Raw genomic sequence first — 288,358 nt, 5'->3', positions numbered from 1 at the left:
CCTATTCTTCTTCCAGATGTTTCTCAACCAGTGCAAAACCAGTAACACTAAATGTGCAAAATACATAAACAGCTTGCTCTTTCCTGTATTACTTATTATAAAACAGAAAACAACAAAGAATTTTCCTGTTGACAGGAACTCAACCTTTGGCCTCAAGCCTACTAAATACAGGAGGTTCCTTAAGTAACATCTAACCAGAAGCTTATTTTTCATTAGAATCAGTTCAGAAAACCCAGCTTCAAAGTCTGCAATGCACTCTTACAGTAGGCATTTGTCTAAGTAGACAGTAAGCTGTGGATCAGAAACAACATTTTCAAGAGATCTACGTGTTGTATCTTAAATAACACCACTACCAGCAGAGCATGCTCCCAGCAGAGGTAACAGCCCCAGCTAGCACAGCTCTTTTTCCAATGCCAGGTCAGTATCATGTGCCTCAATTGCTCTTTTAACGTTGCAGATGAGGTATCACAATTAGCTTCATGTACACAGCAAACTTAGGAAGGCAGATGAAGCCATGAGACATCTGTACCTTGTAACACATTACTCTGCTGATTTTTGTTACTGCCAAACCCACAGCTAACGTATCTGTCCAGATGAAACAAAAAAGGATGGATCACAAAACTCATACACAAATAGCTGTATGTATATATTACAATCAGCCCTGCAGTGACTGCTATCTTAGTTTGCATCTTATCTTAGAACCAGATATGCAGAGTTAACTCTAGAGGTCTGCTCCCCCTTACCCAGGGGAACAGAAATGCTGCTTTTCACCCTGGCAAGGACAGGATCACTCCCTCATTCCAGCTCCAAGTGGATAAACCACACACAGGATCTGAATATCACAACACTTTTTGCTGCCATAGAAAGAGCAACCTGCAGGACCTCAAGCAGGCACTGAGCATCGATCACTCAGAAGGATGGTACTGCTGTTAAACTTCGGCTCAGCCCACCACTTGCTCTTTTCCTTTTTTTTTTTCTTTACCATTAATTAAACTTTAAAAAGGCAGTTAGGATAAGAAATTGCAGAAAAATTATGGTCATTTTATTGTGTATTCCCCAATTGCACATGTAATGAGGCAAATTTAAAGTAGTGCACCTTCGAACTTCAATTTTAACGATGCTTTTACTGTGGTCTCGGCGCTAATGCTTTCACTTTTATTACTGATTACTGCTTTCTAGTGACTGCTCAAAAAAAATGTTCTCTTAAGAAATGCTTATAAAGGACTGTAATTATAGATAGCACATATTAAGGTTACAGTTAAAGAAGCCAAGATTTTGGTTTATGAAAATATATTAATTGTGTATTGTAATTTCCTTTTTATAGTCTCTTACCAGTGCACAAGCACAAAGTCTTGATAAAACCCCTTTTGAATACAAGTGTGTGTTTTCCATTTAAAGAACAAGAGGTAATTCAACATAAACTGATGCTTTGTTGTTTTCTAATGTGATATGCACGTTTGTCTGCAATGTATGAAATACCAACCACACTTCTACCCTATTCTCCCAGCAGTGAGTACAGAAAGTTATATTTAATATCATTTCCAAAACAGGTGTTCAATTACAGGTATTTCTGTATTTGTACCTTGGCTTCCAATAGCTGCCAATAGGAAACATGTTTCCAAAATCAGTCTCACATTGCCCTCATGGATCTATATCCTCCTAACCCCCTTTCCAGCACCATACAAGAAGAACATCCCCTCCCTTTGCATCAGTGCAGACAGCGACTTCTGTAAAAGTAGTTCAGGATTTGCACACTCATCCTGAAGTCTCATGAGAGCAGAGGCCGTGGAAGATAAATAACTGTATTTTGAATTCTGCTGTCAGAGGAGTGACAAACTCTTACATAAAGGCAGAATTATTAATGTAATGAATGACAGCAGGACAAGTCCTGGTTGCAAGCCTGACGGTGAAATAACCAGAGAATCGAGACTGAACTTTTATGTCTTTCCATCTTAAATTCTGTTTGAGTTATTCTTATCTTCGCTCTCAACCTTTACAAGTGTCAGAGCCCACATGGCAACACACAATGCTGTACCCCTGAGGGCAGTTACCACCTTTTCCATCTTTCCATTTTTTTGAGAACAGGCTATATCACTCTATCTTTTCATAGCCAGTAAACAAAAGTAAACAAAAGCCTTTGTAGGACAGGTGAATCGTGAAACACCACAGCCCTGTTCCTCCTGCTCTCAGAAAGTGATGGCCCTCGCTCATCTTACAGCCCTCCACAAGGCAAGAAAAATAATATGAAGTTTTCAAAGCTGTCAGCATACAGTCTGACAACAAGCACCTCACCAGGTCCTGTGAATAAAAGTCCTCCTTCTTAGGAGAAGACTTTCCAAGAGTCACGAGTCCTTTTTTTAAGCATCCTTTTCTATACAACTGCTTCTGTTGTGGTGGACAAATAAACATTCAACCTAATAAAATCTGTAGAAATTTCTCCTATGAAATATTCCCCAAAGCTCTAAAACATTAATGACTAGATGGGGCTTGTAAAAAACAATAAAGAACTATTAATTGTACTGGGATATAAATCCTCAAAATGGAGCACTCAGCTATTTCCTCGGATCCCATGGACCAGCTCATTTGCTGAGGCAGGCATGCAGCCTTTCAAACACCCTACAATACTCTGCATTTTGTATTGCTCAATAACTGCAATAATAATTGAGCAGTGTTACTCAATAACTGCAATAAAAATACCAATAATAGAGGTATTTCCGCTATGGATGTTCAGCTGCTGCAAGGAAGTAATCACTAAAAAAAAAGCCCTGAGAAGCTTCTCAAGATAAAGCAGCAAAGCCACATCTTGCCTTTGACACCTACAGGCACTGCAACAAGCAGTGGTGGTCAGAGGACTCAACTGATGCACGTGCACAGTCTTCCAATTAACCCGTGCAATGACAAACTGGTTAAGCATTCTAACCAGTTTCTTCTCTCAGTTTAATTCCTTCCCCACCTCTAAGCACCTCAGAAAGATCATGTAACATGCCCTACTAACAACCTGAGAGCTCCAAGCAGGAAACAGTAAAATAATAAACAATAATTTACCTCTTCTTCATGCTAAACTTCAGTGGCTTGTAATTTAGCTTTCTCAATGCAAGGTCCAAGCAGGAGCCAGCTAATGACTTTTTCCACCTTAAAATAAGCTGTTCCACACTGTGCTAAGTAAATCTCACTTAGCTTTGTGTGGGAAGGCTGAAGTCAGGTAAAATATAAGCCTCTTATGGCACAAAGGAGAAAAAAAGAATATTAAAAAACTAAAGTTAGTCATAAGGTTTAATATCAGATTTTAGGGTGTACCAGCAGCTTATTTTTTTCCTGCTCAGGCTGAATTGGAAGAGTGTTACCTGAACTACCGACATGCAAATTTTGCCCTCGGCAAGCAAAAGAAACAAGTTTAACAAGGAACTAGAATGCAATGTGCAGCAGCTTTGCTGCAGTAACTGTACACAACATGCGTCACTCAGGAGAACACTTCCTTTGGTTTTAAACTGCTGAAGGCTTCTTCAACTTGACTCGCAAGTCTCCCCAGTTTCAAATCTAATTGTATGTATGTACACACCTGCACTGCTCCAGAGCAGGTATTCATTAAATCAGAAAATACTATGGGATTAACCATCAACTTTTTTTATTTTTAATAGAAATAAAGCAGGTATGAAAACAAAGATTTCCTATAGTGCATTATCATGAATCATTCTTCAAGGTCAGCTCTTTACCTGCAGGTTGTGAATATCAAAATCAGCAGGTAGTTTCATGTCCGTTATGTGCCAACAGATCTTCAGGAAGGAAACCTCTTGTGTCTGGTTTATTTCCCCCCCCCCCCCCCCCCCTTAGCTTCTCCCTTGCAACAAGAGGGTCTGAGTGAAGCCACAAGCTGATCAAAAGGAAGAGCTACTGAGAGGGGTTTGGCAGCAAACAGGGAGCCACCGAGGAACTGCTCACTCTCCTGAGAGAGTCCTGCAGAATTTAACTGTCATTAAAACTGGACAGATTCCCCAGTACAGTGACATTGCACAGAATTCAACACAGCAGATTCTCCCTTTCCCAGGGTATTTTTTCCAGGGAATCTACTGCAGTGGATAACTTTCAGAGACTGGACATGTGCCTTCACCTAAAAATAAATCCTTCCCATTTTCCTTTTTTTTTTTTTTTTACGTGGAAAAAATGAAAAAGAAAAGAAATGGAAGTATGTTATACCAATGAACTGGATTCTAGGGATTCAGTAGCCAAAGTGGTCAAGAAGGAATTCTAGCAGTTTTTTCTTTTTAAACCCTAAACTAAAGAATGCTTTAGTAGTGAAAATTAGGACAAGAGAGCTAAGTAAGGAGGACGTACGGACCAACACTCACTGATGATAACCAAGACCTTTTACATCCCTATGTTCCAGAGTGTTGAAAACCCAAGACAAACACTGAAAGACAGAAAACATTTCCAATTGTGTTAAAACAAAGTCCTCCTCTCAGAGGAGTTTTAAATGCTGAAGGATAAACCTTAGACACATTTCATTACTTGGGCATGGTTACTTAAAGGAAACCATGGTAGATTTTATACCTTTACATACACTTTGCCCTGCCAGCCCCACGGGGAAGCAGTAATTGCATCCTCCTCTGGTGCAGGGTGCTTACATAGACACTACTTAATTGCTTTCTGCAGAGCCTTGTCACGAGACCAAAGCGCAGCAGCATCCCTGCTCACTCAGCAGCCCCGGCACAGCTGCTCCCCCTCTGAACGGGGGGCCTGGGTTTCACTGCTTCATCCTAATGTAATCCAGAGTGAGTTACAAAAAGCTCTGAGGTCACTTTGGCATTGTGAGAAACGGTGCCCACTTCTTCAGCTCTTACCACTTTGAGGTTAAGGAAGGGGGTGGGCATGGGGGACAAATCATGTTTTCCATACAACAGATGCATCCATACATCAAAGTAACACAGTGCTACTGTTAGCGACCTGGAGGTAAGGACTACATCCGTGAGAGTAGCCTGGCTGCTTTAGGACAGCTATCGCAAGGAGGTGTTTCAACAATTCAGCTTTGTAAAGTCAAAGGAAAAACGCTTCACTTTGTGCTAAAACATAGCAATGTTATTTCACATAGCAATAGTTATTTCACTATTTTGATTCCCTTGCATAATTTTCTGTCTCTATTAGTTTCTTTTCAACATCTAAACCAGCATGTACCACCATATGTGAGAATGGAGGAAGTGCCTATCTCAGCAATCTTCATTCGCATGACTTTCATTAGCTACATTATTAATTCCCACAGCTCAGAACAAAGGTGGCTAAAATTTACTGAAACAGAGATACATATCTATTAATAGCAGTGCGATCCTTCTGTCAACAAGGCTGTTAATTACCATGTCACAGAAGATTTAACCCACTAGGGGCAAACTAGACTGCTGATTCCAAGTAGAAAGCTAAAAATAACTTTTCATGTGTTAACACACAGTTTGTCCCCAGTATTCCCATTTCTAATGCCAGGAGGTTACAGCACACAGCACTACTCCCAGTACTACAATGGTTACACAGTCCGGTCATTAGTGATAGCTCACCAGCCTGAGCTGTAGCAAGACCCTCACTGCTGTTCTGCAGTATTTGCCATATTTTACCACCAAGCTCTGCTACTCTGACATCCCACCAGTATTGTATGTAGAGTAGTTACATAAAAATGTCTCTTTATACATAAAATTTTGGAGAGACCAGAAAACAAGTTTAGTGCTCAGATCTCAGCTGCAGCCAGCTTGCATCTCTTGCTGTCAGCATGCCATCAGGCAGCACATGCAGCACACCAGCTCAGACACCCACAAGTACCCATTCACTGGTCACTGGGGCACTGCTGCCTTTCGCTGCACACTGACTGGAAAAGAAGCCCCTCGGCCAGAGAATCACAAACTGCATGAATTTACACAACTGCACGAATTCTGGCCCTAAGCTGAGGACTGAGCCCATTCACAGTGTGTAATGTATTGCTTCAAGGTGAAGGACAAAGCTGTAAGGACAAGAAGCTGTGACAGGCCTTGCTAATGCAAGTGCACAGTTTCTTTTAACAGAAGCAAACCTCTCATTCTGTGGTTCTTCAAGCACAGGTGAAAATCCCTGGAGTGGTTTGACTGCTTCAAATACTTTCTGCTCAAATAAGAAAACCTTTCTAGAGATATAATCATAGGTCAAGGAAGCACCGACCATGCCTACAGCACAGATAAATACATCTGATGAGTGCAGGACACGAGCATTCACACAAGAAATTCAGAGATGATCATTCCCTGGAACCGGTGGGAAGCAGCTTACCCTCCCCTCTGCCCACAAATACAAAAGTCATTTCAAAATTGCTTTATGTTGCCAGCTCATTCTGACAGAAAATACATCTCAAAATTAACATCATCTCGCCCAAAGACATTTTTCCAAGTATCATTACCAGGTCTTAAAATGAACTCCAAGGAACTGACACAGTGGGTAAGAGAAAAGGCCAAGCAAGCAGAACCCTGCCTGACAACAGCCAGCTGGAGATTTTTATGACAAGGATGGCATAATCCCCAGGCTGGGGAGCTTTTGTTCACATTGTTTAATATTCACCAGTTGACTCTGCCTCCAAAAGAAAATCTGGTGAATCTCTTTCCGCGTACAGTTGTAGCTCAAATCTCTGCAACATCCTGTGCTGTAATGTAATTACGTGCTGTGGGGAGAAAGACTGCTTCCTTTTGGTTGTTTTCAATTTACTGCTAAGAATTTCACTAAGTAGTTACTGTGTTTGTATGAAATGCTGTATGGTCATTCCAGAAGAGCCATCTCCACACACGCTGTTTATACGGCAGTATGTATGATTACACACTAGCACTTCACTAATCATTCCTTTTCCTGACGAGCTACAAATACCATGACCAGCACAAATCCAATAACTAATCTGTTTGACTAATGGAAACTTCCATCAATTCAACTAAAGAGGCCTTTATTCTTACCTCTGTTGCCTACATGCTAGGAAGTTACTAATCCATTTAGTACTATAAATAAAAAGACTTCTCCCCTCCCCCTCCAAGGACCTTGCTCAAAGTGCACTGAAAAAATGAATGTGCACTCTATTGACCAGACCACCCTTATCCAAATACCCATTAACTCCTACAAACCTGAATGATCTATCAGGCATGACTCCCTTGAAAAAGTTCTGTTCTCCTATTATATCTTGCTTATGTATGTGTCTAATAATCTCCATTATCTATCAGTGTGCACACAGAAGACACACCTGCTTAATTACCTGTAGTTTCCCATACCCCCTTCTCCTACTCTTCCACATAAAGTAGTATGCCCTTTTTGTCTCTGTAACACTGATTTAAATGACAGATTACTCTACACTTAATAGACCATATTTAAGTTACTTTTTCACCAAAGATACTACCATCTGTTCCTGTCATTTTGTTACTTTATCGATTGTTTTGACCATCTTCTACTGACACATCAATTTGTGACAGTTCCTTAGACTATTCCCACAAGACAAGATGCCGACAGGGAGCTGATTGGAGTCTCCCTAAGCTTTCCTCTACTGCCTGCCAAGGCAAATAATGCATTTTACTCTTCTGCTATCCCATTACTTTCTTTGAATGTGACTTGTATTATGGCTTATTACTTTACTATTGATTACCTATTAACACAAAAGCAGGATGAGTGCCAGGCTACTGAGGACTTGTTTTCAGAGTGTTTGTGTTTGCCTTTTTTTTTTTGAGTGTCAATTCATCAGAATCTTTTTAGCTTTTCTTATGATTTTACATTTAAATTCAACAGAAAGTATGCTCTTTAAATCCTCCTCCTTTTGCTGTCCCTTTTGAAAACTGACTTCACTTTTTATCCATGCTTTTGGTGTCCATTCCAAGTCATTCACCTGAAAGCATTATACTCTCAACTGTTCCTTTAACATTATTTTTTAAACAGCCTCTTTAAAAGGTGGGTTTTGACATTAAATGTTTTATTGCGCCACATTTATTGTTTCTACCAGGAGATCAAATTTGAATAACATGATCACCAACTTCACAACAGTATCTCAAATCGTGTCCCGTTTGCTATGCAGGAGTAATCAAGCCTTGCTCTGCCATTTCAGACTAGGTTAGGTATTTTACTCAAAAAAAGCAGAAGTCTGTAAGATTTAAAATCTTTAACCTCTTACCTCCAGCCCCAAACCCAGCCAATATACCCGTAACCGCAGCCTAATTTCTGCTTTTGCAGCTCTTCTAATCTCACTTTGCGTTTCATGGACATTATCAGTACCTTGTGACAAGTTCTTCTATCATTGTCTCAAGATTATAATCTTTCTACATAGATAGGATTTTTTAATTCATAAAATTTCATAGCTCCTTTTGATGCAATTTATTAATTTACACTGTTTGATTTGAAGCTGTCTTGAGTACATATAACACAATTCCTCCATATCATGTCCTGCTCTCTCCCAATCCTATGTAATTTTTACCCTGGAAAAGATCATGTCTCTAAATACCTTCCCTTTTTATTTAGAGAATCAATAGAAGTATCTGATGCTTGCCAAAAAAGGCAACTGCAAAATATGCAAGAAATTAATTCAGTATGTAACATTTATCATGCATGTAACACTTCAGACTTGAAAATCCACAGAGATCGGGGCTGACAGACTTTGAATAAAGGTTTTGGTCTCTCTTGTGCCTTTATTGTGCTCAAAATAATACCTGTATACATCTAAGGCTGGATTTAAGGAGAATCAATAAAACTATACAGTTTACAGAGTGGAAAAAAAATAGCAAGCTTTTAAAGAAGCAAGAAACAGGACCTATGTGAGAAAAGGGCCCAGAGAAAGCAGCTCCACAGAGTGGAGGAGCCTGGAGCAGAGCAGGTGCAGCACAGCCTGGTGTGCCCTGGCCAGACATCCAGCAGCACACCGACCTGCATGAAGTAGTGTCTGGATCCAAGCATAAAAGATGAACATCAAAATTCAGAGCTACCCATCAGAGGCAGAAAATAAACAGAAAATTACTCCCTTTGAGTTTTATCTTAAATGAGAATATCTTCCAAGGCTCGGATGTATTCCTTTCACCCTGAGGTGCCAAAACCTACTACTGATGGAGAAAGTTAAACCCATGTAACACTCAATTCTTGCAAACATTTCAGCTGTTTTCTCAAATAGGACTGATGAAGTACACCAAAACCTTCACCATTCTTGCTTAGGCTATGATCTTTTATTTTATTTCTCTTACACACCCCCTGTGCATAGAGATTCCAGACCTGGGGGTCACAAGGGAATACCTGTCATCTCTCTGGTCTGCAAGAACAGAAAGGAAGAAGCAAGCCCCTTTCCTGACAGATTTTTTTCTAAGTAATCACAGCTTTCATCACCCCTCATCAGTCAGCAGTGCTGACACTCCCCAGACACCCAGCACAAGCCCAACTGAAGTGATTGCCCCAGTTCTTGCTAAGCACACCCCAAAGACAAAGGCACTGGCCCAAACCCACCCACATGTCTCCCAGGGCCTGCCTAGCTCATCAGGACAACAGTGCAAGTGAACTTCAGTTAACCAGACAACAGCGTTAAGCAGCTTTTGTAGCAACCATTCACAAGTGTTTATGCCTTCACCCACACTTGAGGCAACAGAGACTTCATTGATTTTCAGCTCACAAATCAAACCCATCATGCTGAATCCCACAGCTCCAGATGTCAGGACGAGGAGTGATGATGGAATTCAGCCCTGCTGATGCAAAGCAAGCTTCTGTTTTACAGCAACACATATGGAGCAGTAAATCAGGCAAGGACCTTTTCCTCCCTTGCAGCTCACAAGTATTCAGTTGCTAAATGAGACCAAGTTCCCTTGATTACATAAGGTGATAGAAGCACTACAGATATTCAGAAACTATCTGTTATCTGTAGATGAGAAAGACCACTTTCAAAACCAACCTGCTGTTCTGAAACCTGTGCTGCAGTTTTGCACGGCTGGTGAGGCAGCTCTATCACCTCCTCTGGGAGCAGGAAAGCTTTCACACTCTGGCCTGGCTCAGGGAACAAGCCGTGCCAGTGCCAGACCCGAAGCAGCACCAGAGACCCACCTGTAGTGTGGAAGTGTTAACCTGGATGTTTGCAGGCAACTTCCAGCCAGTTACAGACACAGAACTTAAAATTCACTCAAGCAACCTCATTAACTCTAGAGCCAGAAATATGCTGCTGTAACTCTTACCAGCATGAGGGTGCAAGTGTCTGTCTGGTGTAAAACTCCTCCAGACACTAAAATAAAATATTTCCTCAGCTGAAGTTTCTTTATATCCCCTGGGTCATTCTCTCAGAGTTAACGGTGCCCCGTAAATCTGACTTAACTACGTTGCATAAATCTAACTTTTCAGTGACAAAAGCTTACATAAACAGATGATAAAATTGTCTCAATTCCCCCACTGGGGGTTGGAGTTAAATGAGAGACAGATTTAGAGTTTTGGATGAACTGAGGATACTTACAGGCTCTTCTAAATAGGGTTTGGGATTAAAAATGGTGTTGCTTTACCTCAGGCTGCCATATTTCTGTCTCAGCACAGAAACACACATATGCATACTACACTCATGCAAACACTCCCCACACCTCTGCCAGGCAGCAGATTTACAGCACATGCACAACAGCCCAGGGGCACCTGCAGCTCTGCTTGCTGGGCTTGCTGCAGACTAATGGTTTCCCAAGGGAATACAAGACACCAAGAGACACACTCAGGTATATCTTGTTCCTTTAAGAATGCAACCTCTGAGTAGATGTCAGCTGCAGACCAGGGTTATTCTGATTTGCCACATTTTACAACCTAATACAAATGAATGATTGTGAATGAAAAAAAGCATTTGCGTTCAACTACACTTCTTGTGACCGATCAAGAACTGTCATCGTGTAAAAAAGCACCCAGTCCAGAGGCACCTTTTAACCATGTCCCTATGAAAGCCAGAATAGTGCCAATCTAGGTCCCTTACTGAAGATGCCACCCTGGGGCACTAACCCCTCCACTCCTGGGACACAGCCCCTGGGGAACCACCACAGCCAGGGCTGCAGCCCTCTCCTGCCAACCTCAGCAGGATTGGAGCACTTGGCTCCCTTCCCCTCATCTCTCTGCAGACCAGCCCCAGCAGCAGCTAAAAGCCTCACAGGCTCAGCTCCTGGTTTTGTGCCATTCCCACTGCTAAGGCATTCTGGCTCTGCCACCCTGCTGTCAGTGGGTCACACAGAGCTCAGCTGGGCAGGGCTAGCCATGCACTCCCCCAGCAGCATCCCACCACCCCACAGGACCCACACACTCCAGCACCGTGCTTGCTGTGGTTTACTGGTTCCTTGTCACTTGCAACTGCTCAGCTGCCATTACTTCAAAGATGAACTCCAGAATAATTGAGAAGAAGACCTTGTTCTGTTTCTCCTACTGAACCTGCTCTTTTTTGCATAAATAAATATTCAGGAGAGACAAAATTAGAATCCAGGCTCTCTCTTTCTCACATTGTCCATCCCAGGAGTCCTCTACCCCACTGGCTATAATCACTCTTTTCTATTATTTCTCTCTCAAAGACTAAGTTTTCCCTAATAAGTAGAATAACTTTGGTAGAAAAGATTGAGAAATTTGCTCTGTAGAATACTCTTTAGCACACTGCTTAGAATATTTATTGGCTATTATAGGAAAATAAAGAATTGAACACAAATCCCATACTAGAAGAAATTAATGATATATATGCAGGGCTCTTAGCACTGAGTACACTATTTGTACAAAGCAGCCCAAAAGATACACAACAAATGTGCCATGAAGAGCTGAGAAAAAAATGGATATGTATCCATAATGGCTACAACACAAAGAGAACAAAATTGTATCCCTGCATGCCCTGTTCCCCGAAACTGATTTTCCAAGAAACCTGACCATCCCCATGAGGCAGATCTGCACATGAGGCTTTAGCTCTCCCCAGATATGAAATCCAGGCAGGGAGGCACAACTGGCAGATGGGGCCCACTACAGCATCTTGCAAATCAGCAGCCCAAGTATTATAATGTGTCCTGAGAAACACTAGCAGAACTACCAAAAGGTTTCTCTGATGTGGCGTATTGATTGTAGGGAAGGAGCTCGGTGAGATTCAACTCCCACTCTCCTTACATGCATCCTTTCTCTTCTGGAAGCTTCTCTTGTTGACTGAAGACAATTAAAACTGCTATTAAAGCTATCAACTACCTCAATGTATTTTAATAATCTAAAAGTGAATTATTAAGAATAACATCTGAAGGAGGTCCCAGACAAACAGCACATTACTGAACAACCCCTACCTCTGAAAATATCAGGCAATTCCCAGCACAGTGCACCTATCACCAGTGATGAAGTGCGCTATCATCCACCAAACTCTCTTGAAGATTTATGTGTTCCCTCCATTTTACTGTTTCAAATACTTCAGTAGACAGACAAATTGATTATTTTTTTCCTACCAGTCTCTCAGAAAAATGAGGTCTATAAACAGATCAACCTGCAACTCTCTTCTGCCACCTCTGGCCTCGTCTGATCCACAGATCCAGCTAAAAAGCTTCCAAGTCCTCCTTGGAATATTGCACTTCTAACCCAGCCAAGAGCATCATGGCTGTGAATGCAGGAGTCACTTTGTCTAATGGCGTTTGCAATCCCAAATGTAACATCTGCCATCTTCCTTTGATACACGTTTAGGATGGTCTATCCTGATACGTAACGGTGCTGCAATTTAACTGCAGCAGAAGAGACATTTTTAAAGGTCTTGGTTTATGAAGTGTTCTCCTAACTACACATTGTTATTAAATCCATTAAGAGCACAAAAGGATCTTTGAATAGTTCCACAATTTCAAACAGTGAAATACAGTTCCTTATCAGTTTTTTAAATGAATTGAACTCAAGTATTAACATAAACCCAGTTAGACACTAATCATCTAGCTGAAGAAAATGACTTTACAAACCTAATGAAAACAGCAGGGAAGCACAGGGGAAATAAGAAGTATTTTTTCCCAGCCACAGCATGTCTCTGGACACACCAAAGTTACCAATGAGCTGACATTTACTAAATAGAGCACAGATGCAACCAAGTCCTACACAGGGCTTTAGACCTCCTGAGAATTTGCCATCAGAAAGATCTCAGCTCGGAAAACCTAATCACATCCAGCTCAGCTATGTAGCTGTTCTCTGCAGTGAAACAGTTGAGTTTCCATCCGGTCTGACTTTGGAGAGAAGTACACAGCAGAAACAGCCACAGATTAGAAGGCAGACAGTGTACAAAATCACAATGCCAGAAGGCAAGCAAAATGCCTTCAATGTAAAAATACATTAGTTTGCTTTTATTAACACATAACTGTGCTAAAAAGTCTTGGGCACAGATGGACGAGGATGGAGGCCAGAGAGCTCACTGCTCCCCAAAAGCAATATGCAATGTAAACCAGCTTCTCTACACTACAGCTCCTGCTCGGGGATCTGCACACACTGCCAGCTCTTCCATGGGCAAATTTCAACTCCATGTATGTAACAGCACTTTAACCCTGGAAGAAGCTACAGCAGCCTTTGAAAATAAGCATCAAACAAATCTGCACCTGCATCTTGCCTCTACTGGGAATTTAAATTGCAACAACTGCTTTAATGTAAAGCGAAATCTTTTCCCAAGGAAGACAAAGAATTAAAGGCAGGTTTCCTGTAAAGACACCAGCACCTGAAGTATGTGCAAAATAGCTTTTCCAGAACACACAGAAAGAGAGGTGGTCATGCTCTTCAGGCCATTCGGGCATTACAATTTCAGTAAGTGGCAAGAAGACAAGCAGCTAATACTCAGCAGTTCCCAAAATGCTACTCATTTTTTTTTGCAATAGGTTAGGCAGCCTCTCATGGTAAGAAAAAAAACCAAACCAAGCATAAAGTCATTTACATGATTTCATGATTTAAAAGCAGAGAGAAATGGGGAAAAAAAAAAAGAAATATGCATTCAGATTTGTAACTGCTTTTCTTGAATTAGCCCTAAACTTTCCCTGCATCTGAGGACAATAACCATCTACAGAACTCTGTATTAGATCTTCACCAAAGTGCCTCTTGAGAAGGCCGATTTATTAGTGGAAATAGACTGAAACAATGCTACAAGAACACATGAACTTAGTTCATCTATATCAAAGAACAAGGCCAACAGTCACTAGTGTTTATTCCAACTATGTGCCCCTTTTCTAAAATTTAATGAAAACAAGATCAAAACAATTACTCTGTGCAAGTACTTTGCTTTTTCTGATTTCCAGCTGGCTGCACCTCAATGCAACATTAATGAATGACATTAGCAACCAGGAGAGATGCTGAAGTGTTGGGACTAACTCAGCAGGTCAGGAAGGGCTGGGCATGTCCACAGCAGAGACTCCTGGCCAGCAGCTTTCCAGGGGCAATGGTCTCTCCTCCCGGCTGTATTTCTGGGCAGATACTTCTGCTTTGACTTTTATACTTACCCACAAACAATACAGTTGGGGATCCCAGGATCTTAAATCCCACTGAGGATTTAGCAGCTTCATACTGTCAAAGGTGGGCAACTCTGCATACAGGGAAATGGTTAGGCCACAACCAAGTGTTAAGTATGGCAGTGCCTGTATCACTTATACATTCCCCACACACACACTAATTGCTAGCATAGCATGTCAAATAAAGTTAGGAGCCCATCTCATGACTTCATTGAGAACTATTTTCTTTTATCTAGCAAGCGTACACTCTCCCATAGCAAACCTGGTTGGAATACAATTAGTTGATTATATGGAGGCCTTTAAAACCGAGGAAGCAATAATGCCCAAAATGGAGCTGAGCCTAGAGCAGAGAACTCTGTATCAGACATAAATGCAACAGGAATAAATCACACTAGCTTCATCCTGGAGAATTACTGTTACATGCTGTCACTCGTGACAGGTACCCTTAACAACTACAGTGAAACTGTCTCTGCCTTTTATTCTTTCCTAAGTGTTCAGGGATAACAAGCCACATCTGATTAATCCTCCTTCCTTTTGGGAGTTACGGGCACCAAAGAACAAAGTTAGGGCTCTGGCCCATTTGATAGAAGCTGCTGCCAAATCACACTGAAGGAGACTGAAGCTAATAAATCTTTAACAAGTCTCTTACGGTCTGGGTTTGGATTTTCCTTTTTTTTTTTCCACTTACCTAGTAGCAATTAGAACAGAAGATACCTTGAGAAAGTGAAGTGCTACACGAGAGATTGCTATTAAGAATTCATGTTTGTATTTGTGTCAAATGATAAAATCCAGCAGCAGAGCTTCAACCCAAGCAGTACAATAGTCCGAAGGCCAACAATCAGCTAACAGAAAGGACACATTTCTCATAAATACACCTCCCCCGGCTCTGCCTTTCTTCTTGTGTGCTCAGCTGTAGCAATTAGGAGAATAATCTATAGGAAGCCTACCCCCAAAAGCCTCTCTCAGCTTTTTCCAGCTGTTTCCTTCTTTTTGTTGCCAGTAAACTCAAGCACTGAAGAGATGATTCACCTCAGCAGGACTCCAAACTCTACATCTGCTCTGGGGGCATAATCTTTGCTGGGTACATGGAAATGGGCTTTAAACTAATGGAGTCACCAGACTAAGCAAAAATCCTCTTCTATGAATCTACATAGTAAGGTTTTATTTTCAATTATATTTCTAGCAGGGTATTTTCAAGATTAGCATCTTTCTTCTTTAATCATCATAATGCTGCTTTGCAACACACACTGCACTTTTAAAAGTACCTTACTGCAAATGTAACTCGGCATCATCTGTTTACAGATAAAGAAGCTGTCTACAGTGACCCATCTAGCAACACAGAGGAAATCCCTGGAGGAAATGGCGCTGGCATTTAGTCACTGTAACTCTCCCAAGCCACAACATAATACTGCTCCGCAAACAACACTGTATTTCTGAGCATTACAAAAAAAGGTTTGGAAAATGGATTTGAGTTTTCCATTCTTCAAGGAAACGGAGTGTTCGTTCTCCCTTAATTACAACAAGCGACCAGAAAAGAGTTGTATGCAGTTCCTGTGAAGGATGGCTGCAGAACACTCCTTAGCCCACGGGGAAATCCACAGCAAAACTGAGATGGAGGAAGAGTGTGGAACAATCCGATGGGTTGAGTTCAAGCAGTGGAGCTAATCTGGACAAGCACATTGAGAATCAGGTAATTTTTCTGAGTAGTAGATACAGGAAATGATGGAAGGAAAGTGATACGGACAAAACCAAGGAACTGCAGATTACACAACCCAACCATCCTTGTGCCTCCATGTAGGACACACACCATTATAGGCTGAGGAAGGGGGAGCATAAAGTGATTTTTCCCTATTTATACACAAGGCCTTCAGATATTTGACTCCCAGGACACGTGCAGTAGAGTTTCTGCAGATCAGTATTACACTGAGAAAAAACCACCCTGTTGCTTATCACTGAAGGCAATGTACAGAGCAGCTCCTGTGTTGTCACTCTAGAAGAAACTTACACTGACCTTTATAATGGGCAACAAAATTCTCCCTTCTCAAGAAAAAACAAAACAAACAAACAACAACAACAAAAAACAAACAAACAAAAAAAAAACAAAACCCACACCATCATTTCTGTGAAGCACAGAGAAGCTGGAAAGAAGAATGCTCACTTCCATCCTAATTTCTGCAACTGACCTGAGAAACACTGCACAGGAGGTCTAATACAGGCCTTTCTTCATGTTACAGGAAACAAGTAGTAAACTAGAGTCTTCTACTAACAGAAAGCAAACAGGATTTGGAAATTAGCTAGTGACCATCTACCTACAGAAAAGTCACAGAAAATTTTATTGATATCTAAATACTGATTTAATGTAGCCTAAACAACTTCTTTGTTCATAAATACAAGACCAATTCTGTTCTTGAGAGAGGGATTTCTTAGCCAGAAGCTACCTTGGGATCCATTTAGATCAGTTCTTTCACTACCACTTGGAATTTGTCAGGAATTGCCTTTTCTGTAGAACAGGGACACAAAAAGGTTTTATAAACAATGCAGCGATCAGGAGAAAATAACAACTTAGCAGTGTATCTGAAGAGGCTGTAGACAAGGCTGCTCTTCCAAATGATTGTACCTTTCCCAATATTAGGGCTACACATGCATGAGAAAGCAACTCAAGCTTGTGAAATTCACTAGAAAAAGCAAGACTTTATCCACTAAAAGATCTTGACTTAGAAGGCAAAAGAAAAACAGTCATACAGAAGCACAAATACACATGAATCAGCACTGATCTCCAGGAAACAGAGCTGCAGATAAACCCATCAGATTTATGTGCTTGTCTGAAAAGTAACACATTTCACTAATGCACATTTCCCTCACTGGTCTTCAGTGCATCCAACACCACAGATCACAAAACTACCCCATATTTACAATTTCTAATGTATAAGTCATAATTTTTGTATACCCAAGAGTCATAATGAACATAGTCATAATTTTCATCACCAAATGGTTTCCTGGCTAAAAGAACTTCCTAAGGTTATCAGAAACTCCTCTCAAGATGCCGAGCAGGCCGATTTGCACTCTCCAGGGACCAAAAATTCTCTCTTGAACTACTGCGGTTGTGAATTGCCACTACCTCCACATTCATTACACGGTCACCATCTGCCAGTAACTAATAAAAACAACAGTTACCTCATGCTCCTAAGATATCTTATCTCATCACCTTTTTAGAATCATTTACAACGAAGAAAAGCAAGCTTAATAATGCCTCCCTTGGTATTTGGAGTGATAGGAATGCATTATCATAATTAAAATTAATTTTTATTGCATACTTTACAGTATCAGCTTCCATAAAAGACACAGAAAAACTGAGGACTAGGAAACAAAGACTGAAAAAGATCATTCAGTCATGTATTATGCTCTGCCTCCCCTGGGTAGAGAGAATGAAACATGGTCCAAAGCTCAGACTGGAGCTTAGTTGTGGACGAGCCTGACCAAAGCAGTTTAACAAACATAGAAAGGGACCCCATAACCTTGAAAGAAAACTACAAGGATTCTTGAGATTATGCATTTTAGCTTCTGAAGCATAACAATAGGACCTACCCACCATCACAGCATAAAAAACTATTCTCTCAATAATGAATTTGCTGACTCCCACTCAAGCAGACACTGTTACCCACAAAGAACTCAACAATTTGTTGTTTGAAACACTTACAATATCTACTTTTGTGTTTGTCATAAAAACATTGAAGTAAACAGCCAGCTACAATCAAATGCATCAGAACATCCTCCGCTGGATCTGCTGACAGGCCAGCTGGGCCCTGGCACGCAGGTTCACCCTCCTCCACGCAACTTCAAGAGCTACCAAAGCTCTACTCAGATTTTGAAGATCAAACTTGTAGCAACCTTCAATTACAAGGGGAAAATATTTTTTTTTCCTTAAAAGAGGAGACCTTTTAACTCAAACACTGATATAGCAGCAACGGATCACAATAGAAAAGCCCTTCAACCCCAGAGGACCATCTTTGCATGAACAGTCACCCAAGCACTGCTGCAACAAAACCACCATAGCTCTAATAACGCAGTGCAGCTTGAGGCAACAAAGGCAAGCAGAGGAAAAATGATTCAACAAATTCCACATTTTGCAGTGCTGATGATATAACCTTTTTCTACAAATCTTACCTCTTTTATGGTCTCTGAACACCAACACTATCTTTTAATAAAGACTAACTGATTCAAAGCAGGAAAAAAAACAAACAAAAAAAACATATAAACTGTGAAGTACCCAAACCTGAAAGAAACTAAAGCTGTACCTGTACACCCAAAAGCTGCTTGGGTTTGCTTGGTTATTCTTATTTCTGCTGACAGAGTTACTTAAAAATAGCTTATATACAGTCCTCATCAAACTTTGCCTTTCACTTAGTTCATTATCAGGATTTGAGGCACTGCTTGCAACACAGAATGAAAGGAAGTCTAGACAAGTGACATACTCAAGCTGACAGTACCCCATTACAGGGCACCACATTAGCTATCAGTTATCCTTCTCTCTCTGCAGTCAGGAAAATATGTGAAGCTCTCTTTGGCAAACGTACTTCTTGGTACCATAATGTCCTCATTTACTTTTGTGTGTTGTACATCTCTGTTAGCATCAGAAAGTTCAATTAGTCTCTTTCAACTAAAATGACTTCTTCTGACTAATTTGTATTAGATGGGAGGGAAGAACGAGAATGCTTTACTGACAGCTTAGAAACATTAGATACGTTTCCTAATGCCATGTCTCAGCTATATTTTAATCTTGCTTCATATCAGCCATTTTAGGAAAGTATCATTCATTGAAAACTCCTTCATACTCAAGCTTTCTTTATGTCACATATAGAAAGAATCCTAATTAGAAACCAACGGATATAAATGTGATACTTATAAAATATTTTGAGTGAACAAAATATTAGCAGAAGTAAAAAACTACAGCAGTTTCCATGCAGACCTGGAAACGAGTTCTTCCTTTATTCCCTGAAGTACCATGGCATTACTGCCCTGCAGACCTGGCATCTGCTGGCTTTCTGCAGTCTTTCCTAGCGTGAACTGACTTTTCAGGTCTCCTGCAAACTCCTACCTGAAGAAACCACAGTTCCAGTTTTCCCAAGGTTTCTGCCTCCTCCTCATCCTTCAGGCTCTAGCACTGCTCAGCCTTTACGTGAGAGCTTCGTTTCAGAAAAGCTGCCTGCAGCAACAACTTTTTCCCACACCACTGTCTCCGGCGTTTCACTTCATACAACTACAGCAGCAGCACCATCCTGGAGTCAAGAGTATGCAGATTTTTCACTGTGCCTTTGATATTTCAGCTCCTCATAACAGGAGCTGCAGCAATAAGACATCTACCTTCTCAGGAAAGCTGCTAGTGTACACCAAGTCGAGATTGCCATCAGCTACTGAGTCATTGACTGAATGAAGACCTTCCTCCACATGTAAGGTTTAATTCAGTACTTTAGCTCACATTCAGCAGGGCCTTGGCATTCCCTGCAAAGGACAACAGTAGCATACACACCTGCACCCTGACAGCAAGTCCTGTGTCGCATCAGAAGGAAACGTCTGTCCTTTATGCCAACAAGCAGAATTTGAGTTCTGGTCTAGAATATCCTTAATTTTTTGCTTCATGAAATGAAGGCAGATGGAAAGCAGCAAAGAGGGATAGAGAAAACTCATTATTACAGAATATGAATTATTACCCACAAGTCTCTTAGGTCACCTCTGCTATGCTGTGAAACACACATAGTCTTAGCACAAGGCTTATTAAAATACAGACTATCTGACAGAATGAGGCTATTTTTACCTAGGCTGAACAATATCCAGGCATCTTTCTCAAGCAGTTATATCAAACCCATACTAAAAAGCACATTAGGAAGAAACTAAAACCAAGCAAAGTATCCAAGAGATCAGTTTTCGGCCATATCCCCACTTTTCTGCCATTTCTACTGCTAAACATGGTAAAAATAAAAATGCTAATAGCCACCAAAATGCTATACAAAGGAAGTGAAATTATGTGAACTTCATGAAACACACAAATCTTTCCACAAGACTGCAGCTGGCATCTCAGCATGTGATCTTCCAGCACAGTTATTTAGACCACAGCTATGCTGTGCTGATTTTAAAGCAGGTGGCTTGGCTGCTCCTGGTTTCAGAGCCTACACTGGCTGTGATGCAGGCAGTCAGCCTGCCCTGAGCTCGTGGTTACCATGGCCGCACTGCAGCAGGACCTGCGCTGCCCAGGCTAAAGCCAGCTCCTGAATGTCCCCATTGGTGGTACCCCTTGAAGACAAGGTGACACTTGCTGCCTTTGTGTGCTATAGTGATTCCTGTCAAAAGAAACTAGGAAAAAGACTTATGTAGAAATTAGGATTACCTCAAATACTCCCAGCATTTGCTCAAGGAACAGTCTCAACCATGCTGCATGCTATATGGCATCTAAGTGTGGATCATCATCGCTGCTTGAAAAAGGTAACAACTCATCACATACAGCTAATAAATCAATTCTTTTGTCAAGAGTGTAAATGGCAAAAGAGGGAATGTTCACTGATAGCCCAAACTCCCTCCTTCGGCAAGATGAAGAAGTGCTGTTCTTAAAAAAAGACATTGCTTGGAATACGTAGAAACCAATATTATATGGTCTTGGCCTTCTGCAATAAACCAGATAAATATAAAAAACAAGAACAAATGTGTTTCCAGTCTGCCCATTATCAGGTATCAGCAGACTGGCAAGTACTGCACATACAAGAACTTCAGTGATGAAACTGTACAGACAGAATGTCTGGTCATGACAGTATTCCTTGCAACAGCAATATATTCACAGCCTGTGTTGACATCACTTGAGTCAAGATTCCTTCTGTGAGTCTCTACTGGCCTTGTAGAATGTGAATGCCCTGATTTCTGGTGGTACAGTAACTCAACTTGTGGCTTGTGCTATTAACTTCCCTCTGACCGTACAGGACTTCCCCGGAGCATGCCCAGCCCAGCTTTCGGAAGCAGCCCCTTCCGATGCTCCAGAAGCGCTGCTCACACTGCACATACCCTGGGCATACCCTGACTGCTGCCATAACAGCAGCACACACAGCAGATGGGGACAGCAGCCATGGGGTACACTGGGGCAGGCAGCAGCAGGCTGCTGAACTCACTGGCACTATATGTGTGTTCATCACGCCAGGAACCTCAGTCTTACCTTGATGTTGTCACAGAAATCCCTAACTGTAGGGAAACCTGACAGGAGAGCAGTGAAAAGATCTCTGTTGTCATACCCAGGTGATACTATTCATGACTCAAATTGTGCAGAAGAGGAGGAACTGCTGGTTTGGGGGGGCTTTGCTTTTACCTCTCAGGATATTCAGTCTCAGGTGGCAACAGACTGTGCTGTGGGATACAGACAGTTGTTAGAGCACAAACAAATCAACTTGTTAATATTCTAGCTGGCTATAAGGGAGATCAGAAAGGCTGTCAGAGACCTCCCGAGACCTTATTTCATGTGGTTCTCTTTCATAGGGCATGTAAGTAAAAAAATCTCATAATTAAATATACCCAAAACATGACCATGCAGGACATGGCTGCCTCTCAGTTTTTGTAAACAACACCCTGGAGAAGAGCAAGCTCTGGAGAGACCTTAAAGCAGCTTCCAGTAACTAAAAGGGCCAACAAGAAAGCTGGAGAGGGACTTTGTACATGTGCATGTAGGGATAATACAAGGGGCTTTAAACTGAAAGAGGGGAGATTTAGATTAGGAATTAGCAAGAACTTGTGCCCTGCGAGGGTGGTGAGGCACTGGCATAGGTTGCCCAGAGAAGCTCTGGCTGCTCCATCCCTGGTAGTGTTCAAGGCCAGGTTGGAAGGGGCTTGGAGCAACCTGCTCTAGTGGAAGGTGTCCCTAGACGAGCTTTAAGGTCCCTTCCATGCCAAACCATTCATTAACTTCTTTTTAAGTAAATAAGGTTTCAGCATATCACATTTAAACACTGAATTACAATCTTGTGCCTTCTCTAGCCTTCCCTTTCACACACAACCCTACTGAAAAGTGTTCTCTTCTTACCTCCTTCATATCTCTTGTGCCTTTTCTTACCCCTGGGCATGCTTTCAACAGCATTACCAACTGGTTGGTAATTAACTTTTACTCAGGTTTAGTTATTGACCATTTCCCAGGATAGATTAGGCAGAAAAACTATTTCACCCATTGCATACCTCCAGCCAGAGGTAAAACACGATACCTAGTAACAGAGAGGTTCTTTTCACCCTTCTGGGAGACTATGTAACCATGGATGCAGAAGAAACAATGCCTGCAGATAAAAAGAATGCTTTCAGATAATAATGTTTGTCAGAAGAGATTTGCACATTTCTTTGAACTGATATATTTATACCCTGCTAATTATCTGAGGAAAATCTCAGAGACCTTATCACAAACAAAGTCAATGCTACAGTTAGATTCTTCCCCCTCAAGTCTAAGTTTCTCTTTAAAGTATCTCTCAAAGTCTGTTTTCAACAGTTTTCAGTCATGTCAGTAACTTACACCTACGCAAGCACCTCTACCCTAGAATATACCTGTATAACAAGAAACATCTTTAGATCTGAAGTCCATCAGAGCTTTCTTACAACCAGCCCAGGTCACATTTTGAAAAGCCTGCCTTCGCTGTTAAATACTCACTCTCTTGTTCTTATGCTGCTTTTCCATGAAAAGCGTGGGATGCTTGTGTTACTGCTACACAAACACCACTCAGTACAATAAACAGTTTCAAGAAGTTGTACGAGCAGGAAGCAAACAACAGTAGGTCACCTTAGGGTCTTTTTACAGACACACACACACCCCCCTCATCGCTGCTGGAATGACAATTTAGACAATGTTCTGCTCCACAAGTTTTTAGCTTCTGATTTTCCCTCTACTCTTTAAGGCACAAAGAAGGCAAAATATTAAGGAAGGACTGTGTTACAGGCTTTGAAGCAACACTACACATGGGCTGGAGGAACAACAAAGAGAGAAGTCATCTTCCCTCCCAAAGAAAAAGGAGAGCAAAATATTCTATCACTCACCTGCAAACCCACCATGTTACTCTGTTTAAATCACCTTCACCAGTCCCAGTTTAACAGCCATGGATATTTGCTTCAGGGTACTGCAGCAAACAGCACAGCCCACACAAAACCCCCTCGCTGGAGGAGAAGCTAAGCACTGATACCACTTCCCAGCCTCTCCCATGGTTGCATGGCCTCCTGTAATTTGGAATTGTAACAGCATTGCACTAAAACTACCTTCACACCATAGATGTGAGGGCCCGTTAGAGATCACATGGGCCACACCATCTGAAATAGGGTTTAACTTTCTTGGCAAGATGTATCTTGTTCTCTTTCAGCAGAGGAACTGACAAGTTGATTGGACTGAAGATTACATCAAACACCCCCAAGTCACTTAAGTAAGCTCAACTTAGCTACAATAGTAGAAAAATCAGCTTTCTTAGTACAGGAAGTCTACAGTATTCAGTACTGGTACATGTACATCCCACCCAATCATCACTAACACCACAGAGAAATGATTCCACATACAAAAATAGCCCTTATTGTAAGGATGAAAAAAAATGCTGAACCACAAGTGCTTCTGCACCATTAGGGAAATGCTTACTCAGGGAATTTCAGTCTGCAGATTGTGCCATAGGAAATGTCATTATGTTCTACAATGCCAATGGAAGTCGACATATTTCAAAAATAATATGCTTAAAATCATTTTACTCTATCAAACATGCAGAGTAAACAGAAATTCAGGGTGCCTTCATGGAGGAGTAGATACTTTGCACACAGAGAAATTCCTTTTTTAAAGCCTAGCATCTCAGCAATTCAATTCCTACTTTGTTTAAATGCTTAAAAGTACTTTGCACATTATACTACTGAGCACTAGCCCACAAAATCTCAAAGGAGTAACTAAGGACTTCCACAACAGGGTGGAGGTAGGGCTAAAGGATGGCCCAGTTTATCAAACCTCCTCAATCTGACAGAATTCAATCCACGGGTACCAGAAGTGTGAAATGACACATTATTTGTGACCTCACAGACTATTTCTGTTACTAATTCAGTTACTTTCCAGAAAAGAAATGTGGAAATGGCCATGGCAAAGCTCATAATGACAAAGATAACTTTAGAACAAAGAGACTCCAACAAAATCCCAACATTTCATTCATTCAGTCCACTAAATGCCATAACACTTCCTATTGTTACCAATAATACATTTAATGCTACTTTATTATTTCACTCAAAATTAGGTGAAACAAAACCAACAACTCACAGTAGGTCATTCATACAGAAACTTACCTAAGTTTATATGAAACTATTTTCATTTCTGCAATCCAACAACCACCAACCTGATGTCCCTTAGTGGTAGATTCTCAGCTGGTGTCAACTGTCCTGATTCTCTTTACCTCGATGAAGGCAGAAATATTTGTATCACTCAAGATCTATTTCTCACTTTTTACAGAGGCAAATCACAAATCATTTAAACTGGTCCAACAACTATTTTGTCACTTCTAAAGAGTCTGAGGACTTCATACAAAAATAGGAACCATATATATTTTATGAAATATGGCTCTTTTCACCCATGTATACAAAATATATGCAGACACTGTAAACACAGCAACAGCTGGTACAACAGCCTGACAGCAAAGGGACAGGTTCTAGCATTTCCCCTGAGGTATCTCAAACTTTTGATCTCAGGAATAAAGGCAAACGCAATCACCTCTCTCTCCTAAAAATTTAGCTAGAGTACATTACGTATCTGGAGATTAAGTGGCCAAAAAGCGCCACTGCTCATATACGCTGGCCTCCTAAAAAAACCTGTGTCCATTATATTTTACCAGCTACTCCCTTAGGAAGAGCTGCATTTTACATTTTTCCCAGAAAAGAGATTTCCTTCACAAAGAAATACCAAGTGTGGAATCTCCCTTGGCAGCGAGCACCCTGAGAAGCAGCTCTGGAAGGCCAAGACAGTTTAAGTTCAGGAAACATGAAGCAATAAGATGTGGCCCTGCTCCACTGCTTGGCTGTTTTCCACAGGAGATCCCTACAGACTCTACACCTCACACTAGAGCCAGTAGCACACTCCAGAGCTAAGCAAAGGAGCTGGCCAGACGTCTCAGGACACCAGGTGACAGGAGGGAATGCAGGGGAGCTCTGTTTAGTTTGGGACTAACAGGTATATTAGAACTGAAACAATCTGGACCTGCTGGGTTTTGCTATATATGACATTAGAAACTCGAGAAGTAAGTCTTCCCTGCAGCCACTGTAAGCAAGGCAGGATTTGTTTCTCCTTTTTGTTATCTCTTTTTTGCATTAAACCATTTGTCTGCTTTGTTTATACTGTCAATAGTACTGTGTGCCAAATGTGATATAAAAATATATTTAGAATTTAATTAAGCTTCCAAAGCCACTGGGAAAACAATGGAAAGTGGGCATGTGAGAAGAGGGAGGGAAACAGTCTTCCAGTACCAAGCTTGAAGCTCTTCTCAACTTTGCTCTTTTAGAGAAAAAAAAAAATAATAATCTGAATCTTGGAAATGAACCACTTGGACAAACTCCTCTAACACAATGTACATCCTTCTAAGGTGACTGGAATTAAAATTCAAGCAACCAGAAAGCAGCTCAACTGCATTTCACGATCACAGGCCTGTGTATTTGTTTATATCCTGGAGTCACTTTGAAAGTATCCTCTCAGAAGAGGCCAAGCCTGGAACACCAGCATCTTCATTCAAAACCCAAAATTATAAAGCACTGCGAGAAGAGAACTGAAGGGCAGCTCCTCTGATCAATACTACCAGTCTTCTACTTTTAAAGTTTGTGATGCATTTAATAAAAGAGCACAGCAGGAAGATTCTGATCTCTGCTACAGCAGGTAATCCAGCATAACCCTGCAGAAACCAGTGTTTATACCAGCATGCTACTCAATCCAGTTGACCCCCACAATAAAGTAGGGGGAAGAAACCTGGCACAGGGGGAATATTTCAAATACATAGCACAAAAGACTGCTCACCTAATTATTCACAGTGATGAAAGAAAAGGTGTTTCAAACATAGCAGAAAACAACCTAAATCACACTAAGATTATGCAACAGAATGACAGGAAGCACAAAGGTTAGAAATGACACAGTGAAGGCAGAATACAAGCGTAAACTTGGATAGAGGCCACAGGAAGAAGTAGATCCTGTGCAAAACAAAACCAAAACAAAACAGAAACAACCACCCCCAGATTCTGGTTTTGTTGTTTTCTATAATAATCTTGTCAGTCTTTTCACTGCAATGAAAGCGTCTATGTCAGGGAAAGAGAGAGGAACAGGGAAAAGTAGATCTGAGTCAGGGCAACAAAAGCCGACCGGGACAGTAGAAAGAAGTCAGCAGCCAGTCCCAGAACAGGCTGGCACACAATAAATGTACCAGTAATTACCAGCTTCTGAGCAGATTTTGGTGAGAGACAGTGGAAGAGCTGCAGATGAGATGAACAGATGGAAAGACAAAGCCAATGAGGAATCAAAACACACGGTTCCACAAGGAGACTCTCCGCCAGTGTACATTTCACAGTCTTTATTTCTGTAACTAGGTCAAGTGATTTTTTTTACCCCTTTACTGCAGACAGCAGTAAGAAATTCTGAAGTGAGAAGGACGGATCCCTAAGAAGCCCCAAAAATGTTCTGAACATGTACGGAAAATAAAGACACGGACAAATATACTCATGCTGGAAATCCTTTGAACAAGGAATCACAGCAAAGACACAAAGTTAATTCCAGCAATGTGAACAATCAGTTTGTAATATAAAATTTAAACAGGGTACTAAACAGTGCACTCCATGAACATATGGAAGGGGATGAAATCCAAAGTGCTTTTGAGAATGACCAGAGAGGTTTGGGGTAAAAAGTCTTGGTAATTCCATTCATTTTTCTTTTCAATAGAAGTTACTTTTTCTCCCTTAAGTTTTTCAATACTCTGCTATCAAAACAAATTTGTGATCTTGGTAATAATAATACACTTTATTCATAAGTATTCCATGACCACAGGCTGGTCATATCAACACAGTAATGTTAAAAACTCAGGAGCAAAATAATGTTGTTCAGGAAAGTGTACAAAATCTACTCAACTACTAAATAATCCAAAACATCTCAGCTAATGCTGTACAGCCAACACTGACAAAAGGCTTTCTCACTCCGTTTTACCCTGCACACTCACATCTTTCAATGCTGCAAGACTGGCATATGTGTAGATAATCCTGAGCAGGGAGGATTCCGAATGCTAAGCAACAGTTTATTTTAACTGAGGGGGAATGCAGATTGGCCGTTGTACACAAGTTTCCATGTGATAACACACAATAGCCTCAGCATGGTTTTTAGCACAAGATGTGGTCCATCATTTCCAAAAAGCAAGAATTTAGTCAATATTTGATCTAAAAACCCCTGAACACCACGAGAACTTCAACAGTGCTTAATGCTGAAGATTATGTATCCTCCCTCTGCAAAAGTAGCCTAACCAAAAGCCTGTGGATGTCAAGGGAAGGACTAAACTGCCTTCACTGGGGTTTGGCTACAACACAGAGGGGAAAAACAGCCCTGTGGAGTCCAGGGGTAAGGAGAACCACGGCAGCAGCTGATGGACTGCTCTGCTCTAGCTGTGGCAGTCTGGCCAGAAGATTGGGATGGACTCAGAAGGCCCCATTCCCATGCCACCTCCCACTAGGCAATCTTGGATGAGTCATTTGCCCTCTGGATCTCACTTCTCCAGTCCCTCACTCATGTCTTTTGGAAAGTCCTCCTGATGTGGTTTTAGGAAAAATACTCCACTGCTCCACTGGCCTCTGCTGATACAAATCAAGGTCAAGTCCCCTCTGGACTTCTGTTCAGAGTTTAGCTTCCTACTTTTATACCTCGTTGGCCAAGAACCAACTTTTGGTCTCCATGCCAGCCATCTGCAATATAGCTAAACTGAGACACATAACCACAGAGATCATGACTGCAATCATGGCTCTGTAACAGTAACACCAACGCCAGCACCATGAAGGACACCTGAGTCTAGCCTTATATTTCAGATGGTTATAAATTTTACTCACCCACTGCAAAGGTTACTCCATCTTCTTCAAGCGAAGAATGTCTTTAGAATTACTATTTATTAAAGCTTTTAGAGCAAATTAAAAAAATAGACTAGATGTGCACTAATTAAGAAACCTCCCAGCCACTGAGAACTACTACTTATGAAAAACTATGAAATCAGATTAAGATTATAAAATATTTATTATAGTAAGGGAGACATTAGGTACAGAAGTGGCTTGTATTAAGAAGCAGAAAATGCAGATTGAATATTAGGAAACTGTCCTGACAAAGTGCTGTTCATTAGAGAAGTAACTTCCTATGGAGGGAGCATCGCCAATTGACAATTAAAACAATTTTGGACCGAAAAAAAGCCCAGGGAACATACAAGGGGGAATAATTCACTGAGAAGTCACTTGTTTCTGCCCACAGACAGCAGCAGTGTTTAGCAATGCCTACCTCAAATGGTACTCAGGTTTTCTTCCCTTCCTGCACTCCAAAATATAAGCTTAACAATGGCTTAAAAATGTTTTAATTAGAAAGAAACTCACCAGACAGAGTGGTTTTGTTTACCTTCCATATTCTAAAGTACAAAACTAGGTATTTTAGAAACATTAGAAAGTTAATCTAAAGTAGAAGCCTAGCTGTAGAAGCAGGCTGATGAAACCAGGAATGCAACATTTAATATCTTCAACAGGCAGCCAAACATCACAAATTCTCGATGTAAACCTACTCCAAATACAGTCTTTCTCCAAGGAAAGGAAGGAATAATACCAACCTGACACCTCACCACACACCCCAAGACATTTTGTTACAGACTTGGGTTCATTATTGTCAGTCTTCAAAGCTTGGAAAACAGCCACTGCATTACAAATTACAGACCCAAGTGGAACAGGTGAGGATCAGCTCCTCACACAGGTGAGCCCATGTCACAGGTTCTGACACCAAATATCTCTGGTTGGTATCTGGGAAGGAAGGAAATTAAACTCAGTACCAGATTTTTCTGTCCAATGAGCATTACTGGTGACTTTTAGGTCATTCATCTGGAACAGCAGAAAGCTCATGAGAAAGACTTTAATCACCTAAGACAAAATGCAGGTTTTGAACTCCATCGCTACTCTGACCCCGCTGCACTCTGGAGCATCTGTAGACCACTCTGGTTTACACCAGTCCCCTCTGTGCCCTTGAGGACCATGAGTCTTTAGACAAGTAAATGAACAGATTTGCACCCTGCAACTGGTAACAGCCAGATCCAGACCTTCTACTTGACAGAGAAAGCATGGAGAAGCTGAACTGTGGAATCAGCCAAAGTCATTCACAAGAAAGGGGGTTTTCTGGTGGGCTTTTCTGTCTGTTCTTGACGCTTTGTCTGCTCAACATACCTGCAGAGACTTCCCTCATCTCTGTTTTATACAATTTTTCTGTCTCTTGCCAGTCACTCCACTTTCCTTTGAGTAAAAAGACAGCTAACGAGACATAAGCTACATACAACAGAGTTGCTACTGAGAGTAGCTGGGGAGAAAGGAGCAGAATTCAAGGAGAAGGCCTTAGCAGAGACACACACAGGTGCCTGGGTGCACCCTGGTGGATGAGAGTTCCTGGAGCTGTGTGGCATCCCCCAGTACAAATTCTACTGCTGCCCTGGCTGAGGCTCTGGGCTAAGCAAGATGACACCTGAAACTTCCTGACCTGGTAATAGAATTCATCATTCACAACCCAAGTAGGACAGGAGGGTTACTTATTCACTTAAACTGTTACAGACACATTAGTAAAGGAGCAAACTGCATGAGAACACTGCAGGTTACAATGGTGTGCTTAAACAGAAAAGCTGAGGAATGCTGCTGCCAACTGGAGTGTTGTTAAAGAAGTGTGCAGAATTGCAGTATGTCTGATGGTAGGTTAGCTCAGGTCAGGTGATGGTGTTTGTTCTGAATATGATCACTCACTCCTCAAAGGCCTCTCTTCTAAATCAGAACTCTATCAACACCAGCATCCAAACAATTATAATCTGCCTCTGACTGACATCAGGAACTAAACTGCACTTAAAAAGTATAGGAAGGTACAAGCACTGACAAACTATAACAGACTTCACATGCATCTGTCAAATGCAGGGACAACCCACCAAAACAGAACAAAGAAACCTCTTTCAGACACAGACTCAAGTTGATTTGGTATGAACAGTGCAATAGAGCACTGGCAACTATCCCTCTGGTCTCCCACTCACCCTTTCCAATACACACTTTGGTATTTGGAAGACAAAGCTTTTCAGCATTAACAGCTCTGTGTTTCTGTGTGCTCTGAATGTCTGAATGTACAGCAGAGATCTGAAGAAGTGCTTTCAAACCAGAATGCCTGTCTGCTCTTGTAACTCTGACAAATGAGATCACCTCTTTCTACAAGCCTCACCTCACTCGAATATATACAGCACTCAGCAGAAATACAGGGCCATTTCATACTTTTGGATTTAGTTTTGTTTTTTTTTTTAATATTCCATGCTAACAGAAATGAGTGTTGTACCACTACTGTCCATAGTTCTACATCAGCTGTACACGAGCTGGAAATGATGCCAGCTTAAGAGCTACATTTGTATTTCTCTTAGAGATTGAGAAACTAAGGCACAGTTTAGAAATCTACTCTGCTTGCAGGATAGAAACGTAATTTTCCCAAGATGAACAGAGCACTGCAAAGTAAGCAATAGTCTGGATTTCTGCTTCTTTTCTCAACCCACAGCATGTAGGAAGTAAGCTGATAAACATGTCAGCCTGTTCAAGGAGAGGCCACCAAAAACCTCAGGAACGAGGGCTCTGTATGGTCATAGCCACTAGTTTCCTACAATCTCACCCAGCACATTGAGCAGCACTGCACTGCCATCTCTTGGCAGACACTGATATCACAAGTTAAAATTTATGCAAGCACAGGAATTAACTCGCATTAAAAAGACATTAGAAGATTAAAAAAATAAAAATAAAAAAAATAAATTGTAAGGACATGTTTCTCCTACTAGCTACATAAAACCAGACTGAAGCTCTAGATGAAGAGTCTAGTCTACATCCAGCCTACTTCCCTGACTCTCAAGATCTGTATTTAACGTTAGACACACCTAAAACCCAACTGTCAGGAGTTTAAATATGGTCCAAAATATTTTTCTTTTTCTTTTTTTTTATTTAAATCCACAGAAGAGAGTAACTAATTTTTGCAGGCAGTTTATATGAGTAGCACTTAACTACTGTCCTGAGTTGAAGATTTTACCCCCTTGGTTAAAAAGGTATCTAAATGTCAGCAGAGCTATGGGCAAATACATGGCTTGAAGTTCTTGGTCCTTTCAAGTATATAAAATCGTAAATAACAATTTAAAATATACAGCAAAGGCAGAGGCAGGAGTACAGCCTAATGCCACCTGTATATACTGGAAATGCAGAGGAAGGTGAAAGTAGTTACTACCAGTTTCTGATGTGCACCGTTTACACTCCCTGTAATATGATGTCTAAGAGATCACCAAAATATTGCAAGTAACAGCTCCAGAAAACATGATCAGGATTTAAGTTTTGACAGCTAAAGAAACAGATCAGTATTAACCATAAAGATAAGTCAACACCCACTGGCAGAAACACCGTCCATACTACTACCTACATGTTCCTAACTCCAGTTTCCACATCTATGTTAGGCTAGTTTGGTACTCAAGATGCCTTGCCCTCTGATGCACATCCCTTCCTCCTCTATTTGTACACAGTCCACAGTGTTCTAATGGCTGAAAATCTCTGGTATACACAAAACAAGGACTGAAATGTAAGCCTCCCTTGACATCAGCAAGTGTTTTAACAGAGCTCTTACAGAGGGAGAACATGCACACATAGCCACCCGCTTACACTGGGAAGAAGAGTGACTTCTGCTCCAGTTTTGCAAGAGCAAGCTCCTTCCCAAAGAGAGCAACATCCTTGTAGAAGGGAAACCTTCTGTGCAGCACTGATTTGGGTTTCTAAATACCTTGATCCAGCCTTGGAAAAAGGGGTTCCTTACATATCTAACTTAAAGCTGTAAAATCTAGTCTAAAAGCAAGTCCCTAAACAAGTTCGAGAATTTGTCCTGTTGAAACTCAGTGGCACTTAGGGGGCTCTTAAAATGTTATTCATAATTTCTGCCACTGTGCAAGTCAAACTAAAATATACAGTGAAGATTTTAGCTACTTTGCATTACATGACATAAAAAGTCTTGGAAGGCCAAATAGCACTCGCAGAGTATAGCCATAAAACACAGTCTTCAAGCATTGTTTTCTAGGGAGATGGCAGCCAAAGAGCAATTGAGTAGCAACTCTTACACAGCACCAAACCCTGCACCAGTGTAATTTACCATCATTCCATATGAGTGAACAGAAACAATTTGCAGCAGTTAAAAGTCTAGCCCATCAAATGGGTCTATTTGCAACATGTTAAAGAATGACAACAGCATGATCTTTAAAAAAAGGCACAGAATTATGAAGCTGCAAACACTGTGCTGAGATAAACAAGGTCACTGTCTACTTACTTGAGATGCAGTTATATGAATTTGACCTTTCTGTAATAAGTGGTAACTTCAATGAAAACAACCTTTCATTTCAGAAGGAAAGGGAAGTAAGTCATGTATCCTGCAGCTGCAGTTCATGATGAGACTCCCAGCCCTAACTTAAAGGTCACCAACAACCCCCTGAAAGCAGGATTGCTTTTTACTTATCCGTATTTCATCTAACGTTGTCAGAGGTGACTAGTCCACAACAACTCCACCACACAGTTGCCTGGCCAAGAAGGAACTTCAGCCTTCCCTTCAGAACTTACAACCTCATTAGACATGGCAAAATTACCAGCAAGAAATGAAGAATAATCAGCACAAATGTTGATACAAATAATTATTGGCTAATCTGTATTACAACAGTCATACCGGTATTTGCACTGTGGTAACAAGTAGAGGAACTGAAGATCTTACTACACCATACTCTGCATTAAGGTTGGGACTCAACAGACTGTCTTTGCTTCCCCTAAAGAGGGAACGCAATAGGATACGTGTGGAAGTTTCTTTGGTTTTGTTTGTTTGAGTTGGGTTTTTTTAAACCATTCCTAAACTGATTCTAGAAACATCTTGATCTCTATCAAAACTGCCTATTCCTCAGGACCATAGCACCACAAATACTGCTGCACCCGATTAATATTCTTCATTTCTAAGATTAAAAGAAAATGTGGTTGTCAAAACTAATCCCAGCTTTTAAATCCACCAAGTTTGAATTAGTTCATGTTTTCCCCTCTGAGACAGCAAGCATCTTACCTACAGCTTTGAAAAGTACAGGTCTTTTACCTCTTCCTTATAATTTGGCTTCTGTGATGAAGGACTGTAATGCTCAGCCACATGAAAAGAGAGAAATAACCATAAATCAAGAAGCATTTACGGAAGCTGGGAGTAAAGGTGAAAAACCAAGCCAAGACAGAAAACATCATGTCAGATTTGGGAAATACTGTTGTATAAACGCAATACCCCAGGCCCATCTGCTGCTAGTTTGCAGATGTTGCCAGTTAGATAATACTTCTGAGAAAGATGTTAACTCCTGTGTCATTCATGACACTGCCTAACTATGTAACATTCTCTTTGTTTCTCCAAACTCTTTAATATGAAAGAGCCAAATGGCATTAAACACAATTAATTCTAACCTAAGTGTCAGAGCAGACTCTTCCCACAGTGGAGCAACTGTTTTTCCAAACAGGAACAGTGTCCACTCCTTCACCTTTGCCTACTCAGCAGCTGGGCTGTATGCAAAGGACATAGTTAATGGAGGTTTGCGCCAAAGAGAATTAATGACCTTCAGTGATAAATTCCTAAAACCTTAACTTGCTACATGCAGTCTCCCCAGTGTAACACTAGGATATTCACATTTGTGGCTTTAGATTTGATTCATTATGTCTGGAAGTATCTGCTGGGAGATTCTTAATAGATCTGGGGAACACCCATGAGGAACTCAACTCATGGTATGCCGCAGCTGGGAACCATGCACAGAGCTGTTTGTGCTCTTAAGCTAACCTAAGGCATTTCTTCAAACACTTCCTAACCCGGTAAAGCGCCATCCTTACAGCTGTGTGTCTTTAGAGGAAGGCCATTTACACCTCACTGAAACACGTGAAAACCTCAATCTCCATCACCATAGCAACAACACCACAACTGCATTCGAGCCTGAGTACTTGGGCACTCACATTCAGGACTGATTTAAACTGAGGTAACTACTGTAGTGCTCTGGGCCAATAAAAGCTGATTGGTTTTTAATATTCCTAAATGATTTCAAAACTTCAGTGATTAAGTGCCCAAATAGAAGCCTGTTTTTCAGAATGCCTTACACCTTCCCCCAGACACTACTATTGCTTCAAGACTATCAGCTGAGCACTGCTCTAATTTTCTTTGCAGTTTGTATGCTGTGAACTGAGCATTTTTCATTGAGTTTTAGTGAACTGAAACTGTTTAAGGCTATAACCCTGCCTCACTGATGACAAACGATCTCAATGCAGCCCAGATTTCCTCTTTGTAGTATTCACTGTGGATCCTGCAACATCACAATGCTCTGTGGCAACTTTGAACTTGAGGGGTTTTTTAATCTTTTCCTCTTTGGGGATTTTTCAGCGTGCATCGGGGTGATTAACGAATGCTGTACTAGAGTTGAAGGCTACTGGAATCCAGCTGCTACTGGGCTTCCACCTCCCTCACACTGCTTTCAGCAAGGTGAAGAGAGAAGAACATGTTCACATATTAACATTCATTGTATTAGACCCTTTCTTATGGCTCCTATTTGGACTGCACTTGACATAAAGCATTTACAAAGAATGAGAGGTACATGAAAATTCTCATTTCACTAAACATGCAGAAATAACATTGCAGAGAACATTATAAAAATTAGGAGATTACATCAAAATTAATGGCTTTGAAAGGTAATTACATTTTAAGCAACTGGAATGCTATGGAACCTTTTTTTTTAGTGGCATAGCTTTTTTTTTCCCTAGGTTATCTTTTAGAAGGAACATTTAGAAAGTTTACAGCATTATGCCTTTGAGATAAATTGTATGTGAAGGTTACAGTGCAAAACTGGGTGTCTTAGTCCTATATAAGATGGCTTATTAATTGCCTCATATACACACATACTCATAAATTTGTTTGTATAATTTGACAAGGGGAACTGATTTACTATCACAGTGAACACACATTAAACACACATAATTCGTTCTTTATACTGCTCTTCCCCTCTTAAAAGCACAGTTTGACTGCATGCCACACTGAAATATTATTGTATAATCATTAAGTGATTTAACTGCTACAGGACATACAATTATCTGTATCTTTATTCTAATTTCACCTTTGTGTTTTCTGCTGTCATACCAACAAGGAAAAGTTATGGATTTCATTTAAACCCAAGTATAGTTCTGGAGCACCAAGATAAGGGACTTTTTTATTGTCTTGCAACACATCTTTCCCAACTATGCAAATACAAAAACGTGCAACACACCACCTTTTTGAAAGCATCAATAGTACAGAACTGTCAGGTGGAAAACTTTGTAATACATTAAGCAAATATTACTTGGGAAGGAAAAAAAAAAAAGAACCCATTCATATCCCAGGAAAACAGGATTTTGGAAAACACATTTGAATTTTGCTCAGGGTCATCCTAATGTATGTTAACCTCCATTCTCTACCCTTGGTCAAACTTCTCCCTTCTCTGGTAAACACTAAGGAAGATGGAGGATGCAGTTACAGCACATAGCAGTTCTTCACAAGTCTTCAGTCTTACCATGAGACTAAAACAGACATTATCTTCCTTCAGTCTTCCAAGTGAAATCCTCTGTGGGAATTTCAGGCAACAGTTTAACAGTCCTTTTCTAATTATCTTAAGCAGGGATGAGAAAACAGTTGTGTCACAAAGAGAAAAAAAGTGGGGTCTGGAGAATACCCTTGATAAAGAGCAGGAGAATATATCTTCATGTAACAAAAGAAACCTTAAGATCCCAGCACTGTGAATCTTTCCTGATAGTGTGCAGGATGAACCTCTGCAGTGATCAGCCATGCCTCACAGCACAGAAGGTCAGTACGGTTTTCTATAAATGAACATGCAAGGTAAAGGCTAAGTAAACAAGTATCCCTGAGATAAACTTCAGATACCCCTCAAAACCCAGCTATGCAAAGCAACCAGTAACTTTCTGAGCAGCAGTAAGCCCTGCCCTGGCACAAGACATGAATCTTTACAACTACAAGCACATCTATCATAACCACCTTTGATGGCTCTATGCATACCACGGCAATGAGCTGCTGACAAGCTGCAGCCCACAGTGGCAAGATGCCCTTGTCACTGTCAGCTGTAACAGGAAACTGAAGCTTGACCTCAGGCTGGCTTCAGCTGTGTATTCTACAATACAGGGGTGTCACAAACGTAAAGGACCATGACATACACACTTGCTGTGTGAAAATGGAAACTCAGACTACTGCAGTCAAATATATCTGGCACTGGTGCAGCCTAATAAAAATGCAAAAGTTGCCATGTCACTAACCATGAAGTAAATCACCCTATCCAGGAATGGGCCAAAGGAACCGCACAACCACCATGCTGGTGAAAGGCAGCCAAGCAAATCTACATGGATACTTCCTCAGCTTCACTGACTCACTTCCTGCAAGTGCAGCTGTCTCTGGCAAACTGCTGAAAAGAAGTTAGTGTGTTAAGTAAAACTACGAACCAAATTTGGCAGCAGGAGTTTGCTAAGCACACTAATACATCAGTCTGAAACACTTGCTTCAATCCCTTGAAACTATCCATACATAGTCCGTAAAAGACCCAAATGATGTGCAAATACATCTTCTTTATCTCTGTAGGGCTTGCCAGAGGTCACTGATGTCAAATGAGGATTTTTCATACAAGACAGATGAGGAGCACTGAGACTGATGTGCACTTCAAAGGAAGAAATTCCTTCAGTCTGCAAAGCAATTCTAGGTCTCACTTAGGCATGAGTTTCTTTTGAAGAAATACTGTTACACAGAAATCTATTTAACTGAAACACTGTTATATAGCATTCTTAGTATCAAAAGTAGAATAATACAGTCAGGACAGATACCCTGTAAAGCATTATTACAATTTTAGCCAGTAGCTGCGTGGTCCATCTAGTATCTGCAAGTGGCTCCCTACTTCTGTCAGGCCAAAATACTTTATAGACATGAATTTCTTTAACCTAAATACATCCTGAGACTGATTTTTACTGAAATACATTGCTATGTAACAGAAATTTGCATGCAAGAGCTGAACTGTTCCCACTGTTCTAAACTTGTTTTGTTACATCTGAGGATAGGACAAAATGTTAGATTAAGTAACTCTGTTACTCATACAGAAGTCAAGACTTTGAGTGTTTGTGTATTGGCAAAGAGATTTATGATTTGTATTACCTAATCGATGCTGCAAGAGCAACACATGATGAGAGATGAAATGCGGAGCCCTGTGATAACCAAGAACAATGGCTCAACCACTGGTAACTCATTTCATCTGTTTCTGAGTCAGTTATCTTATCTGTACCAGAAAGGAAACAAAGTTCATCTGTCTCTGCAAAGCACTCGGAGATATTTTGGAAAACTGTGTTATTCAAACACAGCATTTTCCAAGGTCACTCCTCTCTGCACAGCTAAGGAATACTTAAATAAACTGATCTTCAGTTTCTCCTTCTTTGGATTTATAAACATGATTACCAGACTTTTCATTCCAGCATCCATTTACTCATGGAAGATTTAGCCAGCTCATTAGCACACAGCAGGAGGCAGTTTGACAAGGCAGGAGCCCCAGGCTCAGAAGGCCCCTCAGAAGTCCTGCTCCCAAACTCAGCAAGGGCCAGGTGTGACTGAGGTAATGAGCTCGACCTTGCAAGAGGCAGGCAGTATGCCAGCCAAACTGGTAATGCACAATGACATGGCCGACTCACTGCAAAGACTGCAGCCTCTCAGCATTTCAAATTCTCAACCCAAAAGGTACTTTAATGTACTTTACCAGGTATAAAGCATAAACAAATTGAGCTGTAAATGCACAAAACCTGGTTTTCCAGCTAAGCAATCAGGAGACTGTATTAATGTGTTTATTAATTTTTTGAAAGACAGTAACAGTAATTCATGTGCATGGAAGGGAATCATACCTGTGGTCATTCAGATGTTTATGACTAGCACTGAAGTACAAGTAGCATATCTTGAAATAACTGCAGAATGGTCTGAGAATGGTTCAAAAGTAGAAAATGGAAAAATACGTATGTTTTGACTCCCCACCTTCAAACGGCAGACTACTGTGCAGAGAACAGGGGGGCAGTCAGGTGAGCTGCATTTATTCTCTGTAGGTGGTAGGCATCTCATATTGAATATAAACAACAGAAATTTTTACACCTGGTCTTTCCACACTTCTCTGAATACTGAGAAACAGACGCTTGTATGCAGGATCAGCCTGCTCACATCTATACATCCTGCCTAAATACACTGTAGAACATTTATATTCTGGTTTACTATTAGAAAGCAATAAACCACAAGTGTCACAATACATCAAGACACCCTTTTGCATTACCAACACTTCTTAAGATTTGGTTGGTTGTAGTAAGTCTTGCAGACATTAGCATGCGTGAACAAAACCGTAAGAGGATGTGTTCACTTTATCTTACCCGCCTAGCCAAGACCACATGGGCAAAACCCCACCACCTTGGAGTCTAGACACTAGCCTTTGGACTTGACTAACAGAGTCTACAGTCTTAGGACATTGTCACTCTACTTCATTTAATGGGATATTGATTTTTTATACTTACTCTCTGCAAATCAATATTCTAATAGACACACACTAGACTGGCAGAAGTATAGAGCACATGCCCACTCACCTGATGATTATCCAGAAATGAAGGGCAAATCAAAGGAAAACTTAAACCTGACACAAGAAGAGCAGAAGCACAAAAAGAACAGTCTGTAAGCAAGGGAATTAAAAGAAAAAAGAAGTATCTAAGATTAACTCGAGAAGGAGGAAGACACAACCTGAAGAGACCACAGATAAGGCAGATAAAACTCCCAACCTGGGAATGACAGACTGAAGTCCCCTTGGACTGTCTGCACTCAACATCACAATTTAAGCAGCACTTCAGGTCTCCTGCAGGAAACACCTCCAGTATATCACATGAGATTTATTTCCTTTTGAAGTAAAATAGCAAGTTTAAATATCTGAGAACTATGTGAATGGCCTATTCAGAACAAAATCAGACAGAAACCATGTGCAATGTAAAACAAAATACTTAAAAGGAATATTTTATTCTTCCAGAGATCAGTTCTGTAGTAAACTAGGAAGCTGAAGGGAGCCTTCAAAATAACTTTTTTAGCCTTCTTTCTAGTGCAGGTAGCAAACAACTTCTTGTGCTATGGAATTTAAAGTGGCCATCTTGCATGGCCTAACTTGCCTGTGTTCCTCAAGGCAAGCTCGAGACAGAAAATACTCCAATGGTCCAGCCAAATGGAAGACCAATGTAAGAGTATTCCTGGGGCATAGAATCCTCTTACACCAGTGCACTGGGAACTATCTGAGGGGCAATCCCACTGAAAACTACCTTGGGGATTACAATGGAATCCATGCAGCACAACAGTCCCAAGACTCCTAGTTGAAGAAAAGGTTGCACCAGATCACTAGAGTTCCCTTCCAACCAACAGTACTCATGATGGCACACTGAATGCATGAAATTGCTGTAGTATGTGTTAGTACATTAGTACTATGTACTGATCACCCAAGATTACTTGACTTCCAACACACTGACATGAGAAAGAAATCTCTTAGAAAAAAAGTATTCCTTGATTTCAGGGCCTTCTGCCTACCAGAAAACACAAGGAGCTTTATATCCAACTCCTTCTACACTGGGACTGTGCCCAGCTTTCTGAGCACAGCTCCCTTAGTTGCAGTCTGATGAATCACAGTTCGCACCATCCTGAGCTCCATCACCTTGTTGCAATATACTGCATGAATCCCAAAAATTCCGTGACGTGAGATGAAGACAGCTTTCACATGAACTCACAGTTCCAGCACAGTGACCCTTCCAAATTCCAGTTATGAAAGTGATATCAAGAAATCTGAGAAACTGCAGACAAGTCATAAAAATTAATCAACAGAAAGCATTATACTGGGGAAAAAAACTAACAGCTAAATGCACTCAGAGTACCAAAGAAAAATGATTCATACAAGCCTCTTCCTAGAGACAGCACAGCATGTTGCAGAAGAAATTCACAGCTGCACCAGGTGCCTTAGTTCAGCAGCAAAAGGTTCACGTACAGTTCACTCTTTTCAGCTCCATTTTAAGCTTTCTTCCAACAACAATTTTACATAACAAATGAAAATGAGCTTTCATCGATTTTTCACCCAACCTGGACAATTCAACAGTTCAACCCGTTCATAGTTCAATACAACAGAAGCCCTGGGTGGGAGAAGGAGGAAAACACTGCATTTTCCACTACCTCTTGCATATTTCCAAACCGCATCTTCTGCACATATAAGCAATCTGTTTCTTTCACTACAGAGTAATGACTCATTACTTCTGTCGCTCAAAAATTGAAAAGAATTCCATCTGGCACTAAGGATTAGCAGCCAAATTATGTGTGTCTTGATCTAAAGGTCATTTGGTAATAGCAGAAAGCCCTTAACTACAAAATAAAAACATATTTCAGTATCTGCAATCACTCGACATTTCAGCATCTACCTCATAAAACTGATCTACAGCCTTCCCCACAATGAGAAAACACAAAACCCCAAGAAGCCAAAGCTCAGAGGCATCCACGAGAAACAGCTTTACTGCTGCTTAAGAGGACAAAATGAGAGGGGCAGGCTGTGTGTATTTAAAGCCTTCCACCATTTTCGTTCCATCCAGTTATAAAGCACTGATGCTACAGGTACATTCACTTTACATTCACAGCAGCCTACACTAATCAAAGGGTTAAACTGATCAAAGTCTTCCCAAAATTGATAGAGGCCAGATACTGGGAGGCACTGACCTCCAGAATTTCCTTTATCATACTTTTCCTTCTCTTTACAGACAAAATATAATCCTAAACAACTCCATTCATCATCTTTGTATGAATTCTGCTACCCAGTTAACTGTTCAACCCACAAACATAGATGTCAACATCCAGTCTTACCTGCACCTCTCCTGGGGTTGCTCAGCTCTTCTTCACAGGTAGGAGGAAGGGGACACAATAGGTGCAGGTTTTCCATTTCCTGGATGCTGCAGAGAGTGATCACAAAAGTCACATCAGTAACAGCTGCAGGGCAGGAGACCCAAATAATAATACCATGTTAGAGGGGCACAGAACATGCTCCAGGGATTTCAGTCTCCTAAATCTGCAAAGCTCGTTTCTGGATAACTGGTTTCAAAATGAAAACACAGCTCATGCAAACAGAAGAAGGATATTAAAAGATGGTTCCTCAACCTCAGGCTGGCTCCAAAACAGCTGACCCAAGGGGAAAACACAAAATCTAGTGGAACCACCAGCACCCAAAGAGCACAAGTCTGACTCTTTTCTTAGCCACAGCTCAGACCGCTGTTCACAGAGATGAGGCGAGACCACGTGTGACTGCTCTATTCCATCACACTGCACTGGAGCAGATCTGCCACGACTGCTTTACAACATCAGGCACAGCACCAGGAAGGCCTCCCACACCAAGCCATAGGTCAGTTGCATGGGTCCATTCATCCAGAGAACTACTGGGACTGAATTATCTCCTGACAAAGTAGACAAGGGGAAGACCAGGCCCTTGCTCTGCATGCCTGGAGGTACAAAACCTGCAAAACCCTTTTCCATCCCCAGGAGATGGCTGCTGTCTCAAATGCCCAGGTACAGCCAGCAGAATTTCTAGGCCTTGTAAGATCAACACCCACAAACAATGCCAAACACTGGTTAACTTCAAAAATAATAAAGAATTTACAGTAACACTATAATTAACAGTTAAAACTACTCAGGTTTAAAACTACACACTCCACACAAAGCCGCACCGGTATCTGGAGGGGCTGTCCCATCGCTGGGAGTGACCCGGGATGGTAGCATCACTGCTGGCAGTCACCTGGGGTGAGAGCCCACCCAGCCCCTGGTCAAGTGCAGCCACCTCCCCCGGCGCTCGCCAGCGCAGAGCTCCCCTCGCCGCCCAGAAGCGTTCCGGCTCCACGCCAGCCTCGCTGAGGCACGGACCCCACAACATGGCGGCTCCACGCCAGCCTCGCTGAGGCACGGACCCCACAACATGGCGGCTCCACGCCAGCCTCGCTGAGGCACGGACCCCACAACATGGCGGCTTCACGCCTCACCTAAGGCGAGCACGCGACACCCTACTCCAGCCGGCCGCCCTAAGCTACCACAGCGCCTGCGCTCCCGCTGCGGTGCGTCACCGCCGCTACCCAATCAGAGAGAGGATTCGGTCCCGAGAGCCAATCCCCAGAGGGCCAGGGGACGGAGTCAGGGCGATGGCGGCGGGGACGGACCTGAGCGGAGGGCTGGAGCCGGTGGCCGTGGCGCTATGGCCGCCCTCGGAGGCCCCGCCGGCCTTTCAGGTAGGGGCGGGGACTGCGGCCGCCCGGAGAACCGGGCCGGGGTGGTGGGGAGGAAGAAGGGAAGGAGGAGCGGCCCGGCGCGCCTTAGCGAGCCGGTTTCCTGTTCCGTGCTCTCAGCCAGCCTGCCTCGACCCCCTCAGGGGGCGCCCGGCGGGAAGGGCTGTCGGGCCCCGTTCACCTCCGCCACCAGCCCGCGGTTCTGGTGTTATAAAGTGCTTGTTCTTAGCCGTGCACTTTAGTTACGTATATATGCAGTTTTCTCTCGATTTGTGGCGTTTTGTAGGTTTTAATCGCTCGGTTAAGATGTCACCCTTTAGGAGGAGCAAAGTTCTTATGCTGCAGGGTGTTAGCATCGGCTGTAGGCTGAAACTAGACTGGGAGTCAAAAGCTGACAGGCTTGGCAGACACTTTCTGCTGCACAGCCGTCAGGAGTGGTTCATAAGGAAAGACATAATTTAGAAATATAGAACGATCAAGAATGTTTTGGGTTGGAAGGGACCTTAAAGCTCATCCAGTTCCAACCCCTGCCACGGGCAGGGACACCTTCCACTAGAGCAGGTTGCTTCAAGCCCCTGTGTCCAACCTGGCCTTGAACACTGCCAGGGATGGGGCAGACACAGCTGCTCTGGGCACCCTGTGCCGATGTCTCACCACCCTCACAGGGAAGAACTTCTTCCTTTTATGTAACAAAAAAATCTACCCTCTTTCAGTTCAAAGCCATTCCCCCTTTTCCTATACTTAAAGTTTTTTTCATACTTTCTCAGGCATAGACCAGCTTCTGCTGTGTTCTGTATTGTGGTAGCTCCCAAATGCATTTCCTGGAAGTACACCTTATTGCCATAGAGTTTGCTTCACTGATATTGGAGAGTCTTTACAAAACAGAATGAAGAAGCTTCTAGAAAGGCTGGGGGAAAAGTAAATATGTAATCCAGAGAGACCTTAAACTTCCTAAATTGCACAGTGTAAGGATGTTTTACAGAAAGAGGAAAGCTTGCAGTTAGTGAATGGGAGAAGACACGAACAGATAAGGGATTATTAAACTTGCTTTTGGATACAGCTAAGTGATTGAGAAAGCTGATGCTTATGAAAACAGAAACTTCCGATTAACTGGCATGTTTAACAACACCCAGAAGGTACCAGACATGAGTTACTGTGAAGTGTAATATTTAGTAACAGCACATACTCCAGGATTCTAAATAAAGCTTTGGGAGCTGAATCCAGAGACAGAAGTAAAAATATACATGTAGCTGTCTTTATATTTTGGTTTTCAAATGTAGCAAAGTTTCTGTCAGTTTTCATTTTGCAACAGTCCATGATTCCATAATCATTCACCTGCTGGGGGCATTAGTGTAATTCTTATAGTCTGATTTTCAAATTGGGTTGCTTGAGCTGAACCACGTCTATCCCCACAGCCAGAATTGAAGGTGAAGCAAACAGCATCTCATACCAGTTCTGCCCTGATAACAGAATAGGTAGCTCAGCTGCTTTGTAAAGATGTAGAGGTGTGCTAGGTGAAGAGATAAATTGGAAGTATCTTCAACAAAAATGGACATTTGAAATTCTGTAAGTTAAAATAGCTGTAGACTAACCTTGTAAGTAGCTTATTGAGTGCTTTGAAGGGGGGAAGTTACTTTGCTATTACCATAAATAAAATTCATAGCTACTAAACTAGAGCCAATCAGTTGATGTGTTTTTCCTTCTAAGAAGTACTACTTTTTCTGGCTAGTAGAATAGTTTGAGGAATTGGGTCACTAAGAGACTATTGATTCTTTTTCGGTTTATAGAGACTGATTTACATTCTTTCAAGTAATTTAGAAAAGTTAGACTTGTAGTTAGAAGTTTACAAGCAAAGAAGTGTTCATGAGTTCAGTGATCAGGTACTGCCAGACACAAGCTTCTTAAAAATTGGGTAGCTCTGTGGAAAGAAGCATTGAGCATGGTGAGGATTTGACTCTTGTTCTTTTCACAGTACAGCCCAGACAACGTAGCTGGAGCAGATGGAGACATTGATCCCACTGAAATCACCTTTCCAGGATGTTCCTGTCATACCAGCTCCTGTGTGGTTCACGTGTGCTCGTGCCTTTGCCGTGGTGCAAATTACAACAGTTTGTGCCTGAGGCCTACAGAGGAAGAGGAGGAGTACGCCAGGCCTGTTTTTGAATGCAATGCCATGTGCCACTGTGGTGAATCCTGCCCAAACAGGGTTGTTCAGAGGGGTTTGCAGTTCAGACTTGAGGTGTTCAAGACTGAGAAGAAAGGGTGGGGTCTCCGTACACTAGAATTCATAGCTAAAGGAAGATTTGTCTGTGAATACGCTGGTGAAGTTTTAGGCTTTAGTGAGGCATGTAGAAGAATTCAGGCCCAGACATCAAAGGATTCAAACTATATTATAGCAGTAAGGGAGCACCTCCATAACGGTGAGACAATGGAGACGTTTGTTGACCCTATGTACATAGGTAATGTAGGTAGGTTCCTGAATCATTCCTGTGAACCCAATTTATTTATGGTGCCAGTTCGAGTAGACTCAATGGTGCCTAGGCTGGCACTTTTTGCAGCTACAGACATTTCTGCTGGAGAGGAACTTTCATTTGATTATTCTGGAAGATTCTATAATTTAGCAGTAACTGACAAAGAACAAAAATCCTTAGAGGAAGACAACAGACTGAGGAAACCTTGCTACTGTGGTTCCCGCACATGTGCTTCCTTCTTACCTTGGGACAGCTCCCTCTTTTCCACACCAAATGCTTGTTCAGGAAGCTCTCCATAGGTTTTCAGGCTGTAAGCATACCTGACAAGTATGATTTTCTCTAGCAGTTATATTGCAGTTAACTAAAACTGTGTATTCCACCAAGAAAGCACCTGGTTTTAAGCAATAACTAAAAGTCAAGATACTGAGAATAACTTCATGCAACATCCAGAGACTGCTTCTGAGGTGGGTGCCATGAGGGAGTACTAGAGCTTCAGGATGTTCCACAATAAAGCCAGGCCTGATATTTGTTTGTTTTTTTTTTTCCTGTTTTCTTCTAACAGCTTGCTGTATGTTAGAGCAGCTCTCTTGGTTTATACCTTTCAAAAGGAATGAACTTGAGCACTGGTACACTGAAAGGATATGTTGTAACAAGAAGAAACCTTGCTGAAAACTACACAACAGAGTGCAATGAAACACTGGAATGGGTTGCCCAGGGAAGTTGTGAATGCTCCATCCCTGATGGTGTTCAAGGCCAGGTTGGACAGAGCCTTGGTTTAATGGGAGGTGTTCCTGCCCATGGCAGGGGGGTTGGAACTGGATGATCTTAAGGTCTTCTCCAAACCTGGCTATTCTGTGATTCTGTGATTGAAGAATCATGATATGTAATAGAAAGGTGGGAGGTTTCTTAAATCCTATGCAAATAAATCACTTTCTTTAACTTATTTGCTATAAATTTTTTGTTCCACAAAACATAAATTATTACTGATGTAAAAAAATTTTGTCCAGAAAGATTAGCTTGAATACTTTGCCCCCACCACCCCCCTTTTCCGTCTCCAGTCACATCCAGCTGCATGCCAAAATCAGGTTTTGAGTGACTGGTTCAATTCCATTACCCTTTAGCTTGTGTGTAAATCCTACGGTTCTGCAGGCTCCAAGTACAGTCAGCCCATCTTTTTGGGTGACATCTATCCCAAAGCTCATCTAGTAAGATTCTGCAGTAATAGCAAGCAGCATGTCCATGTTACTTTCCAGCACTGTTATTACACAGTCAGGAAGCAAATTCAGACTCTCCAGTCTTAAGCGGTATGATGGTTATCCTGACTTCTGAGATGGATTAAGCGGGAAATAGATAAATACATGTGAACAAGAAATTTGTCTTTTTACCTTGTTGAATGGGTGGCAGTTACACAAGTGTTCCTTTCAGCTACTAACTGATTTGTTTTCACAGTTCCTAAAGAGGCAGACAGCATTAAGCAAGGCTTGTCCCTCCCCATCAGAGGGAGGTCATTGCATCTTCTTTCAGTAGTGTTTGTGCTGGTCTAACACAGGTATGCTGCTTTACTGAGCATCCCCTTATGCCAGGGATACACAAAGGCACTTGCTGGATGAGGTATGCCCTGCAACTGTATGTTACTTTACTTCCTTTCTAGAAAGGTCAAACTAAGGAAGCTTCAAACAGGGTTGTTTTGAATTCCCCCCAGCTTTGACAGACAACTTGCAGTGCTGCTTTTCACAGTCATGCACAGTGTGCTGTTGGTGACACAAATCCCTGGGGGTTATTTGCTCTGCACAGTTTGGTATTTTAACTGTACCCACAACCTTTGACAGGATTTCAGCTGCCTGTCAAAAGTAGTTTACTGCTAATGGCTATGGGGCCATTATCCTTATTCCTTGCCTGGTTAAGGTGCCTGCTTCCACAGAGCCGTTCTCCAGATCCCGGCGCTTGGAATACGTGCTGCTTGGAGTGCAGGGTTTCTTGTTCTTTGTGGAGGCTTATCTGGTGTTCTTCTCCTAAAGGGCACTATGCCAGCCACTTTCAGCCTGCAGGACTGGAAGGCTGGGAGCAGATGATCCAATCTACTTCCTCTGTCCCTCCTGGAAAAAGTTTCAAGACTAGTTTTACACCATCTGCATTCCTCATTTTCAGGAGGGCGGCATGGTTTGTTAGCTTCCTGTTATGAATATGTACTTGGCATGATTGTGAGTAGTTAAGGAAGTGCAGAGTCACAAAAATCCACCCCCAAAACACAAAACCCCAAACACCGTTAGCAGTATCTCACCCTTGCATCACTAGCCTTAAACCAGAGAATACAGCTAAGCCATCTGTCTCTGCAATCAAACCCTTGCTGTCTAAGCCAACTGATGCTGTTTGCAGCAAGTAAAGCAAATAATCAGTTACCTGGTCAGGACAAGCTTCCACAGTGTGGAACAAGAGAGCCATTGTTGCAAAACAGCCAGCCACCTGAAAGGCTTTGCAAGAACATTAAATAATATGTTGTCATTGAGTTTTAAACCATCACAGCAGTTGTTAATGGCCTTTTTCACAGAGCATGTGCATTGGGCTTTGAACTGCCTTACACTACAGCTGCCCTGGGCTGTAGTGCTAGTGCTTTATCTGCTGAAGGAAAAAAAAAAAATCCCCTTAAAAGGAACTGGAAAAGAAAACAGACCTTTGTTTCTATCTGCTGAATTTCTGTTCACTTTTTCCTTCAGGTTCCTTTTAGTTTCAGAGTCCTAATCTACCTCTCCGTAGTTTAGTGTTCTTTCACACTGAATCCAACCCAGTGGCTCTGAGGACTGTGAGACTGGTGAAATCCTCCTCCTCATTTCTGCTCACAAAGTGCAGTAATGATTATCAATACTTCAATACTCACTAGAGTTTGGAGATTTACTTTCTTACTGAAATCTGGTCAGATTAATTCAAAGATGTTCAATGAAAGACCTTATAGTAAAACACAGAAGCCATTACCCTAACAAAGACAGGATGAATGGGACACATTCCACCATCTCCCCAGGCAAACAGGAAAATTTTCCCCCACATGCCAACAACAGCACAATGATGACATACCTGATAGTGATCGTGAAACTGTTTACTTGAATTCATAATAATTTTTTCATTTGTGTGTATCTTTTTCTAGGAATTTTTTTTTTCCAGAATGAAAAGCAAAATGACTCCAGTCAAAATCTTTCATAAAGTATATTCCTTCTTGTGGCAAAAACATGCCTCTTAGAAATAAAGACAGAAAGACTCTTTTACTATTCCTCACAGTAAAATAGATGGTTGGAATGCATAGATTTTAATGAAACATTTCATTTAAAGCAGTCCTTATCACACAAAATACTTGCCACAGTTTTTATCATGCTTATGTGAGTGCCAGGCCATAGTGGTGCATTCTGAATAGTTCTTCCCCCTCCACTTGCAAGAATTGCTGTTGCCCCCCACCAGAGGCTGGTATTTGCTGAAGAGCTTCCAAGATGTTCTCCAGGGTCTTCTTTTCAGCATGGAGCACTGGCAGAGAAGGAGCTGGCAAGCAGTGGGTTTGTATTAACCCCAGGTTGCATTAAACCCAACCCCCATTTACTGTAGAAAACACAATGTTGGCAGGGATACATCAGTGCCAAAGTTGTTAATGTGCAGTGTTTTTCACACAATAAAATCCAGCAGGACAGCCCAGTTATCCTCAGTTTACACGCGGGCAGCACCGCAGCCTTTAAGAGGGCAGGGACCTGTTTGTAAGCATAGTCCTGCTGCTCCTGCTGCCTCACTGCAGAGGTAGCTTCTGGTTATGTCTGCACTTGGAGCAAGCGATAGCCCAACAGAGAAATACAACCAGATGCTGTGCCCTGGAGCGGGTGGCAGTACAAAGCACTTCATGAAAGGCATGAAATACATTCAGATGCCCTAACAAGGTGGCTCTCACTAGTCCTACTTCCCTCCCTGCTAAAATTTCCTTTTAAGTGCAATTTATTAACAGAACAGTTTCAAAACTTACCTTATTAGGCCTTAGGGCTCACAGTTACATTGCCATCTTTTCACTTTAATGATCTTTATTTAAGTAGAATCATTTGTAAGCTTCAGTTTATAATGATGCCATTTTTGCAATTTGCAAGTCCCCAAAATAAGCCTACAGCGCATCCAAGAAATTCAGGGGAAATTGACAGTGTTTTTCCATCAGTAAAAGTCTTCCGAAAAAATGAATGCATGAAGTTTTATTCAAATATGTACAACGTTTCTAATCGCCATCACCCTGAAGATTAGCATCCCTCAGTTGCAGAAGGCACTTTATAAAGAGGAGCAAGTATCTCACCAGAAAAAGCACATTTCTGGACTGATTTTCACTGCAGCAGGAACATAACAGCACAGCTGCACTAACTGCCTGTGTGGCCAGCTCTCTGCGAGTCCTCCCTCTTCACTCCTTCGGTTGTCCTTTAAAGCTGTATAGAATTATAAAGTTACTGGATTTGAGTGTAGAAATTCAGAACTATGCATAAATAAAACTATTTAATAAAGAACTTTTACTAAAGTAGCTGTTAATTAACCTTTAAAAACACAACTGGCGTATTTCTGCTCAGTTTTGTGCTGGTTGCCTCCAGAATACTTGTGTTAAATCAACGGAAGTCACTGATAAGTTTGGTCAGGATAAAAGTCCAGGCTATGTTCCCCAAAAATAAATACATAAAGGTTCTTCAAGCACTGTTGAGTAGTGCTAGATTTTTTTTCCTCAGCAGGAAGTTTTAGTGTCATCAGCAAGTGCTACTCCACACATCTCTTCTTCCATGGGTGAAATTCTGCCCTTGCTGTCTCGGTGTGACACCGTAGTGTACACTGTAGTCACTGTAGCTCTGGCAAGGTGTCTGCTGCACAGCGGAATCCCAGGTTGGAAGCAGAGCTGTCGGGAGTGTTTTGACTACGGGCTGCACAGCGATACCTGTAGCAGTAAGACTGCAGAGAAAGAGGAGAACAAGTGAACTTCAGAGCATTCACAGCTTGTGCTTCTGTAGGGAAGAGTTTGTTAGATTGATGCAGCAAATCATTTCAAATGACAGGTCAGTGAACTGATAAAGATCAAAGTCATGATGTTAGAAATAAGGGGAATCCCACCGCATACAGAGGCCAGCTGCAGCTGATAGAAAAGGTAGTCTGAATGGCAAAGCAACTGATAACATGTCAACTAATAATAATCTTCCTGTGGGAAATGGACAGAACAACCATTCTGCTGCTTCTCAGAGGAGAGCACATCTCCGTGCCCTGATCTGTGTATCAGCATCCTAAGGAATAACTGGAAATGGACAGGTACTGGCATGTGTCAAAAAACATCCCAGTGAAAGATGCAACAATAATGGGATAACTGGAGGCAAACTCCAATATTTCTGTGGCTAATAATCTAGGGATATTTATAACTGAGATAGAATCTGGACTGCTGACTATAAAAACATTTACATTTAAAATTAAGGCACTGATAAAATGATTCAACTGCATTTCAGATATTCCTAGTAGATACCTTTGAGCACTGTTCTCTTCCTGAATGGGCTGCAATCACACAGCAGCCACCTCGCAGGAAATGAAAGGAGGAACCACCATTGCTCTTTTATTTCTTGAAGTGACAAGAGAGCACAAGATTATGCACAGGACTTGCCCTCACACCCATCACACGCAGCATTTGATCCTACTGGTGCGTGTCACTAGGAAATGCATCTGTGCTTTCATTCCCACGGTTGCTTGTCTTGTGCTTGTAGGATTTGATACTTCTGTGACAGACCAGTTTAGACTAAAAATGTCTCAAGATTCAGAAAAGGACTGCTGCAGGGTGCTTTGTACCAGTTATTTTAAGAAAGGCTGCTAGCCAAATGAATCTAAAAAGGACAAGGTCAGACTTCTTTACAGACCAGTACAGACACTGGTGTGTAACATGTTTTGTATGTCCCCTGGCTGTACAGATTTGGCCACGTCTCAGGGCACGTGAATATAGTTACATTCCTTGAAAAAAGAAAAACGTGCTAGTCACAGTGCTGCAGATCCTCAACTGTCCAGCACTGGGAATGGTGGCTTCCAAACTGCAGAACCAACCCATTTAAGATGTTTGCTGCTTTAAGTCAGACTGAGCTCCCAGAAACAGTTACCTATCATGCCCTGGAAGGACAGGCACACTGGTAATTTCACTATGAAGTGCTGAGGCAGTACAGACTCTGTGTTTATGTAGCAACTCCAGTCTCATCCAAGCTCTGCCCCATTTGACATTACTTCAAAAGACCTGGCTCAGGGGTTTTGTTCCTATACTCCTGCAGGTTCCTGGCCTCTGACAGAAAACCCCACCACCTCCGTAAAGGCCGGTTCAGCTGCAGACTTCTGGCACAGCTTGAGTTAAAAAGCAAACATGGTTTCCCCCTCCCTTTTTGGGGAGGCAGAGGAGAACAGGGAGAAGAAGGTAGTTTTTCTCCTTTATCCCAGATCCCTTCAGGAGTTTGGGCACAGCTACCAAAGAGATCAATTCATACAACCACAAGGATGATGACACTGGAAGCAGCTCTGTCATCAAGGGAATGCCATCACTGATGCTTATCTCCATGAGTTAACAGTATCTCCATCTAAGGAGATTCACCAGCAGTTCCTCACAAGCTCTTCCATATGGGTCCAGAGCCAGAGAGCAGCTTTTTCCTGAACGAGCACAGTGCATGCTGCTATCTCACACTGCAGAGGTCTATCCTAACCCTCAACAGGACACCATAGGATTCACAGGCTGAACTATTTTGACCATAAAAGTAGCTACTAAGCATACATGTAAGTGCGACTTCAGCCTTTGTCAGCTCTGAGAGGTAAAGGAGCAATAGCAAGATAGCTTATTGGGAACAGAATTTTAGACACCTAATAAAGAGCCCTTGTACTAATAGTATTCAGTGGGGGTTCTGTCATGATACACAGCCTAGTTTTATCACCTCGAAAAAAAAAAAAGACTAGGACAGACCAGAATCTTCCCAACCCTTTAAAATGGGTCACATTATTCATCACTGAAGAGTCTATTCCAGTGTTAATTTAATCAAAACTGCTAATTAACATCTGACATTGATTTCACCTAAGGAGGAAATCAGTGTAGAAAATGGGATCTCGGTGTAGAAAATGTAATCTAATTATGAGGAGGATTTGCCAGCTGCAGGCTTTGAAAGGGAAGAAGAGCAGGACAGCTTTAATGAAAAAGGAGATGCACAAAGAGCATTTCTTCCAGCACTGTGTGAACACAGTTTAAAACCTGAGTTATGTCAGGAACAGCCACTGCACTGTGGTGGTATCCAAACCTTTCAGAAACCATTTCAAGGGTGCTATTGACTAAGCTGAAACATTCATCTCCCTTCTGAAAACCTGATATCCTGAGTCATTCCCAAAAAGTCACATCCATACTTTCTATTCTTACAAGTATCACTCAAGCACTATAATGAAACAAGCACTAGAAGCACATATAAATTCCAACTTCTAAATCTAAAAAAGCCTCATGCTCAGTAAAGCAGCTTGTTTAATTCCAAGCTAACAAAAAAAGAAGTCCTTAGGAACATTAGGTATTGCTCTTCCTTAAATTGCATGGAACCTCTCAACAAGCTGTTGGGAAACTGTCAGAAGATCACTTTATTGTCAAGTCCTTCTAGAAGAAAGGTCAACATGAAAATACCACAGGCCTTTCCACATTACCTTATGGCACATATAGGATCCACCCTTCTTCACTCTGTCTGTCCCTGATGAGGGCCCTTTCTGTGGAGGAGAGGACACTGGTTAAGTATTCAGGGAGAAACAACTGATAATTACAAGTTAAGGGGTAAAAAGCTGTAACAATAAGGAGGAGCAGCCATCAATACTCAAGGTAAGTAAATGTCAGCTCTGTCTGTCTGAACCAGAAAGCCTGAAATAATGATGCTGTAGAAGACTTGCAGACAGTGACTGTGCTCCCTCCCACTGCTGCATGGATTTCACATTCGAGTTGATGCCCACTGGCCCGGAGTGCCTTGTTTCTGTAGAGCACCTGGCAATGTGCTGCAAAAAACACAGTGGCAAGCGTGAGAGAGCACTGATCTGAACATAAGTGGCTCTTCTACTATCAGGCTTTTCCTAAAGAGAGATGAGGAAGTTTTCACAGGCTGGCCTGCACATGTAGTGCAATCCATGATTCTCATCAGTTCCACTGCTATGAAACAAAGCCACAGACACCCTTAGGACTCCAAAAGGAACACGGGGAACTTCCACTTTTCCAAATGCAGCTACACTACCTGGTGGCACATTGCAATGAGGGGCTGCAACGCCCAACATGTGGTGCTTATTCTCATGGGGGTCCAAACTCCAGTCTGAAGCACCACTTAGTGACTGTGCAAGACATTCTGTATCATCTCTGTCATTAGCAACTATATTTGTTATTACGTGGGATCATGACAGCTAAAAAGGCCTGCAGAAAGCACTGCAGTTATAAGCAACATTTCCATAATTGCACATACATTTGCAGTGTAATATATGTGATTTGTTTGAAGTGCTTATGAAATTGGCCCTCAAATTGATTTAACAAGGTTATTTCACTCTTCTTTTTCAATTCCAATTCCAAAGGATGGCCTAATAGTTCAAGGAGATAGCTGGGCTTCCTTGATACACACTCTTTTGCTAGCTTTGATGTGTATTTATTACGCAGGTGAACAATTCTCCCACTTCATTCCTTTTAGGTGTGAATGTCACCAGCACGTCTCTCTAATGCTTAGAAACTACTGCTGTACTTGGTGTTTCCATTGTTGATACCAAACATGCTTCCATGCTTGCTGCACTCCACGTACATTGGGAAACTGCTTTTAGGAAGGAGCCACAAGAACGCGTGTCTTCTGGAAGTGACAAACAAGACCAAGGAAATAAATTGTGTTTTATTAGTTAACTGGTAAGCTCAGCCTAGAAGTTAGTGCTGCCATTAAGAATCCTCTCACAGTTGTAAGAAACCCCATTTGCATGCATTTCTATTTCTGTACATGTTACACCAGTGCACAACTAAAACGTTTTCTTATCATGTCCAAGCCTCCAATAATTTCTCACTTAGGGTACAAGCTGTGGTTACTTCAGTGGTTGGCAGGGTGTATAAATCCAGTCTGTACTCCTAGATAAAACCTTATCAGAACAATTTGTGGAATACAGGAAGAAAAAACGAGATGTGATGTTCACCTCTTCCTGTATCCATAAATACAGGTTACAAGAAAGGCATCCAGCCCAGTTTTAGCAGCTAGGAAAAAGAGTTCATTGCTACAAAGTATGTAAATGATATGAAATATCAATACACAAGTCATGAGGACTGTAAGAAAGCCCTGAAAGTTGACACTGGTACTACAGAAGCTACTGACAGCATCCACTAAGTTTGCTTTGTGATTCTACACATAAAAAGCTTACTATAGTGGCACTGCAGCACCTTCATGTTTATTTGACCTACTACTGCACTTAATTGCCTACAGATACTTAGGGAAAACCACACCCAGAGGCAGTGTTTGCTTGTTTCTAAACCAGGATGCTTCTCCATGAGACAGGCTCACTCCTTTCCTAAGGCCTCTGGAAACTGTCATCACAAAACCTGCATGTAGATGCAGAGATCCCCACTCTAAGATAAGGCAGTAGCAAGCACAATCAGCTCTAACCATTTGTTAATCTCATTTTAAAGGAAGCCAGCGTAGAGCCAGCCAGAAGAAAACTGACCTAAAAAAGTTACATGAGAACAAGACAGAACAGAACAATGGAGCTGTTTGAGCAGGATTTCCCATTAGAAGCCATAATGCAAATACTGAGCAGCAATCCTTGCTATCAGCTCCAAAGTAGCTTTTCTAAATGAAGAGGAGCATGCTAATTTGGGATTAGGAGTTTTATTGTCCAGCCATAAGATTATTGTATGTTTCAGCAATTATAAGGGGATATACTGAAGCAGCATGTCAACTAAAGACCATGGTAATTGTATAAGCTCTTTTTATTAGTTACAAATTTATTAATTACAAATCTTCTACCAGGCAAAAATTGAGCATCAAAGGTTATTTGGTAACAAAACCCAAGTTAAAGTGACACACATATACATACCCCCCAGGCTCTGAAGCAAGATTACAGCACTTAAACACTTTACAACCTGCAAGAATCTGATCTAGAATTCTCCAAGAATCTATTCTGTTACAGAACATTATCCTCTTTGATAGATAATTCTTTAAAATCTCTGAAGCAAAGTTTACCATAAAACAACTGGCAAAGTTCTCTGAAAAGCAGTAAATCACTAGACCGTAGCTGGAGAAACCATCCCTGCCTCCCCGACAACTGGCTTGCGGTTGTTGTTTCCCTGTCTTGCCTTGCAGCTTAGCAAAGGAAAAGATACAAAGAATTTGGGATAACCAGATTTCACCACAGATGGATCCAGCTACTTTCATATGCACAAAGTCAGATGCACAAGTAACTATGCAAGAGACCAGCTAGACTGATACCCTTCTCAGCTCATGACTGCACTCAAATTAATTTAAGGGAAGTCAGAAAAGAACCACAGCTCCTCAAAGTCCGGGAACAGTGTATTCAGTTCTCCTTCCTAGTGTTAAAAATGCAGCTGACAAAAACTTTCTCATTTGAAGGCTACTGTAGAGTTAAAATTAGAACCATAATGTTGAACATAGCAGACAGTGATTATTCTTTCATTCAATATGTATCTCAGCTTCGCCATAAAAGGTACCATATCCAGCAGGTCCCCAGCAAAGCCATGAGCTGACCTGAAAGCAACCAGAATTAAGTGAATAAGACATTCTTATTCCACACTTATGAGCATCCCCCAGCACCACTGACAGTGCTTTGTACCTCTGTATCACAGCTCTGCCCACCTGAGGAATGTTGTGTTGGAATTGAGAATTGCATTTCCTCTCTAATGGTTTGCTTTTGCATCCCGTGCACAACCCCTACTTAGTGCTGCGACCAAAGACCTCATAGTCCTCAAGATCACCTGCCAGCACCCCAGCAGCCATAGGCTGTACTTGTACTACTTTACTTCAGAGCCCTGTACTACAGCTCCCAGTGAGTTCACAGCTCAGCCACTGTGGTAAAGCTCAGGACCAGCAGCTGCCTGCCCCTGTACTGCCCAATGTCTCAATTTTCTTCTTTCCTCCACCCCTGCCTTACTACAGAGGCCTCATACATGTCACATGCAGGAATAAGCCACCTGGACTATTCTCTTAGCACATGAAGTTGAGTGATTTTGGCAGGTAGGTAGAAGGGTGCTGTAGCTCTTTCGTCTACCTGTAGCATGAACCATCTCTTATCCAAAATAAGGCTCCGTTCCCAGGTCCAGACTGAGATAAAGGAAGAAGCTAAGTCCCTACAGACAAACCGGAATAAGAGATTTCAGTTTCTTGAAAGGTGTTAAGATCTACCCTTACCAGCAACACGCTGCTTCTGATGCTGCATACAAGAGCTTCATACATCCCTCCTGACCAGAGTCCTCTTCTCTGGATGGTCTGTCTCCTACCTACATCGCTTGCTTAAACTTTCTCTTGGTTTACAGAGAAAATGAGCAGCCCTTACATCTACAGACAAAAATGGAAACTCATTCCTGTCAGAGTTCCTGCTGCTTAAAGAGTACTGAAGAAAATCACAACCAACCCCCCAGAAATTACCCTGCTTTGTCTTCAAAAGGCTTCAGGTATGGTATCCCAAAAAAAACAAACAGTATCTCCCCCACTCAACAGCTTTTCCAGAATAATGCATTCTTCTAACACACTTGGTAAGAGCGTAGAAACGTCATTAGCTTTGGCCAGAAAATGTTACAGCTTAATATCACGTATTTCTAATAACTAAAGAAGAGAAAGCCTGCAATGTTAGTATTTGCTCATGCTTCTATCTTCCTTCTAGATAAGGGAGGCCTGCTTTGATTGTGCTTACCCATAACAAATACTAATCAGAGTGTGGCAATTAAGGTCACATTTGATTAAAACAATGTTATTCCATCCAACAATATTGTTTTATGCCATTATCTGGAGAAGTGCACCATCTGGTACTGAAGCAGAAGGCCATTCGCTGTCTGTATGTAAAGAGCCAGGGCCATCCCAGACTTTGAACCCACGCTTAAAGTACAGCATTTACTGTATATTTGCAACATAATGTTGTAACAGACATATGATAATCTGACTGCATAATTAAGAGCGCTTGTGCATTTAGTTACGAAAGCTTCTTATCCAAATACATCTTAGAAGCTTTATTTTTATTAAGTGAAAAAACAGTTGTATTTCTTTCATTACATCACATAAATGCTTTCTGAAGTTGCATCATCATTTCCTATGCACAGTCAACTACGTAGTGACCCTGTTCTGAGCTAAATCAGTTTTCAAACAGAGAACTGCTGGTCAGAAGAACCTATGCACTGTATACAAAAAAATCTGAGCCAGAAGTCACCACGATTAAAATGGCCCCATAAGGGGATTGTGGCTTGATTGATCTCACACACACTTGGCTACTGTCTGCCAAATGATCATTTACATTCAGAAACAGAACCAAACAACAACCAACCCTCGTGCTTCCCAGCCCTGGTGCACCACAGAGCAGATGCAAGATGCACCAAAGAAACGTTTTGGTGAGTTTGTCTTAAACTGTGGGGTTTTTCCACTCATGACATACATCAGAGCAGAAGCACGTCCTCCTGACAGCAGCAGTGCTCTGGCTGCTCACCCATTGCCACTACTGGAGGAGCTGAAGTATCAGTTTTACGTTTTCTCAAGTGGATTTTATCATTCCCTCCAACCTGAGTCTGAACACGTAAAAACCGCTTCACGTACATGATTAAGACATGCTGCAAGACTGTCTTCGTACTGCTATGTAGCCCCATTCAGTGCAACTCCAAGATGCCTTCAAATGAAAGCAAAATAATTCCCGAGGGCAGCAAGAAGATTGCTAGCTCCTTGATCTCCCAGCAGTCACCCACATGAAGAATCCCTTCAGAAAGGAGCCCCAAAATGCATGGGTGCTGGAGAACAGGCACTGCAGGTATAGTCTGGCACCCTAAATCTCAACGCACAAGGTTCTGCTTAGAAAGCAGTCAGTGAAGAGAGAATATAGACAAGAACTATGCTGTGAGGCGAGAGGAATGGAAGAGCAGGTCCCAAGTGGGAGACGCTATTCCTCTTGAAATGCGGAAAATTCAGAAGTTATATCCAAGTGTAAAAAAGTTTCCCACAGACAGCTATTTTAGGTTGGGCTTATTCTGGTTCCTGTTCTTTCTGTTCTGGATTCCTGGTATGAGATTTCAACTGCAGCATCCTGCTGCACTAAGTCAATGTCACTGGCTTAGATGCTTCCCATTTTTTTCCTGAGAGAGTAAAAAGATCTCACATGAAATCAAGGGGCCATTCACCATGTTGCAGATAATAAGTAAGCTCATACGCAAGTTGTTCCCAAAAACCCCGCAAATACAGTATTGTCTATTTGCTTTCACAAACAGTCCCTCAGTACAGTACAGTAACCTCCACTGATCCCGTGTGCTCCTAAAATGGGGAGACTCGTTGCTCAAGTCAAAAATGAACAGGGACACTTGCATCTCACTGCACAAATCTGACAAGAAGTGGAATTCAGAACACAAACCACTTGCTCCTTATGCTTTGAACAAGCCATTGCTACTATACAAATAAGTGTCTGGATTGCAACAGCTGAAGAGACTTTTATAGAAAGGTCTGTACAAGCAAGTCTCCAGTTCTACTGACGCTATGCTCTTAAAGTTGTAACGCCTCTCAATGCCACTAACTTGGAAGTTCTGGCTGCATTTCTAAACCTCGCTATTGCTGACAGTGTCCCATGTTCCTGACACCTTAGAGCTTGTAACTGCAAGCACACAGTACCAAGCTCTGCACTCCACATACTTCCTGAGCCGCACAGAAATCTTTTGTTTCTTTGGCATCAACCCTTACAAGCAGAGGTCCTGCACCAGGCAAAGAAGAGGAAGAACACTGTTTCATTGTTAGAATGCAATTTAAATCCGACACCTTACAAAGTAGTGAACACCTTACAAAGCACTTTCAGGTGTCACACTTTATTTTTGCTTTTGGTAATTATTTGTGAAAGCAAAATGATCAAATACAAGCTCCCATCCATCCCTTGTACCCAACCCACAGCGTGCCCCAAACCTCGCCAGCACAGGCATTATGCTAAATATGTTAAAAAACTTTCACTAAGCTCTGACCCTCTAGAAGAATTCCTCGTCTTGTAGACAAAAAGAACACATCCTATATATAGCTTACTCTGACTTGTACTCTACAGAGACTGAAGAGATTGGCTCTGATAGATGTGGTGCTAATCATTTTTAATGTCTCAGAAGATCCTGCAGCCTGGCTATTTTGGGACACCTTTTCACATTAGGAGATTCGGTTTCCTTACCCATTTAATCAGAAAAACCCTTTGGAATTCACTTTGAAGTGCTCTGCCTCACTAGATTCTGACAATTAGTTTCCATCTGCAAAAAAAAACCAAAACTTAAAAGCATCATTGTTAACACCTAATTTTTAAATACTTTCTGAAGTGCCTGCAAACTGTGCGGTTTAAAAACCTCAGGAAACTCATAGCCCCTTAAAAGCAAGCAAAATTCACACCATTACCTGAATTCAGCACCCAAGCACTGCTGCATGGAAATCGTGAACACAGAAGCGTCTCATTCAAATAAGTCACTCTAATGAAGGTGTACCACTGCAGTACTCCTTACTGTGAGAGTGGTGAGGCATCAGAACAGGCTGCCTGAGGAAGCTGTGGCTGCTCCATCCCTGGGAGTGTTCAAGGCCAGGCTGGACACAGGAGCTTGGAGCAACCTGGTCTAGTAGAAGGTGTCCCTGCCTGCGGCAGGGGGTTGGAACTGCATGAGCTTTAAGGTCTCTTTCAACACAAACAATTTACCATTTTTATCCCCCTCCGAGCATCATACTACAGTATGTGTGCTTCAGCAAGACACACAGTTCCAGTTAGCTGGATTCTGTGCGACTTGCAAAAGTTGGAAAGGCTGATACAGGCAGAGAAATCTATTTTCTTTTTAAAACAAAATAAGATGGATTTTACTATCACCAATGGCAGGAAATGGATTAGCTGAAAGCTACAGTCTGGATGAAGACTCCTGGAGGTTCTTTCTGTATTGAACACAATAAATTCCATGTAAATTAGTCATCTCATGCCTTTCACGTACAAAATCCAGCCATCTTGCATGAAAAAAACCCACCTTAAAACTTTGCCATTGATGATGTAGAGCCTTTAGGATCTGTCTGTTTAAATAAGTAATGCACATTACATTATGGTACCTCATGGACAAAACCAAACAAAAACTAGAACATTAGCTAGATGCAACAGGACCCAGATCTGTGACCTTCAAGTTCACAGAATCAGAAGTGGTTTTATTCTCCATACTTGGCCTAGTTACATTTAGTTTTGTTTCCCAACATTGTCACTTCTTGCTAGGGAAGAAGACTTGTGCAGAGCTGTGCATTTTCCCTGCCCTGAGAGGTCACAGTACAAACAAGCAGCCAGATCTGACTGAAGTAGCTGTCAGACTGCAAAACAGATGAACAAGAACAGGGACAGCTGCAATATGGTGCCAACAACCAGAAGAGTGTTCCCTCCCAGTCCTCTGATGCTCTTTGTCTCTGCAAGGGTGTGGATGGGCACGGGATCTTTCTCTTCCTCTCCAGCTACACAGCACAGCAGTGCTTTGGCTCCAGGCACTGAAGTGAAGCTTCAGTAGCAAGGGGGGTAAAGCAGGAGCTTCCCTGGTACAAACCACGGTGACCACATTGTCTGGAATGGGGAGCTCAGCATTGCCCACTCTCCTCCTCATACCCAACTTACAAGGCTCCAATCAAGCCAATAGTCTACCCTGATGTACAAAGTTTGCTAGTTTTATTGTTCTTCACTTCCACTTAAATTTATGTTCTGGTAGCTACTCATGACTTTATCTTCAGAAATGTTGCTCTTAAGATGCCCTTGTTTCAACTCAAAAGGTACAGAAAAAAATTATCCTTAACTGCATATAAAAACCCCACCAGAATGGAAACAGAGCTGCAAGTCAGCTGATGCTTCTCTCCTAATCAATCAGTATGCAAACAGGGAAAAAACCCTGAAGAATTAGTTTGAATGCTGAGTGTAAGTTCTGCCTAAATTTCAGCTGTGTATGTACACAAGCAGTGAGTCAATGCTGGGAAAAGATAGGAGGGGTTATACATTCATGAGACAATTCCTGCAATACAGCTTTCCATTATTGCAGAATCACAGAAACTGGCCAAGGATTCTGACTGCTGTGAAATACTCAAATCGCATCATATCTATTGTGCAATGTGTGGAAAAGGTAGCAAACGGAGACAGAACACAGCCAAGGTCCCAAAGGAAAAGAAGGTTCTTCAGCCATTGCTAGACCACTCAGACCGCCTAACAACAGAAGTTGGAGAATATTCCATCCTATTTTAAAATCAAACAACAAAAAAGCTACAGTCCCAAGCACTTCAGTTACTCAGGACAATGCAGGTAGTGCACTGTCTGACACACAGCTGAAGCCATTAGAAAAACCTGTGGCTTCTTACTGGGATACAGCCAACTTAAAATTGGTCAGTGTGGTTGGTATAGGTTAGGAGGTCTCCAGATGCTCCATCAATGGAGGGAACTGCTGGTACAGATCCAGAACAATCTAGACCCCAAGGGGAGTCTGACTTCCCTTGCTAGACACATCCTCTGGGAAGAACAGCAGAATGCCAGACTCTGCAAGGTACAAAACAGCAAAGGTTTAGCAAGTTGCTCAAGCTACTTCCAATAGCTGACATCCCACAAAGGCCTCCAGCTATGTGCAGCACAGCAAAGAAAGGCTACACAGATCATGAGAGACCACAGCACAGGGATACACAAATCCTGCAGCAGAGAGCTGCTGCCCCATGAGGTTTAACTGGCTTTCTCACTGCAGATAACTGTGCCTGAGGAAAACAAGCTCGGTGAAAGCAGAGCAGTGCACTTCTCAGATTTACTTATCCTGTATAAATGAGAGAGAAGGAGATGTAAAGCTAGAACTTGAATTTGCTGAGAGATACTGCATGAAAAGCCCCATACACAAGGCTTACCCTGCAGGATCTCTTTCTTTGCCTGCCACAGAGAAAACTAAAGATTAACCTCTCAAAGCCTGGGAAGCTACTTTTCCCCTGAACTTCAGCTTTATGACATGTTGAGTTTTAAAGGAGCTAGTAGAAACCATAAACATAATACATAATGGTTTGTCAAGTGTTTGGGAGAGAGATGAGGGCGAAGTAATACAGCTTGTAGCAACATAAACAGAGAAACTCCCTTTTTTGGGGGGAAGTAATTCCACTGCATTAGCAAATTCCTGATCTATGTAACATGATGGCAGTCTGGAAGCACACAACTGCTGACCAGTTCTGGATGCCTGTCCTGTCCAACAAAAAGTAAATAAAATTGCACTATAGCACTACAGTTCCAGTGTTGAAGGCTTGTGGTGTGGTACTTCCTAACTCACTAGAACACAGCCCATCCCACCACAGGCGCAGCAGAGAGGAGCAAAGAGTAGTAGGTTTTCAACAGCAATCAGGTCAGAGCAGCAAGAGGGAATTCTGTACTTCATGTGATGCCAGTAAAACACTTACAGGGTTGTGAACCTCATCTGTTGAATGACGAACAGCCCACCAGTCAGACGTCCATTCCCAGGCATTCCCTACAATGTTGTACAAGCCATATCCATTGGGAGGAAATGCAGTGACCTACATGAAACAGGGAACAAGGTGGCAGTTCTGTAACCACTCAATATGAAATACTGTTTTTAACCCTGATCACCAGTCTGCTGAAGGTGCATTTGCCTTTAATAGCAGCTTCTGCCTTCATAGCTCAAAAGCAGACACCAAATCAGTAGTGCAGAACTGTAACATTTTTACAAAATTCATTTAAATAAAACAGAAAGAAAGAATGAATCATTATCACCCTCTATGTTCTCAGCATCACATTTCTACTATGGCACACAACAGCTTCTCATTGCCTCTAAATAAAGAGGCACTGTTTGACCAGCTGACACAGACCTGAACATAGCTTTACTGATCTGACCTCCATGCTCATGTTTACAACTTCCAGATTCCCCTTCCCACAAACAAAAAGCAAGGGTAGCTGTCACCTCATGCGTATGCAGACTTCTCTACTGATGAAGATTTTGGACTTGCTTTAACTACCATTTAATACTTCATTCACATTCTTGATTGCTTTTAAAATCCCATTCCATTGTTTGCCATACCAGACTCAAACTTTCCAAAATAGGAAGTTTAATTTCTTTTAAACTGTTGATGAGTTTTTGTGCCTTGGGAGCAACTACCCAAAAAAAAGAAGGTTCAAAGACTTGCCAAGCCAAAAGTGCAAGCAGAAAAGTGTTTGTTTCTGACTACAAACTGTCTGGAAAAAGGGAAAAGAGGTCAGTTTGAGAGGAGCTAAAAGTTAAAATGAAAGTAATCTTAACTTTCAATTAGTTTTTAAAAAGTGTCCCTTGATAATACTCAAGCCTACAGTGAAATACACTGGTGAAAGAGCACAGCCAGCCATAGCTCGTAGAGCTGAACACAGACCTTAATTTTAGGAAGACTAAGTTCATTTCCATGTGATTAATTCACTGAGACACACTTACAGGAGCAGTTCCTTTGTATCCATCTTCTGCAGTGTTATTAGTCGGGAAAGTTCCCTGCCAGATATTGGTATAATGTTGACCTTTGGGCTGAAGCTTGTTGCCCCATGGGAAAAGCCTATCAAAAGACATACAGCAGAAGAGCTGTCACACACTCTTTTGTCTTTAAAAGATATAAAAAGGGTTCTACAATGACAATTCATACACAAAGAAGGGAAAGGCAGTGCTGCCCTGTGCAGTATGCAGCCCAGGACACAGGATGGAGAAGACATAAGACTGTTATTCACCTCGTCTTCCTGTCCCCCAACCCATAGTCAGGTAAAAGGGGGCTCCTGTGGCCCTAAAGCTGCTGTGCAGTGATGTTGTTATTTACTTCTTTAGCTCTTTGCAACTCATTTGGCCATGGCACCTTTCATGTCCTGCAACAGCAACAGTCCTGTGTCTTTGGCCTTCTGTCACATGCCTGCTCTCTTGGGCTCTCTGCATTCTCCTCCCATTATTGAGTTCAGATTACAATCTATCATTTAGGTATTTAGGGAAACTCACTTGCCAAAAGTAATCTGTTCAGGGCAAGTCTGTTATATGTACCACAGCTGTGCATACCACACAAGAAAAAGACATTGAGGGTAATAAGAACCCACACAACTCTTCCTTATCTAGTAAATACCAGTTTTAAACATTTATCAGGGACACATTGGTGAGAGGTACCTATTTTCCAGGCCCCCTCGACAGCTGTATTCCCATTCAGCCTCAGTTGGTAACCGCTTCCCTGCCCATGTGCAGAATGCCACAGCATCATTCCAGGAAACATGAAGAACTGGATGATCCATTCTAGGGAGCAAAACAAACAGGACAAGATCATCAGCAGAAATAGGCAATCTCACAGCTATACAGCACAAACACCTTCTGAAACTGGTTAAGAGATGGCTACAAAGGACTGTGAGCCTGTCAGTCCAGTGAGGAAGTTCACAGTTCAGTTACAACTGGAAAGGTATTAATTACTTTTACAGAAAAGCTATTTAAAGGAAGACATCAAGACGTTGGAAGGGAAATGCAGCCATCAGAGAAAAACAAGGAAGAGAAAGAAATTAACTTCTGTTTGTCTCATCATGCTCTTACATGCAGCTCTCTACAGTTGACTTTTGCAGCTTGTGTTTTCTCATGGTCTCACCTCAGAAACCTGCTGCACCCAGGAGTCAGCAAAGAGCTATCGATACACTGGCTTTTGTGGAAACATAGGTGCTCAGAGCCTCAAAGGAAGACAGCACAAGCCTGCATCATTGCTACTCCTTGCCAGGCTAATTTAACAATACCTTAACAAGAAGCCAGGATTCTCAATAAGGAAATTTACATTGCAATGTAATGGTGAATGCTCTTCATTTCCCTGTGTGCTCATCTCTTTGCTGTCAGTTGTGGGGCTTTTAAGGGAGAAGTGAGATGAGAGAGAGTCCTTACTCTCAGCTACACCACCTTTTGCAGCACCCAATCCAGGAAAGAGTGAACTGAAGAAATTTACCAAGAAAGTATTAATCTTTGGGTGTTTCAAGTAGTGCACAGCTTACACAAAAGCTCCCATCTTTCCTTTGGTTTGGATCCAGGATTGACCTTACAATCCTGATCTCTTTCTCCAGAAAAAGACAGAAAAAATGCCAAGTCATTCTTGTCACAAGGATCCAAGCCTGTAATAGACCAAGATACTTCAAAAGCTGAAGGTGCAGGTCCAAAGACAGACATAGAGGACTTTGCATTAACTTGTTTAACAAGCCAGCATTGGTCTTTTACGTTACTTTCACATGGCAAGCTCACTAGCAGTTGTACTAGGCTAGGTTTGCACCATATGAGACCAGATTTACATGGCAGGTTTCCAGCTCCTATCTGCTGACTGTGACCTGAATTTCTGTCTCCCCCTAACAGTGCCTCCTGATATTATCTCTATTTTTGCCTCAGATAATTCTTTCATTGCCCTTGGAGAACAGACAACGGACTCATCACTAAGCAGTTTAGCCATCAGAGATGTTACACTAACATAGACCTGTCCTTAGAGGACTCAAAAACATGCCGCCATCTACTAGATCTAGGCTAGAGTCTGACTTCATTTCAAACAGTTTTGGAACTTTATCTAGTTGATTAAGGCAGATAGTGCCAACCTCACTGACACCTGCCTAGTGAGAGCAAGAGCTGCAATGTAAGAGGTCCCAGATGAAGACAGTCACATCCGGATAAGCACAGAGTAACACAGTCAATGGAACAACAGCCTTTGACATGTGCAACCCAGAGCTAGTTCTGCAGTATCCATACAAATCACCTAAGAATAATGAAACCTCTTGATTTTCTAGTCATAGAATCCATTCCACTTTCAAATGGAAAGAGACTGCATAAAGACATGGGTCAGCAAGTCACAGGGTTCATGCTAGCAAAGCATGGCACTAACTATAGGCTATTAAGTACAGTTTTACAAACTATTTATGACTTCTAGATAAAGACACAACTGATTTCCCACAATAATCACCCCACAAAGCATACCATAAAAAGCACAAAGCTTTCCAGTCTTCTGCTGCCAGAGAGAGGCCTCCAAATCCCAGACGGAGGCCACACTACATGGACTCCTAGAATATGCATGCAGCCAGTATTTAGTTTTCCTCTCCAAAACCAGATCTACACTGAACTCTCTAAAGTTCCTGACCCTCTGAAGATGCACTCTGCTTCACATGCTATAGAAACATGAATAGAAAACGCACTGAAGCACATTTCAGTATGGTCTCTTTTCCCTTAGGTGGAAAGCGTGGACTTCTTGAAATACTACTACATCATGGACTATATGACCTCTGAGTATCACATGCAACACACTAGAACATGGGAAAACAGTCACAAAAGCAACAGCAAAGGGGCAACTACTTAAAACCCCTTTCTTGCACCTCCATTCCTGGAGTAAGTTTACAGGTATATTTACAAACACTGTGTATGAGAACTGAATGGACACTTACAAGCTTACCTGTTGGAGATACTAGAGTCAGGACCTTCTGGGTGCTTCCAGTTGGCTCCCTTCACAGGCAACCACCAAGGAGCAGCTGCAACCTAAAAATGGACAAAGACAGGGAAGAAAAGACTTCAATTCCCACCTAAAGGCTATTCTGAAATACCACCATGTGACAGGCTACAAAGTTTGCACCCACAGCTCATGGCTCTGCCTGCCACAAACTGACTTATTATGTTCCAAATCATCTCTGATAAAACAAGATGATCATTTGATCCACATTCCCAGGGAATACCACAGGGTAGGGAACAGTAGGAAAAACACACCACCCATAAAACAAGTGAGAGGAAGACCAAATCCTGAGCGTATTTTACCCAAGTGCTGCCCTCTGGCTGTCTCCTTCCCAATTTTCTCACTTGCAGGTCTGATGAAAGGCACAGTTCATCATCTTTCAATGCCCAGCCTTCAGCTGCTACCTGCGATGGAGCACGCTGTCCTCTCAGAAATTCTCAGTTCTTGACCTCTGAAAACATGTGCCAAGAACACTCAGAGGGTGGTGGCTGGAAGAGGTCAGCTGGAATGTTACAGTTCCATCCTTTCACAACAGTATGCCCACGGTACAGTGAAACCGGCTAACCTCCTGACTGTCTCCAGTCTGACACGCTATGCGGAGATGATGGAAAAAAGAGACAGTTTGGGCTTAAAGAGAATTTTCTTCCCAATTATTTGCTCTGTAGACTCAGTGTTTTGGAATAACTAAAACAAAACCCTGATGATGTCCTTTAACTGCAGTCAAAGCACACATCTTGCAACACATTTGCTTTCCAGTTCATTAACATGGTAAGCCGATTTTAAACTATTTGCTATCAGCTTCCAGAAGGTGGAGACAGAAGAGCCACAGAAGTGAAACTGCCTTTTTTTTCCAGTTGGTTTGCTGAACAACATTAAGTAGACAAAATACTCAGTAACAATGCAGACATCAAGTACTTCTCCCTAACCCAAAGTCTCAAATTCAGCTCTGCAATGCCAAGGAATTATTCCTGGAATATATTAATTCAGGATTGCTTCTATTCAGCTTACTTCAAAGCTGAGAAGGTCAGCGTGCAGCACATTTAGCTATTCTATTCGGATTCACATTCACTTAGAAATACTTATCTTAATGATAACAGGTCCTTTCAGAAAGTTGAGGCTAAAAAGAACACTTATATTAACCATCAATAGCGGTTTTATTCCAGCAGCTTGAGTGCTTGCTGCCAAAATACTCCTGCTACAGAGATGATTTCCATAATGGACAAAAATCAAAGTAAATAAGCCTCCAATGTTTTAAGAGTTCAACAACCTACCAGCTGCTTAGCCCCAGACTTACAAGATCCAGATGCTCCTCTAACAGGGACCTAAAGAATAACCTTCAGCAACTTCTATCCACTCTACTGCCCCTCATCTTTCCCCACTCAAGAAATGGCAAAAGGAATCATAGAATATTTATTTCTCTTCATCACACTGCTAAACCAACTTTGTAAAGTGTTATATATACAGGTAGGAATTGTGCCAAGAGTGTTATACTGTAACTAACCAAATCCTCCACAGGGAAGTCAAAAGTAAAAGTCACTGAAAGCTGGTACTCAGGAGACAGAGCACCAGTCCAGTGAAACAAATTTAACAGCAACTTCTGGGAGGAAGCTGCATCCTCCAGCAGTGAATAGCATTTAATATGTAACTATATGTGCATGAGAGAGAAAATTATCTATGACATAAATTGTTAAGAAAAAATCTGGTCCAAACACATCAGATCCTTCATTTGAATGTTTCAGTACGAGAATAAACTAGCAGAGCCCCTACCCTTCTCAAAAAAGCATGAGAAGTATTTGATCTTTTTACTAGAAACTACAGCTCTGCTCCTAGGATCCAAACCCAAAGATGGACTCTTCATGCAGAGAGACACTCTGCTCAACTCTCATAGCACTAAAGCTTCAGAATGACCAAGCCGCTAAACAGATACTACAGTCATTAGGTCTAAAACTAGTCTCATTTAACCAATTCCTTGTCTGTTTTGAGCTTTAACCTTTAATCTATAGTCAAGATAGGACAGAAATCAAAAGTTAGAATATTACAGCTATTTAAGGAAAAATAAAAGAGCCTTGGTACCATCTGCTAAATGCTCTCCATGCATCTCAAAGATCCCAAGTAAGATTTCATCCCAATAGTTTCCAAGCACAACACGTTTTTGTAAATTAAACCACTGGGGTTTGGATAAAAAGAAATTCTCTGCAGGAGACTGCAAAGACTTACACTTCAGAAGACTTTAATTTTGGAAAACACTTTTGTTATGCAAAAGAAAAAGCAGATGCTTTCAATCAGAACGGTTTATTTTAAACTGAGAAAAATATAGTCTCTCCGCATAAGAGCACTACGTGTGCACGCCTTCTGTTTTTGGCTCTGCTGAACTGAACACCAAACGGCTGCCAGTCCTTGCAGAACACCCAGATCTTCAGAGCAGTTACACATGTAGTACTAGGACAAGGATAACAATGACAGACTACGTGCAGCCTTCAATAATTAATTGAAAACTTATCTAAGTCAGGCACTGACAGCAGCAAGCAGACACCAAGATGCTCCCTCCAAAAGAGAAAGTCATCTACCTGAAATTCAGTCCTTTCAAACAACTTCTCAGAAGTCTTTAAAGCTTTTAATTGCTCTAAATCTAATTAGTAGAACTAATTAGACAGGGATATTACAACATCACAACTAATACAGCAAAGCCCTCCCTTGCTGCTAATGAGCTTAGTTACTTTCAAAATGCTTAGTGTTCTCATGCTTCACTCCAAAACATGTGTTCTGCAGACTGGCAACAGATTCGTATTGCAAAAATAGCAGCACATGCTGCCGAGTAGATCTTGAAGAGATACTGAATTAGAGGACAGTATCTCCTTCATTTAGATTAACTCTTCACAGCATAGGCTCACACTTGAAACAGAACTGGTTAAACGTAACTGCCCTGATAACGTTATACAACTGCCTCGATATACAGGAGCAAAGCACAATTCAGAGGCAGAGAAGCTCAATGCTTGTTTTGGTCTGATCCAGCTGAAAATTTGGATTATCCAGCTCTCTGCTCCAGGATTAAACTTTAAGGACTCCCTGTTCTGCTTACCACAGACTTGTAGCACTTTAAGAAGAAGAGAACGCTGTATGATAACAGTGGGAAGATACACTAACAGTTAATTCCAACCTACAAGTTTTCCGCTCAAATGAAGCAATTTGCAGCGCTAAAACCTATACTCCCACTATCAGATTGCATAAAATTCAAAGTTTTAAGTACTCAATTTTCTTTTCAAAGTAGTTTAGGAAATCCTAACTTTAATTGCTCCATTAACTTGTGATTTCAAGATTTTTAAGCTACTTCAAAATTATCTTGAAGAAAATTCTTTACTAAACATACCTAGAACAAATGAAAGGGGGGAACATCAAGAAAGTCGCTTTCATTGCCAGCATTACACCATTACTGGTACTACAAAAGCAATAGCGAAACACCCTTAAAAACACATCCAAAACCGCAGCCAATAGCCATGAAAACATCTGTATTAGTCTTGCACCTAACATGGCATTGGCTATGTTAGGAAAAAAACAAAACCAAAACACTTTAAGTCCAAATTTCAAATTCAAATCACATTTACGTATTAGAAAAACTACCAAAATAAACTCAACTGAGCAGCTAAACCTGGCTCTAATTCCATTTCTAGCATACAGGAAGTCACTTGAAATAACAAAGCTGTAGATCTTAACCATAAGTTAGGCCTATAAGATGATGAGGAATTCATGCTGTCAGCCAGATATCTAGCACTAAACATGGGGGGTTTTATGTGCTAGATCATTATAATGCTATTTTACTATAATAAGGCTTGTATACACTTGGTGAAGATGAACATCTGGAAGAAGCAAAAGTTACCGCAGAGTAAGAACTTTAGCAATGTAGGAATCAACTGTCTGAAAAGAGATTTTCCAAGTGCAAAGTAGCCTGGAAAAAACTGGTTCTGGTGGGTTCTTAAAGAAACATACGCACACTTCAGTTTCAGAAGCTGATTTAATAGGTTGCCACTTGTTTGAATCCGGTTGTGTTAAGCACCGTACATGCAAAAGCATCCTCTTGGCTGCAAAAGGCATGTGCACATCAGCTGGAAGCAGGGAAGTTACAAAGCATTATCTCTGGGAAATACAGGCAGTGGTCTGGGCACACTCACTGCCAGCACTGGTAGCACGTGAGAAATAATAGTTACTCAGTAAAGAATGTAATTTTTGGATGGGGTTTTATTTTATATTCATGTAAGGCAGATTCACATCAATCTCTGTCAAATTTTCCTCCCCTAAGCCATATCCTAAACCCTCAGCAGATGATTAATGAACTACTGAAGAGGCAGACAGAAAAGAGAACACTTTTAGTAGGGTAGGGAGTTTAAGAAATAGAAACGACGACTGTGCAACAGCTGTCATGTTCCCCTCCGAAACCACAATGAAATCACATTAGCAGCGGTCCTGTTCACAAGTAATTTTACACCTATTTTTTTAAGTAGCTTTGTGCCTTCCCAACAAACCTCAAGAACGTCCTTCCCTCGCTAAGATTCAGGGCAGAGATCTTTCTCCCACCTTCCACATGTGGCTCCCAGGCGTCACGACATCATCTCCTTCCCTCTGCAGCATGGGAGCCCACTCTGCCAGTAATGGGGCAACATCAACCTCCACCTGCCTGTAGACGCAGACTATGGATACAAACAGATCAGTACAGCCCTGGGATTGTGACCCAGCCATCAGAAGCAGCAGCTGCTGCACTAGCACAGCCCAGCTTTGAGCTGACACTTTCCCGTGCAGATTTTGGCTGGCTGCTGTCATCACGTCTGTGAAGTCCTGCTCTAGGTCAGAGAGGGAAACCAGCAGAGGGCAGAGACAAAGCTTAGCCCCAGACTCTGAGTCAGCTTTGCAGATTCAGAACATCACACCACAAGGGGCAGTTTGACACAAGCCAGAGCCATGTAGTGGTCCCACTTGATTTTTTCCAAATGCAAGGAAACTCCCTCCAGGAGATGCATGCTCCCCATTCACCTTCACCTGTCTGCAGCTCTGCTTCTCCTTTAGACCAGTGCACTGAAAAATGCCCGAACATGACCTATTTCTGTGCCAATCATCATCTCCATAGCAATAGGCTTGTGTTTCAGTTGAAACAGCTGTAACTGAGTCAGGGAGATACTGCAATGTAGTGTAGAAATCAGTACCGCTTCAAGGCTCAAGACAAAGACTAGATCTCTCCTAGCCAGCTAACAAGGTTATCGTAGCAGCTGTGTTAAGGGAGACATCATCTGCACATGCAGCTATAATTCATATCTGTATTTGAAGACACTCTGCAGACAGCAAACCTTCTGTAACTATGTACATAAACTAAGCTGAAACACAATTGTCAAATTCTCCCCTTCATCACTAACCAAGAACACTGAAACAGCTTACAAGTAGACAGTTGAGTATTTTTTTACTAATAGTTGATGTTGCCAGCTTCTGCAAAGCTACTGAAAGTCCCATGCTCTTTATTATGTCAATTAAAAGCCCCAGCTTCCCAAAAGCTCCAATTACAGAAGACTGTTTTCACTATTATTTTCTAAAGTTTCTAGCTTCTCTCATTAGCTCAGAAATGAAAGCAATCAGGGATTTTGTTTGATGTTGATACTATTTGCCTTAAGTCCAAATATCTTAAAGTAGTTTGAAATTGCAGTACTGCAAAAAACTAAAGGCAGCAGCCTCATAGAATAAATATATTCTAAAGTCATCAGTCAGAGAAAAGATTTCAGACTTAATTAGAAACTAGTACTTCACTTTTTACAAAGAACCTTTTCTCTTTGCATAAGGAAATGCCACTGAATCTCATTCAAACACTGTAATGCTTCACAGCCACGTCAAACCTCCAAGAAAAATAACCAAATAGATTCCGGTAAGATTCATTAAGTGCAAGTTCTGGAAGCTTCTTTTGAGGAACTAACATTCCTGGCGAGTTCCATCTCTGGAAGTTTATTTTTCAGCCAACTACACTCAAGTTAGTAATTTTTTCCAATAACCACATGAATGTAAGGTGTAAGAAAACAAGGCATGCATAGATATATCTACAGCCTGAGGCACAAGCAATGCCCTGCTTTAAAGCTGTAGTTTATGCTGATAAATATAGACTAGTATTACTTGTAATTCCCAGTGACAGATCCCTCATGCATATCATTCTTTATCCCAGTAGTGAGAGTGGGAGTACAGCATAAGACAGAGATTAACAGTTCAATAGCTCCATCTTCCCAACTCCTTACAGGTGATATCTGAACCACGGGGGTCTGCAAGAAATAGGTTCACCCATCTCCTCCTTTGATTTCAGTTTCCTCTCTAAAAAGCATCTGAAATAGCAAAAGCCAAGTGTAGTATAGATAAAATTTACCCTTAAGGCTGTAGCATTTATCAACTTCTGCTTATGCATCCTATATACATTGACATTTTAACACTATCAGACAAATTATACAATAACCTACCTGCCACCCCAAGCCACAGATAAGCAAGTTATTACTGCATGCTACTAGAAGTTCATCCTCCACAGTAACCTCTGCAAACATTGCTGTTTGTTTATTTGAAATAGTCATTTGAGATGCTTAATGTTTTCATTGTTTTTAGAATAGGACTATGCCCTTCAAGTGACAGGGTAGATACACTGCTAAAAATAGGCAAAATACACAGCTCAAGAGGTTTCCATGTAAACAGGGAAGAAAGCAGCATCCAGTAGTTCTAGATTGACCAGAGCTCCTTAACAGTATTTGCTCAGGCCTGTCAGTGAACCAATTTCATTGCATTCTTAGACCAAAAATGCAACACCCCTAAAGGCAATTGAAGTACACAGATTTGTATGCTCTCATGCTCTTCACTGCAGAATGTATCTGGCCTAGGAGCAAAAATTAATTTTGCTATCTTCCACAAGCCAAGAATAAAAAATGTTCCCACTATCTGCCAGTGAGCAAATCTGTCTGATGCTGTACTCCAACCCTGGTAAGTGCTGTCCTGTTTACCTTTTTCATGGTAGCTGCGCAGCAAGTGAAACTCCTGCCATTATGTGCAAGAGCTCGTGAATCCCCTCCCTGGAGAGCATATCTCAGTACCTTCTCATTTCACAGACACAATCTGCATGCTTTTTGCTCTAGGATACATTAAAACCCGATATAAGTGGCATTTTACAATGCCATGGAATAGCAGCACTGAGCATGCATTTCCCCCCACTCTACTTACCTCTTAACTCAGGGAGAAAAAAGAGCAGGAAAAGAGTTGCATCATAAAATAAGAATAACAAAAACGTTTGAGCTTTTTCCATTTCCCCAAATTCTCTCAAAAGAGAAGGAAAGAAAAAAAATAATCTCCAAGTGCCAAGCTATTGGAAATTCTAGGCTGTGTTTTACCTATGACATCTAAACCAAAGGCCAAATATCCAGGAAAGGCCATAACTCAATAGCTGTAATAAATGCAGTAATTAGGAGTTGCCTTTAACCTGCAAGTCTGAGAACTGATTTTAATATGTGAAGCTATCAAAACTGGTTAAGCCCACACAAAATATTTTGCTTTCAAAGGACCTTCCACCCTTGCCCTAGAAAATCCTTTTTTTTTTTGCAGAAGTCCTCACCAATTCCATCAGCAACACCCTCATCTATCACAGAGCTAACTTTTCGCTCTCTGCCACGCTACCACTTCAGACCTAGAGGCCAATACTAAAACTCAAGTTCCCAGAAATCTAGAACAATTCAATTATTGGCTGCTACACCCCTTTTTACTACTTCCCTTCCAGAGGAAGGTTAGGTCCAACCTACATTTCTTTAGCAGTGGCTATCTAGGAGACTAGCTCACCTCCAGGAAACGCACACCCAAAGCTCCAACAATTATTCTACGTGCTAAGCTGGTTTGCTCCTGCATTAGCTCTCACCAGCCCCACCTCTGTTCTAATTTAGCTGTCTGCTCCTTTGAAGGCCTATGATAAATTTGTCTGGTTTAAGAACTGAAGAAGCCAAGTTGAGCAAATAGAGCAAAACCCCTGGATATTCCCCAACAGAAGGAAGCACTACGTTATTTATAGGAGCCGTTATATACCACTTAGTTCAGTATCTTCATTTCCACCTCTCCCCAGTTCTTTCATTGTGTGTGAAATACTACTTCTAAAATACAGAATCCTGTAGATCTGCCTATATTATCACATTTGTGCTTAGCACCCTTGTGCTTCAGCTGGAGAAAAGCCGTATCAAAACATATCTGAGCCACTAAGGCAATGTAAAAGTACAGTTCTTTTCCCCATCAATCTGGTGGAAAGATTTTCAGTACCAGTAACACACCAATGGTTATATCTTATTTCTGCTTTTCCTGGTGATAGTTATGATTCAAGAAGGTTCATACCACAAGCTAAAGTATTAGTTGACTAAGGTATACATTGAGAAAAAAGCTTTCATCTTTTCTCTGGCTGATCATTATAGTCTGCTGATGCAAACCAACTTCACGCAACGTACATGTTTTCTGATTACAGTTGAACAGTCACCCTGCAGAGGCCAAGGTTTAAAAATCTGCTCACTTTTCTTAAAGTATTTGATTTTTCTTTTTAGTAGAGCTTGACCATTCTGGGCAATGTAACAAGAGCTTTTATCTTTCAGTGTTTCATTCAAGCTTGAATATCCATAGGAAGAATTTGCTTTTGCAGAACCCTGCCCCACAGTTGGGATTCATCTGCAATAAGAAGTTTCTTGCAAATCATCAGTAGAAACTTGTTTCTTGAAATCTTGATCCATAGGAAGCTGCTAATGCATTTTCAGTTTCAGTTAGCCAACATAAGCATGGCCTATGGAGAACTGGGCTATCTGAGAAGCATCTGACTACATCTACCACCACATCCCCACGGCTGATGCTTCCCTTCCCTGCAGCTGAAAGATGTGTGCTTGTTCTAGTGTACAAATTGTACTGTCACAAAACCCAAAGACCCCCAAAACAACTAAGGTCCTTGCAGCACTCTCACCTTTCACAGCAAATGCATACTACAGCAGCAAAACAACATAGTTTTGAGAGGCAGAAGCATACAGAGATGAAATTCTAAGCTGTCTCTTCAGACATAACAGTTTCTTTCCAGTCCTATCACTGAGCTACCTTCTGACGCTTTCTCCTTGCAGACAGAAGTTTCTTGCTAAAAGTTGGATTTCATGGTATGTAGCTGGTGAGGAGGCAGGCAGACAGGAGGAAAAAAAAGCTGTGTCTGGTTTCTTTTTCACTTCCTCACAATATTACCATGCTTTAGAACATAAGTTTGTCCACAGCACCAGCATAATGTTAAGAAGTGCCAAGCTACAAGGCAGGCAGTCACTATTCTCCAGATCACTTTACCAAAATAATTAGTACAGTCTCTCTGTGTCTATTTATCAACGCTCTGCATGCAAGCGACTCACAAAATGATTTAATAATAAATACTGAAAACATGGCAAAAGGACAGACTCCTGAAGTTTACTTTTAACAAATACAGAAAGCCTTCATAAAGAACCAGCCAAAAAGACCAGTTTGGGCTCCAGTCCAGCTCCCTGGCATAATGCTTGTTCTGTTAGCATCAGAGCCAACACTTAAAAATTTGGCTGACACACCCAGGAAAGTGGCTCCCAACACTCTGTATGTGTTTATACAAATAGCCAAGGCTGAGCTTCCACCAGCATTCTTAGGGTTTTTTTGTTTTAAAACAGGGAGCCTGACTTACAGATTCCTGCATCCCAGAAGTAAGGCAGGAAAAAGAATTTCTCTAATACCGACTGTTGTGAAGATGGGATGAGCCCCTCTGGATTTATTCTACCTTCAGCATCATTTATGCCAGTATCTGGGAAGTCCGATTTAGTCATCTTCTTCTATCTCATAGTACACAAATGTTAGTTTCTTGCAATCTTTGTTTCCTTGCAGCAGGGAGCAAAACCAAACAGTTTTTGCCAGTCATTCACAGCACGCATTCACATCAGGCTTCCCAAAACCTCCAACTGTCTGCCCTTTGAAGATAAAAATCAAACTCTGCAGATTTCCCTTCATTTATGTAGAACAAGGAGTATTCACTACTGCAAGTTACTGCACCATGCACATGGAAGAAAATTTTCTTTGATAAACTCTTTTGAAGAAAAATAAATGATTAAACACTAAAGTCCCAGCTATTCCCAGTTGTTTGTCATAACAAATAATAATCCTCTAAACCTTAGAAGTTGCACCTTGGATCAAATGGCATGCCTAAGTAAAACTCTGCTACTAATTAAATGAAACAATTTCATCTCAAACTGTCCCACCTCTCTTTGCTTACATAGCATCAAAACGTGCAAGAAGTGGCAACAAAAACTTGCCTTCCTATATAGGTGCAGTTTCACTTGATGCTTACTTCTGTCTACCTGAACTATTGCCAACTGATGCAGTTTCAGTCCTGTTACCTTATTCCTACCTTGTGTACATCCTGATTCCCTGTGATGATTCAAGCAGTTGCAGAATGAGCCAAGTTAACTTTGCTGATCCAAAAGACAATTAACAAAAAAAAAACAAATAAATTCCTACATAGAGTAAATGCAACTTGAAGCTATACACTCCCCCAAAATTGCCACACTATGAATATCAGAATACCTAATTTCTAAGGCCTTTTCAAAGGCATGGGACAGGAGTTCTGGAAATGTACTGTGTTCACCTGACCTGAGGATAACTCTGATGAGTAGGAACCTCAAGAGGTCATCTTGTCCAAACTTCTGCTCAAAGCAGATAAACTTATCCAGGAGATGATAAGACATAATCTGCTTATTACCTGGAGCTGTAAAGGTTAAGTGACCCACTAAGATTAAGGAAAAGGGAAATGATGCCTAAGAAAGCTCAGCACAGAAGGGGAGGGGCAGGGAAGCTGTCATTTTATTTATTTTAACCAATATTCACTTCCACTCAAGAGGAAAATTAGATCAGCTCCAGTTTAATCAGCACTGCCCCTGCCGTGGGGGGGGCATCACCGTGTTGCCCTAGCAAGACTAAGGGAACTGAAAAAGCAGCAAGGTATACAGGATATTCTACAAAGAAGGAGGAAAAACAGTAAACTTAAGCCAGTCATAATATAATTAGGAGCCCTATAGACTCAGGTCTGCCATAGAAATGGCTCTTCTTTGGAACATTTGCTTTGAGTTAACCTAGAAAACGCACTCATGCAAGCACTGCTGTCATATCAGGTACCCGGATTATCCTCATTTTCTTAAATCGGTAGGATCTGGGATTTACCCACTTTCTTTGGACTGTACTGGCAGAGCATGCCAGCCACATGTACATGTGCTTTTGGGAGCCAGAAGCACTCGTGTTCTTCACCTACATAGCACATGACTCAGTAGAGCCACTACTGACAGCTGAGTTTCTGAAGCATCCCTGTCTCACATGTAATACAAATAAACAGTCTTGTACCTGCACCATTTACTACAGTCCTAAATACCTCTCATTTAGGAAGCAAGAAAGAAACAAGAAGGGGCTGATACTAACCTTTGGCTAATGAGAAGGTTTTTTTTTATTTGTTTTTTTTACAATGAAGAAAAATGAATAAAGGGCAGAGAATAGACTGTACATCTCCCACATCTGCAGGAGTCTTGTTATTCTACGCCAAATACTCCTCCTTAAACCCCATCTTTGTACATGGCTTTGGGAGCATCACAAAATTATGGCAGATACTACTGCCATAATAGCTAACACATGTACCCCAGTGATTGGCAAGTAAGTTTTACCCTGCTGCGTTACTCACTGCTTGGTGGATGTCAGCCTTCACTTCTTCACTCAGCATTCCCTCAAACACAAAGGAATCGCCGAATTTCTCTGCCTGTAGAAAGAACGCAGGATTCAACCATACTATCAAGGGAATGTTATTCTTAAAATGCCACTCACATTTACAGCATTCTTTTACCAAGGATAAGAAAATTCTAATAGAAGTTTAGAGCTCTCTTTCAGGGAAGCTATTTTGAAACAGAAAAGAGAAGGCATTTTATCTCTGGATGTCATTGTTCTTCAGCAGCCACTGGACAGATGGCAGCTCACAGAGCTTCTGTGATTGTTTTTACTTTTATTAATTAAAAATGCAGTTCTAGTTGCCTCAACTGCTTTAAAATGCTACAGTCAATAACCTAACACTCAAGGGCATTTTTCATTTTTCCTTCAGGAAAACTAAAATACCAGGCTTAAGCCTTGTCACTTACTGCTCCTTCACCATCACTAACACCATGTATCATTTCATCTAGCATTATAAAAAGCCAAAAGAAAAAAAATTCAAATAATTTCAACAGATCACAGTACATAATAGCAATATAAGGTGTGTGTGTGTCCCTTGATAAATTAAGTGAATTGATATACCACGGAAGTTAAAACACGTTATCATAATTCAACACATTTGCCCTTCTGAACTTTATTATATTAAGGTATTCAAAGACTGAGAATGATCATCACAAGCTGCTTCTGCACACTCAGAACTCTTCAAGAAGCGTGGCTTCAAAGAAGGATCCCATTAACCACCCAAACTGCAAGAAGTTTTAACATATAACTCTAATCTTTGTATTTTCAGTTTCAGAAGGGAAAGTGAAGAAATAAAGACTTCACTTACCTCTTTTGCCCAATCTGAGACACCCAGACAGAGACAGAAACCAATTCATCAAAGAATCAAAAAAACCACCAAACAACCTTCCCCCCCCCACTTCTCCTGCCCCATCTGAAAAACCCAGAAACAAACAGGAATCACCTAAAGAAGCCCAGATTTGAGTCTGACAGAATCAGGGGCTTTCTTTGATTCATTTGCTTGTTGTTTTGTGGGGGTTTTTGTTTGTTTGGTTTAAGTTTTTTAACAAACACTTTTGTTCAACGAAAGGCAGTACACCTGGGGATTTCTTTATTCAGGTTTCATCTGCCACTGGAGTTCAGTTAATAAATGAAAGCCAAGTAGGTTGGCACTATTTACCCAAAGTAATGTGGGCATTATCTAACTACACAGAAGCCTGCTCAGCTGCATCCCCACAGAAAAACATTGCAGAATCAGTGCTGCTTACTCTGAGCTTATTTTTCCAAATCCAGTGGAAAAGGGGTACCCATGCAAGGTGGGAAGGGAGACGGTCCAAGTGGAGCATTCAACTACCCAAGTTGAGCCACGATCATGGTCTGAAACAAACTCCATCTGACGCAGCAGCATGTTTCAGTATCACTGCACGTGTGCTCATGCCTGAAGCTGTTCACAGCAAGTAAGCCCTGTTCAAGCTCGAAACTGTTAAGCAACTTTATTTTCCAGAATTATTGAGGTAAGAATTAAAAACTGTGGATAAAAGCCCTTCATCCAACCAGAAGGATCCTGTCTTCCAAATGAGAACCAGTTTATCAAGCAAATTCTGCAAAGTGCTTCCTTAGAGACCTGATCATTACCAAGGCTTTTATTTGCCTAAAAGGCCTGTCACAGTTTCATAAGAGTTGCGTAGGAACAGTCAACTGTCAAGAAAGATCAGAGCCTCAGGCACAGGTAGCTTCTTTCTTGGAAAAACCTTAACATATTCTTTCTTAGTCCATTGTTCCCAGCAACAGGCACAAAACTATTATTATACATGCTATTATATCTTCTTCAGACAGCAGGGCTTTCTATTGCTCAGCTCATTAGCAAGTAGCTGCACTGAGCTAGCTTGCAGAGGTCTCAGCTATCATCAGTTTTTAAAACCCTTCTTCCTTCTTCCTCTAAAATAAGGAAGATATAATATAGCCAGGGTATTAGATATTAGGATATCTAACACAGTTGCACTGGGGCAAAGATGTCCTAGGACCCAAAGGTCAAAAAAACCCAGCCAAACAAACCAACCCAAAAAATCCTGCATAGACATCTTGAGCCATCTGTTAGCTTCACCCAGGCTGCCTCAGTCATGCTGCAGGGAAGATATTAGTTCAGCTATCAAGACCCTTACTACATGTAACAGCATGCATCTAAATGGTTTTTCAGACCCCTGGGCAGCAAGGCAAGACAATTTCATTTCTCCTTGACTTATATCAGAAATATTCTAGCATGCAAATCCCAAGCAAGTATTGTGACAGCCTTCAAAGCAGAAAAGCCTAAGTGTTTCATGGGGATTTTGCTAACACAAAGAAAGATGATAAGAGACTGTACACCCTTCTGCCTTACCTCAGTAACGTACCCAGTAGAATTCACAAATCTCTCAAATTCCTCATTGCTGACCTCGTACTGATCCATGTAGAAACTGTTAATGTGGACTCTTCTAGCAGGCCACTCTCCATCTTGCTGTATTGCAGGCTCATCAGTGCCCATTGTAAACACTCCTCCTGGAACAGCAACCATCTGCAGAGAAAACACCACCCAAAAGATGATGAAAATAAAAGACTGAAAAGCCTTGTACCAGTCTTACTCATCCTTCACCTCATCTTTGTAGGTGCTTTTGCTTCGAGCAGCATTTCACTGACAAAACTAGCACAGCAAAATGGCAACTGTCATCTTGAACACCTCCTGTTTGGAAGAAATAGCAAGCAGAACTTAAACTGAGAATAAAACCCCCATTTGCATGAATGTCTGGGTAATTAAGAACTTTCACTGAGGGTGATGCTTGTGCTCTAATATTAGAGGAGAAACATGTTCTCTTGCTGTACCTAAGAGCCAAGAAATAATTCAGAGTCCTTTCTGTTCATTTTCAGATGAAGCACTTTGGTATTTCACTCTATTCCTAGGAAGGCTCGATGCACCCATGAATAATCTGGAGATTGCAAAACTGTGAAGTGCTCTTCTGCGGACAAGCATGTGCTTGTCTGCGTACCAACTACAAATGGATTTTCATTTAACGACAGGCACTTGCAGCATTTTATTACCAACCATGCTGCTAACTGGCAGGCAGACAGAGCACCTGCAGCTCAGTGTGCCAGAAATGAGGCAAACTTTCAAGTCAATTATGTCCCCCTCCTCTGGGGGACCGGCCTTGGGCAAGAGCCTCAAGATTCAGAAGTAAAGGACAAATAACAGGATAATATTTTAACTATTTCAGTGATGTTTTTCCCTCTAAGGCCTCAGCCAGTTTCCAGAGAAACAGAACACATTTTCCTTCAGTTTTAGTAGGCTCTTTCCAGGAAGACAAGAGACCACAAACAGAGAAACACGCTCCTCACCCAAAAATCAAGAGCATCCATGATCCCTGCTCAGAAGCTTGTGCTGGAATAAGGAATGACAGCTCAGCCTTTGTAAAATCTTCCTGAATGGCAGGTGATATTTCAAGGGCTGACTGCACAAGAGCTGGCTTGCCAAGAAGTCACCCAACTCATCACCAACAGGTCAAAGAACTGGAGAAGAGAACTCCCTCTCCTTTCTGTTCAGGATTCCTGAGCTACCCTCATCCCCTAACTCACACTGAATTCGGCCACCTCACACCTCTGGCAAGAGGTTTGTGAGTGGGTGAGTCCCAAGAAAGCCATCGAGCACTGATGAAATCACATGGCACCTGAACACACCCTGGCAGTGATCTGTGATCACACACTACTCTTACAAGGAATTCAAGCAGCTGGAACACTGACAGAACTTAAAATGAACAAAGCCCATTCTAGGAGACAGTGGGGGTTTATTGCAAAATCCTATTGTTTGGTATGCAGGAAATTCAAGTCTAATAACAGAAACATTCACTGATAAGTTTCCAGACTAGCACACTTCCAACACTGCTCCAGAAATTTAGTTTAAGTTCTGACAGAGCAAGAAGACTGAGTTTTAGATATATGACAGTTCAAACACAGTGGAATAACACCCTATGCAATGTGCATATTAAACATAGCCAGAATGCAGAGGTAAGGTTGTAAAAATGTGAACTCATGTAACATTATTTAGATGACAAGGCAGGGTCACAGAAGGTCAACTCTGGAATTTCTTCATACAGCCATTTTTCAGCACAACCTAGATTATAGGACCTTGATTCTTCTAGAGTTGAATTTTTTCTCTTACTTTACAAGATCCCCTTCATAAAGTTAGATGCTTGCACAAACACAGTTTATCTGAGTGCCCACAACAACTCACAAACTAGGAAGACAAAAAGAATCATCAGTTACTTTACAGCTTCTGGAGTTTACTGTTATTTATGTAGTTACACCATTACCAGCATACCAGATGATCAGAAAAAGTTCACATCAGCTATTCAATACCTTTCCCTACTTAGAGAAGCTGAAGCATTCAACATATCCAATGTCATTGTTTTTTTCTCCACTACAGAGGTCTTCTTTTGCTTGGGTCTCTCCCAGCAACACTTAACTTGCAACAGGCCTTGTAAGAAGTGGTACAAATAGTTTTTTCCTTTGAAGTACCCACATTTAAAGCTAGCTGCATCCCCATAATTTTTCTCCACTAAAAAGAATCTGAGCAGTTACAGATTGTCTTTAACCGAATCCATAAAAGGGCTTCAGGATAAATTTGCTTACATTTTTTAGGACTTAGGGAATGACAACGTGGCGCAAAGTTGCACCACTTCCTTCCAATCTTTTTCCAACTCACTGTAGCTAAAACAACTCCCTGAAGCAGTCTTCAAAGCAAGATTTGGAGCTCACTTGTGAGCTGCTGTCTAAAAGTATGTGAAGAACTAACTCTCACTTTTCAGCCTAGCATTCATGTCCAAAACCTGAACCATCTCTGCAGATTGCCAGTGTCTATTCAGCTAGGAATGGGCTTCCTTGGAAACCTGCTGTTTGCATACAGTGACAGCCGAGACTTCCGCATACCCACCGGTGTTGTGCCCGACTGACATCAAATATTGATTCCATGGGATTATCCCCCTCGCAAGGCTCATTTCACAGCTCCACCCCATGTTTAGAAATAGGGCCCTCCTTTGGCAGTCAGCTTTATGATAACACCTCACAGGCTGAGAAGATGTCTGACAGCACTTCTCAGCCTGAGAGCAATGGAATACAACACTAAATGAAGAACAGATTTTCTGCATCGACATCCACAAACCACACCTGTATAGTTAATGAAGCAGGTGTAACATCCAGTTTTAAAACACAGGTACCTAACTCCAAGGGACTGATCTCCAAGAAACATCAAAGCTGAACTATGGAGGCAGAAATCCAACAGCAGTGCCTTACAGATACATCATTGGCTGTATTAGGTGGAGTGTGCAAGAATAAGTGCCTGTAAATTCACTGTATTACTCAACTAGCACATGCAGTTCACTGTCCTCAAAGCTCAACTTCAATAACAGGGATCACGTTTGTCTATGATTATACTTAGTTAAAAGTATTGTTGTAATTTAGAGCAGACCCATTAAAATGCCGTCTCCCCAGCTCTAAAAATGCAGTGGAAACAACTAATCCCATCTGTGGTTGAAGGAGAAGCCAATTCTTCCCTCACTTCCCTTTTGGTAAAGGCATTTTCTAGCTAAGCATAATCAAGTTACACTGTGGACATAGCTTTAAACCCAGGAGCAATTACTTTTCATTACATATTACTGAAGGTGCCAGCTGCCTTCTATAAAGCAAGAGTCAAACATTTTTTTTTCACAGTGAGACCCACAGTAAAATGCCAATATTAAGGTCCTTTCCAACCCTAACTATTCTATGATTACATTAAATGTATATTAGCAACACAGGGCCCAAGTGCAATATGAATTATTTAATTCATACTCTTTATATATAATCAAATACCTTAAGTATAGCCTGCAATAGCAAAACTGCTGAGTACCCCTCCCTTTACTTGGTAGGTTCTCAAACTGACTCCATGACACAGGCTTTTTCCAAGCTGACACAGCTGCCAAGCACTAAACACCCCATTTGCAAGCCATCTCACACAAGAACAAGATCCAAGTCTGGTATAATTTTGACTGCCAAAGTTTACTAACATTTTCCCCGAAATGAAGCAGCAATCCCATTCCTAATAACTGAAGATACCTCATACAGCGAGGCATCTGGTCTCCAATAACACAAAAAGCTTTGGTATCCTGTTGCAGTAAGCACTGTCATAGCACATCGACCCACTTTAAGCACTGCCTTCATCAAGAAGGCACATTGAGCACACAACAGTATCTTTCAGAAGAGTACCAACAGCAGCAGAATGGAACAAGCACTTGAAGAGACTTTCACTAAAAGCAAACCTGAAAGGATATCTAGATATGGATACATAAATGATGGCTTTGCTGAAAAACACACACGAGATGGCACATCACCTATCAGCACTTCAATTCCATTGACGCCTAAAAAGAGATGGAGCAAGGGGGGTAAACACATCAGAGAATTGATATTCACTAAGTATGGGAACTCACTAGCAGAGGTATCACCTCACCAGCCTGTACAGCAAACACAACCCCGCTCAGGTGGATACTCTGGCACACGTATCCCCGTGGTAACCAGCTCGAGGCAGCGGGAGGCCTGTCAAAGCAAACAACCGAGAAAGACACCCGCAATCCGTTTGTCACCTTCCTTACACACGGAGGAGCGCTGAGGGGTGATGGGGGAGGCCAGCAGCACACGGCCAGCCCAGCTCAGGTCTCTCCCCATCCTCAGGGGCACTCACATGGCGCGGGAGACGCACAGGGCTCCCTGAGGCGAAGGGCGGGAAAAGCGAGGCGAAGCCCCGGTGCCTCAGCCCTGCCCTCACAAGCCCGGCCCAAGAGATCGGCTTCCACACGAGTTTCTGGACAAAAGCTCGCCCGAGGACCTCCAACACCCCCCGGCCACTGCCCCACGGCCCGCCCGGCTCCCGCCTCAGGGCGCGGCCGCAGTCACCGCACCCCGCCCCACCGCTCACCGGCCTGCGCCCAGCGCTCCGTCCGCCGCTCACTACCGCCGAGTACCGCCGCGCCGCCTTCTCCCGCGCGTCACCGCGGCTCCGGCTGGCGCTGCACCCGCAGTCCCCACCGGGCCCTGCCTCCCCGGCGGCCGCCGCCAGCCCCAGCAGCAGCAAAAAGCAACAGCGGGATAACCAGGCACGGGCTTCAGCGGGCGCAGCCATGTTAGCGGAAGCACCACGTGACGCCACGGTCAGGTGATAGGCCTCGCCTTAAAGGGGCAGCACGCCCGAGCTCCTGTGCCTGAGCTGTATCGTTACAGCCGCTCCCTCCCGCGGGACTCACCTCATGGTGGGCGGCTGTGCCCCGCCGGGCCCGGCCCGCTCCCACAGCGCAGCTCCTTGGAGAGCTCGGGTTGTGCCTGCGAGAGGTACGTGAGGAGAGTGAGGAAGCGGGAGCGAGGGAGGCAGGGCTGTGCCGTTCCGCCTCTTGCAGCCCTGTCTTGAGGGGCTCTGAACTCGGCCTGTCCGCTCTAAAGATAACGGGGTGCTGAGGTAAACACGGCCTAAGGAAAGCACACGGACCTGTCCTATTGCAGAGACGCTGCGCCCAGTACTCTGGTACCTAGTGCCTAGTGTTCATATAGGGTATTTAGGCTTATTCAAGATGAACGTCCAGTACTTGTTACAGTTGACTTTCTTGAGAAAGATACCTATGTGAAGTGAATGCAGATAGGTCTATGTTCCCAAAGATAGTTTCTTAACTACACATCAATGTAATTTCTTGGCACAGCATGGTCATTTACTGCTCATTTCACCTCCACAGGGAAAAAAAAAAGGAAGTAGACGTTACCTGTGACACTCCTACTTTGAGATGTCAAAACAGGTCACTATAGCTGACTGGTGATGTTAGTTAGCAATATTCACAGGAAGGGGAAGTCCGAATTGTGGACGTGTCACTCAGAAGTGAGGACTGGCCCTTCTGCAAACTCTCTTGGAAATCACTGTTAGTAATTTGCACCAGGGAGAGTGGTCTTGAGGCCTTGATGCTATTCGTGTCTGATTCAAGCGCTGTCTTTTCCTCTCTTTTGCAGCAGACTGCTGAAGGACAGGCAACAGCATACAGATAGCGTTAATGTCAGAGACTCGTGCAGGGTGCAGGTCTGAGACCCGAAATGTGTTTACACCTACAACTGTGCTCAGCAGCAGTATGTAATGTAGGTTGCGTGCATTCCTCCTCAGAGTACCCTCATCCCCTCTCTTAATGGGGGATGATGCAACTCGGCGCCATTTCAAGATAAGGACATGGGAAAAAATAAAGAAATGGGAAATTCCCCAGGCACTTCTGTCTGTGTATCTATCCTGGGAATTTGATTTTTCACACTTACAGAATGGATTATATCACGTATGACACAAACAGTCTTTATGGCAAAAGCATCACACGGAAGGAGTGGGAAATACCACTGGTGGGGGAGAAGGAGAAACCTACTTTTCTTTCCAAGTGACCATCAAACGCTGCTACCTGCAGTTTTTCGGGTTTTGTTTTCGGTGCAGGTGTCTGAGAAGAGCTTTGTAACAAGCCAGTTGAATGGCAACATAGCAGTGTACAAGCCAAGCAGGTCAGGAATGGAAACATACTTTCTACAGGCACAGTGGCCTCCTACTTTGCTCTTGGGAGAGGTAGCAATTTGCTCTTAGTAGGAAGAAGCAAATTACTACCCCACTCTGTGCCAGCTCGGCTGGCTGGGACTTTGTGATCCGAGCAAAGGCTCTTCCCACTCACTGTCCCCCCACTAAGGGGCTGGGGGAGTAGCAGGTGCTGATGCTGGCTGTTTTGCATGACATAAATATGAAGTCCTGCTGCCTCATTCACAGGCAGAAAGGTTGCGCTGCTTTTGCACTCCGTTGTACTCATTGCACAGCCAAGGGACATAGCCTAAGGCAGGTGATGGTGAGCTGTCTCAATCCACAACTGTCAATACCTTCTACATTGGGGTAAGGTGCTTTTTTCCTTAACTTTTCCTGCATTTCACTGTATTTGTTGAAGATTTTGGTGCTGTATCATGTAAATCCTTACTTTTTGTGAGAGATTCTGTTCAGGACTGTCCACAGAATGGATCTTTTTCTGGATCCTCCACTAAGCAATCTTTACTCATTCGGTGGGATATTAATACAAAATATTTAATATATATTTTTTCCTGTACACATTAGGACTTTGCAGCAAAAAGAAGCATAACCATAGTGAAGGAGGGGGTTTTTGTTTGTTTTGTATTAGTACAGGAAAGGAACACAACTCAACTGTATTTGCTATATGGGATTTTACTGTGTGTAAAATAACAGTGCTGGCAGCCTTCACAAGGATGGATTTCAATTATCCATCATTAGTCCCTTTTGCCCTGTGACATACTTAGAAAGGCAACAGAGTGCAGGAAAACAAATGAATACAAATTTAATTATAAAATCAACCCTTGCTGCTTTGGGGTCAGAAAATGTAAACATTCCTTTTATGCTGAAGCAGTGATCTTGGCCTCGTGCATTAATGAATCTCTATGAAAATGCAAAGTAAATGTAACTTCCTTTCTCCTTCCAAATTTGCAATGCAATTTACTGAAATGATGGCAAAATCCAGATATCCAAATTCTATGATCTAGAACTGAAAAACTGGGAGGATAACTTCCCCTTATTAAAGCCATGGGACTCTGGCTGTGTAATGATGGCGTTGAAGAAAACCAGCTAATTTCTAATGAGCAAGGATGGTCCTCTAGTGTATCTTGCCCACTCGTTCTCGTTGCTTGTTTTCCTATAATTCTTTTCTGCATCATTTGTGTACTTCCATCAGGAAGGTTTATGTTCCCTTTTCTCTCAGGAGACTAGATGGAATAATTCCAATGACAATTTGCTTTTGAGCAACATCCAACTTCCAGTTTTTAATCCTGAGGACACTTGAGAACTTTTGCTGGTGTCATGTATTGATTGTGTTTGTGCTCCTAAGTCATTTGTTCACAGGCAGCTAATCTCTTCTACACAGGGTTTAATTATCCCTTTTCGCACCCTGAGTGCACCATGCTTCAGGATTAAGACACTGATTTCATCAATATTAAAATAGTATAGAAATGAGATTTTTCAACATTTAGCCGAAAAGGTGAGATTTTGCCTGGTGTTTGTGCCTGTTTGTGGTGCTTTTCATCTAGTGCTGCAGTGCTGGCATGGCCAGCTCTGGCAGCGGGAAGCTTTTGTGATCATCTACCTCATTATGAAGACCAGCCATGAGCAGGATTAGACAGTTTGATCCTTAGAGTCCTGGTGGCTGCCTGGAATACTTCTGCACTCATTTTTCTTCCAGGGCTGCTGATTGTGCAGCTGAACCAAAAGCAGAGACAAAAAAGTGTGCAAACCCACCCAGCAGGCTGGAGTGCTTTTTGTCCAAAAGAGTCCAAAGAAATCAAGAGATAGTTGCAAATTTGGCAACATAAAATAATACTGTTCATACTCTTTGCAAATAAAAGACTTCAAACTTCGTCTTAACATCTTTCATCAATGTTGAATTCACGTAACTGCTACAAATAAGGTAGTGATGGACCAGAATAAGGTTCAAAAAGAAGAGAAATAACAGAGTTCTTCAACAGCAGAAAAAACACCCAACCTATTACAAGGTGTTTTCTTGTGACTGAAATCACATATGTGATTGGGCTAAACATATGATCTAAAGACTGACATGATATCTACCAAGTAGGTGTTTGGTTTTTTTTTTCCGCTATTTCCTCTCTGAATTCTTGGGCAAGTCTCATTCCTTAGACCCTCTTTATCTACGAGCATGTGATCTAGGGCCAGGACTCTACTCCTCGTTTCAGGGCCTACGTGCTGTAGTTCATATTATCAGTGAAACAGTTGCTTTAGGAGAATAACTCTTAAAGTGGCACTCTAAGAATGGGACTTCTGAGTGGAAATTTTTCATTCCCAGACTGTCCCACAGTTTCCTCTCTTCTTAAAGGTGTGAGATTATAGGAACCTTATGAACTCGCCATGCCTGCAGCAGCATATCTGAGCAAGTTTCTAAAGAGAAATGAAAGTATTTTCCACTGTTGGGAATCTTCATTATTATCTTGTCTTTGCTGGTACCCCTTCAAATCTAGCAAGTTCTTTGCAGTATTTGAGGAGTATTTTTGGCTGAAGGGCCTTCAGTAGCACAAACTCCACAGCCTTTGAAGAACTGACCACAGATATACTCCATGGGAAGAAAAGCAGCCTTTGCACATCACAAGACTGACAGGCTGCAGAAGCAGCAGGAGGATGGGACATGATTGTTGTAGAGGTGTGGGGAGATGTGTGCAACTCTTTGGACAACAAGCTGAGGATCTGCAGGCTGGGATAGAGCAGAGTGTCCCCAGGTCTCTTCTGCTGGCTCCTGTGCATCCCATGTTCTCAGAACTTCACGCAGGTTAAATGTAGCTGTGGGACCAGACGCTCTGTCTGTAGGAAACCCCCCAAAACTATGTCATACATTGCATGCAGTTTCTAACATACTGCTGCTGCTCTTACTTAACAGTCAGTAATGAAGGTATTTCAAGGCATGCTGCTGGCGTAACTGCTGGCAGTATTCAGTAGGCAAAGCTCTTTGCCACTGGCCCTGGTGACAGTCCTTATGTCATTGCCAGAGTGCACCAGGCGTTCTGGCCATTCACTGTTCTCAGCCTACTGAACTCATCCAGAGATTAGATTTGATTACACGAGAATTCATTATGATTACCTAATGGTATTAGGCACCATTACTCTGCCAACTTTTTGATGAGTAATGGTGTGTAGTATTGCAGCCATTTATGAGAATCATAGAACTCTGTTCACTGACCTTCACTTCAGTTCCTAAGTCATGGACTTATGTATATTCTTGCTTGATAGCCATAGTTACAGCTCCTCTGATATTATTTTTTAATGAAGGACTGGTAACAGGGGTAGGTTGTGTCAAACCAGACCACTAGCTTATCTGGACTCATTCCCTTTCTCCAGTGGTGGTCCACTGCTGTAGAGAGGGAAACAAGCGCAGCAGTTCCATCCCATTTGTCTGCTGTGAAAGGCAGCAGGGAGGTGGAGGTGGGGGTGAGAGGAGGGAAACAGTTTCTTCACCTTAGGCCAATTAAAGGGATGCAGCCGCTCAGCAGTACAAACACAGCATTCACTTCTGCAAGGCACATTGTGCTGCCAAACACCACCATGTGTACCCTACAGAGGGCATAAAAAGTACAGGATAATCGTGGACAGCATACCTTGACTAGTATTTTAAGGACAGATAGTTGCATAGTGTGATAAATAAAAGGAAATAGTACTTATTCTTTATCACTGCTGATCATTCTGTCTTAACTTGATGATCTTAAAGCTCTTTTCCAATCTAGTTGATTCTATGCTATCCAGAGGGACTTTGACATGCTTGTAAGGTGGGCTGATGCCAACCTTATGAAGTTTAACCATGCCAAATGCAAGGTCCTACACCTGGGTCAGAGCAATCCCAGGTACAGCTACAGGTTGGGCAGAGAAGAGATTCAGAGCAGCCCTGTGGAGAAGGACTTGGGGGTGTTGGTTGATGAGAAAATGAACATGAGCCGGCTTCAGTGTGCGCTTGCAGCCGAGAAAGCCAACCGTATCCTGGGCTGCATCAAAAGGATCGTGACCAGCAGGTCAAAGGAGGTGATCCTGCCCCTCTACTCTGCTCTCGTGAGACCTCACCTCGAGCATTGTGTGCAGTTCTGGTGTCCTCAGCATAAAAAGGACATGGAACTGTTGGAACAAGTCCAGAGGAGGCCACGAGGATGATCAGGGGACTGGAGCACCTCCCATATGAAGACAGGCTGAGAAAGTTGGGGCTGTTCAGCCTGGAGAAGAGAGGGCTGTGTGGAGACCTCATAGCAGCCTTCCAGTATCTGAAGTGGGGCTATAGGGATGCTGGGGAGGGACTCTTCATTAGGGACTGTAGTGATAGGACAATGGGTAACGGGTTAAAACTTAAACGGGAAGTTTAGATTGGATATAAGGAGGAAGTTCTTTACTGTGAGGGTGGTGAGGCACTGGAATGGGTTGCCCAGGGAAGTTGTGAATGCTCCATCCCTAGCGGTGTTCAAGGCCAGGTTGGACAGAGCCTTGGGTGAGATGGTTCAGTGTGAGGTGTCCCTGCCCATGGCAGGGAGGTTGGAACTGGATGATCTTAAGGTCCTTTCCAACCCTAACTATTCTGTGATTCTGTTAACTTGTGTTGTCAGTAGACTGGCTTTAAGATTAATGGCATCCCTATGGTGGTCTTACTAAAGAGAAAACAAAGTAGAAGTCACTACTTTGGAAGTTTCAGACTGTTCTCCTGCAAACAGCTGGTGTACCCCACATTACCGCACTTTCCCACCGCCAACTGTTGACAGCTCTCCTCTTCCAGGAATTGACTTCCCGGGGGCTGGAAGCAGCGCGCACGGACCACCCTGCCAAATCTCAGCCCTTGTGGTTTAAGCACAATGCTTTGAGCATGTCTCGGCTGTTCGGCACCTCCCGAACACTCCTAAGCCCGGCCTTTTCCAGGTATTTATGTTCCCCGCCTTGCTCCCCTTGCGGCTCGAGCAGCGCCGCTGCACCCGCTACAGGTGGGCGCTGCGGGAGCGCTGTCCCTCCCGCCACCCCCAGGTGCCGGGGACCAGCGCGGAGTCCCCGAGCTCTAGATCCGCCCGTGCTGCCGAGCCGAGCCGAGCCGAGCCGAGCCGAGCCGAGCCGAGCCGAGCCCGGGAGGGTCGCGGCACAGCCCTCGGTAGCGGCGGGGTCGCCCCGCCTTGCCCGCCGGCGCGGCGCGGGGTACGCCGGGAGTTGTTGTCCCGAAGGGGCGCCCAGCGGCGGCAGCGCGGCGCCGGCAGGACTCCGCTACCCAGATTGCCCCGCGGGGGTATATAGTGCGCGGCGGCGAGCTGCGGGCGCAGTAACCATGTGGATGTGCAGCTGAGGCGGAGGGGGGAGCTCGGCGCAGCCTCCATCCTAACGGGACCGGGCAGCGCCGCGCCGCCAGCATGGGGCTGCCCAGCCGCCGCTAGCCCGACCCGCTGCCACCGGAGACAGGTACGGCCCGGGAACCGGGCGCGGGCAGGGGCTGCAGTGGCGGCAGCAGCTGGGGAGGGAAGCGGCGAGCCCCGCTCGCTCCGGCCGCCGGGGCAGCCCCCTTCTCCAGGCCACCGCCGGGCTGCGGGCGCGGGGCGGGAGATGCCACCCATCCCCGGGCCGGTGCTGAGGCTGGTCCGGCGGAGCGGTGTTCGGCGGGGATGCCCGGCCGCCGGAGCCGCCGCGGGACGGGGCAGACACCTCTCCGCTCTGCCGGCTGCGCGGAGCCTGGTCCCGCAGTGCCGCTGCCGCCGGGCCGGGCCCGGGTCTCCCCTCGGGCTCGCCGCCGTCCCTCTCTGCGGACCGGCCTCGGCGGTGGAGCAGAATGACCGCGCCAAGTTTCCCCGTGTTTTTCTTCTCGCACTTGAGGCACGGTTGCAAGGGGTGTTTCGCGTTATGTAAACAATTGCGAGCGCTGGTGGGGGGGGACTTGGCCATCGATGAGCTTATTCTTAAATGGTCAAAAGCTGGGCAGCTGGGGTGGATGCTTCTGAGGGTCTTGGTAACTGCTCTGACAGGCCAAATATTTAGCTGTTTCCCGGACTACAATAACTGGACTTCAGCGAGGGGGAGGGGGCACATGTGCGTTCCTCATGTACGTGGGATGTGCCCAAATCCTGAGCGGGTTTGTGTCCTAGTCCTAAAAGCTCAGTTATTGCTAGTTACGCTGGTGGTTTTGGGTCTGAAGACTGCCTTGGTGCTCCCCTGCCTGTGCAAGGAGGCTGCGTGTGCCTGTTGCTCTACGGACGCTTGTTGCATTACCCCGGTGCAGCGGGTGCTTTGCTGAAGAGCTGCATGCAGCCGCGATGGTTTGGGGTTGGTCGGTTTCTCCTCTGGTACAAAACCTCTTTGCTCCATGTGGGTTCAGTATGGCTCACAGTGGATTATATAAAGAAAGTCTCCAACAGGTGAAACGTTTGAATTACTGCATCAGGTGTACCACAGTTCACAAGTGCCTGCTCAGCTGCTGCAAATCAGGAAGGGAAAATATAACTAAAACAATCTAGATTGTTGCCTTATGAAGATACAGTGACCTGAAGTCATGCACAGAGTAGTGTGTGTGGTAACTGTTTATTTATTAATGAGGGCCAGTACCTTTGCATGTCTCTTACTTCTTGAATGTGCATTTTGGTATTTGCAGTTGAGTTTCTTTTCCTGTGCTCAAAAATTTGCCTGGTAACCCAGGACTTTCAAACCTGTTGAGCCAAAAGACTTGCTGACTCAGAGCCTGGTGCAGGGGCCCACACTGGAATTGCTTTCAATTTTGGGTTCAGCTGTGTGAGTGTAACATGTGGTGTGAAGCCAGTATCTCTTTCTTTCCCTCAGTGGTTTCTCTGTGGCTAAGTTAATGGACTTCCAGGTGCTGGATTTTTAGGTTATTTTCTGAACCTCTACTTTAAATGAGTTTCCTCGCACAGCAAATATTCCAGGTTCTAAATGCTCAGTGGTTTTGCTGGTATAAGGCCTGAAACAATAACAGCACTGTGTGGCATCGACTATAGCAAAGCACTGGTCATCCAACTCTGGTAGTTCAGTGAGTGGAGAAGACTTGTGGCATTGATCAGTCCAAAAATCGTGGCGTAACAGGACGCATGGAATCACAGAATGGTTTGAATTGGAAGGGACCTTAAAGATCATCTGGTTCTGACCCCTAGTGTGAAAGTTGAATGCAGGGGAAACCAGTTGACTTGAAATAGTGTGAATTTGTAATGGTCAGTGTGTAAGCTAGAAAAGGGCCATTGTGGGAATTAGAAACACAGTTCCAGTGTTTTTCGAAATGAGCTGTTATAGGAGCACTGTCAAATAAGCTGTTTACTGAGCTGATTATTTCTAATGTGTTCTTTAAGCCAACTTTTGTTTGTCCATAACAATTCTTGTTAAAATACCTTATTCCACCCTGAGATTAAAGTGTTGGCTTAGATGAGTTTTCTCCTCGTCCGCTTGTTTTGCAGCGTTGATTAAGTCTTGAAATAGGGAGTGATCTTGTTTCCTCTTACAGGGGTTCATGAATTAGGAAGTAAACAAACAGCAAGAGTAACTTTTTTGGTTTGCCTTTGCAATCATGGGGTGGGGCTTTACTGTGGGAAGTAGTATGTTATTGTAAGATTTGCTAGTCCTGCATGCCATCGTTGGAGAGTTGAACGGGTCCTGGTGAAGGACACAAGAGTTGGGCACTTGGTTGGTGTGTTATCAGTGACTGTTGTTGGAGCAGGTCTGGGTAAGAACACCAGATGGAAGAGGTGTGCTGGGACTCTTAAACAGCGTGGGGGGTGGTGTAAAGAACAGCTTTCGTTTCTGGTTGTACACCAGGGCTGTAATATGATCTATTCACAATGCCATTAATCCTCTGGCATCACCTTGACAAATCCATGTTGGTGTGGGGTAGATCAGAAAGTGGGAAAATAAAGTTCAAGTGAAGAAATCATTTCAAGGCTTGGCAGCTCACCAGTGCTGTTGCAGCTTAGGGCCATCAAAATGACAACCTGCTGCTTGGTGTGAGGTCTTGGTCTAATTTTATGGTAACTCTTCTTGTAAAGCCGTGCTAAATGAGCGTTACAATGTGGCAGTGTGAGCGGATGGCCAGTCACCTGCAAGGGTGGCAGATTTAGGATGAAATGTGCAAGCAAGGCTCCAGTACTCTGTGTGTGTACCGCAGGGGAGGCTGCAATTCCTGATCAGTTACTGGTGTGGTCCAGAAGTCCATTCTGGAAGCAGAAGCTCCTTTCAGCTGCTTCCTGTCAGATGAACTGGTCTCTCCTGATAAATCGCTGAAATGAACAGTATTGAGGTAAAACTTCTTTCTCAGCACTATAAGGCAGGCTTAAAACAGTACCCACATATCTCCAGACCTTTTCTTGTATGTGCCCTTTGATGAAGCAGTGAGAAGAGCAGGTGTAGCTTGTTGTGGTTGTTTTATTGTCCATGCTGTCCCCTGTGATGCTGTGCATGGTAATTCTTCAGTGCATAGCATACTCCTTAGACCTATCTGATGTGTCAAATTGCAGCGTGTACTGGGAGTCTTTGAGATGTTATTACCACGTAAATATAAGATAGTTGTAGGATTATATCTTAAAGACAGGAGCAATCTCACGATCTTGTGGGAGGTGGGATGAGGGTAGTGGCTCTGTAGTAGCTGGTAGACGAGCTGCTTGCTTGCCTGTGGGTGAGTGTGAGGGAAAAGGCAGCTTCACCAAAGCAGCTTATGAGAGACCAAAGGGGTTTAGAGATGGAAAATTATGTGCTGCTAGGAAGTTACATAAATGTAATGTTTCTCTCACAATGCAAACATGGTATTAATTTGGTTTCATAAAAATCTGCCTTTCTGTACATTCCAAATCTGTTTCTTATGGTGCTGCGATAGCACCTTCACTGGTTTCTGTTCCTTTGGTGGCCTGAAGCCTTTTTTCTGCTCTTTGTATGTAATAGAACTGAAGATGAGTTAAAAGCTATTGAGCAGTTTCATATAGTGTCCTGTGCTGGGTACAGATGGATACTGCTTTACTGAGTGCTGTAAAGGAGAAGACTTGAAAAGCTAGCAGAAGTACTTGGGGCTGCTAAGCCAGATCCTATCTGTGTCCATAGCTATTCAAAATGATTCCTGTGCTCTTCCGCTGTGCATCTCCCAGAGGCTGCTGCAGGAGGCAGGATGCCGAACAGTGTGAGCTTTGATCTGGCTCAATTATTTCTTTCTGATTTCCATTCCCAATGGACACTACAAAAGCACTGCAGCAATTATTGCCTGGTGCTCTGTGTTGGCACAGATGGACAGTGGCTGGGTATGGAGGCAGAACCCTCTTTCAAGGGTGCTCATTATATTGACAGAGGCAACCACAAGAAGTGTGTGTAATTCTTGCTTGTACTGTACCTGTTGAGAAAGTACATTTCCAGGTCTTCAGAGCATCAGATTTCTTCATGGGGGAAAAAAAAAAAGATAAAATGAAAACTACAGGAACTGTAATTCAGATGAGCAAAGCTGCAAAATTCAGCCCTGGATTCTCAGCTCAGAGGAGTTTCAATTTCATAGTTGTGGTTTTGGTTAAGACTGTCAAAACCTAGATCAGAACTTACTTTTCCTTCTTAACAGCATTATATAGAAAATAAAATGTCACTTCAGATTTGAGTAATTAATCCTTCAGGGATGAAAATGCGCTAGAAATGCACATGGACGTATGCATTACTGTGCTGTTTTACGGCTTTGTGGCAATGTAACTGCATCCTCGTGTGCCAGAACGCCAGTGTGAGGAGTGCTGCAGAAAGCTGAGTCTTCATATCTCACTGATGCTTTGGCTGAACAGGCTATCAAAGGATGCTGAATAGCTCAGAGAAACTGAGTGCCAGATGAGGCAAATTTCTGGGTTAGATAATGTTTCCGCTTTTGGAGTAATCTGTTATTAAGCTACAAGGAAAGAGGCTTGGATACTGGATCCGAATGTCATGATGTGCACAAACAGTTCATTCTCTCCTCGTCCCTGCCGTGTGCATGATGTCTGCAGTCAGAAGGCTGTAATCTCTGTGCATATACATGTAAGAAATTTCTGGTTGCAGTAGGCCAAAATAGGCAACTGCCAAAAGCGTGTAGCTCTTATTTTTAACTTCTAGCAGTTGTTTAGCATCAGTTTAGTACAGAACTTTTAAAAACATGTCTCTTGTGCCTTGGCCCATCCTGTGCACTTCTTCAGAAAATCAGAGATCTGCCAAGATGTTCTAAAGAAAAAAGTTTTGATTGTGGTCCAGGTATGTCCTGTCTGGATCCTCCTCTGAGAAGAGACAAGGGGACACAAAGGGCAGACACATCCCTGAGCTGGCTGATGATGCTTGGTCTGAAGGGTTAATTGAAAACTTACGGTTAAAATAACTTTGCAGTCCTTGGCTACTCCTCTGTAAGGGTTAAGTAGATTCAGTTGCTAATGTTCTTTGCGAGTTAAGGTGGTACAGTATTTTGAACCTTTGCTTCAGAAGAATGACTTGTGCTTGCATTCTAGAAAGTTACTGTACATGTACAAGTCAGCTGGGAACTGGAGCATTCATCTGTAAAGGAGCCCAGCCTATTGGGTGTTTTTAGATTACCAGGGCTCAAAGTAGGTCCCCTGGCCACCAGTGGCTCTTCACACGTGCTAATCATGTGCTGGTAGTGGCTCCTCCTCTTCATCTGGGTGTCACAGGCACTTAGGTTTTACTCTGCAGACCTGGGTGCCTGCTGAGGTGTCTAGGAAGGAAGAGCAGTGAGCTTACCCTTGTAAGGGTGCTGCATCTGTAAGGAGAGGAAAAACTTGCAAGCCTTCAATAGGAGAGACTTGACAGTGGAAGAAAAGCGCTAACTACATTGCCAGCGTGGATCCAAAACTACTAAGAGAGGCCCGTCAAAGCCCAACCGTGGAAGACGACAGCAGTGCCACCATGGAGGAGAGAGAACCTCCACCAAGGTGCAGTATTGGAGAAGGGAGAAATGGAAGGTATAGGACATGGGAAAGGTGAAAGTGTTGGCTGAGTAGAGTCAGAGGGAGATAAGCAGAACAGATAGATGAAGGCTAGTGAGGAGGACAGGCAAGGAAAAGGCTTTGGTAAGTTTAGGGAATATTGCATTTGCTAAAGAATCTTGTGAGGAAACGTGGAGGCTTGATGTGAGGAATGGGGCTGTAGGAGACGGCCCATTCTGTGCTGAAGCCTCAGTGGATATATGGCTGTGCAAAATGAAATTGGGACTGTTCTGTACCCTCTTCTATCCTGGCCGTTTTTCTTTGGCTAAACTCCAGTTAGTGTTACAGACCAGGCTTGCTTGCTTTCCCCATGACATTGGTTGCCCTGGTTCTTTTGGTGTGTTCCAACTCTCTCCTAATTAGAAATATGCTGGAAAACATTGTGTGCTTGTAGGGGCCTTGTCCAGAGGCTGACGTCTCAGCTGTCTTCTCCCATCAGGGTTAGAGCCAGTAAGTACAAACTTCAGTTAGTATCAACTTCAGTAAGTGCTTTTTACTTTTAATGGGATTAAAAAGATACTGTCAGGTCATACTTGGGTTGAAACAAGAAATGATTTTTTTCCCCTGTGACAGTGTATCTCTAATAGATTTTCTTTCATAGGTTTTCTTTCTTCACCTTTCTACAGATGCTTGTCAATAGGATCCATCAGTCATGTTTCTTATCAGTCTCATGGCTGCTGTGTAAGATACTGCTGTCAAAGTGTAGCTTCTGCTTAGTGTATTGTTATGAGCGTCTTACGTTCTGTAACCAGCTTGTCTGGTTGGACTGGGCAAATAAAAACAATTCAGGTGCTCTTTCTGAGGAGAAGAGAACATTGTGCTTGTTTGTTGTCCTGTATTGGGGATTTATTCAGGTTAAAGTTAACAAAATGAGTTATTTTATCTATTTCTTCTTCTGTATGAAATGGTAACTTCTGAAAAACTGTCACCAATACACCAAAAACACCCAAAACCTGTTGGAGTGGCAAATAGCTTGACTAGAAAGTAATTGACTTGGCCATCTCCTTGCTGTGTGAATTTACGCACCTCTTCCAACTTGCTTCAAGGAAAGGGGAAAATGTGCTCTTGATGAGATGTGTGGTGAGACTTGTATTCCTCCTGGGAGAAGAGGGGCAGTGTGGACCAGTGGCTGGGGATTCAGGAGACCTGGATTCCAATCTAGGCGCTGAGTCTGACCCGCTGCATGTCCTTGACAAAGTCACAGCGCTGTGCTGCAACCTCCTTCCCTGCTTCCCCACACTTCATCTTGCCTGTTCAGCCTGCAAACTGTAGAAAAATCTCCTGCGTTAGAAGCGTTAGGAGGAAAAATACTTTCTCTGAGAAAGTGCATTTCTCCTCTTTAATCTAACGGTTCATCAAATGACAATTTGTCAGCAGATAGCAGGCTCCTGGACATGAAAGGTTGCAGTTAAATGGAAAACAAGATCACGTGGTAGATAAATGTGCCGTGCTGATACTTTTCTTTTTTAATGTGTAATCTCTAAAATGTAACTACATGTGCATAAAATTAGCAGTGCTGAACTCTCTCAAAACCCAACACGATTCCTGAGCTGCCTCCCACTGTGAGTGTGCGAGGGCGAGGATCCTGATGTTCGATGTGGCTATGGGTCTGCTGTGCTGTTGCTGTTTTTCACGTGCTACAAACAGCATGGGTGGTGGAGAAGCTGCAGGGTTTTGCTTGGCTGTTGCCTTGATGCTCAGCTGAGGAGTGAACGACCTTGCTGAGATGTCCCACTCTGTGCTTAGCACTTACCCCAGCTGTGCTCTGCTACCCAAATCCGTTGTATTTGTCTTTCCCTGGTGTGTGCAAAGAGCTCCTTTTAGATGTGCGAAGTCAGAAGCTTTGCAAATGACAGTGCTTCTCCCTGCAGCCCCAGAAGAGCCATTACTCACTAGATGATCTTTTAAATAGAGCACTTCCTCCTTGCTTTGGCTGTTTTAATAGGATTCTTATGAGTCTTTCTCACAGGCTTCAGGGAGGAAACCTGCCCTTTTTTTGACTGAAATAAGAACAGGAAACATAAGGTTTTGGCTTCAGTTTCCTGAAAGTTAGCTGCACCTGTAAAAATACATCAAGAATATGGGGTGGGTGTTATCCAAAACCCATGGAAATCATTAGAGAACTGTTAGTTAAGAGAAACACTGGATCAAGCCTCTACGGGTGAATTTTCGGCCAAGTAATTAATCTTGTTGTAAAGTTTGGATTTACCAAGCTGTTTAATACTGGACTTTCTCTTAAATCTAAGGGGGTCAGGATTTGGATGCATTGAAAAAAGAAGTTAGCTTGCTTGGCCTAGTTTGCAAATACTAAGGACCCAATTCCATTTGATTCAAACACATTGACTTACTTGGTCTTGTGGGCTCTTAGTTGGTCAAGTCTCAATGTAATGTTCCCGATATTTGTTAATTAGTGGATGATTCTTCACATGCATGACGATAGCGTATGCCATTAAGCAGTCTTTTACATTTGCTTTCTTGCTTCCTCTCTAAACTCTGATCTTCTTTTCTGTTTAAAAACTGAAGCAAAATTAAACTTTGACCGTGGAGTTTCCTGTCTGCAGGAACAAAGTTGAAGCAGTTAAGGATGGTTACAGATTCTGTTCTTACCTAAACAAGCTAAATAGTGGAAAAGACTTTGATGAAGTACTGCTTCAGTTTCTGTAACAGTACATAAAAAACTGCCAGCCTCTATTTAAGTGAGCACTGAACCATGGTGAAAATATGATAATAGAGAGCTGAGTACATCATGGCACTGCAAGGCACAGCGAGGAGCTTTTTCACTCAAAACAAACATCATTAGAAGCATCTTAAAAAGATTAAGTAATTTGTATCCCGGTTGCTGGAAATCAAGCTGTCGGCAGTAAGACATATTTGGCCTTGTTTGTTTTGCAAATAAGATTTGCAGTCATAGGTTAAAGAATAAAATCCCACACAAAGCAGACACGTGAGATAGGGTATCGGCAAAATACCTTCAGATTCCTTGAAAAGCCTGTCAGCATGAAATTGCTGGAGATGAGGAATAGCCTACTGCAGAAATCTTGTTAGAAACAGGCCCCAGAAGGAGGGACTTCAAAAGGGGGCCTTGACTCTGCTCTTCAAGGAAAGCAAACTTTCAGCATTGCTCTGAAGCCTGTTTTTTCTAACTTAGCATCAAGATCTAGATGAGTGATGGGAGAAATTAGTGTGAAATGTTTACAAAGCAGTTGCAGTTCTTACTCTGAGATCTTCAGAAGGCAGCTGTCTGATTGAGGTATTTGGTACTTAACAGTCAGTTTGATTCCGAAGTGTTTTCACTGTAAATTCTGCTTTAACTGCCATTATGAAATGTGCTTTCATGAGAAAATGGATTGAAGCCTGTCGGAGTTGGCTGTGTCAAACTTACACTGGCTTATTCAAGGTCATCAGGATAAACATAGGATATACTTGTGCCCTAATATGACTGGATCCTGAAAGGCAATGAAAACGGTTATGAGGGAGGGTCTGCAGAACTTTACCTTTTGTTTGGTGAGGAGCAGTAATGCTGGTGGTAAAGGGCTTTGTTCAAGCCCTGTCAAAGTGCTTAGTTAGCATTTCAAAATTGTTTCTTTTTGTTGGCTTTTGCTCTATGAAATGCAGCTTGTTTTGAGGATATGCACAAGATAATCTGCAAGTAAGAAAATATTAAGAAATGAAGCCAGTAATTGTGGCATTTACAGTCCGAAGAGCAGACTTGTGGTCTTGTGGTACAGATTTGTGTTCGCTCAGACAGCACAGACCAGTAGGGGAATGGCCAGTCCTAAAACACTTGAGGTGAATGAGGTGAATAGAAAGACCCAGTCCCAAACAGCAAAGCTACACCCTGGCAAAATGACTTGTAAAGCAGTTCTGTGCAATGCACATGAAATTCAGAAGGATTCTCTTTTCTGGGGAGGTGGCAAGAGGAAGTTTCTTAAACAGCGACTTAATTTCATTTTCCTGTGCAGATAAACTGTATAGAAAACATATTTAAAGACACAGAGTAATTTATATAGATAAAATATGAAAGAAGTACATTGAATTCAACATAATTGAAAAATATCGAGCTGTCAAGGCTTGAAAAATACTGTCAGATGTGTTCATGTTTGAGGTATTTTGTGATGTCTGTGAGTAGGTACAGTCTACTTGTCGATGTACAGTCCAGTGTCAGTTGAAGTTTCATTTGTTACAAGTAAAATCTGGTTTTCTGTCTGTCAAAATCAGATTTTTCAGTGTAGTGGGAAAAGAATGTAATTTTAAAACCTGGTGTTGCTGCTATTGACATTGCTGCCCTTGTGTTAAGTCTTGTAATACTTATTTTGGAGGAAACTGATTGACTTTTGCTAGATTTGCATGCTAGTGTTGCCACACTACTATAGTTGCCTTATCAGAGCACTTTTTATCTCCGATTTTGCAAGTAAGTTTACCTAGAAGTGATCCTGTTCCTCTTCCCATGTGTAAGTGGAGGAGGATGATGATGCCCTATGGCCATGAGACTGCCGTGTTATGGCTGGAACCCAATGGGTTTCTTGTAGGACTCCTCTCTCTTGCAGGGGTGCTAGAATGCCATTAAAACTGGGATTGTGAGTAGCAATAACTGCAAGTGTTCTCTCAGGGCTGTCCCCCTCTAGCATTAATCAATTGCTCTTGGCACTGGCATATCTTAAATAAATACATTGTGGAGTAATGGTTGTATTTGTCTGCTGAGCACAATTGGAGCATAACTGTGGTTTTCGCTATAAGAAACAGGTTCTGAGAGTGCATGTGAGGCTTCTCTTGCCCTGTGCTTCCAGGGGCTTCTGGTGGTCATCTCATGTCTTTGGCCAACGCAGTGCAGGGAGGCATCCCCCTCCCTGGCCAAGGGGACATGCATAGATGCTTTGGCTGACACATCTAGGAGGGCACTTGTTCTCTTAAGTCCCTGTGGTTTGCCTGTGCTATGAACTTGAGATAAATGTGCCAAGGTTGACAGATCTGTAGTGCCTCAGTTTCTGTGTTTTCCATCTGAAGATTCCCATAGAGGTCTGATTTTGGGGGGATTAGCATTGGCAGCTGATGTTGACAGACAGAGGTGGTTTTAAAAGGTTTTCAGACTGGGTATCTGGGAACTTTGCTCTTGAAAACCTTTCAGTTCTACCTTGTGTCTCAGGTATCCCAGCTGTCATTCTCGTCAAAGGTGGAAAAATACTCGCTTTGTGGTAGCTGATATTCAGGACTTAATGTGTATAATTGATCAACTAGTGGAGTAATTTTGTTAGGTGTCATGAGTCCCTTGTGAGGAGACTATGGAAGCAGCTTTGAAGTAAGCGAAGTCAGTTTGGAATTATTCTCTTCACTTGTAAATCTTACATAGAAGGAGGCCTGTTGGGTCATTTAGTCCCTCATTCCATCTGCCAGTTCAGCATGTTCCTGAGCACTGGCCAACCTCAGAAACAGCCTGTTTAAAGATAAATGTGAAGCGGACTGACTTCTTGTATTCAGCTATTAAAGAATATAATAGATGTAGAGTGTTCATCATACCAGTCTGACTGTGGCTAAGTCATAAAATAAATAGGTATTTTACAAAGATGCTCATCCTACTTGGAATTGGTGCCGTGCTTCACCACAGCAATAGAAGCACAGTCCATCTGAGTAGCTCCTGATAAAGGTAGCATCGTGCTGAGTGACATTAAAACAGTATTCAACAAGAATATAAGACGAGGGTGGGTGAGGACTTCAGTGCCGAATATTGCATGCTTAAGAAAAGCCTTAAATATAAGGTTATTGTAGTCAGATCAACACTTTGTAAGTCTTAACTCCATGAAAGCTGATGACCAGCAGGAAGTGTGAGGAGCAGGGCTCTCCTGTTTGGGAGTAGGAAAGGCTGGGCTTCAGTGGTTTGCGCCCTGAGGTGCACAGAAGCTGATGGCTTTGCAGGCTTGCCCAGGAAAAATTAAAGAGTATCTGGTGAACAGACTGGCAATTAAATTCAGTCATGCTGTGTAGCTGAGCTACTTCCAGGTTTAAAACCACCTTTCTGTTATCCAGAACCATACAATGGTTGCAGGTGAAGTTGCTAAACATTTTATTACTGGTAATGTAAATAAATTGCAGAAGGGCTTATTTTAGGGGTTGCACTGTCATGGTATGTTGGGGTTACAATACCATGGTATGAGACATGGTACGTTGGGGTTACAATAACATGGTATGAGACATGGTACGTTGTGAACTTCCTCAGTAAAAAAACAGAACAACCAACAAAACAAAGCCCAAACAACCCAAGAAAATTGAGGCTCCATTTTGGAAATGAGTGAAAATGAAATGAATTTGACTGTCCATCCTTGGGCCTGGTTTTGGTCAATGAAAAGATTCTTCTCTAATGGAAGTCAGTCTTGACCTTCACATTCTCTTGGAAACAGCTGTGGTGAACATTTGCCTATTCCAAAGAGGAAACGATGTAGTCTGGTAAAGTAACCCCCTTCACATCCTGAATGAGATACCTTAAGTGCGGGGTGGTTTGCAGCATCTTTGTTTATTGACTTAGATTCCTTTTGCTTTGGGTTTTATTTATTTTGGGCTGAGCTTAATTTTGAGATCTTGGAGGTTTTTTAGTACGAAGTTTGTAGTTAACATCAGTCAGGAAATGAGGAAAGCTGTATTTCTAGTGATGCTAATTCAGTCAGTCAGCATATTTCTGTATGTTTTGTGGCATATATCTTAAAATAGATTGAGATGTCTTTCTGTCCACTGATGGAGAGAGGAAGGGAACGGGAGGACTGAAGAACTTGGCGTTGCACAAGCAACCTGAAGCCAAATGGTTTGCTGCTGTATTTCAGAGGAGCTCAGACTTCTTTACCCTGCATATGAACTTGGCTTCTTATCTTTTGGTTTTCCTGAATTTGCTTTTAATTGTACAAATGACATGGGGATTTACAGGCATGAGAATGTCTATAATGTACTCTGACTTACAACAAGGGAAGTTATTACCATCACCACTATTACTTCACGGGTGAGGCAGCGAGGAGGAGAAGCTGTTTGCAGCTTTTCAGAAGAAAAAGGTAGCTTCAGGTTTTTCCTTGTACTTTTATATCTGCAGTTCATTATCAACATCAGCTTTTAAGTCTCCGTGAATCTGTCCTTGTTGAGCTCCAGCCTTGCTTTATAAACTTGATCCTTACACATTTGGTAAACAAGATAATGGTCAGTGAAAGGGAATATTTATCCCCTGTACAATGTCAGGGCTGTGCTCTATAATAAGCGGAATTTCCTGCTGCTTAGTTCTCCTGGTAGACAATTTAAAACTGATTGGGGTGTGATGTTGGAGAGGGTGAAAACATTTTCAGTTCTTTTTCCTTAAATCTGTGAGCCTGGTCCTGGGCAGAGCCTGGTCCTGGGCAGAGCCTGGTCCTGGGCAGAGCCTGGTCCTGGGCAGTGCCTGCTGGCAGGGCTGCCCTGCAGAGCAAGCCACCAGCCTGCTCCTGAAAAGGAGCAGCTTGGAAGAGCTGTTTGAAACCTGAAGCATAGAAAGCTCTTTCAGTGTTTTGAACTTGGTGATCAAAGAGCATGGCTTAGGAGGATACCCAAGAAACCAGTACATAGTCTTGAAAAAAGGTATCTTTGAAAATCTATTCATCAGTGCTTCTTTTTATTCAGGCTTCTGTTGTTTGTCTTTGTTGCTGTGACAGATAGAAACTTGCTTTTCTGTATTTAAATGACAAGTAGGTCCTGTATCATTCAACCCAGGATTTGGGGCTTTAAAGAAAATAAGGGTAGTTATTAATACTGTGGAAGTTGACAACCCTAAGTCACTGTCTCCTCAGTGTTACATTTGTTATGTAGATAAAATCTGTTAAAAAAAAAAGTATTTGAAGTATTCCTGATTTCACTAGGATTCTGTTGCCTGCTATACACAGTCCAAAGTATTTGACTCTGAAAAAATACTTTTTTTTTTGCATAACACAACATAAAGGTTCTGTTATTAGGCATATTCAGTGGGTCTTCACCTATTGGAACCACAGCAAGTGGCTACCTCTGTGTTGGTCATGTCAAAAGTTTGACATGACCAAAAACTGATGAGAGTCATGCCAATATTTTACTTTACAATTTCCATGAGCACACCGGAGATCCTTTAAAATATGCTCAAACCTACCTTTGATTCTGACAAAGAATCTGGCAAAGCAGCGTGTTGTGATTTAGATGGTACTAATAACATGTCTTCAATTGTGGCAGTCTATTTTTCCTCCCCTTTTCCCTCTCACAGGTGGGATGAAATGCATCTATATACCTGGGCTGAAATGGCTGTGATCATCTGTTGGGACAAGTACAGATACCCCTAAACAGTCCCACAAATGGGATGCAGTAGCTGTTTCTTTTTTACCCTGGTTTATTTTCCTATGCAAGCATTTTGACATGCTGTGTTTTCTTTGATACCTGAAGTGTCACTTCAAGAACTTTGGTTCAAACAAATGAATAACCAAAAGTGAAGGGTTCTGCTGTTGTAATCTGCAGTAGCTTATACAGAGAAATTCTGCCTGATAAATAGTAATGTTGTGCTTTATTCTTCTAGGGGCAGTAAGCCGGAGATGACCGACAAGATGTCGAGCTTCCTTCATATTGGAGATATTTGTTCTCTCTATGCAGAGGGCTCAACAAATGGATTTATTAGCACTTTGGGGTAAGAACAGCTGTTCTCATACTAAAAACCTCTGTAAGAAGGACTAGCAGAATTCGGCTAGCTATCCTGAGCCTGACTCCTGTGAAATACTGGGTAAAACAAAGTAGCTTTATATGCAGATTAGGCCTTAAATGTAAAAATGACCTAAAGCTAATATGGCAAGCTAGACTTTGGGAGGATGGAGAGCATATTGATGGCTATGGTGTGGCTTTGATGTCTTCGGTGGGGAGGAAGAAACTATTGAGTTAAGGTGTGGGTAGAGGGACGCAAATAAGTTTCATGTTGTTGTTTGTCCCGTGTCCATCCGTGTGTCCCGTCCTGTCCCTCTCTACCCCCTGCCCCCCGCAGTCAAGAATCACTAGGCCCTAGTGCAATCTGGTGATCGGAAAAAAGGATGTAGCATAGGCGATGGAAGTTGTTATAAATAAAATGATTAAAAAAACCACAAACATGCATGAAAAAGAAGCCCCAAGCCAGACTGGTTATATATCACTAACTTTCCATGATGACTAGTTTTGTCTTAGTGTTTGAGGTTTCTCTTAGAAATGAAATTGTTCTTCTCCTGTTAGTCAAAGGAGAACATGTTTCAACTCCTCAGCTTTGCCAATGGCCAGCACCCAGAGCTGTGGGAGCTGTGCCTTGCCAGCTCCTGCCCCCGGTGTGCTTTCCCCACAGAGCTCCTTTGTGCTTTCTCCTGCAAAGACATCAGAGTAGGTGCTCTGTAGGAGAGTGCCTCTGAAACGGTAAGAAGTGTACGCTGCTTCATTAGACAAAAAGTAGCCCTTCACATGGGAAGAGTTTGCAGAGAAAAGCCATGGAATTCAAATACAGCTCTGATGAGAGACAGGGTATGTTTTATTCTGCTTAACTGCTGCTGAGGAGAAAGCTCTCTGAGCATCATAAACTGGCAGAGGAGCTGTGTACTGATTTGGAACACCTTGCAAGGGGCTGGATGAGAAGCTCAAAGAGCACATCTGCCACCTTGTTTGAAAGCAGTGAGAAATTAGAGGGAGGAAAATAGCTTGCATGACGCATTGCTGTGGTACTTCAGTACTGAGTAGCAGAGAAGCAACCAGGAGGCTTGAGTGGGCACACACACAACATGCTCTTTCTCATTTCCAGTAGCCTTAAGGGCCTCAGGGTGGGTACAGTGACAGCAAATTTCTTGATGCCTACTGTCCAGATGCATCTGATAAATGGAGCCCCCAAGCAGGGTACAAAGACAGCATCCTGGTAAGTCTCTCAGCAGGAACTGATGGGCTGGAATCTCATCTGAGTGACTCCAAACTAACTTGTAGGTTTAGTCCTCTAGCTATTAGGATTCTGGAAAATAAGGGGGCAGAGAAGGAAGCAGACACTGAAGATGCACCATGATCTATTATAGGAAAGAGAAGAAAATATGGGATGCTGCCAGAAGGGAAAGAAGGTATGATAAATGCGAGGGATGTAGTAAGTAGGGTTGGTCGAATAGTATTTGGCGACTGTATTTGACAAATTTCCCAGGTACTCGTCAAATATGAGATGTGCACTCTGCAGTACTTGATCAGCTGTGTAACTGGCCAAATACTATCTGCTGAAAACTGGCACAATGAATTAAAGCAATACTTTACATTTGGCAATTTTTTTTCTTCATAGTATTGAAGCAAGTTTGGCAGTAAATAACTCCAGAACAAGCAGAAAGTTGTTATGTTTAATCCCATACAGTGCATGATGAACATTATGCAGTGGCTGTGGCTTTTGATGGCATTGCTGAGCAGATATTTTTCACCATGGGTAGTCCTTTTAGACATTACAGGCTCAAAGCATATGTATTTTCTAGGCTTGATGAGATGTTCTCATGGTGGATCTAAAGATCCCTTAGTGTTACAAGCATCCTCTTTGATTTGATTAGTACTGTTTTAAGGTAGCTGCATTACATAATGGCCACACATCTTCTGAGCCTAATTTAAGCCAGAAATCCCAACTGCTATGTGAAACATGAAATGCATTAGCATCTTATTAAGCCTTCATGATCAAATTAGTTTTGTCCCATATTTAATTTAGTCTTTGTCCTGGAGAAAATTAAAGAAGCAAAGAAAAGATTTGGTGTAATTGTACTCTCTATACCATGTGGAGTTTTGACAGTCTTATGACATAATAACGTGTAATAACTTGTTCATGTGGTTAATGAAGGTTGAGAAACAGATATCACTATACATTCTAATGTCGTTCTAAATCTTTGAAGAGCGTTCCTACTTAATATTCCTATGACATGACTGTTGATTAATCAGGACTTTACTCTTGCTGTTTCCCAAACCCAAGTGCTGTCATCATTACAATTGCTGGTGCACAATATGTCCTCTTCTGTGTTTTTCACCCTGTAAAACTTTTTTCTTAGTAGTTTGGGAAGTTCCTATTTAATTTCAATTGAATGTCAGGATGAGAGGGATATATTGCACTGAGATTATCTCTGTGGGATGATCAGAGTAACCCATTAGACTTGATATTTTTTTTGGGCCTTTGTTCACTAGAAGCAGGTGTTTCAGTCAGCTCAAATATTAATACTACCATTCCTGCTGAAGCACATACACGTATATATTATACTGAATAGGGAGAAAATCCATGGGGAAAAAGCAATTTACTCTGAATGTTTGCATATGCAAATTCTAAATGCATAGAACTGTTGAGTCCACTTAGTCTCTCTGATCTCTTGATTTTATGCACTTCTTACTTTCCAAAATTGTTGTCTCAAGATGCTCCCTGCATGTAACCAGCCTCTGCAAGGAACAACTCTCATATTCTAGGTCTCTGTCTTTCTCAAGTTGATTCTGCATGAGAATGGACCTCTCAAACCTTTAAGACCTTAGAGTTTTACTTTCTACTTTTGTGTAGAATGCCTCTTTGACAGATTGGTTTTAAGGGGCCAAATCGAGTCATTTAGAATCAAATCGGAAACTACAAACATCTGATTACAGTTGTGTTCGCAATTTGGGAATAGTATTTGGTAAAAGTGCAATCCCATGTTGATCCAAAGCATGCAGAGCAGTGATGACAGGTGCATCTGAAGTATTTTCTTTACTCTGTGGTTTTTTTTGCCAATGGGTACTCGTACAAATGCCAGGATATATTTTCTGTTGGAATCTCTTGGGTTCACTTGTCCAGTTCACCTCCTTCCTGGTAGAACAGGAGGAGGTTAGTGTGAACCCTGGACTTATCATGTGTTTATGACTGGGGAGCAGGAGGGTATGTTTATGCCTTCCTTTCCCTTTGGAGTCCATTTTTATTGTATTTCTGCCTTTTCTTAGTACCCAAGGGGTCACAGGGACAGTGTCCAGTTTGCACAGTTGTCCTATTTTCCTGGTCTCTGCCCTTTATATAAGACATTTGCAACGTTATTCAGATCTGTCCAAGAGGCAATAATTGTTCTGAGGCTGTCTTGTCACCTAACTAGAATATGGGCTGTTCTGTCTGCACCTCAAGGAGGGGACATAAAGATGATGCAGTATACAGGAGCAATGACTTATTTATTGTCCCACCTATCCAGGAGCATAGCTCTTGGGCAACAGTAAAAATTAGCTGCATGCTTCTTAGAAAGATTTGGCATTAGTTGGCATTTGGGGAATGTCTTCTGCTGAAGTGGCCACTCAGATAAAATATTGCAAATGAATAACTGGTTTTGCTAACAAGGATGTAACCAATTGCAAGGGAATTAGAATCTCATTTTACTTCTAATTTCTTTGCAGCCTTGTGGATGATCGGTGTGTTGTACAGCCAGAAGCAGGTGATCTTAACAACCCACCCAAAAAATTCAGAGGTAAGTTTCTTAGACAGCTTAGTACCCTTCCAGGTTTGAAGCCAACCTTCGTTTTGTGCCGTCATGTGTAACTAGTTTCGACCTCCATTGTTTCTGTGGAATATTCAAGTGTCATCTTCCATGAAGGGCAACTAGTGAGGTTACGAAAGTATGAATGCCTGTGTGAAGTGAGTTGTGGGACTTGTTTAACCCCACCCAGCTGCTCACTCACTTCCCCCCCGCAGTGGGATGGGGAGAGAATCGGAAGGGTAAAAGTGAGGAAACACATAGGTTGCGTTAAAGGCAATGTAATAGTTAAAGAAAAAGCTGTGTGTGTAAGCATCCTTTGTGAGGCGGTGGAGATGGGGCTGCCAATTGAAGTTTGCTTTCAGATCTGTCCAAACTTACAGGTTTTTTCTCTCCACACTCTCATACATGCCATTTAGTTACCTGGTACCAAACTTAGAGGAGAATGAAAAGCAAATGCTTGTAACAAGTCCTATTGTTTGACCTCATTTGATATTAGCTACCTTTGACTTTGCTTTCATTCTGCCAGGAAACTTAGTTTAGTGATAAGAAATTAATGCCTGCTTCTTAGCACAGCTTGGCTAGGGCTGTTTTAAGAAAAATCTCAAACCGCAAGAGAAGCGGTAACTGGGATTTTGCTTGGAAAAACCTTCTGGAATTCTTTTTTTTTTTTTTTTTTTTACTTTTTCTCCTCCTTCACCCCTTGGTTGCATCTTTCACCCAAAGCATAGCTCAGCTGAATGTTCTGAAGCTTTGGTTTATTGCTGTTCTCAGATTAGCAGCAACTGTTCATCTTGGGCTTTTGTTGGATGAGCTTGTTTCCCTGGTTATGCTTTGTTTTAATTAGGGGCTCAGAATGGACGTAATTCTCTTCAGGTTTGGCCAGAAGGGCAGGTGATTGCTCTTGAAAATCTCTACTGCTGGTTTTGTTTGCTGTTTGTGTTTTTTGTGGTTTACCATGACATGAAGATGCCTCATACAATGAAACTCTCTTTTTAGAATATAGCTGAAATACGTGAGTTCTTGTTGTTTTTTCCTCTTTTTGGCTGGAAAACTAAATAGCTGATAATTCAAATACTGAAGAGGCAACCTGGGGAAGTTTTAGCATTTAGCATTAAGCTCTCCAGGAAAAGAACAATGCTGTTGCTTGAACTAGAGCTGTGACTCCAGGCATTTCTTGGCATTAAAATCATATGGAAGAATAAAGCCAGATTTAACTGTGACTGCTGGGTGTAGAAGGAGGTGGGGGGAGAGAAGAGAGCAAAGAATGAGAACAAGGCAATTCCTGCTAGCACAGTTTAAGAGCTGCAAGTACAGAGACATTTGTCTGACATAAAACATTGTGGTTAGACATTGTAAATGTTCTCATATTACTTATAATTTATACATGGAGAAAGAATGGTGTGAACCTGTTCCAACCTTTGTAGTTACTTCACTAAGGCTTTTGTGGGGAAGTTTATGCTTAATGGTGAATGGCAACAAAAGTCATAAAACTTTAGCAGACATTTCTGTTATTTATACACATGCTTTATAAGAGTAGTCAAAGGTAAAATGCTTTCTGTGATAAACATGTTCAGTAGAAGTAATAATGAAGTTTATCACACCATCTTCAGCACAAATGGAAAATAGCCCTTTTTTTATTATGAAGCAAAGGCACCCAGAGGCTTGTCTGTGGCGTTGCATGGAAGTCTCAGGCAAGGTTAGGAACTACAGCCATGTCTCTGCAATCTTGCTCAGCGTTTTTATGACACCTTGCAAAAATACCTCCCTCGCAAATGGAACACAAGTCTTCACTAAGGTGAGTTTATCCAAACAATAACGTTTACATCTGGGATATAAAGCAACTGTAGGCATCTGGTGAATGTAATTCAGTAGTCCCTATGTTTAGGTTTGTCATACTTGGCATTTAGTCTTCATTGCCTTGGGCAGTGTCCTTGGTACAGCAGATCAGTGTCACGAGGTACCTTCTGTGCAGTAGCAGCCTGGGGTGCAAAGTGATGGGAAAACACTCTAGTGTCCAGCGAACTTTGTACATGGTGCCCACTTTGGTTGAGTGATTTCAATTAGGCCATCCAAGTCATCAACAACCGATGGGATCCATGCAGTTTGAGGCCTGAGAAGTGTGATCTTGGTTTGAATTTGAATAGGTGCAAAGCACTGGCACCTGAGAAGTAACTTTTAAACATGTCATTAGAGCAGGACCAAAATTCATCAAATTTAAGTGACTTACTATAGCTTTAAACAGTACTGGAAAAACACCTCTGTGCTATAACCTGGTTTATATCTGTGTGTAAATCCTCTTTTAAACAAGCTGTGCCTGAAGGTGTCCAGTCACTGGTCAGCCAAATCTGAAGTGATCTTCTGGGCAGAACACTGAACATGTCACTTTGTGGCCAGCCTGTATGATCTTGCTTTGGGTAGTATTTTTAAGAAATGTAATTTTAAGCTTCTCTGGGCAGACCCGTCTTCTGTGGGCAGATGTAAAACAGATGTAAATACAATTTTCATGCTTAATTAAAGTGGTGAGAGATATCTAGAAGTAAGATTCACTGCTTAGCTGTGCATACATATGACTCCAAAGAAATTCAGTGTGAAACTAAAGCATATATACCCAGTGGCAGAATTAATCCATCCTGCTTTTTTCTTAGCCATGGGTGTTAAGAGGTTTTAAAAAGTCTTGTTGCCTAGGCTACACTTAATCACTTGAATCTCATGGCAGTAGCAAGGCCCTGGTCTAGAAGGTGGTGGGTTTTCTTTCCCTTCTACTTCAGACCCCTGAAAGGCTGCTGTGTGCAAAGTGATGCTGTGCATGCACAGTCCTGCTTCCCAGAGAGAGCCTCTCCTATGAAAGGCAACCAACAGTAATGCTTAGCTGTGAGCATCTGCTGTCATCAGACGCTGATAACCTGCTTGTGGTGTGAAAACAGTCCCTGCCTGAGGAATGTGTTTCTAAAAGCAAACATTTTGTAGCTGAAACGGGGATGGATTTTGTGTGCTAGTAAAGCACTCCCTTAAAAAAATGTTGTCTTCAAGTTGTCCTAAGGAAAATTGAGTGAGGGAAGCTTGATGTGTGTTTGGACGAACTGGGTTGAACAGAATGATTTGCAGCGGTACTGCTGGAGTCAGAGATGGGAGTGATAGAGCCTTTCAGTCTGCTTGGAGGAGAACATACAGAGGTACCCTGAGGACACGAGGCCTTGCTTTGTTGACAAAAGTTGTGGAAAAAGTAGGCTGACAGATTAATCTGGTGGTGGTGGAGCCCTGAACAGGGTGAAATGCAAGAAGCAGCTGAGAGTTAGATGGGATAGCACTCAGGTAAGATTTGGAGTAAAAGTATGAATGAGACATTAAACAAAAAGCAAGATTCAGAAGGTGTATTAGATTGCAAAAACTGAAGTATCAGACTTGGAAAGAACTGTAAAGGAAGGTATTAGTCCTCAAGTCACTCTGAATGTTTACCATAGCTATTTCACACATTAAATGCTGTTGTGTTGTTAGGTCCTTAACAGACTGGTTTGGTCACTGAAAGGTATGAAGACTGATAGTTTGGTTTGGTTTTGTTTTTTTTATTTTATTTTCCCTGTCCCTATCAGCAGTAGACAGCACCTGAAGTCAGGGGCTTGAGGTTGAATGGGAATTACGGTCTGAGATTTCAGTGGATTTTTATTGTGTCTTTCTGAATCCACTTTAAACATGGTTGTTTAGGTGTGCTGGTTTATTTCAGGGTAATGGTTCTCTGGCCCTTTATGCTTTCAGATTCAGCTAATTCAAAAGTCCTCTAAAACTGCCTTGCAAAGCACTAAGACTCAAGAGTACATTCTCATTTATTTTTAAAAATGCTAATATGAAAATTTTTGTCAAAGAATATTTTACTGGTCCAAATATACTGTGTACAGATGAGATTCCTGGAAAAAGTCCTAGTTGTATGAGTCTCCAAAAAAAGCAAGTGTGTGACAGTTCCTTGGTTATATCCACTGCTTTGAACACACAAAAAGATGTTTTGCGTACTTTATAAAGCTGGAATGGCTGCTCTAATTGCCATCTTTGAGTATGACTGCACATCTGAATAGTGGCTATAAATGAACATCCTTTTAATATGCATGGGTTTATGTGGAAACTATGAACTACCGCTGACCCTCTAGCTAGGCTAAAAGCACCAGTGTTTCATTAGAAATCAGTTGTACTTAAATGCACAGAGACGGAGTTATTCTGTAAAGTCAAGTCAGTTCTAGCAGTAGTGACAAAGCTGAAGTAGAGCCTAGGGATGATAAATGTGTGCTTTAGCTGCTGCTTCTGTACTCTATTAGTTAGTTTGCATGTGCTTTTGCAGAGGTTTTATTTGTGTTTGTTTTGTATTGGAATGTAGCACTTCGCGAAGCCAAATGTGTTTGCTTAATGCAAGACACTGCTACTACACCAGAACAATCTGTCTGACAGCCTTCTCTGGAGATTCCTTACAGCTCTTTATTTGGGATGCAGATCTGCCTGCCAGGGATCCAGAAGCTTTGCAATAGCTGCATGAAATGCAGGGAAAAGGGCACTTACTGGGTTAATGTGTCCGACAGCTACCTCCTTCCAGAACATTGTTTTAGTAGTTGCTGGGCAACATTCTTTTTTTGGCAAGATGTTCAAGGAATGAACCCGTATCTTAGACTTAAAATACCCTCATGGTGAAGCAGCAGATGAGTAGTTCATATTCTGTTTGTTCTTTTGATCCTAATTCATACTGTATGCTCTTTATGAATACTGCCTTCACAAAGCTTTTGGTCAGGTTTCTCTGATGGTATTAGGGTCTCAGCCTTTGAACGACAAGTTCATCTTGGGCAGAAGAAATGACCTGGGCACTACAAAGGAGGTTTAATATATGAATATATATGTATATAACAAGATCTACACAACCCAATACTTTTCATAGATTTCTCTTAAATTCACCCTGTGTTCAGCACTGGTGAAAATCAATATCCTTCTCTATAACAGAAATATTTTGAGTTGTGATTTGTTCTTCATAACTTTGCTGTCAATAATTTGAAGCCTATACACTGCTGTTTTGTTTAATGTGAAGGAAGCCATATTATTTATGTAGTACTGATAGAGGCTGTGGAGTTATGTTGCATGCATACAAGATTATTAGCCTTATTTAGCCAGTGCAAGCTTGTTTATAGTTTGGCATCAGAGCTGAGATTAAGGACTTCTCAGTTGAAGGGTCATATTCATAGTTTTCTCAAACAGTTCAGAGTATTAAAACACAAACTAAACCAAATAGCCAGATCCCTCTGCCTGTTAGTTCTGGAAATATATTAGTAGCATAGGGAAGTGCACTTTGTAGGTATAAGGTAGTTCAGTGCCGTTCCCTGAATTCGCCAAGAAGAATTTCTTTGCAGTGTAAGCCTTTAGGTATCATGTGTTCAGCTTCAGCCTCGAATCCTGTCACTCTCCATGTGCACTCCATGCATACTTTTCGACATCTACTCTGGTGAAAGTGATTATATCAGCTTAGATTGCTTTTTAGACTTCGATGTGAAATAGTCTGAATTGTATGATTTTCTGCATATGTTAGATGAGTTTGAGTGGGTGTTTTGCTGAGGGTTGAGGGCACATTCCTGGAATGATGGTGAGAGGAGGAAGGGTGTTAGACTTGGGTTGCATGGCCAGGTGTAGGCTCCTTTATCTCTTTGAATGTGAGGTTTCTAATGCTGCTGAAATGTTTGAGTATGTTAATTATTAAGGTGCCTAAATGCCTTAAAGGAATATTTAAACTGATGGCTAAATACAGCTTTTTTTCACTCAACCATATATTAGTAGATAAAATAGCAAGATTTCTTTTTTGTGCAAGAGGCAGAACTTTTGAGAGTGCTCAAGGGCTAGGGCCAAAGCTTAGAATGATAATCTTGAAGAGAAAGGCATCACTTGCAATATGAAAATGACTCCTTTGCAGGTTTGAGATGTCCAAGACGGATTAAAATGCACGTGCTGAATATCAAAAGTACAAAGTGGGGCAACAGTAGTGAATACTTAGTTAACTAACTTCTCTGTTTTATGGCCATGTGATGATTTAGTGTAAAATCAAAAGAAACTTTTAGGTTGGTGTAATGGAAAAGAAAAATAATACAGTCTAATGTTGTGCCTATAATGTTTTTTTTTTTAAATTGAGGCATGGGTCATTTTGAGTAGGAAGACTCATTTGATCTCACTGAATTAGGATATGGTTAAAAAATCAAAAATACATTTTCATTGCCTTGATGAGGATCCTTTAGTATGATTCTCAGTATTTATAGAACTGTACTAGAAAACTGCCAACTGCTTGTATGCATTTGAATTTGATGCCCTTTATACGATGAAGAAAGCCTGAGCACTGTCTCTGAAATATGACTCTTGAGCCCACCGCATCCTACATACAAGCAGATGTTATAAGCAATTGTCACTGTGACATTTAGGTATTTAAAAAAACCTGAAAAGTCACAAATGTTGTGTTTTTTGGTTTGGTGTTTTTTTTTGTACAGACAAATGTGCTTTTTATCTGCTAAAGCTTCAAAAAGCCTGTGAGAGAGAGTCCTATCAGGAGCTGATGCATGGCTTACATGAGCACAGCCAAGCCCCCTTCCTCTCCGCAGCTTAGGTGGTATGCAATGTATGCTGCCTTCTCTGCTATACTTGGTGATTCAGAGTGACATCTTGAACACCTCCTCTCCAGATGTTTTTAGCCACAGGTTATGTGGTGAAGCCATGCTCATCAGTGACAATTATGTTTGCTGTATTAGCAAGCAGAAGAGGTACTGGAGCTTTCCAAGCATGGCTTCAAAATGGGTCTTACCATAGAATCACACCATGGTTTTGGTTGGAAGGGACCTTGAAGCTCATCCAGTTCCAACCCCCTGCCGTGAGCTGGGACACCTTCCACTAGACCAGATTGCTCCAAGCCCTGTCCAACCTGGCCTTGAACACTGTCAGGGAAGTTATACTCCTGCGAAGCTGCTATGTCCTGTAATTTACTTAAATGTGCAAAAGTAGCTTGCATTGCTTTGCTATCCCATAGTGATTGGTTGTAGGAATCAAAGGGAAGCTGCTTTTTTTTTTTTTTGTCATGGAGAGTGAATCAGTAATCTGGTTTTAATTTGCCACCTCTACTGCAGCATGGCTTCTTGACTGCCTATGAAGCAAGGCAAGTCAGAAGTCCAGTTGGTAGATATGTGCTAAAGCATCAGGACAACCTAAAGACATCCCAACTATGTGATGCCAGAATGATTTGCTTAAATAGTGAATAAGTGTCTGGCTAAATAATTACTGGTTTGAGATGGTTTATCATAGGCTTTTTTTCTTGTGTCCTGGTGATGGGGTACCAAGACCATAACAGAGAAGGTCTGTATGGCACAGATTACAAGAGTCTGTTTAACTTAGTGTAACAAAAGTTGTTGATGCTGGAGAAGAAGAGGAGCTGCGTCTGTTGGAATACAGCACAGGCTGTGAAGATTGGCTGGGTTGCATTTGCATGCTGGTCTGTGCAGAGAGTACTGTGGTCAAGCATCTGTCTGCCAACTTCTGGTTTTAAAGTGCTTTCATCTTAGATGTTTTGCATCTAGGAGAAGGCAGAGCAAAGCCCCTTGGAAATAGAAAGTGGCCATTAGTATGCATGGTTGGAAAGCTGCATGAAAAACGCAATCTGTTGGTTAAGGTACTGCAAAAGAATGAGGGGGGATTTAATTGAACTCCTAGTGAGAAGTTCTATGATCTGTGCACTTCATTCACTCATCTGAAAAGTGTGCATAGTAGTTCTGCACTGATGAGACATTCTGTGCAGGACAGCGGAGGAAATGTGCTGGTGTAGTGACCATGTCCTAAAAAGTGAAGAAATAGGCAAAGCACTAGTTTGAATGTTCATTCTTTTGCAACAGCTCTCACAGGTCTGAGCTTTTTCCTTGTGGTAAGTTCAGGGTATTTCAGGTAGGAATGAGGGAGGGATTGCCAAAAAGCAGTGCTTAGCTATTAAGTAGAACAGTACTGTTAATAAACCTAGCCCCAACCTTGTAGACAAAAGAATACTGTGGCTTTGTTGCCATAGTTTCAGTGCAAAATCTGACCTTAGCTATAATAACATTCGGTTAGAAAGAACTAGCTAATCAGTTTTCTAAAATTAGTGTGTTCCCTAGTACATAAGCCAGTATGAACAGGATATTTAATGAAATATTATACTTAGTCACAAGAGCCCAAGGGAGTGAAATGCCTTGATGAATTGTGGGGGTGGGGTGACATTGGTGCATATCTTTTAATTTAGTGAAGTTATTAAAATTTGTGGCTTGCTTAATATTTAGGGTAGCTCAGCTGTGTGTTCTGTGCAAGCTCCTTTACCCCATTCCTTTGAAAAGCCCTGAGTCTGTTCTGTAAGCTCGTGAATCTCATCAATACCAAGTACTTCCAGAGGACCTTCAGACAAACTTCAGAGCTAGCGTTGTGCTTTTTGTTAGCACAGCCTGAGTGCTTTGCAGAAGAAGGAGTCTTACTCATACAGAAGGATGCGAATATTGAAACAGGTGGGTATGAAGTTTGTGGAAAAAAGCTGTCTCTCAGGTATTAGGTACGAGACATCCTCAGCTTTTTTACCAGTCGTCTGAAGTGTTGAGAAACTTGAGATCCAGGGAGAGACTGGTTGGTAATGTCTCGCATGTAAAATATTGCTAACAGTCCAGAACACCTGACATGCGACTGCATTTATTATGCCTGAGGCTCACTGACCTAGCCTTGGGGGAGATTATATCGAACTGTGGTAACCTAGGGTCAAAGATTGTTTATTTGTAGTATGGGGCCTGTGATGAATTAGCAGGTTTTCTTCTGTGCAAGGTGGTTGTTTGGATAGTAATGTAAGAAAAATATGGAATATGCGTATTTGGGGTAGGTGAGCTGGCTATTACTTCTGTTTGAAACTTAAGTTCTCTCTTAGCTTATTTGGTAATTCTGCTTGGCTGAACCATGTTGTAGCTGTAGCTTTCTGGCATCACCAACACGTTGAATTTTTCTCACTGTAGGTTTTGAATGGCAGTTTGTGACTAAGGAACCTGAACTGCCTTCTCTGCAGGTCTGATGTGCAGGATCGTGCTGGTGAGACATGGCTTTGTGGTGTCTTGGTGGCAGTACCAAGATGAAAGCCTGTTGCTCTCCATCCAGACTTGCTTGCTGTATCACACAGTGATGGACAGTGTTCTCTTACTGCTTGGTGCTTGAGAGATATCGAATACATGGGAAGAAGATTGTGATAAGGAGCATCTGAATGATGCTTTACCAATTTGGTTATAGCTTTTATTTCTGTTGGCCAGAGCAAGTTACTAATGAATCCTCACCTCTTCTGACCCTGCTTTGCAGTTAAGGTGAAAAGTGCCTGTAATTAGTGAAAAGCAACTGTAATACTCTTCATGAATTTCCTGAGATGTAGCTTTGAACTGTCCTGGATGTGAAGCGCAGACATTTGGTTACAAACACAGTGGAGTTTGATTCAGAAAAATGTTTTTCACCTTGAATGTGCTGACATTTGCATAGCTGAGCTGTCACACAGCTCTGCTTGGCTCTGTGGGGTTTCCTTCTGCGACATGCAGCTTATGATTCTGGATACAGCACACAGTCATGGGAAGGTGTGATCCATATTCTTGGATCTTCCAGTTCAGATTCAGATTAGCATGTTTATGCTTCAGGATTTCCATTTTTCTGCCTTGTAAACCCAGCTGCCTTCCCTGGGAAACTGTAGGAAGCCATTCCTAGCTTTTACTTTGGTAGAGGCATGAATGATGCTCTCAGATCTTTTCCCATTTACATTTTCATGTGACCAGATTTGATTTCCTCTTGCCCCCGGCTGGGTATGATCACGACGTGTTTAATTTTTCAAAGGGAGCAGGTAAGTGTGAGACCCCAGAGGATCTCATCTGTATCAAACTCTTCAGAGTCTGTTCTGTAGAATCTCACTTCTCTGTTGCTTTTAAGACAGTTAAGTTCTGCACTGCTTGCAACAGTAATACTATACTAGATACACTGCAAGCTTCAATTAATTCATGTAAAAAATAAGGCTTCATAATTTGAAAGGACTTAGAGTTCAGAAATATTTCCAATTTAGGTTATTTACTCAAGAAGGCAAGGGATAAATATGCTAAGTATCCGTACTAAAGAGGTCTTACATGTGCTGTGTCCAAATACCACATGAAAGTCATTAGTCAAAAAGGAACCCACCCACAACTCAGTAGTTAAATAATTTCAGTTCTCATTTTCTTGGTAGCCTGTTCTTCACTGAGCAAGGGTCCTGACTAAGCGGTGGTGTCTCCTGAGCTCTAAGCTCAGGGCCATAATGCTGTAAGTACCTCTGTTTGAGAGCAGTCGGAAGAAAAATGGTGAGGCTGCCAGCATAGCCAGCCATAAAAATGTGCTGTTATGAAAGCCAGGCCTTGCCAGTTGTCTTCAGTGGGCTGTGGGTGACACTCATGTCTTGGATCCCATTGCTGCTGGAGATGAATACCCTGTCCTTCTCATTGCAGGATTTGTATTCATCAATCAAGATGAAGTATAGTACTGAATGTGTCAACACCTGAGTCTGATTTCTCTTCTTCAATTATTGATGTGTTAACAGCACCTCCAGCTGAGTTCTTCACATTGCTGAGTGGAGATCAAAGTGGCAGTGCTAATCTGTCAAGCTCCTTGTAATCTGGGACCTGTCTGTAGAAAAATCCCCAGTCTTTCCTGCGTAAGTTAAAAGTTCCAAATGCTAGGAAACAAGTGAGCTGTTAGTGAAAGTTCTTGACTCTAAAAACTGCATTGCCGCCTTTGTGATGCAGAACGGAGTTTGCTGCTTGGAGGTCAGTCTCGAAAAGCACATCACTGGTTCTTTAGGCATAAACTGGAAATACCAATTTGTTTCCTTGCTTGACAAGTGATTGGGTGAAGTAGGGAGTTGCAGAGATCCCACATCAGCGGTTAGTGGTCCCTAACAAATGCAACTGGTATAAAGATGTGAAAGTATAAGGAAGCCTTGTGTTACTCATCTAGAAAAAGCGTTTGTAAACATCCCTATGCTCAGTTTTCTGTCTTAAAAAAAGCAGTCGGTGTACGTAGGAGGCTGTTTCTCTTGCACTGTGCTTACTTTTTAAACTTCTGACTTTGTGGCCATAGCAAGGGACAAAATGCACGCAAAGTTTGGCGTAATACTGTGTGGAAGTTCCGGTGGAGGCTTTCTGCCAGCTGGTAATTGGGAACGGAGCTGTTCGTGCCTCTGCCTTCGCAGAGGGTCTGGATGCAGCCTGGCAGAGATGCTGGGAAACCTGAGCTCTGGTGCTCTTATTAAATACTGTTACCTTGCTGTGAAAGTCAAAGCGTTTAAGTTGGCATCTCATGTGAATGTTTCAAAGGCTAGAATAGCCATTAGTGGTTGATTGACACTAAGTGCAGTGTTCCTCCAAAGTTTTGTTCCAATGAACAGCTTAATATTCAGTCAGGTAAGAGAGTAACTTATATGTTAGGGCTAACACCTCCTTCATACCTAGTTTGTGAAAATAATCAGTGCTGAGGGCTCAGTGTCGGCAATTGATACCTGTTTCAGTTATATAATATGTAGAAGTTCAGTGAAAACATAACTGTATTGTGCTTGAAGAGTCTGTAGCTCTTTGTGTCAGATTTTCAGAGTAAGAAATCACTTCTGAGCTCTACTGAGAGCAGAGGAACTGTGACATTGCTAGGAAATGCTGCTGCAGGATCCTCTCCTGCTTTAACTAGAACAAATTATCTCTGAGTCAGATTTTATTAAGGATACAGAGAGCTTTGCTATGCACAAGCAATCTGGTAGCACTTAGACCTTGTATTTAGTGAATGTCAGCCCTTTTATTCATCATGGTTAAAAATTATACAAGGGAAAAATAAACACAGAACTTGGAGGCATGAGGAAGTGTGAGAGCTGGATGAGGGAGCTGCCATCCTGAAAAGGAAACAACCTTAGCTATATCTACAAAAATCCTTTTCCTCCCCATCAGGGCAGTGCATGATCTCTATCCAGCACCAGCGAACTTGAAGCAACCCCCGGAGGTGGCAGTTCAGGACCCAAGGGGGCTCAGTTGGAAGGGTTGGTTTGTGGTGGGGATTTCCAGTCCTTGACTGGTCCTTATGCAGGAAAGCTGCATTTTATTTTTGAAGGAACAAGAATAAATCTCAGTATTATTAGAATGTAACCAGTACTTACATGAAAGAGGAAAAGTTAATGTTCTTTCTCTGCAAGATGATGCAGGGATACTGAACATGACCAGATAGAGGATGGAGCTGGATGTTTACTTCAGTGTTTTTCAGACCACATCCCAAGAGCAGAAGCTGCAGCACTGATCTGGGGAATGCTCCATCAATCCAGCCTGGAAGTTTTGATTAATTGGCACCACAGGCTTCAAAGAAACGCTGAAGAGCAAGTGGTGAATTTGTTTTTTACTTGGTCGCAAATGGCTTCAGCAGAGAGATGACTTTCTCAACTACACTGTCGTATCTATAACTAGATACTCATATAGATAGATAAATTATATACTTAGATCTAAATAGATATATTTGTCAAAAGAATCTGGGTGGCTTTGATATCTTTCTCATGTCTTAAAATCAATATTAAGTGAAGTTGGTTTTTGGAGTGTACACACACGTCAGGGGTTGTACTGACTTACTTAGTTCTGTCCTTCAAAAGTGCATTTTCCGTATTGATTAAAAAGCAAATAATGTGTCCTGTATTCATGTTATTGCAATGAAAGCTTAAGAACTCCAGTCACTAGTGCTGTTAGGAGTAACTCAATTACCACGTTTTCCTGGGAAACAAAATTTGTATCTTTGCTGGCTGCAGGAGCACTTGACTATGGAAACGGGATGATGACTGCATACCGTGTGCGTGCTCAGTACTGAGCTGTATGAAGGCACATAATCTTTGCCTGCTCAAAGTACATACTCTCTAAATAGAAATGCAGCACCCTATGAGCTGCTGTCTTGAGGATTGGAAGCTAAAGGCAGTATAGATTTTGTAGATAATACGTGGTTATCATTGACAAGTTTTAAAATAAACTAGGAATTTATATCCTCCCGCTCCTTGTCAGGCAGATGGCCTCGGTCGTGGAGAATGACAATGAGAAGATCCTTTAAATATGATCTACAGGATTTAATGCCAGATATATTTTTTGATACATGCAGTCAGTTGTGTGCTTAAAGTTTCTGTGATTTGTGAAGATTTGGAAAACTTGAGAGATGATAATTCTGCATTGGGGTCAGAATTTGTCTGCAGAGAACTTTTGGGAGTTTAACAGCTTATTTGTCTTATAATCTCCTTAAAGGTTTGCTTGCGTGTGTGTATAAATATACACAAATAAGAAGTGGAAGAGAGTAGACTATATATAGGTGATTTAATCATATTACCTTATGTTATGAATATCCACTAATATTTAATATAATCTACTAGTACTTGACATCATCTTCTTCTAATCGTAATATTATGGTTGACATTTAACTTTCAATTTTTATCCTGTGCAAAAAATTGAGCGTGTTTTTGTATTTCTTTGGTTTTAGCATTCAGCTGAAGTTGAAAGGTCAGCAGCCATCACCATAGTTTTTCAGTCTTCACTGTCCTCAGTGCTAAACAGTAGTTTTGAAGACCTTGAAAGCATAGGGGTGTAACGAGAAAGCCGTAAAAATGTAGTTAGTGCTTTGCCTCCATAAAATGTTTGATTGAGGAGAAACCCTGCAGCTGTGTTGAGGCTAAACTTGTTTGTGTTTCCAGAGGGGTGCCACAACTCACTTGTGCTGCCAGTGTGTTACCCCCACCCCCAAGCCAGCATCCTTAAAACAGGAAGCAGAGGGGATGAAGGACAGGGAATAGCACAAGGGTGTGAGGAAAGCCCTGGGCAGGCTTCTGGGAAGATGGGGAGTTCATATGGGGTTCTTGACGCTGGTGAGAATAACTGAATGTTAAGAATAAAACTGGAGGAAATATCTTATTTTTGTAACTTCTCCAAGAATCCTGTATTGAAAAGAATCTGAAGACATTGAAGTTTTTAATTTTCTGAAATGCAGACAAGAAACTAACCAAAACTGTGGCAAAAATGCACAAGTTCCTGGGGGAAAAAAGACAGAAAATGTATCTCTTTTTCAGACACGCTTCAGGAGAGGGAATTTTTGTTTGCAGAAAGCAGTTTCTTTCAGCGTTCTGTGTTCAAGTTTTCATAACTGATACCTTGTGTACATTTGTGCTGTATTGAGGATATTCGTGAGCTTTTCTTTCAGGGTTTTTTCCTGCCTAAAATGAGGTTGGATGAGAACTGGGATGGGATTGAGTGGAGCTGTCTGCTTTTCATGCAAAATGAATTCCTTCTTGCCATACCTTGCTTTCCCTTCAGGTACTGGCATGTACTTAATGTACGTTCTCCATTTTCTTTATTGAACCTTTTCGGTGCAGAAACTACTGGATTTGTTTGTAAGTGCAGGGAGCCTGGTCATTGCTTTGGCCCTGCTGCTACCATAGCTGTAAAACGACGGTTGGAGGTATTGGGGAGAGGGTGCTAATTGTAGAGTTTGGGCTGGAAGACCTTGAGGTTTTACTACAACCTTGTATTAGTCACAAGAGTCCGTTGCCACAGACCATCTTGCTCTCTTACACGTGCAGAAGTGTTGAGAGTACTGGCTTAGAGAAGCACCTTTGAGACAGTGCAGTCCAAGATCCCAGCTCCTCACTCTTTGGAGTTAACTACTGCAAATGCAATATTTGTGCAGTTATTATAGCTAATACAGGATTAAAGTTAAACATTGTGTTGGGAACTAGACATCAAAGTACTAAAGAAAACTGAGGAAAATAGAGAAAAGGGGGGTGGGGGGGAAAGTGTCAGGAAAATGGGTTGCAGCCTTAGATTTAAACTCAGTAACTTGAAAAAGAAAAACTTCTATCCTTCAGAGATTTTGAAGTGCCTGTCACTGAATGTTCCTTCCTTCAGGTTGTGTTTAAAGGCTCATTTCAGAAAACCACAATGACTCAGCTACTTTGAATATCTGTTCAGTTAGCATGTGGCTCATGTTGGAGGCCCGAAGATTTTTCTCCCACCTCCAAAGATGGTTTTTATTGGTGGGTACTTTATTGGAAGTATCTTTTGTGCTATGCTAATTTTAAACGTACTTTAAATGTTTAGATTTTTAAAGAAGAATAAAGGCGGCGTATCCTGATATTGGTAAGTAGAAAGGAGAACATTTGTTTATAAATATTTATTACTTTGTAAAGGCAAAGGTAAGTTTATTGTTTACCTAGACAGGTTTGGTTTTTTTCCCCACATTTGAAAGTGATGCTCCAGAAACACTGCTGTCCAGTGTTTGTTGCAGTATAATGCTGGATTATGCTGATCTCTTCTGAAGGACTGAAAATGCTCCTTGGATATTTTTTGGATTGACAACTTCAAGAAATGGACGGTCAGTGCTTTGGCCTCCTCGGGTCCTGTGCTGGTCAGATGGTACCTGCAGACAGTCCATGGACGTTCTTGTATGCCATCAATATGAATATGTTTTCTTTCTGCTTGTGACCTCAGATAAATTCTTCTGTGTTCCCCTGTACAGTGCTTCATGTTCTTGAAGACAAGACCTGCCCTGTTTTGTGTTTTATGTCCTTGGGCTCTTTCCTTGGGAATGGCATAGGTGAATTGGATACAGTTGGTTCTGGACAGAGCTCTTGCAGAATCAGTTGGGTGGCCTGGTGAGAGATGTTTCTGGACACATCAAAGGGAATTTTTGAGCAAAACCTATATAAATACACATAAACCAGAACTAGCAGTAGCTTTTACAGGAAGGAGCTAAGTGAATCTATTCTTCAATGTGATGGAGCTGCAGTATATCTTTTGATCCTTATTTAGTGGACAGAAGCTTGAGAGTGGTTAGAGGAATAGATGATAGTGACCAGATATTTGTGATGATTAAGTAAGGTGTTTAATTGAATAACCTTTCCATAAGACATAGTTATCTATAAGGCGACTTCTTTAATAGTCTCAGCTTGAGCTCTATCAGGCAGCATTCTGTGTGGGTTTTCTGTGCTTACAAGTCTGTGGCACAACCAGCTGTCAGGTTGAGCTTTTCAGATTCATGTGGAGCTAGTCCAACCTCTCGATTAAAATTTATGCAACTGACTGAATTGCTGAAGTGGACATCTTGCTTTGCAATGTTTCTTGATTACTGGCATCGTGCTGGTGCTAGAACTGAGGGCACAGAAATAGTCTCTTACTCATTTTGATTTGTATTTCCCTGTTGGTACACAGAAATGTTGCTATGGAGGAGAGCGTGGGGTGGGAGTAGGCAGGAACCAGCTGCTTTAGGGCCACACTGGGAGGAAGACTGGGGGAGGATAATGCCTGAAGTGTGCTCTTGCAAACAATCCTAGGAACTTCTTGCTGTCAGGTGTTGTGTGAAGAGCTTGGAAAGCACGTAGGGAAGGGTGGGCCTTTTAAAGGGAGGAAGTTGGCTTTCTCTATGCTGCTTTGGAGGGAGGAGGTTACAGAGCTAACATGCATGGTGGACTTCATGGGCTGTTGTTCTTAGTCAAGAGTGCCTTAGCAATGTTGTTCACTTTTATGTGTTGTTTAAAACAGTGCTTTTCAATGATGTGGCCCTTCAAGGGTATGGTATATCTGTAATACAACCGTATAACTTCTTTAAAATGCTTTGCAAATTTTTAATCTAGCCAGCATGAAGAGTTTGCAGATAATTAACACTGTTTTAACTGGAACATTCTTGTGACCTGGTCAGATGGGTTTGTGTGTGTGTATTAACATTTATTTGTCTCTGCTTACACAGTCAGGTGTTCATGCAGTCCACTACTGTAGTCCTGTGGTTCCTGCAGAACAAACTACTTTGGGTAGTTCTGGTCCAGTGCAGGACTGGATGTCACGGTGGGATTACAAGATGCTCTTACTGCAATTGGATAACCTCTTCTGCTTGCTTCTGTCCATCTTATCAGGGGCCAGTTGTGGGGATGACTAAGTACAGATTTGATAAAAAACTTGCTTCTCAACTGCTCCCTTGCATTAGGAATTGGAAATCCCAAGAACCAAGAGATAAAGGAAGGTACTGTGACATGATGTTCTTTTGGCATGCCTGGCATCTGTCAGCACTGCGATCATTCTGACCAATTTTTGTTATGGTTTCCAATGATATCTGAAAACTTTCATCATAAACTTACTAGACCTTAAAAATGGAGATAGCAGGGATCACTTCTTAACCAGATTTCATTAGAATAGAGCAAGAGGTGTTCTGTTGCTGAACTGAAGGATCCATACTTGCTATATTGCTGGTATATCAGTGGTTTCAGTTTAAATATTATTAATAAACCCCCCAAGTAGTTGATTTGTATACATAACAAGCATATGGCTTAAGGCTTCTACTCAGCTGTTACTTGGATGTATTTATTAGTAAAAGTACTACATGGAGATGTTTGACAAGAAAAACTTGTTCTCTGGAATAAAGGTCAGGGTTTATAAAGTTAATTAGTATTCCATGAGCAGCTTTCTAGTGAAGGCTGAAAGCTTTCTGATTTTAGCAGTCATTCGTGTCCCCAAATGTGGGTTGTCTGAGAATGTGGGCTATCTGATGACAATTTTCAAGGCATGTTATTGTAAAGAAGTAGTGATGATGTGAGTGAAAATTATAATATTTGGCAAAGTGTGTAGTACTGCAAGTTCAGGGATGGAATACGAAAGCTCTCATACATCCTTGCTCTGGCCACGCAAATGCTGTGACCTACCTATATGCTTTCAGCCTCTGTTATTTCCTCACAATGTCATAGAAGTGTTTTGGCTCAGAAACTTGCTGCTATACAGTGCACGCGATTCTCCAACGCTCCCTTGAGCAGCACGTGTGTTTCTCTTCATGTATTGAGTCTTTATACTGTTTTTAGCCATACTTTATATGGTTTCACCTTATAAAAGCCTTCAGAGCTTTTTGAATGACCAAGAGGGGGAAACTGCATCGTGAAGTGCTCCTTGAGCATCCAGGAGGATGCAAGGCATAGTGACCACGTAAGGACTGTAAGAGTTCTTTATTTCTTTGACTGCTGAAGATCATGGAAATAGAAATCACTGAGCAGGAGTTTGTAGTAGCCAGTATAGAATCATAGAATGGTTTGGGTTTGAAAGGACCTTAAGGTCATCTAGTTCCAACCCTGTGCCATGGGCAGGAACGCTTCACACTAAACCATGTCACCCAAGACTGTCCAACCTGGCCTTGAGCACTGCCAGGGATGGAGCATTTACCACTTCTTTGGGCAACCTATTCCAGTGCCTCACCACAGTCACAGTGAAGAACTTCTTCCTTATATCTAACCTGAACTTCCACTGTTCAAGTTTAAACCCATTACCCTTTGTTCTTATCCCTTATCTTTTGGTTAAGTCTCATAATCCTTTCTTAAAGTTTTTTTGTGTAACTTAACATGTGGCATCCTTAGTGCTCCAGTCTTCAGTAAGAAAATAATGGATTTGTGCCTGAAAAATATCTGCAGTTTGTGTAATTGTATGGAAAAGTAGCTGGCTTTTTGAATATATCCAGCGGGCAAAGCACAGGCGTGCTTGGGATCTTGAAGTTCCCCTTTTAACAATCCAGAGGTTTTAAAGTTGATCTTTTGAAATCCAGTGACTTGGCAGACAAGTCAATTTAAAACATGGCTTCTAGTGACTTCCTCTTCATCCTGTGAGTGACTCAGTAAAATTGAAAGTCAATGAGGAAAGTCCCAAGTGATCTTGGGACTAAAAGCTTGGGAAACTACAGGCAATTGGCTTTTCACATGTTTGTCACTCAGTTTTTTTTGTTCGTGTGACATACATTGCCTTGTGTTTTGAGGGGTTTTTGTTCTGCTTCTATCAGATACCTTTGAACAAGGTCAAAATATTTGATGAGCCTCGCTGGCCCTTTCCATGATTGAGCTTTTAGGTAGCATCAATGTCTGGGTTTCCTTCAGGATTTGCTGAATTAGTCTTATTACTGAGCTCCCAGGCAGAATTTATTTTTTTAGCATCTCTAATACCAAGAATTCTTGCAGGCTGTCCTTCATCAATCATGTCTAGGTTATCGTAGGAGAGTGTCACTTGTTGGTTCAAGACATTGATATACTTTTTTTCTCAAAAGCATGTGTTAACTTTTACCCACAACAGTTTTACCCCTGGGGCTTACAGAGGAGGAACATAGTGAAGTGCTACCTTTTACTACTGCAATTTTCCTCTGAAGTCATCCAGCTAGCAAGCATTGTTTCAGAGCTCCTCCGTGGGAGAGCTGGCATGGGACGGTGCATTGAGAGCTCTTGTAGCTGTTGGTGCCAAGGGCTGTTTTTTAGTGGTTAAAAACAGCAACTGACGCTGTAACAGGTGAAACGACGCTGTTCAAATGTCACTATTGAGGTAGTTCTTGTGAACTCATGCTATGTTTGCAGCGGACCAGGAAGGGGCTGCAGTGATTTTTAGGCGCTCCATCATGTGAAACCAGCGGGGTTAGGTCCTGCTTCTGAAGTGTTGGCTGGTCTGTGGGACCAAATCTGAGTAGGGCTGCTTGTGAGTTGCCATTTCAGGCTGCCCTGGCATCTTCCCTTGAAAGGTTTCATCTGCCTGCAGGTAGTGCTAAAAGAGGACTTCAGGCTGTTTTTCTGAACTGCGAAGGATATTGCTCCATTGAGGCTACTGACAAAGGTGGCATTTGAGATCAACGACAACTGTCTTTGTGTGGATATCAGTGTAGGATGTGTTCAGGCTCTTATACAGCTGGTGTCGTTTAATAGCTCTCACCAGCCCATCTATCATTTTCGAATCCAGCTTGCTTTCGCACTGATCGACATGTTATCGTTATGTCAATAAGGCAGCTTGAAGGATGGTTTAAAACATTGAAAATATGCAGTTGTTGTTCTTTATGGAAAAGGAAATCTTTTAAATGAATGTAGTTTAAATACATTTACTTCCTCTAGACTTTTCAGAAACAAATGTAAGTCAGGATGGATGTTGTGGTGCCAGTGGTCATGCCTTGAGGATGAGATAGTAATGCACAGTCCTTCCTGGTGTTTCCCTTGACATTGTAGGTGTTTTGGTGCATCGTTGTTATGGTCAGAGAACTTCATTGCAGTTCCATCACAAGGATCAATTTGAGGCTAGGAAAATGCATGACTCAGTGTTAAGGAAAAGCTTGCATTGCTGTAGGATAGCTTGGTAAAAGTTTAATCATCACTTGTCTTCTCCTCTTGTTTTTCAGTTGATTATGTGTTGCTGTAAAGGCCTCACAGCTGTGACTGTCAAATGCCCCACTAATGTACAGATTTGCTCATCTTTTTGCAGCTGGCAGGAGAGGGGACTGAAGTGAATGGATCTGTTGATTCACATACACTGGAAGAAGGCAACAGTTAATAGGCTTTGAAATTCAATAACTGGTAAATATTGTTCTTGAGCTTAAATGCACTTAGGAAGCAAGCAATGGTCAGGATTGAAAGTGCAGGTGGATAGTGCTTGCTTGGCTTTGGTAGAGTGCTAGTGTGGCTACTGCAATTAGAAAGCCAGGGGTTGCCAGAGTGGAGCACCTGAGAGCATGGGGCAGGAGTGCTCCTGCTTTGGCTGGGACAGCTGTTGTGATGGAGGGACAAGAAGACTTGAGGTCCATTGCTTGCATGTTCTTACTGTGATAGCAGCATACTGGGGTTGGTTTGGTTGCTCTTGTGTCAAGGATTTCAGGGAAGTAAGGCAGGCATTGTCATGTGAAATAACAGCACCTAAAACCAAACCTCTTGGTTTGTTTGGCTTAATAGCTGGATAAGAAGTTAAAGAAATGAAACTGATGGTTTCCTTTACAAGTATGTTTTAACTCCTTTATTTATGGTACAAAGCTTTGGTGTTCCTGTCACAGGCTCTTGAAATTTGTTCTTCAGGAACATAATCAGTTTTCATAAACCAAGGAATCCTGGAAGCTGCTATGTCCATTGAAAAATAGACAGCAAGTTAACACAGAGCGTGTATTTCAGCAAACGGCTTACCCTGGGAACCTGTATGAAATATCCGTTAGAGGTGGATGATAGTGTGTTCTACCAATTTTCTCTGGAAGACAATGGAGTCGTAGAGCAGGCTAAAATAAAATGAATGGCATGGAATTTGAAAAAAAAGAAAAAGGGGGGGGGAACCAGCTCAGTTTTAGTTGAAGCTAAAAATGAACAGTGTTTATTCTCTTTAGCAACTCCACCATTGCAATGTCCTCATCCAGTAGCACATTGGCAGCTTTGTACAGCAGAGTGAAACTGTGTGCTGTTCTAGGGTACATAGTGCATTTTGGGGCCTCGAGCTTTTGGTTTTGCACACTCACGGCACTCCGGTGCCAAGCACTTCAGGTGGTGCCCCATCAGCATCACTTTCCAGACATAATCTATGGTGATTCCATTGCCTGGTTAGAATACACTAAAAAAAAACCCAAATTCCAGTAAGAATGTTTTGTCAGCTCCTGCCGGCTGGGATAAATGCCTTCAGGCCTTTGCTGGCAGGCTCTGCTTCCGCTCATGGTCACTGAACATTTGTTCTTCCCATTTGCAATACAGCCTAGTGAAGCTGGCTTATTCACATTTCTATTATCCAGCTGTCTGGCTTTTTTAATGCATCATGGCTTTGCTGCTTTGGCTTCCAGCTCTCACTCGCCTTATTTGGTAAAGCAGTGCTCTTAAGCTGTTCCTGGAAGGGGCTGTTTTACTGGTTTAGGAACTATTTTCCATTTTCATTTTTGGTCTCTGAAGCTATAGATTGTATTTCAGCAGCAGTGCTGGTGTAGCTTAACTCTTCAGTGCTATCAAACTGGAATGTTGTGCTTTTCAGAGTTGCTTGAGGTGATTTATTCTCTGCTATAACACACTGGTATGCTGCTGCAAACAATTTGAGCAGGGGCAATATATGGCAGCACTTGTGTTTACAGTGTATATATACCTTTTCAACAATCTACTTTTTAAAACACAACCAGAGTGCGATCTTCAGTGCTAAGACTATGTTATGGAGGACTCAGCCAAATTTTAATTAGCTGCATGATTTGTTGGCATCTTCTGTGCTCTGTTCCTGAGAAGGGAAGTGGTGTACAGCAGCGGAGTGAACTTGGACAGATTGAGTAGCATCGTTTGATAGGCTTCAGCAAGAGCATCTCTGGTCCCCTGCCAAAAGGGGGATGACTGTTTAAAGTAGAGAGAGGGAGGGGGCCTTAGTAAGTGAGCTTGAAAGACTCAAGCCAAGCCTAGGAACAGAAAGCAAGGAATAAAGCTTTTGGACTTGGAAAACGGATGCAGACATGGGTGTTTTACTCTGTGTGCCTGGGAGTGCAGCACAGTTCAGCAGCATGACTATCCTCTACTCAGCTCCAGGGTGGTGGTTCCTATAATTCAGGTCTACGGTTTTTTGCATTTATCTTTGCTTTGCTAAACTCTTCAAATAGTGCTGCTCACCTCTAGCTGATGTACTGTAGTTCTGAACATCTGTGCAGCAGCACAAGCTTTAGGGATGCTGTCTGTTACTGCCAGTGTAGAGCTGGATGCCTGCTGCCAGGCTGCTGCTAGCTGTGTTTTTCAGCTGCTGGCTGTCCACTTCCAGCTCCCCAGAGGAGTCCACGACTTAGGCAGTTACTCAGAATTACCTTGAAAATTGAAGAAACAGCCTGAAAAACAGTGTTGCAGTTCAGGGGGGTATGTGTCAAGGTTGAGCTTGCTTGATGGCATCCAGGGAAGAGGATGAGAACAAGCAGCAGTGCTGTAGGGAAGGCTCTGAAGATAGTGAGAATAAGAGTTGAATAGGAGTCGTTGATGCTGTGCTGTTACAAAAAGTGCAGTTGCTGCCTTGGAATATATAAAAAGAAGCATTGCCGAAAGACACTGAAATGATTTTTTCCAATTTAATTTCCTGGCAGCGCTTCAAGGGAAGTATCTTGTTTAATATTGCACCTCATGCTTCCAGAAAGATAGGAGCTAACTAGAGAATATCCAGATGAGGGTAGTGGTAAGGAACAAGACCTGGTTAGTCTTGCATCTTGGTAGCTGTGGGACAGGGGCAGAAGAGCCTACAAATATTGCAAGGGGAGGGAGAAGTTCTGTTCTACATGCCCACCTGGAGAGGGAAAGAGATAATGGGTTTAAACTGTAAAAATAAATAGGTTAGATCTAGCAAGAGCGGAACTGCTGTAATAGATGACTTCAGGAGCTGCGTCAAGAATGGAGCAGGCATAATTTATTCTGCCTGTGGGAGGGAGGGAGGGATGAGCTAAGTGAGCTTTCTGTGGGTCTGCCAATCCTGGGGACCATGCTGTTGACAGTTCTACGGAAGGGAGTATGGCCAGAGTTTGGGAAGATGACAGTGCAGAGGGAAAGAAACACATAAGCATTTTGGGCAAGAGTAAGAAAAATGAAAGCACTGAATTCAGTTTTATTTCTTCTGTTCTTCTGTCCTAGACTTCAGTAATATTATCAAATATTAATTTAACTTCCCTATATCTTATTTTCTGGCAATATGGTTTTTCTTTAAGCCAGATGTATTTAGAAGTTGAAAGTCGAGTTACTTCATTGAACAGATGAGGAATTTGCCTTGTTTCGCGTGATGCTGTGGTGGTTCATTTGTTAGCACATGCAAAATGTTCCTAAATAGAAACTACTTGTATTATGCTGTTCGGTTATGTCAGCTCTGTCTAATAGCACAACCCAGTTCTTTTTGTACTGCTCAACATTGACTCTTTCAGAGCGTGTTTGAAATCTGATCTTCCTTCTTCTTCCTGTGCTTGTAGTGTCCAAGCAGTTCCCTGAGTAATTCCCCTCCTCCTGCCCCCACTTCCTGACCCATTTTGAGCAGGAACTTCACTCCGGAAAAACAGGAGCAAGTGAAGAAGCAAATGTGAAAATGGAATCCAGTTGAAATAAAATGAAATATGGCCAGCAGATGAACACACTTGGGTTTACTGATGGGGTAAAATGCCACCAGTGTAGGCTGCAAAGACCTGAAGATTTTGAGGAAGAATGTCCCGGGATTCCTCTTCTGAGACTTTGTGCCTCATATTGAGATTTGTTGTGGAAACTATTAAAAAGGAGAAGGGGGATGGATACCCGAGTTAAGAATACAGCTCGCGAGTCTGGGACTAAGGCTAAAGCCACAAGAGTTTACTTAAAAAGGCAACTCTAACGCATTGTTAGTTTGCTGAGTTCCCTTTATATAAAGTACAAATGCTTCTCTTTGTAGTGTATAAAATTTGATTTTCAGTACTTGTGGGAGACAGAAGGGGTTGGCCTTTGGACTCGCCTCTTGGCAACATTTGCCTCTAGTTCAGGATTTCTTTTTTCTTCTGGACCGAAGACAGAGGAGCTAAGACAGTAAAAGCACTCATTGAAACCAATAGCTTCTGAAATCCTGGGTTAGCTCAAATTAGCGTGTGCAGTTGTTAACTCCTCTCTTGAAGTGGCTGGGTTTCCCCCCCGCACACTTCAATTTTCTTTTCTCCTCTCCATAACATTTAGAAGTTTTTCTCTGTCTTGGATTTGTCATCAGCCGGGAGCCATAATGGTTCTTACCAGTTTCCTCTGAGGCAGCTCAGTGAGTGATTTGTATTTGTGGATCGCTTGTAGCCCCATGTGCTGGCTGTCCAGGGATGTGTTGGCCATTGTGGTGCCACGCAGTGACAGGGAGGCTGCTGGTTTTCTTGCACTGTAACCTGACTCCCCAGATGTCAAGTGGGATCTGTTTTAGTAAAATCCATCGGTGTTATTTGTTTTTTCGTTCTACTTGTGTCTCTGTCCCTTCTGGCTTTGTGTTTTCACGAAGCATCTTCAATCAGCATTGCTCGTAGCAGAGATTGAAAAATGCATCTGGTCTTTATTGCAAATGTTTCCTTTTAGAACTGCCTGTATATCTGGTGTCTAAATATTTCTCTCTTTTCGAGTAGCAGTTTTCTTCTTGAAGGAGACCAAAGCGGTTACATGCAGAAATAAAACAAACATTGGTGTATTCTGAACTTTTTGGTACCTAAGATGTTTACTTCAAGGTGCATTTCTTGTGTTAGTCTTTTGGTGGGTTTTTTGTGCACTTTGCTACTTTTATGGTTTTAAGGGCTGCGGAGGGTGTTTGCTTGTAGCCTTGCGAGTTATCTGTGCTTTGGCTCTTGATTTACCCTGAGATGTGGCTGTGTGTCCAGAGCCTCATGAGATCATGCAGGTGAGTAGCTGTGTGTTTTCTCTTCCTTGTTGGAATAAAGTTGTCTTGCTCAGCTTTTGCTGAAGGACAGCCTTTTATACTACAGTGAATTTAAATACATCTAAAATGCTGTGGTTATTATTGTAAAGTTGCTAACAATGTGGTGTGAAGTCATGTTAATTTGTTACATGTTCAAAAAGCTGTTGCTTTTTAATTAATGTTGCATTAATGAATACTTTTGATTTAGTAGGCATTGATATTCAGTGTCAGGCTCTCAGGTATATACTTCTTCCATTTTCTGAAATCGCTGTTGCAGTGTTCTCCCTTTGTTTGGTTTAATGCATCCGCTCTAAGTTAATAACAATTATATTCTTCCCTATGTTGTTATAGCTTGAAGAAAGGAAGTAGTGATTTCCACTGGTAGAACTATGAACATTGGTAGTACAGTGGCAAGAGGGAGGTTACCCTCAGATACAAGAGGAGGGTGGTTATTTTAGCATAAAAATTAAAATATATTTAGATCATAAATCATGCAGGCTCTCTATTTAAGTGTTGGTTGCAAAAGTGATTTTCCTCCTTTATTCTGCTTTAAAAAGAAAAGCATTGAAAGCCCTTGAAACAGGCAAGATGCAGCAGCATGCGGACTTCACAGCAGCAGCAACCTCTAATATATTTTGTCATGCAATTAGTTCAGCGTTCGAATTGTGAATGATTGGGTTGCTTTACAGTGGTGCCTGTGATTGTGACAAGACCGTTGGGCTTGGAATACAAATGCATTTCACACTTACGCTTGCGTTTTCCCCTCTTGTGGCATGGCAGAACCGTTGGCAACATGAGATTTGACTTCAGTCATCGTCTTCCACTGGGCTAAATGCATCCTGCTCAGGTTTGTTTTCTCTCTGGTTTTGCTGGAGCTGTGGATGCAGTGGGCTCCACTGGGACAGCAGGTCAGGTGTTCAGTGCATCCTGACACAATACCTATTTTGAAATGAGTTGCTGTGTTCCCAGCAAATTGGAAATGAAAGGATGTCTTCTCATCACAAAGACAGTAATTTCATCAGGATCAAGTTCTTTTTTTCTCCCCCTCTATGGAAATGCAGGAATGATTAATAATCAACACATTTTTGTAGCTGCTTTTGTTCTATATTCTTTGAACCTCTTAGGCTGTCATCTATTAATTTTAAACCTCAGAAGGCACAAGTATAGAAATAGATGATGTAGTGATCCAGGGGCTTCTGAGGATGTGCAACTTGCTTGTGAGGGAATATGTGTTTTCTATTATCTGTGTGCCTCCTGCCTGAAAATATTTCACTTAAACACAAAAGGGGTCTCGGTTTGCTTTTAAATAAATAATCTCTTCATCCTGTGGAGTGTTAAAATCCCTCAGAGTGTATTAAAGCTGCGCAGCTTTCATAACTACAAAGTCAAGAGCTTCTATTTGCAGTGCTTCCATCACTGCTGGCTATGCTGTTACTTCATCTTCTTTCCTGCTATTTCTTATATTTAAACTAAAACTTAAAAAACACTAACCTTATATTTATTCTACTGTGAGCAGGCTTTGGCCTTGGAAATACCAGGTATCCAAGTATAGAAAAGCCTGAAGAGAAACTGCTACATTTCAACAGGGAATTGCAAATTTCATTTTAATTTTAGTATTGCTGTGCAAAAAGGAGTTTGGTTTGGGTGGTTTTTCAAGTAATGAAGAAACAGCTGTGTTGGTGTTAAATATTCAGTGAGGCTTGTGATTTCTTCAAAGATCTTTAACTAGATAGATTTCCCTCATCTGAAAGTACTCTGAAATGGATTTTTGAGAGAGGGCAAATAATTCTGCTTGACTCTTACCTTTCTCCAGTTGGCATCCTGCAAAGTCTGGGTTTGTGTCTAACAAACTGCGTGGCGACCCACTTTTTTGTTGCCAACAAAGTATTTGATGCTTGCTGTAACTGCAGAAAAGTTGGTGAAAACTTTCTACTAAATGCTTAAAATAGCCAGGGGAGATTTGGAAAAAATGAGTGGTGTGTAACACAACCAGTCTGGCTGAAGCTAAAAGTACTTCCAGATCATCTGGAAACAAGCACAGTAGAGAGTAGCAGAGGGAGAAGAACTGTGCTGCAGCTAATCTCTGAAAGTAGCAAACATGGGAAGTTTTAATAGTGGCTGGTGTCCAGCTCTCACCCAGCAAAGGCATCACTGAGCTTTGGATGTTGGCAGTGTCAGTTTAGCAGCTCTCTGAGCTGTCTTCATGCACCAAGGGTAGAATTGACATAACAACATCACTTGATGTCCTGAGTTTCCAGGGGGAAACTGAAGACAAGACTAGGCAGCTTGGTGTGAAAAAGGTGACTGGATCTTGGGTGGGCTCTTATATACTGTACTTGCTTCTCCAAATCATTCTTGCCTCTCTGAAGTTATTAGCTACGTTGGACAAGTCTTGCATTATATTTTATAATAGTTTGACTAATGGTACTTAAATTCCCATGCAACTTAAAATAAAAATATCAGTCTGGTCAGATGTTTCATTTTGCTGTGAGAGCAAATATTGTGTATATGTAATTGTATTGAACCCAGCAGGTAGAATGAGACCGGGTTAGCCAGCGAGGCAGTGGTCATGGGGCAGCACTGCAGGGAGCTTGATGAACTGATGGTATGCAAAACTGTGATGGGCCATTTCTTGCATCAGGTCCTTCAGCTGTAAGCCCAGATGCTGTTACCCCTTTTATAGGGACTGACCGTGCCGTGATTTTTGCTTCCCTAGTAGCAGCTTACCTACCCCACGCAATGCACTTCATGTTCACTACAGGATGGAGGTAAGAAGTGCGGCGGAGGCTCCTGGTAGGCTGAAAGTTTTGCATTAGGGGATGCTTTTCCAGCCTGATGTCTTGTAAGTGTTGCTGTTTTGGATGATTTTCTTTTTTTGCCAGGTACGTTTGCCAGACCTGTTTTAAACGACAGGTCTGTGTTCCTAAAAAGTGATTGGCAAAATACATTGGTGGTGAAGGGAAAAAATCCCAGCCTTTGAGAAATTCTGGTTCCTGTACTTTAGGAGCATAAATAATGATGATGAATGTGGATGAGGAAGTTGGGAAACCTTGGGAGATGAGGATTATCTGAGCAAGACATAATTCCCCCCAAGTATGAGGCAGAGACCTGTACGTTGCTGTCATGGAAGGAAAAGAGAAGGGGTGGATTAATCAGTTGTTGGGGACTGAGTAAATTAATTGGGATGGAAGTAGAGAATCTGACTGGTTGGGCTTGGACTGGCAGGACAGGTTAGAAGTTTGGAAACGATGACTGGGTAGGAAAGGAGCAAGGTCTAGTATAAGAGAGGGGAATGGAAAAGGGAGAAGAGAAAATGAAAAGCATGGGGTAGAAGGATTTGCAGTTGGTGTAATGCAGCTGGCAAGTTTTTCTCTTCATTGAACCCCAGAATACTTCAGGACATGGAATTTTCTAGTGTTTCAAATATCCTTGATTTTAGCTATTCCTCTGTGATGCTGGTACATGCAGAAGATAACCACACATTACTGGCAGTATTTTTGTGAGCAGAGGCCCATGTGGGGATCTGAATGTCCAAACAGAGAGAGCATTAATGTATCACATGGTGCAATTACAGTCTTGCTGAGTCCACTTTATTAGCTGCAAAGCAATTGCTGATGAAAGAACAGGATTTAGCTTGGAAGCATTGAAATACATGTTTAATACGTGTCCATATAGCGATCATTCATCGTCCACGTGCTTGATGGGGTAGTATACAATTAAGCAATCAGTTTTTCCTGCAGGACCTTTGTTCAGTGCTCAGGCCTGATGATGTGTCATCATTTCATCATCAGTTGCATAGTACTTTATTTTTATACCTTTTCAGTTTGCAGTTCTGCTATTTTTCACTGTGTATCATAACGATCTGAAAAGAAAATGCATTCCTTTATAGAGCTTGAATATTAACAATGGTAAGATGTAACTAATTTGCAGTAATATATTTTTTGTCACCTTTCCTGTGTGGCTAAAGCTGCTTGAATCCGTAATCAGAGCAGATAACTGATTGTTTTGGCTGCTTTGGCTTCATTTTGGATCTGTTAGGAATAAGACCTCACTTCGATAAGCATAGTGTCCGACATGTAGCTGATTTATCTTACACAGTCATCGCTGCTGTGGGTTGGAGATTGCTGACCATGGTGGTGCTCAGCTAGCACAGCCTTGCAGGTGTTGGTTTAGGTAAACATATAAGCCCATGGAATCTGCAGATCTGAAAGTCTTCTGGCCATAAAGTTCACATAGCTTGACCTGTGCTGACATAACATTCGGTAGTGGCCAGCCTCTTGTGGTCATATTGGGGTGACGTTTAACTCCTCAACCACTTAAGAAATGATTTCATAGAACAAATACTAGGGGGGAGAAATACACTGGGTGCTTTTCATTGTTTGCTTTAGATCTGTAGCTAGGCAGAAAATCTTAAGAAAAACGTGATGTTTTGCTTTCTTGGGTTGAACAAGGTCAAACACTTGTAGACCTTTCCCTTGTGCTAAGGGAAGAGAGGGGGTTGCTCGCAGTTAACAATTCAGAAGTTAAACTGAACTTGACAACTTTCTTGACTGAGAAGGATGGAAAAAAGTACATTTGCACTGTGACTAAATCTAGCATACGATTAATTCTTCTATGCAGTTCTGTGTGTTAATTGCTGTCATTGTGTGAACTGATGGTTTAAGCAAAAATAGAATATTTTATAACTGGTGTGTTGCTTACAATGTGCAGTCTTAGCTTAAAGTGCCAGCCCGCAGTGGCTTTTTGAATCTATTCTGCTGTCAATCTCTGTGAATCATCTTTATGTAAATGAAAAATACGTTGAAGAGAGCAAGCGTGGAAAGTGTGGTTTGCACTTCGTTTTCCACTTCTTGTTTGTTTGAAGCTGTGAGCTGGTAGTGTCAAAGTGGAAGGGAGTGTTTCTGGATAGATGCGATTAAGTCTCCTTCCACATACCCTCGGCTCTTTCCTTCCACAGTTTGTGTGTCACTGTTAAAGGTCCCGAGTGTAATACCCAGCTCCTCCTGGTATACTGGGCCACTAGGTAAGCAGGCTGCAGCAATCGCTGTGGTGGTTTTGGACAAGTTGATCAGCCCATTTGGCAGTCAGTGGCTCACTGAGATGGATCTGCCATCACTGCTTCACCCTATTAGAAGGGGATTTAGTTTTGAAGGCAGACCTTTGCCCTTCTGTGCAAGGTGTTTGATGTTGTCTGGTGCTTCAAAGGTGGATTAGGCAGGCTGAGGGACATCAAATGGATCTTTTCCTTGGGGTTGAGTGAAAGTGTCAGTCTCAAATGGCATCCCAAGGTAAAATTATCAAGGTCTGACTCTAGTGGGGCAACTTTATCACCCCCTTGAGCAACTTTAACACTGGCAGAGCTGAAATGACTTGTCTGCAGCATGGGGCTTTTCCCTTTTTAGTTGACATGCATCATGTGAGCCTATAAAGAGCTGACAGGGAAGGTGAAGCCCCCAGATAGGTCTCTCCTCACTTTGTTGCTTCCCTAAGTGCAGCACTTGCCTGCAAGAATACACCAGGAGCCTTGAGAAATACCGCGTGGATTAGAAGCCTGCAGCCTTACATCCCTGCCGTTGCCAGAGAGGCACTGGGAACAGCCTTCTGGCTTTTGGCACTTTGTTTAAACTTCTACGCTGCTACTTTAGGCACTGCCTTTGAATAGCTTAATTTATTTTTTTGCGTGTTCAGTTGCTTAGCAACAAAGGGGAGGAAAAACAGTAAAGGCAGCTAATTTGGTTTTATTATTGATAAGTTAGACTCTCTTGAATACAAAAAAAGTCTTTTTAATAAGACTAATGAGTTGTAATTCCTCTTTTTGCCAGGCTGGATGTTAAATAAACTCTGTCGATGGGCTGGGTAAAGAACCTGACACCCTGAGGGGTTTACTGGTACCTCGAGCAATGCTTTGAATGTCTGAGCTTGTGGCTGCTATTATTTGGGGGTGTTTTATGCTGCTGTTGCTTTATTAAGTGAGTTTCTCCAATGAGTTTCTCCAGTTCCTTGTGCCTCATTTTTTCCCTAGCAATAGGAGGGATTTGATTGAAAAACTCAACAAACAACAGAAAACCCCAAAAGCACACCCTCTCCCCACCCCCCCCCAAACATGAGTTGTGTACAGTAGTGTGCCTGCTAAAATCCAGAAACTACAAGCTGAAAGTGTGCAGAACAAATCTGTTTTCCTGGGAAAGCATTGGAACGCTGTGACCATTTTAGTATGGTACCGATTTTGACTGGGACAAGTTATAAATTCTCTTGTCTTGCATCAGATGTTTGGCAGCAACAGTTAATTTTTATCATTCATGGGGCAACATTCCTGGTGCTCAAAAAAGCATTTGTCTGATTAAGAGCTTTTTGGAGTTTGTTTATAAAGCTTTCCTTGCTGCTGGTTCCTTGGACAATGTTAGCAGCACAAATCCAGATAATTACAAATGCTTGAAGCAATCTTTGTGTTTATTTCATCTGTTTTTATAGATTGCCTGTTCAAACTATGTCCCATGAACCGGTACTCCGCTCAAAAGCAGTTCTGGAAAGCAGCGAAGCCAGGAGCTAACAGCACCACAGATGCCGTGCTACTCAACAAACTGCATGTGAGTATTCATGTTTAGGCTCCTTTTGATAATCAACACTCTTGCCCATATTGCTTTAAATATGTGTTTCCAATCAACTTGATGCAGTTAACCAGGAGACACTGAGAAGGTATATAGAAATCCATATACAGGACTCCTTCTGAAACGTTCACCGAGATCTAACTTTGATTTATGACAACATGCTGTTCAAGGTCTGTGTTTCCCAGTACCAGTATTTACGATACTGGGTTAAAGTTGTGGTAACCATTTAAGCTTTTGTCATTAACCTGGGCTAATTGTAGTAGTGCTGTATGTGGGCACTTTGAGTGGTAACAGCATAATAAGAGGACCCTGCAAACAATTATATGGAGTAGAAGATTCTGAGACATTGCATCTTGACATCTAAACTCATGGGAGTTAGTTGGGCTGGTAGATACCATCTGAGCTACCAGTCTGATAACTCTATAGGGATTCCACAAACAAACATAGCTGCTGTTAATACATGTAAAGGTTGATGGGTAATTATGAGTAATTATAAGGCCAGACAGCCTCTCCTTCCTTATTAGCTTGTAGTATTTAATATTTTCTGTGTAAAATGTTGACATTCAGCAGTTGAAAACCCAGTAAAGCAGTTGATTGCTGTTTTTAGAATTCCTATATAAAAAAAAGCCAGCTTAACTTAAATACCATCTGTTGAATTTAGAGTTAAATAAACTCCATGTTTATGTTAAAATTACATAGCTAGAATACTTCATGTCAAAATTACAATTCTAAATATTTTTAGTTTCTTTAAGCCTATATTAAGTTCATTGTAGACTGAAATATGAAATGGCCCTGTAGGAGAGTGTCATTTGCTGATTGCCATATGGCTGCCTTGCTCCTGCATTTCACAAAGGCTGGCTGTTTGACTCATTTTGCTGCTGAAAACATAATTTTATAACCTAGAAGTATTAATTTAACAAGGAGAAAGCTATTTTGGTGCTGGCTGTAGCACAAAAGTCCCTCACTTGAGCTGCATTTCTTCTGCCCTGTTAATGATGATAAGAGAAGCAGACCATGGCAGCAAGCTTTAAGGAACAGGGAATTCTGGGTTTGGTTTTTCTGGTGTATAGGGGAAGAGGAGAGTTTATGACTGTGGGTTTTGTGTGAGTTAATGGATTTTAAGAGAAATTATGGTCTAAATACTACATCACATAGAAGAAAAGTACTTTGTGATTGCCCTGCATTTGAATGTAATTTAAAGTTGTTTCCTCAGTACATGCCAGTTCAGGTATTTGGGTTCCTATTCATCTGACACTTTACCGGGTGGTGGTGGGATGCACATGGAAATACAGGATGTGATTTTTCCAGTATTTAGCCCCAGCCAAGTGATGTTTGTACAGAAATGTGCCACCATGCATGAACTGCTTGCTTGATTTGGTGAAAGGATTCTACAGTGTTATTGAAGATTATCTGATCTGCATCACTTTGGATCCTTCCTATATCATGTGCCAAATCAGGCCTTCAGTGACCTGAGGCTCATGCACAGCTTTAAACTGATTTGGTCCCATGTATATCACTCATCTATCATAACTTCTTTTTCTGTGTCATGTGTCATGCTGTCATTTGTCAGACAAGCAATACACTGAAACACCCTGCATTTAGTTTGTGTGTTGCTGGGGGGGACATGCCCTGAGATGCGTGTACATTTGTTACATCTGTGATCAGATGTCTTTGTCGGTGCACGTCACTCCTAACAAAATTGATGATGCAACATGTATTCATCATCACTTGCCTTTTTTGGCTTCTGTTTGTCTGCTGGTTGAATTTATTGTCTGCTATGGAGCGCTCAGTGCTGAGGTCAGGTTATTTTAAGTTAATGCCATTTAAGGGATTTAAAATGTGGGACACTTGTCTTTCTTTGGTATCAAGAATTGGTGCTGGTTGAGAAGCTGACATCTAGTGGCCAGAGAAAATGATTCTGTCGTGAACGATTGTCAGTTTTGGTGTGTGCTTTTGAAATGCATCCAAAGTTTTAATCATATTTTTGCAGAATACGCTATTTTCTTTATTTGCAATAAATGTGGCACCCAATCCAGTGCAGGCAGAGAAGTCTGTGCTTGCCGTTGAGAGGGGCCCTAGTGTCTTGAAGAAACCCTTTCTTGACAGAATACTTTGAAATCAAGCAAAAGAAGAGTTGTATTTTAGTAATAAAGAGCAAATCATGTGGCATTGTGTTTCTGAATGTATTTTTGAATGTGCATGAGCAGCTGTATTCCAGGTTCTCTCAGAGTCAGAGCCAACTGTCCTACCTAGCACAACTTCCAAAAATAGCATGTTTTACGTAAGCTGAGGATGATGAAATTTTGTAACATTATACAGATGCTCTTCCTTTGCAGTAGCTGAACTTTTTCCTGTGTTACTATTACTTTATCTTACTGCAGTTAGGAACTGCGGGCACTTTTCCTTTTTCCAGCAGAAAACTGGACCTACTTTTGTCCTTGAGATCTGAGAACCAAACCATAAACCTTGATGCTTAGGCTCCTAAAAAGTCTAGTTTTACATTACTCTCTACCACCAGATGCCAGTTAAAGAAAATAGTTTTACTGATTTATTTTTTATTAAAAAAGTAATTTTTCATGTTAAGGGAGAGTTTCTTCACAAAATGAAATAGTTTACAAACAGCCAGGGTGAAATAGCTCACTTGTAAAAAAACAAAGCAAAGTGCAAGAGGCTAGTTAGAAATGAAGTTATTAAATAGAACAATGTATCCTTATGATTATTCAATTTTGCAAGGGCTTTCCATTTTTTTACTGTATTAGTGTTGTACAGAAATGCTCAGCTGCATCTTCACAGCCAGTCTCTAGTAGCACGGAGTATCCTTCAGCCTCATGAAGTACAAGCTATGTGGTGCTGGAGGTTGGGAACTCAAGTGCTCAGAGCTGCAGTGGGCATTTATTAATGTCTTATAAATAATCCTGCTGCATGGTGAAGATGATTAGAGTTGCCATAAAAAGACAGGCTGGAGAACAGTTGGGGCCTGTGTTGGCAAAGTAAAATAAAGAGCCAAAGTTGTGGTCCTTTCCTTTCAATTTGCACAGAAGTCTGTAGAAAGGTATATGAACTTCCTGGCTTGAGTTGTTACCCATCTCTCTTCACCTCCTCCCATATATGTCGTATTGTCTTCTCATGGCTGGTTTTCTGTCCTGTTGGAGAGGACAGGGAGGTACTGTAGTGTGTCCAGAGAAGGGCAATGGCGCTGGTGGAGGGTTTGGAGCACAAGTCTGAAGAGGAGCAGCTGAGGAAAGTGGGGTTCAGCCTGCAGAAAAAGAGGCTTGAGGGGACCTTATCACCATCTACAACTACCTGAAAGGGGGATGGAGCAAGGTGGCGGTTGGTCTCTTCTCCCAAGTAACAAGCTATAGGACAAGAGGAAATGGCCTCAAGTGGTGCCAGGGGATTTTTTTAGATTTGGTATTAGGAAAAATGTCTTTCCTGAGAGGGTCGTCAAGCATTGGAGCAGGCTGCCCAGCAAAGTGGTGGAGTCACCACCCCTGGAGGTATTTAAAGATGTGTAGATGTGGCACTCAGGGACATGGCTTAGTGGTGAACTTGGCAGTGCTGGGTTAAAAGTTGGGCTCGATGATCTTAAAGGTCTTTTCTAATCTAAACAATTCTGTGCAATTATGGGTTGCTGAAACGGTGTTTGTCTCTCTTTCTGAACAACTGAAAAAGGGAATTGGAAATTATGCTGTTGAAAGAAGGAGATTGCACTGTTTCAGATGCTCACCATTTCTCCAGTTCTTTGAAATACTCTTAACCTTGGGTCTTTGGCCACTCTTTTTACAAAACAGTCAGCAATTGACTTATTCTTTAATTTCAGCATGCGGCAGATTTGGAAAAGAAACAGAATGAAACTGAAAACAGAAAGCTGTTGGGAACAGTCATCCAGTATGGCAATGTTATCCAGGTAGGCTGTGAACATCTTTGCAAGCCGTGCAGGATTTTGATCAAACTCTTCTGTTCAATGTGACTTCAAATTTCTGTAATTCGTGGACAAGAGTCTGGTTTTGCGAGGTACTAGCAGTGTTCTGAATTGGGATCCTGTAAAGGAGAACTTTACAGGAGTACTTTTAAGTACTTTTAATGATGAAAGATATATAATAACAATAATAATAATATCCTTTTTTGATTGGACTACCAACATCAATACTATCAAGAGCTGTGATAAATTTTTACCTGTATTTTCCCATAATTCCCATATGTTCTGCTAATATTTATCAGAGTCAGAAGGCATTAAAAAGTGATTTTCTATACAAAAGTACTTGTCTGTTAATTTTACCTGGAACTGAAAAACAGCTTGTTGGAGCTGGGTAGGTTGGGAGCTGGGATGTGACCTGTTGCAGTATACGTACCCATGCTGGTGGTGTGCAGTCTGCAAGGTGGTACACATCTGATGGTAGAAGAATGTGATGCTTGGGGGAGAGTCTTCAAAGAAGCAGTTCATGTTGTCTGTGAAATGAGACAGAGCAAAGCAAGATAAGGGCAGCTTTACTTCCCACCACCCTCTTTGTACCAGGGAAAACCACTTAGTCCCCAGCATTTTGCAACTTTTGATCCTGGGATTTTGAGCAGGCTGTCATAAAGTGATGAGGGCATTTCTAAGTGTTTATCACTTGCTGCAGAAGGGACAGTTGGATTAGCTGAAGGTGTTTTGTGCTGTAGGACTGTATACTACTGAAAGAAGTGTAAGTGAAATTGTGCCAGAATTCATAAGTATTTTTATATATTCTAGTCTTTATTTTAATTCCTGTGTAGTATTCTCATTATCTTTTGCTCTCTATTAATTACGGGGAGGAAAAATGAGCATTCTTAGAACTGAACTCTAATTCTTATTCTAGCTGCTTCACTTAAAAAGTAACAAATACTTAACAGTAAATAAGAGGCTTCCAGCTCTGCTAGAGAAGAATGCTATGAGGGTGACCTTGGATGAAGCTGGAAATGAAGGTTCCTGGTTCTACATACAGCCCTTCTACAAACTGCGTTCCATTGGAGACAGTGTAAGTGCGGAGGGGAATATCTTCACATGCTGCTTTGTGCACAGCTTGGCAAAGCTCGTTTCAGGAGGCCTGTCTTGCAATTAATGAAATGCACAGAGCTACCGCATGATGATGCAGGAACAACCTTTTTCCTATGCTGTCATGAGGGGGAGGAAAATTGCTATGGTAACTTGTATTTTGGAAACGTGGAATGATTTAACGTTGGAGGGAGTAAGGGACCTAATTATGCTATCCTTTCACAATTCTTGTCCAGTGCAAAATGGTAGGAAATGTTGAGTTCCTTCAGTTGATTTGGAACAAATAATTGGCATCTTGTGTTTTAGTGTTCTCAGATTGGAATGAAAATACATCCTCAATTTGTATATGAGGAATGAAGTAATGATGAGGTTAAATGGTCCTGTTCATGGGAAACATGTAAAATAATCAGTTCCAAATTAAATGCATTACCATTTTAATCTCTTAATCTCCATTTTATAAAATCTGAGTCACTTGAGTATACTATTTACCTAAAACCAGGAGGTAATAAGCCTCTATGTGTGCTATAATCCAGGTATATATTTGGCACCTAGGTGTACCAGACTTCATCAAGCAGGAATAATTTATCCTGTAGACTAGCCGCATATAGAATCGCAGAATCATAGAATAGTTCGGGTTGGAAAGAACCTTAAGATCATCCGGTTCCAACCCCCCTGCCATGGGCAGGGACACCTCACACTAAACCAGATCACCCAAGGCTCTGTCCAACCTGGCTTTGACCACCGCCAGGGATGGAGCATTCACAACCTCCCTGGGCAACCAATTCCAGTGCCTCACCACCCTCACAGTAAAGAACTTCTTCCTTAGATCCAATCTAAACTTCCCCTGTTTAAGTTTGAACCCATTACCCCTTGTTCTGTCACTACAGTCCCTAGCGAAGAGTCCCTCTCCAGCATCCTTGTAGCCCCGCTTCAGACAGTGGAAGGCTACTATGAGGTCTCCACGCAGCCTTCTCCAGGCTGAGCAGCCCCAACTTCCTCAGCCTGTCTTCATACGGGAGGTGCTCCAGCCCCTGATCATCCTTGTGGCCTCCTCTGGACTTGTTCCAACAGTTCCATGTCCTTTTTATGTTGAGGACACCAGAACTGCACACAGTACTCCAAGTGAGGTGTCAATGTTTTGATATGTTATGATGTGACTGTTCTTTTTCTACAGGCACATTCACACACATGGTGAAGCCAAAGCCACAGGGCAGTGCAGTCTTAGTGGCCCCAAGTGCTTTTCAATTGCACCAGTTCTCAGACATGTTATTACTAAGAATAGTTCTTTTCAATACTCAAAAAGGCTTTTTGATTTTAGACTTTGTCCTAGAAGAAGGGAAGAACAGGATCTTTATTGTCCAGAATAAAATGCATTTGTCTTGCCAGCTTGGTCAATAATCTGAGTTTACAGGTGAAAGTGCATCTTGGAGGAGGAAGAGTTTTGGCTGACCTTTTCTATAGGAATTATTTATTAAATGTTAACCAATGAAGCAAGTTCATGGAAAGCAGCACATAGGTTAGTTACCAGAATTGCAGTCTGTGTTTCTTCTGAAAGTCTCCAGGTCCAATAGTATGGGTTTTCTTTTTCTGTCTGAATGACTGAGTATGGTGAGCTAAATTCTGAAGCAAACAGAATCCTGGTTTTCATACTCAAGCCTGGCATCTCTCCAGACTGCAAGAAGGTGATTTCCTGCCATCACTCCCATTAAAAAAGGAGAGAAAAAGCACTGTCTCAGGGTGCAGATTTCTGTCTAATGCTGCACTTATCTACAGGTTGTCATTGGAGACAAAGTAGTCCTGAATCCTGTCAACGCCGGCCAGCCTCTCCACGCCAGTAGTCATCAGCTTGTCGATAATCCAGGGTGCAATGAGGTAAGGGCAGGCTGACACAGCTGGAGCAGCTGCACAAACCTCTGTATGTTTCAACTAAGCTGCTTAGATTTGTGTTGTACAAATCAGCAAGTAGGTCTGTACCTGTGGCATTGTTTGGGAATCTTGTTGATCAGCAGCTTAACAGAGCTAGCAGACTTTTCTCGTACCTGTTGTGTGTTGGACGGAGGCTTGAGTTTGATTTATTTTGCTTGACTAGCTAAGATTTTCCTTCAAAATCAAAAGTTACAGCATAATGATGCGTAGCAAGTGACTTCCTAACAAGTCGACTCTGTAGTTACTTGTTCTGGAGTAAATACAGAAAGGACTTTTCCCTCTCAGGTAATGCAACAGGAAGTAGTAGTCTGTGGCAGTATCTTGTCCTAAGTCTGAGACAGTGGGAATAATGGTTTTGGTTCTCCTTTTAGGTCAACTCTGTGAACTGCAATACAAGCTGGAAAATAGTCCTCTTCATGAAATGGAGTGATAACAAAGATGATATTCTCAAAGGGGTAAGACTCCAAACTCTAGTTACTTGTAGCTTGTTTGCTGATGTACTGATGTACCTCTGTACTGATGATGGCTGTCTGGTCTTTGACAGGGGGATGTGGTGAGACTGTTTCATGCAGAACAGGAGAAGTTCCTGACTTGCGATGAGCATAGGAAGAAGCAGCATGTCTTCCTGAGAACGACGGGGAGGCAGTCAGCCACATCTGCAACCAGTTCAAAAGCCCTGTGGGAGGTAGAGGTAAGAATTGTAACCCAAGCTGTAGGTGGCTTTATAGGAACAATGACTCTTTCTGTTTAAAAACAGTGTACCTGGATTTCTTTTTCTTTTTCTTTTCTTTTTTTTAAGGTAAAAGTCTTCCTGGTGTTAGAAGTTTAACCTTGAAATGCCTTTGCTTACTGTGGTGCTTTCTGTGCAAAATCAAAATGGAGTTCTGATCTCTGGTGATGCAGCAGATCACTCTCAAATTCAGGTTCCTGACAATTCAGAAAAAGGAGACAAAGAAATATCTGTGAAGTTATTTTCTTACCAGTCACTAAAGTGTAATAGCAGCTAATAATTTCAGCTGTCCTGCTGAGTGTACCGAACACGCTATTTTTGGTGTGAATAATGCGATTATGCATATCCTCATTTGATGGGAGATCGCAAGCCTTTGCTAGTCCCTATGTGTTGCTCGTCTGAATTATCTTTTTTCTTTACTTGGCTTTTAAATAGTGACCTTGGACATCACTTGCTTCTTAAAATAGCCTCAATCTATTGGTGTTACAAGAGTTCTATGATTAAGTGCTTACCATGCAAACTGCATGTGAGAATTGTAAAATTAATTGGAATGGTGGATAGATGTTTTTCATGTTCTTTTTCCAGAAGTGTCTGCTTTGGTACACGGCTTCTCCCATATTTGAATGTAAAGCCTACCTATCATTTTCATTATTTTGACAAGTTAGAGCACAACGGTAGCTTCTGTGGTTACTGTCCACATTTTCCACTGGGTATCCACTGGTCTTCCATTTACCCAGTTATGCACTGACCTGGTTATGCATGTGAGGCAGAAGTAAGATAGTCCTTTCCCAACTCAGCTGCGCTGAGTTTCCCCTAAGGAAAGGGGTGCAGCCATAGAGTAGCTGATACGAAGTAACAGCTCATCTGATGTTGGAGGCATCTGTTGATAATGGAGAGCTTAGAGAGTAAATACAAATACCTTTGTATTCTTTTGTACAGCAACATTGCATTTGAAATATTTCCAGGTGTCTTCCCTCACCCACTTCAAGAAGGTGAAAGTAAAAAATTAGCTATACCAAAAAAGGTAAAGGAGTAGTTATATTTCTTTAGGAAACTTGTTTCGAGGCACATGCACATCTAGAGCACCTTCTCTAATTACTTCTCTGCCAACTTGCACCATAATCTTAGTGTTATCCTTCATAACTCGTCAAACTGAACTAATTGTAGCCAGCCCAAAGTATTTACTGTGAGTTGTTCACATATCGGAGGTTGTTTCATCTTTTTTGGAGCTCCTTGTTTCCTCTTACCTGTACATAAAATACTGTAAATGCCGAGTTGGAAGTGGAGGTCACTGACTTACAATATAAATGCGGTTTCCCTTTTCTTGTAGGTGGTACAGCATGATCCCTGTCGTGGTGGTGCGGGGTACTGGAATAGCCTTTTCAGGTTCAAACACCTTGCTACTGGACACTACCTGGCAGCAGAGGTAGGTGTTGGGGCTTGCTCAGGAGCTCTGCCTTTCCTTTTCACAGTATTTTCTTCCTTTTGCACCTTCTGAAAATCTTTCATTTCCTGCCCTAAAAATAGACACAGGGGAGGGGAGGAGAGTGGTGTTTGGGTCCTTTTAGTATTAATACAAAATTAGAAGGCTAAACATAGTGAGGAAGACAAAAAAGACGTGACAGAATACCATGGTACAGGAGTAGTCTTGAGCTTATTTCACTTTTTGTATGAATTCGAGAGGCAGTAACTCTTCTTCTGCACAGAATAGACACTAAATGGTATTCTGTCATATGGGCAGTAGAATCAAAATGTATTTATTAATAGATTAATAAATTGTAAATGGTTGAAAGCTTTTGGGGGAAAATGAATTCAACTATTGTTAGTTTCCCTTGAATCATTGATTTCTGAGCTGAACTGAGTGTAAAATGAAATGTAGTTAGACTTCAGACCAGTCTTGTAAGAACTGTAGGTAACGCTTAGCTGTCCAAACACAGAATAGTGTACATCTCCATAGTGAACATCTTTCCCTCATCGAAATAAGATTTAAAGATACTTTATTTTAAATAAATAAATAAAGCTAAGGGTTATAATTTTGTGAGTTTTGCTGCTTAACACTTGTAAATGTTTATTAAAACTACTTCTGTTTACTTCAAAGCATGGATAAACCAACATGCCAATACATAAACCTCTGTAAGTAAAAGCTGTCCTGAATGAAAGAATGTGTAGCAGGGCAGAAGGGCTGTCTCAGTCCATGCTGTTGACCTGAGAGCTTGAGTGGGAAAAGTCCAGATTAAATATCCAACTTGTATTATAAGCAGATTGGAAAAATGGCGTTTAGTCACATGCTCACTGACAAAGCCTTTTCAGTAGAGGGGGACCCAGTACAGAGCTTTTCCAGTAAATCCTGCATTTGCTAATTGGCCAAACCAAAATCGTGGTCTTGCGTCATACAAAAATATACCATAGGAGATTGCTCACCTGATCTGTGGTTAGAATAGTTTGTTCAAAAAGATTTCTACCAAGAAATTCCTAATTGGAATTTTCACTTGGGAATTTTAAAACCGCCCTGAAACTTGGCAACTCTCTACCCATTTTGCTCCTTTAGTGGTTACCCTGAACGAGGTAATTCTTTCTGCATGTTTGCAGATTACTTAACTGCTTACTTTATGGGCAGACAGCTGCCTGGTAAGGGATGAATTGGTTTGCACAGTGTATTTTCTGCATGCCTGTAGTGCTGTAGCAGTAGAGTGCATTTCTTACACAGTAAGTTTAGAGCGCGCTGAGGTTGTTTCCCGCTTCCCACTCTGTCAGAGTTTTGACGTGCCTGTGATTCTGTTTCATCAGGTAAACCCTGACTATGAGGAAGATGACCTGGAGTGTCAATCCTCAGTAAGTATAGGCAAGAGTATGATCTTGCCCCTGATAGAGGAGGGCTTGACACAGGCCCGGGTATTTACCTGGCCAGTGCATAGATGGCCCAGGCTTTGTTTCTAGTGAAGAAACTGTGAAAGAATGAGAATGATCTTAAAGGCTTTTAAGGCCTGTCCAAAGGAGTGGATATTGAAAACTGGGTTAGGCTTTAGTGAAGAGCAAAGCACTTGGAACTGAATTTATATGTTACCTGGACCCCCTCACCTCCCCTCTTTGTAGCATCTCTTTTTCTGTCTTCCTGTTTCTTAAAACTTTGTTTTCTTGAAGCGCTCTCTTGAGTAGGTCTGCAAAGCAAGCTCATCTAGGTGACACCAGATGGCAGGTGTCCGTAATGGGACGTTCACATAGTGCTGTGCCAGTCAGTTGTCTGACCTCCATGTTTAAGAACTTAATTCCCCCTCTCGTTTTAGCTTGTCACAGGAAAGACAAGATAAAGGGTCTAGAGAGCAGGAATGGCAGGGTCAGGATGATTTAAGTGCCATTCTTCTGATTTTCCTGTGAAAGCAAGTCTTGTTTTCAATAAGTGTTGTGTCAAAGAGTGAGTGTGCTGATGCTTTTTGTTAATAGAAGCTTCTCTTTGGTGTCAAAGGGAAACGGCATTGTTTCAGTAGTTGAAAAAAGATAAAGGTGGAACAGCGCTTTCCATTGTAGATTCTGTTCTTTTAGTTGGATTTGACTGAAAGCCTACGCAACTTTCTTGGTGTTTTATCCTGTATTATGGAAGATTTGCTTCATTTGGATATGAAAAAGAACTACTCCTGATTTTTGAAAGATGAATGCACTGTGACGCTTTGAAATCCTGCAGTGTGGATTTCTCCTAAAAGGATCTGTCATTATAGCCTGGCCATTACGACACTTATCCTTGCCCCCAGATATTGAGCTGTTAATGCCATTAGTTCTTGGTGGTATTTTGCAACAAACACTGATCTGAGAGCTTGACTTGAGTAAGCATACAGAAAAATTGAATGCTCCCCTGTCCCAGGCTATTGTCTGTGGGGAAAATCCAACACTGAACTATTCTGTTGGCTTAACTTTTTGAAAGTTAATCAGTGTTGAGGTCTTCCATGTAGCCATCCATCCTCCGGGTGATATGCTAATGTCTCCTGATAAGTGCAGTAATAATGATAACACACTGGTTTCTGAGCTGCTCTGAATTTTTCCTGCTCTGTCTCTTTTACCACTAGGTGGCAAAAATAGACCATAAAGGATAGGAACAGGAGCACATAATTCATGTCTGACGTGAAATTACTGCATCGTTTAACATTCACTGGTGACAGGATGGTGTAGGCTGCTTTATCCAACTTTATCCGAACTCCAACTTGATCCAAATGTGAGCTGTCTGCAAGGCAGCAGGTTTCTTTGCACAGCTCTGTGGTTTGTTGTTTTCTCCTTATTACCTTAGTGAACCATACAAGAATAGGGTTTAAATGGGCATGGGTAAGATCCAGCCAGTACCTTTCAAAGTTCAAGGGGACTGCTGTTGTCAGCTTTCAGGTTGTAGTTTTAGTTCTCCTTAAGTTGCCCTGTTTCTAGCTTTCTGATTACAACTCATTTCAGCTTTGCCACACTTGCAATAGTTGACCAGTTGTCTCCTGAAATACAAATTGTGAATATAGAGCAGCTGCCTTACTGTGGGGATGGAGACAGCTGAAATGGGGAGAATTTATTCCAAGTGTGCGAATTTTCCTGGTGTAAAGCCTCCAGATGGACTCTGTTGGGTGTATAGTTACTTCTTTTCTTGAAGGCACGCTCCCAATGTGTATTTCTGTTCGATACAGCTAGCTGCCTGTTCCCATGTGCAAAATCAGACTTTAAATGTCACTACTTTGCAGCCAAGTTCATTGACTGCAAATGTGCTAACTACAGAGTATCCTGAGGCACAAGTCATGTTAGATACCTTTTCCGTATGTTTAAGGATTGCAGTGCTTTACACCAGGGCTTGGAATTGAGTGTTGAACCTTCCACCAGTGCCATGATCACAGAGAAGCTGATGAATTGCTTGATCACTCTGAAAATTACACCTAGGATTCAGATGTTTATATGTGGACAGCTGGCTCCTGTGTTGTGTCAGACAGTTAGCAAGTTTTTTATTGACTAGTGATAACTGGTAGTTCCCTAGGAAGGGTTTTAGAGGAAGTTGCTGTTCCTTTTCCCATTTATCTTCATTTTTTCTACCCCTTTTTCCTTTCATCTGAAAATTCAGAGTTTTATTCAGTTGATGTTAGTATCTTTATTTTTACTAAGAGAGGCTGGTAATTTGCTGCCGCTTTGGGAATAAAGATACTTCTGATGCCATGGCCTTTGTAGCATGTTATTGTGTTTGAGTGCCTCATGAGTTGTAGTGTGAACAGCAAGACATCTAACTTGTTGATTAGCTTTCTGTTTTCTTTGTCTGTGATAGATGTCCCATTTTTGCTGCTGAAGTTGATTATTTCCCAGCAAGATTGTTAGTACATAGTGCTGCTGGGTTTTATATTTGCAGCTCTCGTAATTACTTTAAGAGTGATAATTGCAATATGTCCAGTACATCTCCAGAGCTAGTAGTGTCAGGGTGGGGATCTTGGCAGATGTGGGTCATCTGAAACAGTGTGCTGTGGGGTGAATGGGGCATTCTGAGTCTCTTCTGGCGCTGTCTGCAAGACATAACCTCTGTGGTTTAGGATTTATTGTCTTTGTGATCCAGAAATACTCAGAAGTTATTAACAAAAGAGAAAGCAAAGAAATGGTTGGCAAGAGCAGCTACTTGTCAGTTCTACTGGTGTCCTAAAGCTTGGCTGTCTTAACTGGTACTTTGGAGTGATTCAGTCATGTCTGCAATTACTGGACACCTCTACTTAACACTAGGTAGTTGGGTTTGGAGGGCTTGGCCTGACTCTGTGATGGGACTTCTTCCACAGCTGGACCCTGAGCAGGATGCCTCCAGAAGAGGCTTGCACAGTGCCCAGGAGAAGATGGCATATTCTCTGGTGTCTGTGCCTGAAGGAAATGATATCTCCTCCATATTTGAGCTGGATCCTACCACCTTGCGAGGAGGAGACAGCCTTGTCCCCAGGTACAGCTAAGCATACAACTCTGTTTTGGAGGTTTCATTTCTGTCTCCCACTATTTTTCTTTAATCCTTTAGAAATAAGGTTCTTTCTCAAATTAATATAGAAATACTTGACTGCCTGAAGCCTCACTTCAGTACCTTACAATGGAGTTATAAGTAACAGAACATCATTTTACAGATGGCAAAATTGAGATTGACTTCCTTTGCAGTGGATAAACTTGGACTAAAGGCCTTGAGTACCCTGTCAAGCTGCTCTCATGGCCTGTCTGTGTTATGTTAGCCAAGAGGTAACATCAGGTCTTTAGCACTTCATTTTCTGTTGTTTACATGTCCTTGCTACTTAAAAGGTGCTGTACCTTGTAAATATGCTCAGTCTGCAGGCTGTTTGTTCCCATTGAGAAAACATGGCACACTTGTTCCATCTAAGCAACTGTCTAAATCACCAGATACTCTAAGTTAGCAGAAGCTATCATGGCCACCAAAAGCAGTGGTTCTGTCTGCCTTCTCTGTCCTTCACGCTGCCATGATTGAGTGGAGAGAGGAGGTTGTACTGCTGCTGAGAGACTGGTTTTTCTTCTGGACTAAGGTGCTCATCTGGCTCTGGCTTGACATCTTTTATTAAAGAGCTGGTACATGCAAATCAGTGTCATTGCCAGAAATGCCTGAGAGAAGAGTCTGAGACTGCTGTCCTTGTGGGACTAGAGAAAATTCTTGCCTACTAAGGCTCATGATCTGGTCTCTTAATGGACCTATGATGCTTGTGTAACATTGAGTAGCTACACAAACACTCAAAAATTCTCACTCTAGGAAATATAAAATAGCTATCAGTGAGTTATGGGTTGGAAAATAAGGTAAGGGAGGAAGCTCATGGCTCGGATACTGTAATGTGAGGGCTTGAAGAGGCTTAATTTGTTACTGTGCAGCAGGTGTTACACAACAAAATACAGAAGTAGTTCTGTTTTACAGCAGAATCTATTTCATTATATAAGACTACTTCCTAAATTAAATTTATAGAATGAACTAAGGGAAGAAGAGTCTTATTCTTGTTATGGTATGCAGGATGGATAAAGATGACACTCTTTTTCCCACTTGTTCCTGGCAACATCTTGCAATTTGAACAATGTGAAGATTTCCCATTTGGGAAACTGACTCGTGCTTTGAAACTTTTGACTTTCTTTCAGGAACTCTTACGTCAGACTTAGACACCTTTGCACCAACACCTGGGTTCATAGTACCAATATCCCTATTGATAAAGAGGAGGAGAAACCTGTGATGCTTAAAGTAAGTTCTGTTACTTTATGTAAGCGCATCCATTGATTTCTCTAGTTTCATTGAAGTGCTGTTTGCATAAGTTCCAGTCCCTTGAGACTGTGGGGTTTGTCAAACAGCAAGCAGCATAACAGTAATACATAGTGCCTACCCAGAATATTTTATCTTACAGGCTAGGTTTTCATGGTAGTTTACTAGTTATGCTGTTTAATTTCTGCTGTAATACAGTCATCACAAGGAGGATTTTTTCCACTGTTTACAGCAACATTTTGCAGTCTCACCTGATGTTTCTCTGGATTTAGGAGCACCTTTGAGCTTGCACAGAGTGATACTGTTCTCTCAAAGTTTGATTTGATCAGTGGTCTCATATTGCCAAAGTGGAGTGTAGCTTTTCTTCAGTTTTATTATCTGTGAGTATATGAATCAGTGCTTTGTTTTCTGCCTTGTGATTTAATGGTAAAACTTCTCTGGGTTTCAGATTGGTACTTCTCCAGTGAAAGAGGACAAAGAAGCTTTTGCTATAGTACCAGTTTCCCCTGCAGAGGTTCGGGACTTGGATTTTGCAAATGATGCAAGTAAGGTTTTAGGTTCCATTGCTGGCAAGTTGGAAAAGGGAACAATAACCCAGAATGAAAGAAGGTAAGGAAACAAGATCTTGTTGTTTTCTTTACTCAGTAACTGTCTCTCTGAAAATTTTGTCTATATATGCTATCTTAGGAGAGGGATTTGGTTCCTTGGTGAGATTTTAAAACCAAAAAAAGCTGATGGTTTTATTGTTGACGTCTCCATAGTGGAGGTTCTCAAGCCTATTCTGTCAAGCCCACCCTGTTGCTATGAGATGAGAGCATGAGAACTGTTGTTGTGGACTTGGAGGAATAATCCACAGCATACCTTTCCTGATGGGCTTTACAAATAGAGTGTGGGAATTTATAATCCACCTTGTGAAGACTGAACATATGACTTCTTGTAAATCCTCTGGCAGTCTGTGAGAAGTATGTGGCCACGCAAAAAGAGCATGGTGGGCTGTGTAAAACCAAGGCCTGTGTGCTTCTGTAGCCAATGTCTTGTATTTGGCCTTGGGAGATATTATCACCTGATTACTTTTTTTTCATGCCAATTTACAGAACTGCCAAATAGAACTTGGTGAGTGAGTAGTTGCTCTAAAGTGATCTGATTGTCTTAGTGCTGCTGTGGTTTAGCTGTACAGTAAGGGGATATAGCAATAGGGAGCATTAGTTCCCAACTTTAAGTTCAGTACAAACCTATGTGCTTTATCCAGTCTCTGAGTCAGTCTCCAATTGATGTTCTTTTTCTCACTTAGTGTTTTGAAATCTATATAAACGTACACTGGCATTCTTTTAACAGAAAGAGTTTGGAGTCTTGTATTAACAACTTCTGGATTTCCTGTAGGTCTGTTACCAAATTATTGGAGGATTTGGTCTACTTTGTTACTGGTGGAACTAATTCTGGACAAGATGTCCTTGAAGTGGTATTTTCTAAACCTAATAGAGAACGGCAAAAGCTGATGAGGGAACAGAATATTCTGAAGCAGGTAGGCTGCATTTTTCTCTAAACACTGCCTACAAGAGGGCTGTCAGAAAAGAGAACCTAATAGTAGCGAGCCTGGCCAAGTTATTGGAACCAAAAGATCCACTGAGTTTTTCTAGCTTGTGGCAGAATGTAAGCATCCCATTACTAGAATTAACAGCTACAGAATATGATGATGAGTAAAGGTGATTAACACCGTCTTCTGTCCAGGCTACTCTAGGCCACGAAACTGGGTAACTATAGTGTATTTCTGATGTGCTTTTTAGCCATTTAAAGACACTGACACAGTGGTTTTACCCTAATTTTCATGAGATGAAGGCAGTGTCTCATGAGGTTATCTTTGCTTTTTAATAAATCTATAGATTTTCAAGTTGTTGCAAGCACCATTTACGGACAGTGGCGATGGCCCGATGTTGCGGTTGGAGGAGCTGGGAGACCAGCGTCATGCTCCTTTCAGACACATATGCCGGCTTTGCTACAGAGTGCTGAGACACTCTCAGCAGGATTACAGAAAGAATCAGGTTTGAAATATGTCTGTACTTCTCAGTGGCACTAACACTGTTCCTGTGCTCCAAGAAAAATAAAGGCTGCATCCCATTAATTAAACCCTGCTAGGCTGTGCTGTGATTGTACAGTCAGCAAGAGATTTTTGGGTTGCTGAGTTTTACTGTCTGGCATTTTTCATCTGTCAGACACTATCTGCAATGTAATTAGGACCAGTTCTAAGGGGAATTTAGGAAAACAACAGAATTACTAACTGGCAAATCCAGGTGAATTATAAGACTTTCTTTACTCTTGCATACTACAAGCTCCGTTGAAAGGTGGCCTATGAATTAAGGCTGATTGTTTTCCATAGCCATTTATTAAAAGTAATCTCTTATCAGATAAGGATGAATGCCTTGGTGGGGTCTAGCCCGGGAGGGAGGGAGGTTAAGGTTATCTGTCAACACTTGTTTTCTTGGAAAACAGCAACTTGAATCTAATCCAGTTCACTGCTTGAGGTGTTGATATTGACAAACTGCTGTTTTCTGTTGTTGATTGTTTTCTTAAATTCTAAGAATTAATTATACCACCTTCCTTCTTCCCTCTCTGTTTTGAAGGAATACATTGCAAAGCAGTTTGGCTTCATGCAGAAACAAATTGGCTATGATGTCTTGGCTGAGGACACTATTACAGCACTGCTTCATAACAATCGCAAGCTCTTGGAAAAGCATATCACAGCTGCTGAGATTGACACTTTTGTTAGTCTTGTGAGGAAAAATAGGGAGCCCAGGTGAGATCTGTGTTTCTAAGTATATGATTACCCTTTTCCTCAACCTTCTGACAAAAATCTGTACCTGCCAACTTGCTAGCAAGGAAGCACAGCTAGTTCACTTCTATTTTGGCACTCACCATAACTTCCCCCTCGGGCAACAGTCTCGCTCTGCAAAGTTAAAATGGAGTTCTGAATGTTTTCTTTCTGAAATGTAGATTGCTTCAGTCTAGATCTTAACAATGATTGATACCCTTTTGGCTCACGTTTTCCAACAGGTTTTTGGATTACCTCTCAGATCTGTGCGTTTCCATGAACAAGTCTATTCCAGTGACACAGGAGTTGATTTGTAAAGCTGTGTTGAATCCAACAAACGCAGACATTCTCATTGAAACTAAGTAAGTTAATGCCTTTAAAGGTGGTTTTCCTGGTGTGAAACAGAAAGAAGGTGTTTCAAAGCTGAGAGCACTGCTGGCAGGTCTAGAGAAAGCAGTTAAGTATGTGTAGGGACCTCTTCAGAAGAAATGGGCATTGATAGCAGCAGATGTCTGCCATGTGTGTTCACTCCTGCAGTCTGAACTTTTTTGGGTACCTCACACTTGGTCAAAGTGGACAGACTCTGCAGGAAGGTGTGCAGGACTCTGGGGACCTGATCCTCCTCTAGGCTTCAGGCCTTTGTCCATAAGCTGTCTGAAGCAAGCGTTTCCTGGGTGCATGCCCACTGAGCTCACCCTGCAGCAAAGTAGAAGCTGATGCATCTCTGCTCACCTGTTTCACCCTTTGCGGTTAGGATTTTGGTCTCCAACTCTTAGCATTGCTCTGTCGTTGCTGAGCAATAGCAGGCACCAAATCCCAGTCATCTTCCATAAAGATGGATTTATTCAATATGTGGAATAGGGCATAGATAATCATTATCAAAATACTCGAAGAGGGAAGCAGGTCTCTGTCAGGGAGTATTTAAAACAAATGGATGAGAGTATTCTTGCATATTTAATTCTCTTAATGAAATCATAAAGGCTGTATTTATTTCACCAGTACTTGAAGTTGCTACATTAATTATTTGTTCTTATCCTTATGTATTTAATTTTCCTTTTTTCAGATCTATGATCTCCTTTTTTTTCTGAAGAATTAAAAGCCCCAAAAGCCTTTTTAGTTTCAGTAGCTGATGTGTTTCTAGTTATTTTGCCACATAAATAAAAAGGAAGTGTCATTTAAGGGCTACAGAACTAATAGATTCTTAGATATTTTTGTTTACCAAATCCTTTCCTACTTTGTTGTATGCTCTTTGAACCGGTTCTCCTGTAAAGATGTTTTCTAAAGTCAGATGTGTCTTTATCTTCCCTTTATCTTAATCACTTCCATGGGGCTGAGATGTTGGTCTTTTTAAGGCTGAATAAGCCTTAAAAGCTTATACTCTAAATTCATGTTAACCTAATACTTTTATTTAATAAAACCCAAACATTTTATGTAGTTAACTGCCACCACTGAAAGAATAAGATAACTCTGCTTTTACTTTGCAGAGTTGAGGAATAAAATGTTTTTCTATATGCAGGTAAGATAAAATTAGTTACTTCTATGCCACCAGTACATTTTAGCAAGTGTCTTGAATGTTCTCAAAGATCTGCATGGTTCTTGGCAGTTTGTAATCTAACCTAACTTCCTTCTGGCAGGCTGGTCCTCTCTCGATTTGAGTTTGAAGAAGTGTCAAGTGGAGAAAATGCCTTGGAAGTTGGAGAAGATGAGGAAGAAGTGTGGTTGTTCTGGAGAGACAGTAACAAGGAAATCCGCAGTAAGAGTATCAGAGAGTTGGCTCAGGATGCTAAAGAAGGGCAGAAGGAAGACCGGGACGTACTCAGCTACTACAGGTTAACAGCACATGCAGTTGGCTAGCAAAGTTCATCAAGGCTGTATGGGGAGTTCTTTGGTATATAGGCTGTAGTTGTCTTGGGAGAAAGGATACTGGTTTCATGGCCAAAATCACTGTTAAGAGAATGAGCGTGAAGTCTCTCTGAAGTGAGAGCTAAAAGCACTAAGCCCAGTTATCAGCATGGCAAGTTTTAAACTGTTAATAAAAAATAGTTGAGGCTTAGAGTGCATTGAATTTGCACAGCACTTAATGCCTGTACTTCTGCTTGGTTTCCTGATAAGTAGGTGTTTTGAGAGAGCCTGCATGTTAACTACTTAGGTTACCTATATTCAGATGGTAGTTGGGGTGAACAACCGCTTGAGGGAACAATAGGATTTGAGCATGCCTATGACTTTGCCTTTGATTTTAAAGGAGTCACTGCTGTTCATTCTGCCTTCTACATTTCTCTGTAAGCTCAAAGCCTGTAGTGGCCCTGTAGCTCTCAGCAGGACAGTGAAGTTATGAAAATGCCACATGTTCGGTTTGATTTATGTGCAGTGCTCACTTGTACAGCTTAAGATGTGCTTTTAGCAGTTTCTAACATGAAGCGATGTTTCCAGATGACTTGAGAAGACACAAAGTTCTTGGCGTGGTGTAAGATCAGGTTTCAGCCCAGACCAAATTCCTGTGTCTGGGTTATAAACTTCTGAGAGTAGCTTGACGGACTCGATTGTGGTGATGCAGAAAGTACGAGTGGATTGGATTTTGCATTATCTCTTTCATTGAACTGGTTCTGCTAATATGTGTTTCTGAGCCGGTTGGAAGGCTGAAGTCAAAGGGAGACCACTTGCTTTTATATAGAATTGATAGTGTTAATTACTTTTAGTCTACATTATATACTTGTGGACAGACTCTAAGACAAAGGGTTAGAACACAGTTTGGTCAAATTCCCATGAGGAGTGCCGAGTGTGAAAAGGAGTCTGCTCTCAATTAAATGTTAATTTCTTTAGGAAACCTCACAGCTGACGCTATTCAACACAAGCCTTTGTGAATACTCATGAATGTTGGACATGTGCTTTTTGTCTGGGGGTTAATTAATCAGTCTGTTGAATGTGCATGACTTTAAATGCCAGTTGCTTGCTTTTAGGTCATGGACTGAAAATCTTAGGAATTGTTTAGTTTTTCCTCTCCTAATTCTTTCCCTAAAGGGAGCAGAGCTCAATAGTTGTTTCATCAGGTACCTAATTTTTAATGATTCTGTAGTCCATCTAAGGTTTTACCTCAGTGAATAACTGTGGCTCTAGCATCAGTAAAAGACATTTGGTCTTATACAGTGTTTAGGCTGAGTTGCTCTAAGTGTTCTTTGGATTCTTTTGTAGCTTTCCTAAACAGCATTACTTAATTCTATGTAATTCCTGGGAAAATACGATTACTCCTTTTATTCTATTTATGCACTGTTACCTTTTAGTAGTGTTTGATAAGGACTTCATTCTTTCCATAATAAGTATTACCCATATTAGTGGAAAATGTAAGATTGATTTGTTAATACATAAGAACATATCGGTATTACACCCAGTGGATATTCTGGAAATTAAAGTGTAAGCTGTTTATGTATTTCTTTTCTCCTGAAGATACCAACTAAACCTCTTTGCTAGAATGTGCCTTGATCGACAGTACTTAGCCATAAATGAAATATCTGGCCAGCTGGATGTAGACCTCATTCTCCGATGCATGTCTGATGAAAACTTGCCATATGATCTAAGAGCATCTTTCTGCCGGCTGATGCTTCATATGCATGTTGATCGTGACCCCCAGGAACAAGTAACACCAGTGAAGTATGCTCGTCTCTGGTCTGAAATACCTTCTGAAATTGCTATTGATGAGTAAGTACATGCTGGAATGGTGTCGGAAAGGAAATTACATCACTTGTGATGGCTTTAAAAACAAAATCAGATCAGCTCTCAACTTGTGCATTATTTATGCTGTTCCTGATTAAAAATTCAGAAAAATAATAAAAAAGCACACAATGTATTCAAACCCCATGGTTTCATTTGCCTTATGTATGCTCGAGAGAACTTTCCCTAGAACAACATAACCTTCCTGTATGTCCGTGGTGTAAGCTATGAAATAGGAGGGGTTTGTCTTCAAAATGCACAGTGATCACAGTGATGCTCTGGCTCAGATTTGAGTGATGTGGCAAGTGGCCTTGGGGTATGAAAGCAAGAGAGGACTGTGTCGTTTTTCTTCCTGCCTTATACAATTGGAGTATGGACTCTTCAAGGCAGATAGTCTGTATGGTAGTTTGCACAATCAAAAGCAAAACCAAGGGGGAAGATGCTGAAACAAGTAATGAGCTGGAGACAGTCACATTCCCTAACTTCCAATGGAAAATACTCTGATACAGTAGTGAAAAGCCTGTGCAAAACCACAGCTAGCCTGGAGATGTGATTCCTTGACCATAGGGCTGTATTAACTCTTTGTAGTACAGATAATTTAAAATCTATACTACTTCAACTGTTCAGAACTCAGTTTTTCAGTTGGAGAAAAGTACATTTAAAACTCATGTTGAGTGTTAGGAATCTGAGTCTTGTCAGTATTAATAATGGTGTTTAGTGGTTTCTTGGTTTTCCCTCCCTTCTCTCCTTGCTAGCCTAGTTTGCTGAGAGAGATGCAGTAGATCATGTTCAACTTTAAATGCCAGAATAGAAAAACAAACAGCTTCAGCTCTGGCAGAGGCTACTCAGTGATACGTGATCAAACGGGAAAACAGAAGTAGTCAGTGAAAAGTGATGGAGATTCTTTTTCAGATACTCTCTGCATGTGCTGAGAAACACACCTAGAATTTGTATGAAGAAAAGTTAATTTCTACTTTGCATATATATTGGTTCTTACTTGGAAGAAAAATAGCATCCACAGTCAGCATCTCTTGGCCACATCTGTTCTCATTAACGTTGTACATAGCTTGTCATTGTTTCCACCAAAATAATGAGGGTTTCTTTTTTCAGTTATTGGGACAAAATTCTTTTTGTTTTCCTCAGGCATTTTTAAATAGTGCAAAATGAGCATATGGGATAAAGCAGCCAAAGCCAGGAAATTATGGTGTCGGCTTCCTGACTCCCTTGTTCGGCTAAATTATTTAACAGCCTTTAACTCTTGGTTTTGACAAACCAATGCAAAATGGTGTCGGGGGAAAAGAGCCCTGTGTATTTGCATGCTAAGTTTTGTGTTTTGTTTTTTGTTTTGTTTTCCTCTTCAGCTATGATAGCAGTGGAACTTCCAAAGATGAAATTAAGGAGAGATTTGCACAAACAATGGAATTTGTAGAGGAATATTTAAGAGATGTGGTGTGTCAGAGGTTCCCTTTCTCTGATAAAGAGAAAAATAAGCTCACTTTTGAGGTAGCTATCCAGTTCTGATTTTATCCTTTTTTATTATTATTTTTTATGGAATGTTGGTGTTTTTTTTACAAGACCAAGTAGATTGACAAGTAATTAGTGAGTGCTGAGCCTGAGCAGGCTCCTCCTTTCCACTGTAGCCTTTTCTCCGCATGCAAGCAAACCCTGCTGAAGTTTGTGAGTTTGCAATGATAGTTCTTGAAATACAGTAATGAATGTGAGCTTATGTCTGAGATTTGCAGCAGCTTTGTTTACTTTGTGTGCTCTTGGTGTTATTGCAAAGTCAAGCTTTACTGAAATAAATAGTCTCAGAAACTAAACACTTTCTGCATGCACAGTCTCTAGAGCTTAAAGTATTGCTCAGGAAGAGAACTGTAACTTACTGACCCATTAATATTGTCTGCAAATAAAATAAAATGTAGCAAATATATGCAATAGCATTCCCTAAATAGCTATTAATTTAAGAAAAGATGTGATATTTCTTTAAAAAGAGCAAACCCAATGTAACTGAGGGAATATATTTCAGATAATGGGGCCACGTTAAATATTTGCAGTATAAGTGAAATTACTGCTTGTGGATCTTGAAGCAGTGCATGTGAAGGACTTTGGGGGAAACTTTATAATGTGGTAGCAATAAGCTTTAGATGTATGATTCGGAGGCTTTTTGTAAGAGAAAACCATGAAAAACATCTGTACATTTGCTCTAGTCTTGACCTGTCTCTTCTGCAATGAGACAAATGCAGTATGATTTTTACCTATAGAACATCAATTGTAGATACAGACTTTTACTTCAGTCATTGCAGCATTTGTAGGCAAGTAGAAAATTTTCTGATTAAAATACAGACCTGTACAGTCTCAGGGAATTGCAAGGTACTATAGGAATAAGGCTCATAGCCAGGTTCTTGGTCTTTTCACTGTGTTAAGACAACTTGATTGTGATAGCAAAATACTTAGTATTAATCAGGCTTTTTATTATTATTTTGGTAGGTTGTTAACTTAGCCAGAAATCTGATATATTTTGGTTTCTACAACTTCTGTGACCTCCTCAGACTAACCAAAATCCTCCTTGCTATATTAGACTGTGTTCACATCACTACCATCTTCCCTATTACCAAGATGGCAAAAGGCGAGGAAAGTAAAGGTAAGGCTGAAAAACGATTGGCAGAACAGATCGTTCTTTGGTAGTGTCTAGTTCATCTCAAAATGTCAGTGTGGGTTTGGAATCTTCTGCTTATTTCTGTCCACGGCTCGGTTGTAAAGCTGACTAATGCCTAAATGAAAGAGGGGGAGGGAGGGCAGGGAGGTTCTGAAAGTACTGCAGTGTATCTCTTGACTTCCATCTGTTCCAGGGATTTAGGCGTCCACCTCGCCTTGTTTAATGTTGAGACAATTTCCCTTCATAGGATGTGAAGGGTTCTTGCCCTGTTAATGCAGCCCCATTACACCATCATAACCTTACCTGTTTGCCTGCCTCTCTGAAGGGAGCAATGTGATGAGATCAATCCATGGAGTTGGTGAGCTGATGACCCAGGTGGTGCTCAGAGGTGGCGGGTTCTTGCCCATGACTCCGCTTGCTGCTGCTCCTGAGGGTAATGTCAAGCAGACTGAACCAGAGAAGGAGGACATCCTGGTAATGGACACAAAGCTGAAGATCATTGAAATACTTCAGGTACTAGCAATGCACATTAACATAGCATCTTGTGATATCTTTAATGTAAGTGTTAATATAGTGCCATGCTGCCTTTTAACTCATTTCTGTCTTATATGTGCTTCTTAAACTGGTGAAGCATTAAAAGAGTGACTTTCAGGCGCGCAGGACTTGTGTGACAATATTATGCCATTACTGACACAATTTAATAGGAATAAGTTGGCAATAGACATCTGTAAATTTAACAGTGATTTGTAAATACCCATCTTGTGGAGCACTCATTTTCCACCTTACTGTCTACAGTAAGGGGAGTCTACAGGACCACCTTGCTAAGTCCCCCAAGGAAGGGGAAGACTCCTCTTTATACAGCCATCAGCCTGAAATGGTTTTTAACCATGTGTATTCCGGCCTTTCTGTCTCTTCCATCTCTGGCTTTCCTCAGTTGTTTGCTCTTAAGTCTTTGTGTCCCAAAGGGAAAAGTTGGTTTGGCTTTTTTGGGGATTTTACTTTTTTCCTCCCCCTTTTCCTTGCACTTCCTTGATCTAGATGTTGCCACAAAATTACTGCACTGAAATCCATCTTCCTTCCCTCAGTGTAGGAGTCCCTTTTCTGTTTGGTAACTTTATGGGCAAGTTCATGGAGGCCAGAATGCTGCAAAAGCCTTGTGGGCGAAAAGTATGCGAAGCAGCAGGAAAGCCATGGTGTTCCTTCCCCATGCCCCCGTGGGAGGCTTCGCACATAGCTGGGTTATGCCCTTCCCCTCAGCAGCAGATGCAGCACGTAGGGGAGGCTCGATTCACTTCCTTTCACCACTGCTAATTTTAGTTAAAGCCAGAACTTCTCTTATGGCCTGGCATGTGCAGTGGGATATTTTAGTGTGCCAGTATTCCCCCTGTTCCCATGGTCTGTTAAAACTGGCATTAAGCATTTTCTCCTAAATCTGAGGGAACTGTAAGTATTCTTATACATTATACTCCTTTCCTTAAGAGGGAGGGAGACCACCAAGAAGGTGGTCTTTGCTACACTGGAGTTTTCACTGGCACTAGCTAATGCCACCTGAGCTGGTGGCTGCTGCTCTGCTGTGCTTGTGGCAGCAGCATGGCTCTTGGCAGCTCGTGTTCAGCTTCCTCTGCCACACATCCCTGGGAGCCAGCGCGAGGAGGAGGGCAGCACTTGCCTGCTAGATTCCTGCTGGTCTCAGAACAGAGGTAGAAATGCTGCTTTCCCAGGGAGACAGGTGAAGATGTCTCCATTGGGCAGTAATAAGGGACCAAAACTCTGCCTAAATCCTCTTTAAGTGTTTATTCCTGTGTGTATATCATCTATTCATTGAAATAACTGGAAAAATAGTACTTTATTCTGGGGATTTTTAAGAAAACATTTGCTATCTCCTCGCCAAGTTAAATCCGCATCTTTACTACACTGATCTTGCATGTTGGTAGCACTGCATTACGTGTAAATTGTGCACATCCCGGAAGCAGGCAAGTTACTTCAACATTTTTACTGCTTCTGTTTCATCAGTTTATTTTGAATGTGAGATTGGACTACAGAATCTCCTGCCTGCTTTGTATATTTAAACATGAATTTGATGAAAGCAATGCCCAGATGTCTGAATCGCCCACTGGAAGCAGTACTCAAGAAATGTCAGCTAATGTACCAGGTTGGTTATTTTGAAAGATGAGTTTGTGTGGGTTAGGGAAGACTCTTTAATCTTAGAGGTGCTATGTGGGTAACTGATCAGGTTCTTGCTTTGTCAGGTGAATGGTCCCACTGAAGCAGAGTACCCTGAGTGAGTAGGGATCATTTTGAAGTACCCCAAACAAAACTCAGGATTGATTTGTACTCTCTCCTACTCGTTTCCATTTGTAGTGTGACCAAGAGCCTGAGCCTTTAAAGGAAATCTGAAATAAACGTTATCATGTGATCAACCTCAAATCTTTTCTATTAATGTTTCTGGGTGGAAGAAAAAGGTCCACAAAGTAACTGGATTTCATCCATCCCTTCCCCATGGACTGATGTCTTTACCTCCCCCCCACCCCTTCCAGATTTCTCTTTAACAAAGCAAGACACTGAGAGGTGCCTGTGTCTCAGTGCTGCCAGACAAGGGTATGAAAGTAAGCCATTGAAGAGCTTGCCATGTCCAGGGTTGTTCTTAATTTGAAAGCAGGGCAGTTATTGGGCTGGGTAAATGCGGTGTTGTCAGTTGCTATATGGCTTTCCGGGGAGAAAGTATCCCCTAGTTAGGACCTGTACCATGTAGGTATAACTGGGCTTTAAAAGTGCAACTTATTAGACATCAAACAGTGTTTCTTCTTCAATTTGGGGACTGTATCTCTAGATGCAAAGGAGAAAGATAAGGAAAATGTGGTTTAGATGTGAAGCCTTCAAAGGGAGGAGACTGTTTCTTTTGATCTCACTTCAAAGGGATGTGTTTACTTTTTTCTTTGGGCTGCCTGTCCAGCAGCCCCTGGGGTTCCAGGGCCTTGGAAACAGGGCTGGCGGAGAGAGCAAGATCTCTTGGAGTGAGCGCTGAACTTTGAAAGAGAGGGGGTAAACATTTTTGGCAAGGATGTAGAATCCCGGTGTTCTTTTTCAATTCCCCTTTGCAAATCCTTGTGGAATACAGAGAGCTCAAGTCTGTCTCACAACTTCCATTTTGTAATTTCAGAATATTGGTCATTGCCCATGTGATAATATGTATCTTATACTGAAAAATGCAAGGACATTTTTTGGCTATAGAAGCCACAGGGGTATTGCTGTCATTGCTGAATTTATTACTTTAGAACTTCTCAAAGCTGAAGTTTGGCATTTTTTGTGGATGGCCCCTCTGAATGTCACCGTGTCCCATCAGTGTCCTGGAATGATGGTGGTGCAATCTAAAAATAGGCAGGAGAGGAATAAGCCTGGAGGTTGCTGAAATTACTGCACACTTTAACTTGGGAGCTGGGAACAGGTTAACTAATTGTCTTATGTTGCCTTAGCAGGCAGCTTCAGAAATTTCTCAGCGTTCTTTCAGCTCGTTATGCCCCCCTTGCTTACACTTACATCACCACTTGCCTGTTAAAATGTTTTTAGGCTGCACAAACATCTTTGGTGCAACTCTGACATATTTGTCGTGTTTATTTTCTCAGGAGCTCTAGACTTTGAACATATTGAAGAACAAGCCGAGGGGATCTTTGGTGGAAGGAAAGTATCTCTTCACTAGCGCTAATCGTGGGGTAGCTCAGGAGTTGCCAGGCTGCAAGTCTCGGGGCTCCTGAGAAGTGGAAATTGCAGTTGAAAGTAAGGTAGTAACTGGGAAAAGGTTGGAAACGGCTGCCACAGTAACTTAGGCTTCATTTTCCTGAAATGCCTTTGATACAGCTCAAAGTAGTGTCCGTTTGGATTAAAAGCCACGGATAAGGGACGTAAGTGTCCTTCACCAGAAAGATGTTCATGGGAGGGCTTCACTTGCGTGGGTGAAAGTCAGGTTGAAGGATTAGTGCATCTTGCATCTAAACTGAGTGCTGCAGTAAAATCTTCAGTGGAAAAGTTTGTGTAGGCAAGGATTTGGATTTCTACTGACACAGATATATATTTAGCCATCCTTTTTTGTATAATGCAGCATTAAACTGCACACAGAATCATAGAATCATTTAGGTTGAATAAGAACATCAAGTCCAGCCATTAACCTGGCACTCCCAAGTCCACCATTAAACCATGTCCTTAAGTGCAACATCTCTGTCTTTGAATACCTCTAGGGCTGGTGACTCCACCACTTCTCAGGGCAGCCTGTTCTAATGCTTGACAACCCTTTTGGTGAAGACATTTTTCCTAATATCCAGTATAAACCTCCCCTGGCACAGCTTGAGGCTATTTCCTCCTATCCTATAGCTTATTACTTGGGAGAAGAGACCTCACCTTGCTACAACTTCGTTTCAGGTTATATGCGTGACAGAACAAAGCAAGCTGTACTTTCTATACTTGCCTGCCTTCTGGAGCAGCTTATAGCCTTTCTTAAATCACAGATCAGCAAGTTAGCAACAAAATTCAAGTACTTGAGCTTGTCCTTAAGCTGCTCAGAGCTGCAGCTGTATTCTGTAAACCTAAGATAATTGATTACTGAAATGAAGGTAGAAGGGGGAGGAAGATTCACTTAGAGAATTAATAACCAGAGTTTTTAATGTAAGTGTGCAGACTCAGTTGGAAGCAGAATACAGATAAGATCCAGGAAAAAACAAATAAAAACCTATGAGTTTGTAATGCTCAGCAAAGAAAGAGGGAAGAGGAGGATTTTATGTGCTTGACATGATTAGCATTGCAATCTGTATACTGAGGTGGGGGCTTATTTCCTAAATAGTGAGGAACTTTAGTACCAGGAATAGGCAAGAAATATTTGAGCAATAAGGTGAAGGCTGACACAGGGACAAATATTTTGGCATAGTTTGACACAAAAGAAGTTTAAGTTGGATAATGTAAATTGAATGAAACATAAGATTCTGGAATAGCTTCCCTGTTAAGCAGGACACCAAAAAACCCTGTGTGTCTTAAGACAAGATTGGATAAATTTCCCCCCTTACTTAAAAGTAAGAAAAAAAAAATGTTTTCTGCCACCACTGGTTGGACTGAAGAACCTGTTGGGACATTCAGTTTAATGTGCTAGTTAACTTGTACACTCTGTTTTCAGTGAGGAGAACACACCACTGGATTTGGATGATCATGGTGGCAGAACGTTTCTGAGAGTTTTGTTACATTTAACAATGCATGATTATCCTCCTCTGGTGTCCGGGGCCCTTCAGCTTCTCTTCCGGCACTTTAGTCAGAGACAAGAAGTCCTTCAAGCTTTTAAGCAGGTATGTGTGTGTTCTCAAAGCATTATTCCTCCTCTGAACGTATGTGCTGCAGCTAAAAACAGTTCTTTTGTTCAACTAATGGATTGCATTCATGTAAGGTTCAACTGCTTGTTACCAGCCAAGATGTTGACAACTACAAGCAGATAAAACAAGATCTGGACCAGCTGAGGTCTATTGTGGAGAAATCGGAGCTTTGGGTGTACAAAGGCCAAGGTCCCGATGAGCCTATGGATGGAGTGCAAGGTGAAAACGAACACAAGAAAAAGGAGGTAATTAGGTTGTGTTGGTGCAAATTCATGTGTTAATATTTTATGAAGATGTAACTTTCCAGAACTGTGACAAAAAAGAACATTTTTAGCACACTGCATAGCCTGGTGAGGCTGTCTGTGTTGCTCTTGTGTTAAGGCAAGAATAAGAGGAGAACTTGGTACAGTTGATGCCAATTAGTCTCAAGTGGTCACTGCTTAGGATTAGCAGCCACTGAAGGCTCTAACAGAGCGGTTGGTTTGGGTTTGCCCTGGCTCGGAAGTTGTGTCCTTTCAGCGCTGACAGCTTGCATGGGCTTTGTATGGTGAAAAGTACCACAAATAATGTAAGGGCAGAGCTATGACAAAAGAGAACAGTGCTTTATCTGCACCTGATAATATGGGACTTTCTTGGCATACACACCTAGCCTAGAACTAATTAAACGCCTTTTGCCTCCATATAATTTGCAATCAAATAGAAAATACTGGGTGAGGGAATTCAAGAAATAGTCCCTGGGTTATGAACATTTATTGTTGGAAGTAAATCAAGGTAATTTAATTGTTGCTTTCCCTGTGCATAGTGAGGCACATCTTCATATCTGGGCAATGATGATTTAATAATAAACAGTAAAGACAGAGAGAAAGTAGGAAGTTTTTTGTGAGGATACGTGATTACAGGCAGAGTGTGGCAAGCACAGGAAAGGACAAGAGGTTGCCATCTCTGAAATCATCCCACCCTCATTTGTTAAAGGGGTCAGCGTTGACAGGATAGTTGTGTGTTTTTCTGAGATTGTCTGGAAAACAGCCGAGTGACACTCCTGTCCAAGAAGAGAGTGGCCACTACCCTAAAACAGTCACTTTAGCCTTAATGAAGACAGTAGTATAAGTGACTAATGACTTGTCTGATTTTATCCTCAGGAAGGCCACAGCAAGTCCCAAAAGCCTGAAAGTACTAGCAGCTACAACTACCGTGTAGTAAAAGAGGTAACATTTTGCTTCTTGGTAGTGAAATTGAAGTGTAAATGAGTAACACAGCTCTGGAGAGCTGCAGCCAGAGGGAGGCACCCAGGAAAGTCTGAGTCACTCTTCCATTGTGGAAACTATTTGCTGAGTAATAGCATATCCCAACTTGAATGAGAAGCCAGGAATATAATAAGCACGACGTGTATTCTTAATGGATTAGTGAGAAACGCGACTTTTTGCTGCTGTTTCAATGGTAACACAATATTTTTATTGTTAAAGCCTACAAAGTAAGCAAGTGGAGAAGCTATTTCATTTGCCCTGTCCTGAGTATCTTGCCCTCTAACCCACTGTGCTATTGAGATTGCATTTCTTTTTAAAAATACCAGACCAAGAGCATGCTTTGGCACTGGCGTGAGCTAATGATCTTTCTGTGGCTCTGTACTGTGGAGCTGCATGCTGAGTTCACTTGACATGGCTGAGCTGTGCAGAACCAGCCCTGGTTAGAGGTGCCAAGGATGGCGCCCAGACCAGTGAACTGCTTTCCTTGCCCGTGCTGGGTGGAGCAGGGCTGTGATGGTTGATGCGTCCCTGGCGCAGTGCTGAGGAGGATGGTGGCTAATGCTCGAGGGGGCAGTAGATGCTATCACTGTCTTCTGTCCCCACGTGTCCCCTTACCTCTTCTCCTTGAAAGCCCAAGATGTGATTTTGTTGCCTAAAGCCATTCTGGTCCATGCAGATATATTCTTCAGTGTTGCTGCTCTGTAGCAGCCACCTGATGTGCTCTGAAATATAACCCAGAATCTTGGCTCTAAATGAAGTCTCTTTTCCAGATCCTGCTGCGGCTCAGCAAGCTCTGCGTTCAGGAAAGCGCCTCGGTCAGGAAAAGCCGTAAGCAGCAGCAGCGGCTTCTGAGGAACATGGGAGCTCATGCAGTTGTGCTGGAGCTGCTGCAGATCCCTTATGAAAAGGTTGGGTTTCTATATAGCTGTCACCTTGCTTCATGTCATGTTGATGGGCATTTAATACCTCCTGTGAGCCTTCTACCTTTATATTGGTTTTGTGGAAACTATTTTATATAGCCTCATGGTCTGTGAAATATCCACACTTTGAAAATGACAGGGAGCTTATATAAGCTTTGTGTGTTTGAAGTCTTTGAATATACAGTGTTATGTGCTATTCCCTGGAGAAATACTTGTCCTTCATAGCTCAGAGTAAGACCAAGGCTGAACTCTCAACTCTTCACAGAAGGTGTGTTCTGCCTTGAATTTAAGTTATATTGGTGGAAGCAAACTATTGCCATGAGGTAGCCTTATGACAGCCATCCTGGGAACACGAAGGGAAGTGAGGGTGCTTGGTCTTCCAGGGATTTATCAGCAGGTCTGACCAGTAGTTAAACAGAGACCCTCCCAGTTGTTGAGACCCAGACTACCCCTTAGAACTGAATATATAACTGGCTCGTCAGGCATGGTTTGCTGTTCATAACTAGCCATATCAGAGTGCCATGTAATGTCAGTGGTGCAGTTAGAAGCCCAGTTTGACCGGCTGCTGTACAGTTTGAACTTGCACAGCACTGCATTGTGCTGACAAAGCACACTCTAAGTTCATTGTGTTGGCTGCCCATTAGTCACAGGTGACAGGTACTCATCATTGCATAGGTGAGGGAGCTTTTCACATTTTCCTAGTCACTCTGCTGTCCTCTGTTCGAAACTACAGGTTTCTGAGAACCAGTAATTCTAGGCAGTAGCTTTGATTAATGTTAAGGTAAGTCTCATGCTGTCTTGCTTCATATTTTGATAAAAACAAATCGGTAGCAAAAACATCCTCCAACACCTCTTGTCACCTTTCTGTCCCATGCATGTAAATACATACCGGGCAGGCACTGGGGAAGGTGTTTTACCCTTGGAAACATATGAAACTCCTTAAAAATAAAAGCAGACACTAATTTTTCCAAACTGCATTTTATACCATCAGTGGACTGGTAATCCATAGTGATGTCAGAGGAAAGGCATCAATTCCTGAACTGTACTTGGAAGCATGCAAGTAGTGTGCAGATTCCAGTAAATATAAATTGGGCAATAATAACTTTCCATCTCTTCTTTGCCATGAACTACCTATCTGTTGCTGCTGAAATGCATTTCAGTGGAACATGGCAATATTCCTGTGTAGCCCTAAGGTGATGATGTGTGGTTTGGCCAATGTACTGGTATGTTCAGAAGTGTAAAAGTGACTAAAGCACGTTGCTGGCAGGCTTGGCCATGGAGTATGCAATTTTAGAGAATAAACTACTGTAATTTCTATTATGGTCTTTATTTTTGATGATCTTTAAAACTGTGGAGTAGGCCAAGCTCATCCTTAATGTCTGTGAACTGGGTGGAGGTTTGTTTTTACTTCGGGGTGTGAGAGACGTGACATTTCCCTTGCAGAGCTGGAGCTGTGGCTCATCCAGTACTCGCCTGAAAGTGAACCTTCAGAATCTTTTTAACCCCATCTTATTTATCATGCAATCACAGGCTGAAGACACGAGGATGCAGGAGATCATGAAGCTTGCACACGAGTTTTTACAGAACTTTTGTGCTGGGAACCAACAGAACCAGGCATTGCTGCACAAACACATAAACCTGTTCCTTAACCCAGGGGTAAGAATAGCCTCATGTCATGATTTATTTTTTTTCTAGCAAGAAAGGAGAATGGATTCTCTTTGGTGACTGCCTCTGGGCCTATTCTGATGCAAGGTTGATTGAAGGGGTCACATTCTGTTCGCATTCTAAAGCCTCAAAAGCTGGCAAGAACTGTTTGTTTAGGACCAGTATAGAAAGTTCAAGGGCTGAAGAGGACTGAAAGTAGTCTTAGATACTACAACAAGCGAGTGTGTTGAAAGATTATGTCCTCAGAAATGTTCTTTTTGGTCCTGCACTTCGCAGGAGTGTTGACTTTGTCCTGACCTCTGTGTGGGGTTGGTTGGTTGGTTGTTCTCTGATTTGTTTCTTTCATCCCCTCCATTAGATTCTGGAAGCAGTAACAATGCAGCACATTTTCATGAACAACTTCCAGCTTTGCAGCGAGATTAACGAACGCGTTGTTCAACACTTTGTCCACTGTATCGAAACGCATGGCAGAAACGTTCAGTACATAAAGTTCCTGCAGACAATTGTCAAGGCGGAAGGAAAATTCATTAAGAAATGCCAAGATATGGTAATGGCTGAGGTGAGAGCTGCAGAGATTTGCAAGGTCTGAACAGAAGTTTTCACATACCATTTGGTGAAAATGACAAATTGATCCTCTCGCTTCTGGGACTGCCAAGAAGCTGACAGTTAGCTCTCACAATGCAAAAAGAGCATACAGCTACGAGAAAGCACAGGCTTTTTGTGACCGAAAGCTTTCTGAGCTCTTCACCCATAGGTATAGCGAGTGGTTGCTTCCTTAATGATACTTACAATTTACTTTCCAGGGTTCTATGCAGCAGCATGTAGGTGGGCTTAATGAAGCAACAGGGCCTTTCTCTAGCAAAACTGGCTAGGAAAGAAACCATTTCATTTCATGATCACTAATGCAGAAGGAAAGTTTTACCGTGATAGTATTTTGATGGGGATTTCTTATCTTACCAAGACCTACGTATTCAACTGTTAAGTACTGAAGGGGTCTGAGGGTCTTCATAAGTTTACGTTTGTAGGCAGCTGGGAAATTGGGCTGTCGGGGTAGAAGGGAGAGGTAATAGAAAGGTGAATAAATCCCTTTAAGCTGGATTTTGGATGTAGTCTGTTTGACATTGAGTGTGTTTGCAAGTCTGGATTTTTATTGGCCTCCTCAGCAGGGGGAGCCCAAGGATCAGGTTTGTCAAGCTCTGGCTTTTGTCTGTGGGTCTTACTCGATTGATCCAAGGTCTGCCATAGATTGTCATTCAGTTCAAAAAGGGTTTTGTGAGCTTCTCACTGTGAGTCATGTTTGCGAGATGCTCAGTAACTGGCTTCCATGGGGGTCAGCAGCTGCTGAGAAAAGGGGGTTGCCTTGGGGGTTGCCTCCTGCATTTTAGCTAGCTGTTTGCCCCAAGCCCTGCAGGAGGATAGCCCCAGACCCTGTGTGATCAGAAGTGCCCACACTTGGTTTACTCATTCTCCTTCTCTTTATGGAGTTACAGGAGGACTGAACTGCTCTGAAAATGTGGCTGTCCAGGTCTCAAATGTGAAGCTGATAGAAATCTTCAGTGTGTGACTTAACATGTCAGTTGCTAGCCTTGGAAAATTGATGATGTTTGTTCAGAAGGGTGGAATTACTGAGCCCTGCAGTCCTCCCATCCAGCATGTCCCTGGGGCGTTCCTCTGACCAAAGCAGTATGTCTACAGCTAGCTGTATTAAAAAGTCAGCTGAGGCAATATATGTGAAATAAAAAAGCACAATGGAAAGTCACAAGCTTCTTGGCACAACTTCTGTCTAAGCAGTCAGTTGGATTGACTTTGAAGTTCTTCAGCTCAGAAGTGGTAAATTCTTTAAGAGAAAATGTCATACTTGAGCCCTCTATGAAGGCAGTGCAAGGGGAATGCCCAGCTGACATGGTGGGCTGTGCTCCTTTTAAGTGTCTAAAGAAGAGCTGATCTGGATTTGCACTGTAACGGTCAGGCTTCAGATTAAGGGAGGATGCTGTGTTGATATGCATGGGCTTTGATCTGCTGATGGAATATTTCTCTTTCTTGTTAGCTGGTGAATGCAGGAGAAGATGTCCTAGTGTTTTACAATGACAGAGCCTCCTTCCAGACGTTGGTGCAAATGATGAGATCAGAGAGGGATCGAATGGATGAAAACAGCCCTCTGATGTACCACATCCACTTAGTAGAACTGCTTGCTGTGTGCACAGAAGGCAAAAATGTCTACACAGAAATCAAATGCAACTCCCTTCTTCCTTTGGATGACATTGTTAGGGTAGTAACCCATGAGGATTGCATACCCGAGGTGAGGGCTGTTTGAAGGCACTGGCCTGTATCTACTTGTAATATGCTGATTTTGGGTGAAAGAGATTCACTGTTGCTGAATCTGGGCCAGAGAAGAGTGATGGTACAGGTGGACAGCAAGCTGTGAGCTGGGAAACTGGATTCCTTCCCTGGGTCTACTGTCAGCAGCCCCAGTCAATCTGGATAGTTAAATGCTTTTATTCTTGTTTCCCTGCCCTTAAAATGGGGATGTGATGCTGTACTTGGTTATTTTATAGGGTTCTTGAGGCAGAGAGGTTTATGGAGTATGCTGCTAACCTTGAACAGATGGTTCTGCAGAGCTGGAAATGATTATTATGCTGACGTTTTGTCTGCAGTTATCCTGGTGTTTTTTATTGGATGATGCCTTGCTATTCATGGCATTAAATTTCACCAGTGCTTAAATAAAAGGAAGAAGTAGAATTACAAATTATTTATATAGCAGTTTTGATGTGACATTATATTCATTCATAATAGCGTTCAGGTTTTTATTTTCCAATGGTAATTTTTTTTCCCCTGCTTTTAGGTCAAAATTGCATACATCAACTTCTTGAATCATTGCTATGTCGACACAGAAGTAGAAATGAAAGAGATTTACACCAGTAATCATATGTGGAAGCTATTTGAGAACTTCCTGGTTGACATCTGTCGGGTATGGTTTCTGTATCCAGGAACTGAATTCAAAAAGCTTAAACGAACCTATTTAGTATAGGGCAGTAAGAATAAGACATAACAGTGCATCAAGGCAGTAAGTACCCTAAATACTGTGTTCCTTCAGATTTATATGTGCCTTCTTTTCCGTATGCCTGTGGATTTCATTAGTCATATTCCATGGAACACATTAATATTTTCCTTTAAAAAAAAAAAAACCAAACACCAGCAAACCAAACCTCAGAAAAGCCCCACACCCTGTTCCTTTGTCTAATGCCTTTTTCTGTTCTGCCACCTGGCTTGCTTATTCTGGCCAGGGTATGTGAGCTCCTTCCCAAGCAATAGTTGACGTTTTTTGGCAGGTCAAGACAAATTTTTTCCAACCTTGGCATGTGCTTGGCCATATGGCTTTTTGCCTGGGATTCCAAGTATTTCCCCATACGAAAGCATTACACCTCAGTCCTCCCTCTTCTACTACTTTCTTTTCTCTAAGGCACTCTGTTTTTTTTCCTTCCTCCTAAAAATGCTATATGCCAACACACCAAAACAGCAATAATATTGGGCTTTTGCTTTGGGGTGTGCTGGAAATCCAGAGACCCAGGTGTCATAAGTACCACTGTGGTATGGAATTGCTGTGACTACAGTAGTGTGAAATCAAGAATGCCAGTGTATAACACTTGTTAATCTACCATGGTTGAGCTGTGTCTGACCCAAGAATGAATTCTCTTGCAGGCTTGTAACAACACCAGTGACAGAAAGCATGCTGACTCCATATTGGAGAAGTACGTTACAGAAATAGTGATGAGCATAGTCACCACTTTCTTCAGTTCCCCGTTCTCTGATCAGAGCACTACTTTGCAGGTAGGAAAATGTGGAGGGACAGGAGAGTGAAATTATGCTGCCGATGTAATTATGTTCATTCCACTTTGGTTCCATTTACCAGTTAAACAGAAACACATGTGTTTGTAATGTGGAAGCAAATATGTATTCGTTGTGATTGGGATGTTTCTTTTGCTGCAGAAGTGGAAAGTTTTTTAGACCAAACATTTTTCTAGAGAAGCTCAAGTGGCGTTACTTCATTAGTGAATTCAGCTTTGTACTACCACTGACACCACACAGGTCTTTTGGAGGCAATTTCAATGTGTCATTCTCAGGTTCTGGGTGAGAAAATCACACTGTAAGTAGGGAGATGAAGGGTTTTTTCCCTGTTCAGTATTGCAGATGCATCTGAGGGCTCTGGTCATCCTCTTAGCAGCCATGGATCAGAGTACAGTTGAGTAAGATGATGTGGGCAGGTGTAGGAAAGCAAACAGCAGTTTTGCACAGTGATAGTATGTCATGTCAGCTGCCTAGCAGTGGTAAAGCAGTAGCACAGCAAGAAGGAGTTCTCCAGAGTGCCATAAAGAAGGAAGATAAAGCTTTGGTGGCAGGCTTTCCAGACAGGAGTGTTGCATTACAGAGGGTGCAAAACTGATTGTTTAAAGAAAGCGTCTTTTTATAAGAAGATTCTAATTTCCTTTATAAACATTCCAAATTAAAAAAAAAAATCATAATCCAGGAGTTCAAATGTGTTTCATTAAGCTGAGTCCTGTTATTGTCTTGTTTAAAAGTTGGGGAAACATGGAGAAGCTTAGAACTTCAGTGGGGTGACAGAAGGTAGAGATTTCCACAGCAGAACAGCAGTGTCAGGACATTGCCCTAATATTTGTATTGCAGCACAAAGATAACATCATTCTTTTATTCATAAATAACTTTTTGGGAGGAGTGTGGGTGGAGTGGTCAGGTGCCTGGCAGGTCTGTCAGAAGCTGGAGTATGGTAGCTGTTGAAACTTGATGCAGCCTCATCATGCCCAAGGCAGTTGTTCACAGTGTGAACTCCAGGTCTGTAATTCAACACGACTGGCAGCACAAGTAGGAGGCATCTGGTTAGTGGCCGTAAAGGGTATCTGGCAATTTGATGTCAGTCAAGGAAGCCATGCTAAGGCTTTGGATCATGGTGTGTTGCCTGGGTGACTGCACTGCTCTGGGGAAGTATCCATAAAACTGCTGCATGACTGTGCATCAGGTAAACACTTTGTGCTCAGTATGAGCAATAATGTTCCTGCTTTTGCTTTACTGGCTACTTGTATCTCTGCCCTCCATGAGTCAGGATGTGTATTTAACCCGTATCTGGATAATCAGTGGCCAGCCTGATCTAGCCAACTCTTTAGCATTCAGCACAGCTCTGCTTCTCATAGGCTTAGACAGCCCTCCTTATTCAGACAAGGAGATAGTCACACTGAAAGCAAGAGAGCTGTGTGTTGAGATTGGCTCAAATGCTCATAAATTGCCAAAGTGTGGGTATTGCCTGTGAGCTGCAACAGCTGTGTTTGGGCTGAGCAACTTTATTAGGGTTGCGTCTTAACACACACAAGTCTGAGCAGTGCAGCAGTTGCTTTGCTCCTCATGGACTTTACCATGTCAACCACTATTTGGTATCAGCCTCCGTGTTAGTTTGTCTGTCAGAACTTTTATCAAAAGAGAAGAGAAATTGAGATCAATTTAGCCTTGCCCCTAAGTTCTGCCGTTCTCTCTTCCCTCTGTAGTGTATACCTTGGCTGTCATGCTTTTAATTGTCATCTCTGAGTATACAGCATTTGAACACACTTCCTTACCATCATATTTTGGCCATCTGTTAATTTTATGTCAGTGCTTTTTCTTTAGCTTCTCAATCTCTCCTTCTGTCTAGGAGGATGGAGTAACTTACTTCTCTTTTTCCATCTCAGTTGATAGCTTTGTTTTCTCTGTCTTACCTAGATCTTTGCATTACATCTCTAAGCTTAAAAGCTCCGTTTCTCTCTGTTTTCCTGCCTGTCCTGACTCTTGTCCATAACAAGGCACCTTCCCATCTGAGTGCAGCCCATTGGACCACCTAGCTGGTGTACATCACTGGGTGGGAATTTTCCCTCCTGTCTGAGCTGCTGCAGGGCATCACCAGGTATGACCTGGTGATGCTGTCTCCATAGGCAAGTGACATTTGTCACTCTCCTATGTGTGGCCTTTGTATTCAGTCACTCCTTGTCCTTTCTGCTGCACCTTGTCATCTTGTTTTTTCCCATGCAAGCATCATCTCATCTCATGCTTTTTCATGTTATGGCTTGTTTAATGTGAATTGTGCCTCCTTTGAGTCAGGGCCAACCTTGCTTGTTCAAGGAACACCTTGTATGTCTGTCATACAGTTCAAATAATATAAAATTAGGAGAACATAAATTTGTCTTTTCAAAGAACAGCTGTCTAAAACTTTCCCTCTTTAACAAGTACAGTTTAGCCTGTTTTCCCCTTAAGGGTGCTGCTGCCCAAGGCTTTCCTTCACAGGTGTAGTTAGAGGGATATGGAACATGGAGTAAATTTCTTACTTGATTTATTGATGTAGTTTAAGCAAATGAAATGTCTTTGAAGCTCTTTAACACCAAAAAGTCTTTAAACATGAACTGAAAAGAGCATGTGGGTGGCTTAAATCCAGAAGCACGGCTATTTTTATTGCCCTTGGAGAATACTATTGCCTGATGTGTTCTGGGTGTTTGGTTTATTTCTAGCAAGGATAATAGGTATTTGCCTCTTAGTAATTTTTGCTTCTTGATTATTTTTTTCTTCTCCTTTTTGTACATTTCATAATGGTGTTGTGTGATGAATTGATACATTTAATTACCTAATAAATTTGGCTTTTTCATCTAACTCCACTTTTTTCTTACAAACAGGCATTAATCTTGACCAGAATAAAAGAGGTATTTTTTCACTGGTTCCTGTCTTGTGGGCTTTGCACTGTGGTGTAGTTCACTTAGCTGATAGAAACATACGTAGCTTGTAGGCACGGGGACACGAGGTATTCCCTCTCAATGTAGGTTCATTTGAAGTATTTAAAGTACTCTTTCCTCTGCAGGTAAAATAAATTAATTGTACAAAGTAATTACTGTACGAAACCAAACAGGGAGTTTTGGTCACTGTTGCTGAGAAGTTGCAAAGATGAAAAAAGAGCTCATGTGCATGTGTGTGTTGGAGTAGCTCACCTATGTGTAGTGGAAGATCACCCCGTGAAATACAGAGCTAAAAAGCACGCCTTAATTTTGATCCATAGCAGCTACAGTGCTTACCACTAACTACTACCTGTGTTTGAAGTAACACACACAGCTGGTTTCTTCAGAATATTGGATACCAGCTAATAGTACTTGCAGTAATGAGGTTTCAGCTCTGGAGCTGCTCTCTTGTTTAGCCAAGAGCAAAGTCCCATGTACCTGTGGACTATTGAGTCAGCTTCTGGTCAGCATAACAGAGGAATCTCTGTGTGCCAGGTTTGCTGATAACTCTGATTAAACTGATGAAGATGACTGCTTATTTCCTTTGCTTAGTCAAGCTTCAATTACTGAGGCTTTATGCTTTAGAAGCTACCTATTTAATGTTTCCCTTCCAGCGTTTGTTCCCACCCTTTCTATTCAGTTGCTGATTGTGTGGTAGATATGCTGTCTACAACATGAAGTTGCCTAACAAGTGGATGCAGACCAGTTAGAAATGACTGGTGTGCAGAGTCATGGCTGAAGCTGGTAACTGGTATTATACCTCAAGGTGATGCTGATACATCTCAGTATGGTGTGATGAGTTTGATTTTCTTTAATTTTGTGTTCTAGACTCGCCAGCCTGTGTTTGTGCAGTTGCTGCAAGGTGTGTTCAGAGTGTACCACTGCAACTGGTTAATGCCAAGCCAAAAGGCATCAGTGGAAAGCTGCATTCGAGTCCTCTCAGATGTAGGTAAGAAACTGACGTAATCAGAACTAACTGCTGCAAACGTGGTCATCCAGTATTTGCTGCTTACATGTCATCCTTCCAGAACGAAAGTGCAGTTTACTTCTCAGAGGTGCCACTTGCAGATAACTCGGAGCCAAGGCATAATATAAAGCCGGACTTATGTTGATATATTGTCATGGTTGAGCGATAGGTGTTGTCACTGTAACCTGAAGTGCTTTCTCCATTTAACCTCTAAACTCTCTGCAGTTCTGTTGATCTGCAGCAAAGAAATAGTTTTGTGCCACTCCTCCAAGTAATTTGTTCCATTTTTAGGAGCGAGAAGAGTAATTTGTACTGGATATGAGGCCAAATCCTGTTGGATAGGTGTACATTTTTGTTAGCGTGAGTTGTTGGGAGTCTGTGTAGGGACTCTTTCCTACTCCTGCACTTTAAAGACAGTAAACAGCCTGAGGTATGAAAGCCTTTATATATAAATGCTACACAGAGGTCTGACCCCTTACACAGGGATTGAGCATTGCAGTTTAAAATGCACACGAAGGAGATCGTAGAAGGAACTGCAAGTAGAGTTTATCTTGTTCTTGGGTTGGCTGTAATACATGGGTTTATGAAGCCAGTTCTTACTAACTTGTTTGTCGCAGCAAAAAGCCGAGCAATTGCAATTCCTGTGGACTTGGACAGTCAGGTCAACAATCTCTTCCTGAAATCTCATAACCTGGTACAGAAGACCGCAATGAACTGGCGAATGACTGCAAGGAATGCTGCCCGCAGAGACTCGGTGCTTGCTGCTTCCAGGGATTATAGGAACATCATTGAAAGATTACAGGTGACACAGCACCCCTTCCTCCTTCGATAAGCACTTGCATGCCTACACAAAAGAAGGGATTTCCTCAGTAGAAAGACATTTGGAAATTAAGTAGTCAGAATGCCACATGGTAATAAAGCTACCTGATGCTGAATATAGTAATGCCATAATACTGTATGTAAAATCAGATTGTACCCAGACAGGTAATTGAATGTGCATGGCTAATGGGTATGGAAGTACTCATCCTAGGAGATACTGGTATTTGAAGCTAGTGGTACTTGAAGTGTTCTTGTTCCGCCATTAATGGTATTTCTTTGAGGCAAGACTTTTTTGGCAGTGCAGCCTTCCAAACTCACCCGGTGTTTTGCTCCTTGTACACCAAAACCCAGTACAATGAAAGGTGCCACAGTCTTGCCTGGGAACCACTGCAGAAATTGAAATAAATAGATGTCTGCTCCTTGTGAACGAATTGCAGCTGCAGTCTTTCCCTGAAACAAACAGGTTTTGTTAATAAGACTGAACATAATGCTTCATGTCTTCATGTTAGAAATAGGGACTGATGTGTTATAGCTGTATTCTGTGTTCAGATCTTTAGACAGTTAATAAGGCCTTTTTTATACCAAATGAAATTAATCATCTTCAAATTGAAAGAGGGCAGATTTAGATTAGATATAAGGAAGTTGTTCTTCCCTGTGAGGGTTGTGAGGCCCTGGCACAGGTTGCCTAGAGAAATTGTAGCTGCCCCATCCCTGGCAGTGTTCAGGGCCAGGTTGGATGGGGCTCGGTGCAGTCTGGTCTAGTGGAAGGTGTCCCTGGCCGTGGAAGGTGTCCCTGGCCATGGCAGGGAGCTGGAACTGGATGAACTTTAGGGTCCCTTCCAACCCAAACCATGGTATGATTCTGTGATTTTTGGATGCCACCTTTATCTTTGAAGATTCATTCTCTGGTCAAAAGGCTTTTCTGGCAAACAGTTCTAACTAGCTTTATGTAAGCTTACATTGCATAATGTAAAACCACTGCCCAATGCAGTCTCATGGAAGTATCTTCTCCCTCTTTATCCATTCCTGTCTATTTGTCCATTTTAATTTGACTGAAATTCCTTTCTAGTTTCATAGGTTTCGGTATTTTCTGCCTGTTTAAGTATTAGGGTAAATGTGGTTTTATTTTTAAGCTACAGCTTTCTAAACATTAAGGAAAAGAAGGATAATTTTATTTTTGCATAATGTTAATAGTACTACCTTTCTGTAAATTCTTGTAAACATAAATAGCCTGATCATTATCGCAGAGTTAAAGTGCTGCTGTGAGTCTCATTTTTCTTGTATATCGACAATAGCATCTACAAAGACGGGAAGGTGGGGGAAGTCAGTCATCTGGGGCACTGCTGGAAATCAGAGCTCCCCTTTTAAAGACAACTATTAAACAATAAAACCTAAAGTCTTATCTGACCATATTGTGGGGTCTTTAATGTCTAGGTATTTATTGTTTAAAATCTTGGTGTGGTTATGTTCTAGGACATAGTATCAGCTTTAGAGGATCGCCTACGTCCTCTTGTCCAGGCAGAGTTGTCAGTACTGGTAGATGTGCTTCACAGGCCTGAACTGCTGTTTCCAGAGAACACAGATGCAAGGAGGAAATGTGAAAGCGGAGGTTTCATTTGCAAGTAAGTTGTACTTATGTGGTACAGTAAGTACCAAGTTGGTGCATACTTTGATGTACTTGGTGATACTTGTAAAGCACAGTATTTCATGGTATGGTAAATTCAGTTTGTCCTTGGAGGAGGGCTCATGGGCATGGGGAAAGATTGCTTGATATGCTGTCCTAGCTAATGATTTAAAATTCCTGTGTTTGCTGCAGGATAGAAGTGTCATGGACATTGGTATAAATGGGTAAAAAATGTTGAGCTGATCCCTGTTATTTGATACTTGCCTTCAACCCTAATAATGTTTGCAAGGTGCTAGATCTGCTGGGTGAGTGTCAGAGTCAGTTGTTATCACGTGCATCAGCGAACGCAGACGCTGCCCACATCTAGAGGGAAGGCAAAGGAAAGATTACAAGGCCACTTAGAGGGCAATTCAGAGCAGAATCCAGCTTCTCTGGTCACCTCATGGAGGGGTGGATTATATACAGAGTTTATAGAAACTAGGTACTTGAGTAAGGAACACATGCTGGGTAGGATGGATTGCACCATCCAGAACTCTCAGTATGGTTTTTAACAAAGTAGGATGTGGACCAGGCCCTCGCTCCCACTGTCCCTTCCCCTGGTTCCTTTCTGCTTGTGGTCAGCGGGTTTTATCTGGCTGCCTTCCTGCCCAGGTGACTGCAGTTTCCTTCAAGCTTCACCTAAGTTTGTGGTAGCAGGTTGCCCTTGAGAGAATGTTCCCAAGATGGTTGTGTAATGGTATGATAATAAAACTTGTTTGTAGCTTAAACCAATTAAGTAAGATAGCCATGTATATCTTATCCCATTTTTAGAATATTAGTACTAAAGCTGTGATTGATTGTGGGTTTTTTTCAGGTTAATAAAGCATACTAAACAGCTGCTAGAGGAGAATGAGGAGAAACTATGTATTAAAGTATTACAGACGCTCAGGGAAATGATGACCAAAGATAGAGGCTATGGAGAAAAGGTAAAGTAATTTACAGTTCATCATTCTGTGTTAAATGCTATCTTTATTCAGTAAAGGAAAATAAATTTCTTGCTCTTTCAAGCTGTGTTTTGTATGTGTCAACAGTTCTGTACTGGATCAGGAACAAAGCCTTTTTAGTCAACTAATAAGCTTACCTTTCAAGTTACATTTGAAATTGTTTCTGCTGCTTTTCTACTTTAGATTTGCAAGTTTAAGTCTTAATTCCTGCAATTGCTGGTATTGTAAAAATACCTAGTTTTACCTTTTTATGAAGGATATAACCTCTTTATCTGCTTTGTGGGTCTATTTCACTCTTGATCAGGTCACATAACCTCTCACCGAGAAGATATTTTGTAGTTTAATTTATATACATACAAGTCATCATCTTGTTGTGAATTATAGTTGGAAACTGTCTGTGGGGTTTTTTCTTTCCCTTTCCTACATCCAACTTCTTTATCTTGTTGAGAAGAACATTTTTCTGTAGGTACAGACCTATCCTCTATTTGCATCAGAAGGCTCTGTATATGACCATATGTTTGTGTATCTAGACATTCCTACAGTCAATCTCAAAATCCTAGTCTAAGGTATCTCATGCATTTCTAAGCAACCTAGGTTATTACCATACCACATGGTGGGTATACAGAGATATATACCCTCTCAGTGAACATGTTCATGAGCAATTGGCAGTTGGGACTGGGATAAGCAGTGACATGGAAAGACGCTCACTGCAAGTGGGAGTCCATGCCTGGGAGCAGATGGTTTCTCATGTCCCATTTTTGCTTGCGGTAGGTTTAAAGTTTTTGCACAGTGCTGGATTCACAGCACAAAAAGGCAAAAACTTTAGAGGTCAGACAGTTTCATAATAGCAGTAATTGTTTATAGCTGTAGCTATAGCTGCAGCCACATGGGAGGGAGCTGCTCAGAAGGCAGGGGAACCCACAGCATCACTAGGCTGAGCTGGTGTGTCGCACACAAGCTCTGCTTTGGCTAGCCTAGTTGGGAATGAAGAGGCCTCAGGAGCAGAGCACAGTGCTCTGTGCCAGTCCAGCAAGAGGCAGGCTCTGGTGCTCCAGGGACCCGAAGGAGGGAGAGCAAGTGGATTGGGGAGGCTGTGCACATGTGGGTGTGCATGTGCATGCGTGTGGGCTGTTACCCAAGCACGCCTTGCTGAGCACAGAGCAGGGCCCTCCGTGATGGGAGACTCCTAGGAAAACACCCCAAGGGTAGGGATGGCCGGTGCTGTGCTCCCTGCCCTGCCAGGGAATGCTCTTCCCACGTGCTGCCACTACCTCTTGGCTGTCAGAGGTCCAGCCCACCTCCTGGCTCCTGCTGCTGCCTTGCTCTAGACCTGCCGTTCTACCCAGGGACTTCCATTCATTTTGCAATGGCAGTGGGTTTTGGACAAATGCAGTGACCTTGAGGGAATGCCCTAATAACTGCAGAGAAGAAGGATATGTATATGGGATGGGAAGGGGAGGAGAGTAGGTAGGAAAGGGTAGGAATTGCAGGCTTCAGCTTAACTTTCAGCACATAGTCCTTTCCCGCTGCAGCGGCTGTATTGTGTGCTGGCTTGTAACAGCACAAGATGAAGTCCTGTGGAGACCTTCTGTCCTGTCCTCTCCTCAAGGTCCCATACTGAGGCATCTGTACAAGTCTGATCTAGAAGGGGACTGGTTATAGCCTGCAGAGGTTAGTCTGCTCCTGCAAAAGGGAGCTGGGCTAGGTGATCCTCTTGAATGACTGTAGTGTGCTGGTACTTCCTGTTGCCCAACATGGAGATGTAAAAGATTAAGTGTAATCACAGATTTAGTTTTACTCTTTGTTAGTGCATCTGTGTACATTCTGATGTTAAAAACAGCCGCAAGGTCACCATAAGTAATAGAAAGGGTGTATGACATGTACCATATGTACCCTATACACCAACAATGGCCAAATGAGAGTGTTGAGGGATTTTTTGGAATGCAACATGCCACTCAGATTCTTCTAAATGGAAATTCATTTACAGGAGTTCCTTAGGCTTTATTTGGCCAACTTGAGTAAAGATACAGTTAACAGAACTTGCACTGTTCAGGCCATGGAAAACCCCACAAGATTCTAAAAATCTTCGAAGTGCAGAAAATGCATTAGTTCCTGGAACAGAAGATCAGTTACATAATGCAAGATAAGAATATGCTTGCCTGTAAAATGGATTTCCAAATATGAAAAAGCAGCCGAATTGCTTGCAGATAGACTGCTAGTAGTAGTAGAACAGCTTTTACTGTCTGCCTGCGAGAAGTGCAATCGTATTTATTCTCCCCTGTGACTCATATAACTGTATTTAGTCACCACGTAAAAGGCAATACCTTTTGTTTCTAAAATCACCCTGGAGTGTAACAAAAAGGGGAAAACACTTATGCACCCATTCTAAACACAGGAGCCCCTAGGCGCATAAAGTTGATGAAACTTACTCTTGTGACCAGCATATTGATCACGCAAACAGCATTGCTTGTAGGTCAGATGCTGACAGAATTGACAGAAGTCACTTCAAAGCAGTGTTCAGCAGCAGAGCGCCACAGAAGTTTTGGCATAGCGTGTGACTTTGCTGTAATGCCATGTGGTGCTCGCTGGAACAATCTGATTTATATAAAGGTAGTGCTCCTCCTCTCACGCCTCATCTTCCAGCACAACCAATAAAGGCGGCACACCCTCCTGGCCCATGCGCTTGTCCCTTTTATAGGGGGGAAGTGTAATGAGGGCTCAGTGTTGTCCTCTCCCATTAGCAAAGGCCTTCATTAAACAGCTGGGGTTCCTCTGCAGCATGCAAAATCCATGGTGAGAACACAGATGTACAGAAGCCTGTGGGAAGGCTCGAAGTTTTACATATTGCTAAAGACTCCTCGTCTTGGCACGCGCTCAGGTTCGCTCAGTGATGGGTAGCATACTGTGGTATATTTAATAGGCAGAAAACTTAACTACATTGACAGTGTAGGCTAGACCCAAGTTTTTTACTTTGCTGAAACATGTCATTCATACACGTCTTTCTGGGTGCCTACCAGATGATTAGCCTCAGTTCTGCAGGACTCGTATTTTAAAACCCCTTCTCTGTTCCCAAACTGGAACTCCAGCCTCCTCACTCCTTCCTACTGGTGCTCACAGCTCACGCCAGTGATGACTCTCATGCCCAAGGGTGAAGTTCTTGGCTCTCGGTCAGCCAGCCCGTGTGGTTTGTTACTTGGCACAGGAACAAAGCCGGGGTGCATCCTGCCTCCGAAGCTCTCTGGCACAGCACTTCCAGCAGTGTTGGTTCCCCAACCCACCACAGCCCAGTGCTTGCAAATGTTATTCACGCCAACTGCTAAGTACAACATTGAAGTGCAGCGTTAAAGTGCTAAATGATTTATAAGATCCTAACATGAAATTTATTTGTAATTTCTCTTACTAATGCTTGCTTTCAATTCTTCCCCTTCTTTCTTTTCTGGCAGATTACCATTGAATTGGATAATGCTGAGGTTTAATTTTATTTCTTTTCTACAGTGTTGTTTCTATGGTGTTTGTTTTATGAGTAGCTCTGTGATCTGTCCTGTTGTCTCTTCAGCACTGAGCTTTCTGATTTGTACGCCTGTGTCAGTAAATTAGTTGAGTTTTCAGTCTGCTGTGTGTCTGCGCTGGGAATAGTTACCGTAACTAATTCCATATGTCATTACTTGGAATGTTAGTCCAAATGCAGTTATAATTCCTGGCAATCTGCAATCATCTGGTGCCATAGTAGATCCCATGCAGTGTTGGGACCAGACCTGAGTGCCTTTAGGGAATCAACCACTGCAACCACCATTAAAACGTCAGCATTTAACAGTGAGCCAGCATTACCAGGTCATTGGTGAACAGGCTTTTTATTTGGAAAACTAAACACTGAGGTTTAATGGTGTTCATGCCGAAGTTGGAGGAGCCCACCAGAAGCCATCTGGAGAAGACCCTGAATGAGGTGTCTCCACTTGCTGACCAGTGAGAGCCATTCCTTATGTCCTTGGGCACGGTGCAGTTGTGGGAACTGCTGAGGGCTGGGTCCTTGTGCAGAAACTGCATTGCTGGCCTTAGCGAGAAAGGTGGCAGTCATGCAGTTCATCAAAGCATCTCGCTGTCCTTCCTGTTCCTCCTTAGTCAGGCTTGGTGTATAAAGCCACGTAAAACATTTGAATGTGTTGTGAAAGCAGTGTGGTGTAACCCTATGAAAATTACTGACTTCTGAAGCTGCTTCTGTGTGAAAAGCTTCCTACCATCAAAAACGTGCCTTCAGCTGGTGGTGTTTATGCTCTATGTAGTTGTTTTATGGGTGGAAAAGCCATATTTGAGTAAGAACTTTCAGTATAACTGATATTAAGCTTTCTAAGGACTTTTAAAAGCAGTGTGTCTGTTTTGGGCACCGGTGCACGGGGAGAGGGAGGGAGCTGAGCTGTCTCTGCTGCTGCAACTTCCTCATCCAGCTCAAAAAAACCCTGGTGTGGGCGCTGAATTTGCATAAATGTATAATACTGAGAAAGTGATTGACTGGCACCTTATTTTACTGAAATACCAGGAAAAAAGAAATATTTTCCTCTCTGTGCTTTGTTTCCTGCGTTCTCTCCCAAGCCAACCTTTTCTTTGGAACAAATTTCAGCCACTTAAAATACTTAAAATGTTACTGCTCTTTATTCAATAGAATAGATAATGAAATACACCATAAATTGCTTTCTATAGAACTTGTTAATTTTGATGTTGATCAGCTAAATTTACTGAGTAAGTTTCCTTCTGAAAACACAGCAATATTTGGGGACGTTGGCTGTTGAAATGGATTTGAACCTGAACTGTTTGTCACAAAGGTAGACCAAAAAGTGGGCATATCCCCAGGGCTGGATTGAAGGGTCTTCTGTGTTGAGAAGGGCTTTTAGAGGAGGGAAGGAGAAGAATTCCCTGCAAGAACAAACCGGAGTTGTGGCTTTTTGGCTTTGTCTTTAGCCTAGCTTCTGGCTGGGACACTTGGGTTCCTGCTGTGCCACAGGTGAGTGGCATCACCTTCACCCCAGCATGTGCCTGCCCTGCCAGGGTATAAGTTACCTTCCCTAAAAAAAAAATCACAAGTCTCCAGTTTCAGCCTCAACAAAAAGCGCTTTAGGAGAAAATCCTCATCGAGGGGCTGCTGGGGTTTGCACCCTTCTGTGGAAAGGAAATGTTCTCTTAAGCATGCCCTTCCAGTTAATGTGCGTGGGAGCTGGCTGACAGGTAGGATGCGTGCAGAGAGTAAAAGTCTGACGTAGGTCTGAAGGACAGTGTTTCATATGGCACAGGTCCATGTACTGCACTGTCGTCACCTCTGACCGTGCCGGTATGAGACACCTCAGATGCATCTCCAGGCTTTGCCCCAAACTTCTAGCATTGCATAGCTACAGAGATTCTGGTGTGTTTTAATCTCTGGTGTCATTATTTTCTCTTTCTCTTTTAATATAACAAAGATATTTTCATCTCTTACCTGGGGAGTTTGCACCAGCAGCATGCTCTGGTTTTGAAAAGTCTTATCTGTAGCTCATGAACGTTTCCATCAGGCATAGGCCACTTAGACTGTATGGTGCTACAGCTTCCCAGAATAGCTCAAAAATCATATATATATATATATATATGATTTTATCTTGGAGAAACTTCAGACAGAAACTTGAATTGTTTAATTGCAAATTAAGTCATAATATGAAACTTTCCCCTTCAGTCTCTGGCTGTAATGTGCTGTCTTTGCTTGCAGTAAATCAGCCGGAGCGTGCAGAGCAATTAAAGATTTGGGCTTGAGGCTGCAAAGGAGGAACTTTATTCCCCTTCAGTGGAGCAGCTGCACGAAGGGAGCAGGTGTTTGTAACCATCAGCAATGAGAACTGGCTGCTTATAGAAAGGGATTCAGACAGGGCTTAAACCACTGACAAGTCTCAAAAGGGAATCCTGGGGTTTCCTTTTTTTTTCCCTGTCAACCCTGGAAACTATAAAGGGCAAAGAAAACGGAAATCTCCATTATTAGTAAAATTAATAACTTATTTTCTATTAAACTTGATTTTTCTGATCCGCTGATATGATTTTTATTCCTTCAGGATAAAACTCTACTAAAGTAGCTGTCTTATGGCACGATCTCCTAGTATTTATGTAATTGTATGCATAGACTCATTTATATATCTTAGTTGCTCACTGCAGGCTAATTTCAGTGAGTGGAGGTCCAAATAATAATAGATACTAAAAATGCCAGGAGGTCCATGGGTTTGTTACTGCAAGTTTTAATGGAACATTTGTGTTACAGCCCCCTTAATGTATTTGTGAAGGAAGAAAGGGAGTGCCTTTGTAGGTGGGTGAATAATGCTGGAATTCACCTCACAGCAGGAAATCCCCCATGGAAAAAGAAAGATGGTGACCGCTGTGACCTGCGCCCAAGGGCGGCAGCACCCCTGTACGTGCCTGGCTGAGCCACTGGGGTTGCTGGAGTATTGCAGTTCTGGAGAAGTGTTGTGGAAAAGAAGGGGAGGGCTAGGACAGTTTGATGCTGTTGGCCTAATTCATGTGCTTTCTATTGAAGGGTGTATCTGGAATTCCCGTTCTGTTGGACAGGGAAGGAACTGGAATTTTCTGGGGAGAACCAGACTCCATAGTCTGACGTTTGCTTTCAACATCTATTTACTGTAGTCTGAGGACCACGCACTGGTCTAGCAGAAATACAACAGTAGCATCTTTAAGCTGTTTTACAAAGTTTTTGAATGGCAGCATCCAGTGTTGGGGCAGGATTTGTGTAAAAGGTTTTTCTCTTGGGGACAGAAATTAGGATACATTGTGAGAGTCATCCTGCAGTATTTCCAAAACACCCAGGTTCCTGTAAGCTTGTAAAAGTGCACAGACGTTTGGGGTAGGGGTTGTGTAAGAATGCTGTTAAGGAGAAGAACAGGTATTGTGAAAGATGAATGTAAAGCATGATTTGTTTTGATAGAAAACCAAAACCAGCTGAAACTGTAAACTGTTTCATGCCTTACTTGCACCTTATTTGCAACATGGTTGTGTTGGTTTTATCCTGATCTTGGGGTCTCTGTGCTCGTATTTAGGTGTGTGTCAGGGCTTCTGTTTCTCTGGCTCCTTGGGCCCTCCTGGAGCATCAGGAAGGTGTTGGTAGCTGCACGGGTCTGACTCAAGCTTAATTGCTAAATAGAGTGGTCTTAACATTGCCTCTGTGCAGGTGTGTCAAGTAATAAAATAGACCCCCAAGGCAGTGCAGAGGCATTTTGTCTGTGAAAGCCCTCGGGCTGAGTCTCTCTTGATGGACTCCTTACTGGGCTGGAACTGCTGTAATCCTGGTCTTGATGGAGCTGTTGCCTATGCTGGTCTCTCGAGAAGGTGTTCAGGACCAAGATAAATTCTTCTTAAGTGCCACCAAGGGTGAATCTTCACACAACAGTGATAACTAAACCCTGGCTGTCGTTAGACACAACAGCTTAATTTGCTTTTAATTTGATCCTCAGCCTACTGAAAAGTCCAGGTGTGATAGAAATGCAGATTTGATGGCATCTCACAACTCCAGTTGAGATGGTGAGCTCCACCGTGGGTTCCCTGTGGTCCAGGACAGCTCAGGCAGCACAGCTCCCTCCCTGTTGAGGCATTTCTATTTGCGACACGCCATTCCCATCCGCTCTCCTCAGTCCAGATAGGCGTTTGGGGACACCGTGGCCCAGTTTCCACCTGCAGTGCGAGTCTTGGGCACTAAACCGCATACATCCTGGAGAAACACATTAATACTTTATGGACTGCAAAGGCGAGAAGTGTTAGCGCTGACCTGCAGGTGGCATGCTCAGGATGCGGAATGTGGCTGGGAGATGTCCTACTTCTTTCTTTTCCCTTTTTCCCCTCCCAGCCACATTGCAGTGAGCGGCTCCGCTGGGCACCTGCCAACAGCCAGGCAGCACTTACATAACAGCAGCTTTTTTTCCTGGAATTCAGGCCCGCTGCTGATGTGTGACCTTCAGCGGTAAGTGCCAATAAATGCGGTGGAGATGTTTACAGTCACCGCCGGCCTTGCCGCCGCTGCCAGCCCTGCACCAGTAGCTGCCGTGCCCGTGGGGCTGCTGCTGCTTCCCCGACCACTGCTCCTGGACCGTGGGATCCGTGTCTTATATCTCAGGGTGAAGAAGGGGTGCTCTGCTGTGGTCCCCCGCAGGGCTGGGGCAGGGGCCAGCAAACACTGAAACAACCAAAGTGCCGTAAGCACCAGGAGCTTCCCTTGTAATTATTTATTCCTTTTTAGGATTTGAAGTTAAGTAAAACCCCACAGTTTTTCTGTTGTTGTTTTTATTTCTATTTGTATTCAGTAATGACAGTTCTTCATGCAGCTGATAAAAGATATCCAGCAACATACACCTGCAGACGCACTCAGTGTAGTTTTGGGGTGCTTTTTTTCAGCTCTTCACTTTGGTCTTGAGGTTTCAAGTAGGTGAAAAGGGAACTGAAAATCCTAGTCCAAAGGGGTTGACTTGAATTAACCTTCTCAGTGCTCTTTATCAGTGATAAGCTAAAAGTCCAATGGCAGAGTAAGATGCAAAGTGTATGCTATTTATGCGTCTTCTGATTGGAGTTGGAAAATCCATTAACCTCTTAAAAGCTGGAGAGATGCGCTTACAAATGATACTCCTTGTAGAGGCAGCTTACTCCACAGTCATTTCTCTTGTGTATTTTGCACTTAGACAGTGCTTCACTTGTTATGTCTCAAGCAGAGGAAATGCAGGCGCTCATAAATTTTTGTGGGCTGCCTTATATTTTTTTTCCCCTCAGAAATCCTGCAATCTTTGGACTGTTTTTATTGCACAAACTGGAATTGGTGAGCTCTTTGGAAAAGGAGCCTGGAACATTTCTTAGGGTTATTTGTAACAAAGAAATAGTTATACCGTCTTACCAGTTAATTAAAACTGCTAATGTAAAATGTGCAGTAAAGAGAGTTCTTACTATATTCAGTTATTGTAACTGACCTGCAAGACTGAGGATTTAAGGAGAAGTGATTGCACTCTGATTTAAGGTCAGTGGCATATCAGAGAATCAGGTCTCTGACTCCAGGAAAGTCCCAGCCCAAGTAAAACATGCTTTCTCAACTGAAAGCTCTGGAAAATAAGAGAAGGCATTCCTGTAGGCAGATCTCTGTGACCTTTCAGTGCAGGCACTGACAGCTCTTACGCCAAATTTCCCACCTCATTGCCTGGCAGCGCACAAAGTCTCTGCAAATTCACTGAGATAAGGAGGGGAACATTTAGCCACGTCCCTGGTGTTGGGTGTGTGCCGCAGGGATGAGGCCATAGGATGTAAGTGTGGTTGCTGCTCCATCACGTGCCTCTGCCCCTGTAAATCGCACAGGTCTTCTGTGAGGGCAGGAAGAGGACCCATGCCAGGACAGGGTGCTGCTTCGTGTCTCCTGCTGCCTCTTAATTTGTGCAGGTGTGACATCCTGCATAGTACACCACTGGGCAACTTTGATGCAGGTCTGTTACAATGGTAAATTATAATGTGGGATATTTGCCAAAGCAGCTCAGTTGTCTTGGTTCCAAATTATTCCCCTCTGCCCTGAAACGCATCCATAGCAAGTCAACTGCCTGCTTGACAAACGTCTACGTATCTGCAGAGGCTAGAAATTTGCTACCCAGCTCTTTCTGAGTTCTGCAAGGTAACAGTGTTGGCCTTACAAAAGAGACTTGGCAAGCAGGTAACCTACGTGGAGCTTCTTGGTATTACCGAAGAGTTTTGAAGGCCAGCAGCGTAGCGTGCTCTAGTCTGTTGTCATGAATTAGACTAGGTAGTGTTTTTGATGTGAGCCTTTCAAGTAAGAATTATACTGAATGTATTCTAAAGAGAAAGGAGGAGCAATTCAGAAAAGGGAGGAAAGAGTGCAAGAGGACTTCCAAGGGCTCTGTCTAAACAGCCAGTCCCACTGCAACTCCAGCTAATGTGGGGAAGGTGAGCAAGAGCCAAAGCAGAGAGCAATGGTTTCAGAATAACATGTATCAGATCTGGACTCCAGGTTTTACACCTGGATATACAACCTAGCTGTCAAAAGCTGCCTGTGATATTTGGCTGACTGACTAGTTGCATTTTTTTCCCCCTTTTACTTCCTCCTCTATGCCAAATATCTCCCCCCAGCACCCCAATAATTAGATGCCATATGCATGGACTTGGGTTGGTTCCTGAATGCACAGATTTCAGGACCAGAAGGGACCACTTGGTAATTTAACCCGACTTCCTGCACAGCACAGGGCATCTTGTTTCTTGCCATTTTTTCTCTGCTGAGCCAAATCAATTTAGTTTGACTAAGCTTCCTTAGAATGCTCAGTGTGGATCTTGAAGACCTCCCAGGACAGGTATCAGTTTACTATTGCCTTGCACCAGTTAGTCACCTTCCTGTCAGACTTAGAGGGATGTTTGGTAAAAGACCTCAAGGAGACATGTAGTAGTTTGGAAAATGGCATCAGCCTGTAGAAATTAAGCAGTCTGAGGTCTGTCACTTCTCAGTCCTTTAATCTAGGAAATGGCCTAAAGGCAGAGGAGGTTTGTGTTTGTAATTGGGCTGTTTTGTCCATTGTTTTGTCAAAATTCCATAGTTTTTTGAGGCTGAAGAGAAAAGGAGCAGGTTTTTGAAAGTGTTCATGCCTGTGCTCACACAAATGTGGGTTTTTTTCCAGATGAGATTATTTCTCACCCATTTGTAGCTTTACAGTACGAGATATTTTCCATCCTGTGTTGCTGAAGACACTGTCTGGAGCAGACCCTGTCTGTGTGAACGGGAATCTCTACCTGCCTTTTCAATGCATTTCAAGTGTGTTTTGGATGCTTACCTGTCAAGTTTAAAATCTTGAGAAAAGCAGTCCTGGGGCTTTAAACATGGATGAAAATCTGCATTTCCTCAGAGCATTCTCACTTTTTCAGTTGTTTGCATTTTCTGTGGAAGACAGGATTAGACAACTTTCATCTTGATTGTTAAGATTGAAAGCGAATGGAAAAACTTTCATGTCTTCCTCAAAACCATAAATCAAAAGGACTGAAACATCTTCCATATCTCATAAATTGAGATGTAATGAGTTTGCACTTGAGCTGTCACTTGCTTTGGTGGTTTTTGAGTGGATACATCCACTGTTGAGGCAGGTAAAGACCATTCTGGGAAACAAACATAGTCTGTGTTGGGGAAATGGATGCCAGAAGCATTATGGTCACCAACAGGTCAAAGAAATGGTATTTCTCTTGTTGTGGCTAGTGATGAGTGGTGTATTTGCCAGCCTTGTGGGAATGGAAACTTCAAAGGAAGAGGGGGTTTTGCACAAATTGAGAGAAACTTATGCTTCTGCTAGCAAAATGTAAAGATGATGTACTGGTCTCTTGTTCCAGCCACCCACTGCGTTCTAGTTTAAAAGCTGGCCACTGTGTCCGTCACACACAGTGGTCAGCTTTTGGTATTCCACAAACCTGCATGCTCCCCACCCCATAATTTATTTTCTAGGCAGAGAGCTGAGGCACAAGAAATCTGGGAAAATTAGTACTGCAGTCCACTCTCCCACCCTTTTCAATTCTTCTTGCAAAGCATAAGCTGATACTTTGCTGTTGCAGCATGCAGGATAGTGCAAAGTATAGCACAGGAACTACAGCTCAGTAATTCTTTGCTCTTTTAACCCATTTTTACTCAATAACAATTGCAGTAGTTGAAGTTTATATTCTTACTAAAAGATTGCTGAAGGCCATGCTTATTTGGAATGATCCATCCAAGCATTGCCAAGGGCAGTGGCTCTTGCTTGCAGATGAGTTGGTAAGGCTGGTTCTAACATGCTGTCTCTGCTATACTGGGAGGGCACAAGAATTTGCTAGCTACAATATGTACTTTTTCCTTCTCCAATTAGGTTGGAAAGATCAAACTAATTCCATGCTGATTCTTCATCTGTGCTGGTTTTCAGTCCCAAAGTGTACATGTATGTTTGATTAAGAAGGGGTCATGCTATAAGCCTTGAATAAGGAAGCTTTCATTTGGAATCCAAAGCCCAGTACATTATCTTGTGGCAGTCGTCCACTTGACCTGCCAGCTTCAGCATCCCCTTCTGTGGCAGGAAGGTGCCAAATTTTCCCTACACAGGAATATGCACAATTTCCTTGCTGCTGTTGATTACTTAAGAGAAGAAGAATTTTTTGCTGTGCTCTGAAGCAAGTTGTGCAGACAGTGTCTGCAATCAGAGCAATGTGCCCAGACTCCCTAATGATTGGATATGGCATTTCCAGTGTCCAGCCTCCAAGCAGCAAGGTTGTATACAGCAGGCTGTGCAGAACTGTGTGTTCCTCTGCATAAATGAGGTTCTTCCTGTTAACTTTTCGTCCTCTGGCTTAAATCTGACCAAGGGAGTTTGTGTGCTTGTGAAGTTTCCAAGAGTGGTGACAATGCAAGGAAGCAGTGTACCAGAGGCCGTGTGAATTAGCCAGGGGGAAAGTCCATTAGGAGAACAGAGAACGGTTCTTCCTGGCCAAGGAGCCCCTGCCCACAGAGCACCAGAGGGGAAGCGTTCATTGCTCTGGCTCCTTCCTGGGAAACGGTCTCTCCATATTTAGACTTCTGGACCTGGTGGCCTTCCTTTCCCTGTACTGTGAGTTTCCTAGGCTGCAGCCTAGGTCACTCCCCCCGCTTGCACTTGATTTGTCTGTCTAGTTCATGTGCCCTCCAGGCAGACACGGACAATGAGTGCCTGACTTAAACTGATATCACTGCATCTTCGTCATCTTATTTCTTAGTGTCTCTTCCTGAGAAGTTAAATCAATTTACCCATGATTAAGTAGGCAGTTTCATTTGAATGTTTTAGGTCTCTGTTGTATGTCTAAGCTCTACTAGATAAAAGTTGCTTGTCCTCATCTGTTTCAGTGCGATGATCAGCATTTTAAATTTGAAAAGCTGTCACCATGAAGCCTCTTCTTTCATTGCTCATGTTTGGTGCTGTACCACATTTCTTTTATCTCAAGAAAAGTATGTTTATAGATGAGAATCCAAAGAAAGCATTTTTTAAACTAACATTGCAAGGCTGCTGGCTCTGTGACATGCAGCCCTTGCTTCCTCCTCCTCCCACTGGGGATGGGGGATACAAGTCACAGATCCCAAGTGCTTGCTCCAAGCAGGCTACCCAAAAGCCTGCAATTTCTGCATTGCAGGCCTGTGTGCACCTGCAGCTAAAGCTTTTTGCTTGTGCCTCTGTGTTCATGCAAAGTAGCTGGCAATGTTCAAAGGATACCTGCTAAACTTTCAGAATGTAGCCCTATTTAGGAGCATGGTGGGTGGGTGGGAGGGTATAAACAGTAATTATGGCTATATAATGCATTTGTGATGATTCAGATGAAGTCAAGTGGTGTGCTAGCTGCTTTCCCCTAAGCGTTGACCACTAGATTTCTGTTGGGATGAAAGATTCTTGAAGAATGACTAATTTTTCCATTTTACTTTCAACTAGCTGCCGCAACCTCCAGAAACGGAAAGCCCTGTAGAGGTGTGTCACCCACCTATATTTGTACAACAGGCAAATATTGGTGTCTTGAAGTAGTCCTGATGGAGTCTCTTGTCGATTCAAAAACCCCTGTGAAATGTGTGTTCCTGCGTGGTGGTAGATAGTGACAATAAGTACATTTGTTGAAGTGGTTTAATCCAATGCAGCATTAGCGTGATAGGCTGAAATAAAAAAGTCCACATGTAAACCAGTCCTAAATCTTTGTTGCTTTCAGCCATTTCCCTTATGCTTTTAAGGGAGGCACTGTGAAAAGTGCCCTCTATCCTCCCCCTGCATTAGCAAAAAGAGGACTTGGTTTCTCTGGCTCATAATGCAGAATTTGGTTTTCCCTTTGTCTTGCACATATAAAAACTTTGCTAAGGAAAGGGAGGTGTCAGAAGTTATCAGTGGAAGCTTTATAATCCCAGAGCAGCTGGGTGTCCCATATAAAGTGCCACGGTGAAACAGCTAATGGTCAGTTCACATCTTCAAGGTTATTAGTGCTATAGTGAATTGGATCTGTAGGCACATCTCCTTTATGAGACACCCCAGCACCAATTGAATAAGATGGATTATTTGCCAAAATTAAGACATAAGAATTTATGAAGTCTCAAATTCTTTGAAGTTAATGGGACATCCAAAGGTGGCATTGGTACATTGTACAACATGGGTAATCTATGAGTGCAAATCTAAGTGAACCAACATGGAAGTCTAAATCTGGGATAGTGCTGATTCTCTGAGCTATATCCATATGAAGATTATCAGTATGTTGTGAAGTCATCATGAAAAAATGTTTGTGGTGGTTCAGACCCTTTGTATTTGTAACTTTTGTGGAACAGTGTTTAAATGTAAACTGAAACTGAGTGGTCATCGAATGACTTTGAGATGCTTGGGAGGTGGCTCCTAGTTTAAGATGTGTCCCTGTGCAGAACAGCTGCTCCTACACATTTTCCAGAATGCTTTAAAGCAACAAAACCTCAGCGGCTTCAGGTTTACAGAGCAGAAGTTTCACTCCTGAAAATTAATGGCTGAAATAAGAGCTCTTTGATTTGGAACATCCATGTGCCGAGGGCCTTTGTTCAGCGCAACCCCATTGAAACCCATGGCACTGGAATGAAAATCCTGCAGAGTCCTCCACAGTCTCAAAGTAGCTTCCCTGACCACGGTCTGATGCGTTGAAGTACCTACACTTCCTCCAGAAGTGTGCCTGTCGTGCAATGGGTGTTTGTGTGTGTGTGTATCTGTGTATATGTATGCATGGGAATGCATGGTTTGAGTTCTTAAACTTGTGCATTACTGGTAACTGCAAAACTAGACTTTGTGTTTACTTTAAATCCATGAGGATTGGCATGTGTGCATGCCGTGGTGGTCTGCTGGAGGGTGGCAGAGCAGGCTGGTTGAGTGCTGCCAGAGCTAACTGAGGGCAGATGTTCTGTTTTGGCAGCTTGTCAGTCAATCTCCCTCACTTCCCCCTTGATTTCAGCTGTGACTTGCCTTAATATTTTCTATGAGCGCAAAGATGTTGGTGTCTCTCTAGTGTTGTTTTGCTTTAAAATGAAATTTCTGCATGCACAGCAGGAGCTTGATCAAAGTCTACCACAGAGGCAACTGGAGGATCATAGAAGGGTACGTACAGCAGTCAAACACATTCAGAACTAATCCTCTACCTTTTCCTTTTAAAAACTGAAGTTTAAGTCATGTAAGAAACTCCTGTGGTTAACTGCTTGCTGTTGGTCTCTTGGAAAATCTGAAATGATCAGCCATGCTTACAAAACAGGCTGCTGGAGCACCTTCTCTGGTGTTAAACGGAAGGGGCAAGTGCTTGGGTGCTCTGAATTAAAGCTGAGATCCTGGTCTAGTCTGTCTACACTGTCGAAGCACTCCCCTGTGTTGGTGATCACACAATTATCCATGAGTTTAATTGGTGCTTGTGAAGTTTGCTGGCTTTGGCCACATCTCTACCTTCGCAAACAGTCAAGCTGCAAAATCAGCATCCTTAATACAGTGCTTGATTTCTTCTGTTCTTGCAGCTTAGAACACAACAGCAGCAACTTATAACTGCTTCATTCTTAAATATTATTAAAGATGCTCTATTTTAAACATCAGAACAGGGTTTTTTTAATCTCATTTACACTGTGTATTGCATCTGCTTTACTGACACATGTACAGTAATGTTTGTATGCTACTTACTGATAGTTTACCTTGATGGGGAATGCAGATGAAACTGAATGCTGTTGGGGTTGGGGTTTTTTTAGGTAGCATATTTGATTTTTCTTATTGCTGCCAAACATCTGATATTTGTTTGCATACTGTATGCATCAAACTGGTGTACAACAGTAACATGATGGTTAAAGAACTGTTCCGGAGCCAAGCGTTGCAGCTGAATTAATTACAACATTTCTTAAATACCACTTATGTTTTCTCCCCTCTACTTTGATCACGTACTCATATCCTTGTTAGCTGACACAGCGGGTTTGAATAATCTTGTAGGAAACAGTTTTTCTTCCCAATTAGAATGCAAAGTGCTCATGAACGTGGATTGCCAAGCCTCCAAAACCATGGGTCAGCACGCTTTCTGACTTGAAACAGTAAATGTTTGATATGTGTTCCCACTTGTGTTTTCTGGTTCCTGGATTTGGATTCACTATTCCTATAGACAACGAAGGTCCTGCAGGTCTGTCCTCAGAGCAGCAGCTCCCAGTGAGATCTCTGCACTTACCCCAGCAATATTTGGACTGTGGAATAGAAGTTGCCTTCTGCTCCACAGTGAGCCAAAAGGAAAGTCTTGAGAAAATTCTAGGACCTTTAGTTACCCTTCTGAATTCAGGAAGAGGAGGGGTTGACTGAACAGCAGTTCGTGTGATTGGATGTGTATTATCTTTGTAGTGAGTAGTAAAAACCACTTTTTAAATGCCTGTTGATATGACCACTACCAGTTAGCTTAACAGAAGAGAAAGATCATCTGAGAACTCCATTGTAACTTGATTTGTGGCATAAGACTTACAGGTATCAAATTGCCTTTCTAATCAGTGTACATGTCAAAGGAAGATGTAGTTAAGGGGGGTTTTGTCTGTCTTGGCCTTGTTCTGTCATGTAGCCTTCCTTACCTGCCAGACTGAGAGCAGAGAGGTGGCTAAAGCTCTGCATCATGTGCTAAACACTCTCATGTTGCTGTCAGTCAAGGTGGCTCCTTTAGGATGAGAATTTGCTTGAGCTTTTGAATCAAGTCTCTTGCCTCTCCTACATGTTCACTATTTGTCCCAAGTGGTGATAGGAAGCGTATGTCCTTTGGGAAAGTGCTCATCTTCTACTGTTGCTTCCAAAGTAGCTTGCCTTTTTTTCTTTTTTTGGGGAAGACTTTTGGAAGCAGCTGGTTGGAAAGCTCTCTTCATGTCTATTTTATATCTTGTCTCCCTGCCGGTTCCCTCGTCCCCATCTGATCCATAAAATGCTGCTTCTGTGCTGCAGCTTTCACACTAATAATCTATAGGACAACTTTTAATGTGCTAAATGTTAATGGCAAGAAGCAGATGGTGGGAGCCGTGTCATTAGCCACCAGCATTGTGAGGAGGGCAGTGGTTCCTGACCAGCTGCAGGCAGCTGTTGGGCTTCTCCATGTGGAAGTGATGTCTGAAATTTGGTGAAGAACTGTTAATTTCCACACCATTTGTCCTGCCAGTGCTTTGGGGTATAAGGATTTTTTTAAGCCGCCTTTTGTGAGCGCCAGCTTCGTATCAAAAACAGCATGGCTGTGGCAGCGCTGAAGTTTGGTACAAACCAATGAATGCTTATTTACGTTGTTCCATTTACTTATTTGTGTTTTAAAAGCCTCTTGTGAAAGTTTAAAAAGGCTTCACTTGTATCACAGCTAATATATGAAACCTCAGTGTTAATGATGTTTTGAATATATAGTCAGACAACTGATTATATTTGAAATACAACTGAAAATCAGTGTCAAGCACTTATTTTATGACTGGAGATCAAGATATATATTGGTTCATCCTGACATTTTTAGTATAAAATTACTCTTGGCCAGATTGATTTTGGGGTTTATTATGCCATTTTTAATCCCTGAGAAACTCCTTTCTTCCCCCTCTCTCACACACAGTCTCAGGGTGGTACTGCTGTAAGCACAGCACGCTGCCATTAGCAGAGCAGCAGCTCCCGGTTGAAATAATCACTAGTTTTCCTTTTTGCCCAAAGACTGTGTGAAAATGTGCTAATCCAATGTGTGCATCCTGTCGCTGGTAGTACCGCTGGCTTGTGTATGGCTTGGAATTACTGGGAATTCCCGTATGCCTTACATGAGAGCAGAGCAGGGTGCACAAGTTAACATTCAACCTGAGAGCTGTTTTGATCTCTTCTAGCCTCTGCTCACGACAGTGGCACATGCTCTGCAGGGACGTGCTGGGTGCTCCCAGTGGCGCGGGGACAGGATGTCGGGGTTATCCAAGGACTGGTGCCCTGCAGTGTCCGCCGGCTCATGTGCTCGGATGCTGACTGCTGGCGTGACCAGGAGGCTGCCAGCAGGGACACAGGGAACAAAGAGCTGGGATGCAGTGGGGATCACTCGGGTTTCCGCTCGGCAGCTGACAGCATTAGATTGCATCAGTTGCTGATGGAGGGGAGAAGAGTGTGTCCTGTAACTTTGGTGAAATGGCAAAATAGGATAGGTTTGAGAAGAGGGGGTTGCTCTCTCACAAAACCATTTCTAATGTTCTCTGTAGTCCTTCTCTTCGTGTTGGTGCTGCAACTTTTTTATATTTAAGGCTGAGACAGTAGATCTTAATTTAGAAAACTCTTTGGGAATAAAATCCGTTTAGAAAGCTATGCACAAAACCAGAACTGTAGCTGTTTCTGGTGCTGGGAACCCATAATCTTATTTGAGCCCCATGAGACCCCACTCAGGGTCCCAGCCTGCCTGAACACATCAGGAGATGCTTAGTGGATTCTGCCTAATCTCTCCAGGGTTTTGGTTCCCCCTCCCTCACTACAAGTAGGCTAATTACCAGCAGTCCCCTTGCTACTGAACGTTAGTAGTGTGTTTATTCATTAAGCTCGCATCCTGATTTCATTATCCTCTTTGAATCAAGGGTGAGGCACTCAGGCAAGTTTTGGTCAACCGTTACTATGGCAACGTGAGACCAGCGGGACGGCGCGAGAGCCTCACCACCTTCGGCAACGGCCCCTTGTCTGCCGGAGGCGCCAGCAAAGCCGGGGCAGGAGGTAGGACGTGCTCCTGCTCAGCAGGCGTTCGTGTCATCTGCCGTGCCAGATGCTTTGTGTCTGTGTCTGCCTCACAAGTCGGTATCAGACAGGTGAAGTAGGGGGTCCCCCCTGTTCTGTTCTATGGAATCCCAAAAAAGAAGGGACTATCCACATGGATGGGAAGAAGTCCTGCTTGCATGTCTCTCCTGGCTTTAAGAACTCCAACTCTATGTGAGGGATTCCACTTTAGGCTGAGTGGAGCATCGCGCTTCTGTCTCTAGTCGTGTCAGTCTGCCTTTCCCTCATGCAGAGGAGAGCAATGCTCTTCCTTCTGACTGCATTTGAGAAAGTGCTTTAAAATTGAGTAGGCAGAGCTTTTTATGCTTTCCAGAGACTGTCTTGGGTTGCCTTGAATGTTATGACCTTGCTTTGAGTGAATGCACTTAGAAACGCTGGTCAATTTAATATTTGCAATAACATTCGGGAACTGTGCTCATATGGATGGCAGGTTCTCAACCACACCTGAAATGTCTGAAATGGTTTTTCATTGATTACAGAGGGATTGTAGCAATGGATGAATAAAAAATTTGGGTTGAAGTCACTTAAAAAGTGCAGTTTGTTTAATCTGAGACCATTGCTAAAAAAGTAACGTCAAGCACGTTTTGCCTCTTCAGAATACAGTGGGTAGTCCTGGTGAAAGCAGGCCTGATCAGAAAGAAAGGAAAACAAATAAACAAACCCCCACCTATTTCCCCCATTTTTCTGAAGTTGGTATATATTCTGTTTGTCCCTGTGTTGTGCTGCCTATGCCGTAGTCTTCCACTTCATAGAGCATTAGCTTTGCTATCATCTGGAATTTGTCTTGCCTTTTCTTCATCCCCTCACTGGTCCTGCAGAGCCTCTATCTCTCTTTGTATCCATGGAACCATGCTGTTTCCAGAACCTTCTTCTAATACACCAACCCTCTCTCTGTCTTGTGCTGCTAAGGAGAAGAGCAGTGAGAGCAGATATTTCTCATTGCCAGCCCAACTTGTCCTCCTTTAGAACACTACCCCCCACCCCCCCCCCCAGGCTCGCATGTATTAAAGCAGTGTTAAGTGCCCATCTTGCAGATGTGCTTTAAGTTACAAAGTCTTCCTTGCAGAAATGCAAGGAGCTGAGTTCATCACTGTTAATAAATGTGTGCATCCTTCAGGATAGGTTAATAATTTAAACCAGAAGAGAGATACCACCTTCATAGGGTGGCTAGGTTTGAATCTCAACCTGTTCCTCATGATCGCCCTTATAGGAGGAAGCTCCGGATCAAGTTCAGTGAGCCGAGGTGAGATGAGTCTGGCAGATGTCCAGTGTCATCTGGATAAAGAAGGTGCATCCAACCTGGTCATAGATCTCATCATGAATGCCACCAGTGACAGAGTCTTCCATGAAAGCATCCTGCTAGCCATTGCCCTTCTGGAAGGTGGGAACACTACAATACAGGTAGGGAAATTGAAAACTTCAGGCTTATAACTAAAACATGTTGGGAAGGGAAATGACTTTTATGAAATCCAGGAAACTTGAGGAGGTTGAGGAGATGGGAGGGGAAATGACTAAATGATCTTCGACCTGTAATTAAGGGAAATATTAGTGTCTACCGTGCAGAAGTTAACTTATTAAATGTTTGCATGGGCATCAGATAATTGAGGTATTTCCCAGGACAGTGTAGAGGAATCTGCAAGACAACAGCTTTATTGGATTAGTTTGTGATGAACTTTTATGAGTATGTTTAAGCAATTGCAACATGCTCAGAGACTTTTACAACTGGCAGTTAGTTTTCAGGCTGGAATTCAACACAAGGGTGTATGGTGAACTCCAGACCACCACTATTTCTTCCTGTCCTTCATTTCTGTGTTTTAAATAAGGATTTGATTTCCCTAAATGAAAATTGTGCCTGGTATGTAATGAGTATACAGCAACTGGCTTGTACAGTGTTCTTCCAAACAAAGTAAAAGCTCACTAAGCAAAACATGCTTAGAAAGATTATTGAACATATCATGTCTTATTCTTTTGACTTTGCATGTGTTATATTTGCAGTCTGTTTCAGTATTAGCCGATGGGCTTTATGCAGAGCTGTTCCAGAGCGTTACCCCTTCCTACCCCAGTGCCATGCGTTTCACATGTCTGAACCAAACCATTGGTGGTTTATTTCAGAAGGTCAATTTTGCAGATTGTTCCTTTCACTTGGAGAAGTGATGCATCCAAATGTTTGATACACATACAGATGTAGGCTTATAATTTGATGTCATTTATGCGGCATCCTAATTAGGAACATTTATTTAGGCACTTTTATATAAAACACTAACATTTTCAGAAGAGATTGGGCAAATAGAACTAAAAATACTTACACATGTGGCCCACTGCCCCCAGTATGATATAACCACTCCACAGGCCTTTATTTCTGCTCTGAAAACCGAGCTATGGAAAGGCACAGTCCGTCTCTGGTATTGCAGCAGCAGCAAAGAGCCACTGTGCTTATGACGTTATTCTTAACTAGACCTTCATGGCAACTTCAGGGAGAAATACTTGACCAGACTGAGGGTAGCGCTCCACATTGTGCTTAATCTCATCTTATTGTGGGCCATTGCCAAAATGGACTGTCCTGTTCTGGTTGTCTCTGCTTGTCCCCTCTTTGCACAGCTTATGCAGCTGTGGGATGAGTTGAATTAAAGGGCTGATCTGGCAGAAAATCAGCCTGACAGTGAAAACAGATTCAGTGCCATAGAACAGGTCTGGCTTGGCTCAAAACTGACCAGAGATGTGCAGGGGAGCAGCTGTATCCTCTGGGCAGCAGTACATGGTGAGATGTGATTGAGTGAATGTGGGGCTGCATCCTGACTAGTTATAAGTGATCATTACAGTTAAAACGTGTGCTAGATCTCTACAGCAGCACCTCTCGTGTTCATGCAAACTTCCTTGAGAGGAGAGGGGATGTTTTGGGGCTCCCTCACACTGTCTCTATACCCTTTTTTCCCCCTTGTGTTTATGCTCTGGAGTGAAGCTTCTTTGCAAAAGACAAAAGTGGGAACTGAACATTTAAAATCCTGTGTCACCTTAAACTGCAGTGACAGGATTAACATTACTTAGGGAGAGTCACTCCTTTGAATTTCCTGCTCTTCTCCAATGTAAAGGAAGCTGGGCTTTCATCTTCCCGGCTTTCAGGGAGCCTCAGGTAACCCCATGCTGTCATGCTGGAAGGAAAAACAAATCCTGCACCAGTCTCATGTGGAGAGATCCTTTGCTTGTGCTGGGCCCTAGAACTGATGGACTGAGTAAAGTAACTTCCCACTGTGTGTGAATCAGTGTTGAAACCAGATTCCTGAGCTCATCTGGTGAAAACAAATAGGAAAATCTGCACTCCATCTCCCAAGACAACTTTTTAACCAAAAAGGGAGATTCTTAATTTGCATTTGCTGTCTAACTGGGATCTGTGAGTCTGTACAGTAACTATGTGGTTGGGAATGAGCTGTTGGCATAGAATGCTTATAGCAAATGGTGTAACACTGTCACATCTGTGCCTTACAGTCCTGCCAGTTTCTGTTGCACTCTTGCCTTTATAGACATTACTTCTGCAAGCCAGAGTAACTATATTCTGTCCTTTCCCGCTTGGGAGTAAGTGCTTGGCAGTTGTCTTTACCTTTAGAAGATGTTCTGGGCAGGCAGCAGTTGGTGCACGTGTGTGTACATGCTCTAATGCAGCAGCAAAGGGCTGGGAGGGGGCTCTGGTGTAGGCTGCTTGTAAGTACAAAGTGTTTTAGGAACCAAATAACTTGTGATGCCTACAGCTAATGCTATAAGCTCTGAGGTCTTAGACACACCCTGGAGCTCTTACGCATGCAAAGAGCAGATGAGATTTCATTGGAAGCATCCTATGGAGCAGCTGTAATGTGGATATTCTGTGCTATAGCAATCCAGTGGTCTGGTAGAAAAAAGAAGGTTTATCAGTGCACAAAGATGTTCCATGACTTGCCTCTGTATTGGTTAATCTGGTGCTGGGAGGTGAGTTTGCTGCTGCCTTGCATTACTTGCACTGGTTTTAGCACAGGCAGGGCCGCTGGGGACTTAGTCCAGTGTCGGTGAAGAGCAGCACATACTCAGCGCTCCGATCTTTCAGTAGTATCTCAGTCATGAAAGCCAAGTAAGCAAAACTCTAATGGAAAAAAATACCAACCACAAAGCTTAACTTCTGGGAGAACATCTGGCTTCGTGCTGGTGAATCAAAGCGAAGGCGGAGGCTTGCTCTTCAGTTAAATCACGAGTTCAGGTCTGTATCACCCAGAGTAATTGCTGAATGATGTCCAAGTTAAACTGGTGCCCTGAGACAGTAAACTCACATGACAAAGCTTTTTTTCTCCTCACATAGGAAAAGTAGCTTATTTGCTCACCCAGAAAATGCAAAGGTTCAGTGCAGCCCAGCTGTTCAGGGGCACTGCTGGTACTAGAGAGCTGTGTGGGGTGCTCACTAGTATGCACAGCTTCACATCCCGTGGGTTTTGTAAAGCTGTCTTTCACTACAGCACAGTAAAGATTTATTGAGTGCAGCAATGTGATGGTCTCCTACTTTGTAAAGTTCATTTTTAGAAAATGCGCTGCAAAATTTATCTGTTTATGGGAATTAGATGCACTTGCAAAAATGAACCCCGTACTGCCTGCTGTCTTTTATCCTGATCTTTCCCTAATCTGCGTTCCTTTGGTAGATCCTGCAGATCAGGTAGGTAGGGCGTCACAACCTCTGCAACCTGCAGAGTGGATTTTCTCAAGTTCTACAGCACTTTCCGGTAACTGCCAGTGGAAGAATCATCTTGAGTCTCTGGACTAATAACTGTTCATTTTGCATCGGATACATTTGTCATCGCGAAAGTCAGCGTGGCCAGCTGAGCCAGCTTTGTCTCTGAGGTCTAACACAGTTTATCTTCCTTTAACAACTTTTTTGTTAGCAGCTCTTAATTTACAGTATTCTGAACAAGCTCATTCTGTGCTCTGTGTCTGAATAATTTTGACTGAACTTAAATTGCTTCTGTCTACAGGCCTTTGACAATAGGAAACTGGTGGGATAGGGACAGGTTATGTAAAAAGGCTTTTTGGCAGCAAAGCCAGAAGTGTGTCACCCCTGCGTGGCATTTTCTTAACTCCAGGTTTTCACACGGGAAACGGATTCGGCCTGAAGTTAAGCAAAAGGTTTGTACTGACACACAGGAGCTTGCACATGATGATTGTAATATGGTTAATAATGGGAGTTCCCGGGTAACTCCCATGAGCTTCAGTGGGAGAACAGATCCCGGTGATGTTGGGAAGGGATAACTGGAATGGGTGTTATTGTTTCATTAGGTACATGCGGGGCCAATATTAAGGCTAGGCAAAGTAGGTGGTTGCCAACTCTAGCAGAAAAGCAAATCGAGAAATGTTTTTTATTATAATTGGCAGGAGTGATTTTTATTGCATTGTTAAGAAAATTAATGTGGGGGAGAAGCAGGGCAAGAAAAAATACTCCCGGTTTACCTTAGGAAAGAGGCTAAACTGGTAGCGCATGGCACATTGAATCCCACGCTGCTGTGTGTTCTGCTACAGGGGTGAATGTGGATGTGATAAATTAACTGTTCTGGGAGGACGACAGTGGTCTTTGCCCAGTTAAAGCTCTCCGGATAGAAACTTTTCTACATTATTTTTAGGTTTTGGAATTCACTTAGAAATGCTGTCAGGTTCTTTGGTAATAGAAATGGGGGTGAAAGGGTCCAGGGAGCTCGTTGCTCCTGCTCAGCAGGAGCCCTGGTCTTTGGTGGGAAGCCTGCCCTCATTTGTAAGGAGACAGAAGCGGAGATGGAACTGCGGGGTCAAAACCGGACAACGAATTAACTTGACAAATGCTGCAGCTCACTGAACTGAAAATTACATAAACCCCTTCATTAATTTATATAACCCTCAGCATGCATCTACGGGAGAGCTGGAGTCAGTTGGTCTGCATGGAGCAGCCAGGGGAGGATGCAATGCTAGCCCCATGCTCGCCTCCAAAACAGTGAGGGGTGAGCATCCCTGCATCCGGGGTGCTGCCGGCCACACAAGGCACCCAGGGTGCTGGCTTGGGTGCTCCTCTCCAGAGCTTGCATGGCAGATGCTGTTGCTGATAGGCATGCTGCATGTGGAGCTACAGCTCCTCAGAAGAGACGGAAGCTTGGTCCGTTCTCTGCACACCCTGCAACATGGCAAGTTTTCCTCTGTTACATCAACCCTGGCAGATGAATGACAGAGGAGGAAATTGCTGAGGACTTGTCCTGTAATGCTCGTGTCTCATCTGCCAAATCAAAATTACATGCACCGTTACTCTGCTTCACCTCTGTGGAGTTTTGGTTTCCTTGGTCGGTGGAAGTTGATGGCAAGTACAGTCCCTTACATAACTGGCTCTCTATGGAGACTTCGGTCTGCTCGCTTAATTAGGGATCTTCTCAAAAGTTAGATTGCGTGACAAATTACCCACACGCACATGTTGGTATTTTCAGCAAGGGAAGGTAAAATGAGGTTGATGACATTAGTTTAGCTTCAGGCATTTTTCAAGTGCTACCCCAAAGTGACATGATGCAGAGCTACCACTTTCAAGTGTGGTAGCTCTGCATCCCACTTCCTTGCTTCTTTCCCCCTTTGTCCACATTTTTTCCCAAGGCGGGCTGCAAACACAGGACAAGGTGATGGTAGTCAGCACCTAAGGAAAAGGTGATTATTTTTCAGGGAGTAAGTGGGATTTGCTCCTAGCTATAAAGCATCTAAGCAGAGTTGCTGCTCCTGCCCAGAGGATGATGATGGGATCTGCCCTATATCCTTCCTTCCCCCAGCTACTGAGTATGTGATAAGGACCAGGGGCCACCTTAAGATAGCACTGAGGAGGCTGTGGTGGTGGACCAGATTGTTGTGCCTCTTGCAGCATGGCAAGAGCAAGTCAGTGTTGCGATGAGCCCAAGGTTTGGAGCTCACCATACGCATGTGAGGCTCCTTTGAGATGTGACTGTACAAAAAGCTGCATGGCTTCAAGTTGCTTTAACTTGCAGAGCTCTTCAGCATACAAAGAAGAGCCATGCATGTTGTGTCCTCTCCTTTGAGTGCTCATCAGGGTTAGGGGCTGTGGCCGTGCAGTACCTTGCTGCCTGTTGCAGAAGTGCCATGGTGGGCTCTGAACAAGAGAGACATCAGAAATCACAGCAGCCAGCTATTCATTAGTCTGGTTTAATAGGAAATAAGGTTCAGGTAAAATGCTAGGCTAACACAACTATCCTGTCTTTCAAGTTTTTTCATTGTACAAGAACTTGAACTTAGTTGACGTTTCTTCTCATGCATTGCTACCAGTAAAATTCCAGCACGTTGAATTACACTCTCCTTTGCTGATCTCCATGCTTCAGACTGTCCAATGATGATTGACAGCTACTAAATAATTGTGGAATTGATGCACAGAAGGACTTCAATCCAGAGCTGTCCAATTCTTGCATGTCTTTCTGGCACACAGGAAGGGCACAGAAGCCAGATGAACTCGAGTGCTGCCTGGCTGGTGGGAAGATGGGGCTCGCTTCTGCCACTGTGTGCCGAGCCCTCGGGTTTGAGGGAGCAGTGACCTTCAGAGAGATCTGTGTCCTTCAGCTTGCTGTAGTGTTGTCTGTGACATACTGTGACAAAAATGGAAGGATAAGTGATGCTAGAAAGATCAACAAGCTGGAACCAGCCAGTCAACCCGCTTTATTTTTTTCCCCTTTCACTGTTGGCCTAAATTTGTCCTGTCCTATTGGGTTGCCAAAACTTTATTTTTCTCCATGACTGCAATTGCCCTTTAGAATGAGAAGAAAATTTTTCAGAATGTTACAAAAGCACTGGTGATAAATGTAATTCAGTGACACAGCACTTCAGTGCTTTAGCAATTGTGGTTTGGGCTTTTTAAGCCAGGTTTGCTCCTTACAGACTTTGCAATGGTCGCAGGTATCTTGGGGCATACAAAATCGTCCGTAATGCTAAATGTTTCAGAGGCAGGGATAGCTTTAGATTGCTGAACTTTTGGAAGTGGTACTCAAGAACTTTTGGCTGTTGATAAAAAAGTATCTTAATTTCTGCTGTTTGTTTATAACAGGCAGAATTCTTTGCTGTAGGATGTTCTCTCTTCTTTATGTCATTTTAATAATACCTGTTTAGGAAAGTAATGCAAAACCAGCAAGCTGTCAGCATGTATTAAGTAATCACCTGTGGCTTTCACCATTTTAGTGAGGTTTTTCTCAAGTTAAAATAAACCTTTTCTTTTTTTTATTTTCTGAGTATGCTGCTTCCGAACATGACATTAAAATAAAAACGTACATGTTGGTAAGGACCTACATCAACCGTCATGTTCAGCTGTGGGCAGAGGTCTTGCCCTTCTGCGAAAGAGAGCTGTCTCCAAATGAAGCCCACTGCAAATCCAGCCTCTCCCTCATAGCAGTTACTTTCAAAACAAGGCACGCACCCTGCGCTATTGATTAAGTCAGCAGTGAGATCCATCTACTGATGCTTTGTTGATCCGCAGCATGTGAGGAGACTCAGGATGGTGAGCCCATAGGAGCACACTGTCTCTTTCCTGTGTTTTATAATGTATTAAGCACAGTGAGGTTTCAATCTCTCTTAGCCCTTAGATACCACCATGTTACAAACAGACAAGCCCTGCTAATAATGCATGGAGAGACAGGGCCAGAAGCTGTGAGGAGATATTCCTGCAGAGAGGATCTCATTGTTTTTGAGGGCAGTAAGATGCATAAGTGAGATTGAGAAGAGGGTGGATGAGGTGAGATGCTGATGATAAGATAGTCTTGAGCACTTGAGCTGCAGCTGGTGCAACTTAGTGAAGCGTATTGGGCCATCAATATTCCTGTATCATAACATTTTTCATTCTTTTTGCTTAAAGGGAGGTTTTAGCCTAAGATTTTGAGGTACCCATCTGTGCAGTTGAGCAGTATATTAGGAAGAAAAAGGAGGAGAGGTGCTACACCTGTGTGACTTGTCTTCTGGTCTCTGTAGCCTTGTGTCATTCCTGGTTGTTGGGCACCACAGACCTCTCATATGCCAGTCCTCTTGGTGTGATCCTGGTGGTGGAAGATGTGGGGCTGTAAATCGCTAATGCTCCCTGTGCCTCTCACTGGGAAGCAGGTCCAAGGTAGACTTTGAGGATGCCCCCTAGCAGGACTGGCTCCTCCAGGAGCAGGCAGAGGCTGCTCAGAAAAACAAGGTCAGGCTGCCTTTTTTTTTTTCCCCTATTTTTTTTTTTTGGTGAGCACAGGAATCAACAAAGCCGTGTTATATAACTTCTATTTATATCCCACTTGCTCACTAGCTGCAGGCATACAAGAGTGGCTGAGAAGGGAATTTAATGAGCTCTCAGGGCTTGCTCACCTTCCAGAGCGGGTAGGAGCCAGCTTGTTTTTGAAGTGCGTCAGCAAATGAAACTGGTGGTGGGTGGGTGGTTTGGGTAGGTGGACTGACTTGTTGCTATGGTTTTCTTTAATTCCTCTGTCTCTCAAGAAGATCTTACACTTCTTACCCCCCCCCCCCCCTTCTTTCCTTTTGGGGAGTCTGCAGACTTCCTTGTTTCTCACACCTACACAGCGCTCGCTGGTTCGGTAAGGAAGTGGGATTCATGCTCCTGCCATGCAAGAGCCTTGCACAGATTAACTGAGTGACCCAGCGGGTGCGTGCTCCCACATGTATGCCGGAGGAACTCAAATAAGACTCTGTGCTGAAAGCAGGTCAGGCCCCGGAGTCTCCCACGCTGTGGAAGCCATCTGCTCTGTCTGCGGGGGGATTCAAACCCTGAACCCCACAGTCACGTTTCTACCTGTCGTTCCCCCACTGTGCCTTCTCCTTCTGGTGGTCACCCAGTGCCGCTTCCCTGTCCCATGGGTTTTGTGCTGGCTCTGGAAGGGCACAAGGGGACTGTATCTCTGCGAGGTTTATTCTTACTTTCCTTTTTGTGAAATTACTTCAAATTGCGTCAAGGTTTTAGGTGCAGTAGGAGAACATGTAGGCTGTACAGGCTCTTCCTGAATCAAGTGGTGAAATTCTGCGGCTGCTTTTACTTAAATCTGGTTGGGAAGGATAAGTGATTCCATGGGGTAGTCTGTGTATGCTTGTACCCCTCCAGAAACATCCTCCGGAAGGTGGGGCGGAATCTCCAGCACAGAGCAGAGCCTTGGAGGATGGTGTGTGGATGCCCATGGCAGAGACAGTGTTTGTCTTATTTGTGAGAAACAGAGCTGGGAAGTCCCCCTTCTGCTTTCAGGACAAAGTTTATTTTACAGTTTGCAAAAGAAACAGGCAATTGAGGTGTTCTGGCAGATTTTCCTTATGGGTTTACTTCAAACTGTGAAGTATGTTCAGCACAAAATACTTCAGCTGCCGTTTCCTTAAGCTATGCAAGACTAATGATATCTATCACTCACACCCCAGAGTGATGGATCTTTAGGGAGCCAGGACATACGAAAGATTTCAAGAAAAGAGAGGAATCAGCGATATTTAAAATAAATAAATGAGGGGGAGAGAACACAAAGTTGGGTTTGAATTCTCTGCAGTTTGAGCCCTTGCAATATGTTTAGGCAGAATGGAAAGGGTTGGCATTTGCACTCAATTCGGTGCTTGTGTTAGCAGTGCTGTTCCCCTCAAAATGTGGCTGCTTTGAAGTAGTCCAGCTAGAAGCAACCATACGGGGGTGGCAGGCTCTTTCCGCAAGCATGAAGTAGCACAGAAGTTTTGCATTAGTTCATGCTGGCAGCCTGTCCGGATAACCCAAGCGAGTTAACATCCCCATAATAATTTCTGTCTAGTGTTGGAATAAAATGTCCTGAGCTGAAGCCAGGTAGCTGCTCTTTCTCTTGTATCTGGAGGGACTTTCCTCTTCGAAATATCCCTGGCAAAGTCAAGCTCACGGGGTATTTTCTGTTCGCTGGCATTAGAGAAATGGGGAGGGAGATGACAGCAGTTTGCTTTAATTTGTGAGGTATTTGCTGGGGCTTTGCTTTCCCTCGTTCATTGGAAATCGAATGTTTGCTTTCCTAGGGAATTCTGTGGGATCTGGTGGGATGGTCTGGCAGGGCTTAGTGGTTGTGGTCTGTTGAAACAGCTCCCTGAATTACAGAGGGTGTGGTCCAGCAAATGCTCTGTCCTCTGCGGCATGATGGCAATCTCTGTTTGGGTTCTGCAGCCAAATGCTTGCCTAAAATCAGGCCACCCTTCTTGCAGGAGGAAGCACGCATCAGAGCAGATGCATCTTCAACCCAGGGCTTGCTGAGAGGTTTTTAGCTATATTTCTCACAACGCGATCACTCAGGGCATACCGTCCAACCTGTAATTACAGAGTCTGGGGTAGGAAGTGAAGCTTTTTTGATGCAAAACAAGTGAATGGTTGTTTCTTTTCTCGGTTGGGAAAACAGTTGTGACTTCAGGGCAGATGCAGCTAACAGGTAACAGTGTAGGGGAGGCTGTTCCCGATAAAGGTGACAGCACACAGAGGCAATGCTGGATAAGCTTTTCAAAGGCAAGAGCTAAGAATAAGCTGCTTTCAGCTGGTTCCTCTCTTCCCCCACTCCTTACACCCCCATTTAACAATCCTACGCTGGGTGTAGACTCACTCATTGTTAAATTTATTGTAGGATAGTTAAATGTGTAGTGGATTATTCAGCCTGGGGAAAGAGAAGGCTCAGGGGACACCTTATAACAGTCTTCCGGTACCTAAAGGGGGACAGCAAAATATGGAGAGGGACTTGACAAGGGTACGCAGGGACAGGACAAGGGGGAATGGCTTTAAACTGACAGAGGAGATTAGGGAAAAACTCCCCTGTTGAGGGTGCTGAGGCGCTGGCACAGGGTGCCCAGAGAAGCTGTGGCTGCCCCATCCCTGGCAGTGTTCAAGGCCAGGTTGGATGGGGCTTGGAGCAAGCTGCTCTAGTGGAAGGTGTCCCTACCCATGGCAGCGGGTTGGAACTGGAGTTCCTTTAAAGGTCTCTTCAACCCAAACCATGCTGTGATTCTATGATTAGTTAGCTGGGTCTGCACCCTGTACACCTTACATAAAGGTGTTGTTCTGCTGCGGTTTATGGCTTCACTCTCCCAAGGGCAGATGACAGCCCTCCTGGTTAAAAAGAAGTTTGCCACCGATTTGCTGGTGCATGAGACATGGTGAGGAGCATTTGTCCATGCTGTGGGGTTCTTCTGCCTCTATAATCCCACTGCCCTGAACTGCTGGGTAGTTAGGCTGACCTTCTCTTCCACTCATCATCAGAAACTATGTATATTATGTACATTGTATATGTCAAAGGTCTCAGAAGGCAAGGCAGGAAGGGAGAAGAGGTGAAGTGGAAATGTGCCCATGCCTTGCTGATTTTTTATTATCTTTTTTTAATGTGATTCTGCAATCTGCATTTCTCATGATCTGCAATATTTAAGAACGTGCCAAAAACTAATAGCCACAGAAAGTACATGAATTTGAATTAACAGCAAGCAAAAATAGTATATTCAGATTAGCAAACAAGGTAAGTGCGCATTGAGCAGTGTATGTAAATAATTGGAAAGGGAGAGGATGCCAAGTTCCTGGAGATAACTGCAGAAGAGACATTTAAAAAATAAAATCGGTGACTGAAAGTTAGTGACATACTAAGGAGCTCAATTACATGTTTCTAATCGTTATTAATCACTGGAACAGACTCCAGACAGACCTGGTTTATCATCTCTGATGCCTTCTGAAGAAAGATTAGGGTGCTTTTCTGAAGAAGATACATTACTTAAACACAGCTTTGGGCGTAGTTAATGAGTGAGAGCGAAGAGGTGATGGTGCTCAAGGGCCGGCCAGGCTGTAGTGATCAATGTGCTACAGTTTGAACTTGGTCTTCGATTTATTTTCTAGTGAAATTTGTCACTTGGTTCGCAGCTTCTCTTCTGCAATATGTTTTGCATGGACCAGGGAAATTAAGTCATAGATGGTATGGTAATGGTACTTCCTTACCATCATCCTTTGGCTCAGAAGCAGTGTGAGGGGAAAAGGTGTAAGGGGTGTATTTTGCCATGCATGAGGTGTCTGGTTGGATTTCTTTAGGAGCAGAGTTGGGTGATGGAGAGGAGAAGGAAGAGGAGGTTATTCCATATGTTTCCTGGTACCTGGTGTTATTAGTTGTTTTACTCTGTGGTATTTTAATAAACCACTTCTGGTGTCTGGAGAAGGAATCTCCAGATTGTTGCTCGCTTTGCAGGTATGCAGTGCCCATGCTGGGTGGTTCTTCTTCCATCCCCTCAAAACAAATTCAGGCTTATCATAAGGCTTCATGTATATGCCTGTAAAATAAGCAGCATACTGCTTCTTGCCTAGTGCTTCCTACCTGTATGGAAACAGTGCACCACAAAAATACAGATATGTTCTCCAGCCACTGCAAGAGTTTGAACTTGTAAACTTTATGCAAGAAGATTTTCCCCTTTTGTCTCTTAACAAAGCTCTTTCCATTGCCCCACGTTAGTTTTGAATGAGTTTGTGTAGGTGGTGGTTGTTCTGTCTTTAAAAAGGGTTGAGAACTGAGCATGGTGTCCTGCATGTGGTGAGCGTGGCTGTCACGTTAGAAGCCTGTGCATGTCACGCGTGGATGCTTTTGAGTTTCTTTCATTCTGTGGCTGTGTAATTAATTGCAATCACGTTATCGCTGATATTCTCGCATCAGAGGAGTCTTTTCATTTTAATCAGCTGCTTGCTGTGCTCTGGAGATACATTGTGTGTCACTGAGATAGGTGTAGTTGTAAAGCTGTCTGCTGAACCTGGCATGCATAAAGCAAACCTCATGATCTTGTGTGTCATGTGATGTCTCTCGTTTGATGGCAATAATAACAGTCATTAACAAAACAGTTGAAATAAAATACAGTTTCATGCTGCATGATTTTAACATTCATTCTCTAACAAGAGCAGGCAATTGGTCCACCACCAGCATCTTGAGGACAAGATGAAGCTCATATCTTCACTTTTCTTTTGGGTATCATTTCCTTTGGTACCTCATACTGGGACAGCCAGGTACAGTCCATGTACTGGTATGTCAGGGGTCACCATTCCCTGCCTTACTGTGAGTTTCTAGGAGATTTCAAGTCTCAGCTCGGTGGTGGCTGAATTGGCAGGGTCTGTCTGGAGATGAAAAGCCAGCTTGGGCTTCTCTGCCTGGTGCACATTGACGGCAGCACTCCATCTTGCTGCAAGACACTTTGCTTGTGGGTTAGGGTCCCCTCAAAAGGACGGCTCATGTCAAGTGCTGCTGTGTCAGTGGTACGTTAGAAGCACTGTTCTTCAAAACCATGTACGAGTGTAGAGGTTTGCTGTTCTCCTTGTTGCAAGCTGCTCTCTTGGCATGCTTGCTCTTTCAGCAGTCCTGCTTGTTCAATGTTTATGTGCAAGCCAGGATCCTAGCATACGGTATTCTAAAATGGCCACTCAGTTTCCATTCTTAAAAGGGAGATTTTTGTCTTTTTTTTTTTCTTTAGGGCTATATCTGTAAAGAAATTTTAGGACTTCTGTCATAATTATCACCACCAGTTACCTGCTCAAGTGCAACGTGCAAGATCACACCTCTTAAAATACAGTATCTTTGATAGCTGGCATGTGGTACATTCATATGTGTGAAGGTGTTAGGCATGCTGACCTCAACTGAAACAATCCTTTTGTGACAACCATTGAATGTATGCAGAGCACGTACGAGAAAGCTTTACTGGAAATGTTCGTTTCATTTGGGTTTTTTTTCTCTGAAGTGCAGTGGAAAGTCAGTTAAAGAAGCCTGAAAAGACGACAGAAATCAAGCCTGTCAGCACCTAACAATTACTCGCATACGAGGTATTTCTTCAGTGTGGTTCATCTAAAAAAACTCTTTTCCTTCACCACTGCTTCATTACAGGGAAACTCCTCCTGTACCAGGCTCTTGAGATGTGCAGCCAGGTGAGAACTACTGCTCACCTGATGAGCAAACCATGGTGTTGTTTCAGAAGAGGGTTACCCTTTCTAGAACTGATGGGTTACACTGGTCTAGCTGTAAAATACTATTACAGGTATCCTCATTTCATAGTACTGGTAGAGTAAAATTTTCAAGATACAACTTAGATGCATTCCTCCATCTGTACTTGTAGCTACCATGTAACAGACTGTGCTTTGATGTGTTGGCTGTCCAGATAACCCAGCCATGGGTTTGGTTGTTGGTCAGCAGCTCAGGGAAACTATGTTAACATGTCTCTGGGTTATGATTGTAGTTTGATAGCATTCTGTCCATTAGGTCTGGTCAGGTGAAAGAACCAGTTTGGAACTGAAAAATAAATATCTGGATAAGTAAACTGTCATTCAGACAAGGGATGTTTTTATTTGGTTATAGTTTATAAGAAAATATAAACATTCTTTATATAAAGCATTGAATTAGAGAATAATGACTAAATGATACTACTAAATACTACTAAATGAATTGGGCACCCATATTATCTTGTGTCACGTCACAAGGCCCAGCGATGTTTCTGTAGCAATGTCTTTCAGAAGAAGGCACCTCTTCCAGTGCCCTGATATGTCTGATTTACTGGACTGTATAAGTGGATGTCAGGAGGAGGTACCAGTGTGGCTGGCTGTGCAGAGGTGCGATGTCCATGTTAGGTCCTTCTCCTCTTCCTCCTCTCTGCTAACCAGTAGAAGTAAGAAGGAACTCTTTTAAGACTTTACCTGAGATACTCTGGGCAGGTAGAAGGTGTTGCCGTGGTGGGAGGGATATCTCATGTGAATATTGACCAACTTCTTTAAACAGTAGTGCTCTTCTGCTGTCTGTAATCAAAGATGCAACTTTATTAGTGTTTCAAAGTCATTCAGTGCAGTTCTGACTGCAGCTGCTTGGGAGTGATCAAAGGCAGGCGTACCAGAGACAGCCTTGTGCACTTGGCTTCGCAGGAAAGCAGACAGGATATATTGCTATTCCCATTTTAATTTGTTTTTTTCAATAAATCAAGCTTCATTCCTATTCATCATGTAAAGCTGTTGGATCGTGAGCTGCTGCAGAATGCTAACTAATTTCATAATACTCTGCATAAGGTGACCCACTTACAAGTTCATCCTTCAGTCGTGTTTAAGCTCTGGTCCTGATTTATGTAACAGCATATTGGTTTCATCAAGAATCGTCTGATCACTCGCTGTGTTGGCTTCTTTTTGACCTGTACATGATTTGTATTCTCCTCAATTTTAGGAAGAACTTTCTGCCTCTGCGCACATATGGGCAGAATAACTCTAATAAACCTTCTTAGAAGTGGTTGGTGCTTTGAGCTTTTCTATCACTTAAAGATGTATTAGAATAGGAATTAAAAGAAGCTTTAAGAGGTCTGCTACAGACGGGGCACTGGAAACTTAGCACAAAATGTCCATCACTACATTGCCCTGTTTGTGCGGTTTTGGACTGTGATTAACATTGACTATGGCGTGTTATGAGTCACAGTCCCTTAGATTTGAGGGCAGGAAGGCAGGACAGTTCTTTTTCCTCTGTATTTTGCTCACATGCTTTTCTGAACTGAGAATCAAATTATAGATCATTCCATTGTCGTTACCTTAATTCATTGTACTTACCTTAATTATGTTGTTGAGAGTGTGCTGCCTAGATGTATTGGAGCTGGCGTGATTTATTGTGCTTGCTTCTCCTTAAAAATGTATTTGCAAGTTGATAATAAGGGAGTTAATGTAGCTGAGACACTTGGGCTTCCTTAACAATAAAATACAAGTTTCCATTGCTCTAGGTTTCAGTTTACTGAAAACTAATTAACCTCCCAGTCCTTCAGGATATCATGCAGTGCAGAAAGGTGAAATAATCTGTATTCCAACCTGCGTATGAAGATACCCAACCTTTTTCATTTTCCCTTGTAGCATTCATTTTTCTGCCGACTGACAGAAGATAAGAAATCTGAAAAGTTCTTTAAGGTTTTTTATGATCGCATGAAAGTGGCACAGCAAGAAATCAAGGCTACTGTCACAGTCAACACTAGTGACTTAGGAAATAAAAAGAAAGATGAAGAGTCAGACCGAGATGTACCGAACAGGAAAAGAGGTAATCCCTGCTTGTTCGTTTCTGAAGTGACGAGGGAGTAAAATGCTGTGTTTTGAACTCAATTCAGTTGCTGCAATAATGCTCTGATCTCTGATCCCACAGAACAAAGTTCAGAGATCAGTGGTGCCCTGGCTCAGGATTTCAAGAGCTTCATCCCCTCTTCATCCATTTGTGAGATTGTGCTATTGAAATGATGAAAAGTATTTGAGATGAGACTCTGCCGCCTTGTCTATCGTGACAAGCTGCTCAAATCTGATCCATAGTAATGACCCTGGACTGTGGGTTGTGGTCAGTGCCTTCTCTAACAATAAGTGGAGAAATCCTATTTTTTCTTTGATAGCAGGTCCTTTTATTGTAACTCCTGATAGTTCTAGATGTGTGCACCCTAACCAATTAATACCAGAATTTGTAACTTTAATGTGGTTCGCATAAAAGGTGCAAAGAATGTGACATGATACCCTTCTAAACTCAAGACCCTCACATCACACTAAACATACTTACAAAAAGAACTGGTGATGAATAGCTGGCCTGCGTGTGAAACTAGCGGGAAATGTGTGAATAGATTTTTCTGGTCCCCTTTATTCATTTTGCCTAAGGAAGAGCTGTTCTTGTGTGTTGTAGTGAGAGAACCGATGAGCCAAATTACCGAGGAAGTACGGGATCAGTTACTGGAGGCCTCTGCAGCTACAAAAAAGGCTTACAACACTTACCGGAGGGAGGCTGATCCTGATGACCATTATTCGGCAGGAGAAGGAGCACAGTCTGCAGCAGACAAGAGCAAAGATGACCTGGAGATGAGTGCTGTGATCTCAATAATGCAACCCATCCTCCGGTTCTTGCAGCTGCTCTGTGAAAACCACAATCGGGATTTGCAGGTACAGTCTGGCTCCTTGAGCCGCCGTGCTCGTGTCGCTTCATGCAGTCACCGCAGTTCCCATCAGTCTCATTAATCCTGTGTCTTTTTAAATTGATACATGACCAACTATTTTCTTTAGCCAGAAAAAAAGAGTATTTATATCTTGAGGGGCAAATACAGGGAAGTCCAGTTATCCAATGTTCAGTGGTATTTTCAATATATGTAAGAGATGGTGGGATGAACACCTGACATGGCTTTTTAAAAGTCCATACTTCAAGCAAGTGTTCTGCTGTTAAGTTACTGATCTACTTTTGACAGGGGAAGGAAAATAAAAGAAGTCATATGGAAAAATAAAGAGTGTTGGGACTTCGGTTCCAGCAGCAGTAGGCATTCCAGACCTATTCTGGAAGCTGTGTGTCTTCCAGAATTGCCTAAGTTAGATTTGAGTTAGAATTGAACAGGAATCACACTGCTTTCCAGTGAGCAGCTTCTCCCGGGTTTTCATGGATCTGTTCATGTGCACAGAGTTGAACAAATGGTGGTGGTGTCAGAAAAGCCTCAGCTGGAGTTGAATCTGGTGAGGGACATGAAGGGCAGCAAGAAGGTTTTAGGTTATACCCACAGCAGAAGGAGACTATGGAGAGCCATGGGTCTGCTGCTGAATGCTGGTCTCCTTGCTCTCTTCTGATTAAGACCAGCCTTCACAAACTGTAGGTAGCTAAGGGACCAGAGCATCTGATGGGCAAGGAGAGACGGAGAGAGCTGGGAGAGGTCAGGCAGGAGAGGAAAAAGCTTGGGATATCTCACCTGTGTGTACAAATACTTGATAAGGGGACGTGAAGAGGACGGAGACAGACTCCGCTCGATGATGCCTCATGGCAGGGTGAGCGGGATTGGAGTTTCCAAAGATCCCTTCCAACCTCAGCAGTCCTGTGATAATCTGGGATGTGTTTGTATAATTTAAAACAGTGAGCGCAGATCTTGTATGTTGGTAATCTTCTCTAGCGCATGCCTCCGCAGGAGATAAGACTTTTGCTTACAAATGGACAGCATTTAACGTGATTTTTATTCAGCATAACCACTACCACTGGATTAGAATTGAAGGCAAGCAAGGAGCTAGTGAGATGCAGTACAATGTACTAAATGCCATTATAAAGGAGGGATAATTGCCTTGATTGCATATTGTTATACAGCGCGCCAGAAGTGTAGGACCCTGCATGAGTGCTTTTCAGACCTGCCAAATCACTTCCACTGAACTGGAATGCCCCGCTGCTGGCAATATATGAAATCAAATCTGTATGGTAATGTTCCTGTGCCATGAACGTGTACTTCTCATAGCATTTCATAGGTGCTGAGGTTCTGTACATCAGGGTTTCTCCTCATTCTCTCAAAAAACTATTTGATCTTTGTTTTGCCAAACAATTTTCATGCCGTTAGCAATGTTGGAGACAAGCAGGACGCGGTTTTATGTGGCAGTAGTCCAAACCGCACGCGCATGATGCTTTGCTGCTGCTGTCTTTGGCTAGGCACTGAAGGCTATAGGAGCAAAATTGGATTCAAGCCAGTGCACAAACTGGCCTGAGCGGTTCTCAAGTTAGATTTGAGTTAGAAGCGAATAGGAATCACCTGCCCAGTGCAGAAGTAGCTTTATCAAACCAAGTGTTTTACAAGCTGTTAGCAATTGTGAGTAGCCTGATGATGTGCAAACCCAAGAAAATGCAAGTCACAGCTGTAAGAGTCAGTATGTGTTTTGGATGAGGAGGAAGTCTTCCTGAAATGACTTAGGGAGTTGCAATACTGTGCCTTTTGCATCACTCAGATGTTCCCTTGGCAGATAAAGCTGCAGTTTGCTCTGCATTGCAGACAGTCAGGGTGCTGTCCACCTCCAGCTTACTCCATGGGTCTGGAGGAGGAGGAATTGCAATGTCTTCTTCAAATTACTGCAAGGACTGAGACAAACGAGTGGACACAAGTGTGTTTCCTTACCCGCTTCAGGCTGAAATCAGGTTTTGCTGTGGAGTACTCTTGGTATTTTTGTTTCTCTCTCAGCACACAGATACTTGGGTGCTCTTATTAAATTTGCTTTAGGTTTGACCTCTGATTCAGTGCAAGAGATCAGCCTTGAAAGCAAAGCTGTCGTGGCTCTATAGCCAGCTTTTGTTGTCTGATCTGCTTTGACTGGGCTACAGCCCCACCGGTTTCCTCAGGAGGTCTTTTCTGTGCTGTCTCCTTTCTGAATGACACTGTCCCTGGGTACTACAGAACCAGTCACGAGAACTGAACTCGTGACAAGGTGAGGGAAGCATCCAGCAAACACTTGGCTCTGAGAAGGAGCTGCCCTGGCTGGAGGTGAGGAGTGGAACAGGGATTCATTGCAGAGCAGGGAGCAGTGCCCTCTTTCCACAGTCAGTGCCTGGGCAGGTGATGCCCAGAAGCCTTCAGCTTCAACATTACACTTAAAAATCCCAAATTCATTGGAAAAATAATGGTCCAATTATTTTTTTCCTATTGAATGTGATATTTCTGTGAAATAAAAATATTGTGGTAGTATGCTAGGCAGTCATGCTCAGATTACAGGTCTAAGTTGGTAGGTTAAGTACTGCTTTTGTGCAAAATAAAGCAAGAATTGATATAACTTTCAACGTTAGATGTAACTGTTGCTTTTATTCATAATCCCTGGAGACAGAGCCTGAGTAGTAAAGACCATTAAAGCTCTGCATGCTGCAGGGAGGTGTTTCAGTAATTTGGCTCGTGAAGCATTACTGCTGCATGCAGAAAGAGAGCTGGTTTAGCTTGCCATGTTTTAGGCAAGAAGATGTGAGAACTAACTTTGTAAGACCAAAGTGCAAGCCTGTATTCAGTGCAAGATGCCTTGCTTTACCTGGTCGCTTGTAAAGCAAAACCTGGCAATTTAAATATACCTCTTTGCTGAGACCTTTTTATTTATGTTCTTGATTTGCAAAGTTTTTCCAATTGGGGATAGGAGCTCTGTTAAAACAAAAGACTGTCCAAAGAAAACATTTAGGCTTTTGGTGGCATTACCCACTTACATGGTAGAACTGTTCCTTCCAAGGACTCGGTGTTCATCCCTCCTTGAACAAATCAAGCAAGCATTCTGAAAGCCAATTTTATTTTTAGTCATTGTGTTTGCTCTAAAGGGTATTTGGCTTTAGGCTGTGTACTGGGAAGCAAAGTCCCCAACACCCTGACATGCTGCAGAGGCATTAAGAACTGGCTGCAGATGCTGCTTTGACAAGTGTAGCCCTATCTGGTCACACGTCCCAGAAATGGGGAGGACTGGGCTCCCTAAAAATGAACAGAGTGTGAAGTCAGCTGAGTACCTCCAGGCGGTTATTCACGAAGGTAGGAGTTTAAATACTGCCTGATTCTGAGTGCACTTCATCCCATCTGAAAGTGTTTCTCAACTGAGTACGTAAGCTCCTTTAAGTCAGGCAGTGTGGATGCTCTTCCCCTCCTTTTCTCCTGAAGATCCCACCAGCTGCATGTTTTTCATACGTTCAAGCTGAATCTGCCACTGTCATTCTTTATTCTGAATCCAGGGTCTTGTGGGTGGTACAGACCTTGGGTTCATTCCCACTGGAAGCAATAGGATGGCATGCTCAATACTAATGAGTTGGGTTCCCACTCTGTAGCCAGTGAGATGCTATGGATGACAGAAAATTAAGAGCAACAGATGTTCCCTGGGGCAGTTTCTCACAGTGCAGTGGGGTCTTGTTTTCTACAGTTTCTTCCTTCCCCTAGTTTAGCCATTTAACATAGTCCTTCTGTGCCTCATTCCTCCTCTTTCCTTTCTGTTCATTGACTTTGGATCAAGATGCTAAAGGCTGGTATAAACCTAGCTATAACCAGAATAAATGCCATACCGCAGCCAGGAAGCGTTTTGTTTAATGACATTCAGTATTATCCATTATTTTTGCTTTTTTTCCTGGAGGGAAGGCACGAGCTGTGATTTTTGTGGCATCAACCTTCTACATTCTGACAAGTTAATCAAAAGTCAGGATACTAAATGAGCAATCAGCTGAAATGTGCTGAATCACTGTCACCTTTAGTCTGCATTCATAGACAGACTTTTCTTTTTTTAGCTTAGCTTTCAATTGAATCTGGCAATTTCTCAGTCTCTTTGCCTTAAAAGACTTACTAGTCTGACGCAGACACTGGAGGCAATCAGTTAACAGTGCTCCTCTGCAGGCTGGCAGGGAAGACCTTGGTGGTTCCATAGTCCTGTGCATCTAGTTCGTCTGTGGGGTTTTTTTCACCTTTGAAGTATTTTTTAACCCTCTAGAATCAAGCTAGATAGGAGCTCTCCTCCTGAAACTTCAAGGGAAAGAAAACGATAGTGGCCATCCATTTTTACAGGGTGCTCCTGGGAATACACTGACAAACAGCATCTGAGTCACTGGGGAATTGTTGTTCATTGATTGTTCTTCTTTGTTTTGGTGGTTGTTGGTTGTTGTTTTTTTTTATTTGGAATACAGGAGAGTGGAACAGTGTTTAAACCACACTGGTGAATCTGGTGTTTCATTAGAGGAGCTGCTCCTAATCAGCAGCTTCAAGCAGGGATTATAGTAATTATGTGGGAAGAAATGCAGTTGAGAGTATTGCATTTCGAGATGCCCCCTTTTAAGGGATACAGTCAGGTACACCCTCACCCTTTGTGCAGGGTGTTACTGTGGAGCCAGGGAATTGCTGCTTCTCTCTTGGAGAAAGGCCTTGGGAGGAGAGAGCTGTGAGTGATTGTTAGCAGTGAAATGTAGTAGGTATGCTAAAAGGAAAGCTTCCAGGCTCAGGAGAGTTCTGATCCCCAGTGAGTAGCTGCTTCCATGTTGGGCTTCGGTGCTCTAATGGATGCACTCGATTTATTACTGCTTGTCTTCTATAAAACTTGCTGCTCAAGCAAACTCTGAAAGACGCTGAAGTTGTTTGTACAGCAATCAGTGCAATATACCATGCAGTGCAATTGTGGGTTGATGAACTTAATAAAATATCAGTTTGTTTTTTCTCCCTTCCTTCCTGGCTTCCTTGCAGAACTTCCTACGCTGCCAGAACAACAAGACCAACTACAACTTGGTGTGTGAGACACTGCAGTTTCTGGACTGCATCTGTGGAAGCACAACTGGGGGACTTGGCCTTCTCGGGCTGTATATAAATGAGAAAAACGTAGCGCTCATCAATCAGACGCTGGAGAGTTTGACCGAGTACTGTCAAGGACCTTGCCACGAGAACCAGGTAATACATCCATGGTGTGAAAAGCCTGACCCTTTCTCCCTTCACCTGCAGCATGCGCTCTCCTGGGCTCGGCTCCAAGTCTACACTTGCATTGTCTTGCAGTGCTGCTCACTTGACTTGCCCTACAAAGGGGCTGGTTTGTTTCTTTCTCTATAAACATATGATAATCAGCTTCTGTGTCACTGCCAGCTGTCAGTGCACTTCCATGGGGATGTGGTAGGGGTTCTTAATGAGGACCACCAAACTCTGGAACACCAGCCTTTGTCCAGCTTCCTCCAAACCATACTGTCAGCAGTATGTTGTGTGCTGCAAGCGGGAATAACTGGTTTAAATAACTGTGGTACAGGAAAGGCATAACTGAATAACTGCTATAATCCTATTAGATAAAGCAGTTTCTGGCCCACAGCTGGTCCTCATCTGCTGTGTGCCTTGAAGTGATCAGCAAGGCATACGGGAGGACACTTCACTGGCATAAGCAGGAGCATTTAGGTACCTAAGAATTATGGTTTGCTCCAGCGGGAAGGATCAGAGGGCAGGGGCAGCTGCCCAGCTTGGCCATGCTTTTCCCCTTCATCTTATAGAATCATAGAATAGTTAGGGTTGGAAATGACCTTATGATCATCTAGTTCCACCCCCTCCTGCCATGGGCAGGGACACCTCACACTAAACCGTGTCACCCAAGACTCTGTTTTACAGAAGCATCACCAAGTAGTCAGGCCTGTTTCTTCTGCCTTTGGTCTAAATGTGGCTCTTGCTAGAGCTGTTTCCATGAGTCACATGAAGTCTGAAAGTCTAGAGTAAATCAAAATAAAGAGATAGCTATCCCAAAATAGTCTAGATATAGGTATGGATCTTTGCATGAAGCTTGATGACAGAGCAGGGCTCTGGATTTTGAAGCCAGCAAGCTACTGTCAGTTTGTATGTTTAGTTACAGACCATTGTAAAAGCAGGGTTAAAGGGTAAGCAAGAAATTTACCGGAATTCACATTCTTTGGTTAGACTGGACTGAAGTAGGTGTTGATTGGCACAGCTAAAATAAAGAAAACTCTCCTTAATCTTAGCAAAACAGTGTTCTTCCTTAGTTATGTGTTCAGCCTGGATGCTTTGGCATGTGATCGTTTCGTTTATCAACTGTGTTGCCTTCTGCTTCCTGAGGCTGGGTGGTTTCAGTAGGACATACCATGGCTGATGTTAGGAAAAGGTTGAAAGAAAATGCCTTAATCTTTTGTTATTCGACTGATTGGAGTTTTCTGTTCAGTTATCCATCTCAAACAGCTTACGAGGTGATGAAAGAGGTGACTCTTCTCTTCTGGCTGGGTCACCAGTCTGGGCTGCATTTTTAGTGCAGACAATTAGTGAAGTTTGAATTTTCTTTGGACAGAACTGCATTGCTACTCACGAGTCCAACGGTATTGACATCATCACAGCATTAATTCTCAATGACATCAACCCTTTGGGAAAGAAGCGGATGGACCTTGTGTTGGAGCTGAAGGCAAGTGACTATTTTGTGCAATCCACATAAAGCGTTAGATGAAACACAATTTTATTGTTGGAATTATGTGGGTGTTTATTATACTCCAGTATTTGTAAGTGCCAAAAAATGATATGCATCAGCGAACTGGAGGCAGTGCCCAAAGATTGGTTGTCACAGGTATTTATTTCATCCTTTAAATGATAACATGGAGCCACCAGTTTTCAGACTGGAGGGGTATGGTGAGAAATCCTAAAATAATTTCCTGTTAAAGCCAGTGAAAACTTCTGTTGTTGGAGAGCTTTTACATATACAATGGCAGTAAAATTTCCTGTGCTCTGTCTAGTTTCCTAATACTTGATTGCTGTTGTTTAATCAGTTGATGTTAAATCATTAAGAAATTTTTAAGGCTGTTTAATGCTGAAATAATTAGCCCTAGTGCTGGTTTCACGATACATTAGCAGGTTGTCTTCTAGCAGTAGTAGCCACTAAGTACTCCTGCTTCAACATATGTTAGAAGTATTTCCTTTCTGACTTACTGTCCTGTGAAATAGTGCAGTGTCTAGTTGTTTTCCGTTGTCAACTCACACCATTATTATGGGTAATGTGGGGGTTTTATTGTTCTAAATAAAAAATGCTTTTAGACTCAATGAGCATTATCCTTCAAAATTAAATACTTTATTGGTTTTTATTGTCAGTCATGATGGATTTTAATCTTAATTGTTTGTATTAAAGTAGTCTGGTGCCTTGTGGTAGTTTCCTATTTCCTCCTATTTCTTGACATGAGCAGGTTGCAGAGTAATTTTCAGTTAAAAGCAGCAAAGCACGTCTGTGTCTTCAGCCTTGGCTGTCCTTTGATCTAATCAGCATTATCTTCAGTAAAGCTGAGCTGCATCATTTTGGAGTTGAGAGCTTGTAGTGGTGCTGCAGGATCTTTAAAACAAAACAATATCATACAAGCTTGAAATGTCAGCATTTTAGAAGTCTGAACTTTGACTTGGGTTAATTTGATGTCTCCCAGTAAGTTGGGTTTGGGTGATAAACTGGTAAAATATACTGTTAAGTTGTATATCTCAGTAATAGAGAAGATTGAGTGCTTGGCAAGATGAGGCTGTAGGAGTCCTGCAGTGGCTGGCTGGGAAGATTTGCCTTGCCCGTGGCTCGTATTTGTAGAAACTGGGTACTTAAAGCTGTTCTGGACAGCAGGGTTGGTAATGCTCAAACTGAGTACCCTCATTTTTTCACTTCTGGCACTGATTGCCATTGGTTTTCCTTCAGAACAACGCTTCAAAACTGCTCTTGGCAATCATGGAGAGCAGGCACGACAGCGAGAACGCAGAGAGGATCCTCTACAACATGAGGCCCAAAGAGCTGGTGAGTCCCTGGGTCATTCCAGAGCTACCAACTCCCTTCAAGCCAGGTACAGCAGCACTGGGGAGACTGGGCTGTGTCCACCCCAGAGGTGCTCCAAGAGGTCTTTGCATTGATCATGGGCAACTGGAAGACCTCTCAAGGATTTGGTTGAAGGAATGCAGTGTCCACAAGGCACAGGTCTGCCTAGTACCCAGGCAGCACAAACGATTAAGGGAGGCATGCTGAATACCGTAGAGAAGGGATTCAGCATCCTGCATAAGGCAAGGAAGGAGCATCACCTTGGGAATCCACATGCAGAAGTTATTTGCACAGGAGACAGAGAGAGATGAAAATGTCTTGTGACCTAAAAGCTGTTCAGCAGCCTGTAGCAGGCTTTTGGACTGGTTAATGTATTAACTGGTGAAAACAAATAGGAGATTCAAAGTACAGCTTAAACACTGTCGACTTGTCTCTATGCACGTAGTTACGGCAGGGGCCAGAGATCACAACATGATGCGGCGTGTGGTGAGCGTGGCCCAGAACACGTTACCTGAAGGGGAGTATGAAGTTCAGTTTGCTGTGGTAATGAGCTCAGCTGAAGGTGCTAAATTCAGGTCTCCTGTTTTACCCTAAGCCCACTTACCAACAAAATATGTTGATAAGCCCATGTTATTCCTCTTGAATCTATATGCTCAGCTCGTTTCACCTCTGTAAGAGTGCCAAGTGTATACTGGCCTTATTAGATTCTCTTATTAGAGCCTCTCTTTACTGGCCTGTTTCTCTTTTTTCTAGGTGGAGGTGATAAAGAAGGCTTATCTGCAGGGAGAAGTAGAATTTGAGGATGGAGAGAATGGGGAAGATGTTGCAGCATCTCCGAGGAACGTGGGACACAACATATATATATTAGCTCATCAGGTAGAATTTCACCTACATTTTCTGTAGCACCAAGTGTCACAAATTGAATAGCTAAAGGTCTGCTTTTCCCTGAAATTGTTTTAATGGTTCATCTCTAAGACAAACTCACTGCACGTTCGCTCTTTATCAGAGCAAATCCCAATCCTTAAAGAATCAGAAAAGTCAATGATAGCAGAAAATTTTTGGCATTTTCTTTTCCAATTGGAAGCAGGCAGGCTCTTGCCCAGGTTTCTGAAGACATGGTTCAAGTTCTGGGCAGTACTGAGGAGCAATGTATTATCTAGATGATCTTAAGGCCTTTTCCAACCCTAACTATTCTATGATTCTATGATCTTTCAGCTGTATCAAAGGCTACTTTATACTCCCAAAGAAATGATACTCACAGATCAATTAAACTCTAGCAGAAATCTCCCTCTGCTTTTATGGTTCTTGCCACATTCTCTCTGTGTTGGTGCCAGTCAGGTTTGTTGTATTGGTACAATGTGGTGTTTGAAAGGTAAAAGACCAAGGGAGAACAAATACATCTATATCTACTTAATATATTGATGCTGCATAAATCACTCCATTAGAGTTCCTTTAGTGTCTGAGAAGAAAGATCATAACTATGCTGTAAGATGAATTTAGAGCATCCAGAAGCATTTTTGGATCAGTGCTCTGTGCATCTGCTTTTCAGTTGATGCAGATTTTCTCCTCTGTCCCTGCCAAGGTACACAGGTGATTAGCACACCTTTGAATTTGGGTAGATCACAGACTAGTTAGGGTTGGAAAGGACTTTAAGATTATCTAGTTCCAACCCCCTGCTATGGGCAGGGACTTCTCACAATAAACCATGTCACTCAAGGCTCTGTCCAACGTGGCCTTGAACACTGCTAGGGATGGAGCAGTTACCACTTCTTTGGGCAACCTGGTCCAGTGCCTCACCACCCTTACAGTAAAGAACTTCTTCCTTATATCTCACCTGAACTTCTCTTGTTTAAGTTTAAAACCCATTAGTGTGTCAAGGTCCCTCTGGATGGCATTCCTTCCCTCCAGGGTATCAACCAAACCACACAGCTTGGTGTCATCGGCAAACTTGCTGAGGGCGCACTCAATCCCACTGTCCATGTCAGCGACAAAGATGTTGAACAAGACCGGTCCCAACACCGACCCCTGAGGGACACCACTCGTTACTGGTCTCCAGCCGGACATTGAGCCATTGACCACAACTCTTTGTGTGCGGCCATCCAGCCAGTTCTTTATCCACAGAGTGGTCCATCCATCAAATCGATGTCTCTCCAATTTAGAGACAAGGATGTCATGCGGGACAGTGTCGAATGCTTTACACAAGTCCAGGCAGATGACATCAACTGCTCTACCCCTGTCTATCAGTTCTGTAGCCCCATCATAGAAGACCACCAAATTGGTCAGGCAGGATTTCCCCTTAGTGAAGCCATGCTGGCTGTCACCAAGCACCTCATCATTTTTCATGTGCCTTAGCATGCCTTCCAGGAGAATCCGCTCCATGATCCTGCCAGGCACAGAGGTGAGACTGACTGGTCTGTAGTTTCCTGGGTCCTTCCATTTTCCCCTTCTTGAAAATGGGGGTTATATTTCCCTTCTTCCAGTCGCTAGGAACTTCACCTCATGTAGAAGGATAGACCAAATGTGAATGTTCAAGAAGTTTCCCAAGTGAGGCAAAGGGTGGGAGAGGATGGGTAAAAGAGGAGTACCACATGGATATTAAAAAAAATACATATTTGAATCATTCTGACTTGCTCCCAAAATAGAGCTGCAGGGTGTCTGGTTGGAATAGAACAAGCCTTCTGTCAACTTTGCCCTTTCTTAGCAGCTGACTGCATACTATTGCTTTTCTTTTATGCCAAAAATCAGAAATTTAATATCAGAGAGACATCTGGTGTCTCCCACTCCCTTTGCATTCCTTTATTTCAGTTGGCTCGTCATAACAAAGAGCTGCAGAACATGCTGAAGCCGGGAGGTCAGATAGAGGGAGACGAGGCTCTGGAGTTTTACGCCAAGCACACGGCACAGATTGAGGTACAGGGAAAGCGGTGGCTGCCGGGAGGTGTGTGGGGGGAAATGATCTGCTGCGGAAGGAGCCGCTTGGAAGAGGAACGGTGGAGTTGGACCCCGGTTGCATTAGATGTGATATCCTGGTTGCAGTGCCTACCTGTGTGTGTGTGGACACATCTCTGACATGAGAGTGTATGGGTACTTATTTTTTTATTTTAGTTTTTGACAGCCGCTGGGGGGGGGAGCTATTTTTGAGCTGTCATGTGTGGGCTTTAAGATGGAGCTGAGCAGAGCTCTGTTGGCAGGAGGAAGTGTAACTTCACTTCTGTTACATTTTGGCCAGTGCTATTGCTGAATCCATAAAGTTAGTGATAGCTTTTGCCATTCTTTCTGTATTAAAATGACAATTTGGCCTGACATACAATCTTAGATGCTTTTCAGAAGTAAAGCATGCACAAGCACAGAGATGTCACAAAACTCTCTAGTAAGCAATGAAACTGTTATTCCTCATATTATTTGTTATACTTGCCTATGCAATACCTGGCTAAAATTTGCAAAGAATCTTGATTTGGGTGACCAGATTGCTCTGAAATTCAGCACAGCTTTGGTGCTGCATTTACTGGGCCCTGTGGAAATCCCAGCTAAGAACAGCATTGCCAGGGTAAGACCACAGCATAAAAAATATCAGTCTTGGAGCTAAATGTAGGTCTGCTTTGAAGGTAAATGAAATGAAGTCTTTACCAGACTGCTGTTCTACAGAACTCTGTCCAAGTTTCTACATGCAACCAGTTTGAAAAAGGTGTGGGGAAACAGACCAAGAAATAAAAGCATTTAAAAGCTAGGAAGAACTTTAATTAAGGCTGCTGTTCAGATCGTCAGGTCGGACCGTACCATGGAGCAAATAGTCTTCCCTGTACCCAGTATCTGTGAGTTCCTCACGAAGGAGTCCAAGCTGCGGATATATTACACCACGGAGAGAGATGAACAAGGCAGCAAGATCAATGACTTCTTCTTGAAATCGGAAGACCTCTTTAATGAGATGAACTGGCAAAAGAAATTGCGAGGTAGGTTGCTGTTGCCAGTGTGGTTGTGTGGAGTGTTACCAGCAGAGCGCTGAGGTCAGATTTGCAGAGTTTGATTCGGTAGCAGATGGTTCCCCAGTGTGGCAGCAACCTTGATAATTGGTTGAAAGAGTCTGCTCCTCTACATGGTGGCAATATGCTATAATGAAGTCAAGCTTAATGCAAGAGCAATGTGGACCACATGGAGGGATCTAGGGGAGAGGGGTAAGAGGGATCAGAGGTCATCTTTTTTAAGATCCAACAGGAAGGAACAAAGTTGTGGGGGCTATTTGAGACATAGCTTAAATGAGAAGGCATTTGGTGGTAGGGAGAACTGGGAGAGGACACAGCTGAAGAAAGCAATGGTCTGTTTTCCTTCCAAGCAGTTCCCTTGGATTGCAGGAGAGAGGCTGGGTAATACAGCATGGACTTATGGCATCTCCAACAATGGAAGTATTGAAGAACAGGTTAAACATGTATCTTCAGTAACAGTAAAAGCAGAATTTGTCCTTTCTTTGGGCAAGGAATAGACTGGCAGATGGGCTGATTAAGTCCCTTCCAGCCCTGTGATGCTAAAATATCTGAAAGCAAGTATTTTCCCTCTGAGGTTCCTCCTGGCAGCTAGGAAAAGTTTTTAAATAATATTTTAATCCATACAGTGCCACCACTTCCCCAGCAAACTTCCGAACTCATTTGCTTATATTTTCTTTAATTGACTTCATGTTTTGCTAAAGGAGAAATGTTGCACATGGGGCTCAGCTTCATTGAGCAGCCATGACTGGTTGGAATTTACCAACAATGACCCTCTGAAATGTGAGAGATAAAGCAGTTATTTCCTGCTCTAGTCAGCATCTGCAATCTGATACCACTGTTGTTCCCCATGCTTGAACAGCTAAACTCCAGTTACTACCACAAGAGCTCAGCCTGGTCCAGAACCACCTCCTAGATCAAATGAGAGTGGACTTCTGCCATACAGCTCCATGCCGGTGCTTCTGGTTGTTGGGTTTTATGTGTGTGTATATGTGTATATATTAACAGATCTTTTAGCTGAGAAAGCAGTTGTACTCATACTATTTCAAATTTTCAGTCAAATACAGATAAGACTGCCTGAAGCTTGGTCAGCTCTATTGGATTATTTTTCATGCGTATGAATACTAAGTAGAGCGGAGCTATTTCCACTGAGCAGTGGATTACTACTTCTGACAGCATCAAAATCCACAGGAAGCTGCTTCCTAAAAATGACTTCTAAGAGCTCTACAAGAAATATGGGAGTGTATAACATCCTGCACAAATGGGCAGCTTTGACAGCATCCATATAGTCTGTTAGATATTGTTGAGTTACTTTAACAGTCTTTGAGGCTATCTCCAGGCAAACTGTGAAGACATCATAATTAACAGGCCAAAAATTGATCAAGATCCACCTGCAGAAGTGGAGAGTATTTCTTTTTCTTTAAGAAACTGGATTTATTTTGTCTGTCTCCTAATATTCTGGTCTTACTTGGCCAATTAAGTGATACTGTGTGTTTATACACATCTTAAATACAGGTCTGTGTTTTCAAGATGTGACCAGCTGGCAGTGCTCTGTGCTGCTACCATGTGATACCACTTAAGAGTTATTCAAACCTCAGACAGACACCTTAGAAAACTCTTTATAAAGGCCCATGGACTTCTCCCTTCAGCTCATGGTGCTAGCCCTTAATCTGAGCACCACAAGTCTCCCAAAGGTCTTAATTAAGAATTCAAATGAGCCTGCCAAAACCAGGCAGAAGTGCTGCACAGGGCAGATAGTCTGTGCCCATCCCCAAAGGAAGGTTTAAAATAAAGTGTGGAACTTTATAATGACCATTTGTATAACAATTCCATACAAATTAATTCAATCTGCTTACAAATTCTTCCGTTAATGTGAAACTGAGAACAGAAATAATACAGAAACCAGTGCATTGTATATTTGAAACACTGCTACATCACATTTTGAGGCTTAACATGTGCCTGGCTAATTAGGTGCAGTGAAGCTTGTATTCTTACAGTGACTGGGTACCTTTTTGTAGTCCTTTCCTTTGCATTCAGCTGTTCAGTACATTGGCTTTTCATGTGCATTTCAACTCAGTATAATGAGGCATTGTATAATTCTAACCCATTTTTTTTTTTGCTTAGGATGCTAGAAGAGGTGATTTGCTGAAGGGATATGGTGGTTACTGTGAGGCTTAGAACTGCAGCATTCATTAATTTACTCTTCAGCTCCCGAGTTTGCATTTTCGTCTTTTCCCTAAATTTCACTGTGAGCTTCTTTACCTTTGCTCTCTGATATCTCTGTACACATTACTTCCTTCCAACAGGAGAGAATGTTACTTCTGTTCCTTCTCCGGGAACATTTTTAACAGGTTATTATTTTTTTGCCACTCCAGATTTCAGTAGTACACAGTTTGCCGCAGAATAAGCCTGCAGGAGCTAAAATTGGGGGTATTTTGCCTCAGGGCAGAGGGAATTGCTATAACGCAGCTTCTTGTCTGTCCTTGTCTTCTGGTCCGCGACCACTTCAGAAAATGACTCTTTTTGCTTTCTGTGCCTCTTGATCCTAGCTGCAGAGATTATTAAAATCAGGAGTCTTTTGGAAAAGTATTTATGGGTACCATTAAGGATTTAAAATGTGCAGCTGTTTAACTGTGCACTCACCTCTGTGCAGATGCGCTTGTGTCTTTTGCCCACAGGGCAGATTCTGGGGCTACCTTGGTCTGTTATCAGCTTGCAGTAAGGTCGTCTTGCTTGCTTAGCAGCTAGTCCTAAGCATTTTAGTTTTATTGCTATGCATTTTGGGTCTAATTGTCTGCCTTGCCTGGTCTCCACTGAGTTTTTTCTGGCTTGCTGTAGCAGAAAAGAAGTTTGAAGATGAGCAGCACCTCAGGTGAGCTGCTGGCAGCAGTGTAACTTGGAGGGATGGGGCCGAATCTCACCATTGCTACCGTGCACAAATCTTCCCCCTCCTAATTGTTCTTTGTGTGACTGAGTACAAAGTATGCTATTAGGGGAAACCTGAAGTCCTTGACCTCTGCGTTTCTGAACTTGTTCTCATGCTGCTGCTAAATCATGTTTGAAAATACTTCCCTTTTCAATGTGAGTCCTTTGCCGTAACACACTTCTAACTGGAAGTACCCCAGAGATGAAGAGTAGTCAGATAAACTTCAGCAGAAGCCATGAACATTACCACTGTTTGTGCTTTCGGGCAAACTGAAAATAAATTGTGTTTTGTTGGAGATTAATTTTATGTATAGGCCTGTTTTTGAAACGCTCCATTGAAAACACTTATTTTTCTGTTTTGCAGCTCAGCCTTTCCTATACTGGTGTGCTCGCAACATGTCCTTCTGGAGCAGTATTTCCTTTAACCTGGCCGTCCTTATGAACCTGCTCGTAGCGTTTTTCTATCCATTCAAAGGAATTCGAGGAGGTACCAATATTTATCATACAAAAATATCTGAACAAATGAGGTATAATGAACCAAATTCTCTTCCCCGTTGGTGTCTGCATCACTATTTACTTCAGTAGGGATAAGAGAGCAGAAATTGGCCTTTTTTAATTGCCTTGATTTAAATTGCACTTTTCTCTGACTTGCTTTTTCCTGAGGCGTTTTTAAGGAAAATATAGAGCCGTGCTTCTTCCTAGGGGAAAAAATTATCCAAGACAGACATCCACCTTTAATTACTTGACTGTTCCACTTTGTTTTAAAGTTCTGTAATTAACTATTGAACTAAAAATAGGAGAAATGTTAATTTGTTGTTTTCTTTGAGCTTGCATTTATTACTTGTCATTTCCCATGAAACTTTTACGGTTGCGTAGCACGTCAGGAGGCCTTATTGACTTGGCAGATGAGGTGTGCGGGGGCAAAGTGACCTGCCTCATGCCCTTAGAAATTGATGGATGATATGGAAAAAGAGCCTATCTCTCCTCTGTTACTGCCTTTCCTAGGAGCCTCTTCCTGTAGGAGCACTTAGAGCAAAGGTTTCCCTAGGGAGCAAGGAGGAGCGTACCTGCCTTGTCTTCTAGCTCAGGAGCAACCCACTGCTCCAAGGTGCCTTGCCATCAGTGGATGGCAGCTGTCATTTCTGCCATGAAGGATGGGTTAACATGTGTGGTTCATGTGGGATTGCACACTCTTGCTGTAAGAGAGCTCTTGCAAGTTGCTTTTGATCCAGACAGTGGATTTGTGTGACAGTGGTGGTTCTTGGAGCCAATTCGGTAAATACTCCCAGTGGAGTCCTGATGAGAGTCAGCTGTTCTTCCCTAGCTCCAGCCTCTCCCAAGAGATGCACCCCAGGGCAGGTTGAGAGGCGGAGTTGTGTCAGCAAGCATCAGGAATCTGGAGAAATGTTCTTGTGAATGCCTCTGTCATGTTTATCACTTGCAGAACGGGTGTAAAGGAAGTGTCTAGGTAGGAGCTTTTTCCACTTCTGTATCAAATGGAGTAAATAAGAACCCCAGCAGTAAACCTCCTCCTGGAGAGGGTGATTCATGGTCAAGCCTGCCCTTCCCTTTCTTTGAGGTCTGTAGTGCAGCAGGGCTGGATAGATGCTTACGTTTTCCTATTGAACTTCCCTCTGCATCTGCCTCCTGGTTCACTTGCTGCAGAACCCAAAGACAATGAAATTGAAAGATAGCAGTAGTCTGAACATAACAAAATTATCATCTGAGCTCTGTATGCAGCACAAAAGCCAGTTCACCCTTTTGCAGCTCACCAGTTAGTTTAGATTGAGGAGAGCCATAGTTTTGTGTGAGTAGCATGTGACAGCAGCCTATGGTCACAGTGGGGTAAAGGCAGTGGGCATGGAAAACTTGCTTAAGGGGTTCTGCAGCCTGATAAAGCCTGTGAGAAGATACAGGATATTTTAGACCATCTGAGAGGGGGCAGAGTATAGTTACCTTCTGCAACATCAGGCTGTGTGTACCTCCGCATGGCACCCTGGACAGCAGAGCCTGGCACCACCCAGATCCCATTCTGACCAGCAGCTGGTTAGAGAGTTTTAACAAGCACAAAGGGCAACTGAATTTTCTGTCTCTAGTTTCGAAGATCACAAGTTAAAATGTAAAGGTTTGTATTTATGGCTGTAGGAAAGCTGGTAATCAAACACTGAGATTACACGTTGCGTGACTGGGGGATCGTTTGGCATTTTGAAGATGCCCTACCCTACATATTTGAAATATTTTACTATTTTGATATAATCTCTTCCTCTACTAGTTACAATCAAAAATGAAAGATAAATACATGTGTATTTTATATTTAGCTTAAAAAAAAAAAAGAGAAGACTTCAGAACAGACCGTTTGGGGGAAGTTGTCAGTGTCTTGAATTGCTTAGACAGGGTGAACTGAGCAGCTGATCAGCATCTGACTGTAGCAGAAGCTGTAAAACTTCTTACTTGAGGAGCAGAAACAAAACTGGATGCCTGGAATTCAGTACTGGAATGGTGAGAATTCCAGACAGGGAGAGCTTCCTATGGGTTACATGTTCCTCCTGCCCACAGTCGTGTAATGGACTCCACATGCTTGCAGCTAGGCTTTGACATTAGGTCGGGTGCAGACAGCTGGCTTGGCGAGTTTCATGTGCCAAGGGCAAACACTGCTCACAGTGCCTCTCTGTCCCTGGGAAGGAGAGACAAGCCCGTGCCCTGAGCCCAACTCTTCCCTGGCCCAGGTCCCACTAAAGGTTTTTTGTGTCACAGCATTGAACTCCATGTGCTGATGAGCAGCTGGTGGTGTTGGGCCTTTCCAAGGTGGATGTTACAGGCACCAACTGAGGACTTAGTTAACTCTGGTTATTTTTGCAGGCCTGCTGGGAACTGCTGAAACTTGTGAAAGCAAAGATATTCATGTGCCGTGGATGGCTTTGTAATAGCTGGGATGTTCAGACACCGGTGCAGGTGTAGGCAGGATCCTTCAAGATCTGCCTCTCATGGCAATTCCCAAGTCATTCCTGAATAAGCTTCTACAAGTTTTTTCCTCTCCTGTCTCTGTGCTGTTTGTCACTCCCACTCGGGTGACTCTGTTTTGAGCTTTTGCACCTTTTGCTGTTTGACAGCTCAAGTGGCACTGCTCTGGGACCCTAGACTCCCTTCAGACAGCAGAAATACCTGTTCAACTTTACGCTTATTAAGTTCTAATTTCCATCTATCCTCTGCTGTCTTTATTAATCTGCAGCGATTTGGAACAAAATGAAATGTCTGTTCGTGGTAGTCAGATGAGAGAAGTGTTTCCTAAGCCGTCTGCATTTGGGCGGGGGGAGGAAAAGCCCTCGGTGAATATCTTGCTAATAAGACACAATAGTTCTCTTAGTGTGTACTTGCAGAAGGGCTGCAGAGTGCTGTGAAATTGGAGGGTCTTGCATTTCTGTTTGTTGAGGAACCAGTTGTTTGAAGAAAATTGTTTTATGTCAGTTATAAGAAAGTGATGTCTTTTACATTCTGCATAAAGCCAGGGTAAATGGTATTTTTGGCTGAGTATTTTTTATGGCTCTTCCAGAGAAGTGTATTTTTAGCAACATGGGCTTGATGTTATGTAAGCAGACAGTCTCATGGGACAGTCTAAATAGAACCAGAAATAGCAAGAGATGACAAAAACTGGTATGAGGCTTTTGACCAAAAGCATAATAAGAGAATCTGTGAATTTGGACCTGGAGGAGTATGTTGTCTATCTTCACCTACCTATTCAGTGCCTCTACAGAACACATTAGCAAAAATGCCTGTCCTTTTCAGCATGCAAGGTGTGTAAGTAATGAACACTAAAATGAAGAAGCCTATAATACTGACACTATTTACATAATGCTTTAATAACAAGTTTGTAATTAAAATCTGCTCAAGGCATCAGGCTCAGATGTTCTACTTACTGCTTTGAAATCAGTAGTCTGAACATGAGGCTTAATGATGCTCCACCAAAGATAAAATGGCATTTATTTGGTTATTTTGGTTTGGTTTTGTTTGGTTACAGGAAGCATTGAAATGGGTTTTGTTCTTTCCTCTCCATCCTAGGTACACTGGAGCCCCACTTGTCAGGCTTGCTGTGGACAGCGATGCTGATATCTCTGGCCATCGTTATAGCTCTTCCTAAGCCCCATGGCATCCGAGCCCTAATCGCTTCTACAATATTACGACTAATATTTTCAATTGGTTTACAACCTACTTTGTTTCTTCTGGGTGCATTCAACGTAAGAACCGAGTGGGCTTTTTTGAAGTTCTCTTGCATCTTACCTAAGAGTTTCTTACCTGCAGAAATAGCCTGGGACATTGTGGGGGAGCTGGTGGGAGGACTAATCCCCTCTTTTGTTTCTAGCACAAGTGCTTTGGTGTTGTTTATTTAATCCTGGTTGCCCAGGCTGAAGACCTCTGAGGTTTCAGTCAGTTCTGCTACAGTCTAGAATCAGTTCACACCCCAGCCAGAAATGCAAAGAAGTTTCTGTGATCCTAAAGTACTCGGTTGTTCAGCCATTCAGTGACAAAGCTGCAGTATTTATGGGGTTGTGTAAGATTCACTAAACAATGCATTTCCCAAATGTCTGTCTGCAGTCTACCTGCCAGCTGAAAGCTGACACTAAGCAGTTTTGTGACAGTAATGTGTGGACTGAGCATGTAAGCTGAGCCACCAGAGAACTTCATTAATGCTCAAACCCGGATACTTGTGGTCTCTTGTGGCAAGTGAGCCAAAAAGGTTTCTCTGACTGAGTCAGCAGGAGCTGTGCAAAGATGCAGCTTTTCAAAGTCCTTACCTTTATTACAAAGTGCCCAGGTTTCAAATGCATCATTTAGTAGCACTCCTTGTCTTCAAAAGATGTCACCGAGTGCTGTGTGCTACAGTCAGAACTGCACTGTGAGGGTGGTGGTGGTTACTGGTAATTGTAGCATTTAGCAGCTTCCAGGTAAGTTGAAGGCAACATTCCTTTGGCACTGGTGGCCAGCGTTACACAGGAGGATTACTGGGTGTGTGATTGAAGTGTGACTTGCTGAGGGAATCTGGAGTGCTTGCTTATTAGCAAGCAATACAGGGTGTATCAGAAATGTCAGGGTTGCTGTAGGCTAGAGATGCTTAGTGCCACGCTTAGAACAGGAGTAGTTTGGTTCGAGATTTTGGTTTTTAGGAAAGTTTAACTCTGACACCAGGGAACTTTCTTCTTTAAATCTTAGTCTCGATGCCTTTGACAAGCAGCTGGAGGCAGGAGTCGGTGCACACGTTTTATTGGACATGTGCAGTTTCTGTTCTGGCTTCCTAACCCAGCTGTGCAGAAAGCACACCAGAGAGCAGAGCTTTGTGTAACAGACAGTCCAGCATGGTTGTTGATGTCATTGTGGAGCCGAGTTACCTCCAGCTTTGAAAAATTGCCTTTTTCTTCCTGCAAGCCCCATGTTGTAACTAATTTATGGTTAATCTTTCCTTAGGTCTGTAATAAAATCATTTTTCTCATGAGTTTTGTGGGTAACTGTGGAACCTTCACTAGAGGATACAAGGCAATGATCATGGATGTCGAGTTTCTTTATCACCTGCTGTACCTTCTGATTTGTGCTCTGGGGCTCTTCGTACATGAATTCTTTTATAGCTTGTTGGTAGGTATTCACTTTGCTCTCAGAATGTTCTGTGTGTTTGTAAAGTCCCATCTCGGGTATATCTAGAAGTGTCAAACACCATTTCCTTTCTGTTCTGCTACTGGAAAATGATTGTACAGGCACCCTTAAGAGCTGTACGCTGGAGATTTTGCTTGGGAGAGGTTACAGTGGGAGGCTACAGGACTCCTGCCACATCTTTTCTTCCTGATTTGTACAGACAAGCAGAGACTTTTTTTTTTTGTTCTTAAGTACATTATACAAGATGTGTTTAAGGGTAAAATTAGCTAAAATTGCTCATTACAGTAAACGTGTGTGCTGTTGCAATGAAGGTATTTAGCATTTCCCTGTGTGCTTTAGTTCTCAAGACTTCAAAGGCATAGGTTTCCAAGGTTGGATGTATTGCTTGTGACCCTGCTCTGATGTCCAAGATAATAAAACAATTTAAAATGCTGTGACTCTTAAGTAATATCAGTACTTAGTGAAGGCTTAAGCCTTCTTAAAGTCATATAAGCTCTTACATGAGGACAAAAGAAGTCATGGACAAATCTAGCCGCAGAAATGTTAGCTGAACAGGAGGCACTCTTGGAGTTGCCCCACAGTATGAGTAAGAGGTGCGCACAGTCTTTAAGATGGTTTACTCTGTTACTGTCAATAATGATAACATAGTGTCCATGCTTTTTGAGTAGCTGGTTAACTTTGGAGTGTCTCCTCAGCTGCAGCTAGACTCCAGACCTTGCACGACTGACACAGATGCCTGGCATATGTGTTTTTTCTGTTTGGGACGGAATTCATCTTGCACAGCACAATACTTCTAAGAATAAGCACAGAAGGAGTATATCTACCATTGGTGGAGAAAATGTGTCATTTTTAAAGCAAACCTTAAATCCCATTCAGAACACTCTATTTTTACCCTTTTGTTTAATGATCTGGTACCCAAATTGGTTATTATCTCTATTCACCTAGGTCTAATTTAACAAATACCTGTTCTCTCATTGTCAACCAGCATAGCCAGCAACCTGCCTGGGCTGTGCTGACGGACTGACGCAGACCCAGGGGAGTGAAAAATGAAGGAAAAATCTGTAAAGAAATTTAAAGAATTGGGGCAAAAAATATTGCTCCATTATTTATGCACTGAAGATGTAAAGGAAATGGTTAATTGCATTATGAAATAAGCTACGCTGGGATGGTGATGGGGCAGATAGTACAATAAAAAAAGATAAAAGAGTTTGTGTTAGCAGCTTTATGCTTAAAGGTAGAGTCAAAAACACAGCACTGCGTCAGCTACTAAGAAGGAGAAAAATGACTACTACTGCTGAACCCAGGACATGGACCCCATCTCCTTTGTCTCCTATGTTTTATTTTGCTAGCATGTTAAATTTCAGATAACGGGGGGGGGGGGGGGCAAGAGAGAAGTACTTCAAATGCTCTCTAAAACATCAGATTGGTATTGTTATGCCAACATGCAGTGTGCCACCAGTGGTGTTGGTAGCCCACGTGAGAAACAGCCTTTGCTTTTGTTCGTTGTCCCCCAGCTCTTTGACTTGGTGTACAGAGAGGAGACCTTGCTGAATGTCATCAAGAGCGTCACTCGCAACGGACGTTCCATCATCCTGACTGCTGTTCTCGCTCTCATCTTGGTCTACCTGTTCTCCATAGTGGGGTACCTCTTCTTCAAAGATGACTTTATCCTGGAGGTAGACAAGCTCCCTAATGAAACATTACTGCCAGGTTGGTACCAGCAACTCATTTCAACCTTATTCCAAAGTAATGGGCTCTTGTTCCATGGAGTGTGCTGAGTGTCTTCCAGTCTTCCACCTCTTGCAAGAGTACTGATTACCTCACCAGTTTGACAGTTTCTTTCTCACAAAGGACACTATTTAAATAGAAAACAAAATGTTTGGAAACCCCAAACTGATTGGGGCAAATGGATACCCCAGTGTTTTTACCAAGTGTTGCAGTCTGCTGCAGCACAAAGAGGGAAGGGGAGGAGGAACAACCCCAGGAGAGAGCACTTGGGCTCTTCTGCAGACGGTTGAGATTTGTCCCCTCACTGTTTGCTAAAACAGTTGAGATTACCTAATTCAGCTACACCTACTCCCTCCCCCAGTTTAATTACAAGCAGACGTTAGGTAGGCCATTGTGGAGAATGCTCTGCACTGGGGAAGTTCAGTTCTGCCTCAATTTGCCAGATACTGGATGCTTACATTGGCTTTTAATTGTGGGGTTTAGTTTCAGCATAACAAAAGTTAGTATTTTATCTGAAGTAACAGACTGAATATAAATGAAGGGCATCAAAGAGATGCTCCTGTGAAGCAGAGGTTTCTCTGACTCTGGTTCACTCATGTTTATAGACAGTATTAACCTCCCTCAAATACTTGCTAACGTTTAAACTCCACAGCAGGCTTCTCTGTGCTGATCTTAGGTTGCTTATTTTAAGTTAAAACTTGGAGCTTTTTCTACCCTGCAGTATCAAGCAACTAACTCAGTGAGTAGGAAGCACGAAATGAAATTTGTTAGAGGAGGGTTTGGGGTTTGCCTTGTTCTGTCTTTGTTGGTTTGTTTTTTTTTTTCTCTGACACTTGAGCTATTCAGACAAACAGTATTTCACATGACCCTATTTTTTCTAGTTTTACTGCCAACCCCATGAGAGACCCAAACCTCACTAACCCTGTTATTTCATGTTTCCGTGAGGCTGGAGAAATGCCAAAGACTTACTACTATGTGGCACTAGGTTGGTTTGGATACCTGCAAGGCTGAAAAGCAAGTTTCTCGAAACCCTGAAAATTCGCTGTGCACTAGGACATAGTATTTTTGGAACAATTTCAGTTACTTTCTCAGCTTTGGAGCTGGTGCAAAATAAATGCACAGCTTCAGTCTTTAATTCATAGAAGTAAGAATTCTACTTGAATTTAAAATCATTGAATGTGTAAATCGGAAAGCAGTGTGTCCTTCTAAGCTCTAGGATAATACACTATTATAAATCTGGCTAGTAACTGCACACAGAATATGATGGGCTACCTTAATATCTGAGTAGTCTTCCAAAACGTTAAACCATCCATTTGATTCATCACCTTCTGTTTTTAGATCGCACAGAACCAGGTGAGACCATGACCGGGGAGTTCCTCTATTCAGATGTATGCAAAGCGGGTAGCAGTGAGAACTGTTCTTCAATCATTCCTTCAGACCGTGAGTATCTGCTCTTGAATTCATAACTCACACCCTGAGTCTTCACCCTTTTTCTAGTTAAGCACCTTAAATTAAAAAAATACTAATTTTGTCTAAAAATCCCAATGTAATAAATTTGGGAATAAAACTGTCATAAGACTACCTGACTTAAAATAGGATTCATTTAGGCCAACAGCATAAGTAACATTTGTTACATGAAGTGATTACAGTGGAGAAACAGCACTGAACCATACTTTGATAAAAACTGTCAGGCTCTTTAATTTTCTACATCAATTTGAGAAGGAAGTGATGCAGTTTACCTCTTTACAAAGTTTATTATTTTAAATCATTAGGCTGTTAAATGTGATCTCTGAGGATAATACCCTGTGAAATATGGAGCAGAACATCATTTATTGTCATTTATTCTATCTAGCTAACTAAGGAAACTGTTTTTAGTATCATGGCAGGAAGTACTCCATGGATTAAGTAGAGAGGGAAGGTTTGGGGGGGGGAGATCAAAAAGTACATGTGAGAGATAACTTGTAGCATAATTGCCAGCCTCAGATTGGGCATTGACATATTTCAGTTTTATTTTCTAGAAAATATAATTTACTTCTCAGGGATTTATGATGCTGGCTGTGAGAGCCAGACAGAACATCAGTATTTCTCTTAGAAGTGGAGCTCTTACATGGTCAAATATTTCAAAGGTCAATAATGGCCACAAGCTCATACTTGCAAGAGGAGATGGCTCTGTTTTACTCAAGTGTCCTCTTTCATAAACTAAGATTCAACAGTGATACAAGAACAGGTGCTTTATTCAGCTCTAGGAGGAGTGCGTTGCTTTGTACACTCTGGCTGCAGAAAGGAAAACACAAGAGGTGTTTTTATATCATAAATAATTAACCTGATACTGGGGTCTTACATGGCCAGGGATATTCATGATGCCCGTATCTTTGGCGATTTCTCTACCATCTTGGGGTTTGGCTATTTCTGAGGCTGCCCGTGGGAAGGTGGGATCAGCTCAGGAGCATTTTTATGATCAAATGCAAGTCATGAGACTTTTAATGGGTACAGGGAGAGCGTATGAGATTAGGTAATTAATTCTTGCAGTTCTCCAACTGAAACAGTGAAGTTGGAGGCTTCAGCCAAATGAAGAGAGGGTCAAAAAAACTGTTACTTTTTTAGCAAAATGCTGTTTCCATAAGCAGTGATATTTTAGCCATTTGAAAAATACAAGTCGAAGTTGCCATTTTGAGTGCAGCCCAAAGGCTGTGCAATCTGTTAGGCACCAGGGGAGAGTGTAAGAGGCAACACTTTGTCCTCTGAGCTGTCAAAAAGCTATGATTCTGTATAAACAGGCATCTGGTGATCTGAGCTATGCATGCGAACAGAAATGGAAAGAGATATTTAACCAAGTCAAAGACAGCAGTTCAAGCACAAAAGAAAACTCTGCTGGTGGGAAGAAGAGGGTGGGCTGTAGCCGGGGCAGAGATACCTGCTCTGATGGTCAGCTCTTGGTGAGAGCTAAGGAGGTTTGCAACACTGGCTGGAAATCTGGCCAGTTTTGCAAAGAGGGGAGAGAGCATAAGCAGCAAAGAGTGGAGAGGGTGGTTTAAAACTGATCTTCTTGCCTTTGAAACGTGTCTTTGCTTGCTGTGTTAATAGAACTGATTGCTGAAGAAATGGAGGAAGAGAATAAAGAGCATACGTGCGAGACGTTACTGATGTGCATTGTTACTGTACTGAGTCATGGGCTCAGGAGTGGGGGTGGAGTAGGTGATGTGCTCAGGAAACCATCCAAAGAGGTAAATTATCACTGAATGGGGGCGGAAGAGTGATAACCATGTAGGGCTGGGGATGGAGTTCTGAGGGATATGTGTATACACTCCCTTTAAACAGATGTAGGATACCTTGCGACTACAAGGGACCATGCTTGCAGTTTAATGTATAGTAGCACATTAAACAGCAGCCAATTCTACCCGTCCTTATTTTAGGGCTTTTTGGGCTGTCCAGAATGGGGCCCAAAAGAACAGAAATGGGGTAGGCAACAGTCTGTGCTTTGGGAGTTCAGGATCTGAAGAAATAAGTACAAGTTAATGAAGGAGTAACATGAGGCAGCAGGATGAAAATGCAGTGGTACGCGATACCCTGCTAGAGTTTCTGTGGGGAGCATCCCTTACAAATGTTAAGATGTGTACAATGGAATGATGAGAGGAACCGAGACAGGTTTGGAGCTGGGACTGTGGGAAGGAAGGAAGAATGTTGTTTGGAGCCATCATCAGAAAGTGAGGACCAGTCAAAGCAGAGGGGATTTTTCATAATGCCCAAAACTGCCCATATAGCCACTGCTTTAGTTGTTTGTGCCCATTCCTCAGAACCACGTTAGGGCCAAAGGAGCAGTCTTAGTCAGAGTGAATGCAATTTCAAAGTGTTTTCTAATATTTAGCCTTATTTTCAGCTTAAAATGGGTTAAAAGCTACAGAATTCTTAATAAAAGTTTGGCATCCAGCTGGCAGGATGATTCTGAAAACAGGGTTAAATATTTGGGTATTCAGGCCTGCAGTAAATATGCAGTGGGTACTGGGAAGTCCAACTTCATGTCCACATCCATGCTTGCTAGCATAAATGAAATTAATACTGTTAAATTCCAGTAAAAGACTTATGATCAACACTGATGCTATACTGATATATAAGGAGTTGAATGTAAGGATGTAATTTGATTGGGATTGCAGGTTGGGGATGAGAATGGATTCCACTATGAGTGAGAAAGAAGAGGACATACTTGGACAGCAGAAAGAGCATCTCTAGAGATTGCTTACTGATAGCTGACTAATTTGGCTTTCCTTTCAGTAATCTTGCAGTTTAGTTTCACTTAATGTTTTGAGTTGTTGGAGAGCATCAGAAATGGAGACTCTAAAGGGAGGGGTTGTGGGGCGTCGTGCTCTGCTGAACAGAAAGGCATGGTGAGGGTTAGGTGTTGCATGTATTCATTTGGGTTGTTAATTGTTAAAATATGTGCCTTGCAGGAACCTCTCTTTGCTGCTAGAGTGATATATGACCTGTTATTCTTCTTCATGGTCATCATTATTGTCCTTAACCTGATTTTTGGTGTGATCATTGACACTTTCGCTGATTTAAGGAGTGAAAAACAGAAGAAAGAAGAAATTTTAAAAACTACTTGCTTTATTTGTGGTAAGTATAGAAACACTCTTAAGAATAAGGGGTTACTCTGTCAAAGTCACTGATAGCTGCAAACTCTCCTGAAACAGGAGTCTTGAATTACTGGCTGTTCCTACCTTGCATTCCTCGGCTAGTTGATAATGGGTACCACCTGCACTGGGGCTTGGCAGCAGAAAGAGATGGGGAATGCATGCTCAGTATGCCATTTTTCCTCAAACCTTTAGTTTCTGTTTCTCCTGTGCTTCAAACAACAGTTTCCTATTGGAATGGGAGAGCTTTTCATAAACGTTTGTTTTTTCCAAGGGTGCAGAGTCTTGACTAGCGCCTGTGAAAGTTAATTCCCAATCTACTGATGGGATAAAACTGCTGAGCTTTTGAGGCTGGTGTAGTTGAATGTCGTGCAGAAGTTGCATAACACACAGACTGACAGAAGTAACCTTTGGAAGCTTGTGGCAAAGCAAATGTTGCTTTTGGTATTATTTTGCCTAAAAATAGGAGATGAGTTATGAAATCCATCAGACTGATTGCATACGAGGTAGCTACCTTTTTTTTTAACCAAAAGTCTTATGTTACTTATAGTAAGTGTTGAGCAGTAGTTATACTTCTTTCCTCTTCTTGCTACACTGGGGGCATTTGTTAGAGAGTTTGTCGCTATTATTCAGTGTTCATTTAAGAATGATTGTGACTTTGAAGTGCAGCAGACTGTAGAAACAAGTTTTGTCCTTACAGCTCGTTTCCTTAGTACCAGTTTGTAAATACTAAGAGTTATATATGTGTCACTCTTGTAGGTTTGGAAAGAGATAAGTTTGATAACAAGACAGTCACATTTGAAGAGCACATTAAAGAAGAGCACAATATGTGGCATTATTTATGCTTTATTGTGCTAGTGAAAGTAAAAGATTCTACAGAATATACAGGACCAGAAAGTTACGTGGCAGAAATGATCAAGGTGAGTTTGGAGTTTTGTTCTGGGTTTTTTCCCCTCTAGATTAGACCAATCTACTGGCACATTTGGTAAATGTAATACCCTGTATTTTATTTATTTTGTAAGAAAATACTTAGACTTTTTCTACAATAATAAGCTTAATCCAATGCCTTTCCTTTTAGAAGCATCTTCTAAAGACGTACTAAAGCTGTACTTGGCAGGGTAACTCGATAAGAGACGCTGCATTGCTGGCAGCACACTGCAACCTGCTGCAGGCGGCGCAGTGGGGCACTTGTGGGAGCTGACGTGAGCTGCAGCACTGCAGTCACACAGGGGTCTGTGGCTGCGTACCTGCAGCTTCTCAGCCTCCCCAACTCTCCCGTGTGTGTGTGCTGAAGTGGGTGGCAGTGAGCAGGGACAGCTAGGATGCCTCTGTGGTTTTAAATCAGGTGAAGAGAAGCTGTTTTCAAAACCAGTGTTTAAGGGAGAACACTTTCAAGCTGGTGGAAGTGTCTGAAATATAACAGGTTAAAACCTGCCCCAGCATAAGTATGTTTGACTGACTGGTAGGATTTGTTGTCATATGATTTTAGCTTATTATTGTAAAAAAACCTAAAATTAATATCTACTCAATTGTAAGGCTTTTTAATGAGAGAATTAAGAGCCTTGTCTCTGCCAAGCTGCAGGTTCAGAGCTCCTGGAATTAGATCCTAAACCCCAATTACTAATTTGTGTATCTTCTGGCTGGTTAGCAAAAGCTGTTTCTGATTTATAACACTGAATTAGCTATTTCTTTATTTGCCTTCAGGTGAATAAACAGCTGAATACTTTCCTTACTTGTCTCTCTCTTTTTTGCTGTGGAGGTATGACCTACCTTTAAGTGGGCAATTTGTTGTGGCGCAGTCAATGTGTAAATCCCACCAACATCTCTTAGAGGTTAAACATGTTACTTTGGGGTCACTAAAGTGTATGTCCTAGTTCTGGATTTCTGCCTCTGTAATGAGGGCTTAAAGAAATCTTGTGAGCAGTCACCTGATAGAGGATTAGCACAGTGAGATAACTCAGTACATCACTGCTGCTTTCTGCTCTGACTGATTATATTACTCCCTTTATTTATCCCATGGCAGCAAGCATTACTTCAGGGGGAAGCCCTGTACTCTTTAGAGTGTTTCTGCTTCTAAAAGATGACTTTGTGTTAAAACTTGTTTAAAAGATAAAAGTTTCAATTTAAAAACAATGTAGTAACTATTTCAGATTAGCAGTTCAAACTGGGTAAGAACCAAACACTAGGCACTGAATGTGCTTGCAATAAGCACAAAACCTGGAGATCTTTCATTTTAATTCCCATTCACAGAAGTGTCAGCAAGGGCTAATTACTGGCCCTTGAATGGGAGTATGGGTAGATTATGGATAGACCAAGTGTCTCATGCAGATGCAGTTTTATGTAACTGTATGCTCTAGGTAGAGGTTTGGAGCATGTCTTGTAGTTGGTGATTTTTCTGCATTTCATGAGCCAGTTTTAAATCGAGCACTGACAGCAGGGTCTCATTGCAGTGCTGCTGAAAGCGTGGTGTAACTGTCTGAGCCACGGAATAGGAAGTTAATTTGCTTTGCACATCAGTGGTGTGCCACAATCCAGCACAGGCATGACCGGGGCAGCTCAAGCTGCTGCTGCCCTGACACTGGAGTTCTCAGTAAGCATTGAGATGTTGACATACTCCTTAGGACTGATCTGGCAAAGCTTACTCTGAAAATTAGAAGCATCCTTTAATATTAAAAACATTATTTTTGTGCCCTAGAACATCTGAGTGTAAAACATCATGAATGTATTTCTCTGCCAAGCCTGTTTTAAATACTTCTGTAAGAGTCTGAAATCCTCTTTTCTGCCTAAGGTATATCTAGGAGTAACTTGGTTCATGATTCATCTTTTACTCAAGCCTTTTGTCTTCATCCTATGATTCTAGAGTGCAAAAGGAAAGCCCTAAATGTGTGAGTGGTTCCAAACATTGAGAGTCATCTTCTGGAGAGGGGATGGTTTAGTCTGGATTTGTACAGAGGGTGAATGGGAATCTGCAGTTGTTTAATGGCTGCAGCTACCAGGTTCTCCAGGAAAGCCTTCTTGTGTCACCCTTAGATGTAAAAGGGATTTTCTCCCCACATTTTCAGTCTGAAGGTGGCACTCTAACATCTTTGATAATGACAGAGATGGGGCATGTCTTTTCCAGAGGCTGTTGTATGGTACCATTGTTCAACTGCAATTTATACCCATTTTTAGTAGTCGAGGGTAGGAAGCATAATGTGCTCCAAATCATATTGTGATGACAGAATACACCTCAGATACGCTTCACCTTTGCTCTGACTCCCAACAATATATCTTTAGAAAACTTGGATTTCTGCCTTTGGCAATAGTAAAAAAATAAGTAAATTTAAAAAAACCCAATGCCCCTGCTAGTTGGTATTTGTGGGTTGTCCAACACTACAGAACACTGAGAAAAAGAAATTTAGGACACCAAAATTATATCCATCGCTGGCTTGTGAGGTGCATCCAGTGCTGCTGGTACAGTGCTTTAAAGATATTTTAGCTAGTGGTATCAAAAGAATCCTGGACAGCTTCACTTACACCAGTTAGTGAATATTCAGAAGCTTTAAGAGTGATCTTGAATTTTGATGTTTTCTTGTCTAAAAATACTGTGCATAGAAAGGCAATTTTTGAGGATATCCACTGTACTGGGTATGACAGAGCTGAGTCTTACCCATAGAATTCATCTGGTACTCTGCAGGGATCTGACCCAGCATAAAAAGAAATTGTAACCTTGAAAATCAGTTATTAGCTACAATTCTTTAGTGAATTTTGTGTTTCTTCATAGATAGAAGCTCATTAAGTTGAAAGGCAGCATGCAGAAAGAAGTTAAACTTGGAAACAGAGCTTAAGGTTTAGAAGTACTTTGAGCACTATAAGCCTGATCAAAATAACAATTAAAATGATCTGACAAAATAAAACCTAATAGATTTTACTAGCAGTACTGATTTGTAATTATGTTTTTCTGATACAAATTAGGGGTGTATTGGTTCTTGTGATCTCAGACTGGTTTTGTTCAAGTTCCCTATGTTCATGGAGCTGCATGGCAAAGCCAGGCTGCAGTGGTTGTGTAGCTGCAAGTTCAGACTTCTGATAGGAGGCCTGGATTTTATCACCAGCTTTTCCCCCTATAAAACAGGGATAATGCTCACTTTCATCAGTAAGGTGAGCATGTGCCTGCTGTCATATATGATGTAAAATTTGGGATATCTTAAGAATCTTTGCTGGGAATTGCTGGAGCGATGCAAGGGGGGAAATGAATTGCTGGTTCTGTTTGATGTAGAAGCTGAGCTTGTGTACACACCCGGGCTGCTGCAGTGACTCACCCCCTGTCCTCGGGTCCTCACCAGCACTGGTGAAGCTGATAACCCCAGGGATTTCAGGAGATGGCAAACAAAGCTTGGCATGAAGCAGCCACCTTCTATCTGCTTAATAGCACAGAGAGTACTGTAGGATGAGAGAAAACATCTAGTGGTAATAGGGATAGTCTTTAATTCTTCGTGTTTATAAAGCCCTCCTGATGACCTGATGTTCATCTGGCTAAATCGCTGCAGATGTGCACTTAAGATAGCACAGCTTCGAGATGGATCAATGTCTTTTGAAAAGTGTTTATCTGGGAGGTATGCTAATGGTGCTGCAGAGCAGGTAGTCCGGTGCCGCCTGCCTTTCCCAGGAACAAAGGCACATGGTTCAGCTGCTGTGTGGCTTTGTAGTCACTAGGGAAGATCAGGTGATGTCTGAATAATGCCATGTGTGTAGGAGGTGGAGGGGATCCACTTATCGTGTTGGCCAGACACTGACATCCACACCCAAATGACTAATGTGAACTCGGTGCAACTCCCTACAGATTAGTTCCCTTAAATGTCTTATCTACCCATCCTGTCTTGAGAATTCCTTCTGATGTTTTCTGCATTTGCCTGCAGTTAACTGTGGCAGCCTCGCTAGCAGCAGCCCCATCAGCACAGCTGTCACTGAGTGTTGGCAAAGGTCTGCTACAAACAGCTGTTTGCAGGCATTTATAATATGTCAAAATTCTCACTCTGAAGCTGGAGACATCCAAAACCACATATACACTTTGGGTTCCTGTGCATTCATAAGCTGTTGTGCATGCAGCCGCAGTGTGCTGCCACTTGCATGGGCAAATATTTGCATACACAGCTCTTGCATACCCCAGTACAGGGGTTCGCATGTACACCTTCACACCAGTGTTTGAGCAGTGCAGGCAAGAGCTGCGTGGCTGTGGGTGACTCTGTGCACACACATGTGCATGCTGAAAATAAAAGCTTGTTTGGAAAAGCTCTTAGCACAAAGCTTCCTAACAAGCTCTTGCAGTTTCCACAGACTTTTAGTGCACCAAGCAGGATCCATGCCATTAACCTTTATTACACAAGCAAGGCAGAGAGGTGTGAGGTGTTGCCCAAGCTCACATGTCCAGATCGAGAGCACCGAGTCCTGAACCTTCAAGTGAATTGTGTTGTCATTTGCAAATGAACCATTTGTAAGAAGAGCGATGGTGCCAATATCCTTAAAGGAATTTGGAATGAAAATGAAGGCTGAAGATTTTCTTTTGTGCCCAGATTAACCTCCTTGTGCAAACCTGGAGACTTAAATATATTCTTGGGTATTTTTCCTCTCCATGTTGAGCTATGTGCCACACCATGAGAGGAAGGTACTTCTTATGACTGGTTTTGAGTGTCCAGTGTAGCCTGTAACTCCTACCGAGATGTAGCCTCCCAGTAAGTAAAGGCAAGGCTTCATTGGTGTGGGGCTTTAAAAATTACACTCTTCCAGAAGTGTAAGTTCAACTTGAAACCTCTCCTAAGGAGTTAAACACCCAGGCACAATTGTCACTGTGCTCTGAAACCCAGCAGGAATGTGTGATTCATGACCTGCCCGAGGCTCACGTGATGATGGCTTTGACGGTTGCTGTGTCCCCAGGCTCTATACTGAATATAATTCGGTGGGAGATGGCCAACACTGGTTTTGAGCTGCAGCACCTGTAGGAATAACGAGTGGCAGGCTATGATGCTTCAAACTCAAGAGCTTTTCAAAAGGGGCTTAATGATTCCAGCATTGGCAAAAGATGTGTATACAGCTGAAATTATAGTCTGAGAAATTATTAGAAACTTACTTACATGGTATGTAATTTGTGCCTGGAAATCCTACACTTTGAGGCAAAATCAAATCAGAAAAGTCATCATATCCATGCTTAGGAAACCAATGCTAAGATGCAGAAGAGAGTGGCCTCTATAAGTAATTGGTGTGTAGCTGTTGGGTTATAGATGAGGACACTGGGGTTTGAGGGCTCCCAGTCACACTGATGCTGGGCACAAGCCGGGAGAGGACTGAGGAGGTCAGGATCTGAACTGGAGCTGATGGTGCTTAATTTGGGGGTATCTTCCCAGCAAGCTGCATCTTGAGATACCTTACCAGAGTTAGCCAATATAATTACAGGGCTAAACAATAAATAATAGCAGAGGCAGAGAAGAGCCAAGAGGTGTGTTTGGCAGAAGGCCCTTGGCTGCTGGAAATCCTGTGTCATAGGCACACGTACCGAGCTTTGCATTCAGATAGCACAGCAACTCGTTCCACCCTTGAAATCGGCGTTACAGTGCAAACCAGAAGCTGCACGGGGGGAAATGGTTGGTCAACCTCATCTTCCCCACGCAGCGGTAGCGTGCTCTGCCCTCTGGATGTGTGCAAGCTGTCATGCCCTGCAGCATGATGCAGAAAAAAACCTCCTGTTGCTGGCATTCACCTTAAGTGGCCAAGTCCTTGTTTTTCCCTGATAAACCACCTGGGCAGGCATCTGTGCTGGGAATATCGGGCTAGCATGCCCACTGACGAGCCAAAGGTTTCACTCTGGCTGAGCGTGTGGCAGAAAAAGGGCCTGGGTGGATGAAAACAAGCAAAGGCTTCAGCCCAGTTCTGTGTAATGGTTTGTTTGCATAACGTGTTGGGATTTGGGTGGATCCCAAAGCAGTTTGCAGGGTGGGTGCTGTGTCCTTATCCCGGGGCACCGACCTTGTGCGCTGGGGAGAGAAGGGGAAGTTTTCCAACTGGAAGCCATGGAGGGTGACGTGCCGGGGAAAATGAACCGCTCGGTCTGTAGTGCTGGCCAGGGCAAAAAGCCCCGTGGGGCCGACCATGTGTGCCGAGGAGGTGGCCTGGGGCTGAGGCGAGGCAGCTGTACCCTGCGTCATCGCTGCTGCCTCCTCCGGTACCCAGAGCCCGTGGTGACCCCATGCCACAGAGTGCTCTGCAGGCTGCCCGGCCGTGCCGGATGCGTTGTGCAAGAGTAGGTGGGTGACTGCAGCCATCACCACCAGCAGCTGTTAGCTCAGCCTTTGCAGGCTTAATTGTTTTGTCCTGCCCAACTGATGGTGGTACAACAGGTCCTGTTTAAAATGTAGATGCAAACAGCCACAAGTGGGTTGCTGCGGAGAGGTGGCACCGTCCTTCCTGTAGGAGTAAGGAGATTGCCTTCAGGGGTTCCCACCAGGGCCATCCACCTCAGTCACACTAAGCTGGGTGATGCTTGGTGAGGTAAACACAGCACTCGGCTCAAGTGAGTCATCTGCAGCAGAGCTGTCACAGGGACGTATGGGAGGGTCATCTTATGTAGGGGCATGGCCATCTTCCACCTTTGGGAATAGTGTCTGTCTTCCAAGTTCCCTGCTCTGCACCAGTGTAAAAGACACTTAAGTGTTTAATCTGTGGCAACAGTGAAAAAGGAGGTTTTTATACCATTAACCTTCTATCTTCAGCCTGTTGTTTGAAGACAGTGCACTTAAAGATTTGGAAATACTCTTAATGTAGAGAGGGGAGTGCTGTTTTTGATGGGGAGGGGACAAGTGCAGCTTGGTGTGGAAGAAGTGATGCTGAGCCCTTTGCAGAATAGAGAGGGAACCTGACGTGGGGCTTTTTCCAGGAAGCACAAGAAAGAACCAAGAGGAGTTTAATCTCGCCACAAACACACACAAAAATGAGTTTTCACAGCGCTTCACAAAGCTGTTTATTAGCTGTATGGGTATGATTTTTAACAATACATGACAGAAACTGAAATTTCCTGCCGCATTCCCCTACTAAGTGATGGCTGCTGGGCAGCCTTCCAACGGCAGGCTATGGGGATTTATTCTGACAAGCATTGAATTTAGCCCTTCAGCACCCCATAAATATTAGGCTCAGGGGTAGCTGAGTAAATGGAGCCCCAGAAGAGGAGCGTGGTAGCTTCTCTGGGGTGGTTGGAGGTGACGATGAGCCCCGGTCCCTGCCGTTAGCAGCCGTCTCCTGCCCGAGGAGCGGAGCTAATGCATCTCTTGGCACAGCTCGCACTGAGGTTGCCTCAGAAACCTTTCTTAGAATAAACTCTTCGGCAGAAGCAGGGAGGAGCAGGCGCTTCTCAGAATGAATTGCATCTGCATCATGCAGCACCGCTTCCTCGTTTTCGAATTTCCAGTTGTGGACGGTCAGCGTCGCCCCCATGTCTGAGATTTAATGATACTTGCTTTACAACAGGGACTTTTCCAACTTTACCTAGAAAAAGAGCTAACCCGAAACCCAGCACTTGTGGTTAGCCAGCTTCCGTCAGTGGCTTTACTCGCTTCGTCTGTTGAAGCAGAGGAAGCTGCGACTGTGACGGGAAGAGGGAGCTGACTGCACACCAGGATCCCGGTGCCTCCACTTGCAGGAGCACCACAGCAGACAGTGCATAACTGCATTGGTATGCGAGGTGCCAGCAGCCGGGGAGGGCAGAGGGTGCAGGATGAGGGACAGGCAGGGAAAGGGATCAAGGGGGAGCTTTCTCTTCACAGTTCACTCAGCGCTTCTAAAGCACTACCAGACCCCCAGTGAAGGATGTAAGGCTGCATCTTTAAAGGCACCCTGGTGTTCAGCTAAAGTTCAGCAGAAACTAGATCATCGAGATATAAATCTTTTATTGAACCCTGAATAGAAGCTCTCTGCAGAGGCAGCACTGCTGGCAGGCGTGGGGCTGGGAGCCGGGCTGGCTGCCGCACACTGGCCCAGCGGGCTTGTCAGTGACTGACCTTTCTGCATTTCTGCTTATTTCCCTTCTCACCAGCTCCACTTGCGGCATCCTTGTTTATTTATTTACAGGAAAACATCCCCACAGCATCCCCTGCCATGGCCGAGGACGGGCAATTGGGCAGAAGTCTGCATTTACACAGGCTGGTCACATCCAGGTTCTCAATTGTCTCTCTGCAGTGACTAGGGGGGGTTTGTAGGAACAGGCTGAAGGTTTCCCATGCAGAGCCAGAGCAGAGAGGTTGTGAAATAGTGCATGTGCAGAGGAGGAAGAGGTGTGCCCCTGCGTGCTGGCAGCATCCCTGCTGTCCTCTCCAGAGAGCTCCTACAGCCACCATAGGTCAGCAAGCACTGGTGCCTGTTTACCTGCATCGATGCAGTTTTACCTGTCTGTCTGTCCCCATGGCTCCTCACCTGAAAGCATTTGCCCAGGCTGTTTGGGTGGACATCCCCTTCTTGCTGGGTGGAAGCTTCCATGTGAACCTCAGGCTTGAGCTGTGCCAAAAAAGCTACATGAAACCTGAATGGGAGCACAGGTTTCATGTAGGTCTGTGAAACCTGCATTAGGTCCAGCCTAATGACCTGGGTTGGTAAAGTGATGTAATCCTTCCCTAAGCCTTTCTGCACAGAATGGATCAGGACTCGGCAGTACCTGGCTCCGAAGTGAGTCCTGTCCTCACTGGAGGAGAGAGGACCGCCCAGAAGGCCATGAGTCTTATCTCCTTTGGTTACAGTTCTGCTTCCTCAGCTTGCAGAGTTCACACGGAGTGTATTGGGGTTTATTCTTTCACCATTGCTATGAGAACCAGAGAGGTGTTTTGTTGTTTTTTCAAGTGAAAGCCCAGATTTCCCATACTTGAGTGACTTCAAGAACTGGGGCTTTCAGAAAACCCGTTAGTGTGAAACTTCTGAGGAGCCTGCAGCTGTCGGTGCTGTAGTGCTTTCTGGTTTGATTTCACCATCCGAGACTGCCTGTCACCTTCCCTGCCCGTAACGATCAAGTTGCAGCCCCTGCAGCAGCTACAGCATTTGCTTATATTGTAATGTTAGAAAATGTTTGGGGTATGTGTTAATAAAATGTTGCAGGTGGGGAAGGGTTGGTGTTTCCAGGTCCTTCCCCCCTTGTATCCTGCATCCTTCATAAGGACGGGCCGGGCAGACTGGAAAGCTCAGTTCTTTGGGAGCAAGTAAAACAACAGTATTTCTACAGCAAGGAAAGAGTGGGCAGTAGGTGGGCAGGAGCTTCAGGGCTCCTGTGCCTGCCTGGTAAACCTCAGGACATGGACCAGAGGGTCCAGGCAAACCTGCCAATATAAATTGCAGTTTCGTGTAATTTGCCTTGTCTTTGGCCTAGAGGAGCAGGGAAGGGAATAGCAGTCGGTTTAGTTTGTTTTCCCTGGGTGGCGAGGGGAAATACTTTGGGGAGGAGGTGTTGGACCTGAGCACAAGTGAAGAGCCTGCCCTCTCTTCCCTAATGAGGATTTTACTACGCCTGGAAGAACGCAGTGAAATGTTGCCTGTTACTCTTATTAAATCTTAATTACAGGCCTGTCATTTCCTAAAGTCCAAAATATTTTGGCACTTGTCTTGATAAAGGCATATTTTTTGGTACATATATTTTTATTTTTTCTTTCATTAGCAGAAACCATCTGCCCTGTAAACAGAGATCAGGAGAAAAAACCTTCCTGGCAGTTTTGCATCATGTGGGAATCCTGTGGTGCTCTGCATGGGAAAGGGCCTGCTTTCCGCCTTTTAATCTCAGCAATAGTAAACTCCAAGCAGATCAGAAGCAACTCATTTAAGATGATGAGTCGTGACATCTCATCTGAATTACAGAAAGGATGTGACTGTAGCTCTGTAGAGGTGCACAACCCTGATTTAAGCAGGATGGATGCTCCTGGGAATGAGTGAGCATGGAAGGGGAGCGGAGAGATGGGGAGCGAGTTCAGGTTAGAGATTTCGTCAAGAAATGGCAAAAAGCCAGAATTTGCAGTGCTGTAACAATAAGCCATCGGTTTGTGAGAGAGCTCAGCCAAGGGCCTGGCCAGGGCAAACTTTGGTCGCTGTTAATCAGTGATGCTGATCCCTCTTTGGTTTGGGATACTGTTAATCCAGTAGCCCATTATCATTTCATCTGGTTTGTTTAAAATACTACCAGCTGTTGCAGTGTCACCTATGAGAGTGCACACATCCTTATCTCATCCAGCATTTGTTTGACTTCCATTTCAGAATCTCCAGTGTGGGAGGAGAACCAGACTTGATAGGAAACAGTTCGGTGTTGAAATTTAAGGTGTTAAGATGCAGTGTGCACCCCTCCTCCTCTTTTGTGGCTTTCTATTCTGTCCCTGCTTTTATTTTTAATATCACTGGCATGTACATGAGTGTATGTGTGAGTCTCTGTGTACATATTGATAAAACTGAGCACGTGTCCACTGAAGTTCCTGACTGCAACTTAAACATGGAATATAAGAGAATTTGAATGCCTGAATGAAAGCTATTATAAACAGTTCATTGTAACTTAATCTTTCCCACATTTAGCCTGATCCAGCAACTCAGAATATGTTTTTTCTTTTTTTTTTTTGTTAAAAAGAAAGTATTTCAACTATGAAAGTATTTCCAGGTAGAATGTTCTTCTTTCTTTCATTAGCAAGAACAGCCAAAGTTTGTCTGACCATAAAAGCAAACAAGCTTTATCAGCAGAAAATCATAGAATCACAGAATAGTTTGGGTTGGAAAGGACCTTAAGATGATCAAGTTCTAACCCCCCTGCCATAGGCAGGGACACCTCACACTAAACCATGCCACCCAAGGCTCTGTCCAACCTGGCCTTGAACACCGCTAGGGATGGAGCATTCACAACTTCCTTGGGCAACCCATTCCAGTGCCTCACCACCCTTACAGTAAAGAACTTCTTCCTTATATCCAATCTAAACTTCCTCTGTTTAAGTTTTAACCCGTTACTCCTTCTCCTGTCACTACAGTCCCTAGTGAAGAGTCCCTCTCCAGCATCCTTACTGGTCCCCTTCAGATACTGGAAGGCTGCTATGAGGTCTCCACACAGCCTTCTCTTCTCCAGGCTGAGCAGCCCCAACTTTCTCAGCCTGTCTTCATACAGGGGGTGCTCCAGCCCAATCTTCAACAAACACAAATTAAAAGACTATAAGATAGCAGCAGATTGCTAGCACTGGAAAATGCATGTCCAGACATGAAATCTGGGCTGGTTTAATGTCTGGTGTTCATGTACTACACTCAAGTGTATCTGAAGAAGAAATGGCTGGGGAGAGTGAATTGCTGGAAAGGAAAAGCCAGCAATAAGCAGCCGTAATTTTCAGTAGTTACATCTGAAGTGCCTCATTGCCTCTAGCAGGCAATTTTGCAAACTTTCCAGTAAGATGCAAATGAAAATAACTGCAGAGCTTGTGTACGTGAGGGATGTCCCCGGGTGGCATTGAAGAGCTGTCTGCACTCAGCTGCTCAGGTGCAGGTTTTCGTTTTCCAAATGCTAATTGTGAACTCGTGTCTGATTCTCAGGAGAGAAACCTGGACTGGTTCCCCCGGATGAGGGCCATGTCGCTTGTGAGCAGTGACTCGGAAGGGGAGCAGAATGAGTTGAGGAACTTGCAGGAGAAGTTGGAGTCCACCATGAAGCTTGTGACCAACCTCTCTGGCCAGCTGTCGGAGCTTAAAGATCAGGTAAGGGAGAGCTGGCTGTGAACGTGTGGCCGTGCACTGCTATTGGCAGGACAAAGGTCCTGCGGGCCTCCTGTATGAACTGGTGTTTTATAGCTCCATGGCTTCTGCGAAGCCACGAAGAGCTTTTCTAAAGTAGCTCATGCTTAGGAAAGAAGTGAACAAACACAATGCCCTTCCAAAGCCCTGTACTGCAGCTGATCTGCCTGCAGTGTGAACCAAAGTGCTGTAGTCCAAAGTAGCCGCTACAAAAAGGGAAAACTTGCATTACAAAAATGAAAGCTGTAGTTGACTTAAATCAGTCCTCGCTGGTTCAGGGTATGTAGTCGTGGTGGTGGTGATGATGATGTTGTGACAGGTTGTAACCCTAAGACCTGTAAGTCAGAGGTTGTGATATTGACAGAAGCACTGAGTTATTGCACGGACCTTAAAACCCACTGAGAAACTGGAGAACCACACAAGTGGTTAGTTCGTGCTGGTCTCCTCCGTGCTATCACTGTGCTGCTAAAGCAGATACAATTTGGCTGCTGTCACACTTAAGACAGCAGCATAGACAGATGTACCCACAGAGATATTTTGCCTTGCAGCATGCATTGCTGCTACTTAACACATGAATGCTGTATTTTATTGGTGCAGTAGTTTTTCTGCCCCACGAGTTAGAGGACTTTTGGCTTGTTTGGGGCTCACGGGGATTGTTCCCGGCCCAAACCCAGAGATAGCTTTGTGAAAGCCACAAAGGCAGCAGGGCTTTATTTCATTGTTGTCTGTGCAGATTACAGCCTAACTGGAAGTAAAAGGGAAAATGCTGTTGCCTGCCCTGGCAGGAACTGTTTGTGGCGGCAAAGTGACTAGCTGCTTATCTTTATGGATTAATAACCTGAGCCAGATGGTTCAATTAGTTTAGTTTATAGAGATATTGGCACTGGATAAAATTAATTGCTGACTTGCACATGATGGTATCCTGGGGCAGTCGATAGAAGTGCCCAGGGCAGAAATGGCCAACAGATTTGGTTCGTTATCTCTTCAGATGTGATCTGCCGACTGTAGCACAGTTGGCACAGCTCTCTCCAGTACTAATCGGATTCCTGCTTCCCACCTCTGCTCTGGGTAGGCTGGGTTTCTCTGTAAGCCAGTTATCTTCATGGAGACATGAGTCTCTGGAAGCTAATATTGACTGAGATCCTGGCTCCCTGCCTTCCGATCACGCTCTGTATTTCTGATGGAGCTGGGCCCAACGCCTCATGGAGCACAAAGAAGGGATTAACGTGTAGGACTTGGAGCAGAAAACCTTGATGCTTTTTACTGTAATTAGTTTTCAGACACTGTGCCATGGACCCCCTTGCTCTAGTTGGTTTTGAGGACGAAGGATAGAGGCAGTTGCTCTTTCGTCTGTGCTTTAATACTTGCTGGGTAGTGGTTTTGCTATTTTGCCTGGAAACAATTATCCTGGAGGATGTGTCTTGCATCTTCTTGTTGAAGGGTCTGACTCTAAGTGGTCTGCAGTCATCAGAAGTCTTTCCATCAGCCACAGCCAGCTCTGGATCAGAGAGTGTATCTTTCTGAAGCTTGCAGCTCTTGGCTGACCAAGCGCTAAAACCCCTTCTCACTCCTTGTGAAAATAAGAATGAAGGACCTAGCTTTTAGAGAGCTATTTGGCTGTAAAAGCAAAAGAGGAAACCAGCTTCATTAATGTTGTGATAGCTTTAGGAATTCCCCTAAGTACCATTGCAGAGAGCCCTGCAAAAGTTGCAGGATGCTCCAATTATGTGACAAAACCAGTACATCCCCCTCCCAATCAAGAACTGTCTCCAGGAAAAGGAACTAACTCAGGGAACTTTTATTTGTATTTATTTTATTGTAATTAAATAAAAGGAAAAACCTCATTCATTTGCTTTTCAAGCTCGTTAGGTTTCTGGAGACTCTAATTGTTAGGAACCGAAATCCAGCATGCCTGCTTTCACAAAGTAGTGCACCAAGAGCCATTAAAATCTTGATCACTTCAATTCTGTGCAAAAAGATTACAGCATAATTGTCTGCAACAGCAGGGGATTAGATGTAATCATCCAGAAGCCCTTTCCAGGGCCATCCTCCGATGTCAGTAAGCTTGAGGCGCTTCTACTAGACGTTGGCTCCTTGCTCAGGACAGTCCCCTCGCACTGGGTGGACCCTGGCCTCCATTGCCATTGAGGTGACTCAGTGCTGGAGCTGCTGCTCAGGTTGGCTTCACTGGAGGGGCTGGTGTGTGCGTGCACAGCCGGTGTCCTGCTCGTGCACTTGGCACATGCCCTGCACCCGTTCCTGCTCTTAACTCCAACTCACCCATAACCTTTGGAACAAGCCAGCATGTGTCTGTGCTGTTGTATGGTTATCAGAGAGGCCAGCTTGACTCAGATGAACTTCAGGCCCCTTGGTTTCATTTTTTAATCCTATCAGCATTATTCCTATAATAATGCGTCCAGAAGTGTGGTACAGAGGACTGGGAGGTGGGACCTGTCCTTGAGGGCTGCTGTCATCTTCCTAGAAAGGTAAAAGAACAGCTCTGCCTCCCCTTGGGTCAGGCGATGAGCAAGGCGCTGGGCTGCACTCGAGTTTAATTATGGTTTCAAGAGGAATTACTGTATTGCAGTCCTTTCCCTGGTGGTTAAATGAGTGTAATTATACACAGCAGGCCTGAGTGAAAGCAGTGATGTGTGCAAGGCTGCTCGGCCCAGGAGCCCTTGGGGGTTGCTCGGAACTGCTTGGTTTGACCAGTTCCTTTCCCTACAATGAACTCCAGGCCCCAAGGCCAGCCGCTGGCTGCCCAGCACGCTGGGGTCTGCTGCTGCAGAGATGGGAAGACTTCTCCCTGTCACTGAAACCAAATGCATCCAAGTGCATGTTACAAATGAGCTGAATGTGTGAGCATGCTACCCCGTCCTCCTCAAGTTTCTACCACAAGCAATTATATCAGCTGACATTTGTCATTAAATATCCAAAAGCTGAAAAAATGAGATTGCTGATGTAGATGTTGTAGGAAAAGCCTTGCAGGAAGCTTAGTTAATTCTCATGAAGAAAAATACTCTAAATCCTATCTTATGCCTGAATGGAAAATTACTTTAGTGGGAAGTCAGACAGGATTTCTGGTGCACGAGCATACTGCTGGAGTCACCAGGATGTGAGCACAGCCCCTTGTGCATGCTCTGTTGATGCCACTGTGAATCACTTGCAGTGGTGTGGTTGTGCATTTGTTCATTGCTTTGAGCATGTGGGGGCTCTCTCTGGAGCCCGGGTGCCCAAGGAGCAGTGTTGGGCTGCCCTCACCCCAGTGGTCCAGGGCAAGGTGCTGTCCTGGCATCCTCGGCATGGCTGCTGCAGGCCAGCCCACATGCCAGCATCCCTGAAGCTGAGGAGCTGTGGGGAACGGGTGCAGTGATCCAGCTGTTTGCTGCTGGAGACTGCCCACGCTGGAGTCATTCCTTACGTGGCGTGTCAGCTTACACAAGTTGTCAGAAGCCTCCCAAGGGTTGAAAAACCCCAGAGTGGAGAATTGGATTGTGGCCGTTTTTCACTATCAGTAATAACAAATGATCCGTTTTTAGGTCACGATTGCACTAATTAGGAGAAACGTTATTTTATCTGACGGGAAGCGCTGCCAAAGGTAGAGCTCTCTGGCAGTGAGGTGGTTAACCTCCCAGCCCTGCCTTGCGTCTTGGCTCCTGGCAGATGGGAAGGGATGCTGGCTCGCTCCTGATGAGAGCGGGAGCGCGCGAGTCTATTCCAGCAAAGGCAAGGGTATTCCCAGCCTCACTTGAGGGTTCGCCCCTTTTTTCCACTCTCTGCGTCTCGTCTGCCTCATACATTGGACTGGTTACAAAGAATTTCCAATGGGGGAGGCTTCACAAGCTGCTCTCTGCACTAATTCCTGCTGCCTGCCTGCTGTCCAGAGACGTTTTCTTGCTATACAGTAGCCAGCCACCCCAGCAAGTTGATGGGCATCCCCAGTGAGTGCACGAGACGGCACCGCAGTCGCCTCTTCCACAGCAGACAGAGGGGTGTTACTTGTAGAAAGTGGGTTTCAGAGTGAACACGGAGCACAAGAGGCCCTGGGCGAGCACAGGAAGTGTCTAGACCTAATGAGCAAACTCTTTGATTTTCCAGATGACGGAGCAGAGGAAGCAGAAGCAGCGCATCGGTCTCCTCGGCCACCCCCCGCCCATGAATGTGAACCTGCAGCAACCGGCATAAGTCAGAAAGGCCACTTTACCCCTTCTCGCAACAGCACGAGTAATGCTAACCCAGAGCTCAGACCCGACCACTGAGGCTGCTTCTGTGTACGTTCAGTTCATCTTGTAAATAACCTGTTTTATACTATATGTATATGACTGCTACTATATAAAGTCTGGGGCATATGTATTGTAATTAGAACTGTTGGCACAGGGCGGAGGTTAAACTTTGTGCCAAAACTATCAAAATTGCCTTTTTCTTGGAAGGACTTAAAGAGAGCACCTGAATTGCACTTGAAAAGAATATTTGACTATGTGACATGTATTTTGTATTTAAAAAAAATATAGAATAGCTAGTATTTATGTTTTTATACAATTGTGCAATATGAATTATGCAATCACAATATATTTGTAACTCCTGAATGTCCTAAAGGGAGTGCACATCTTCGAATCTGGTGTGTTAGTACAATGTAATAAATGGTATAAAATTACAGGTGTAAATGAGGCTGCTGCAAAATTGTGTAACTGGTGATTTTTCATACCCTCGGACATTTTTGTACCATGTGTGTAAATATCTTGCGATGCCATATTTGTTGCCTCTTCCTCCCAGAGATAACTCTGGGAATCTGTGAGCTGTTAAATTGGTATCAATTAAAGCAAAACGTTACTTTGAAGCTTTCAAAGGAGGAAAGCAGGAGGTATTTTTCAAGTGACTTCTTCAAAATACTGAGGCTAGAAGAGCTCAGATACCTGTTTTTTAAATGCTAAGATTTCTTAAAGGGAACTTTTTATGCAAAAAGATGCTTGGGATGAGGATGCACTACTGGTGAGCTGGTGCAGTCTCCTATGGGCGTTTTGTGCTACGACACCTAAAACCTATCACGAGGCTGGCCAGGCTTTGCATTCTCAGTGTGTAGGATCCTTTCCCTTTATTTTTTCATTAGAGACCTATGTGCCTGCTAAAGCTTTAGCAAACAGGCATTGCACCGACTGAAACACAACCTATCCCATTAGGATTGTAGCTGAGCACTGACGTGTGTAATGCTTGTGAGAGAGCCACTGGTTTGAGGTTGGTCTGTCCCACTCCTTCCTCTCTATCTCTCTCCCTCCATTCAGTCACTTTCTTTGGTTTCTGATTCTAGAGAGTATGAAAGAAAACTTGTTTTGTGGTTTTTTTCTCCAGTCTGTTGCATAGTTTTATACATGGACCTCATTTTACAAAAGCTGACTTCTCTGCAATACTGTCTACAAAAAAATTAAAAAGGAAAAAAAAAGCTACAAACAGAGCTATGAAAATTTGTAAATGCATAAATATAGGTATTTAAATAAATGATGCAAAATACTCCATGGTCAGAGGCTGCTGGTGGTTTGTATCCCCCTCCAAGGTGCCGTGTGGTTGTTTGCCATCATGAAAGCAGAGTTGCCTGCGCCTGGCAGGTAAGGATGGTCAAAAGAGCAGGAGGGGCAGGGGTTGGTTTTTTAATACCAGAGCAAGTCCCTACTCCTCCAGCAGCAAGAGGCAGTGATGTCCCAGCAACCTCGCTTGTGATCACTCCATTTTGGATACTTCAGACTCTTGCCACTCATGTTTTAGGCTTCACATCCCTGGACCGGAGTAGGTGAGAGTTGAAAATACCACTCTAGCTCCAAGTATCCTGTGCACAGGAGTGCTGCTGCTGATGTGTATTTGATTAAGATGTAGCAGGAACTACCTGGTACAATTAATCATCTTTAATCTGGGAAGTGCACTCAACTGTCTGAAAAGGGTGCGTCTCCCTGCCACAAGTCATCACAAAACGTCAATGCGAGTGCATCTGAGAGGGGTGGGAGGGAGGGAGAGCAGCCTGGCCAGCAGCCTTCAAGCCAGAGATTTATTGGTGGGATTGTGACTTCTTAATTGCATGTAATTTCTCTACGTACCCTGGTAAATCTGTCTTCCTCCCCTCCGCAGCCACTGGCTCCCAGCAAGGTGTATGCAGAGGGAGCATGATGGATGCGACTGCCATCGGGGTTGTGCAATGAAGGAGCAGGATTTCATTTTCTGTGAGCAGCAGAGGCATGTATCTGACTCACTCCTTCCCTTCGTGCCATCCTGGGATAAGCAGACACACACACATTTGTCAGGCTTCCCAGAGCCTCAGCAAGTCAGGTGAGGGGGGGAGGCTGCAGCGCAGCCTGAGAGGGCACCTGTATGAATGTGCAGGATTGCTTCACCTTTACATTAAAAAGGCAGAAGTCTCTGGTGCTTCAAAAGGCACACACCCCGGTGTGCGCAGTGATCCGTGCGAAAGTCAGCTGTGTAGAACCTGGTGTGTTCGCATGTGGTGGTTCCTTCCCTGGAGATGGGGGGACATGCAAAAAAGTGATAGTTCCTTTTTTCTGCCTCTGCTACAGCTGCAGACCGGCATCTGAGGCGAAGCACAACCACAGCCCTGACTGCAGACATGGACTGTGACGTGGGGCAGGTGGGTTGGCTTGTGGGGCTTTGTCGTGTCGTGATGCGGAGGGTTTGTACGGTCACGCTTCTTCCCTAGCACAAGCAGAGTCTGTATCAGATCCTGGTCAGCAGCAGAAGCCTTCTCCTGTCTTCCTGCAAACAGGTCAATAATTTCTGCAGAGGTTCATTATTGCAGTGAAATTTCATGGATAAACATCACACACTTTCACTTTTTTATTTCTTGCGTTATTTGGTCAAGACTTGGAATTTTCTTTCTGGATTGGCTCATTCTGGATGTGCTGAACCCCTCTGCCTGCCACAGCCAAGGAGGCTGGCAGCATTTGGCTCTGCAGCTTCTAAGGCTGTGTAAGGGCTTTCCCATTCTGGACTGAGATCTGGTGTCTCATGGCAGCTTGTCATTGATCTCAAGGAAAAGCTGTGCGAGGGATATGTTTAAGCACCACATTTTGGGTGAGTTTTTCTCCACAAAAGCTGAATATCTCTTGAAATCACAAAAAGCTCTATTCACAATCTGTGGAAAAAAACCCACTCCAAAACCTGAGATGAGAATTTGTAATGATACCTTTAGTTTCCTTAAGCCATGACCCATGAGGCTGAACGTCGCCTCGTAGAGATGCTGTAAGATAAGGTAGATGGCTCTCCCTGCTCACCTCTGCAGAGAGGTTTTGCAGCAGTGTTTCTTGGGGACATCAGAAATTAACAGGGAGAAGCCTTTGGGAGCACTGAGCTTGGTGTGTGTTGTTTATTGGGTGGAATAGCTATGAATATCGCAATATAACTTCAAGGAACAAAATCAGCACTTGCAGACCCCAATAAGAATGAATTGGGCAGAAGAGCAGACTGCTCTCTATGCAGAGCCCGCATGTGGGGTGGCCAGGAGGAACCGGCTCCTCCCAGAGCCAGTGACCTGGTGATGGGTGGAGAGCAAGGGGAGCTGGTTAGGCAGAAGCCCTTGGAGAATGTCCAGGAGTGACTGCGTGCCACCAGAAAGCATCGATGCAGCAGGAGAAGGTGGCTTGTTCCTGGTGTACGGCAGTGTCGATACGTACAGAACATGCCTGCTGTGCTCCAGCTGGTGCCCCTAGAGCCCTTCTGGAGGGATTCTGGTTTGGTGCCACCTTCAATAAGAAACAGTGCGGGCATGCCAGAGGGGGGAAAGCACAAAGGATTTCCTGACTGGGGAAAAGGTGAATTGTGAGGAACTGGGATTGGGTAGCCTGGAAAACGGAAGGAAGGGAAAAACACGTGCTGTCAGGCAATGTTTGCTGAGGACTTAAGAAGGAACTGCTCAGCTGAGCTCAGGAGATTTAGGCCCTACACTGCGCGGAGCTTATGGGCTCTAAAAGCACTTCCCTCATGTCCAGTAAAATTAATGATTCGGTGACACTGACAGATGGCAGTTAGTGTAAGGATTAGATCGAAACTGGGGAGTTCCCATTTGACTTGCGTGCACCTGAGATTTTCTTTGGCATCAGATTCCTTTAAGCAGGATTGCTGTGTGCTAAAGTTTGGGAATTCAATTACTTTGTCTTTTAAAGGACTTTCATTTGGAGGTGAAAATGAAAGTGACCTTCCAAAGAGGAAGGAACAAAAAGAATCTACCAATCTTGCTAATAATGGGAAGTCCTAGAGGGGAAGAATCTCCGCGTATTCTTCAATTTGCATGAATGGCTGAGTCTGTGGATGAGAATTTTCTTCTCTAATGAAGCAGGTGACATGCGAATCAAGGCAATGCAAATAACTGCTCTGAAAGCACAGCCCTGGCGCCGCGGCCCCGAGGCCGCCACAATGGCAAATTCAAGCCTCAGCTTCAATTCTGCAGCAAATTGGCAGAGGGCAGGACAAAGGAGCCGGGATTACATTCTGTGTGCTCGCGGCGGGGACGCGCGATGGGGCGCGTGTGATGGATACCTCGTTACATAATGGGGTCTTGATTGATGCCATGTTGGGAAAGTCATAATATAGCTCCGTATAACAATTCAACTTGTCTCTCAGAATGGGAAATGCTCCTACACACATGCTTAATAGGGCTTCTTTAAATTGCCCATTGTATTTCTGAACAAGAGAAACCTATTTGGAGTACTTTCCCTTTTACGTTTCCAACATAAGCAGCTGAAGACGTTGCCATGTGTGTTCTTTGCACTCCTGCAGCCCCCCTTGCCGTTTTCCCAGGCAGCTGTACGATCACCCAAAGCGAGGTGTTAAAGGGATGCCCGTGAACTGTACCCATGCCAAAACATCCAGAGCAAGTACTGCATCAAGTAGCTGCTACAACACAGGACACAAAGGGGCCGTAAGCCTACTGATGACTGATTTGGGTGGCTCTTTGTTTTAATTGGAGACTGCCTGGCTCTGAGCTGCCTTGACCAGGTTCTCACATGCCGTGATGGAAGTTCAGTCCCAAAATGTGAATTTCCTGAACAGTGAAGAGCAAAACCTTTGCATTTAACATGGAGCATTTAGTTTTACAAACAGACCAACCCATGTTGCTCATCTTTGAACTTGGTCAGTACAGGATGTTGATATTTGGAGTAAAACCAGTACAAATACTCCAACAATGTGAAACTGCTGTTTTCACTGAGACATAAGGAATAACCTCTGGAAAGATGCTGTACTTCTCTGTCCAATTTTTTATTTTCTACCTTTCTGACCTTTTTTCAGACTAAACATGTTAATGAGATGAATGTCAAAGCCACCCACAACTAAACCGAGTTGTCCCATCCAGTAGGCTAATGTTGATTTGTTTTTAGTAAGTAGCAAGGATGCTGGAAAACCCCTATAAAGATTTCATTTTTACCAAAAAGTACCAAAAACTCCACCAGTTTTGCATCACAAAGTAGTGGTTGAAGTAAAGATTTGAGTAAAGCAGCATGTCTGTGGTTTTTGTGGGTGGATGGATCTCGGAATGACTCTCAATCTGTCAGAGGGGAGATCTGCATGTCATCTCTGCATATGACAAGCAAAATCTGCAGTGACAAGTATCTTTCCAGTACCTGGCTGCGTTGTGAGCCTCGTACCCCTCCTGCCATCCATAACAGTGAAGTCTTGTCAGCACATAGCATATGAACCCACTTTTTTTTTCATTTCTAAACTGAGACAAACTGAGGAAGGAAAGACAAATATGGAGCAGCACTCTGAACTGCAACCACCACTGCCAGTGTGCTTAGTCATACGGAAATTCAACTCTGGTATGCGCTCAGACAATGCCAGGCTGAATATTTGTATTAGACCAGGTAGCCCACCTTTGGCATGCTCTCATGAGTTTTTGTGATGCTTCTCTGCTGCAGGTGTGTGAGTGAGACATGTGGAAATGAAATTATGTAAGGCTGGAGGGGAAAAAGGAGAGCACACTTCTTGTCTAAATGAAACTCAATCTAGGGAAGTCCAACTATGGATGCAATTGGAATTGCACATAAGCAAGCTTCCAGAAAGACAACAGATAATACTAATTTAGACCTTAACTGCTGACAGGAGGACGCACAAAACCTGCAGCACTACTCTGGATGTGATGAGACCATAGTGACAGTGCCATCCCGGGACCCCAGCTGATGGAAGCTGTTGCTGCAGCTCGGCTCCGCTGGCAGCTGGAGTCTCTTCCTCCTGTGCTCAGCTCTCCATGGGAAAAATGGAAGCAGTCTGAGCTGGTGCAACATGGGGAAAAGGTCTGAAATCTCAGAAGCTATCATGAGATGGGAAACCCACCCTGTGCCCAGCCAAAGTCACAGTCCCAGGATGCACTTACGGGTTGTGTGGAAACAAGCTGGATTAATTGCCTCAAGGCAGGTGCTTCCCCAGGAGCACCACGGAGCCAGCACAGCCAGGCCCATTTCAAGTCAGCCTTTCCAAACGGAAAAGCCATCATCTGTCTCTCAGCTTTTTACCTATTAGTCCTTCTCAGACGGACATCTCTTCTCACCCTGACACCCAGTCCTTGTTTTCCCCCCTTTCCCTCTGTTGTCACACTTTGGGAAAGACTTTGCAGCTCTCACTTGCCCAGAGCCCTTTCATTGCCTGGAGCTGGTACCCAGTCCTAAAGGAAAGGGCAGAAGCGAAGCCTGTTCCCGGGGCTTACTGAGGCAGAGGGTTTGTTTTCACTTTCCTTTTCTAGCGCTAAGTAAATACACAGAGCACCAAATCTGAAGGCAGCAAAGACTGGAATTGCTTATCTGTTCCATGTGTTTCAATATGACTCTTAAAATAGTAGAGATGCTGTGTTATGATTTCCATTTCACTCGTGTCCATAATACTGTTTTTACTCGACAGAGATGGAAACACAATCTGTTAAGTCTGTAAGAAACTTTTACTTATGAATGATGGTGGCAAACACTGCTTATGATTAAATTACAGAAAGAAAATTATATCCCCTCAGTGTTAGCGTACCTGAAAGTAGCTAAAAATTGTAGTTTGCCTCTATTTACACACCATGGGAGTTTTCACATCAATTTAATCACAGGATGATTCATTATTCATAAACCAATGAACCATTATAATGCAGCAGCCTGACTACCTGCAGGGTCCAAATCAGAGTATCTCCCAACCAACAGTTCCTGTGTTCAAGCCTCTTACTAGTGGCTAATCTGCCCCTTGTTTTCAGGAACATCATCTTCCCATGATGGTAAATCTGGTATAGACCTTTGCAATGTGTCCCAATGACTGCCTTTACTGTAAATGTGCTTTTTGCCTTTAGTTTGGATTTTTGCAGCCATTGGATCTCATCCAAGGATGCAAAGTCACCTCCGTGGCTAGGAGATTTCTTCAAAGACCAACGTGGATTGTGTCCGCTTAGATCTAGAGCTGACAAGAGGATTAAGCCATCTAAACCCAAAATGCAGATCCTTGGAAATCCAGACTCACCCTGAAGACACTCCCAAACCTACGGCTGCTTTGTGACTGGAAGAAGCCAGGACAAGAGCTATGGAAAACCTCAAAAAGCAGGGCTAGACAGGCGGGACGAGTCATCCGCAGGGAAATGCTGCTGATGGGCTCATCCTGAATGTGCCTCCAGACATCCTGCTCTGCTGCATCGAGGAGTCTTTCACCTGAAGGTGTGGGTTTGTGGCTGGCAATGAGAGTTGCTCTTTTTTTTTCCTAAAATCAGGAAGGAATAGAAGGAAACGGTGGCCTCCAAAGCCTGCTCTATGTAAATGTCGGGAAGAGAGATGGAAAGGCAGGTTCCTCTCAGTGCCTTTGATGTCAGTGCTATCATGGCCATTCCAAAGTTTCTTTGTGGCCCCGAGAAGATTTTGTGCACAGAGCCAACAGCAGCAGCAGCAGTGCAGAGGATATCCGGGATGGAGGGCCTGAAGGAGGGGGACCTGGCTTGCACCACCCCAAGCAGAACAGTCCATTTCTAAGGACATGCTCTGCCGACTAACAACCAGTCCTCAGCCGTACTGGTGAGAAGTGACGATCAGGACTTTCTCCTTGTTGCACCCTACCTGAAGAGCAAATGGCAGGCACTGCTGCATTTGGGCGGCTCTCAGGTTTGTCAGGAAAGGTTTGGTGTGCTCCAGCCCGAAGGCTCAAACCCAGCAGGAAGAGGATGAGCTCCTGGGTGCCGCAGGCATGAACCACAGCCAAGTATTACAGGATATACTGACCTGCTTGGGGAGTTTGAGCTAACGCAGGTGCGGACGAGGCTGAATGGGGTTTCGTGTCAGACAGTTCATGCTGACTCAGACCATGTGCTCATGCTTAGAGCCCTCTCTGGCAGTGACCAGCTAAGAAAGTGCTACTAAAACTTGTGAGTATGCCTTCCCTGTCCAGCTCCTAAATACCAATTTATTGCTATCCATAGGACAATCCAGGTTTGATGCCTTGCCGGTGTCCAACCCCTCAATACACCACGTGTGTCATCTGATCAAGTGCACATTTTAAGAGCCTGGGCAGCACCAGACACATTTAAAACATGGAGAGTCACAGTGTTGCAGGGAGCTTGGGCCTGAATTAACATGAGAAATACTTCGGATGGTGCCTGCCTTCTAAATAACCATTTCTGCATCCAGAACAGGGAGGATGCTACCATCTTCTCCTGAAACTGTTCTGCTTTGCATCTGGTAGCATTTATTGGACTGAGGAGACTGATGATAGCACTGGTAGCACTCCAGGAAGCAGACCTCTGTGCAGTTACTGTTTCAGTGAATATTGAATCAAAATATTTCCCTGTTGCCTGGATCAGGCACGGACAGCAAGGCTGCTGCACCCCAGGGCACTGTGCTACCTGATCTTCTCACCTGGGTAGCAATGAAGTGTTGTTACAGGGCTCAGAGGAGTACGCATACAAGGAGGAATGAAGGAGATCCTATCTCAGGGGTAGCTTCCCAGTTAGAGCTTTTACCTGGAAGGACATGATTAAAATCTTCCCCAGGCATGAAAGGGCATTCCTTCCAGTTCCCACTTTGGGAGTGCTTTGTGTGGCTCCTCCATGCTGCTGCCCAGCCATGTACTGTGGTTTACTTCCCACCTCGCCCTGGGCAGGGCTCCCAGTCATGAATCAGTGTGGGAAAAGCAGCCCTGGACCATGTCACGCAGTGACCAGAGGCTACACCTCTGCCAGCTACTGCAGGAGGCTCTCCTGTCTCTCACATACAACGCTTTGACTGCTTAAGAACCGAGACCCCAAACTTGGGGCTTGAGTTGGTGCCTACAAGGTGAGAAATGAAATGCTCCTATTTTTGTTTTTCAGACCTTTGTTGAGCCTGGTTCCTAGTCTTTCTGTGGGTCTAGTACTCAGACTGACAGGACAGTAGGGAAAAGTCTTGCTCCTCACCCACATCCTCACTCCAATTTCAAGCAATTAGAATTGTAAAGCCAAAGGGAAGATTACATGCTTGTAAAATACCTACAGTGCTGTCCCCCTAACCTCTCTTCCAGGTTCTTTCTCTGAGAGAGTGGGGTTATATCAGCCTATGCCAAAACACAGCTTCTATATAGTGGAAAATTACACAGGTAGAACATTAAATTTTCCTCAACCAAAAAGCCAGAGGTGGTGCATGAAATCATGCAAGAGCAAGCTGGGCAGACAGAATGAATCAGAGGGACCAGTGACAACATGGAGGAGGAAAGCCCTTCTGGCATTCAGCCAGGATGAGGCAGTGCTCCTATTGCATGAATTCCCACAGCATCCTGCCCACCCAGCCTGACAAACCCTTTCAGTCAATAATGAATAACAGTGGGAAGCTGGCAACCAACGTCCTTCATCTGGTGGCTCAGCTGTCTCGTTTGGGGTGACTATTAAACACGCTATCTGAAAGTGAATTGCTCTCAAATTCAGAGTTACCACGTTTTGGCATGCACAGGACCTGTGATTCAAGTCTATCATATACAAGTAGGAAGTATGCATGATGAATAACCATGTATTAACAGATGAGAAATACAAAGAAAAGAAAAGCACCTGGTTTCAGTTCGAAATGCCCTCAAGCACACAGCTCCACTGCTAATTGGCACTGAAGGCAGGAGCAGGTATGGCCCCTTCATTGCTACCCCAGTGCACAAGCTGTTGCAGTCACCTTCTCCAGTAGCAGGTTAAACTCAGCTGCCTCTCCCTGCTGAGCTGGTTACCCGGTACATAGCTGCTGGCCTGGCTCTTAACCTTCGTACATCATGTTTACTGTAACTATGGGATGACTGATGTCTATAAACTATTGTACTTGCATTACAATCATTACTACACCTTTGTCTGGGGGGAGATATACTTAATTTTTAACTCAAAATCAAGACAGAACTGATACAAACCATTAACACATTAATCCTGAATATATCACAGTCTTTTAAGGTATGTCTTCTGGGGTGGGTTACGAAAGGAAAGGGCCTTTTCTGCCCTGCTCGTGCCATTAGAATTTAAGGCCTGGCCTTGCGGGCTGTAAGGCACCGCAGGGCTGTCCCTCCACAGCAGCAGTGACCGTAAAGGTTAAGCCTGCCACAGACTATTGTACCCAGCGGCACTGCTTGGCTGGTCTTTGCAGTCTAATTGCCACTGACCCCGTGACAATGAGGTAATGTCTCTGACTCCTGGGTCAGATAAATACCGCCCATTTTATAACCACCAGAAATGTTACTGAAAAACAGATAGGAAACAACCAAAAGTCCCATGATCGGTAGAACATAAACTTTACTACAGCCGTTACTCCTGTCCTTCATTTGAATGCTTAGGGTTTCCTAATACCCACTTAGGAGTCAGAGCCCTTGCCCAGCCTCCTGCTGGGAATGCTTCCCTGCCAGCCTTCGCCTCAGGTGGCCTCACTGAAACTAAGAGGTAAAGGTAGGAAAATGCGCAAGTGGAAGGATGCAATCAGTAAGAAACAACAAATGTTCAAACAGATTTCTAAACCCCAGCCACCAGAACAACTGGGACAGCAATTTAAGCAAAGAGCTGTGCCAGGGACTGACAACCAAGAGCACTCATACAAGTTCAAGGGAGCTGGCAAAGCATCCCTGAACACAAGTTCAACGCTGGCCTTAATAGGCTGTGGGTTGTAGTCCTGGTGGTGTGGCCACGGTTTCAGCCCAAAGTCCTCATTCCCACCTCCCTCCCTCTGCCCCATTTTAGCTCTGTAACAACCAAAGCCTTTGAAGATAAATGCCCAAGTGACGCCAGAGTGACGATGAGGACTTTGCACCCCTCCTGAGAGCAGGCGTAGCACCAGTGGGACACAGGCATTGATGGCCATGGGTGCAAGACAGAGCTGCACAGGACAATGATAACCCTCGCTCCAAATCCATCCCCCTACCACCAAACTCCTCTGAGCCAGCCTTGTCCTCCTCTTCCAGAAAAGAGGCCATGCTGTACCCAGAGAGATGGGCAGGGGGAATTTCATGGAAAGCTAAAAATTGTTATTCTGGACTAGCAAAGCAGCATTTCTCCCCATTGCCTCCAGAGCTGCAAACACTCTCCAGCACCTTCGGCATCCTCAACGCTGGAAAAAACAGGGTTAAGATAAACCCTGCTGCAGGGACATGCATTCTGTGTGTGGTTTTACAGTCTTAAAAATGAACCTCTGCAGAATAAACCCTGAAGTATTTAGAGAAATTAACCCAGAATGACTTCAATATTTATGTCCTGTTCTTTGATATATTCTTATTTTATACAAAATAAACCCTGTGCTGCTGGTTTTGCTACTATTCAAATTGTTTTTACCCATCTATTCTGCTGTACCTTTGCTTTTAAGAAGTTCGGGAGGGGGGTTTTTAAGCTCTTGAATGATGCTGAGGTGAAAAATAGTTTTGCTGTTCTTTCCCTATTGACAGTAAGACACTTTTTAAGTGTTTAAATTGTGGAAGTGTTTATAGTATCTATCTTGGTGTACTGTCCCCTAACTGTGCACATTCCATACGAAATTCAAAAGCTGCAGGATGATTTCTTCTTTCCCTCGTGTTAGTTTTCAGGCCACATTTTAAAGTAACTTTTTTCCCCTCACTCTGGCCATGACTCAGCAGTGTTAATTTGCATTGGTCTGACACTTTGCCTATGAGGGATAATTTTTATATATGTATTCATATATATTCCATATATATATATTCATATATAAATATGAAATTGTCAAATATTTTGTAGATCTTTTCTGACTTTCTACTCCATTCCTGTATTATCAATTTCTTTTTCACAAATGTTTCAATGTGAAGGGAGATTCCTTGCATGGGATGCTGAAGGCTTTTGCCACCTCCCTGCACCGGTGCTGTTGGTATTTGGATTTGCTGTCTCTTGCACTATCAAAAAAGTTTCCTGCTCAATACGAAGATGCACAACTGATTCATTTTTTGTGCAATTAGCAGATGTTAACAGTTTGTCTTCTATAGGTGCCAACAGCTCTAGAGAGGGAGTTTCACAGTACATCAACCCTGGTTTGTTTCAGCTGTCCAGTGCTGTTCAGTATTAGTCACTTTGCTGGCTGGAAGGCACCAGGTACTGCAGAGAGGTGCTGAGATCCATGGTAAGTCTGAGTACAGCTGTGCCAGATCTGCCTTGCTTCCTTCTGAATATGCTACTGTCACAAGAGCCACCAATTCTAGTCCCAGAAAATACCTGTATTATAAAAAAGTGGTTATCAAAGAGAGGAACTGGTACAATTAAGTATTCCAAATGTATTTGGAAAAATCACTGTTACTTAGAGTAACCATTTGCTGAAACACTTTAAAAGAAAGCCTTAAAGTAAGCAGCCCCACAAAGCACTAAACTTCCTTTTTCACATTACGCATTTACAAGACCTCTGCAGAAGTAGCTTTCTTAAGTGCAGATTTAAAATGCTACAGCTACAGGGAAAAGAATCAAAATAAACTTGGCTCCACCGGCTCTGTGTCCTTCTGCATTCATTTAAGAATGTGTCACCTGGGGTTTATGTGTGGCCCAATACTGTGTAGCAAACGCACTGGCCAGGCCCCTCAAAGGTCCTACTGCAGGAGGGGAGGCATGGAACAGCTCCCAGCCAGACCCCCAGGGCTCCTCAGGCACCCTCCAAGCAAGGGACACCTACCCAGGCACAGCCACATGCTGATCCACCAGCGGTTCTTGTGCATGGGAAAGGCAGTGGCAGCTTCTCCAAAACCCCTTAACAGCCCAGACATGTGAAAATACGGCAGGAGATCTCTCCCCTCTTGGCTTGGCACAACCTGTATGCTTGACTTAGAAAATGACTGTGCTGTGGGTTTTTTTTTCACTTGATTCTTGTTAACGATCATCTCCTTTTCCCTTATTACTGGAACAAACATGAACATATTTGAACTGCATTACATACTGTTTTAAAGAGAGATAATGTCAAACGCTTTTGCTGTGCACTGTCAGTGTTCAAGGAGGTTTACATAAGGCATCAGTTATATATTAAGCATATTTTATTTAAGAGGAGATGAAACTTTTTTCTTTTTCCTTCCCCCCCCCCCCCCCCCGGACTATACTGGGGAAATACAATACCTGCAGCAGATGAGGAGGCACTGAATTAAAACCATGGAAAGGTTTCTTTCTTAAAAGGAAGCAAGGTATTGATTGAGCAATGGTGCTAAATTACCAATTTCTGCTGAACCGAGCTAATGCATCAGCTGGGGCAAAAGCAGCATTTACGGCAAGGCCAGATTGCCACTAATGGACACCAGCACATCGGACGTGAAGCTGTAGCCATCCATCTCCCATGAGGTTCCAGCTATATAAGCCCTACCACAATACAAGGGCTCAGTTTGGAAAATCACATCATCTTTGCAAGCCCAACTCAAGCAGATCAGTTAGACTCCCAGGTAAATGCAGTTCTGCACCGATAGGTAACAAACTGCCAGATGACAGCCTGAAAAAAGTCCTTTTAATGAGTAAGTTAAAAGATTTTAAGTGGAATATTAAGCAAAACATGTTAAAAAGCAGGGCTGCCAGTTGTGCAAAGCCAGGTTCTAACTGAACTTTTTTACTGTGAAAAGTAAAACTTAATGTAATTAAGGGTAACATTTGAATATTATGCAAGTGCCGGCTCAGGCCTTTTGGAGAGAACAAGGTCTCACATGTTCTTCTATTTAAACTGCCTGCTGCACCTCCTGAAATCTCTGGGGAATGTGCCTAGCAAAAGGTGAGCTCAACACTTCCAAAATAACACGCTCCGCACGACTGTACTCGAACGTTAGAGCCGGGCCCATGCTCGGCACAGCAGGCACGTTCCCAGCCGCGGGTACTGGGGAGCAGGGGGCAGTTTGGCGGAGCCGTGCTGTGCCATTTCCTCCTCTGGGATGAGACTCGGGCTCACTTGCGTAACTCCAGGGTGCTGGGTTTATATCGTATCCTAACATGAGTGCACAAAGCCCGGCAGAAAGCCCGCCGCGGGTGCAAGAAAGGGGCGTTAAGGCAAGCTGAGACTGTGGCTACCTGCCTGGGCGCTGCGTTCTGCCGTCCTCCCCTCCGCTCTGCTCACTGGAGCCCCCCCAAAACCTGCCCGCGATGCTTTGCCACGTCCTACACAGCAGCGCCGTGTCACGGACGGGCACCGCGCACGCACCCGCTGGCAGCGCGCACTCCGGCCCGGCTGCTCTATGAGGGGTTTCTCCCCGTTTGACTCCCCTCTTGCAGCACCCCAGCACGGCCCTGCCAGCGCCGGCCGCCCCCGAGGCAGGGAAACGGGCTGGAAAACCCCGCGGCGGCGGCTGCCAGCCGCCACCGGGGGCGGGGAGCGACAGGAAGGCCGGCGGACACGGGCAGACCGCGGCCCTGCCCGCGGGGGAGGCCCTGGCTGCCGGCCCGCCAGCGACACGCCTTGGCCGCCCGCCCGGCCCCGTGCTGCTCACCCCCGCGCCGGGACGGGGACGAGAGGCGGCGCTTCCCCCCCCTTCCCTCCGCCCTTCCCGGTCCCAGCCGGGGTCGGCGGCCTCGGTCACGTTCCGCTCCGCATGGCCCGGCAGGGCCCGCCCGCCGCCCCGCCCCGCCCCGCCCTGCACGCGGCCCGGCACGCTGAGGGAGCCCGGCCCCGCAGGCCCGCCCCCTCCGCTCCGTGTCACCCAGCGCCCGCCGCGGGCCTAGGGCCGGCTGAGGTGCCCCGGCTTTCCAGACACTGTGCACGGGCCCGGCTCCGCGCCCCTGCCCCTTCCGGCACGGATGCGGTTACTCACCCCCTTCCCCCCTTCATCGTACAGAAATGGCGTGAATCGTGCACCTGGAGGGCCGGTGGGTGCTGGGCTTGGGCTCGGCCGATGCGATGGCATCCTGCTCGGGAAGCTCCGGGAAACGGTGTAAAGCAGATGTTGTTTCCTTCTTCACATCTACACGCGTGTGTAAGCTGCTCTCGTGTGCATGTGTGGAGCGTAAGGATGCATGCACTTGGTCACTGCTGCCTCCCCAGGCAGCATCACAGTGTTCACGGCAAACCTCCCTGCCCTCACCAGCTGTACTTCTGTGCTCCCCTTCTCCGCCCCAACCAGGCAGTTCCTAGGTCATATTGTTTCCGCCTGTGTACAACAGCTGGCCCAGGGAAGCCCCAAATGATTTTAACACACAGACATGGAACAGTCCTGAGAAGGCAACTTCTATGGCTGCAAAATCTAGGACTGAAAATTGAAGAGATGCTTTGTGAGATGGATTTGGCTGATCTTTGGGCATGAATTTGAGGCATTATTACATTAATCTGCTTTTTGTGCAGCAGCCTGTCTCACTGGGTGAGCGGATGGTATTCACTTAATGAGCCAAGTACTAAGTGTTCTGCTTTACCCTTGTTACTTGATGTGTGGCCCGAGGCCTTAAAAGCCCCATGAGCCTCAAACCCAGCACTGGGCACAGCCAGCCATGATCTCCTGGCCTTTTGCACAGTGCGTATGGGTGCTTCCAGCTCAGCTGCCCCGGGAGCTGGCAGCAAGTGGTGATGGAGTGAAGGGGCAATACAGCTGCGCCAGCGTGTCTGTCAGCGGAGGAAGGATGGCCTGCCAGGAGGTTTCGTGGACACTCGCAGATGGTGGAGGAGCGGTGAGAGTAGAAAACTCTAGGACCTGGTCCAAACTCTGGAAGGGAGCTGCCAGACATCAGGAGTCTGTCCTTCAAACTGTTCCTCTGCCCGTCCCAGTCAAGGCTGCTTCTGCTAACGTCCTTGCCTGGCCTTTCCCAATCTTCTTTCCAACCCTACCACTCCCTATGGAAAAATGAGTTTGTGGAGAAACGAATGGCAGTTTCTTGAGCACAAGTCTACACGTTGTTCTCCTGGTTCTCAAACAGGGCAGCTTCCATCCTCAAGGATCACTGGGAACACAGGGGTGTTAAATGTCCTATCTTCAGCCCAAGTGCTTGGTCCAAGCCCGGACTGTCTGCAGTTGCAGAGGAGATCCTGCTGGCCCTCACATACATGAAATCCTTGGGGAACTTAGCTGGGAGCACCTAGCAAGCCCCTACTGAGATACTATGCAAGCTGCAGCTTCTTGGAAACTTATCAGTTGTCCATAGGTTGATTGCTTCACCATAAAGATGGCAAAGCTCACCCTTCCCTCCACTGTCAGATTTTTGGGCTGCAGTCCCAAGGCATGGTGGCATTAGGTCTTTCACAAGAAACATTTTTAGAACTGCTTTAGCATGGATAAAAGATCCCTGACAGACCCTGCTTTCTCAGTTGAAAGGACCAATGAAGCCTTTCAAAGCTGTAAACAAAACAATGATTTTATGGTGGAAAATGTTAGACAACCTTTGCGATAGGTGTATCGGTTCTGCCTGGCATATTCGTGGAAGTAATATGAGTGGGGCGGCATGCTAAAGATGTGCATGGGTTATTAAGATAAATGTCTGGAAGAAAAGTTCAATCGTGATATCTGTGACCCAAGAAACCTCACTGACAGGCACCATTGAAGAAACGGCACGGGGAGCGTGACAGCAAGCAGCGAGTTCAGAGTCCACTGGAAAATGCTTCTGTGAGCGAGGCAATACTGATGTGACCTCTGCCTGTGTCTCTGTGCTCACTGAGCCCCTTTGGGCTGGGATCAGGCACATTTTACAAAGCAAGGTGTGGAGTTGCATTTTGATGAAATAGGTGGGTGAAAAAGGAGCAAGAGATGCAGCTGTCCCAGCTAGGAAAGGAGTAGCAGTGTTTACACTATTTGGGCATGAGCAGCAGTCTCCAGGTTTGCAAGAAACAAGGTTCCCTTAGTCCCATAGTTCACTCACCTCCTTGTCAGGAAACAGAAAAAAAAAGTGTTTAATAAGAAACATGGCACGTTTGTTTAAAGCTGAGAGCTCATATTCTGCTGAAAATTGTCTTTGAATAACCCCAGTGAAGGGGAAAATGGATTAAGTTAATCTTGGGTCTAACTGAATGACAGCAGTGGGTTATGTGGAGTTGAACCTGTATAAAAGCCAAACTGTAGAATACAGGTGGAAATGTTAACTTACATTTCTGAGCCTAAAGGTTACTAGAGGTGTGTAAGTACGGGAGAATTCCAAGAAAGGCCTTTGCTGGGATGTGCAGTTGCAGAGTGCAGAGGCTGCCATGGAGCAGTGGTCCCAGCACATCCGGCTGTGCTAACAAGAGAGGTGCCTGTGCCGTCAGCAGCGTTTATTGGCCAGCACTGTGTGTTTGCTGAAGGTCTCTCTTCCAAAGCCATGGTAACAGCAGCCACGCTCCATATCTCCCTGGGAGATGAGGCACCCACAAAGGCCTGCAGAGCGTCGCGGGAAGGAATGGATGCCTCTGGACTGTTGCCTGCCACGTCTTGTTCTTAGTGAAAGCAGTTGATGTGCCAGGGGAAACTTCATACCACAGGGCCCCCCACATTAAGCCTTGGATTTGGTATTCCCAGCATTCTGCTACAACTCCTGCTTAAAGATAAGGTGGATGTTAAATCTGAGTTCTGTCAGTGATTTATGTGCTTGTGTTGGCTGTCAGTTGCTGCTGTGCAGTGACTCCCTGCACATGGGCAGGAGCCTAAGAGGTGCTGCTACGAGTCAGCCCCGGATTGACCCGGAGGTCCGTCAAGCAGGTTTGCAAATATATTAGAGTCAGAGTGTGGTGGAGGAGAGAAATCTTTATACAACCATATGTTTTCATATAACAAGATACAGCCACCTCTTGTCTGTCTGTGTCCAGCTATGATGAATGTTCTTGTTTGGGTAAAGTTGTGCCCTTCAAATGTCTGTCTAGCAGCAAGTATCACAGGTTTGATTAAAAATTGCATGCCCTTTCTTATGAGCATGGCTTGCATAGCAAAATAAATGTGACAGACAATTGGCTTGCTAGTAAGTGCAATTAAGCAATATGGGGGCTTAGTTTTAGCAGAGTTTATTGGTAAAACCACAGAATATTTTATGACGCTTGTTTCATGGTAATGAAATGATTGATAGTTTTGTAGAGGAATTTTATGGAAATCCTTTTGTTTCCTGGCTCAGAAGACGTACACTGGTTTTCAGTGTGAAAGAATTCATTTGGCTCCTCTTTGTTATTTACAATTTCTTACTTTATGAACCCTTCACCCCAGGGACCTCTGTGTGGTGGTCCCACTTGAACTTATCAATGGGTCAGGTAAAGTATACGTCAAAGCCAGTCAAAATACAGCTGTTTGTTAATGGTGCAGTGAGAAATCAGTCATGATCAAAGGAAAATTATCCATCTTGCTTGACCTATGCTGTCTGAAAATGCTGTAGCCCCATGCTTGCACTGTCTGCAGCACTGTGGGGAAGTTCTAGGAAGTGTCACAATTCCACAGAGGCATTTGCTTTGATTTCTGTGTGTCTGGTGCTCTGCTCATCAGGAACAGGGGGACTGAGACTTGACCTGAGCCCTGCCTGGCCATCTTCACACCACTATGCATTGATGAACTTCTGGGGTAGAACAGCAAGCTATTTTTAGGTCATGATTTCCATTAAAAGGAAATACTTGCTGGAAATACAGTACCTATATATTAATTTGGAGATAATTTTGAAGAGAAGGGGAACCTGTAAGGTGTTGTGCTGTTAGCTCTGCAGTTGAGAAATGGGAGTAACTGGTGAAATAAACATAGACTACCCCTCTAGTAAAATGTTCTGTGAAACGAACTGTGAACTAATAGAATGAACCCAGACAAGGGCAACAAGAAAGAAGGACAGTTTGCAGGTCATGGATTCATCAGAGGACAAAGCATGGAGACAGCCGTTAGCGCAAAACTGCTGCCGGAACAATTGGATCAATATTGATCTATGTGGAAAAAGCAAAAGGAGCAAGACAACCATCCTGTGAAAGCAAGCACAGGCACCAGGAGAGAGGAGCAGGCAGCTGGGGTGGATTGGTTTTCTTCATCTTCTAGATGAAAAAAACTTCATCTAGTAGAATCATGAAAGGTTGTATAGCAGAGTCAAAGACTGAAAGAGGTTTGGTAAATATTAATAAAGACAGATGTGGGCTTTTAAAGACTAAATTAAAGACTGTCATGAGGTCCTAAAGGAAGTCAGTAAGAGCCTTTGTAGCAGTTTAAATGGCTTGAGCTCGGGTCTTCAGCCAGCACTTTGCAGAGGGCTCCTGGCTGTGTGGTGACTGCAGGAGCGGTGGGAGCCAAGGTCCAGCACTCCTGCCTTAGTTAAGGGCTCATGCAGCAGCATCAGCCTGCTGCTCTAACATGAGGGCAGTGTCAGCAGTATGTACATGATGCTGAAGACACTGCCCGCAGGACACTGGGAGACACTTCAGAGTGAATCTCCCTGCAAGGGGCAATGTGGGAGCAAGGAGAGGCACAGGAACAGTTGGTGAGCTCAGGAATGGCTGTGACAGGTACCTGGGGCCAAGGGGCCCACTGGCAAAGGCCAGCAAAAGCAGCTTCTGCTTCAGCCCACCTCTAGAAATGACGGTTTTGTCAGTTCCAGTTTTGAACTTTGCCCTCTCTCCATAATTTAGCATTTGCATGATAGCTGTTCTTGCCTGTCTTCACCTCAGCATTTATCTAGCAGCAGGCAACGATTATCTCAGGGCAGCTCTCTGTGCCTTTGACATCCCTTAATTAAACTATGACATTTGCTAGGTATGGAAAAGAAAAATACTGGAGGAGAAAAACCCCTCACTGCATTCTCATTAGACCGCTGTATTCAGGAGACTTTGGGTGCCACGCAGGAGAGCAGTACAATGGATATTTTTAATGAGCTTCAGTAAAGGTGCCCTTGATTTTAGTTTGTCCATAATTGTATGAGCTGCAATCTTGATTCCTTCAAGAGATATTTTACTGTGTGCTTAGATATCATTGACAGACATGAAGTTTTTCTTTGTCCAGTTTCTACAAGAAGAGAAAGTTTTCACTGGAAAATGCTTCCAGGGAAAGTTTCAGTGAGCAGCATCTTCAGGATCTGGCCCAATAATTGTCTACAAATAGGTTCTGCCTAAGGAAGAAAGCATGCCCAAGTGATACATAACACATGCACTGGGACCGATGAAGTCAAATGCTAAATTGATGGATGTGCTTCATGCTTAGCTATCACGTGCAGGGTGAGGAAAGCTTTAGAAACACATGAAAGCTGCTGAGGAATATTGCAGTGCTCTATAGCTGCACAAACCCAGCTAATGGCTGGAGACTTCTTGGCCAGTTCCCTCTCCTGTGCACTACACCTCCAGTAAGACTGGAAGCCTTGTCAAAGGGTATTTCTGCTTTTATCAAGTGCCCTCATTCAGAGTTCACACCAGGCCTGCCTTAGAGGACTGTTTTAATCTGTTTTTCTAATATGAATCAT

General features: G+C 42.9%; 3 protein-coding genes and 1 long non-coding RNA gene across 5 annotated transcripts; 2 read left to right on the top strand and 2 right to left on the bottom strand.

Moving 5' to 3' along the window:
• The first annotated feature begins 42,799 nt into the window (after positions 1-42,799).
• Positions 42,800-46,057, top strand: LOC133270487 (histone-lysine N-methyltransferase SETMAR). Its single transcript, XM_061455696.1, has 2 exons — positions 42,800-43,064; positions 45,034-46,057. The coding sequence occupies exons 1-2, from the start codon at positions 42,978-42,980 to the stop codon at positions 45,829-45,831; spliced, it is 885 nt and encodes a 294-aa protein (XP_061311680.1). The 5' UTR covers positions 42,800-42,977; the 3' UTR covers positions 45,832-46,057.
• Positions 46,058-50,166: 4,109 nt separating this feature from the next.
• On the bottom strand, positions 50,167-86,155 carry SUMF1 (sulfatase modifying factor 1). Its single transcript, XM_061455695.1, has 9 exons — positions 85,949-86,155; positions 81,353-81,526; positions 78,956-79,030; positions 67,165-67,247; positions 64,881-65,003; positions 64,176-64,290; positions 63,157-63,270; positions 53,213-53,272; positions 50,167-50,476 (listed from the first exon to the last, which is right to left on the bottom strand). The coding sequence occupies exons 1-9, from the start codon at positions 86,150-86,152 to the stop codon at positions 50,366-50,368; spliced, it is 1,059 nt and encodes a 352-aa protein (XP_061311679.1). The 5' UTR covers positions 86,153-86,155; the 3' UTR covers positions 50,167-50,365.
• A 5,077-nt stretch (positions 86,156-91,232) lies between these two features.
• LOC133270490 (uncharacterized) lies at positions 91,233-92,264 on the bottom strand. Its single transcript, XR_009743792.1, has 2 exons — positions 92,138-92,264; positions 91,233-91,310 (listed from the first exon to the last, which is right to left on the bottom strand). It is a non-coding gene; the product is annotated as an uncharacterized LOC133270490 (long non-coding RNA).
• Positions 92,265-98,227: 5,963 nt separating this feature from the next.
• On the top strand, positions 98,228-269,127 carry ITPR1 (inositol 1,4,5-trisphosphate receptor type 1). Of its 2 annotated transcripts, XM_061455691.1 has the most exons (63): positions 98,228-98,499; positions 107,063-107,170; positions 108,555-108,596; positions 110,893-110,963; positions 142,640-142,755; positions 146,597-146,683; positions 147,615-147,773; positions 149,564-149,662; positions 150,088-150,171; positions 150,261-150,407; positions 151,777-151,872; positions 153,234-153,278; positions 156,218-156,372; positions 157,551-157,650; positions 158,117-158,277; positions 159,049-159,190; positions 159,549-159,707; positions 160,287-160,459; positions 160,717-160,836; positions 162,109-162,303; positions 163,916-164,167; positions 165,541-165,682; positions 166,667-166,820; positions 167,161-167,348; positions 168,849-168,987; positions 170,459-170,513; positions 171,994-172,159; positions 172,258-172,428; positions 173,323-173,388; positions 174,198-174,335; positions 175,878-176,003; positions 176,371-176,571; positions 178,060-178,311; positions 178,855-178,980; positions 179,712-179,840; positions 182,717-182,743; positions 183,641-183,761; positions 184,397-184,581; positions 186,072-186,220; positions 187,076-187,187; positions 190,649-190,675; positions 200,660-200,695; positions 202,268-202,318; positions 205,786-205,918; positions 207,189-207,379; positions 222,825-223,005; positions 223,627-223,880; positions 228,908-229,108; positions 230,490-230,600; positions 231,858-231,953; positions 232,725-232,847; positions 234,777-234,881; positions 235,729-235,921; positions 239,238-239,360; positions 242,930-243,105; positions 244,331-244,495; positions 246,028-246,223; positions 247,580-247,681; positions 249,326-249,465; positions 250,687-250,852; positions 251,629-251,789; positions 263,422-263,583; positions 267,718-269,127. In XM_061455691.1, exons 1-63 carry the CDS (start codon positions 98,444-98,446, stop codon positions 267,802-267,804), a joined length of 8,394 nt encoding a protein of 2,797 aa, XP_061311675.1. In that variant the 5' UTR covers positions 98,228-98,443; the 3' UTR covers positions 267,805-269,127. The 2 variants fall into 2 exon arrangements, with proteins under 2 accessions (XP_061311675.1, XP_061311676.1); XM_061455692.1 differs by lacking the exon at positions 182,717-182,743 and having other exon boundaries at positions 98,228-98,469; positions 170,459-170,517; positions 171,998-172,159.
• The last annotated feature ends 19,231 nt before the right edge of the window (positions 269,128-288,358 follow it).

This window comes from Pezoporus flaviventris, unplaced genomic scaffold (assembly GCF_033815535.1).
Source record: "Pezoporus flaviventris isolate CSIRO_AGI_PZ_B2104156 unplaced genomic scaffold, CSIRO_AGI_Pfla_v1 ptg000021l, whole genome shotgun sequence".
NCBI lineage: Eukaryota > Metazoa > Chordata > Aves > Psittaciformes > Psittacidae > Pezoporus > Pezoporus flaviventris.
Note: the sequence above shows the minus strand (reverse complement) of the source record. Positions and strands in the feature narration are given on the sequence as shown.

Excerpts from the sequence above, each read along its gene's own strand:
- SUMF1 (XM_061455695.1), bottom strand. The coding sequence starts at position 86,152 with ATGGCTGCGCCCGCTGAAGCCCGTGCCTGGTTATCCCGCTGTTGCTTT. Across the intron at positions 53,273-63,156 it reads CAGATGAGGTTCACAACCCT|AAAGGGCCCTCATCAGGGAC; the intron begins GTAAGTGTTTTA and ends TCTCCTCCACAG. Across the intron at positions 50,477-53,212 it reads GATCCTATATGTGCCATAAG|TCTTACTGCTACAGGTATCG; the intron begins GTAATGTGGAAA and ends CTTTCTCTGCAG.
- LOC133270487 (XM_061455696.1), top strand. The coding sequence starts at position 42,978 with ATGGCGGCGGGGACGGACCTGAGCGGAGGGCTGGAGCCGGTGGCCGTG. Across the intron at positions 43,065-45,033 it reads AGGCCCCGCCGGCCTTTCAG|TACAGCCCAGACAACGTAGC; the intron begins GTAGGGGCGGGG and ends TTCTTTTCACAG.
- ITPR1 (XM_061455691.1), top strand. The coding sequence starts at position 98,444 with ATGGAGGAGAGAGAACCTCCACCAAGGTGCAGTATTGGAGAAGGGAGA. Across the intron at positions 147,774-149,563 it reads TGCGTTCCATTGGAGACAGT|GTTGTCATTGGAGACAAAGT; the intron begins GTAAGTGCGGAG and ends ACTTATCTACAG. Across the intron at positions 243,106-244,330 it reads TTCTTCTGGGTGCATTCAAC|GTCTGTAATAAAATCATTTT; the intron begins GTAAGAACCGAG and ends ATCTTTCCTTAG.